Here is a 288,358-nt window from a genome sequence, read left to right on the forward strand (position 1 = left end):
CTTATTACTTGAGAATTATACCACATAATAATATGCTGTACAGAATTAGAGTTAACTTTTACCCGCGGGTCCGCTCGCGCGATCTTAAGTCGATGACAATAGTTGTTTTTACATATCCTTCGGGAACAGTACTTTTTTCGGGATAAAAGATACCCTATATTCTTGTCCGGACCCCTGATAAAGTGTGTATAAAATTCGGCGTTTGCGCGTAAACAAACTTACTTTCACATTTATAATATTAGTTAGGATAAATAAAACATAACATACTTCCAAAAAACTTTATTATACCAAAATTACAACTTCGTTGAATTAATATGTAATATTAATGACATTCCACTCTACGATAAGAGATGGCGCCACACGCTCTCTGAATCACGCACTTAAAGTTTTCTAACACACTAAATGTATCAATAACGCACGTTAGTAATAACATCTCAAGCTATTTTGTCCAGAAAATCTTGAAAATATACTGGTGAAATTTCGTACTTTAGTTATTATTAACGTACGGAAATCGAAAATGGCGACTTCTGTCTCGCTCTGACATTAAAGCTAATGAACGAGAGGCGAATAGAAATACCGCCATTTAGAATTGCTACCTTTATTGATACAATCATACAAATTATATTTATCCTTCAAAATTACTTTCTACATGTTCATTTTCATTTTTTTTTTTTATAAAAATTTTAATTGACTGATTTTATAATAACAATTGTAATAATATATGTTCTTACGGTTACACAATACTTCAAAATATTTTTGAACAGACTCCCTAAAGGGAAAAGGTAACATTTGACGCGTATTATAATAATATAGTTCTTAAGGTCTCTTATCGTAGAGGGAAGTCGTTATTTGCTCCATTTCTCCATATTAGTTAGGGCTCATTCAAGTATTACGTAAGCATTAATACCATATATTTTAATCCAGTTTCTATTGGCTTACTATTAACGAAAAGTAGGTACTATTATAGTAATACAATCACAGTAATTTGGAAAATAATATAATATATGTTTTTTGAAAGGTTTAGAATCCCTGAAGTATGTGAAATCACGTGATCTGCTGAAACTGACATTCTAGGAAGGAAGTACGTGATAAATACACTTTTTTTTTTTTAGAACAACTTTCATAAACGTCAATTTATCCCAGTTTTATGGCTTCAAATTTTGGCATCTCTTGGATGCCACCCGCCATATACAAAAGAAATGGTATGGCACAACTGTGGTGCCATCTGCACGGAATCGGTTAAAGGAGGTGAAGGGGTATTTGATTTAGGGATGACGATCTGAGATCGATTAATTATATGTAAAAAAGACGGCATTTAAAAAAAAAGAGAATATTATTAAAAAAGACAAACCCCCTCCGCTTCTAACCAGATCTTCTCAGTAGAGGTCGCTTTCCGATCCGGTAGTAGTTTAAGAAAAATATTGTACCTGACAATTTGTAAGTGCCGCCGTTGGACTATACACATAAATATATTTCATTCATTCAATCAATCGAAGAATCGATTTTTTGGGCCAAAAACATCGATTGTTTTAATCGATCTCCAGTTAATTAAATAAATCGATCAGAACCAGAAACACGGGGAAGGGAAGAGTTTTGCTTACTTTCGTTTACAACGGGAGGGAGGTGTTAAAATGACTGAACATTTCTTACGAAATACTTATTGTCCCTTATTGTCCCTTTAGGGAGGTAACCAATAATTACTTAAGGCATTTAGGGAACCAAATCGCACCCAAAATCTCGACAAATGTTAAATTTGTAATGTTAAATGAAACACGTTTCTCTTGAAAATATGGACAAATTTGACGTTGTAACACGAGTTGGGTGTCGAAATTTTACCAAAATGACCTGACGTAATTAATGTACGACCCTTAGGGTCTAAGGGCCTTTTTATTGTATTTAGGGCCCATGAACTACGAATCCATAGGTCCAAAAATATACCACATAGATCTTCATGTGTATGAGCCATAATATAAATGTATATTAGGGCTTTTTCACCATATATTTCGAATGTTTTGCCATTAGGCCCTAAGCAGTGTCCCTATAGGTCCTGCTAGGTCCTGGGGGCTAGACCTCGTCCGCGGGCGCTAGTACAGCCCCGCTGTACGCAAGGTCCCAGTAGTGCTCCACTCGGTGTTTTTGGAAGTGTTCTCGCGCTTGCTTCTCCGTTGGCATTACCTGAGTAAATAAATTAATGATTTTTTTGTAATAATATAGGAGTAGCAGACGAGCATGCAATCCACCTGATGATAAGTGGCTACTGCCGTACGGGTATCTGTAATCAACCCCAGATACGATTAGATATTCCTACTTAAGGTCAGTCACAGATGTGCCCCTCAGGACTAAGCTGGAACGCCTCGGATAAGTATGTCTCAGTCACCACATCCTGGTAAAAACGTGGTAGAAGTAGAACCCTCTGTGATTTGACTCCGGCGGCACCACCGCCACACCTAACAAATGCAGTGTTAAACACTGCTATGTTCTGTTTTGAAGGGTGTGGCAAGGGAGACAATCTTTTCCGAGGCGAGATCTTTTCCAACTTATTCCTCATTCCTCAGGGGGAACTTATTCCCCAGGGGTAGCGCACCTATGGTTTGAAACCGGCGAAGTAAACAAATCTTATTTACCTTAAACTTGATGTCTCCGAAGGCGCGGGAGGGTGCTACGCCCTCCCACACGAGGGTGCAGGAGTTCTTCTCTCCGCCCTCCTTCACCGGCTCCTCGTCCCATTTGATGCGTTGCAGCATCAACCTGTAAAGTGCAGACGTGATTTACATTAAATAACATGTAAAAGTGACTGCTAGTCAATTACATTCTGCACATAACTGGACACACTTCCCAAGTCCGGAGACAATCGAACTACTAGCTGATCCTTACCTATTACACATAGTAATGACACCTGTAGTAGTATTAACATGAGAGGTTAGTCTCAAGGTAGGACTGACCTTCCCTAGCTTAAGGATAATGGGGGAGCGAACCTCACGATTAGGGTCATCTTCCTCAGTCCGGGAAAGAAGGGTGAGTGAGTTTCAAGACTGGGGCTCACTCCTCAGCTTGGGGATAACCGGGGAACCAAACCTACCCTAACCTAACGAGGCTATCTTCCCTAGCCCGGGGACGACCGGGGCAGACTTCCCCAGCCCGGGGACGACCGGGGCACACTCCTCCAGCCTGGGGCTCACTTCCCCACCTCGGGGACGGCCCGGGCACTCTTCCCCAGCCCGGGGACGACCGGGGCACACTCCTCCAGCCCAGGGCACACTCCCCCAGCCCGGGGCACACTCCCCCAGCCCGGGGCACACTCCCCCAGCCCGGACACACCCGGGGCACACAAATCCCAGCCCCAACACCCCCAGCCCCACTCACCGCTTGTACTTGTCGTGCTGCCGCGGACCGCCCTCCACCACGACGACGCAGCAGCCGCGGTGCAGCAGCACGCAGCCCGTCATGTGCAGCTGCTGCGCGTTCACCTCCACCTTGAACTTGGCGCTCGCGCACTCGAACAGATCCTTTATTCTGGAATATAAACAAAAAGACACTGTAATAAAAAAGCTTGGAGTGTCATTTGAAGGTAGTAAAACACTTTGGGGTTCGACTCCGGCGGTACCATCGTCACACCTATTTCTGTTATAAAAGCCGTGTTAGGCACTGCTGTGTTCTGGTTTGAAGGGTGTGGTAAGGGAGACAGACTTTTCCGAGGCGTTCCAGCTTAGTCCTCAAGGGTAGCGGCGCATCTGTGGCCGACCTCAGGTAGGAATATCTAATCCTATCTGGGGTTGATTATAAATGTCCATGGGCGGCAGTAGCCACTTACCATCAGGTGGACTGCATGCTCGTCTGCTACTTTTATATAAATAAAAACGTATTTAAATAAATTACATACCTGTAAACAGCAACATGGACTCCCATTGTTGTATCTTCTCTTATTTTTCTGTCAATCTGAAAATAACGGAAAATAATTTATAATCAATCGACGCATAATTATTTGAATCACGCTATGAGACGACACTTTGCGGATTACGGACGAATATTTGTGGCGAATACCGAATGCACTCGAGTAAGTTATTTACATATTCTTATTCGTGCCTATTCGCCTGCAACTGATTAAATAAAGGGGTTATTAATCTACCCTGTCCTTGTTGGCCTATAGAGGCTCCTATTTTAATACAACGTTCAAATACTCACGAACAATTCGGCAAATAATTTGCCAAACTAGGACGAATATTTATATCCTTTTATTCAGACTAATCACACACTTAATAAACCATCACCGAATGACACACTCAATAAAAATCACCGAATAAACAAAAGTTGTTTGCACATATTCGCGCCTATTCGTCTGTAGCTTTCCATACCTTCTCCCGCCGCTGGTCCTTGGTGAGCGCGCGTGCCTAGTTCACGTCCTGGTGCGTCTTCTGCCGCTTGGCGATCTGCTCGCAGACCTATGCCTCGATGGCTGTCGGGTCACACACCTCCGCCGCCCAGGTCACACACACACACACATATAGACACACAAACACACACACATACATACACACTTACACACAAACACGAAGAACACACAGAGACACAGACAGACGAGGCCACACGTACACATACGAAAACACAGTCAAACAGACACGCGTATACACACACGCGCATTTAAACGGACGCGCACACATACATATCAATACAGTCACAAACTATTCGAGGCTTTTTAGTTGGTACCTATTGTGCCCAAGAACAATTCGGCGAATCATTTTGCGAACAATGACGAGTGTGTACGACGAGCTGGGCACGAATACATTATAAAATATTTTGACACGCGCCAAAACTTAACATTGAGTAGGAAAGAGACACGAATATTCGTGACGAGTACTGGATACCGTTACAAATGTTTGCGAACATTCGGCAAATAATTTGCCGAACAACAACGAGAACGCATTGTTTTTATTCACGCTAAAAATCTACATCGTATCGAAAACAGGCAAAAATTGGTGGCGAATACCGAATACACACGAACATGCGTATTCGCGCGTATTTGCGTCTATTCGTCTACCCACCTTCTCCCTCCTCTGGTCCTTGGTGAGCGCGCGCGCCTTGTTCGCGTCCTGGTGCGTCTTCTGCCGCTTGGCGATCTGCTCGCGCACCTTCGCCTCGATCGCGGTCGGGTCCTGCACCGCCTCCGTGCCCAGAGCTCGCATCAGGTTCGATATCCTGTTCGGGCAAATGGCATTTTGGTGTAAATGGCATATGTGGTCAAACCGCCGACCTCTAATCGACCTGGGTCCCCCGATTCTCGGATCGTAGATATAATGTCGAATTCGAGATGAATCTCTAATTTCCAATCTCTACAAAAATGTCTTCAAAATGTCTATTGCGTTAAAAATGCTATTCCGGATCTCTAGACATATTTACGTTCGACTTTTATAATGAACGCATAAAAAAGACGTTCTATTTTATTTTCCCTTACTAAAATTACATCACTACTAAAATTACATAACTTTGTGGAGTTTCACAAATATTTAATGGGGTTTAAATATTAATAAAATGATTTTTATGTTTATTGGTATCTGTCACAATAAAATATAAATCTTTTGAAGTTAAATATTTTAACTTCAAAACATAACTTAAGATTTTTTTTTGTGTGTTGATTTTTTTGATGGACATTTTGACGACATCATTGTAAGGATTGGAAATTAAAGATTCATCTCGAATTCGACATTATCTCTACGACCCGAGAATCGGGGCCCTAGGTTTAATTACAGATGTCTACGAGCGACAGTAGCTAGTTAGCACCATCAGGTCGACTGTTTGTTCGTCTGCTACTCCTATATTATTATATAAAAAAATATTATAGTTAGAAAACTAAAAACTACGACAAAATCGCACAAGGAAAATCGTTAAACCTGACACTCCTGATGAGGACAATGGAACATAATTATTAAAATCGTGTATTGTCAATTGTCAATAATTGTTTAATTTTTTTAATGAAACTGAACGTTTCAAAATGGATAAAAATCTAGTTCAAAGATTTTTTACATACATAATACATACAAATGTAACTTATACTAATAAAAACACTATAATATTATACACATACTTCTTCGTTCCAACTTCAGGGGTAGAAGCTGTGCGCGATCTCAGATAGGAGTCTAATAATCCTATCTGAGGTTGATTACTTGTTCTTTAGCTTACCACCAGGTGGACTGCATGCTCGTCTGCTACTCCTATATTACAAAAAAACTTAAAGTATTTTTTTAAATCAGGTCATACCTGAGTTTGGGTTCCGGCGGTGCCTCCAACCCAAGTCGGACCTTCTCCTGCTCCTCCTTCCATGCCTCCCTGCGGCTCTGTCTGCGCAGCTTCTTGCGTTCCTTCTTCGTCAGAAACACTGGCATGTAGGTCGGCTTCAATGGTTCCGCTGTAAAGGACACCTGACTTAGTATACCTACTAATACTAATAGACATTATTAACTAACCTAACCTAACCTAACTTAGGGTGAGTTGCATCGAAAGCCCCTTTAAATTTTTATTTTTTTTATTTTATTTATAATAAAATAAAAAAATAAAATAAAGTTAGCGTTAAAGTCAAATATAACAGTAACTTTGACGGTAGCGGTGGAATGTAAAAATTCTGTGTTGCACCCATAGATTAGTAAAGATACTTCGTCGCCTTGAAATTGAATGAAGCCATAAAAGGCTTATTAGTAAGTTCTTTTTTTGAATTCTTGACAAATAAAAACATTTTTAGAGAAAATTTACGAATAAATAACTAATACTGTGTAATTTACATAATAAATAAATAATTACTTCAAATATTTTAGGGACATTTTAGCACGGACACGTGGCAAAACTTTTTCACGCAACTATTTCAATTCTCAAAACTGGGTACATTTTCTTGTTAGGAGTGAGATTGTTTACTAATCTATGTTGCTTGTCATTTGTGTCGCTGTCACACAATTTTTAGTCGACGTTGACAGATAGGGAACTTGACAAAAACCATTACTTTTACCGATCGAAATAGAGCGGTTAATATTAAGTGTTAGTTATGACGTAATTTCAAATCAAATCTCTTTATTTGTGAATACAGGTATTAAAAACACAGGTATTAAAAAGTTACATATAGTGCGCTATATTCCACCTTGTCAGGTATACAAATATATATTAAATTAAATTATCAAAATTTATAACAGAAAAATAAAGAAAAATGTCATTATAATAATTTACATTCATAAGTATTAATTGTATTCATTAAATTTATTAATTACCATATTCATTTCAACCTTGATACAATTATTATCAAATATTAATAATAATCATAATTATGTCAGTATCCTTACTGAATTGTATTAAATTTATATAATTAAAACTAAAAAATGTATCAAAATTAAATGTCAATTTGGAGATTTAAGTCAAATTTGTCACTTAAGAATTCATTTATGTGATAGTAACATTTGTTAGCCAGGAATTGAAAGTCTTTTCTTGAAAAGTCCTACATCATCAACGGCACGTATGTATTTAGGTAATTTATTAAAAATTATGGGTGCTTTACCAACAACACTTTGTCTACAGAGCTGGGTTTTGCATGCTATTGTGTTTAATGTGTCATCTCTGCGAGCTCTTGAACAAAACTTATATAATCCAGAATTATTTTTAACATATAAACAGCACTCTAATATGTAGAGGCTTGGTAAAGTGAGGATTTTAACTAAAATTCAACTAAAATTGTTGGATGGGATTATTTGTGTGTGTTTTTGTATAATGTGTATTACTAACATTAGTTTTTTAAGTACAAATTGTTACTAACCAAAATATGGATTTACGTCCGAAATAAATTATTATTATTATTATAAAATGGTGCAACCAATGATTTTTTTAACCATAAATTTGACGGTTGGGTAGGCTTTTGTAGACGTTAAAGTTACATGATATAACCCACCCTTAGTATACCCGTTATGACTCGTTGCTGGTTACGTGTCTCCCTTGTTTCTTTGGAAGATGGTAGAAGCCTTTGTGGTTTGACTCCGGAGTTCCGAGACATCACCGCCACACTTGTTTCTGTCTAATAACAGCAGTGTTAAGCGCTGCTGTTATGTTCTGGTTTGAAGGGTGTTGTAGGGAAGAAAACTTATTAGAGGCATTCCAGCTTAGCGTTTAGAAGTAACAGCGCATCTATAGTCAATCTCAGATATTAAGCCTATTTCTGCCTAATAACAGCAGTGTTAAGCGCGGCTGTGTTCCGGTTTGAAGGGTGTGGTAAGGGAGACATACTTATCCGAGGCGTTCCAGCTTGGACCTCAGGGATAACAACGCAACTGAGGCTAACTTCAGGTAGGAATTGTAATCCTACCTGGAGTTGATTACCGGTGTCCATGGGCGGCAGTAGCCACTAACCATCAAGTGGACTGCATGCTTGTTTCCTAAATTCAAGTCTTTATCAAAATCGACCGGAAATGTCCTTAAAACGGTCATAGCTATTAGTAATATGTAGTTACGAATTTGGCCATCCACGCACACTTGCAAACCTCCGTACAATACACACACATGGAAACAAAAAACAAAAACACATGAACAGGCCGAAACCACAGATAAGGAATAACACACAAATGTATATTAAATAAATAAAATTAAAATGTATGTTTGAATGTCAAAAATAAAAGCTGTTTACTAAATACAGTCATATAAAAGTCTATACGGTATGGTACAATTTTGAATAAGTTTGTCTGTCTGTCTGTCTGTTTGTTCCGACTAATCTCTTGAACGGCTGGACCGATTCTGATGGGACTTTTACTGGCACTTAGCTGACGATATGAGCAGTAATTTAGGCAGTGGCGGACTAAGCTCATCGGAGGCCCTTCAGAAGGTGGTAGAACTTTTTGTGGTTCGACTCCGGCGGCACCACCGCCACACCTATTTCTGTGTATTAACAGCAATGTTAAGCGTTGCTGTGTTCTGGTTTGAAGAGTGTGGTAAGGGGGATATACTTTTCCGAGGCGTTGCAGCTTAGTCCTCAGGTGTAGCAGCACATATGTGGCTGACCTCAGGTAGAAATATCTAATTCCATCTAGGGTTGGTTACAGTAGTCACTTGCCATCAGATGGACTGCATGCTCGTCTACTACTCCTATATTATAAAAAAGACTCTACAAGTGAACTTATAAAAATATAGGGTTCCACGCCAAAAAATGTAAACCCGTAAACCCTACCAATTATTTAGACTTTTAAACGCAGACGGCACCGCGGGGCACGGGTCCTATTGTATATAATGTATTAACAATAATATATACCAAACATTTGACTTAAATCAATTGAGGATAAAATTCCATTTAATAATATAACCATTCCCGTACCGTCCATCATTGTAGAAGACCGCGAGTTAAAATACAGACATATAGTAAAAATATAGTTAGAAAATAAAGATTATTGAGTGTAACGACAATGTTACTAACATTACTATTGATATGTTTAAACACGATAAATGCAATACCTCTCGACAAGCACACACGCGAAAACATTATTAGGAAGCGTTCTATACTGGAAGATTATCCTGAAGATAATATTAGACACGAAACGCTCAATACATTTGGCATGTCCAAAAATTCTGAAGAGTTAAACCCAGATGATGACGCTAATGAAGCCTTAAACCATAATGGGTATGAAGTGCTGACTGTTAATGCTAACCAATTTAAAGATATCGACAATAATAGTGCAGTGAAAACAGATGGAACAGAACTGAAAGATCGTTTCGGTGATAAAAATTTGAATTCGGATAATAAATCTAATGATGAAGAACGGCTATGTTTTGAAGTAAATGACGACGACACTGAAGCTACTGATGATGATGATGATTCTAAACATATTGGTGATAGTGATGATTCTGAACATATTAGTGATGAAGATGATGGTGATTCTGAACATAATAATGATGATGATGATTCTAAACATAATAGGGACGTTACAGATTTAAGAATTAAAAGCGCTGTTGATAACCCAAGAAATATCATTTTAGAGGACACCGAACAAATTTTATACAAAAATGCCGATAAGGAAATAATTCCGAAAATTCCCTTCCCTGAAAACAGCGACCGAAATGACGTTATCGGTGTAAATTCACCGCTATTCGACATATCTGTTGAAACATTGGTGACTTTCGTCGAGTTGCCGAGGGATGATGCACAAATAGGAAGTGTGGACCGAGGGTACAGTGGTGACAATAATGTGAACGATAATAGCAAAGCGCGGAAGCGTAACAGGCTTCGAAACTTGGGATTCGGTCTGTACGGAGATGTGACATATAATAATTACTATTTCTATAACGTTTAATATAAAAACAGTGATAGCCTAGTGGTAAAGAAACTCGGGCTCTTGATCGAGGGGTCCGAGGTTCAAATCCCAGGCACGCACCTCTGATTTAATAAAGTTATGTGCGTATTAGAAGTTAATAATCACTAGCTTAAACGGAGAAGGAAAACATCGTGAGGAAACCTGCATAACTAAGAAATCTTAAAAAAAAACAATTTTCAAAGGTATGTGAAGTCCAATACGCACTTGTCCAGCGCGGTGGACTTTGGCCGAATCCTTCTCATTCTGAGAGGAGACCCGTGCCCAGCAGTGGACAGTGATGGGCTGATGACGATTATAATGTTCAAGTGTCACTTCGATGTCAGGTTTATAGTTTTGCTATCTCTCTGCTAATCGTTAATTAAATTGTATCATAATATCATTGTGAAAATATAATGTGAATTATGTATGACCCTATGTATTGACGCTATAGTCCAGCGTTTCCCAACCTTTTTCAGTCCACGGACCCTTAGGAAATCAAGCACATATTTCACGGACTCCCTTAATAAAATGAAGGGCAAAAAAAAAACAGGTTGGGAAACGCGGGTATAGTCCATTGAAATGTTACAATTTAAGGACCGAATACATATTCAATTTTTTAGAGGCCGCAATTTTATTTTTGGGACATGTGCGGGGGTCAATAGAAGCCTAACCTCAAGTTTGTTGTCCCCCGGCCGCCATCTTGGAAAAAGTGGTGAAAACACTTTCTTCGCAATATCTCGGAAACTAGGCGTCTTACAAAAATTTTGCAAAGTTCTCTAAAAAATGCAAAGCTCATGTGACATTTCAATGGACTACTACGCTTGTGTGTATCATAATAAAATAAAGAGAAGAAAATATATTTTTATTAAATATATGACTTCCCGCCAAATGTCAATCGTCTCTCTCCCCTCTCCTCTCCTCACCGCTCCCCACCACAAACTACAACTCCTCTTTTACATATGTGTTCATTAATAAATATGTCAGATCGCCGAGCCTCGGTTCTGACCGATATGGAAATGCCAGATGGCGTTCCTTCATAGTGCACCAACTGCTTTCGGTTCCAACAAAGAAACATACAAGAAAATAATAAATTGGGAGCCGATGGATTTACAAGTCATCAACGTCAATTGTCAACTGACTCTCAAAAACTAAACAATAATCATAGTTCTTATAACAAAAAGGCGATACTTGCAACCCCACCCGCAGTTACCCGCTCCAAAAATATAGTCTACTAAAATAATTGTCAATGAAGTAATTTGAATGGAAATCATACAATAAGATTAAATAGCTTCAACTCAAAATTAATTGAAAATAATAGCACGCGCCGTTAAGTATATGTTTATTTCTTAATAAATATAGTTTTTATCTGTAAATACAGTTCGAAGTGTTTAAATGTTAAATAGTAGTCTTAAGGCTTGTTTTAAATTAGATAATTTCACATAACTATTTTACAGTGAAATATGATAAATCCTTCGTTGACTTAAAACGAGCCTGCAGTCCGCCTGATGGTAAGTGGCCACAGCCGCCTATGGACATCTGTAATTAACCCTAGATAGGATTTGATATTACTACTTTCCCGAGAGACAGACTTTTCCGAGGCGTTCCAGCTTAGTCCTCAGGTTTAGCGGCGTATCTGTGGCCGACCTCAGGTAGGAATATCGAATCCTATCTGGGGTTGATTACATATGTCCATGGGCGGCAGTAGCCACTTACCATCAGGTGGACTGCATGCTCGTCTGCTACTCCTATATTATAAAAAAAAATACTACCTAAATTCAGCCACAACTGCTGCCACCCCTGAGGCCTAAGCTGGAACGCCTCGGAAAAGTATGTCTCCCTTACCACACCCTTCAAACCGGAACACAGCAGCGCTTAAAATTGCTATTGTTAAGCAGAAACATGCGTGGAGGCGGCACCTCTAGGGTTGAATCACAATTGATTCTACCACCTTCTGAAGGCGAGGTAGAACATATGTTTATATGCGAAGTAAGATACTTCTACAAAATATATCTTTATATATATATTTCTTATGTGCGTGTGTATGTCACTGAACTCCTCCTAAACGACTGGACTGATTTTGATGAAATTTGTTGTGTGTGTTCAAGGGGACTTGAGAATGGTTTAGATTCACAATTTAGTCCGTGGGAAAAGGTTCTTATATATAAAATTCTCGTGCCGCAATGTTAGTTACTGTACTCTTCTGAAACGGCCTTACAGATTTTCAGCAAATTTTATATGTAAATCCAGTAGGTTTGAGAATCGGCTACTATTTATTTTTCATACCCCTAAGTGATAAGAGTTGTTCACCCTTAACATTTTTTTTATTTATATGGCAACACAACGTTTGCCGGGTCAGCTAGTAATAAGATAAAAATACACGCATTTCTTACAACACCCAAAGCCACAATCTACATGATTAATTGTGACGTACACAATATTATTATTAATAACGTTTATTATTAACGGATTATTATACTTTTTCCTGTAGCACTATATTATACACATATCGAGACGTAGTGAAGTCGTGAAAACATGTTTACATACATAACATATTTCGTTCTACTAGTAATGACTACACACGCGAACAATCATAACCATAATAAGGATAGAACAACAACAAATGAAGTAAACAACAATAAAATCACAAATGAACCGCAGAGTAGAGTTCAAAACGACGGTAAACATGTTTTGGATATACCAAAGTTGATGAAGCAAGATTTTAATGGAGAACATTTATTAGACGAACTCGCGAAATACTACGGACCAGATGTGTGTACTACGGACGAAGATAGAATTGTTAAAGTCAAAGCGATCATACGGAAAACGTTTGAAGATTTGAAAGCGGGTCGTTATAGTGAAGACGAGGTGGGGGATGAAAATACGTGTGAGTTTGAAGTACAGAGCGAAAGTATTGAGGATAAATCAAAATTTAATACTAAAGAGAAATTTAATGCCACAAAAAGTCATGTTTTAAAACAGGGTCATGAAGAAGTTGATTTGAAAGCGGGTCATACAGAAACTGGCGATGAAATCGTAAATGGAGAGAGCGTGACAGAACGATTTCAAGACACGACCGAATTCGATGACGTAACAAGCAAGGGTACTGAAGAAGAATCAGTTAGTACTACCGAGAAGTTTGATATAACAGAGAGTTATGACGTTTTAAAAGACGGTCCTGAAGAATTAGGAGGTTTGAAAACGGGTCACAATAAAACTACAGATGAAATCGTGAATGTAGGAAGCGAGACAGAACGGTTTACAGACACGATTGAATTCGATGACGTAACAAGCAAGGGTACTAAAGAAGAATCAGTAAGTACTACCGCGAAATTTGATATAATAGAGGGTCATGACGTTTTAAAAGACGGTCCTGAAGAATTAGGAGGTTTGAAAACGGGTCACAATAAAACTACAGATGAAATCGTGAATGTAGGAAGCGAGACAGAACAGTTTACAGACACGATTGAATTCGATGACGTAACAAGCAAGGGTACTGAAGAAGAATCAGTTAGTACTACCGATAAATTTGATATAACAGAGGGTTATGACGTTTTAAAAGACGGTCATGAAGAATTGGGAGGTTTGAAAGCGGGTCATAATAATACTGGATATGAAATCGTAAATGTAGAGAGCGAGACAGAACGGCTTCCAGTCACGACTGAATCTGATGACGTAACAACCACGGGCACTGAAGAAGTATCAGTTAATACTACCGACAAGTTTGATATAACAGAGAGTTATGACGTTTTAAAAGACGGTCATAATGAATCTACAGAAATCTTAAGCGCAGGAAAGTCGGAACAGTTACGAGTCACGACTGAATTTAATGAGGTAACAAGTGAGAAAACTGATGGAGACATAGAATTAAATACAAGTGAGAAATATACGATAGAAAGTTTTGACCTTTACAAAGAAAGTCATAAGAGTTTTGGAGATTTGGAAGCGGGTCATACAGAACCTGGAAATGAAATCGTAAATGTAGAGAGCGAGACAGAACGGTATCACGACACGACTCAATTTAATGACGTAAAAAGCACCGGCACTGAAGAAGACTGAGTTAATACTAGCGACAAGGTTGATATAACAGAGGTTTATGACGTTTTAAAAGACGGTCATGAAAATTTCGGTTTCAAAGCAGGTCACAATAAAACTACAGATGAAATCGTAAATGTAGAGAGTGAGACAGAACAGTTTAAAGTCACTACTGAATTTAATGACGATAAAAGTAATGGTATTGATGGCACCGAGAGTACTACCGATACATATCAAACAGAAAAATATGAAACATTAGAAAACTATGAGGAATTATGAAAACAACTAGTTTTTGCCCGCGGCTTCGCCGAGTTAATAAATATAACATACTAACATACATAAAACTGAAAATTCGTACCTTCAACTTTGCTAAAGATCATCACTTGATCAAATGCATAGTTTACGATTCAATCCTTACTAATATCGATTAAAATAATCGATGTTTTGGGTCCAAAAGATCGATTCTCCGATTAATCGATCTTAGATCGCCATCCCTAGTTCCCGTGGTATTTCCGGGATAAAACTATCCTATGTCCTTTCTCGGGTCTCGAACTATCTTTGTACAAAATTTCATTAAAATCGGTTCAGTGGTTTAGGCGTGAAGAAGAGACAACCAGACAGACAGACAGAGTTACTTTCGGATTTATAATATTAGTAAGGAGTATGGATTCTAACAAAAATATTTCAAGTACAAGTAGCAATTATTATAAGGACAGAAAACTCGACTGCTTATAAATAAATAGAGTAATAAAAAACAATGTTTTATTCCGTACCACCAACATTTTCATTTTTTTTATTTTTAGTATTTGTTACTGAGGACTAAGTTGGAACCCTAGGCGTTATAAGTATGTCTACCTTACGATACCTATCAAACCAGAACACAGCAGCGTTACACTGCTATTAGGGAGAAATCGATGTGGCGGTGGTGCCGCCGGATTCTAACCACAGAGGGTCTTTTTTTTTTTTGTTGACGAGGGGGAAACCTTCAAAAGGTACCCGATGCCTTGGGAGCGACACGGGGTTATGTGGGACTCTTACCGCACTAAAACCCCCCCGGTGACCGTCCTCAGCGCTGCGTAGAGGACTCCGGGATCTCCAAAGGAACGCAGCCGGAGACAAAGGGTCTACCACTAAATAATGTAATTATTATTTATATGCAGCTGTGTAAAATTAACCTCTTTCAAAGTTGTGGTAAGGGAGACATAATTACCAAGGCGTTCCAGCTTAGTCCTCCGGGGTAGCGGCGCATCTGTGGCCGACCTCAGGTAGGAATCTAATCCTATCTGGTTTTGATTACAATGTCCATGGGCGGCAGTAGCCACTTACCATCAGGTGGACTGCATGCTCGTCTGCTACTTGTATATTATAAAAAAAAAATGGGGAAAACGCAACTAAATAATTGATTCTCAAAGAGACGACGCAATTTAAAAACCCATAGATTTAGTCGGAAGTGTCGTAGATGATCATCTCATCTCATCATCATCAACCCACCACTGTCCCACTGCTGGGCACGGGTCTCCTCTCAGAATGAGAAGAATTTGGCCCTAGTCCACCGCGCTGGACAAGTGGTATTAGTAGACTTCACATACCTTTGAGATTTTTTTATAAATCTCTCAGGTATGCAGATTTTTTCGCGATGTTTTCCTTCATTGCTTAAGCAAATGACAATTAATTTCTAAAACGCATATAATATTGTAAAATCAGAGATGCGTGCCTGGGATTTGAACCTAGGACTCCTCGATCAAGAGGCCGAGCTACTTATATATATATTATAAATAAAAATTGGAGGGACGCAACCATATTATTGATTGTTTGAGACTACTAAATTTAAAAACCTTATTTACTTTCAAGTGCTGTTGATGACAAACACTTTATAATTAACAATAACAACACAATATTTGGCTACTATATTATATTAACTGGTACTTCCTTAACCGCAGAATGTACGTACCGATTGGCGTACGAGGAAAAACAATCACAGAATTAAACACAAGTACATTTCTGTATCATTTTTAAGTAAATTACAAAGTTAATTACCTAAGCACGAAAAGCTACACAAGAGAATTATTAAATAATATAATAATTATAGTTTATAAACTAAAAACTACGCTAAAATAGCACAAGGAAAATCGTTAATAGTGATTCCTGACAATCCTGATGAGGAGAATGGAATAAAATTATTAAAATCGTGTATTGTCATCGGTTCTTGATAATTATTCAAATTTTTAAATTAATCGAGTAAAAATCGAACATTCAAACATTCTGTTACATACATACATACATACATACATACATACATACATACATACAACCCAAGCTAATAAAAGCGTGGTAAAAAGTAACTTAATTGGCCAAGTGTGTGTCGAACTCGCAGACGGAGAGCTCCGTACCACAATAATATCATTCTGTTTTATTTTTAGTATTTGTTATCATAGCAACCATAGAAGTAAATACATTTTGAAATTATGCACTGTCTACATATTACGGTTTCTTGTATGAAGACCTGCAATTATTTTCAATTATCTTTTGTATTTTATAGTGTAAAAAACTCACGTGTCTATGAAAACAGCAATGTTAAGCGCTGCTGTGTTCCGGTTTGAAGGGTGTAAGCGAGACATACTTTTATAAGGCCTTCCCGCTTAGTCCTCAGGGGTAGCGACGCGTCTGTGGCCGACCTCACGTAGAAATCTAATCTTATCTGGGATTGATTACAAATATCCATGGGCGGCAGTAGCCACTTAACAGATGAGACTGCATTCAAATCAAATCAAATCAATTTTTTTTATTCAAAATAGGTTCTTTACAGAGCACTTTTTGAATGTCAATACAACTACCACCACTTCACAAGGTGTTTCGTTATGGAGAAGAAGCGGCGAAAGAAACTCCATAACACACATCTTTAAAAAAAAAAATGTTTTTGACAATGTCAACTTAACGTAATGGGACATGTGGAGCTGGAGCTAATTCAGACCACATCGTTTTGTCAGTCAAATAATCACTTACTTTATAGTACGCTTTTTTACATTCTATATTATAAACAAAAATATACAAAAATAAACTCAAAACAAATACACAGACAGATCCGCGCGACGCAACTAGTGAACAGATAAACAAACAGTACCAAGAATCGAGACTTTAAAGCGTATATGACTAACTATTATAACGAGCTCAATTAATACAATGCTAATTTTAGATATCGTAGCAACAAACATCTCAATTTAACGCAGTCTGCTCAGAAACCCGATGACAGAGACATGTATACATAAACAAAGTTAAAATAAGTGAAAATTAAGTCAAAATAAGTCAAAATGATGATCCCTGTGTACGCTTTGGTCGCACTCGTAAACATACTTGCGAAAATTCAGAATTACAATGTGCCGAAAAACCTACCGTACGAGATACGCATGCGGCGAGACTTGGCCAAACACAGTGATGTAAAAGTAGAAGATATTGTTAAGGACTTGTTCATACGAGATGGAAACTCCATACGAAAATACGAAAATGAAGGTTTGTTGAAGAACTTCATAGGAAAAATTAAAGAAAATGCAGGTGACGGTGTTGGAGCAAGAAATGAATTAAAAGACGATTTTCTAACAAGTGACTCAAGCAGTGATGTGCCGAATGAAATTAGTATTGACGGTTTAAAGTTTTTCAAAGATTTCTTAAATAAATACAGTGAAAATAATGACAATATTAGGAATTTTGAAGGGAATCCGGAAGTGAAAAAAGATTTTGAGGAGGAAAATGTTGAAAAATATAAAGAAAATAATTTAAATGTCTTTGAAATACCCAAAAGTGTAGAAATGGGAAGCAATAAAAAATACGACATGAAGAAAATTGAGGATTTATTAAAGTTGTTATTAGAAGATTCTTCAAATAGTGAAAATAAAGAATCGAATGAAGAAATCACTAAACTTATAGGAGATATTAAAAGTAGTGTTATAAGTAATAAGAATAAGAAGACATTGCAATATATTAAAGATAATAATCTACCAGAAGAGATTGACATATACGAAGGATTAAAACTTTTCGAAAATTTGAAAAACAACCAAAAAAATTACGTCACTTCTGAACATTTTCCGGAAAGGATCAAAAACAGCATTTTTGATGTAAAAAACAAAGAACCTACATTCGTTAACATTTATAAAAGAATGAAAAGAGCAACCAGTTATAATTATAATCAAAATAACTACGAAACTAAAAGTAGTTATGGTATCAATAATAATGATAATGGTTATAGCGCTAACGGCTACAGCAACGGTTATGGCAGTAACGGTTATAACAATAACGGTTATAGCAACAACGGTTATGACAACAACGGTTATAGTAGTAACGGTTATAGCAATAACGGTGATAACAGTAACGGTTATAACGATCCAACTCAAAACTATCACGTCACCGAGAAAACAACAATAAGCAAAGCCCTAAATTGGTTCAGAAATGTGGTAAGCCCACACGAGAAATATGTTATTAGAGACTATCCTGAAACGTATACCAGTACAATTGTACCTTATATTGCAAACGGCTACAATACGCCTCATACAGACTATAATAGTAAAATATCTTCCATACCGTATACTTCCAACGGTAATATTGCAAATGGTTACAATTCTCAAAGTATTAAACCAATTGACAGCTTAAATAACGGTTATGGTGCCCCACAATACGCTCCTTATCACGGTTATAACCAACAACCAGTGAATACAAATTTTCGACCGTTATACAACAGTACTAACGGTTTAAACCGTTACGGTGTCAATAATACTAATAACGGTTATAGCAATAACGGTTACGCTGTCGATAATACCAATAACGGTTATGACAAAACCGGTTACGGTATCAATAACGGTTACGAAAATAGCGGTTATAATAATATAAACGATAAAAACGGCACTACAACAGAGGCTGTTATTCTCGGAACGTGTTTCATGTGCAACTCTTTCGGATGTCCGAAATACACTAAACGAGTCGGTTTTATGTGTGTGCCAATGAAACATTGATTTTATATATGTGTGTGTAAACAACGGCTTTTTTGTGAATATCAAATGATGAGTAAGAATAGAAATAAATTTTTAAGCATTTGAAAATTAGTTGTTTTTTTTATTAATTTAATTTAGTAAAAGATCGTTTTGAGTCTTCCTAATGGTCATAGAAAATGTTGCTTTATCTACAAATTTGATTTGAGTCCACCGAATGGTAAGTCGCTGTCGCCTATGGACATCTCTGATCAACTCCATATGAGGAGATCTACCTAAAGTCAACCACGGGTGCGTTGTCAATACTGAAGAGTGAGGTGACCTCATAAATATGTGAAACACAGAATTGCTTCACGCTAGAATTTTCCGCCCCTTATAATGTGCCGCAGGCCGTTCCTGACATCCTCGATTGAGAATTTTGTAGCTTTAGCAATTATTTAGGAATTATAATAAAACACAAAATGGCCAACTCTTATAAACTTGTGTATATAAAGTCCGCGTAAAATTGCTAGTCCGCTCTGAATATAGAAATGAATCGCATCGCCATAGCAAATTGTATGACTACAGCTGCTCGCGACATATTCAGAGCGGACTAACAATTTGGTGCTGACTGTGGGCGCATACATGACTGGGCACCTGTGTATATGTGCGCGCGGTCGCCATTGTGTGTGTGAGTGTGCATGTCTGTGTGCGTGCATGCGCGTCCAGGCGTGCGAGCGTTTACGTGTGCGTGAGTATCTGCGTATGCAGTCCGCGACAAACTTTTAGTGCGCTCTGAAGTTGTTGCGTTTTAGTTGCGTGTTGCGTTTGGTTTAGTTAGCATATACTCCCTAACGTAAGGGCACACTAACGCAGCTATGTCCCCGCGGGCAAGAGCGGGCAGCTGACACGATGCTACCTAGCATTTAGGTAGCATTGTTACTACCTAGCATTTAGGTATCATTGTCACAGAGGGGCGCGCTGTCTTTGTCCCGCTAATATCTACAATTTGCTGTTGCGACGCGACTAGTTTCTATATTCGGAGCGGGCAAACAGTTTGGCGCGGACTCTAATTAAGTGCGCGTTTCAATGAGCATGAGCGCATAGGAGCTTGCGAGTCTATTGCGTGTGTATTTGTGTATGCGCGCCAGCGTGCCTCTGAATGCGTAAGTGCGCGCATGTGTGTATGTGTGTGTGTGTGTGTGTGTTCGTGTGTGTGTGTGTGTTCGTGTGTGTGTGAATGTGTGTGTGTGTGTGTGTGTGTGTGTGTGTGTGTGTGTGTGTGTGTGTGTGTATGTAATTGTGTCTGTTTGTGTGTGTGTGTACGTGTAACACGGCACTCACTGGGCGGTCGCAGCTGCTGCGGGTGCTCCACGAGGTTGGTGATCGCGCGCTCGTTCAGGTTCAGCACGATGTCGTCGCCGCCCGTGTTGCACGCGGCGACACGACCCCGCTCCGACGCCGGAAGCTCCTCGGCGGTGAGGAGGATCACGCTGTCCCACCTGCGAAAAAAATGCATATACAGGGTTACTGAAAATTCATACATTCCCTTGGAGGGGTAAAAGTAGAGCTCATTTGCAATAGGTTTTGTCATTAAGTACCCTAGCCGAGAGTGATTTGTTTTTGAGATATTCAAGTTTTTGTGTTTTTATTTCTAAATACCGATGTCAGGCGAAAAATAAAATACTTCTAAGTGAATGTCCTATTTTGATCCTATTTTTGTGCATAATCTTATACCTAACATCGCAACACTTCCTTAAAATGACAAAACGCTGTAGTAGTACTCTTAAACTTTACATTATGGAGGTCAATTTGCCAGAGTTCAATAAAAAAACCCTTTTTATTTCCACTTCAGAGTGAATTTGCATAAAGAGAATGTATGGAATGTGTCGTACAAATTATTAAAATAATAGCCCTATTTCACTAGCTATCCAAGGGAATGTATCGAATTTTCAGTAACCCTGTATAAATGTTCTATAAAGATTATCATTTACTGATTAACATTTGAACTAACATTTCAAGATTTTATTATTACATAATCTATAGCAAAGGGCGCCTAATTGAAATATGTATTTTTTTTTAAAAAAGGCTTTTTCTTATTTTGTTATTAATTATTACTTCCCAGAATTTGATCCTTATAAGCGACACTATCCGATAATGGAATAATACAGGATGTTTCTTTTTTATTTTTTAATGAACCCGTTCGATTCCCGGCTAGGGAAATAGATTTAAAATACATCTTGAAGATTAAAAATAATAACTAAATTAACAGACACAAGGGTGGACACACCATATCTTTAGCAGGATGGTAACTGACCACTCGACATCAGGCACCATAATTCTACAAGGGTACTACTTCGCGGCAAAATGCTAGTCCGCTCTGAAGTTGTTGCGAGCAGGTGTAGTCATACAATTTGCTATGGCGACGCGATTCATTTATATATTCAGAGCCGACTAACAGTTTTACGCGGACTGTAACACACCACTCTATATATATATATATATATATATATTATAGCGATCTCTCGATCGAGGGGTCCGAGGTTCAAATCCCAGGCACGCACCTCTGATTTTCAAATTTATGTGCGTTTTAGAAATTAATTATCACTTGCTTAGACGGTGAAGAAAAACATTGTGCGGAAACTTGCATACCTGAGAGATTTATAAAAAAAATCTCAAAGGTATGTGAAGTCTACCAATACGCACTTGGCTAGCTCGGTGGACTATGGCCTAATCCTTCTCATTCTGAGAGGAGACCCGTGCCCAGCAGTGGGACAGTAATGGGTTGATGACTTTTTTTGTTTTTTTTTTTTTATAATATAAGAGTAGCAGACGAGCATGCAGTTCACCTGATGGTAAGTGGCTACTGCCGCCCATGGACATCTGTAATCAACCCCAGATAGGATTAAATATTCACACCTAAGGTCGGCCACAGATGCGCCGCTACCCCTGAGGACTAAGCTGGATTGCCTCGGAAAAGTCTATCTCCCTTACCACACCCTTCAAACCGGAACACAGCAGCGCCTAACACTGCTGTTATTAGGTAGAAATAGGTGTGGGGGTGGTGCCGCCGGAGTCGAACCACAAAGGGTTCTACCTTCTAAATCTCATAATGATGATATCTCTAGTATGGATGGATGGTAGCTCACCACTCGATGTCCGGCACGCGGTCGGATATGGGCGTGTCGGCGGCCAGTAGCGCCAGCTTGGTGGCAGACGAGATGCCGGTCTTGCGCGCTATCTGGGATATCTCGCTCTGTAGCTTTTCGAGTTGCGCCTGAGCATGGGGAAAAATTGAAATTTTAATAAAAAAAAATAGTATGTGAGTACTTACACGCAGGTAAATATTCATATTTACTCTTTGACATAATCAATAAAAAAAAATTGCGTATTATTTTGTTTAGTCCAAATAAGGGAACAACCAATGTATGAAAGCATGAATAAATTGTATGTAAGCGCAATATCGTAACATCGGCGCGCGCAACTTCGTCCCACACTAAAAATATGCGTATTATCGACGAACGCATCTTAATTCCAAGCTAATGATTATTATGTGTTACACCGGCGCGCTCATCGAATATCACACTAATGTCTGAATACATGTTCTTTTTTTATTATTTTAGTAATGTCTCTTTGTAGAATAGTACACTGTATGAAGTGTTCGTGGATGAGCGGGGTATAGTCCGCGTCAAACTGCTAGTCCGCTCCGAATATAGAAACGAGTCACGTCGAATAGCAAATGGTAGATATTAGCGGGACAAAGACAGCGCGGGACCGCCCGCTGCCCACTCCTTACGTTGCTACGGAATATATGTTTGTAGTTGTGCGCAACAACTTCAGAGCGGACCAGCAGTTTGGCGCGGACTATATCTGTAACACAGGTCTAGAACCAAGTACAGCTATTAAGCTACAGGCTATAAGTCAATAAAATATTTTTATTAAGCTATCGCATAGCTTTTATCGCGGGCTTTGAGCGCGGCGACCGAATCGAGAAATTCCGTAACGAAAATTAATAACACCTTTGTTGGATATCAAGTCTCCAGGCAACCGAGTTGCTGACTGTCAATAGAAAAATATGGATATAATTGAATAAAGTATTATTTTACATTCCTTATTATTTTATTTGATATTGGCGACGCGATGTCGAATGAACTAAAAAACAATAAGAAAATACGAGCCACATTACGTGGGTTAATGAAACGAACCGAAAATTATTTTTTTTGTTCACATCAGTATGCGTATCTCACCTTAACCCTCAACCGCTCGGCCATCTGGCGGAACTTCCCCGGCTCGTGGAAGCGCAGCGCTCGCTTCGCGCGTGTGGGCGGCTTGCTCGCCACGCGCTCGTCCACCCACGACGCATCGGCGGTGGGCTCCGCTGCGGTGTGGCCGGAGAGCTGCGCGCGGAACTCCTCGCGACGCTTCGCGCGGATGTTCGCCTGGAAATATGATGTTTTTTGGAAAAAAATATGAGATTTTTTACAAAATCGATTGATAAAAAAACGATACTATATAATTGGTTAGTAAACGTTGCAAGTTCCGCATTTCTATTTACACGGACAGTTTTACACGGACTATATGTATGCACGCGCTTTAAGCGACCCGGAATGTAGGGACGGGACTGGCCGCACACTAGCGCAGGGACTGCTGTATGTGTGTGTGTCTGTGTGTGTTTTACATCTATGTAATAAGCAATCTGTGTGTGCGCGCGTGTATTCTTTACTGCGTTCGTGTTAGTATGCGCGCGCACAAACGTATATATACGTACGCGTGCGTTTGCGTACATACCTATATGTTTAGAAGCTTGCAAATAATATTAATTAAAAAAATGTGTGTGTGTATGTGTATGTTCTGTACGAACATACACGTTGAGGTGTGTGTGTATACGTGTCAGATGTAAGGGTGCATATGTGTGTGTGTGTGTGTGTGCGTGCGTGTGTGTCACCTTGAGCGTGGGTGCGACGTGTGTGAGCTGCACGCGCTTGCCGGTGGGGTCGACGGTGCGTCCCTCGCGGTCCAGGATCAGCGGCGCGGGGCCCGACCTCCCGGCCACTAGTGCACCACCTGTATAATAACAAAGATTCGTTTAATTTCGCTACTTAGAGCCTCTAGGCGTACCTGCTAGCGCTAGCTAAGGAAAAAGTCGTCAAAACCAAACAAAAATCTGTGAAATGTCTATAAATCACTGAAAAAAAGGTCACCGGAATCATACGTTAATCGTGGGAAATAAGTCTGTGATACATTTGTAATTTTGTAAAATTGAATCAACTTTTGAGACTGGGAAACACCATTCAACTCCGCCCCGAGCCTCCGACGACCTTAGTCATAATACATTTTTATATAAATATTGTTCGGTCTTTCGTAAGCTGATACTTATTTCCCCAAAATCGACTAGGCCATTTTTTGGCTCCCCAATCACCCCTTAAAAATCCTGTAAATACGTCTATATATGATTTAAATTATTAAAAGGTTTCAATTATTATTATTTTCAATATTCACCTGCTAACTTCCTCTGTATCCTCGCCTGCAGCTCAGCGATCTTCCGTTGCTTCTCCAGCTCCTCCTGGCTCACCGGCATTGTTTCTGGAAAAATATATATCTTTCATTGCATTACATTGAACAACCCTCACGCTTTCAAGAACGAAAAACCAGAGCTGATATCATTTTAAGAAATTTTTATTCGCAAATTCGTCTGAATTTGGCGAATTTCTATTAAAATGTTTGGATACTCGCCGAGTACAGATGAGTAGACGCGTGTGCGAGTGTGTAAATAAATTCCTCTGATGTATTCCCTCTCTATTCGACACGGGGTTTATACTCGCCATTGTTCGGCGTAATATTCGGCAAATAAATTCCCCGTAACACACACACCGCGTTTCGAGTACAGTATCTAAACATCGTATTACATACTCGTCGAGTGCACACGAATATGAGCGTATCCAAGCGGGTTTATACCGTATTTGAGTGTATTCAGTCGGTCAAAGTGCGCTGCGGTCACATACTCATCATTGTTTAACGATTTAATTCTTCGTGCACAAAGAGTAGATGAATTTACATAAATTATCTGAGTGTACTCCATTGTTCGGCAAACTATTCGGCGAATATTTCGCCTACCCACACTCACCGGGCTTGGAGTACAGCACGGGCTTAATGACGCTGGGCGGCGGGATGGCGTTGTTCTGCTGCATCTGGACCTTGATGTGCTGGGCGGCAGCCACCGCAGCGCTCACGGGCTTCGGCTCTCCCTTCATAGCGACCAACATGCGCTTGCGCTCTTCTATCTCGCGTTGCGCGTTCGCCATCATCAGCTGGAAGACAAGAGATAAAAGATTTTCTTAAGCAGCAAATAGTCATGCAGTCCACCTGATGGTCAGTGGCTACTGCCGCCAATGGACATCTTACTAGATGCTCAAATGAACTCAAGCCCAGATATAATTAGACACATATTGCTAATGTCGGTCACAGACACGCCTCAGGACTAAGCCGTAATATCTTTGATAAGTATGTCTACCTGATCACGTAGTTCAAGCCAGAAGTTATTAGGCAGAAATAGGTGTGGAGGTGGTACCGCCAGAGTCTAACCACAGCGGGTTCCACCACGTAATGACATCCATGACAGAATGTTACAAAATTTGGTTCTTTTTAATACCCCATAAACATATTTTCAAATTTTACATACACAAAAATTGAAATTTGACAATTTCTAATGTTGTATTATTAAACAATCTTCAGACTAATCGATCTTTAATAGGCAAAACATTAATTATTAATAAGGTAAAAAATCTTTTTAATCGTTTACCTATCAACTTCACCCACCTTAATCTTATCAGCACTGAGCCCAGCCATCTTGGATCCGATGGTCTCGCCCTCCGGCATTACGGAGGGTATCTCGATACCGTTCCCGATCTTGTCCTCCTTCTCCCTCTCCCTCTCCTTGTCCTTGTCTCTGTCTTTCTCTCTCTCCTTGTCCTTCTCCTGCTTATCCCGTTTGTCGTCACGGGGTTCATGTTTGTCGTCGTGGCGAGATCTGGAATGGTATAAAGGTTTAGGAACTCTTCCACGATACCACTGTGAGTTGTCATCAGATTTACACACTTAGCAATTGCCACAAACTCCCAACCTCTGCAAGCAATTGGCTTAATTAGTTTGGGACAATTTAGTACATAAACTAAGTCAATCCACATGTTCGTATTTGTGACAGTTTGCTGAAGTTTGTCAAGCATGTGAACATATGGGACACAAATAGATCTAGCAGGAACAAGATTGGAAAATTGAAATATGTCGATAACTACCTAATTATCTCTTTTAATCTTAAATAGGCAAATCTTTGGCAGGTATGAATGAATTATGCAGAAATTATCAGAAATTGATCTTTGGTAGACAGACAGGTTTGGTAAGTTTTTTGCCAACCAACATTGGCAAATTAATTTTGATCTTTAATGGACAATTGATTACAACATAACAAAATATGACATACCGCTTAATATCCCTATCCTTGTCCCCATCATGTTTCCGCTTCTGTGTCTTGGAAGTAGATATGAACTCCTGTGCCAGTGCTAGGATCTTATCCGCTAACTTGCTGGCCTTCTTGGAGTCGATGTGAGCGGATATCTTGTCGATGATCTTGCGCCGCTCGTACCTGCAACCGGAGATTTGGTGCAAAGCTATGGTTTTTGTGTTCGTTATAACTATTGAACATTATATAACATGATTGTGTTGTTGTTACTATTCAATTGTTTCATTTTTTTTTTTAAAGTACCAAGTAAGTAATAGGTACTTTATATTAATTACAATCTAGCCTAATTTAAGACTAATGAGTAATTCTACGCTAACTTAAACTGCTAAATAATCATATAATGAAGGCGGCGTCCTCTGACACTGCACTTCTTTGTAACACATAAGGGAGTAGACACATTGTTCTTGTGTTCTATAATGTTCACTTATCACTATTTCACTAACACTACACTGTGTCATGTCACAAGCTCAAAGGGTTTCATAAGATGAGACTTTCATAAATCACATTTTTAATTACTGATAAAATGAATTGACCAAGTGACCAAGTAAAACTTGCTCCATACATAACTTCGGTACTACCAAGATTTTCATATATTTTTTAGTTTTATTATTTGTTATTATAGCAGTCAGAGAACTAAATTCATTGTAGACATTTGAACTGTCTACCTATTACAGTTCAATAGATAAAGTGAAAAATGTCGAATAATATCAGTATTGCCACACCTATTTCTACCTAATAACAGCAGTGTTAGGCGCTGCTGTGTTCTGGTTTGAAGGGTGTGGTAAGGGAGACAGACTTATCCAAGGCGTTCCAGCTTAGTCCTCAGGGGTAGCAGCGCATCTGTGGCCGACCTCAGGTAGGGATATCTAATCCTATCTGGGGTTGATTACAGATGTCCATGGGCGGCAGTAGCCACTTACCATCAGGTGGACTGCATGCTCGTCTGCTATTCTTATATTATAAAAAAAAAAATTATATGACCACACCACATTATATTTTCAATATTTTTTGTTTTAACTTCAAAGAAGGAGGTTTTTCAATTTGACCGTATATATACTTTTTAGTATTTGTTGTTATAACAGCCACTGTTATACATCCTCTACAATAATTTCAAGTGTCTATCTATTACAGTTCAGGAGATAGAGCCCTGTGACAGACGGACAGACAGCGAAGGCTTAGGAATAGGGTTTCCATTTTACCCTTCGGGTCCGAAACCCTGATAATAAATGTTTTGTAAATACTTTGGGTTTAATTCTTAATGATTATCAAAACAGATAATTTTCATTCTTTTAAATTAATATTCTCCTCATATGGAAGGTATCTGGCACCTTTCTAGCAATGCGAAACTGCTTAACACTAGAAATGGGTGTGATGGTGGTACCTCCCCGATCAAAACATACTGACTGTATCAGTTTTACGCTTACATTTCGAGATTGAATAATGTAACATTCTATTATTTTTTTAACATTTATTTGTGTAACAAATATTATTACACAAAAAATAGATAAAAAGTTTGTATGTCAGAATCAGTCTTTAAATATTGCACATAATTTTTTTTACTAACACATAAAAGCATCAAGTTTTATCCACATTTTTTGAATGTGGCGAGCAATCATAGACATCCTGCTCATAATGAGACTCGGGCCCAGCAATGGGACTGTATAGTTTGATGACGATACTGGTGATTTTTAAAATACTGTTATTGTATCAATACTTACACTTTTATAGTACGTATGTTCACTCACCCATTAGTCAAGCACGACCCGACAGTCGACAGAAGCGACCCGTCCGACTTCCCTATCGTCCGGTAAATGGCGCGGTCCAGCGACGACCGCAGCTCCTCCACTTCCCGTCTAGATAACTGCAGAGCCATCTTCGATAATAAACGAGTTACAACACAAAATTAAATTTATTTTCGCCTTTTAGGTTACCTTCGCTGTATCGGCTTTGAGCCCCAGTTTTGCACCAAACTGTGTTTTGGGATGGATTTAGCTGGGTTTTTGACAAAATCAGCTAGATTTATTCCATTTTTAAGTAAATGGTAAATGGTTTGGGTAATGCGTTATTTTCGCATCGTTTGACGTAAACATCGACCATAAACAAGCCCAACAAGACAAAAGATTCGTAAGATGCACAGATTATTAAGTTTGAAAAATCTTAATATTCCTCATTCTACTGTGGTCAGGCATACACCTTTTGATTTAAATAAAAGTTAAAATATAAGAATTCAATTAAATTGTAATGAAAAATGTTAAATTTTGTTTCCAAACTTCTACTTTTATTATCTAGAATAATTTTTGTCTATGACTATGGAATCGTTCCATTATACGCAATACGCATGATACTATGAAATGTAAAATCAATCGTGACAGCTATGTATTATGAAAACAACTGACATTCTAAAAACTCTTACGTACAACGTAACGTTGCTAATTCAACAAATGACAATTTTAGTGACAATCTGACAACAGTAAACGAGTTTTGTTGTTATTTTCAAATTGGCGGAAAATTATAATTTACGCTCATTTAATCCTACTTATCTTAGGTGAAACGTCACAAAAGTAAAACTCTTCAATAAATCCTCTAACATTTACGCGCTAAAATCCTCAAAAACAAACAAAACATAACCTAAAATGTCTGACGACGAGGATATGATTCTGGCGAAGCGAGCCAGGATGGTCCACTATGGGTCCCTGGAGGAGCAGGAGAAGGCGCGGTTGGCCGCGCTGGCTGCGGCCGCCAGGGATGGGCCTGAAGAGAGCAGTGGGAAAGAGTTCGGTGATATTCAGATTTCAAATGGTAAGGACTCGATCATTTCTGTAGATATGATGTTACTTTCTATGAAGATGGGAGGACCATTTGTGGTTAGACTGATGACGCCCCCCGCTACACCTATTTCTGTCTTATAATAGCAGTATTGTGCTTGTGTTTCGGTATGAATGGTACAGAAAGGGAAACAATTATCCGGAGTGTTCCAAATTAGTACTCAGAGTGCTACCCCTGTAGGCCAACCCCAGTTAGGATTCTAATCTTATCTGAGGTAAAACAGATGACCATACACATCAGTAGCCACTTACCATCAGGTGGACTGCATGCTCATCTGCTACTACCATAAATAAAAAAAATAGTTTTGCGCTGTATGCTTGTTTGCCACTCCTATTTATACAAAAAAATATGTAAATAAGAAACAGCCATTTTATAATAAATACTTCTTATTTATTTATCTTATTTTCTCAATTTTGTTTTCATTACAGAATACATGGACTTAGAAGATGAAATGTCTAAGGACAAGAAGGCTCTGCTCGAGGAGTTTGAGAGGAGGCGGAAGGCTCGCCAGCTTAATGTCTCTACTGATGATGATGAGGTAATATAGATCCCACTGCTGGGCATAATATTCTCATAACTATGAAAGGCTAAGGCACCAGGCCAGGCAAAGGGACTGCTGGACATGAGTTTCCCAAAAGTATGGGAGGCCTGAAGATTGATATGCTACTCCTATGTAGAAAGATAGATAGATAGATAAATTGAGCAACAAATTGATTAATTAGCTAACCAACCAATTAATCAATTGGTCAATCAATCAATGGATTGGTCAATCAATCAAACAAATCTAGTTGTACACAATTAATGATTTATTATTAAAAACAGTTTACAATTTATTATGGACAGTTACATAAAATTAATTGTCTGCCCACATTTGGCATGTTAATTTATTATGCCCTACTACTGGGCATGCCGCACAATTTACCCCTTAGTTTGTTTTGGGACCACCAATATAATTAAATTATTTTATTGCCAGCCAAAAACTAATAGAAAAAATTAATAGAAAAAAATATCCATAAATTAATTAGTACTGAATAATCTCTATAATTTTTCTACTGAACAGGTAAGGAGAAGCCTCCGTCAACTTGGTGAGCCTGTGTGCTTGTTCGGCGAGGGTCCTGCTGAAAGACGTGTTCGATTAAGGGACTTGCTCAGCTAGTGAGTATTATTTACAATGTATAGAGGCGCTAAGCTTTAGCTTTGTTGACATTATTGTCCCACTGCTGGGCATGGGTCTCCTCGCAGAATGAGAAGGATTAGGCCATAGTCCACCGAGATGGCCAGGTGCATATTGGCAAACTTCACATACCTTTGACAACTTTATTTGGTAAAGATATATCAGGTATGCAGGTTTCCTCTTAATCTCTTATTATTAATAATTAATCTCTTATATAATATATATAATTTTGAAAAAAGTTTAGTGGTATCTAGGATTCAAACCGACCCCTAGATCGAGTAGCCGAGTTTCAAGTGAACCTATGATATTTTTAGTATATTCATTTTCATACATACTAATATTATCCATATATACATACTAAATATAATATTATACATACTATACATACATAATAAATATTAAAATGTTTACTTCCAGCTTGGGTGAAGACGCAATAAACAAGAAGCTGGAGGAGGAGGAGGCTCGGATAGAGCGGGACCGCGGGCGGGAGGGCACCTGGTACCACGAGGGGCCGCCGGAGCTGCGCGGCGCGCGGCTCTGGATAGCGCGCTACTCACTGCCTAGGGCTAAGATGAGGTGGGTATTAGTCATGTTAAGTTGATACCTACATTCGAGGATAGGTCCGAGATTTAGGTAAATTTTACCTCTGGGTCCGGGATTCGTGACGGGATTGTGTCCAGGATTCTCGAGAACTCCGGGATTAAGTGTGAAATTGATGTCAGAATTTAAATACAGGATCGATGTTCTGATAAAGTTTTCTTTCAATGTCAAAATAGTAGCAGGGTTAAATCCGAGATGAAGTTTGAGATTGATATTGGAGTCAAATTTGAAATTTAATCTGGGATTAATGTTGGAATAAACTCTGGGATCAAGGTCAGGATTAAGTTTGAGATCGATGTCGGGAGTAACCCCGGGATGGATGTAAGAAAAGTCTAGGGTCATGTCCGGGATCAATATTATAGGTATTAAGTCCTGTTACCACTTACCATCAGATGGATTGCATCCACATTGTACCAGGTCTATATAGTAATATTACTTTATATTTTGAGGACAAATAATATTTTTTTACTTGATAAAAAAAATATTTAATTTTGTTTTTCAGGTTAACGAAAGCCCGTGAGGAGTTACAATTGGCTGGTAGTGTGCGAGCTGCCGCTAAACAGGAGTCGCAGCGGAAGGCCTCCGCCATGTCCATATACTGCAGCCAGGTATATAGACAATAATATATCACTTAGTCGAATGGGTATCGTAGAGATGGCGATAATTCCCTAAAAATATTGATTTTTGATTGTTTCCAATCAAAGTGTGATAAATCGATTCATAAAAGAATCGATTTTCCAAAAATCGAACTTCGATCTACTCAGGTGCGAAGCTAGGAAAAAAATGCTCATCAGAACCAAACAATGAAGGAAATATGAAATCGTTAGCGACAAATGTCTATAACACATTTGTTAATATTCAATAAACTTCGAAAAAATCGAATTTCGATTTTCTAGAATGAAATATTGATTCACAGAATCGATCTATTACTAGTAATCGATTAAAATAATCGATTTTTTTGTTCCAAGAGATCGACTCTTCGGTTAATCGGTATCAGATCGCTATCCCTACATCATGGCTTGATAAATATTGACTGAATAAAGTTGATAGTCAGATTTTTTTAATATAGGAGTAGCAGATGAGCGTTAGGTCCATCTGATGGTAAGTTCTTACTGCCGCTCGTGGACATCTGTAATCAATCTCAGATAGGATGAAATATTTCTACATAAGGTCCGCCACAGATGCGCCGCTACCTCTGAGGACTACGCTGGAACGCCTCGCAAAAGTATATCTCCCATACCGCACCCTTCAAACCAGAACACAGCAGCGCTTAACACTGTTGTAATGAGGCAGAAATCGGATTGTGGTGGTGTGGTGCCTTGGTGTCGAACCATTAGACTTACATATACCATTTATAACACAAGATATTCTCATATTCCTTTCAGATCGGCGACACTAGACCCATAAGCTTCTGTAGGTTCAGTTCTGACAGCCAAATGCTCATCACTTCCAGCTGGTAAGCAAACAGCAATATTAATTCAAAGATTAATTCTAGTTTGAACAGTAATTCAGTTACTCTTACTTACAAAGACGCGCTTACTTACAAACTTACAAATACATACATATATACATACATACATACATACATAATTAAATAATTGTACAATATTATTTTTATTGGTTTATTTCATATAACGGTGTATAAAAATATAAAATGAAAGACAAATTATGCTGAATTATGTTGAAATCCAAAATTTTATACTCATACACTCCCTTTCATTGTCTTACAACTCACCACCCATTCTCTTTTCCCTTCCTCTCCTTTCTCCTTAATTCTCTCTCACACACACACATATTTTTATTTAAGCTTTGTGTTATATATGTGCAGCTTTGTACAGCAGTCATTATAATGTAAAAAAATATTTTTTATTTAAAAGCAACTATCATTAATTCTAGGTCCGGCCTTATCAAAGTATGGTCGGTACCGGACTGTACGCTACTCCGCACACTCAAGGGCCACACGTGCAACGTCAGCGCCGCGGTGTTCCACCCGCAGGCGACCATACCGCAGCACTTTGTTGACAAGGTTAGTGCTGTGTGTCCCTAAGTCCGGCACTAACAAACTATGGTCGGAATAGTCCGCGCCAAACTGCTAGTCCGCTCTGAATATTTAGTTTCCTTTGTCGAGGACCTTGCTGAGGATGTTGACCGTGGACAGTCTGTTGATGTTATTTACACTGACTTCAGCAAGGCCTTCGACAAAGTGAGCCATGAAATATTGTTAAGAAAACTTTCATCTTGTGGAATTGCCGGAAATTTACTACAATGGTGCCGATCTTATTTAGAGAATAGGAAATCTATGGTTGTGGTGGGCGGTTACAGGTCCGAGCCTTTTGTTACACTATCTGGTGTTCCTCAGGGCTCGCACCTGGGACCCCTGTTGTTTAATTATTTTATTAACGACATCAATGAATGTTTCGAACACTCGAAATTTTTAATGTTTGCCGATGATCTAAAATTTTATGCCAAAGTAAACTCAGTAGAGGATAGTATATCACTTCAGATGGACTTGGATAGACTCGTGTTATGGAGCAAGTTGAATGGTATGGATTTAAATGTTAAAAAATGTCAAGTGATTTGTTTTACTAGGAAAAATACAACTGTTCCTCGTTCATATCTCATAAACGGCGTACCTCTTGATGAGACAGACAGTATTCGGGATTTGGGAGTAACTCTAGATAGGAAATTACGTTTTAACATTCACGTTGATAATATAGTAAAAAAAGGATTTAAAACATTGGGTTTTGTTTTGCGAACTTGTAGAGAATTCAAAAACCCAGGTACTAAGATCGCGATATACAACTCTCTTGTTCGCAGCGGACTCGATTACTGTAGCGTGGTTTGGAATCCATACTACGATGTATATAACAAACGCATAGAGAGGGTTCAGAAGCGGTTTTTATGGCACTTAGTCTATAGTTGCAATTTAGCTAAAGTTTTACCAAGCTATATTGACCGATTACGCTACTTTAGTCTGACATCTCTATACCATCGAAGGAACCTGCTGGATAATATGTTTCTCTATAAACTCGTTAATGGGCATATCGATGATAGTTATTTGGTTTCTCAGATAAATATATCTGTGCCAAGAGTATTGCCTAGACATATGAAGTACACTCCTTTTCTAACTAAATCGGCCAAATCTAATTTAGGGCATAACTCTCCTTTAAATAGATCAGTCAGAAGCTATAATGTCATTCATCACCGCAATGCAGACATTTCTCCATGCAGTGTACATGGTAAAGAACAGTCACACCCTCAGAATAGCATAGATATTTTCTCAAATAGCATGTACAATTTTAAGCATAATCTAATTAACATTTTGAAATAAATTTCTAAATTTTTAATTACTTTTATGATTGTTTATTTTCTTTTTGTATGTAATAATGCAATTTTTTTTTCATCAATGTATTTTTATAATAATAATCAACATGTAATTTATAATTGTTATGAGAAATTTAAGTGTTAACATTTTACAATTATTTCATTAATTTATATTTACAGTTTTATTCAATTCTTTCCATTTAATTTGTATACTATTTCATGTTATTCTATTATTTGCATTGTAGTTTGCACCTATAATTGAGGTAGCACTTGTACCTGTGTCTTATTTCCTTTTGTGTACCTCTACCGATTGTTGGTGTATACTTTGTTGGTGTAACATAATAATAATAAATAAATAAATAAATAAATAATATAGAAAAGAGTCGCGTCGCATCAGCAAATTGTAGATATTAGCACATAGCGCAGTTAGTGTTACGCCGTTAGTGTTAAGCCCTTACGTTGCTACGCAGTATATGCTTGTGGTTATGTTCCACCGCATTAGCTCTCTGACTACACCTGCACGCAACAACTTCAGAGCGGACTAGCAGTTTGGCGCGGACTATACTAGACTGTACGCCACTCCGGACTCAAAGGCCCCACGTGTAATGTTAGTACCGTGGTGTTGTATCCGCAGGCGACGATACCGCAACACTTTGTTGACAAGATTAGTGTTGTGTGTCCCTAGGTCTGGCCCTAGCAAGGTGTGATAATTACGACTCGCACAAATAAAATTTCTAATTAAAATTTAAAAAATTTCTTATTACCCAAAGAAAAAACGGAAACCTATTACTAAGCCTTTTAATATCTGTCACAGGGCTCTATCTCTAAACCGTAATAGATAAACACTTGAAATTATTATAGAGTATGTATAATTATGGCTGTATAATAAATACTAAAAATATAAATAGTTGAAAATAAATGGGGGTCGTTATACAAAAAACCCCCATTTTTCGACGTTTTTCGCTTTATCTATTGAACCGTAATAGATAGAGAATTAAATTTTTGACAATACGTGTATTTTTGGTGGTACGGAACCTTCCTTGTGCGTTCGACTTGCACTTGGTCAATTATTTTCGTTTTTTGCATCTTACAGATAAAAATATCAAAAGAAACAGACCCGGACGCAGTCGAATCAATGGATTTAGCAGACGAAGCCTCGGAGAAGTGCACGATGGCGTCGTGTTCTTACGACGGTACTGTTCACCTGTGGAATTTTGTTAGGTGGGTAGATGTCCCACTGCTGGGCAATGGGCTTGTCCCAGAGGCTTAGGTTAGAGTCCAGTAATGTTCATATCTGGGTTGGTATGCTACACATACATTTAAGAAATATTTATGTCACATTGAAATTACAAACGAAATGTATTTTTATTTAAACAACCGTCAAATCTTAAGTTTTCACATTAGTGGTATTGTTTATCTCCATAATTATATCGATTTATTAACTATGTTTCTCATTTCATAACATTTTTTTCTAATCGTTCAAACTTAACTTTTTGTTTCATTACCTTTTTTAAATCATTTCATAAACTTTTTGATTAATTCATGACAATTTTTTGAAATTATGAAGAATATCACTAAATTTTAGTAATATTCTTCATAATGTTTTTGAATCATTTCATGAAAATTATTTTTCATACACTTTTTGGGTACTTACCTTTTTTAAATCATTTCATAAACTTTTTGATCAATTCATGTTTTTGAAGAATATCACTAATATAACAAAAACATATAATTTTAATGATATTGTTCATAATGTTTTTGGATCATTTCATGAAAATTATTTTTCGTTTCATGACGTTTTTCAAATCATTTCACGTAAATTTCATTTGTCATTTTATGAAAGAATTATAAATATTTATGATTCTATATTGTAATTTCCAGCGAATCCCCCATAGCGTCGTTGGATGGTCACTCACCATCGCGCGTGTCCCGCGTGGAGTTCCACCCATCTGGTCGTTTCCTCGCCACCACCGTGTTCGACCACTCGTGGCGGCTGTGGGACCTCGAGACTGGTAGGTGACCACCATGATGACCACCACTCTACCACCACCATCACCAATCCCGCTTCCTCGCCACCACCGTGTTCGACCACTCGTGGCGGCTGTGGGACCTCGAGACTGGTAGGTGACCACCATGATGACCACCACTCTACCACCACCATCACCAATCCCGCTTCCTCGCCACCACCGTGTTCGACCACTCGTGGCGGCTGTGGGACCTCGAGACTGGTAGGTGACCACCATGATGACCACCACTCTACCACCACCATCACCAATCCCGCTTCCTCGCCACCACCGTGTTCGACCACTCGTGGCGGCTGTGGGACCTCGAGACTGATAGGTGACCACCGTTGTACTGTAGTGGTGACCACCACTTTACCACTGAGCAGACGAGCAATCCACCTAATGGTAAGTGGCAACTGCCGCCCACGGACATCTGTGATTAACTTCAGATAAGATTAGATCCTATAGTCCGCGCCAAACTACTAGTCCGCTCTGAAGTTGTTGCGAGCAGGTGTAGTCATACAATTTGCTATGGCGACGCGATTCATTTCTATATTCAGAGCGGACTAGCTGTTTTACGAGAACTATGTACTGAATTAAGATTTCGAAGTTATGTACACGTTCAGGCGTATACACAACGCTATCTATTGGTGAATAGCGAATAAAAAAGTTTTGCCATTCCAGCCACGGAGGTGTTGCATCAAGAGGGACACGCGAAGCCGGTGTACAGTGTGGCCTTTCAGTGTGACGGGTCTTTAGCAGCCACTGGGTAAGTACAAACAAACTAAATAAGGGAACATACTATTACTCAAAGACTAGTTTTTGATTGACCACAACGTACGTCATTGCTCCAACGAAATGCATATGGCATGTGTGTTAAAATATTTAATAAAATACCTGACTATGTCAAAAAACTGCCAATAAATAAATCTAGAATAAAAGTGAAAAAGTGAAACAATTTCCGTTGACAGCAGTTTATTATGACAAAAGAATTTTTGAATGATGATTTTGACATTTAAATTAATTTTGTATTTCCTTGTGTAATGTATAATTTAATCTAAATAATTAAAATTTCAAACCATTTAATTTTTTTTAGTTTCATTTAATTTTATATAATCTATTTTGATTTAATTTAATTCAGTTTGCATGCTTAAGGAAGGCTGAATAAGAGACTTTTAATATTGTATGTAACATCTTTTCTCACTGTTCCAAGCAAATAAATTATCTTTAACTTTACCTTTATTAATTAGGTCATAATATCCGAAGACGCGTGGTAAACAGGAGCGGTTTAGAGTAGGGCTATTACTCTTAGGTGGTGTTGTTGCCCTGGGGCCCCCACAAGAGAGGGGCCCCTGCAATAGAGAAAAAAATGCTTATTACAGGCAACCTTTTTTTATAATATTTTCATTTAACTAATAATGTCTGTTTGTTGTAATAATTTGAATTTTTAGCAATCAAATTAAAAAAAAATACAAAATGAAAATTATTCAAAAAATAATTAATTAATTAAGCGACACAGTTCTTAGTATTGCAATTGTTTACGAATGTACACATTGAGAAAATTCTGTTTCAATAAAATCTTTAACAATCTTAAATTAGAGGCCACCGCTCGTTTTGGGACACCATGTATCGTTTTGCAACGTGGTACGATCTTTAATAAAGTTTTTTTTCGTATTTGTAGCCATCATTTCTTATATTTTCGGATTTAGCCATCTAAGACTATGAAATATTCTTCTTTTACATATGAATGTTATGTTATTAGTGGTATGGACGCTGTAGTCATTACTTATATTTTGGAATTTAGCCATCCAAGCCTTTAAGAAATATTCGTCATTTATGTAATATGAATGTTATGTTACCAGGGGTATGGACGCATTCGGTCGCGTATGGGATCTCCGTACGGGGCGGTGTGTGATGTTCCTGGCGGGGCACCTCGGGCCGTTGCTAGCGGCCGACTGGGCGCCCGCGGGACACCAGCTCGCCACCGCCGCCGCTGACCACCAGGTACATGCATAGTCCGCGCCAAACTTCTAGTCCGCTCTGAACTTGTTGCAGGTGTAGTCATACAGCGACTCGTTGCTATATTCAGAGCGGACTAGCAGAGTTTGTCGCGGAGTGTAAATACCGCGTAATACTGCTGCTCCGCTCTGAATATAGAAACGAGTCGCGTCGCAATAGCAAACCGTATGACTACACCTGCACGCAACAACTTCAGAGCGGACTAGCAGTTTGGCAAGGATTATATACTCGGCGACAAACTTTTAGTCCGGTATGGACGCGTTCGGTCGCGTATGGGATCTTCAAACGGGGCTTTGTGTGATGTTCCTGGCGGGGCACCTCACTTCGGGCCGCTGATTTTTTTTTATATGTAACCTAACGATAAGTCAGACGTGCTACCTGATGGAAAGCAGTCAAAGTCGCCTATGGACATTTGCAACACCAGAGGAGTCGCCAATGCATCGCCGGTTTTGAAGGACAGCTCTTTTTACACCCCTCTTGAAGAGCTCCATGCTATAGTCCTGAGGGAATACTTCAGGACAGTTCATTCCACATTTTGCACGTACGCGGCAAAAATGACCGTGCAAACCGAATCGTGGAGGACCGCCACGGGTCAAGCTGATGTGGATGGAACCTCATCCTTCGGCGAGTGGTGCGATGAAGGAAAGGCGACGTAGGCACCAGATCAAACTACTATGTTTAGTAGTAGTGTAGTAGTTAGTCAGAGACCTTACGAAACACGGACACAGATATAAGGAGACCAGTAAACACTCTCATTCGTGGGTACAAGTGCGTAACACAAAGCTAGGTAGACACACACATGTGCATACAATCACACACAATTAAAAACAATAATTAAATTAAACATTTTAAAATTTTTACCAATTATGTTTTCAGGTTAAAATTTGGGACTTGAGACGACGATCCGCTATTTACACTATACCGGCGCACACGCATCTGTGCAGTGGTGAGTGTATTTATATATTCAATTTTATATTACTAGCTGACCCGGCAAACGATGTATTGCCATATAAATAAAAAAATGTTAAGTGTGAACAACCCTTATCACTTAGGGGTATGAAAAATAGATAGTAGCCGATTCTCAGACCTTTCGTTTCGGAGGAGTACGGTAACTAACATTGTGACACGAGAATGTGAATTTTCTTAAAAATGAGGCTTTTCCTTTACTCTGTCATTTATCATTACTTCCCAGAATTTATCCTTATAAGCGACACTATCAGATAGTGGAATAATATAGAGGGTGTATTTTTTTTTTTCAAAATGAACTCGTTCGATTCCCGGCTAAGGAAAAAGATATTTTAAAAAACTAATGATGCAGTTTTAGTTTTTATAAAAATCGGCCTCGTAACTCCTTTCAGCATTTTTCGCTAATCCTCATAGTTTCGGATTTGGCCTTGAAGGCCTATTTGAAAAATTCACCCTGTATATATTAGTATCCGCCGCCGGATTAATGGCAAAATCGAATGTTTATTAATCCATTTATTTAAAAAGGAGTATTTATGTATATTGAATTTGTTTTGACATACATACTTATTTATTTGATTTTTCTAAACGTGTATATTAGAATTAATCTGTTTGAATGCGTATATTTATTAATGATATCGTTATAACGCATGCATTTAATAATATATTTTTTCTCCTAGATGTAAGATACCAGAAGAGCCACGGCCACTTCCTAGTGACCTCGTCCTACGATAAGACAGCCAAGCTGTGGTCCAATCCAGCCTGGCATCCGCTCAGGACACTATCGGGACACGACAATAAGGTAAATGTACTGTCATATACACAGCCACGCACACTTGCATGTCACGCATATACATGCACACACACAACAAATTTATAGAAAAACTAGCTGACCCGGCAAACGTTGTGTTGCCATATGAAAAAAATGTTAAGGGTGAACAACCCTTATCACTTAGGGGCATGAAAAATAGATAGTAGCCAATCCAATGTGAAATATTCCAAAATAAACAACTACTTACCAATTAAAAATTAATTAACAAAACCTTTTCCCACGGACTAAATTGTGAATCTAAACGATTCTCAAGTCCCCTTGAACACACACAACAAATTTCATCAAAATCAGTCCAGTCGTTTAGGAGGAGTTCAGTGACATACACACGCACGTAAGAAATATATATATAAAGAGTATTGTTGGTTACAGGTAATGAGCGTAGACATATCACACGACAACAAGTACATAGCGACCAGCTCGTACGACAGAACACTGAAGCTCTGGGCGCCGGACCTCGCTTAGTTGATAAATAAAACATTTTACACTTGATTGTTCTTTTATTTTTCTTTTTGAAATTTCACTGTGTGATTCACTTGGGTAGGGTCCAACATTACTATACTCTTTGGAGTCCAACCTGTATACCTGTTTATATTGTTCGCGCCAAACTGCTAGTCCGCTCTGAAGTTGTTGCTAGCAGATGTAGTCAGACAATTTACTATGGCGACGCGATTCATTTCTATATTCAGAGTGGACTAGCAGTTTTGCGCAGACTATACCTGCCTACTCATGGGTTGTGACAGGAAACAAATAATCAATCTAACGTTTGCATTTTCCATAGGCTTCATACCTTTGATTGGTAAGTAATTTGTCTATTAAACTGACGTGAAAGTTACGTAAAAAAACTAATAAGCATAGTTTTATAGTTAAACAAACTAGAAAGTAATAATTGTTCCAATCTAGTAACTTGCTATGAATTTATCTAAGGCGCTCGAACACCGCCTCGATAATCGTTAATCAATGGGACAATATTATTAAAATCGTGTATTATCATCGGTTCTTGATAATTGTTCAAAGTTTTGAATAAAACTGACCGTTCAGTATACGAATTTCAACAATTCTGTGACATACATACATACATTGAACTTATAAAACCTTAGTGAAAATAATAATAAAAATTAAGTGATTATGTACCTAATCCTGAAATACCATGTGATTAAATTCTTCCGGTATTTAAATTATCTTTTAATCCTATAAACTGTAGATAAATAATAGTTACAGAATCACCAAATAACTGATACAGTTAAATCTATAATCTCCCCTTTATACGTATTTTCCGACAATTTTTTTGAAAACTTAAATTATCATACTTTTTCGAGGCCTTCCAGCTTAGACCTCAGGGGCAGCGGCGCGTCTGTGGCCGACCTCGGGTAGGAATATCTAGTCCTATCTGGGGTTGATTACAGATATCCATGAGCGGCAGTAGCCACTTACCATCAGGTGGACTGCATGCTCATCTACTACTCCCATATTATAAAGAACATTTCTTTCTTAAATTACGATATCAGATTTTTAAACAATCAGCATTATATTAGAATTTATCCATGCAATCAGCTTATAACGTATTATTAAAGCAAAGAGTGCGGGTTTTTTACTTTATTTTAATGTGAAAGAATTATTAATTATTTAATCAATGACCTGATACGAATTTTAAAATTGTTATGCAATTTAAATGGCGCGAAAATTAGTCCATCTTATTGTAAGTTATGTTTGCCGCCTCTACATCTATAATCAAACTTCAAATATAATTTATAAGTCATATCGCAAGTTACAGGTGTGATGACAACAACTTAGAACTAAGTTGGAGCTCTTCACATATGTTTATCTGCCTTACCTCACCCTTTAAACTAATTTCAAACTGAACACAACAGCTCTTAACACTGCTGTTATTAGGCAGAATTAGGTGTGGCGGTGGTGTCTCTGGAGCCGAACTACGACAATTGTATAGTCCGCGTAAAATTGCTTTTCCGCTCTGAACATAGAAATGAATCGCGTCGCCAAAGCAAATTGTATGACTACTCCTGCTAGCCAATACTTTGACTAGCAGTTTGGACTATACCACCTTTTGTATGGCAATAGATCATAATGACATTCGCTAGCGATTTGATTTCGATAATTTTTTTACCTATCGAGTTACGTAGTGGCTCATACTACGGATTTTAGTTCTAAAGTAGTGGGAAGTCGCCGCAATATAATATAAATATTGTTTGTTCCAGGTAATGAGTGTGGACATATCCCACGACAACAAGTACATAGCGACCAGCTCCTACGACAGAACACTGAAGCTCTGGGCGCCGGACCTCGCTTAGTTGATAAATAAAACATTTTATACTTGATTGTTCTTTTATTTTTCTTTTTAAATCCTCACTGTGTGATTCACTTGGGTCGGGTCCAACATTACTATACTCTTTGGGGTCCAACCTGTATACCTGTTTATATTGTTCGCGCCAAACTGCTAGTCCGCTCTGAAGTTGTTGCGAGCAGGTGTAGTCATACAATTTGCTATGGCGACGCGATTCCTTTCTATATTCTGAGCGGACTAGCAGTTTTACGCAGACTATACCTGCCTACTCATGGGTTGTGACAGGAAACAAATAATCAATCTAACGTTTGCATTTTCCATAGGCTTCATACCTTTGATTGGTAAGTAATTTGTCTATTAAACTGACGTGAAAGTTACGTAAAAAAACTAATAAACATAGTTTTATAGTTAAACAAACTAGAAAGTAATGATTGTTGCAATCTAGTAACTTGCTATGAATTTATCTAAGGCGCTCGAACACCGCCTCGATAATCGTTAATCCTGATGATCTTAATAAGGACAATGGGACAATATTATTAAAATCGTGTATTATCATCGGTTCTTGATAATTGTTCAAAGTTTGGAATAAAACTGACCGTTCAGTATACGAATTTCAACTATTCTGTGACATATAAACACACATTGAACTAATAAAAACTTAGTAAAAATAATAATAAAAATTAAGTGATTATGTACCTAATCCCGAAATACCATGTGATTAAATTCTTCCGGTATTTAAATTATCTTTTAATCCTATAAACTGTAGATAAATAATAGTAAAAGAAACAACAAGTAATTGATACAGTTAAATCCATAATCTCCCCTTTATACACAATTTGCGACAATTTAGTGGGGAACATATATGATCATAGACAATCTTTTTGTTTCGTACAGATAACTATAGTTCGCGTAAAACTGCTAGGCCGCTCTGAACATAGAAATGAATCGCGTCGCCATAGCAAATTGTATGACTACACCTGCTCGCAACAACCTCAGAGCGGACTAGCAATTTGCCGCGGACTGTACCACCTTCAGCATATTATATTTATACTATAATAGGTTTCGAAATAAAACACATTGGTAGTATTAAACTAAACATGCATTTAATAGTATACATAACATTAATGCGAAAGGAAAATAGAAAAATAATACTTCGAAAAATAACTTATAACTAATAAGTGCATTGTCATTTGAAATTATCAATAAAATTGCGAATTATTATAAAAATATAAATTTCGTGTAAATAATTAGACACAAGAAAAGCGATAGTCGACCAGTTTTTAGTGTTGCCATATTTGGACGTCGGATTTAATAATAAATTTTCCAAAAAAATATCTGGAGAAAGTATGTCAAAACATATTATGGTTACTTAACCGCGAAACTGTCATAAATATTATATATTTTTATTTAAAAAATGTTACTACAACCTAAATTTTGATTAGTAAAAATCTTTTAAAATTAAACGTTATTGTTTTATTACAATTTCAATATATCTTTTAAAATTCCTGTTTCACAATACCAAACCAAATGTATGTCAAAAATCATAGATTAGTAAAGATACTTCGCCGCCTTGAAATTGAATGAAGCCACAAACGGCTTATTAGTAAGTTCGTTTTTTAATTCTTGACAAAAACATTTTTAGAGAAAATTTATGAATAAATAACTAAAACTGCGTAATTTACATAATAAATAAATAATTATTTCAAATATTTTAGGGACATTTTAGCACGGAGACGTGGCAAAACTTTTTTACGCAACTATTTCAGTTCTCAAAACGGGGTACATTTTCTTGTTAGGAGTGAGTAATCTTTACTAATCTATGGCTTGGCTAGCGCGCATAATATTCGGCACTTCAAATATCAATGTGACATTAGCAAATGAAATTCGCGCCATTAGAGCACTTCCTTGTAGTACTTTTATATCGTACGATCTTCCGCCTAAATTCATAAATTAATTATCCTGGCAGGTGTTAGTGTTGCAACATCTAAAAACCGGTCAAGTACAGAAATAAGCTTACTTATCAAATTAAATTATATTTAAAGGAATACTATAATTGGGTTGTTATGGGGTCATTTGATGATTACGTCACACGTTCAGGGGAGGTAATTTTTATCATAAAAACTATAGATACGTTACATGCGAACTAAACAACACAAAATAGTGAGCGAAACTGCATTGATAGCACACGTGTTTATATTTTACTTACATTTTACTACATAGACAACTATTCTATAATGGACAGAGCTATTAGAACAATATAATAAAAAGACAAAGCTTGCTTATTTTTTTAGTTAAATTATACATTTACGCATTGCACAAGAAGGCATTTTGAGGCTTCAAAAAGTAAAGTAATAACGTGTACAGTGACATATGTATCAATCACTACGCCGCGCGAGAGCGAGTGAGTCAACAGACAACAATAATGTGTTTTTGTATGTTTAAAGTTTTGCTCGCTAGTAACGTATCTTTAGTTATTATATCATTGTGTTATAGCCCACGCCAAACTGTTAGTCCGCTCTGAAGTTGTTGCGCGCAGGTGTAGTCAGTCTGATGTCGAACACAACTACAAGCATATACTCCGTAGCAACGTAAGGGCACACTAACTGCGCATGTCCCCGGGAGAGGGCAGCGGAGGTTACCTGGGAACCGCGCTGCTTCGTCCCGCTAATATCGACGATGTAGTAGCAATAACTCGTATCTCATTTTTTACGATTTTTGCATATTTGGACTTAAAATGATGTATCGCAGGTCGTCCTTAAGACACTGGTGTCTTTAGCTTAAGGACCTGGGTCCTTAGGTTCAAAATTGAACAAAATATTAAAGTGTGGCCAATACGTTCTATGTCTTTTTAAAGTAGCGTTTCTTATGTAAAGTAGCGTTTTTTGAGTTAGGAGTTATTGCCAATTCATCGTCGATATCTAGAATTTGCTTTTGCGATGCGACTCATTCCTTTATTCAGAGTGGACTAGCAGTTTGGCGCGGCCTATACCCATGCAATAATAAAAGCCGTTAGTTGGTCGGAACACCTCGCCTTACCCCTTCAAACAAGTAGTGCTTAACCCTATAAGGCAATACATGTGGCTTTTTTTAAATAACATTTCGACGGTCCCTACGTATAAAGCGACATGTCAAAAACGCATGTTTACAGGAGAGTGTAATTAATGTTCAAACGACTCTAGAAATAATTCTTTATACAATTCTAGGAATATTTTTTTATAATGTTGTTATAGCTTTCGAAAGTTTTAAAATATTTTTTTTTTTTATTTACCAGAAAAACTGACAGATGACTGTTTCTACGTGAAAACGCAAATAAAAGCATGCCAGACAAGTCTGAGATACAACTTTATACGTAGGAAACATGAAAACGGTATTGATATCTTACTCAGATTTTACATTCATGTCTTGCTCTTATAGGTTAGAAAAACAATAACATTTTTTTGTGTTCTTACTTATTACTTAAAGCGGAAAATATGCTTTTTAGACGTAATGTTAAGTTAGACATGACCGCGTTCATGCCGAGTGGCGCGCTTTTTAAAACATCGTTCAAAACGATAAGTATAAATAACCGCATTTACGACACCTATTTCCTGTAACTGTTATACTTGTTCTCTTATACGAATAGTAAATCTAGTAAAATACGTCATATTTAAAGAAAAATCTTATATAGGCAATGAGCGTATGGACAATCTAAAGCCGAATATGCAATCAAAAAATTTGCAATTTTTGACATGTCGCTTTATACATAGGGACCGTCGATTTGAACACATGCTATGTTGCTTAACTAATAATTAACTTGTGGAATATTTGTGACCATAACTACATATATAAGCGCGGGATAGGATACCCGCCAATCTCTTCTTCTTTGTTCATTATCTGCGCCGGGGTTGTAATCTGAAAAAAGACCAACACTTCATTAGTAAACTTTATAATTACGAGTGTAAAACCAGTCCAATAGTGGGATATCTCACAGGCTCGTACACGCACTTAATGGACAGACTACCAACACGTCTACTCTCGCCGGTGGCTCTCGTATAACTGACGTGGTGCGAACGAGACAGTGATTGTCTGTGTAGGTGAGGGTATGAATAAACGCATACACTACATCCCTTCCTTAATACATTTTTTTATTAATTTAACTAATAATCAGCATACCAAACAAAATCAACAAATAATAGATTCTACACATACTTCATTATTTTTCCGAACTTCTTTCAACTACTTCGTCTTCCTTTTCCGGTACTATAGCTTTCCATTCCCCTTCTACCTTCTTTAAGTGAACGACATTTCTTCTGTAAGATTGTCCAGTTTCGTCATTCCTCACTACACAATCTCCTGCATTGGTACTTTCCACAGTATACTGGGTCGGGTTAAAATTTGGTGTCAATTTATTGGCTTTGTCCATGGCTTTCACATAAACTTTTTCACCCTCGCTTATCACTGACTCCATAGCTTTCCTCTTTCTGTCCCCATACTCTTTACCTAATTCCTTTTGAATCCTGTCCCTATCTCTCACATCCGAATCTTCTTTCTTCTCATTTGTATTCTCTAATGTAGGAATTTTGTCCCTATTTTGTCGTTGAAAAAACAGTTCTGATGGTGTTCGACCAGTCACCGAGTGAGGTGTACTATTGTACATCATTAGATATTCGTATAAGGAATCTTTCATGTCTCTGCGTTCTGTTTGACTGATCCGCAATCGTTTTAAAATGTCCCTATTCTGTCGTTCGACCTCACCGTTCATCTGAGGCCAATATGGAACTGTATTGTAAAGTCGAATATTGCATTCTTTACAGTATTCACGAAACTCTTCACTTACAAACTGCTTCCCGTTATCGGCTGTTATAGAAACAGGAAACCCGAGCCTGCTAAAGATTTCCTTCAAAATTTTTATAACCTGAGCACTTGAGATGGATTTGGTCACTTTTACATCTTTATATCGACTGTAATAATCGATTACAACCAGAAGATATTCATTACTTGGAAGTGGCCCTAAAATGTCCATTGCCACATCTATCCAGGGCCCCAAAGGCAGTTCTCGTCTCTTCATAGGCACAGGCGGGCTAGGCAAAGCCACCAAGGTACACCCTTTGCACGATTTCACTAAGTTTTCTGCGTCCTTGTCAATGCGTGGCCACCAGACCTTCGACCTCAAACGGCCCTTCATGGCAACAATGCCCGGGTGACCTTCGTGCGCCGCGTCCAAAACACTCCTACGGAGAAGGTGTGGTATTACAATCTTGTTTCCTCGTAATAGGATATTATTATAGAAGCATAACTCACTTTCAAAAAATTTATAACTTCTCACGGAGTCGTCCCAGTTATTTTGATAGAGCCCTTTCCGAACATTGCAAATTTCCTTATCAGTCTCAGATGCATTAATAATCTCGCTCATTGGTATTGCTTGTGGTCGCGCAAAGGTAACCACCTGACACACATGTGTATCTTCATCATCCGGATGGTTGCTACTCAATTTACATAGACGTGATAGCGGGTCGGCTATATTATTTTTGCCTGGCTTGTACATAATCCGATATTTGTACGATTGCAGGCGCAACACCCAACGCTCTATACGTGCGCATGGCTTGGACTTCTTTCCAAATAGGACCTCCAGCGGTTTGTGATCCGTGACAAGGTCAAATTCCTTACCAAATAAAAATATGTTGAAATGTTCAACCGCCCAGACTAAAGCCAAAGCCTCCTTCTCGGTTTGGCTATATCTTCGCTCGCAATCTGTAAGGGTTCGATTTCCAAAAGCAATTATGCGTGGTTGATTTCCATCAATTTGGACAAGGATAGCACCCAGTCCAACCGGGCTTGCATCAGCTATCACCTGAGTTTTGTCACGGACGTCGTAATACCCCAACGATTGTATTTTTGTAAGCATTTGCTTCAAATTATCGAAAGAATTTCTTTGTTCTTTCTGCCAAAACTTCTCAATATTTGCATTCTTTCCCAATTTCTTCCTCAGTAACTCTTTTAAAGGTTCCGATATTGTAGCCAAATTAGGAATCCATTTATTGATGTAGTTAAGGAGACCTAAAAAACTCTGAAGCTCCTCTATGGTCTGAGGCACACGAAAATCCATTATACTTTTCACGTACTTATCCAGAGGAGTTATGCCATTAGGTTCTAGATGATGTCCTAGAAAATCCACGCTCTGCGTTTTGTAAATACATTTTCCTTCGTTAAGTAACACATTGTTGTCCTTTAGTGTCCGCAGAACTTCATCAAGTCTAGCATCATGTTCCTGCTCATTATCACCGTAAACGAGAATGTCGTCAATAAAGTTTATTACTCCTCGACACTGAATCAACATACGCTCCATGATCTTCTGGAATAGTTCGGGTGCGCATGTGATGCCGAACATTAATCGCTTATAGCGATATAAACCATTTGGAGTAATAAAAGTGGTTACATGTCTGGAGTCAGGATGAATCTCAACCTGATGAAAAGCATTTTTGACGTCCAGCTTAGTAAACAATTTTGCTTTATTTATTTTGGGAAGCAATTTATCCATGGTTGGTAGAGGGTGGTTCTCTCTCATAATTGCATTGTTTGCACGTCTCATATCCACGCACAACCTTAATTCTCCATTTTCCTTCAGAATCGGAACTATGGGCGAAACCCATCTTGAAGAACCTTCCACCTCTTCGATTATATCCTGATTCAGAAGTTCCTTGATTTTATCATCGACTTTCTTTTCTAAAGGGATAGGTATTCTTCGGCATGGCTGAGAAATGGGCTTCACAGAATCATCAATTGGTATTTCTACGAGGACATTCTTGAATTTCGGAAATGGCGTAGAATTCCCGTTGTCGACTTGATTGATGCCAATACCCATTCGTAATACTCCCAAAGACAGCGCTGACGTTTTTCCCAGTAAGTCTCTTGTCCCACCAGTTATTACGTAAAAGGTGGTGTAATCTTTTCGGCCATTTGCTTCAATTTCCGCGTCAAATGAGCCTTTCACTGTCAAGGGAGACTGACTACCATAAGCAAGAAGAATTTTGCTAGGGTCCTTGATTTGGTTCTTTACCTTAACACCACTACTTTTCAGCCTTTCCCATGTTTTGTCTGTTATGAGATTAGGTTTACACCCAGAATCTATGAGCATATCGATTTCCACTCCACCAACCATACACCTAACAGTAGAGTCATTATCTATTTGAAAAACATAGTCCACTTCTTCATCGTCCACCATATCAACATTTTTTCCTCTCCGATCTCTTAGTCTCTTTCCTGTATATGTATTACTACTTTGATTACCACTGTATTTCCTCTTTTGTGGCTTTGTTTCAGAGTCCCTAGATTTACAATGAGCTGAAAAATGGCCTATCTTTTTACATGAATGACAGGTTTTATTCTTCGCTGGGCAGTTCAAGTCGGTAGATTTATGGAATTTACTCCCACATCTAGTACAGCGTGAAATACTTTGTGAACTGGTCCTCGCCTCACTAGAATACATTTGACCTTTTCTATAGCTATTATTATTGGTAATTTGGTTTACTTCTTGGTTCTTTGCTCCATTTACTTCTTTTCCGTATACATCCAGTTGATGACTCACTAACTCCAGGGTATTTGCTAGTGTCATTATTTCGTCTAAGGTAGCTTTGTCTCCCATAGTTAAAATCTTCTTGCGGAGCTCATTTGACGTGCATTTCTCTGTGATTTGATCAATAATGAAATTATCAGGTTTCTCAAATCCACATTTACCCGCTTGGTTACGTAATCTCACTAGAAACTTTTCCATTTTTTCGCCAGTTTCCTGTTTCAATTGTCTGAACAAATGCCGTTCGTACACTTTACTCTGCTTAGGCAGAAAATATTCATCGAGTTTTTTCAGTGCAGTTTCGAATGCATCTTGCCTTTCTGCTACAGATTCTGACTCTCCAGATGGTGCTGCTCTAGCTAAAACAGACGTAACTGCGTTAGCCCCAGGTAGGTTTGAATAAATCTCCTGAAGTCCTGGTCCTCCAAAATGCAACAGAGTTGCCCTTTTCTTTTCCGGAATTTGAATGTCAGCAGCCTCAAGGTAAATTAGCAACGACCTCTTCCAGCGCTCCCAACGAATACCCACAGCAGAGGTATCACCTTCCACATCCAGCTTGTCCGGACCAGGCATAAAATTTGCCATGATGACACCCTCTTACTCCCTGGTTTGACGGGGTGACCTGAAAATACCACCCATAAAATGGCAGCAACAATATAACCCACCAATTGAATGGCAGCATAACTTAATCTACCAATTTAATGGCAGCATAAGATAACCTACCAATTTAATGGCAGCATACACAACCTACCAATTTAATGGCAGCATACACAACCTACCAATTTAATGGCAGCATACATCACCTACCAATTTAATGGCAGCATACATAACCTACCAATTTAATGGCAGCATACATAACCTACCAATTTAATGGCAGCATACGTAACCTCATCAAATACTTATCTCATCAAATATTGATTGGTTTGTTGTTTATGTTTTTTTTTTTTTTTAATAACGCAATCTATTAACAGCTACATGTACTAAATGTGACAATGTACCTTATTGTGGTAACCTGCTACCAAAATGAGGGAATAAAAAGGTATTTTAAGTGTCTACCAAAACAAATCATAGCGCGAGGACAGTCTACACATGCATAACCACACTATTTCAAACATCCAAAAAGTCCCCGGATGGGAGTCGAACCCACAACTCTGTTTATCTTATCTGCCCGCAAATACAGTAACCTTCCGTTAATGAAATAAAAAAGTAACTGAAGATAAGTTGTTATATGTAGGTATATAGTTAGAGTCTTTCACCTGTTTATGTTTTTTTTTTTTATGGTTTACTTATTATTATTATTTTTTAACACCAACATAGTTTACACCAACTATAATTTAAAAGAACATTAGTCTATAATAAGGAAAAACTAAGTGCAAGTATTTATACTATATATATAAAACTGCTTGCTTAAAGAGCGAGTACAAGGTATATCAAATAACAATAAAAATAATAAGGAAAACAAAGATTTTTCATGAATAAAATAAAATTAAGTTAAATTAAACAGATTTTATATGTCTATATTATTTAGGGAACATACATTTATTTATAATATATTGCGAATATTATGCATAAAATGACAATATTTTCTTGTCTGGAGACTACAACTATGATGTATCTACGTGTACATTACGTACTTAATTTAAGTATATGTAAAGGATTATGATCCTTCGAATTTTATTTTTTTTTACCTACTATATAGGACTACCCGTCGGTATAGTTAAAGTCCGTCACATCACTTGCCAAGTAAAATATTCCTTCCGATGTAAACAAGAAATATATGAATTTCATTTGACGGTTTCTGTCTGACAGTATTATCTACCTAACAGAAGAAATTATACTACCTTTACTTAAATATTACTTAAATATTTTTTCTTTTCATATTCTCATTCTGTATAAGTCACATACATAATGTTCTTACGTGGTTTGCGTAATACTTTTTAGAATAGAATCGTTTATTTGCGATTATATAGATACTAGCAACGACACTTATAAAACAACAAAGCGCAGATAATATAAAACTACCTGCATTAAGTAGTAACAAACGAACAGATGTTTGTAATTTAAATTGACTTGCCGGTTGTTTTATTACCTATTCTCCTCCCCTTTTCTAAAATAAACAATAATTTACCTTTTTACTCGTCGCCACTTGTAAAACCAGTCCAATAGTGGGATATCTCACAGGCTCGTACACGCACTTAATGGACAGACTACCAACACGTCTACTCTCGCCGGTGGCTCTCGTATAACTGACGTGGTGCGAACGAGACAGTGATTGTCTGTGTAGGTGAGGGTATGAATAAACGCATACACTACAACGAGTACCTTGAAAATTAAGAAAAAATATGTGAAGGCCTAGTAGTTAAAACTCGGCCACTCAATCGAAAGGTCCTAGGTTCGAATCCCAGGCATGCATGCACCTTTGATTTTTTTGTTATTACTTGCTGTAATGGTGAAAGAGAACATCGTGAGAAAACTTTCGTGATTCAAATTAAAATAATAAAGTAATTTGAATATATTTCTAACAATAGAGTTATTAACACATGTTTTACAGCAGAGTAATTCTATGCAAAAACTATGTAGTTATAACGGACTATATATATTTTTTGAAAATCATATTTTTTTAAAGATAAGGTTGTTGGCAAGGAATTGAAAATTTAGGGCATTTTTTCCGAATCATAAAATATTCAAATTAAAAAAATATCTAAAAAAAAACAAAAAAACGCTAAAGTTAAGGGTGGACCACGCTTATCAGTTAGAGGTATAAAAATAGCTTACGTCCTATTCTCAAATCAACGAAATATACACACAAAGTCTCATAAGAATCGGTGAAGTAATTTCGGAGAAGTTTTGTAACAAAAGTGGTGAATTTTGAAGGTAGTAGAACCCTTTGTGGTTCGACTCCGGCGGCACCACCGCCACACCTATTTCTGCCTAATAACAGCAGTGTTAGGCGCTGCTATGTTCTGGTTTGAAGGGTGTGGTAAGGGAGACAGACTTTTCCGAGGCGTTCCAGCTTAGTCCTCAGGGGTAGCGGCGCATCTGTGGCCGACCTCCGGTGCTAATATCTAATCCTATCCGAAGTCGATTACAGATGTCCATGGGCGGCAGTAGCCACTTACCATCAGGTGGACTGCATGCTCGTCTACTACTCCATATTAAAAAAAAAACAAACACTATGACGCGAAAATGTTATAATTTAATTCATTTTATTCTATGTCCGATATAAATCATTAAAGGACCGCTAAACGGATTACATATAAAGATAATAGTAGATCGCTTACCATCAAAGACTAACATTTACTATCTATCGATTGAAATCTATAGAAATTTTAAAATTACATTATGCGCCAAACGACTAATTGTTATGTGATAAAATAATTTATAACGGTACTTATCATAGCAGGAAACGACCACAACACAAATACATTAACTGATAATGCTTATTTATAGCTTTTTTGATGTCAAAATTGGACATCAAAGGATATACATAATTACAAAACATAAAGGAAATTTATAAGGTGGTACGGCCCTCTGTGGTTCGACTCCGGCGGCACCACCGCCACACCTATTTCTATACTTAGGTTTAAAGAATCTTTATTTCTCATAAGACATATTACATTTGTCACTTAAAATGAGAAATTTACAATAGATTAATAATAACTTATGGTAATGCTCGGTACGTATGTTCGTGTGTGTGTTGCATGTGCGTGTGTGTAGCGCATGTGTGTGTGTGTGCGCGCATGTGTGTATGCGTGTGTCTGAATGTGTGTGTGTAATTTTTATGTATGCGTTCTTGACATAGCACTATATATTTATGTATTTGTGTTTTTAGTATTTTATACTTCTATGTTATGTATGTATTTCTATACTTCTATACTAATTACTAATATTATAAAGAGGAAAACTTTGTTTGTTTGATTGTAATGAATAGGCTCAAAAACTACTGGACCGATTTTAAAAATTCTTTCACCATTCGAAAGCTACATTATCCACGAGTAACATAGGCTATATTTTATATGATATATATTTGATAAATAGATTTTGTGGCGGTACAAAGTTTGCCGGGTCAGCTAGTCTGTTACAATAGCAGTGGTAAGCGCTGCTGTGTTCTGGTTTGAAGGGTGTAAGGGAGACATACTTTTCCGAGGCGTTCCAGCTTAGTCCTCAGGGTTAGAGGCGTATCTGTGATCGACCTCAGTTAGGAATAGGGTTATGCAGGGTTGATTACCGATGTCCTTAGGCGGTAGTAGCCACTTAGCATCATGAGGACTTCATTCTTATTTGTTACTTCTATATTATAAAAATCTAGCTAACCCGGCAAACGTTATGTTGGCATGTAAATAAAAAAAATATTAAGGGTCAACAACCCTTGTCACTTAGGGGTATGAAAAATAGATAGGCGATTCTCAGACTTACTGAATATGCTTATAAAATTTGGTGAAAATCGGTAAAGCCATTTCGGAGGAGTACGGTAACTAACATTGTGACTGAGAATTTTATATAATAGATTAGTAAAGATTACTCACTCCTAACAAGAAAATGTGCCTAGTTTTGAGAATTGAAATAGTTGCGTAAAAAAGTTTGGCCACGTCTCCGTGCTAGAATGTCCCTAAAATATTTGAAATAATTATTTATTTATTATGTAAATTACGAAGATTAGTCATTTATTCGTAAATTTTCTCTAAAAATGTTTTTACATATTTGTCAACAATTCAAAAAAAGAACTTACTAATAAGCCGTTTGTGGCTTCATTCAATTTCAAGGCGGCGAAGTATCTTTACTAATCTATGTATAAGATATACTTCCGCATATTATAACGCGTATTCCGTGCGTTTTTATACGCTAAGGCTAAATTGATCAAAGGCTATTAATATTTACCGTCGATTCCGGAGAGATCGTGACCAACAGATAAATACATATTTCCAACTAATTATGACTTCATATTACTGTGACCATTTATATTTAAAATTAAAACGGGACAGTATTTTTTATCTCAAATAATTTTCATAAATATTAGTATTGAAAAATTTGTCCCAATACTAGGCACTGGATGTCCCCAAAGTTGTCTGGAGTAGTGTCTCAAAGTGTGCCAATTGGGGTACGTTGGTTATCATCGTCATCAACCCATTACTGTCCCACTGCTGGGCACGGGTTTCCTCTTAGAATGAGATGGATTAGGCCGTAGTCCACCGCGCTGGCCGAGTGCGTATTGGTAGACTTCACATACCTTTGAGATTATTTTTATAAATCTCTTTTATGTATGCAGGTTTCCTCACGATGTTTTCCTTCACCGTTTAAGCAAGTGATAATTAATTTCTAATACGCATATATTTTTTGAGAAATCAGAGGTGCGTTTGGGATTTGAACCTCGGACCCCTCGATCGAGAGGCCGAGTTTCTTAACCACTAGGCTATCACTGCTTTGGTTTCGTTCACGTTGGTTATCGTAAGGGGTTTATGACAAAAATATTGAATGGTGGCTATTAGAATCATTTATTAAAAACATTAAATCCAATTTGTGACAGAAAACAAGTCCATCTGATTAACTGATAATGATAATGTATGTGTTATCATTATCATCATATTAGGATATAATTTAGCACGAGACATTTATGTCTTACTAAATAATATTATTTTATTAAAATGCTTTATATGTAGTAGGGGTACGTACGTGGATCTCTAAGTTAAAAAACTATCTTTTATTAAAAATCAATAATCAAATCAATAACGTTTTATTTAAAAAATATATCGAGATATTTGTGGTTATTAAATTTATTAACACTAAATTTCTATTTTAAAGTAATATGTTATTTTAAACAATGTGAACAATACGCAAAATAATTTCTGTCCTGTCGATTTTTCTCACGAAAATAAAAATGATAGTCAACTACAGTAACATTACTCATAACAACGGATCATCTTAAAAACATGTTGCACGACGCATCATACATACAACATCCGGAAATAATATTTATAAAATAACTAATTGACGTAGCACACGAGCATGCAGTTAATCTGATGAGTGGCCACCGACGCCCATGAATCCTAACTATAGTCGTCACAATTTAATAGGTCCGTTTTGACACATGCCATCCTAATGTCATTAAAGTTTTAAATTAACTATGTATGAACGTATAAGACCCGTGCCAGACATACACAAATATGTGAACAAAGACTTTGCTCACACATTTAAACTCTTATTTGATTAAAATTTTTATCCGGTCACCCATATAATGGTTTCCTAGCACTGGACTGCTCATGTAAAGCAGGCTACGCAAATATTTTAAGTTCGAACGCTTTGATGTGCGCTCTAAAAACCGACAACAAATGGCAATGTGCAAATACTTGAGGCAAGCTTTGAACAAATACTCAAATACGCGTGCTTCACTATGTTCAAACATGGGTCCAAATATGTGTTCAAATATTTGTGATATGCACGGGCCTAACACGTAATTGGAAAGTCAAATACTTCTAGACATACCATTACGACGTAATTTGTAAACAAGAATAATTATGACGACTATAATGTAATGAATACGAATGTGAGTTTGTTTGTTACACTTTCACGCCTTAACTAAATAACCGACTGTCTTGAAATTTCGTACACACGTTATCAGGGGTTCAAAAAAGGCATAGGGTACCTTTTTACCCGAAAACAAGTAACGTTCCTGAAGGATAGAAAAATCCCCAGAGCGTGTGCGAAGCCGCGGGTAACAGAGCAGACTTCAGAACTATGTACTAAACCAACATTTATTTGAATTATTTTTTACTTTGTAGTGACATAGACGTCGGTTTTATTTTTTTGCTAAACTTTTTTTATGATTTTTTGTTTTGTATAACTTTTTGTCCGTATACACATTGATACAGTACATTGATACGTTTCTTTATTTTCTTATTACGCCAAAGGAGTAAAACTTCTTAGGTACATAACATTTGTGTAAGTACGCACACGCATTTTTTAAATAGAAAATCATTATAAGTTGATATGGAAATGCCGGATTGACGATTAAATTAAATAACTAGAAATTATCATAAAAACAAAAACTCGATTGTTTAAAAATTCAGCCTGTGGTCTCTCGAGTCGAGAGCACTCTCAGAACGAACCATCATCACCAGTTTAAAACGTAATAGATTATGACATCTTTTACGTACATACGTGAACCCCCAGGGGTGACACTCAGGTTGAGAACCGATGCCATTTTTATATAGTAGCATCTAATTGAGGCATGCAATACAATGGCCTCACGATCGGCCTAGACGTTTGATATTGACGTTGGGTAATAAATATTGTTATGGAGGTCAGCGGCCATCATGACCTTCTGCGTTAGAGCAGTGACTTTTGGCCACTTTGGTGAAAAAATTGGCCAAAAGCGCTCAAACTCGCATACGGAGGGTTCAGTACCACCAAATTTTCATTTATTTGTCTTTTTTAGTATTTTTTATTATAGCAGCCATAGAAGTAAATGTATTGTGAAAAATTAAACTGTCTACCTAATCTACCTATTATGGTTCAATAGTTAAAGCGAAAAACGCTAAAAATAGCGGTATTTTTGTATGGCGACACCCATTTATTTTCTAACTATAACTATAACTATTTTTTTTTTGTATTTGTTGTTATAGCGACCACCTTTATACATACTCTGTAAAATCTTTAAGTGTCTATCTATTACGGTTCAAGAGGTATCTCTGAAGGTGTTCCGAGCAGGTGTAGTCATACAATTTGCTGTGGCGACGCGATTCATTTCTATATTCAGAGCGGACTAGCAGTTTTACGCGGACTATGCCACCTTTCAAATCACCACCATAAACGTCATACTATTATTATTTTTAATCGACTTCCCAAAGAAGAGAGGTTATCTATTCGACACGTATATATTTTTTTTCTTTTTTTTTATGTGTGTCCAGCGATTTTGTTTCTATTCTCTCAACCATTTTGTTTTAAGAATAAACGCGGAAAGCATCAGGAAGGTTTCACAAGTTTACAAAAAAGGGTGAATTTATTTATTTAGTTTACACAAACATCGTGCCTGTTTACAAAGGTAGATGATGTAAACATGAGTCTGTTAATGGAACGCACCTGTGATTTTTCAATTATTTGTGTATTACAAATCAATCATCACTTGTTTGAACAGCCAAGGAAAACATCGTGAGGTAACCATAGATTAGTAAAGATTACTCACTCCTAACAAGAAAATGTAACCAGTTTTGGGAATTGAAATAGTTGCGTAAAAAAGTTTTGCCACGTCTCCGTGCTAAAATGTCCCTAAAATATTTGAATTAATTATTTATTTATTATGTAAATTACGCAGTATTAGTTATTTATTCGTAAATTTTCTCTAAAACTGTTTTTATTTGTCAAGAATTCAAAAAAAGAACTTACTTATAAGCCGTTTGTGGCTTCATTCAGTTTCAAGGCGGCGAAGTATCTTTACTAATCTACGGAGGTAACTTACACGCATAATAATTTAAAAAATCGTATGCACGCACGTGAGGAATGAAACTATTACAATATAATTGGTCAAGAATGATACGACACGATCTTTGGTAAACAATAAATTATAGTTTAAAAATATATATTTCTATAGTTAATCAAACTAAAAAAATATTCTTAATATAAGAATAAAATGATTGACAAGAATTAATGTGGCTGTATTCAAAACATGGGGTGCTCTGTAAATTTTTAAGGTAATTCTGCATTTCGAAATAAAATAAATAAAAATATTAACAATTAATATCGAAAATCGCGATCAAAAATTCCGTTATATACATATAGATCAAGCTAATAAAAGCGAGGTAAAAATGACAGGATCGTATCGTGGCAACATATTACCTAAAAATATATATTTTTGTAAAAATTGCCATATTTACAAGCCAACTTTATGGAATTTCATCTTTATGGAAAAAAAATCACTGTTATCATTTTTTTTTTGGAGATTTTATAATCACTTCTCATTTTTCCTAAAAGAAGTGTTACTTCAAACAATCTTAAAAGTGTGAGATTTTAAAGTTTACCAACACACACTTATGGACCAGACTTCTCATTCCGATAGGAAACCCGTGCCGAGCAATGAGACAGTGATGGGTTGACGATAAAACAAGTTTTAATTTCCAATCTGAAAAAGTGTATAGAAAGCACCAAACTTCTAGTCCGCTCTGAAGTTAAAAGGTGGTAGAACCCTTTGCGGTTCGACTCCGGCGGCACCACCGCCACACCTATTTCTACATAATAACAGCAGTGTTAGGCGCTGCTGTGTTCCGGTTTGAAGGGTGTGGTAAGGGAGACAGACTTTTCGGAGGCGTTCCAGCTTAGTCCTCAGGGGTAGCGTTGCATCTGTGGCCGACCTCAGGTAGGAATATCTAATCCTATCTGGGGTTGATTACAAATGTCTATGGGCGGCAGTAGCCACTTACCATCAGGTGGACTGCTTGCTCGTCTGCAACTCCTATATTATAAAAAAAAAGTTGCGAGCAGGTGTAGTCATACAATTTGCTATGGCGACGCGATTCATTTCTATATTCAGAGCAGACTAGCAGTTTTGCGCGAACGATACGTGCCTATTAAATAGCTAGTAAGTGCTTAGTAAAAGCGGGTTTATTGTACGTTTAATGTACACATTATGTAATTTTAATGAGTCGATAGCTATGTAAGCGATAAAAAATACATTATTGCTTAGAACATTGCAATTTAGCACGGCACTCATTAGGCTGATTACGAATTTCACATAATGGAATATAATTTGTTATGCATTTATAAAAATAGAAGAAAGAACTAATTAGCGAAATGCGAGTCAAACTCGCACACGGTGGGGTCCGTGCCACCAGATTTTCATTTATTTTTTATTTTTAGCATTTATTATAGCAGCCACTGAAATAAATCATCATCAACAACCCATTACTGTCCCACTGCTGGGCACGGGTCTCCTGTCAGAATGAGAAGGATTAGGCAATAGTCCACCGCGCTGGACAAGTGCGTTTTGGTAGACTTAACATACCTTTGAGATTTTTTTTTTATAAATCTCTCAGGTATGCAGGTTTCCTCACGATGTTTTCCTTCACCGTTTAGCAAGTGATAATTAATTTTTAATACGCACATAACTTCAGAGGTGCCTGGTGCGTGCCTGGGATTTGAACCTCGGTCCCCTCGATCGCGAGGCCGAGTTTCTTAACCGCTAGTTCATAGTAATCTCGATTTCTAAACTTAAATTCTACACTAGGATCATCTGCGTCATGGATGACACACACAAAGAAGAATACGGAAACACCCAGTCCCTAAACAAAAATCTAATTCATCATTTAGATGTCTGACCGATAACGAACCAGGAACTCTAAGGCAGACCGGTTTGATGACCGCTGTGCTACGCAATCGTCGCAAAATGAAAATAATTTAAGTCTTTTAATCTCTTTTTAAACGTCAATAACCTATCACAGATTCGCAAGGTTCGTTGAAGAAAAAAAACACATCCATTAATTTAATTTACAGTATTAAGTAATAGGACATTTGTAGCTGGAGTTATTTCAGATCATACAATTTTGTTTTTAAAAGTAGTATAGTCCGCGCCAAACTGTTAGTCCGCTCCGAATATAGAAACAAGTCGCCCCGCAATAGCAAATTGTAGATATTAGCGGGATGGAGACAGCTCGGGACTCTTCCGGCACCCTCCGCTGCCCGCTCTCGCCTGCGGGTACATAGCTGCGTTAGTGTGCCCTTACGTTACGGAGTATATGCTAGCCTGCTCCGCAACAACTTCAGAACGGACTAGAAGTTTGGCGCGGACTGTAACTAGTTTATACTACGTGTTTAACATATCGTTTATTTAATGACAATGGTTTGAAAAGTATGTAAGTGGGATACTTATATGTAACTTATAAGTACTTATAAGTAAAGATACTTCGCCGCCTTGAAATTGAATGAAGCCACAAACGGCTTATTAGTAAGTTATTTTATTGAATTCTTGACAAATAAAAACATTTTTAGAGAATATTTACGAATAGATAACTAATACTGCGTAATTTATAAAATAAATAAATAAGCATTTAAAATATTTTAGGGACATTTTAGCATGGAGACGTGGCAAAACTTTTTTACCCAACTATTTCAATTCTCAAAACTGGGTACATTTTCTTGTTAGGAGTGAATAATCTTTACTAATCTATGATCTCCGACCTCAGGTAAGACCTATAGGAAGTTATTACAGACGCCAATGGGCGGCAGTTGCTACTTACCATACGGTGGATAGTATGCCACAAACACAACGGGTTCTACCACTTTCCAAAGTAGGAAGGTGGTAGAACCCTTTGTGGTTCGACTCGTGCAGTACCACCGTCACACCTATTTCTGCCTCATAACAGCAATGTTGAGCGCTGCTGTGTTCTGGTTTGAAGGGTGTGGTAAGGGAGACATACTTTTCAGAGGCGTTCCAGCTTAGTCCTCAGGGGTAGCGGCGCACCTGTAGGCGAGTCTAGGTAAGAATATCTATTCTATCTGGGGTTGATTGCAAATGTTCATGGGCGGCAGTAGCCACTTACCATCAGGAGGACTGCATGCTCGTCTGCTCCTCCACATATTATAAAAAAAAAAACATAATTATGTATGTATAAAAAGCTGTTTAAACTTTTCCGGTAGTTAGTAATCCTATACGATCGTACCTATATTTTATTTCAATAGCGAACAAAATTCGTGGTAAATATTAATCAGTTGTTAATACTTGTTAAGATTACGCATACAAGGAAAACCCGATGTATAACACAATGAAACAAAAAGTTACTTCATAAGAAAAGTTGAAAAATATCATATTCTTTAAAAATTGAAAAACCCATCTGCGTAAATTAGTCACATTTGGCGCGCTGAAAAGCAAAAAAAAAAGAGACACCATTCCGATTTTTTGTACCCAACGTCATTTGCAGCATTCGCTAACGAAACGAATATAACGACATGTTATATGTTGCAGCGCTACATTGTTAATCCATATAAATAATTTAAATATGGTTACAGCGCTGCAGCGGCATACAACGGCTAATTTGAAGGCGCCCTTTCCGTGAAGCCATTTTGAACACAGATTCGTAATTAGTGTAACACACAGACAAAAAAAATGTTGCCGCGATCGGTAAAAAATAAAAACTGGGCATGACGTATAATTATTACGGCGCCTCGTTAAGTCCTTTTTTGAAAAAATATAGACGCCATAGTCCATACGGGATGCACATGTTTCGTATTTTTTGTGTATTGAGAGCTAGTTGCCACATTCCACACCTTAATTAAGCCTTATTATTATTACAAACTTTTTTTATACAATTTAATTAGGAATGAGTATGCAATCCACCTAATTGGTAAGTGGTTGCCATATTGGATATCTAGTATTAAATTTATATGGGATTGGAGTTCTATTTGAAGTTGATTATGTGTCTCCCTTACCGCACCCTTCAAACCTAAACGCAGCAGCACTTCAAAACTGTTATAAGGCAGAAATGCCTGTAGTGATGGTGTCTCTGGAGACTAACCACAAAGGGTTGAAAATAAAATTTCGATGTTGAAAAACTAAAAAAAATATCATACAGTCAGACAGACAGATTAAGCTTACACAGGATTGAAAATTTTCCTTTAAAAGTGACTTTTAATATAGTACAAGTATGTGATGAAACAAAAAAACAATTATATATAATATCTATACATCATCATCAACCCATTACTGTCCCACTGCTGGGCACGGGTCTCCTCTCAGAATGAGAAGGATTAGGCCATAGTCCACCGCGCTGGACAAGTGTGTTGGTAGACTTCACATTACATACATACATTTGAGATTTTTTTGGTTTTTTATAAATTCTCTTAGGTGTGCAGGTTTCCTCACAATGTTTTCGTTCACCGTTTATCTATTTAAACATATTTTCAAAAAATACATACCATATATCCTATGGCTGTGTCTGGCTTCCTTTTGCACGTATGCTGCTATTCCGAGACAACCTCTTCCCAATGGTTTGGACGTGGAACCCAATGTTCTGCAAGGCTTCATGATCCAGAATCTTCCTCCCATCGAAGATGTACGCTGGCTTCATCATCACCTCATAAATCTTTTTAAAGTCTAGCATTTTGAACTCATCCCATTCGGTGCATAAAACTATAGCATGGGCGCCGGAGACAGCTGAATAAGCTGAGTCGTGGATTTCTATGTTTTTCCTCACAATCTCAGGGTCTGATGTTACTTGTGGGTGGGTCAACTCGAAATAAATCTGATCGACTTCGACTTTCGGATCATATATGTGTAATTTTGCTCCCTCATCCAAAAGGGTAGATGATACGTAGATAGCTGGAGATTCTCTGGTATCTCCTGTGTTTTTCTTGAACGAAAACCCGAGAATCGCAATCTTTTTGTCTGTGACAGTGTTGAATAAGGATTCAATTACTTTTCGTGTAAATCTTGTCTTCTGCCAATCATTCAGGTTTACCACTTGCTGCCAGTACGCCGCTACTTCTGGCAAATTTAGGCATTCGGAGAGATAAATCAAGTTTAAAATATCTTTTTGGAAACAACTGCCACCGAACCCGATGGATGCTTCAAGGAATTTCGGGCCGATACGTGAGTCCCTGCCAACTGCCCGGGCTACTTCAGACACGTCAGCACCGGTGGCTTCACAAACAGCGGATAGAGAGTTAATACTAGAGATACGTTGAGCTAGGAAAGCATTTGCAGCGAGTTTAGAGAGCTCTGAACTCCATGTATTGGTTGTTAAGATGTTTTTAGCAGGTATCCAGTGTTCATACACCCAGCACAGGGCTTGCACAGCCTTCTGACCTTCCGGAGTGTCCTCACCACCGATCAGAACCCTTTCCGCTTCAACCAAGTCTACAATCGCCGTCCCTTCAGCAAGGAACTCCGGATTAGAGAGGATCTGGTACTCAACACCTGGTTTGGTGTTGGCGCGGAGGATTTTCATAATAATTTCAGCAGCCTTAACAGGTACAGTGCTCTTTTCGACCACAATTTTGTTGCTTGTCGCCAAATCAGCGATCATTCGGGCGGCGCCTTCGATATACTTCAAGTCAGCCGCTCTCCCCTTACCATTACCAAACGTTTTGGTCGGCGTGTTCACGGAAATAAAAATTAAATCGGCCTCCTGTATGCTTTTCGCTATGTCAGTGGAAAAAAAGAGATTCCTACCTCTACATTGCTTTACAACGTCGTCTAATCCAGGCTCGTAGATCGGTAATTTATCTGAATTCCATTGATTTATCCTCTCCACACTTTTGTCACATACAGTAACCTTAATATTGGGGCATTTCAGCGCGATCACACTGCACGTAGGGCCGCCGACGTACCCAGCGCCCAAGCAACAGATCTTCTGAATAACCATTGTGTTTAAGAGTATTCAAAACACTGCCTTTAAATAGCGTTACTTATCTCAGATAGGTGTCGATACGCGGTCGAAGCCCCGGGCTGTAACGGGCCTAATGCAAATAAAACATTTCGACAAGGCCTGACGCGACCGATACACTGCAACAATTCTCTTGAAATCCAAGTCAGGTGTCATTGACATTTGGGTGAGCTGTCGGGTAGTGTTGCGAGAAACTGGTATATCGATATAATTTTCTGATCTTTTATTATCCTTTTCAATCTATTTGTTCCTTATTATAGATTGAAATTTGATAGTTTCAGTATGAAAAAATTATAAAAGTGTGTAGAAATATTTTTATGTAATGTCTACAAAATTGACATTGAATTTAGAGATATCATACAGATTACAGGTGGTTTTTTATTATACTAATCGATATGATAAGTTATAATAACATGGTTTTGCAATTCGATAAATGCTTACAAACATTATCTACTTATATAAGTAGTTTAGTAAATTAAAAATTGCGATTATACTTAGCGGTGTGTGACAGTATTATCTTTAACACACATGTCGTCTTTTCGTTTTATATAATTTAATCTACATCATAACTTTGTACTATCAATTTCGATTTATTATTTTCAAGTTAAGTAAGCATTTAAACGTTGGATAAATAAATCCAACTGAAAGTTATATATTATTTTCATAGTGTTCATAATTTTATTACTTTTCCAATGTTAAGTTACCAGTCGCTACTTATAAAGATATAGTTTGCGCCAAACTGCTAGTCCACTCTGATTTTTTTACGAGCAGGTGTAGTCATACAATTTGCTATGGCGACGCGATTCATTTCTATATTCTCAGCGGACTACCAGTTTTACGGGGACTATACCTAAAATTAAATCTAAAAATTAAACTATCGATATCGACAAACATTCAAACATTTTTACCGTAGTGTACAGTGTTGCAAGATATAGCAATTTAATATTTGCATGGTGTTTGGGATTATTGTCATAAATTACCATTATTTTCCATAAAAAAATATTTTTTTACAAAATACCTCAGTTGGTTGATTGCAGCCCTAAAGTTCAATACTGAAAACATGTACATACGTAATTAAATATTTTTAAATGTCAGTCAACATTTAATTAAGTAGATCTTAGCAAAAAATATACCTATTTTTAGTCAAAAAAGAAAACAGGTTTACAGTCCACCTGATGTCGAATGATCACTGTCTGGATTATTCTGTGTACAATTCACACCTATTTATTTCACGTCTTATAATAGTAGTTTTAAATGTTGCTATGATTTAGTTAGAAGGGTTTTAAGAGATACACTAAGTTGAACAATATAATATTAAGAAGTAGCAAAGGTAGCTATAATCATTCTCAAATCTTTAATCGTATTTGAGGTATAAAGTTTTTTATTACACATAAAATATTGCATAAGGTGGCAGAACCCTTTAAGGTTCGACCCTGGAGGCTCTCCAGTCTCCACACACTATTTCTGCCTTATAACAGCACTGTTAGGCTTTCCTATAATCTGTATTGAAGGGTAGGATAAGGGTAGATACCCTAATGGGTAGAGGTAAGAGAGACATACTTATCCAAGGCGTTTCAGCTTAGTCTTTAAGGTAGGCAACGCATCTGTGACTCAGGTATAGTCCGCGCCAAACTGCTAGTCCGCTCTGAAGTTGTTGCGCGTAGGTGTAGTCATACAATTTGCTATGGCGACGCGATTCATTTCTATATTCAGAGCGGCCTATCAGTTACACACTTCTATATTATAAAATCTACTACATTTTCGACTACTTATTTCGTAAGAAAATGTAGTCTTTTAACTTGAATGAAAAAAGTATGATTAAAATTTACTTAATACAAAAGCTATTTCTTAGTATGTATTTATAATTACGTATGCAAGCAAGCATACGTAGTTGTTCAATGCCTCTCGTTTTCTTGCACCTGTTACATATTAAACAGGAATTAAGATGAATGCTGTAGCGTACTGGATGATCGCCAATGCGTACCTGTTCTATAATATAAATCTAACAACAAATATAAGCTAAATTTAAACTGTTGGCCTTGTTTCCATGGTGCAACGTAATTAGGACCCTTTTTATATCCTAACTGCTGGATTTTTTATAATATAGGAGGAGCAGACGAGCACGCAGTCCACCTGATAGTAAGTGGCTTCTGCCGCCCATGGACGTCTGTAACCAATCCCACATAGGATTAGATATTTCTACCTGAGGTCGGCCACAGATGCGCAACTTGACCCCTGAGGGCAAGCTGGAACGCCTCTGAAAAGTATGTTTATTACTCTTCACACAACACTATGGTGTGCCTGATGAGGTCGGCTAGATACATTTCTAATCCTGGAGACTAAGAATTCTTTGAACAAGTCTCTCTGACTTAATAAACTTATGAATTATGGACCATAAAATTGAGATTTTTTAATAAAGAAAGATCACGCTATTATCAAGGATTTTGTTAAGAGGGGTTCTAATCGAGTTCTATTGTAAGACATATTTTTTATTTCTTTAATTATGAATATTTTTAACTTCGAGTACGGTTACTGCGTGTCGTAAGAGGCGACTAAAAGGGGGCTTCCGGGGTTGTAGGCGGCAAGAATTGTAGCTCCAACCGCCCGGCCAGCGACACCGGAAAGGACAGTGGTATGTTAGGCCGCATACCGTCGAGCTCACCAAATGGTGTGACGAGCGTCAAGCTCTCCTGGTTGGAGCCCGACGGGGCTACGTGCTAAGAGGACTTCGGTTGCGTTCCTTTAGAGAACCCCCAGCCCTTTACGCAGCGCCGAGGACGGCCACCGGAATCCAACATTACCCTACGTGGGTCACACGTTACCAGGCACCTTTTAAAGATTTCCCTTTTGTTAATAATAAAAAGAAGAATAGAAGAAGCGCTGTAAAAAAATCTTATGTGATTAAAACCGTGTGGCTTATAGTCAAGTAATAAAACAACAAATTAATTACAAAATGCTATTTGTTTATTAAAAATTACACATGTTATAAACATATCGGCTCATTACAATAACTATTAAAATACCTATCATTAATAATATACAAAGAAAAATACAAAAAAATCAACTTAAAAATAAATTTTAGGCTGCCGCTATCACAACATAATTTTTACAATTTTACGGTGGCAACATTGGAATGACGTTTCCAGTGTTGCCAACGTAGCGTAATTAAATAATAAATGCTTCATCCTGTGACCTTCGGAGGTTGAGTATTAAAAAAACAATACGTCAAACAATTTTCTATATACAATTTAAATAACTTGTAATTCTAACAATTAAATTAATGAATATACATATGTTATACAAAATCTAAAAATACTTTTTTTTAATTATTAATTATTATTAAATTCGTCGTTTCCGGGCAACTGTCTACGTACTGGATAGGCAAAGATAACGTTTCATTCAGCCAAAGAATTCGTGTTGCAAACAATAATAATGGTAGATTTTGTCATAACATACATATATATTTATATTTATACAGTTGACCTGCGGTAATCCGACTCCACAAGGCATAAACACCTTGTGAAGTGGTGGTAGTTGTATTGACATTCAAAAAGTGCTCTGTAAAGAACCTATTTTGAATAAAAAAAAATTGATTTGATTTGATTATAAATTACCCTATGCCTAAGCCCCCGATGTCTGTCCGTCTGTCGCAGGGCTCTATCTCCTGAACCGTAATAGATAGACACTTGAAATTCTTACCCTGCTTTTTTACTATAGCCGCTATAATAGTAGATACTAAAAACCAAAAACGGTGGTGGTAGTACAGAACCTTTTGGTTGCGAGTACTACACCCACTTGGGCAATTATCAAAACGTTTCGGACAAAGGCAGTATACTGTTATATAGTTATTTTTGTATTATATAGAAAGACAAGCATCCAGTTCAAACCAACCCTAGATAAGTGCTACCAGAGGTCAGATACAGATGCATTGGCACCTCTGAGGACTAAGCTGGAACGCCTCTAATTATATCCCTCCTTACCCTCAAACCAGAACACAGCAGCGCTTGACACTGCACAAAAAGGTGTCGCGGTGAAGCCGCCGGAGTCGACCCACAACGGGTTTTACAAAAACAATTTCATTTTAGTCCAATTATTATTTTAAGAAATTAGTAAAATTCCACAGCAAAAAATGTCGGATTACCGCAAATCCACTATTCCTCGGATTAAAAGATTATTACGAATAGATGACTCCCTAAACGTTTTCTATTACACGACTCCTATTAAAATAACATTCATCTAATTGGAAAAGAAGAAAATAATATTTTTGATATGTTCAAAAAGTAGAAGACTAAATAAAAATTATTAATTAATGTATAATCCGCGTCAAACTGCTAGTCCGCTCTGAATATGGAAATGAATCGCGTGGCCATAGCAAATTGTATGATTACGCCTGCTCGCAACATCTTCAGAGCGGTCTAGCAGTTTGGTGCAGACTATACGTATGTATATTTTTTAATCTACCTAATTGGATTACATAGTACATATAGTCTGTTAAATGAATTTTCAAGTCAGAATATAAAAAATGTATATAATGTTTATTAACAAAGTATCGCTATTTTAGCGTGACTTGACTTATGACTAAAAATCGTCATAATTTTGTGATATTTTCATTTTGCGCAACATTTTTTTAACATTTCTATTCTACACATTTTTTATATTCAAAGTTTTTCATAACAAAAGCATAACATTTACAAATGAGGTTTATTTTAACTTATTTTTGTTTGCAATTTAATTTTTATAACACTGCATTAGCAAACGAACATGCAGTGCGCCTGATGGTTTAAGCCCAAATGACTAATGATGAAAGGCAGCCCCATAGATTAGTAAAGATACTTCGCCGCCTTGAAATTGAATGAAGCCACAAACGGATTATTAGTAAGTTCTTTTTTTGAATTATTGACAAATATATCATTTTTAGAGGAAATCTACGAATAAATAAATAATACTGCGTAATTTACATAATAAATAAATAATTATTTCAAATATTTTAGGGACATTTTAGCACGGAGACGTGGCAAAACTTTTTTACGCAACTATTTCAATTCTCAAAACTGGGTACATTTTCTTGTTAGGAGTGAGTAATCTTTACTAATCTATGGGCAGCCCTAAGGACTTCGGCCTATAGATCGACCTGATGTTACAGATTACGAAGATTAAGCTAGAATAAGTGTGGATGAAAAACATTTTGTTTTTAAATACATAAAACGTATTTTTATTAATACAATAATCCCCAAAAGTAAATGCCATGAACACAAATATATATTAGTTGCGGTTAAGGTTTGAAAACGGGAATTTGCAGATTAAACCAGACAATTGGCTGGTTACAGCTGCATGTATCTGCATATTTTCGATTTTTTTACAAAAAATCCAAAAAATATGTATAAAAATATAATGTTACCTTCGTTTAGATATAAAATAAGTTAATTTACACGGTATACGGTACGCGTCTGATCATAATATTTCCTACTACATTTTGAACCGACTTCCCAAAGGAACAGAGATTATATATTCGACACGAATATATTTTTTTATGTGTGTACAGCGATTTTTTCGCGATGCCGCGACCGATCGTCACGATTCAAACACCATTGTATGCGGCTAGTTTCACAGGGGGTCCCATTTCGAGGAAATTTGAATTATTTTTATTACATGTATGATTAATACACCGTACACCCTACACCCTAACACGTGTGACAATCTTTCAAGTTCACTAGTTGGCAAAAATTTAAATTCCTAAATACTATATAGTAATTCGCCGACATTACCAAATAAATTCAGCCAGAAGATAAATAAAGCCCTAATGTTAAACAAGATTTCAAATTGCCTAGGCAAAGCACAAAATTCCCTATTTCGCACCTTAACCGTAACAAATACAATTTTAGCCATCATTCCGTTTTTTATTGCAAATTCCGAATACTTTTTAAACCTTACGCGACTCCTAATACTTTAATATTCCCAACACATCAAGTAATGATGACATTACCTCGGAATTATATTAATTCCCTATCCCCCTAGTAATAAATATTGCCCACACGGGAAAATACTAATCCCCTAATTTCATATTCCCAAGCTATATTATTATCCTCGGGAATTAAATCAAGTAACATTACACTTTGGGAAAATTTTACAAAATAAATTATCGTCCCGGAATTATATTACTTAGCGTATTCTCTAATAATAACATTACCCTCTTGGGAATTTACTAATCCCATATTTTCCCTGAGAAATAATAATACTCTTGCGAAATTATTTCAAGTACGCATATTACTGTAAGGGAATTACATTAATTCCCATATTCCCAAGAAATAATCCAGATATAACTTTACCTGTCCGCTATAAAATGAAGTAATACTATTACCCTTCCGGAATTATTTCAAATATCCATATTACTATCGTTGAATTATATTAATTCCCTTATTCCCATGCAATACTACTCTTGCGGGATTATATCGAGTAATAACATTACCCTCTCGGAATTATTTTAATTCCCTATTCAGTTATAACATTTCTACGTATACATCCATTTAATTTCGTGTGCCCTAAATTACGACATATTACAAATACATTCCAAATATAATTTGTCGAATGTTAAAAATAATAAATATGGCGCGTAATTTAAAAGGTGAAAAAATCGCGCTAAAATCCGCTGCTTTTTCCGTTCGAATTAAGAAAAAAAAATCAAGTCGATACACTTCGTATTTAATCTGTTAACTGTTTACAAAAAATGGCGGCAATATGTCAGACGATGAAATTATTTACCGCTAAAATATCGCACTGCACAATTAACAAAGAAAACATTTTTAAAACAAAGCGTGATCAATAATTCCATATTCAATCTGTCAATAGTTTAAAAAAATGGCGCGAACTATGACAGATAACAAAAAAATGACTACTAACATCCGCTTCGATTTTTGTTCTAAAGTAAATGCGTGTCCAGTACCTTCTATATTCAATCTGTCAACAGTTAAAAGAAAAAAATGGCGCGCATCATGACAGCTGTCAACAAAATAGACAATAAATATCCTTGTTTCGATCGCGCGTTCGTAATATTATATGGATTTACAACAGGGTATCAAATGTAAAATATTTGGCTTAAAATCAGTCCTACATTACGTAATGACCATGCGTCACAGGTTTAAAAAAGCATTTTTAAATTACGTCACACACGACATACCTACACCCTCACAACCTGTATTTCTACCACTTTATCCTATGATGTCACACTAGACCAATAAGGGATCTATTCAATAACCACAAAAAATTGTAACTCCCCTCAAAATCTCTATTTTTCACGTCATAGAAGTGGCAAACAAGCAGTGGCAGTCCACCTGATGGTAGGTGGCTACTGCCGCCCATGGACATATGTAATCAACCCCAGATAAGATTAGATACTCCTACCTGAGGTCGGTCACAAATGCACCGCTACCCCTGAGGACTAAGCTGGAACGCCTCGGAAAAGTATGTCTCCCTTACCACACTCTCCAAACCAGAACACAGCAGCGCTTAACATTGCTGTTATAACAGAAATAAGTGTGGCGATGGTGCCGCCGGAGTCGAAGCACAAAGAGTTTTATCACCTTCAAAATCATGTACGTGTGACGTCATTTAGAAATGACTAGCGTAGAGGCGATGACGATCAATTATTTGATAGACAACTGATGCGTTAGAAAACTGACAGTATTTAAAAAAAAAATACAAGAAAATCTAAATAAAAATGTGTGTATTTATGTTCGTGTGAAGTTATACTTCACTGGCAAGAAAAGAAAAATATTATAAAAACAAAAAAATTATAAAAATGTCACTCCGACAATTTAGACGAATCCAACGACACCTCATATGTTAATCCGTCAAGCCGTTTGGACTGTAGGACATGCCAAAGGAGACATACATACATACATATGCTCGAAAAACATTACCCTCTGCAGTAGAGTAAAATAGTGCGTGTTACTTTATGGTATCGATTTTAAATGTCAGTGTTGTAAAAATAAAACTTTTTTATACTTTTTTTCAAACGCGCACAAAAAAGTGTAACTTCAAAACGCATTTTCGTAAATCAACCCTCCGAATATTAAAACTAAAACCAAATGAAATTAAAAGTCGAATAATTCCTTCAAGAACTTCGATGCCACAGAAAGAAGTGCAAATACAGGCGTTAAAGAATTAGGCAAATTACACTATTAAAAATTATTTACGCATCAATTGTCATTTAAACCGTCAATCGCATACCACCTCTACACATAAATGTTAAAAACGTATGAAAAAGTTATAGAAATTATGAAAATCACCTTCCAATACCAAATATGACCATACATACTCCAATGGTTTAACACTACAGCACCTACCTAGAACTATATACTAAACAATTATATATTATACGTTCATATTATTCACAGATGCCGGGCGAACGTTATTCTTATGTGACTTAAGTTGCCCACTGCTGGGCTAAGTTTGCCCAACGTTGGGCTAATTTCCCACTACTAGGCACGGGGTTTTTCGTATCATTTTGAGACAAAGAATACAACGCGTTTGATAGCAACTGTAAAGTTTGCCCACTAATCACATCCCTTTGTGTCCCACTGTTGGGCGTGGGTCTACCCCTACATGGCTTTAATATCTTAAAATTTAAAACATTAAAATTTGCCATTTTGACAATTTTGGAATTAGCATTGATATCTTAGTGTTTGAAACTGGGCCTATCCATAGAATGGGTTCGAATCCTGATTTTTCGGTGAAGGAAAACATCGAAACAACCTGCATACCTGAGAGATCTTTACATAAAAAGTTCTTGTCCAGCGCGGTGGACTATGGCCTAATCCTTCTCATTCTGAGAGGAGACCCGTGCCCAGCAGTGGAACAGTAATGCGTTGACGACGGTCACTTGTGGGGAAACCCGAGCCCAGCAGTGGGACAGTAATGGGTAGTAGTTACATAAAAATAACGCCACCCGAATTATTGCTTATCACTATAATGTACAAATGATTCGTTTATGTAATTATGGCGTCTAGTAATTGGCATATTAAAGGTTAAAAGTTTTCCAAAATCGATTTACTGATATTTTGTATCGAAGTAAAATGAAAAATTGCATTATATAATACATATACAGGGTGAATTTTTCAAATAGGCCTTCAGAGCAAAATCCGAAACTATAAAGATTAGCGAAAAATTCTGAAAGGAGTTACGAGGCCGATTTTGATAAATTCTAAAACTGCATTATTACTTTTTTAAAATATCTTTTTCCCTAGCCGGGAATCGAACGATTTCATTTTAAAAAAAAATACAGCCTCTATATTATTCCACTATCTGATAGTGTGGCTTACAAGGATCAAATTCTGGATACGTTCAAATCGATTTCGGTTTGTGTTTTAAAATGTCCCAATTTAATTCGCTGAAAAGAAAGATGTCGTAAATAATAAATGAATACCAAAAGTAAGGATTTTTTTATATACTGAAACTAGCTGACCTGGCAAACGTTGTGTTGCCATATAAATAAAAAAGGTTAAGGGCGAACAACCCTTATCACTTAGGGGTATGGAAAATAGAAAGTAGCCGATTCTCAGACCTACTGAATATGCATATAACACTCGGTGACAATCGGTAAAGCCGTTTCAGAGGAGTACGGTAACTAACATTGTGACACCAGAATTTTATATTTAAAATCACCCATAGTATAAAAAAATTGATTTTCCCATATAAACAAATCCACAAACACACCCTCCGTAAATATATATATAATATTATGTAAAAATTTTCATTTTACTAATACAAAATTATCATGCGTCGTATCAGAAGAAAGTCAGACATTCAAAAAAGAATCCCCGAAATGATGGGAACAGATTGACAACACATTCGAATCGGCATTGTAAATCAGTCCCCAGCGTTACACACCTTCATTTATTCCGTCTTATAAATTGGACGTAGTTATGCAAAATAGATCCAACCACAAAAAGTAGCTTTTGAGAAAATAAGTATTTTAGTAACAGTTAAATTACTTAATTTATGGTTGGTATCACTGATATCTGTATATTCAAAAGAAAAAACGTACCATGCAGCTTGAATACTTTTTGCATATACGAAAGTTGATGTGGAGATGCCATTTGTGATAGTAACTGAAAAAAACGGTTTTTGTAGGTTGGATCCATTTTACATAACCACGTCCAAACGTTGAAGGCAAACTTAAAATTGTTCGACTCTAAATAAAACACATTTAAAAAATAAAACATAATGGCACGATTATAAATGTTTTTTTTTCACAAATAATAATTTATATAAAACATACATTTTTTCTTGTATTTCGCGTAAAATAAAAGTAATATACACACCGCCTTACGTTCTGTATACTTGTATACTGGGTACAAATACAAAGTATTGTATAAATGCTTGTATACGATGTATATTGAAGTATAACTGTAGTTATACATTTTGGGAGGTGATTTTGAAAATGGCGCTGTATTTAATTTATTTTGGTGAAAAGTTTTTATTTTTAATTAACGAAATATTAATTTTAAATAATAGTGACACGGTAATTTAAGTTAAAAAATATTGATTTTACAAAACAATTGTGCAGAAAAATATTAGGCGACCCCCTAATCTAAGGTATTTTTAATTACTTTCGTATATTGTTACAAATTTGAAATAAGTACTATTTATTATTATAATTACGTACTGGTATCATAGCTTAGTAAAGATACATCGTCGCCTTGAAATTGAATGAAGTCACAAACGGCTTATTAGTAAGTTCTTTTTTTTAATTCTTGACAAATAAAAACATTTTTAGAGAAAATTTACGAATAAATAACTAATACTGCTCAATTTACATAATAAATAATATTTCAAATATTTTAGTGACATTCTAGCAAGGAGACGTGGCAAAACTTTTTCACGCAACTATTTCAATTCTCAAAACTGGGTAAAATGTACCCAGTTAGGAGGTCTTGTTAGGAGTGAGTAATCTTTACTAATCTACGACTGGTATATTAAATAATGAAGTAGATTTCATTCTAAGTAAAATTATCTTAGTTTTGTTTTCTTTGATAATTTCAGATTTCCGCGATCCCCTTAGCGTTACGATCCCTTAGGGGGTCGCAAACAAGTTGACAACCACTGGTTTACATATAATTTTCTCCATACAATCCCATCCCAAACCCACAGTACCATTTCCAACATCACCCTGTACAAAACCTAACATAATTACATATACATGGTGTATACATTTAAATAAAGACCACAAAATGGCAGTGAGGCCGCGGCGGCCGGTAAACGTCGATCAATCAATCATCGACCAATCAAACATTGATCGATCAATCAATTGTTAATCACAATTATAATTACAAGGCGGCGGTTGACCGCGGGGACCACTTACAGTAATGTAACCAGGTTTTTTGGCAGTATCGGACGTTTGAGCGGTGGGTCGATCCTGAAAAATAATGTGGTCATATATCAATTTTTTTGTAATGTCTCTTAAAATTGGCAATATTTAGAAGGGGAAATAAAGAGGAACGGTCACTTGCCATCATAAAACTCACTACATATATATAAATGATAACGAAATGATAGAAAATTTATACAACATATAATCTGATTCATAATTAGGTGTCCAAAATGTAAACAAAGGTTGGAATATCAAGAAAATACCACTCACCGCTACAGGAACAGCACGGGCCGGTCGCCGGCGCGCTCGGAGCCGCTGGAGTGCGGGGGGGAGGTGGGGGGCGGGGCGGGGGGACACTCACCGCTACAGGAACAGCACGGGCCGGTCGCCGGCGCGCTCGGAGCCGCTGGAGTGCGGGGGGGAGGTGGGGGGCGGGGCGGGGGGACACTCACCGCTACAGGAACAGCACGGGCCGGTCGCCGGCGCGCTCGGAGCCGCTGGAGTGCGGGGGGGACACTCACCGCTACAGGAACAGCACGGGCCGGTCGCCGGCGCGCTCGGAGCCGCTGGAGTGCGGGGGGGACACTCACCGCTACAGGAACAGCACGGGCCGGTCGCCGGCGCGCTCGGAGCCGCTGGAGTGCGGGGGGGACACTCACCGCTACAGGAACAGCACGGGCCGGTCGCCGGCGCGCTCGGAGCCGCTGGAGTGCGGGGGGGACACTCACCGCTACAGGAACAGCACGGGCCGGTCGCCGGCGCGCTCGGAGCCGCTGGAGTGCGGGGGGGACACTCACCGCTACAGGAACAGCACGGGCCGGTCGCCGGCGCGCTCGGAGCCGCTGGAGTGCGGGGGGGACACTCACCGCTACAGGAACAGCACGGGCCGGTCGCCGGCGCGCTCGGAGCCGCTGGAGTGCGGGGGGGACACTCACCGCTACAGGAACAGCACGGGCCGGTCGCCGGCGCGCTCGGAGCCGCTGGAGTGCGGGGGGGACACTCACCGCTACAGGAACAGCACGGGCCGGTCGCCGGCGCGCTCGGAGCCGCTGGAGTGCGGGGGGGACACTCACCGCTACAGGAACAGCACGGGCCGGTCGCCGGCGCGCTCGGAGCCGCTGGAGTGCGGGGGGGACACTCACCGCTACAGGAACAGCACGGGCCGGTCGCCGGCGCGCTCGGAGCCGCTGGAGTGCGGGGGGGACACTCACCGCTACAGGAACAGCACGGGCCGGTCGCCGGCGCGCTCGGAGCCGCTGGAGTGCGGGGGGGACACTCACCGCTACAGGAACAGCACGGGCCGGTCGCCGGCGCGCTCGGAGCCGCTGGAGTGCGGGGGGGACACTCACCGCTACAGGAACAGCACGGGCCGGTCGCCGGCGCGCTCGGAGCCGCTGGAGTGCGAGTGCGAGCGCCGCGTACCGCCGCCGCCGCCGCCGTCCGCCACCACCGATGTGCCGGAACCGCTCGACGTGGACTTCACTTCACCCTCGCGGCTCGCTGGGGACAGAAGAAATTGGATCATTTACTAAACTCTAATAATACTTGGAGACTTTTTTTTAAATCTCATTTATTTAGACATTTATTTTTATATAATTGTACATGACACTATACTTAGTCCTCAGGTAGGAATATCTAATCCTATCTGAGGTTGATTACATATGTCCATGTGTGGCAGTTACCATCAAGTGGACTGCTAGGTCGTCTGCTACTCCTATATTATAAAAAAAAAAATCGATGTAGTCGCAAGTATATAATTTCACATACAGACATTGACCGTATCAGACACAGCCCGTCACAGACAAATTTACTTTTTATTTATTACAATATATTTTGTCTGATCGTTGTCCACGCGATGGTTAGGCAAAGACAGATGTCTGATACGGTCCGTGTCTGACACGCTCTGTGTCTGAAACCTCACCGGTGTGCTCCTTGGCGGTGAGGTGGTCGGAACCGGCGCTGGAGCCGCCGCTGCCCGACAGCACGCTCTCCTCGCGATTGTAACTGTAATACATTTGATACACTTTACATTATTGATAGATTTTGAAGGTAATAGAACCCTACGTGGTTAGACTCCGGCGGCACCACCGTCACACCTATTTCTGTTATAACAACAGTGTTAAGCGCTACTATGTTCTGGGTTGAAGGGTGTGGTAAAGGAGACATATTTATTCGAGGCATTCCGGTTTAGTCCTCAGGGGCAGCAACGCATCTGTGGCCGATCTCAGGTAGGACTTTAATCTTATCTAGGATTGATTACAGGTTCATTATGGACATGTATGCGAGCACGCGAGCGTCCGTACGTGCGTGACTAATATGTGTGCTTGTGTGAAGGTGCGCGTCCATATATGTGTGTGTAAGCGCATGTGTGTAAGCATTAGCGTCCGTACGTGCATGTATGAAGGCGTCCATATATGTGTGTGTGTGTGTGTGTGCCATATAAAATGTGTGTCCATATATGTATGTATGTATGTGTATGATTTTTCCAAATGATGTGCGTATTAGAAATTAATTATCACTTGCTAAAACGGTGAAGGAAAACATCGTGAGGAAACCTGCATACCTGAGAGATTTACAAAAAAAAAATCTCAATGGCATGTGAAGTCTACCAATACGCACTTGTCCAGCGCAGTGGACTATGGCCTAATCCTTCTCATTCTGAGAGGAGACCCGTGCCCAGCAGTAGCACAATAATGGGTTGATGACGTATTTGCGCGTATCTGCCCGTATACGTGCGCGTGTATGCGTGCGGGCGCGTGTGTATGTGTGTGGTTGTGTGTGTGTGTGCGTGTACTCACCCGTAGATGGTGTGCTCGCTGGTGACGCAGCTGGAGTACTTGAACGGTATCGGCTGGTAGCCGTACGACCCCGCGTACGGCATGTAGCCGGGGCCCATCATGCTGGAATTGAACAGATTGTGTGATAAATAAAGATTTTTAATACATTTTCATCAACTTTCAAAGACAATGATTAATATAATAAATATTTAACACATTATTTACGTAAAATATCAAAGAAAATATGTTTTTTTTTATTAAATTAAGTGTCCGCAGTGAGTTATTGCAGCTGCATACGCCAGCATGGTCACCACTTAATAATGAAAATGACTATCTACCACATACCACTCTCACTTCTTACCCACATCACATACTCCATGAGGTTATTAGGTCAACATAGGTCAATACATGCTAACATCACTGCACGTATCACACGACACTGGGTCACTATGGGCCAGCGTCCGCCACCTAACACACTCCCGGCACCTACACACTCCCTATCACACGACAGTGGTCCAGCGTGGTCCAGCGTGGCCCAGCTCGCGCGGCACTCACCCGGGGTTGGGCAGCGGCGCGAGCGTGTCGCTGGCGAGCGAGTCCCCGTCGGCCGCCTAAGACACTCCCCTATATCACACGACACTGGTCCAGCGTGGCCCAGCGTGGCCCAGCTCGCGCGGCACTCACCCGGGGTTGGGCAGCGGCGCGAGCGTGTCGCTGGCGAGCGAGTCCCCGTCGGCCGCCTAAGACACTCCCCTATATCACACGACACTGGTCCAGCGTGGCCCAGCGTGGCCCAGCTCGCGCGGCACTCACCCGGGGTTGGGCAGCGGCGCGAGCGTGTCGCTGGCGAGCGAGTCCCCGTCGGCCGCCTAAGACACTCCCCTATATCACACGACACTGGTCCAGCGTGGCCCAGCGTGGCCCAGCTCGCGCGGCACTCACCCGGGGTTGGGCAGCGGCGCGAGCGTGTCGCTGGCGAGCGAGTCCCCGTCGGCCGCCTAAGACACTCCCCTATATCACACGACACTGGTCCAGCGTGGCCCAGCGTGGCCCAGCTCGCGCGGCACTCACCCGGGGTTGGGCAGCGGCGCGAGCGTGTCGCTGGCGAGCGAGTCCCCGTCGGCCGCCTAAGACACTCCCCTATATCACACGACACTGGTCCAGCGTGGCCCGGCGTGGCCCAGCTCGCGCGGCACTCACCCGGGGTTGGGCAGCGGCGCGAGCGTGTCGCTGGCGAGCGAGTCCCCGTCGGCCGCCTAAGACACTCCCCTATATCACACGACACTGGTCCAGCGTGGCCCAGCGTGGCCCAGCTCGCGCGGCACTCACCCGGGGTTGGGCAGCGGCGCGAGCGTGTCGCTGGCGAGCGAGTCCCCGTCGGCCGCCTAAGACACTCCCCTATATCACACGACACTGGTCCAGCGTGGCCCAGCGTGGCCCAGCTCGCGCGGCACTCACCCGGGGTTGGGCAGCGGCGCGAGCGTGTCGCTGGCGAGCGAGTCCCCGTCGGCCGCCTAAGACACTCCCCTATATCACACGACACTGGTCCAGCGTGGCCCAGCGTGGCCCAGCTCGCGCGGCACTCACCCGGGGTTGGGCAGCGGCGCGAGCGTGTCGCTGGCGAGCGAGTCCCCGTCGGCCGCCTAAGACACTCCCCTATATCACACGACACTGGTCCAGCGTGGCCCAGCGTGGCCCAGCTCGCGCGGCACTCACCCGGGGTTGGGCAGCGGCGCGAGCGTGTCGCTGGCGAGCGAGTCCCCGTCGGCCGCCTAAGACACTCCCCTATATCACACGACACTGGTGCAGCGTGGCCCAGCTCGCGCGGCACTCACCCGGGGTTGGGCAGCGGCGCGAGCGTGTCGCTGGCGAGCGAGTCCCCGTCGGCCGCGCGCAGCCGCAGCGCCGCCATGTCCGCGCACAGCTCGCCCGCCACGTAGTAACACTGCTCGGAGAACGTTATCTTGTTCACCGTGTGACGGATGAAGCCGGCCTGCGATTGAGCGAAAAAGGTATAACAAAAACTCCATTCGAGTTGGATAAGTGGACATACAAACTTCATTTTTTAGATAAATGTAAAGCAAGATACTGGAACTAATGCTTTATTAATTATGTGTAAAATAGATGGCATTTAAAAAAAGGGAAAAAGATAATAATTATTATTACGCGGACCGCCCCTTCAACCCCCAACCTTAGTCCACACGAGCCACCCTTAAAGCATTTCACTACTTGTATTGAAAGCAGTTGTATAGAAAAACAAGCATTTGCTAATGACTTGGCATGAATAAATTATAAAATGAAATAAACAAACTTTCACAAACCCTCATTTTACCCCACAGTGTCAATTTTAAAAAGTCGACGAAAAAGAGGTGTTAAGTTATTTCTCTCGAGAAAGCCAAAATATAAATTTTCATACAGTTTGTTTTAATATTGACGATTTTTCAAACAAGCACAACCCCTGGACCACACAACCCCTGGATCTCCCCCTCCCCTGATCCACCAGTGCTGTCAGTACCCACCTTGAGCATGTGCGAGGCGTACTTCCTCGCATCGCGACGGTCCGCGACGCCGGCCACGTGCTGCAGGATCCAGTCCACCACGTCAGCCCCGATGAACGCGTTCGGTATGGTTATCTTCAACCACATGCGGTCTCTTATCTCCAAGCCTGGGGAGGAAAGGTTTAATCATATTCATGGTACAAATCCCGTCACATCAAATCATTTTTTTTTATTCAAAAACAGCTGACCCGGCAAACTTCATACCGCCTCAGAATCTGTTTGTGAAATATATTTCATATTTGCTCAACTTTTAAACCTTCCCTGGACTTCCACAAATAATTTAAAACCAAAATTAGCCAAATCGATCCAGCGATTCCCGAGTTTTAGCGAGACTAACGAACAGGAATTGATTTTTTATATATATATAGATATAGATAGGTCTCCTCTCAGAATGAGAAGGATTAGGCCATAGTCCACCTTGCTGGCCGAGTGCGTATTGGTAGACTTCACTTACCTTTGAAAACTGAAGATTTCTCACGTATGCAGGTTACGTCACGATGTTTTCTTTCACCGTTTAAGCAAGTGATAATTTATTTCTAATACGAATATAACATTGAAAAATCTGAGGTGCGTGCTAGGGATTTGAACAACGGACCCCTCGATCAAGAGGCCGAGTTTCTTAACCACTAAGCTATCGCTGCTTTTTTTTACAAACATCGATAGACTTGAATCAGTAATCAGTTTAGCTATGAGATAAGAAATGTCATCTGATTTTTGCAATGTCATTTGTAAAGGAAGTGTGATAAATCTATACTAATATTATAAAGAGGAAAACTTTGTTTGTTTGTTTGATTGTAATGAATAGGCTCAAAAACTACTGGACCGATTTTAAAAATTCTTTCACCATTCGGAAGCTACATTATCCACGAGTAATATATTTATATATTTATATATATTACTCGTATATAAATATATTACTCGGCTATATTTTATATGAAATATATTTGATAAATAGATTTTGAGGCGGTACAAAGTTTGCCGGGTCAGCTAGTTAGTGAATAAAGATATATTATTGTAAACATTGTTACATAAGAATATATTATTTAAAAATCCCTTCTCACAGTTTTAACTTTTAATTCTACTTATTCACCTCTATATCATAAAATACATAGCAGCCACTCACCAGAGTCCGGACTGAGCATAGCGCGCACCACCAACGCCACATCCATGCCGACGGAGAGCTGGGGCTCGTGCGCCGGCAGCGCGGGCCGGGGCGCTCCGCTGCCGGCCTCCGAGCAGCGCTCCGGGACCGTGGAGCCGAGGGCCGACAGCGGCGGCGGCGGGTACGCCTCGCGGAGCGCCTGGGTGTGCGCCACCCATGCACCTGTGGATACAAATTGTGGAAGTTAAAGAAAGAAACAAAAGTTCTTTATTCATGAAAAAGGATGTACTCCTGGAGCATCGGCAGACGTGAAAACTTGAATATTAACGTTATGTATTTTGATATTATGATATTTTGGAATGGTTAGGGTATAAATTTGCACGAATTGCTTTAATTGGCAGTATAAAAGTACTATCATTTATGTGGTACAATTAGAGATGGGCAAAGAACCCGGTTTAAACCCTGTGCAGGGTTTAAACCCAATAAATACCCGTTTATTTCCTCCCACTGGGTATTTATCTGGGTGTTTATAAAATGAGTTAATAAAATCTACACAAAGCTTTTAAAATAGTTCAAATGTTTATTTAATAGATATACTATAGGTTTTTACTGTATTTCTAATGTTTTTACATTTTTAAATATAACATTTTTAGGGGTTCATCTATTTTTATTACATTTTTAATTATTATTTGTTTGACGAAACAAATATCGCACAACTAAAACAAATAAATATACCTCTCGTATACTATTGCACAGGTGGTGTGGGAATATGGGCATATAATGTAAAATGTAATTCTTACGTAATATCTTAATAATTATAGCTTTAAGAAAAAAAATATAAACATTATTTTATAGAAAATTTTAAGTGCTACAACTTTGGTCCAAGATACTTTTCGATAAAATTTACCGTTTTCGAGAAAAATCCAGAAAGCCGAAAATTTTGACGTTTGACCCCGAATAAGTGCCGACACACACATCGATGAGGACTTTTAGAACACTACTTGTGATGGTAAACCCAAGGTCTCTACGGAAATTTAGCTTTATGTTATTTGATTACTATTTTTATGTCTAAATTGACCGGACTATAAAAACTCCTCTATCAAAATGTTTCAATGTCTTTTCTCTATCAAAATGTTTCAATAATTTTCTGTAAATTAATTAGAAAAAAGTTAAAAAAAGTCTTCCCAAAGTTCAATCTATTATTGTTATTATCTTTGTTATTTTTGGTTTAACGACAAAAAGTTATAGAACTAAAATTATAGATAAATCAATTTGAAACCATAATTGTTCTTACTAAATTTCTGTGCGACGAATAGTTTGCCTGGTAGAGCGTAAAAACGCTTAGTGCCCCTTTTTTCAAGATGGCGGCCGAGGGACAACAGTTGGAACTCCACAAATTAGGATTTAACTGTACACTAAGCCCTTTACACTAATCATTGACATCTATAAAATAAAATCGGGTCTTCGAAAATTGTAACCCAAATGTAACACATCCGAATGGACTATAACATGACTATAACAGCGTAGTTAAATGAAATATGTGCTTTTAGAGCGCATATTTAGTGAATTGTTTACAATATTATTTTAAAAATGATATTACACGAAGAAAATAAAAATATGAATGACAATAGTTTACACCCGCTGTTTGGGTGTTTATTTGGGTTTAAACCCTATTTCACCCAAAATACCCGGTTTAAACCCGTATCCACCCATTGGGTTTAAACCCTCTGCCCATCTCTAGGTACAATGCAATATTCATTTATGTGGTACAATGCAATATTCATTTATGTGGTACAATACAATATTCATTTATGTGGTACAATGCAATATTCATTTATGTGGTACAATAAAATATTCATTTATGTGGTACAATACAATATTAATTTATGTGGTACAATAAAATATTCATTTATGTGGTACAATACAATATTCATTTATTGCGCTATTATACACAAACATGAAAATTTATCCATCTTACGAATTTTCGATCAGGTCACATGTCCTGGCGCGTTTAACATTTTTCACCCATCACAAAAAGTTCACAACGCCGCTACAGAAGTTTTTACTTCAATAATTCACTGGTCTGCAACAAAATCCTCCTTTAGATAAAAAATAGATTTCTATGAAGAGTTAAACGTGCTGAATCCAAATCTGCTTTCCACTTTTTGCTGGCACGTATAGTTTTTTTTTAAAGGATTTTTTATTACTTCTTATAATTCCTGTTTTTCTCTCATATTTTTTGTACTAACACTGCTTATAACTCTGCTTCAATCAGCTTACATCGCATTTGTCCACGCAAAACTGGTTTACTGTGTTAGAGAGAGATAGAATGATATTGTCTCGCATTGTTTTTGAACAATTACACGCGCTTGCGCAGTTTGGAAAGCAACTCCGTGGCGCTCAGTTGGTTAAAAAAAAAAGTGATTGTTTTCGTTTTATTCAACGTATTTTGGTAAGTAACAAATTATATTGATATGTGTAGTGAAAATTAATAAGTATTCTAAAACATAGAGCTTATATATATTCACATTTTGAAATTAATTTAATTTTGTTGTAGATACAAAATGCCAAGAACTTGCAAAAATTCAGCAAACGTATTTTGCGATGTAAGTGGTGAATTTGTTGTAAAATCACAACAAAATAAAATATCAGGCCTAATCAAAACTGCGTACGAAGGTAATTTTGGGTTTCTAGTTGACGAAAGGAAAAAAAAATGGCTTCCGAAAATATGCTGCAACACTTGTTCAAGAACGCTACGAGGTTGGTGTGAAGGAAGTCATAAGTCCATGCCATTTAAAACACCTGTGGTTTAGAGTGAATATGAAAATATGAAAACTACGAAGTAAAATACTACATTATACTGCGTATTAGAATAAGATAGATTGTTTTTAAATATTTGATACCAATTATATGTAATATTCTCACAATTATTAAAGTTACGATTTCAATTACAAATAAAAAAGGAGTTTTCTTTATAAATTCCATTACAAAAAAACTGTATGTGATACATAATTTTCAAAACTATATTCCTTTTTAGCAGTATCAAATATATAATAAACCATCACAATAATAAGAAGGAGGGCAAAAAAATTTTTTTTTGCAGACCAGTGTAATATGCAACATATTATAAACATCAAGGTTGGCGTATATTTTTTTTCAAAATGAACTCGTTCGATTATTGGCTAGAGAAATAGATTAAAAAAAAAACAAATGATGCGCTTTTATTTCTTATCAAAATTGGCCTCGTAAAACTTATTAGTTAAACTAAAAATAAATAAAACTGTTTTTAATGTGTAAGATATCAACTTTTTGTCTGTCTGTCTGTCTGTTTGTTCTTGCTAATATCCAAAACAGCTGGAATAATTTTGACAAGTCTTTCACTGTTAAATGTTACAAGGAGTAACTTAGATTAGTTTTATTTCAGAAAAAAATTGGGGTTCCGTGCAAGAACAAACTGAAATCCCATGGAGTCTGAGAGTTTGCACTTTTAAAAGGGGGTAAAACCGTAGGGTGCAGCTCGTACAAAATCTAATCGTATATATGAGGATGGTAGAATCCTCCGTGGTTAAACACCTATTTCTACCTAATACCAGCAGTGTTAAGCGCTACTGTGTTCTGTTTTGAAGGGTGTGGTAAGGTTCTTTTCCGAAGAATTCCAGTCCTCAAAGGTGGCGGTGCATATGTGGCAGATCTCATGTAGGAATGTAATCTTATCTGGAGTTGAATACAGACGTCCTTACAGCAGTAGCCACTTACCAGCAAGTGGACCGCAAGCTCATCTGCTACTCCTATATTATAAAAAAAAAGATCCATCCATCCATCTATTTCAATACCATAAAAAATGTATATCTTGGGGCTACCGCGGGCCGCACTGAGAACGGATACGGCTAAGCTACCATTATTACCGTAACACGTAATGCGTTGAAGACCCGCGTGGCGGAGTGGTCACCATACCGGTCTGACGTGCAAAGGCTTCCGGGTTCGATCCCCGGCCAGACAGATATCTGAATGATAAATTTAGATATCTGTTTTCCTGATTTTGATGTATGTGTATCCGTCTTTGTATGTGTCCACGGCACCACGATACCGGGAATCCTTTTTTTTTTATTTATTTACGGGGGGGGAGACCTTCAAAACGTACCCGACGACGTGGGAACGACGCCGGGTTATGTGGGACTTTTACCCCACTAAAACCCCCGCGGTGGCAGTCCTCAGCGCTTGGTGTAGAACTCCGGGATCTCCGATGGAACACAACCGGAGTCCTCCGAGCGCGATGCCCCTATCGGGCTCTGCCCTGGGGGGAGCAGTTTACGCTCCTCCCGCACATCTGGTGTTTACAACGGTATGCGGCCACACACACCGCCGTCCTTCCCGGGGTTGCTTGCTGGACGGTTCGAGACGACTCTTGTCGACCGCAACCCCGGAAGCCCCCTCTTAGTCGCCTCTTACGACAGACAGGGGATACCGTAGCCCAATTCTAGTCCCGGGACTACAGGGACAGGATACAGGGAATCCTAGTGTAGAAAGTTATTTATTTATTTATTTATCATTGGGTTACACCAACAAAGTGAACACTTATACATGTCAAGACATATCACATTGAACTTAAATCTAAGTGTCACCTCAATTACAGGTATAAACTACACTCTGAAAGCCTACGTACTAAACATTAAATAAAATCATTGTCAATAAAAAAAAAAACAATATAGAATACTGTAGATTATGGGTTTTCAAATAAAACTCCAACTTAAATCTTCAGTTCTTTTCTTCGTTTTATTCCGAGGCGTATACACAATTACATACAAAAAGGCGAGCTTAAGTACTTATTTTGGGTACCGCAACAGGCGCAGGCTCAGTTAGCAACCGCGTCCTATTGCCGTCCCTCTCTAACATCGCCTGTCTTACTCTTACAATTCTATGCTTACACTCTATTGCTATCCTACTCTTACATCTATTCTTATCATTTAAGTAGGACGTATCTATTACAATAAAATGTCTTATTTTCTATTATCATTATACATTAGAAACTATGTTTATGGGCCGCTGTCGTCCGTAATAAATACGATAGGAACAATAATAATAAAATTAGGAATTAAAACAATAACATTAATACTCTAAGATTTATAATTCAAATTTTAAATTTCTTCTAGTTATTAAAGTTTGTACTCACCAGGATCGATGGGCCTGACGGGCTCCGTGCGCGGTATAGTGAAGTAGCCCTTGGGGTTCGGGTCCCAGCACTTGGCGACCACCAGCTTGATGGGCCCCGGCTTCTGGACCACCTCGCGGAGCACGCGCACCGCCTCATCGTTGGTCATATCCTCAAAGTTCACGTCGTTCACCTGGAAAATTGTTTAAAGGTACAATATAAAAATCCATTGGAAGGGTACATTTATCATCAACAACCCCTTACTGTCCATCAACACTGCTGGGGACAGGTCTCGTATCTGAATGAGAAGAATTAGGCCGTAGTCCACCGCACAAGCCGAGCGCATTTTTTTTTTTTTTTTTATAGTTTAACCTAACGATTAGGCAGACGTGCTAACTGATGGAAAGTAGTCACCGTCGCCTATGGACATTTGCAACACCAGAGGAGTCGCCAATGCCATCGCGGGCTTTGTATGAGAGCTCTATTTGCACCTTTTTTGAAGAAAGAAATTGGTAGACTTTTTTTTTATTAAACTTAAGAGAGGCAGACATTCCAGACGTTGAAGTTTTGTCCCTTCCTGTGGTTCGACTCCGGCGGCACCACCGCTACACCTATTTCTGCCACAGCAGTGTTAAGTGCTGCTGTATTCGGCTTTGAAGGGTGTGGTAAGGGAGACATACTTTTTTTCAGACTTCAGGTAGAAATATCTAATTGTATCTGAGGTTGATTACATATGTCCATGGGAGGCAGTAGCCATTTACCATCAGGACTGCAAGATCTTCTGCTACTTATATTATAAAGGAAAATATTCAACTAGAAGAGTGGCAAGTCGCCCTAGTCAACTGCTCAGAGTAATATATAAACAACAAAACAAAATGAACACAAAAATTCACATCCGCAATATGAGAAAACACCTTTCAAACTACAAAATAAAAAGATAAAAAACATACAAAATGTTGAGGAGGCTCTCTTTCTTTTCATCTTTATAGAAAAGACAAAAGAAATGCAAAGAAAGAAGAAAAGAAATTTTGTACCCTGTGTATTACTTATTTACTTTTACTAAGGATTCATACAAACCATATTATTTCAAGTTTTTTTTTTTTTTTATAATATAAGAGTAGCAGACGAGCATGCAGTCCACCTGATGGTAAGTGGCTACTGCCGCCCATGGACCTCTGTAATCAACCCCAGATAGGATTAGATATTCCTACCTGAGGTCGGCCACAGATGCGCCGCTACCCCTGAGGACTAAGCTGGAACGCCTCGAAAAAGTCTGTCTCCCTTACCACACCCTTCAAACCGGAACACAGCAGCGCTTAACACTACTGTTATTAGGTAGAAATAGGTGTGGCGGTGGTGCTGCCGGAGTCGAACCACAAAGGGTTCTACCACCTTCAAGTACCTAAATATTCTCTTAATTGGAGTTTATTATAATTGTATACCTGAAGCTTAGACTTCGGATGTTGCAAACAAGCATACAGTCCACCTGATGGTCAAAGGTCAGTGCCACAGACCTATATCTAAATAGATCCAGCATGTGTACGATTTAGTATGGTTAAACCTCGAAATAAAGGAGGTGGATTCAACTCACTTTGATGAAATGTCATTTAGTCCAAAAGTAACATTTGTTGACATCGGATGTCAATTAACATCAATAAATATGCCGAATTGCGCGGTAATAAATTGTACAAATTCCACAAGTAATATTGCAGCGATAAAGAAAATATTTCCTTTTATGGGTAAGTAATTTTTTTCTTAAAATATGTATGATTTATTTTATAATCAATTATTAAAAATTTGTTGTGGTTTTACAGAGACAACTAGTACCCGAATGTGTTTTTCATAATTTATAGTACATTGCCAATTTTGGTTATAAAGTTATAAAGCTTATGTATTAATACCCGCAATGAAAAGTAAAATCGATATTTGCTCTCGTCGCTCTAAGACAAGTGTCATTGGTTATTTCAAATTGAGTAACTGGTGTTGTAAATGCCAGTTTCTTGTTCTTGATTATTTAATTGATTTTGGAAATGGATGAATAATATTTGCTTAATAAATATTTTGTAACTATTTAACTGAATTGTTAAACGTGTAACGTTTAAGTATTTTTTAATTACATTCTTTAATTACAATGTTTATGTTTAGTTATTTTGTTCAAAATATTTACCATTAAATTTACAGGTTTCCAAGTGATGTCAAGGTTAAAGAGAGATGGATTAAAGACCGGGCATAAATATTGGTCCCAATCAAACAAAACCAAATTTGTTCTGCTCATTTTAATGAATTCATTATGGATGGATCATGGCAGATAGAAGATTTATTTTTTAGTATAAAAAAATCAAATAATTTATAACATAACTATCAAATTTTTTCATGTCTTACTTACGTGCTCACAGGTACGGCAACGCAACATCGACGCATCTCAATCTAATAGCAATATCTTTACAACTTTGTATAAGGTATTGATGTATCTATGTTTTGTATCAGTAAATTAAATTTATTTGAATCAAATACCTTAATCACTGTAAGGTTTTATTATTCACAATGTGTAATTAGAGAGATTATTCTATTTTCTTCCACAATTTTGTACAAAATAAGATAAAGTAAAAAAAAACATTCTGAAATTTCTGAAATGTTTGCTGCTCAACATTTCCTCCTTTTTAAAAAAAAATCGGAATTTCGATTTCAAAATCGATTTTTATAGAAGAATCGACACGACTTTTGAATCGATTTTCTCTCTGACGGAGGACTCTACATCCATCTTCTCTAAAACCTTCTTGACAAGTGTCAGTCAATCGGAAAAAAGTGACACGCTTGGTTTTCATACAAATGAAGGTACATGTGTCATCTATTTAGATATAGGTCTGTGGTCAGTGCCAACTATGGACATCTGTAACCAACTCCACATAGAGATTCTACTTAGAGCCAATCACAAATGTATTGCTGAATCTCCTGAGGACTGTTATGTGAGTTTTAAAGGTGGTAGAACTCTCTGTGGTTCGACTTCAGCAACACCACCACCGCTCCTAATAACAGTATTGTTAATCACTGAAATCTAATCTTATCTGGGGTTGATTATGGATGGACGTACATAACAGTTATCATCAGGTGGACTAATTTTGTACTGTCTCATTATTAAAAAAAATCAAGTGTCTATTGATTGCGGTTCAAGAGATAAGAGCCCTGTGACAGACAGACAGACAGATGGACAGACCAACAGCCAGCAGTCTTGTAATAGGGAAAAATTACTTAAAAATCTACCAATATAGAAATTATGTGAATTGTTATAAATGAATAATTGAATGAATATTCACAAAAAAGCATCACTTACCTGTAAAATCATGTCTCCGGGTTCAATCCTGCCGTCCAGCGCCACAGCACCACCTTTCATGATACTCCCGACGTAAATACCACCATCACCTCCCTTATTGGACTGCCCCACTATCGAAATACCCAGGAAATTCACCGTATCCATGTTCAAAGTTACAGTTATAATGTGCATGGACATAGTGGAGTCGGTTATTGAGGAGTACGATGATGTTCGCGACATCACTTGGGGCCGCTTTCGTCTGCGTTGAGGACGTTTCCGCGAGCTCACTTGCAGGTGGGAGACACTACTGCAGTCGGTCAGCGCTCGGTCCACTGATGCGTTAGTATGTCGGCCCGTGGTCGTGGTAATCTCCGACTGGCTGTCGAAGAGGCTCGTCGAGTCCAAATCCGAGCTGAGAACAGACGCAGTTTCATACTCCAATCCATGGTTTCCGTACTTCGAATGTCCGTTAATTCTCAGGCCTCTGTACTTGTACTTATCACAAGACGCTCTATGCCCAGGCCGGGAGCTTATCGTACTATCCGTATCAGTGCAGGTATCCCTCGTTAAGGGTACGGTGGGAGCCCCATGAACGTTCTGCTTTCCCTTACCAGCGTTACTATCCGTGCACTGGGACGCGCCGTCAGAAGGGTTCGAGCCCTCCGCCGACACTAACCACGACACGACACGACCGTTGAAACAAGGCAGATGAGCGTTGTCATCCACAATCTCCTCCTTCACAACACCGAAATCATCGTCCATTGACTTAAAAAAGAACTTATAATTCGGCCTGTTCAACTGATTCTTGAAGTCCAACAACGTCACTTTCTCAGGCGATATCGGTATTTTAACTAAATACGGCGTCTCCTCGTCGTCTATGTAGTAAATAACTTTCGTCTCCTCCATTTTATAACATTTATTATTGAAAACTAACAACACCCTTACAATCTATAAATATCGGCAGCCATCACAAAAATGGCTATAAAACGTTTCAGGTCTGCTCCACCGCGCGGCGCCACTGGCGATAATTTTATTATGTGCCAAAATGAGTCTTGATTTTTATTTTGAAAATAATGTACACATAAGAGTCTAGTTTTAGTTAATTATAGTTTAACCAAGATTTTAAATTTTATGATCAAACCTCGTGAAGCTAATCTTTAGATTAAACCTTGAATATCTTATCAAACCGGAGTTATCAATGATAAGGATTTATGCAACGAAAACAATTTTTAATTCATGGAATTTATTTAATTTTCTTAGTTTCTGTATTCAAATGTACAATCAAATTTCAATTCATATTATCTCATATTTTTTCATTATTATCATCGTGATTAAGTCTAAAAAGATTTTATATTTTGAAACCACAGTGTATAACCAAAGAGTATAGTACCGCATCTAGAGACGCAACTTAAAACACAAGAATCCAAATTCTAATATGCCACCATCCGTAGTGCGATTTATGTTGCTATATTCAACGGTGGTAGAACCCTTTGTGGTTCGACTCCGGCAGCATCACCGCCACACCTATTTCTACCTAATAACAGCAGTGTTCGGCGCTGCTGTGTTCCATTTTGAAGGGTGTGGTGAGGGAGACATATTTTTCCGAGGCGTTCCAGCTTAGTCCTCAGGGGTAGCGGCGCATCTGTGGCCAACATCAGGTAGGAATATCTAAACCTATCTGGGGTTGATTACAGATGTCCATGGGCGGCAGTAGCCACTTACCATCAGGTAGACTGCATGCTCGTCTGCTACTCCTATGTTATAAAAAAACGTGATTTGTAACTATAAGCACCCTAAAATATTATAGTATGACAATGAAATTCACAATCTTATAGTTACTACTTCGATCACTAATAAGAACAGTTACTATGAACACATATTTGAAATATGAAATTGTTCAAATCAATAGCTAGTAGTACTGTTATTCATTACTATTGGTTTAGTGCGCTATTAGAAAACTTACATTTTGTGTGGGAAAATTTAAGCCACAGGTTACATTTTAGTTCTGCTTACATTTATACAAAGAATAATTTTCAGTAATATTTCTTTTCGAGAATAAAAGTTATTATAACAAAATGAAATACCAATTAATTTTATTAATGGCAACAATATGTCTCCGGTGTCAATCAATTAGCCATCTGTCAGCTGTTTTGTGTCATTACTGTCAATTCGATTCTGAACTTCTGAAGTTTGAATTCAAAAATCTACCGTTTGTTTTATTATGTTGGAAGTGTTTCAAATGAGATTAGAGTATTAAATTAGTATTTGGTTCATTTTCTCGCGGATTATTTTATTTTTATCATGACTTTAGACGTGAAAGACTTGTGGTGTTTACGTGTGGTTGAAGGATTAGATGATTTTTGTAAAAAACTTGATGGTTGGTATACTCAAGTGGTCTTCTCATTGTTGTGTTATGAAAAGATTATAAAACAGTATTAGTAATTAGGGCTATACTCAAGTGGTCTTCTCATTGTTGTGTTATGAAAAGATTATAAAACAGTATTAGTAATTAGGGCCTTAAGGTCCAGCCATAGATTAGTAAAGATACTTCGCTGCCTTGAAATTGAATGGAGCCACAAACGGCTTATTAGTAAGTTCTTTCTTTGAATTCTTGACAAATAAAAACATTTTTAGAGAAAATTTACGAATAAATAACTAATACTGCGTGATTTACATAATTAATAAATAATTATTTCACAAATTTTAGGGACATTTTAGCACGGAGACGCGGAGAAACTTTTTTATGCAACTATTTCAATTCTCAAAACTGGGTACATTTTCTTGTTAGGAGTGAGTAATCTTTACTAATCTATGGGTCCAGGGTTCAAATCCCAGGGACGTTCTAATTTTTCGATGTAATGTGCGTATTAGAAATTAAATATCACTTTTTAAGGGTGAAGGAAATTGCCAGGAAACCTGTGAGGACTGTAAACGTTTTTTTCGAAGGTGTGTGAAGTTAACGGTGGACGGCCTAAGCCTTCTCGCTCTAAAAGAGACTCATGCCCAGTAGTGGGTCAAAAAACTGTTGATAGATAAAATAAAAATAAAATAAGATAAACACTTTCTACACTCACAGCCCCACACTAGGATTCCCTGTATCGTGGGTGCCATGGACACAACACATAGACAAATACACAAACACAGACACACAAACACAGAAACAGAAATCTAAATTTATCATTTAGATATCAGTCAGGCCAGGGATCGAACCCGGGACCCTTTGCACGTCAGACCAGTATGGTGACCGCTCCACCACGTGGGTCGTCATGTTGATGTTATTGTTCTGTTCATAATTATGGATTATTTATGAAAATTTCAGAAAAAATTGATAATGAGCAACAGCAGGTTAAGGCGCGGCGTAAAAAAAATCAGTTGGAGTGCAAAATGGCGCAAGAAATGAAGATAAATGTAAGTTATTTAGAAAAAAAGCTAACTAAAAGGTAGAACCAGTGGATCCACCGGGGAGGTACCACCGTTATATGGATATGTAGTGTCAAGCAGTTCTGGTGTCGGTGGAAGGGTGTGAATAACTGACTTATATGAGTATTTCTACCTAATAACAGCAGTGTTAGACACTGCTGTGTTCCGGTTTGAAGGGTGTGGTAAGGGAGACAGACTTTTCCGAGGCGTTCCAGCTTAGTCCTCAGGGGTGGCGGCGCATCTGTGGCCGACCTCAGGTAGGAATATCTTATCTTATATGGGGTTGATTACAGATGTCCATGGGCGGCAGTAGCCACTTACCATCAGGTGGACTGCATGCTCGTCTGCTACTCTTACATTATAAAAAACAAAGAAAAAAATATACATATTTGTTGGCAAATAAGGCTATGACATTTGTAATTTTGTAAAATCAAATCAAGTTTACACTGGGGGTCTCCATTTAACTTTCTTAGTCTCCGATCTTAGTCCGACATTGCTCTGTACTGTGATATGTATATTTCCAGTCGGAGCTCACACAGCAATTGGCAGAGATTTCGAGGCGATGCTGTGAGCTGGACAGGGTGTGTGCCAGCTTCGAGTCCTGCCTGACTATTGCTGATAGTGATCGCAACCGATTGGACAACGCTAAGTATGACAAAACAAAGGTGGTAGATAGAACATAACGCCACAACTATATCTGCCTCATAACAGCAGTGTTAAACGCTGTGTTCTGGTTTGAAGGGTGTGGTAAGGGATATACTGTTCTGTGGCATTCCAGCTTAGTCCTCAGAGGCAGCAGCGCATCTGTTGCCGACCTTAAGTAGGAATATATAATTCTATCTGGTGTTGATTACAGCTTCCATGGGCGTTAGTAGCCACTTACTATCAAGTGGACTGCATGCTCGTCTGCTACCCCTATATTATTATAAAGAAATATATATATATTGCGTTTGTGGTTTTCTTGTAATAGTGAAGTGAATATTTTCCATGATCCATCACAAACTTTAATTACGTATATGTTGTAGAAATTAATTAATACTTGCTTTAACACAAAATACTTAAGTGTCAGTGAAACCTAATCATAAAGGAAATAGTTTAATATTAATTTATGACTTTTTTTAAATTTTCTTTGCAGGGAAACATATCAGATTGCTAAGGAGTTGACCGGCATACGGTTTGACTACACCGCACCACCAGATGTCGCTAAAGGCTGTATCCTTTTATATACAATACTATATACTTGTTGCCCGCAACTTAGTTTTTTTTAATAATGTGAGAGTAGCAGACTAGCATGCAGTCCACCTGATGGTAAGTGGCTACTGCCGCCCATGGACATCTGTAATCAACCCCAGATAAGATAAGATATTTCTAACTGAGGTCGGCCACAGATGCGCCGCTACCCCTGAGGCCTAAGCTGGAACGCCTCGGAAAAGTCCGTCTCTAAAAATAATACAGTAATCAACACCTATACATGCCCACTTGCCACTTAGGGATTTATTGATGAAAGTAGACTGGCTGACTAAGAGTAGGGAGTGAATAATCGGCGGTGCCTCTGTTCCTGGGGGGCCTCCTAATGTCTACAAGTTACCTTAATTGTCCCTTGAAAAGCTTGTAAAGTTAGATCCATTTAGCAGTGGCGGACTAAGGCCGTCGGACTCAGGCTCCTTTTCCTCAGACCAGGCCTCAGACTACTTTACTCTGCCATTGAGATATATTTTTTTAGTTGTCATGTCTAATCATATTTGTATTACGCTTTCTACACTCACAGCCCCACACTAGGATTCCCTGTGTCGTGGGTGCCATGAACACACACAAAGATAAATACACAAACACCCAGACCCAGAAACAGAAATCTAAATTCATCATTTAGATATCTGTCTGGCCGGGGATCGGACCCGGGACCCTACGCGCGTCAGACCGGCATGGTGACCACTCCGCCACGCGGGTCATCAAAGCTTGCGCGGCTTGACCTGTCTAGTTAGTGTAAGTGGACTCGACCGTTCTAATTAGATACATAAATAAATAAATAAGCAATATAATTCCTAAGCGATCACAGACGTGAAGAGCGAAAAGCGTCGCTTGCTACAAGCGTTCGAGCAGCCGGCCGCGGCCGCCGCGCTGTGGGCCCGCGTGCGAGCCGCTGCTGCTACAGAGTGGCCGCTCGATAAGGAGAATAGACCCGATAATAAATGATTGCGAACTATGTTTAGCGTTTTATTTAGATATAGATACACTACACTACGATTTTATTCATATATCATGCCATCCGGTAAAAAAAAACAATGAACGAACAAATCTACGTAACCAGAAAAATGTATAAAAATTACAAATCTCGAACATACATTCGCTGAAATTTAATCGGCTACGTAACCATTTTCCGTTTTTATATTAATGCGTCACGAATTGAAGAGCGTGGAGATAGCGTTTGACGTCGTTTGTGTAAGTTTGCAAGCGTTTGTAGATAACTTTTGGTGGAGCCAAACATTTGTGGAGGTTTAGAAATTGCGGCACACGCCAAGCTTGTGGACGCGGCATAAAATGTTTATAGCATGAGACTTAAAAATTGTATTAACTAGCAGAATTATGATGAACAATGTTAACAACGATAATTTTGATACGAAATATAACTACATTATTTCTTTGTTCCTATATTTAACAATTGATTCATAAATTAGGACATATGATTACTGTAATCTGTGATTAATGACAGACGTGAAGAGTGAGAAGCGTCGCTTGCTGCAAGCGTTCGAGCAGCCGGCCGCGGCCGCCGCGCTGTGGGCCCGCGTGCGAGCCGCCGCTGCTACTGAGTGGCCAGTCGATAAGGAGAATAGACCGGATAATAAATGATTTAACACTACGTTTCCTGTTTTATTCACATATAGATAGGTATACTTTACGTCCATATCGGAAAAACATTTTCATTTATATAATATCGATAATAGATATAAACAAGCGTTAAAAAAACATATTTTCGAAATGACATAAGACACTTCATTTATAACACTAGCACACATTGTCAAAGGTGGTAGAACCCTCTGTTTCGACTCCGGCGGCACCACCGCCACACCTATTTCTACCTAATAACAGCATTCTGTGTTTTGGTTTGAAGGGTGTGGTAAAGAAAACATACATTTACGAGGCATTCCAGCATTGTCCTCAGGGTTAACGGCGCACCTGTGGCTGACCTCATGAAGGAATCTAATCTTATCTGGTGTTGATTAGAAATTGAATAGAAGTCCATGAGCGGCAGTAGTCACTTTCCATCAGATGGACTGAATGCTTGTCTGCTACTTTTACATAGATTGGTACCTTATATTATAAATAACTTACCTTTACAAGATTTCACTCTAAAAAAACGTAGTCCTCAGGGGCAGCAGTGCGTTTGACTGGTTTTATATAGTATTTCCATCCTATCGGGTATTGATTTTGTTTTCAACAGTGACTACTTACCGTCAGCTGAACTACATCGTTTGCTTCTTAATTATAAGGGACCATTCACGCTACGTAAAGATCCCGAGGGGCAAGTAGATTATAAATCTCTTCGTACCCTTACATGAGTAGGGTCAAACCTATTTTTACATATTTTCCAAATCTATTTTATTGTCGGCACGATAGAAATCGCGTATTTTACAACATTTCTAATCACCTTTACGTAATTAATAACCTAACCTAACCAAGATATGAGAAAACAAGGAAATAATTCAACAAATAAAATTTTCAAGTATTGTTTTATTTTGTACAGCGATCGTAACTTATATAATACCTGCCGGCAGTCGGCGCCGATGGCGCGACCTCATTATATACAAATTGCAAATTAGAAAATATTAAACCTACAAACGCATACGCTACAAATTCAACTACAGCCATTGATTTAGATAGCTAGATACGCCCAAGAAAATGACGTTATTAAAGAAACTTCTTTGCAGTTGTGCACTTTGTGATGGGTAAAAAATGTTGAAACCGTGTCAAAACACGTGGCTTGATCGAAAATTCGTAAGAAAAAGTGCAAAAGTCAAGATGTCATCCGGTGTCAGCATAAAATATGTCAATGGGTGTCAGTTTCATTTTTTATTTATTATTCAGGTTAGGTTTCGAAAGTTTTCATTTCTGCCAGAACTCCTGGAGTGCAACCCGTTGATTTTTTTATATTATTTGTAGAACGGTAAAAACGGAATTACTAAACCTCTGCTGTTGCCTGTCTGTCATAGGGCTTTATCTTTTGAACCATAATTGAAATATTTTTTATAAAACTTATATAGAGAAAATATCAGAAAGAAACATAAAAAATATTTTCAGAAATAGTTAAATCAACATGTTTTTGTATATACATCGTTATTGTATTTTATATATACTTTAAACACTTAACAAACCTATTTTTCCAAAAAGTTTCTCAATAAACATTAACATAAACGCCAACTGATTTTTTTATCGAAATCTAGAAAAAAGTTAGAAATCAGTCAAATTAGAAAACTTTCGTGATATTTCAAATCAACGATAAACACCCAATACTAATAACAATCTTAACTTTTTGCTAATAAAAGTGCAAAATTTCAAGAAGTTTGAAAATAATTACATAGAAAAATTAACAAATTTTAAACTTAAGATAGATTAATGATACCTAAACCAAAAAAGGGCGTGTCTAACCATTTAAATCTGTGACAAGACGCGATCGCGTCACAGGAGTCGTATATACAAGGTTCTTGCTCCCTTCGTTCCCCACGAGATCGAGTTTGGTCGCCACTTCGCTTCAATGTAACTTTTTGACATCCCACTGCTGGGCACTGGCCCACGACTGAGCATGGCCACAGATGATACAATAAAATGAAAACTGCGTTTAAACAAATTCTAATTTACTTTTAGTTATTATTAAGAAGTTCTGATATAAATTATAGTTGAAGTGATAAAATGGTATTAATTCAATTAGTTTTGGTGTGACGGTATGCACGCATTTTAAAGTTTTACTTATATTTCTCAAAAATGTATTAAGAAGTTCTAATATAAATTATAGTGATAAAATGGTACAAAAATAAACCAATCTGTCCTTTTCGTGTGACGGTATGCAGTAATATTGAAGTTTTACTTATATTTCTCTGCACAATTTTGCACAATTGTACCTAAAGCACAATTTTCAAAGATATTTTTCATAACTAAAACATTATTTAGTCAATAACCTTGGAAAAGAACATCGAATATAATAATATAAAAAAAAAAAACATATAAAGTCGAATTGAGGAGCCTCCTCCTTTCTTTAAGTCAGTTAAAAATACGAAACATTTTATAAAATTTGCACGTAATATTACGAAAAGTTTAATATTTTTTCTTCATGGCAGCTTTGCCCAATTATGGGCAAAAGTTCCCAGCAGTGGGAAACCAAGCTACAGCCGGAGGCAACCATTACCTAAATTATCACAATAACTAACTTAGACTAGATTTAGTTTTTCGTTGTCGGTGTCCCTATGTTTAGTAGCCCGGAGTACCCTCTGAACTGGTTCGCCATGAAGTCTCTATACATAGCCAGTTGCCGTTGATCCATCTGTCCTAGAGAATTGTAGAACGCGCTCATATACATTGGATCGATAAACTGTGTCATGTTTGGTACAGAATTCTTCTGTATCTCCATCAATTGTGCTAGATTACTCTGTCCTTTAAATGCATTTAAGATATTATTTTGAGCGGATTGAGTGTTCTGTGAGTCTCTGGACCCAGTGGAGCTCGTGGGTGACACATCGTCTCGTGTGTTTGATTGGAAATTTGGTACAACAATGGGGTTTTTCTTCGCTGGAGACTGGTACGGTTTAGGGTATTCTTTTGGTGGAGTTTTAGCGGACATGAACTTTCCGTTTGAAGACCTTTTTTGTGAAGGTCGTTTGGGAGTCTGCCCTTTTGGATTCACTAGAGTTATTTCTAAGTTGGAACCAACAACTGCTTTCCCGTCTAAGAGTGTGTAGTTTTTGGATAGATTTTGAGCTGTGTTCTTCGATGGAGACGGTGCAGAGGGGACTCTCACGATTTCCACCGCTGGCTTCGGTCCGGGGGATGTTTTGCATGTTAGGTCCAGGATGTCCTGTGGGGGTGCGGTTGGGGTCTGAATTCTTTGGGGTTTCACCGGGGACCCGTGCAAGATGTGTGGGGGAGGCATGAAGGGATCTTTTGGGTTGCCATAAACAGTTTTTTCAGGTCCGGACGACCCAAAGATACTAGTCGCTTGGATAACCTTTGGGGGTTGTATTCCATTGGGGTAGTTTGGGGGTATAATGTTGTACATTTGGAAAATTTGAGCTTGTGTCATGATTTGGTGTTGGACAGCGGGGTTTAACATGATGGGGTTGGGGGCGATGAGGGGTGTGATGGGGGTGAGGGGTTGAGGCCAGGCCGGTGGCACCGCTGTCACCTCGAGACCTCTCTCCTTGAGGATGTCCAGCTTTTTCTTCTTGACCTGGCTGTCTGGACTCTCCGGGTACTCATCTAAGTCTATTATCTCTGGAGTCTTCGGTTTGTAGGGCACCTGGAATTATTGAGAATAAAATTAGGTTTGGGATTTCTATTAATAACGTACGAATTAAATACAAAAAAAATATGTTTAGTTGCAATTTGGAAAATACGGCGAATGGGTTTTGGGCATGTGCTAAAAAACGTTCCATTTAATTGTCCCTCTTTTGAAAATACATAAAGATTTGGCAATATACATCTTTAAGGGATCTTTCTCTGCGTTTTTTGTGTTTTCGTTGTCTATATTCCTTTATCAGTGTTTGTATGTGCGTGTGTGCAGATTATATTTCTCCTTTCCTTTCTACTCGTTTTTTTTGTCTATGCATTTACATGTGTGTATGTAAGTACCTGTACGTGTGTTAACAAGGCGAGAGAAAAATATAGAATGCGTGTACGTTATGCATGCATGCGTGTCTAAGTGTACATGCGTGTGATAAATTAATTAAAAAAATATATACTTTACATGTAATTGTACATAATAAATTGTGAATTATATTAATTATTATACGAAGCATTTCAAATGAAATTATTGTTTTTTGAATGGAATTAAGAATGGAATTATAAATAATAAATACGATGTCACGATGCAAATCATTAAAATAATAAAGTAGTGGAATATAACTTGGTTTTTCTTTTTATTGTGCTTCAATAACCTATAAATATATTTTTACTTATATATATATAGTAAATAAATAACACGTGCATGTATTTGTATACATTTTTGCATGCCTGCGTGTGTATGCGTGTGTGTGTGTGCCTGTGTGCGTGGGTGTGTGTGTGCACGTGCGTGTTCGTGTGTGTGTGTGTGTGTGTGTGTGTGTGTGTGTGTGTGAATGTATCTCTGTGTGGTGGTACCTCGACGATGTCGTCGTCTAGTGCGGCGGGCGGCGGGCGGTGGATGCCGAAGTTGGTGATGGCGGGCGGCTCGCTGGCGGCCGCGGGCGCTGTGACAGACAGACAATATTATTATATTTCATTATAATGGGCATGATGACAGTATTGAAAAATCGAAGAATAAATGATTTACTTAAAAACAATATGTTGAAAGCATCCACAAAAATAGCCCAATATTAATAAAACCTTTAGGATTCATTATATTTTTAATAAAATAAAAGTATAAAATACTGCAGTCGGCCATCTTGTCTAAAACGCTAATCGGGGCGAAATGACTTCATTTTTTTGGCGTGTCAGTTGTCACCGTATTGCTTGAAATTTTCTATGGGATATTGAAGCGTGACGTCACTCGCGGACGCCATGACACCCGTGAGCGTTTTCGGGCTTAATTGAAAATTTGTTTTAAAAATTTAAATATTTCCGTTAATTCTGAATTGAATTTATTGCCGAAATAATATGATTTCTGGAATCAGTAGACATGTATCTACATTATAAAAGGGGACTTCACAATTTGTCATCATGCCCATTATTATTATTTATTATACAAATATATTATAAGGTAAATTTTACAAGTGGAGTACGATGGCCAAATATGGGAAAGTATAAGGAAATTAATTGTATCAGGCGTTACTTTGCGGGAATCCAAGTAGAAGTACAAGGAATATCGAAAAAATCTCAAAAGAGAAACAGTGTCGATTTAACAGAATGGGTACAGTTCGCGGAATTGAAACATTTTAAAATTAGAAATATTTTCGTAGCCAGGGCTTTCTTTCCAGAAAGAGTGAAATGTAATTACTTATTTTCGCCCTGGCTTCAGCCACGAAAATCGTAGTAAGTCCTTAAAATATCGGAGAGGGGAATAAATATATCTATCAGTACACCCCAATTTTAAGTTAAAGGCTTAAACTTAAGAAACATAATATATAGAGCGCAGGGAGTTAAACCTAAGGGGGGTGAGAGAGGTTCAACCTCTCTCTCCGGCTACTATGGGAGTAAAAGTGTGACGGAGATGCCACTCAGAGATACATACGTGTGTTAGCGGCGGGCTGCGGCCGCGTGGGCTTCACGCGCACCGCGCGCAGCGAGCTCCGCCCCACTGGACGAGCCTTCTGAAACACACAAACAATAATCATTTATTATTTTTTTATTTACTTACTAGCTGACCCCGCAAACGTGTTGCCATAAATAATAAAATGTTAAGGGTGAACAACCCTCAGAACAATTCTCAGACCTACTGAATATACATATAAAATTTGGTGAAAATCGGTAAAGCCGTTTCGGAGTACGGTAACTAACACTGTAACAAGAGAATTGTATCATAATTACAGCTAACATTACAGGTATATACCTTATGCGTTAAAGTAAGAAAATATAATTGTTATATTTAGTCAATTAATGTCAATTATAGTAAATTTCAGATTAATTGGTACATTTATAATTATAGTTTAAAAAAACTAAAAACCACGCTAAAATCACACAAAAAATCATTAATTCTGCTTCCTCACGATCCTGATGAGATGAATGGGATAAATTATTAAAATCGTGTATAATCATGTATTTGCATATTAGAAATTAATTATCACTTGCTAAACGGTGAAGGAAAACATCGTGAGGAAACCTGCATACCTGAGAGATTTATAAAAAGATCTCAAAGGTATGTGAAGTCTATCAATACGCACTTGTCCAGCGCGGTGGACTATGACCTAATCCTTCTCATTCTGAGAGGAGACCCGTGCCCAGCAGTGGGACAATGATGGATTGATGATGTTGATAAGAATAAGATAAGATTACCTGTTCAGTGGTGAGGGTAGCGTGACCGTTGACAGCGTACTTGTCTCCGAGAGAGGACAGCGAGCTCAGCGCTGAAGACGGCGGCGGTAACGACGGCTGCTGATTACCTGGAAACGAAACATATTATATGAATACCAAACATTATGTTAATTAACGACATCATCTTTAATCATAATAAGCATTATAATTCTTTTTGTTCAACATTTTTCATTTTAATCAACAGGTCTTTTTAAACGCTTTTTACAATCACATCCCCACACTAGGATTCCCTGTATCGTGGGTGCCATGAACACACAGAGACAAATACAATAACACCCAGACCAGAGCAGATATCTAAATTCATCATTCAGATATCTGTCTGGCCGGGGATCGAACCCGGGACCTTTTGCGCGTCAGACCGGTATGGTGACCGCTCTGCCACGCGGGTTGTTACGTTTTAGGGTTCCGTACTACTTTATTTTCTACTTTATAAAATCACCCATAAAAGTTGAAATGCTTTAGAGCACCATCAACAGCAATTCAAATTCTCTCTCACATCACCTGAAGGTTATGTTCTTTAGACTACCACCCGATGAAGCTCCACTCTTCCCAGCCGCTCTCCTTCGCAGCTGCACTGCTTCAGCATTCTCCCTCCAGCAGGGCATACCAGCCATAGCAGTACAAATTCTCTAACCACCCACAGCAGTGCGACTGCCCCACACTCACCCAGCGCCAGCCGCTGCGCCAGTTGCTGCAGGAAGCTCTCGCTCGGCCGCTTGTCCTCGTCAGTCGCGCTGCACTCCGTGGGTTCTGGCGCACCACTCTTGTCTGGTGTCTTCTCTATGCTGGGTTTGTCGAATTTTTGGTCTAGATCTTCGGCCTGGAATAAAATAAAAGTTTAGATTTTTTAGCCTACAGCGGAAGGTAATGTTTTTCAAGTGTTTGTGTCTTTGGCATGACCCTTTCAGTGTATGTTCTAAATAGGTTTCAATTTATTATTACTAAATAATAAAGATTTTTCATATAAATCATTATAATACTACTTAATGAATCTTCTAATATTTTCCCCAAAAATTTAATTTTATTTGTGCCCACCGACATATTAAAAAATCTTAAATTATGTTAAATCTTTGGGGTAATAAAACTAAAACAAATACACTTGGGACATTTCAACTAAATCACATACACTTTCAGGGCAATGAGATCAAATCACATACACTTTCAGGGCAATGAGATCAAATCACATACACTTTCAGGGCAATGAGATCAAGTCACATACACTTTCAGGGCAATGAGATCAAGTCACATACACTTTCAGGGCAATGAGATCAAGTCACATACACTTTCAGGGCAATGAGATCAAGTCACATACACTTTCAGGGCAATCAGGTCAATTTACATTCACTTTTGGGGCAATCACAATGGGGCTGGGGGGACACAGAGGGGGCTACGCACCGGCGGGGGCTCCGGTACTGACGCGAAAAACTCCCGGTGGAGCCCCGCTTGGGGGACAGGGGGTCACTCACCGGCGGGGGCTCCGGTAGCGACGCGAGGAACTCCCGGTTGAGCTCCTCAGCGGGGGACAGGGGGTCACTCACCGGCGGGGGCTCCGGTAGCGACGCGAGGAACTCCCGGTTGAGCTCCTCAGCGGGGACAGGGGGTCACTCACCGGCGGGGGCTCCGGTAGCGACGCGAGGAACTCCCGGTTGAGCTCCTCAGCGGGGGACAGGGGGTCACTCACCGGCGGGGGCTCCGGTAGCGACGCGAGGAACTCCCGGTTGAGCTCCTCAGCGGGGGACAGGGGGTCACTCACCGGCGGGGGCTCCGGTAGCGACGCGAGGAACTCCCGGTTGAGCTCCTCAGCGGGGGACAGGGGGTCACTCACCGGCGGGGGCTCCGGTAGCGACGCGAGGAACTCCCGGTTGAGCTCCTCAGCGGGGACAGGGGGTCACTCACCGGCGGGGGCTCCGGTAGCGACGCGAGGAACTCCCGGTTGAGCTCCTCAGCGGGGACAGGGGGTCACTCACCGGCGGGGGCTCCGGTAGCGACGCGAGGAACTCCCGGTTGAGCTCCTCAGCGGGGCGGCTGGGCGCGGGGCTGGGGGCTCGCACACCGTTCGCTCGCCGCCCGATACGACGCTCGTGGTTCTCGAATGGTAGCAAAAATCTGGAATCAAAAGATATTTTTTTATAATATAGGAGTAGCAGACGAGCAAGCAGTCCACCTGATGGTAATATGATGGTATGTAATCAAAACATAAAAAATAAAGGTTACATTCCGATTTGAGGACTAATCTCGAATAGTTCGGAAAAGTATGTCTTCCTTACCACCCTTCAAACCAGAACAAAGCAGCGCTTAACACTGCTGTTATAACAGAAATAGGTGTGGCGGTGGTGCCGTAAATACAATAACAAAACTAGCTGACCCGGCAAACGTTGTGTTGCCATATAAATAACTACTGGATATGCCTATAAAATTTGGTGAAAATCGGTAAAGCCGTTTCGGAGGAGTACGGTAACTAACATTGTGACACGAGAATTTTATATATAAGATAAATAAATAATGAACTTACTTCTCATACAACCGCCGTGTCCTCGCGGGCTGGTCAGCGTGTAACACCCGCCATAGTTTACGGCGGCAGACCGCTTCGTAACCGCCGCGGGAGACCACGCCCGTGTATAACTCGCGGAGAGACACTGGAACGTAATAGTGGTTATTTTGTTGCTAAGTATATTATAGGGTGACGCGGAAGTGGTGGTGGTAATGAAAACTTATTATAGTGACGCGGAAGTGGTATAAAGTGACTTGAAAGTATTATAGAGTGACGTGGAACTGGTGGTGATAATGAAAACTTATTATAGTGACGCGGAAGTGGTATAAAGTGACTTGAAAGTATTATAGAGTGACGTGGAACTGGTGGTGATAATGAAAACTTATTATAGTGACGCGGAAGTGGTATAAAGTGACTTGAAAGTATTATAGAGTGACGTGGAACTGGTGGTGATAATGAAAACTTATTATAGTGACGCGGAAGTGGTATAAAGTGACTTGAAAGTATTATAGAGTGACGTGGAACTGGTGGTGATAATGAAAACTTATTATAGTGACGCGGAAGTGGTATAAAGTGACTTGAAAGTATTATAGAGTGACGTGGAACTGGTGGTGATAATGAAAACTTATTATAGTGACGCGGAAGTGGTATAAAGTGACTTGAAAGTATTATAGGGTGACGCGGAAGTGGTGGTGGTAATGAAAACTTATTATAGTGACGCGGAAGTGGTATAAAGTGACTTGAAAGTATTATAGAGTGACGTGGAACTGGTGGTGATAATGAAAACTTATTATAGTGACGCGGAAGTGGTATAAAGTGACTTGAAAGTATTATAGGGTGACGTGGAAGTGGTGGTGGTAATGAAAACTTATTATAGTGACGCGGAAGTGGTATAAAGTGACTTGAAAGTATTATAGAGTGACGTGGAACTGGTGGTGATAATGAAAACTTATTATAGTGACGCGGAAGTGGTATAAAGTGACTTGAAAGTATTATAGGGTGACGTGGAAGTGGTGGTGGTAATGAAAACTTATTATAGTGACGCGGAAGTGGTATAAAGTGACTTGAAAGTATTATAGAGTGACGTGGAACTGGTGGTGATAATGAAAACTTATTATAGTGACGCGGAAGTGGTATAAAGTGACTTGAAAGTATTATAGGGTGACGTGGAAGTGGTGGTGGTAATGAAAACTTATTATAGTGACGCGGAAGTGGTATAAAGTGACTTGAAAGTATTATTGGGTGACGTGGAAGTGGTACAATGCGACGGGAGGTATTATAGGGTGACGCGGAAGTGGTACATCGTGACGGGAGGGTATTATAGTGTGACGTGGAAGTGGTACAGTGTAACGTGAATGTATTATAGCGTGACGCGGAAGTGTGACGTCAAGTAATGTGTTGTAAACTCCACACCAAACTACTAGTCCGCTCTGAATATAGAAACGAGTTGCGTCGTAACAGTAAATTGTAGATATTAGCAGGACGAAAACGTCACGGGACAACCCGGTACCCGTCCGCTGCCCTCTCCCACGGGTACATAGCTGCGTTGGTGTGCCCTTACTGTTGCTACGGAGTATATACTTGTCGATCGCATTGGCTCTTTGACTACACCTGTGCGCAACAACTTCAGAGCGGACTAGAAGTTTGGCGCGGTCTATAACAGTGTACTCACAGTGCGGCAGTCCCCGCAGTGCGTGTGCCCGGTCACTGGCGTGCGGCGCGGGTATGGTCAAGTGTGACGTCATAGGTACAGTGTAGCGCGAGTGTAGTGTAGCGCGACATCGAAATGGTGCGGCGCGTGCAACCAGCGTGACGTCACAGTGGTGCGGCGCGGGTGTAGTGGCGTGACGTCACAGTGGTGCAGCGCGCGTGTAATGCAGTGTGACGTCATAGTGGTGCGGTGCGAGTATACAATGATGTCACAGGTACGGTGTGGGGCGGGTGTACTGTGACGTCATTGGTATGGTGCGGCGCGGGTGCTGGGCAATGTGATGTGAATGTAGTATTGTGTGATGTGTAAGTGGCACGGTGTGGTGAGTGTGTAACGCCCGTCATCAGGGCCGGATTTAGAGGTCTAGAGGCCTTGGGGCAACAAAGGAGTGGAGGTCCCCTGGCCCCAAATTATTTTCCGAATAAAATTATCAATTTTTTCAGTTGAGTTTTTCAATAAATATTTTATTGTGAACCGCAGATAGATTCTTCTAGTACTCATGTTTGTACAAAGTACTGTAGATAAAGGTAAAAACAGCGAAAAAAAATATCAAAGGTAAAGATATTTATTTTTACTAGTGTTTACTAGTCGGAATTAAAAAAAAATCCGACGACTCTATTGTGGGGGCCCCTCTTTTGTGGAGGCCCCGGGGCTGCCGCCCCGGTTGCCCTCCCTTAAATCTGGCCCTGCCCGTCACGTATTGTGACGTCACGTCGAGTGACGTCACGCAGTGTGACATGATTGTACTCACAGTGTGGGAGACCGCGGAGTGCGTGTGCCCGGTCACTCCGCGCGTAGAAGGTGCGCAGCTGCGCGAGGAACGCCGCGTCCTCCGCCGTCTGCGGCCGTCGCTCCTCCTCCGAGGAGCTGTGGCGGCGCTCGGCACCGTTGCGTAAGGAGAGGCGACGTGGTGTCTGTAAAAGGAAAATATAAATAGATAAAATCTCAATGTCTCAACTATCCATAAATCGGTTTATTAAGCCTAATGTCAAAGAACCGTATGTTCGATGAGTCGACTTCAGAGCCACTAACGTTTGTTGTCGAAGGGGAAACCTTGAAATGGTACCCAGTGCCGTGGGAGCGATAACGGGTAATGTGGGATTTTTATATACTACTAAAACACCCCTGGCGACCGTCCTCGGCGCTTCGTAGAGGTCTCCGAGATCTCCAAAGGAATGCAACCGGAGTCCATTTAGGGCGTTGCCCCGTCGGGCTCCGCCCAGATGATCATGAAGCTCGCCGCTCCTTGTGGAGCGTACGACGGTATGCGGACATACATGCCATCGTTCTTCCCGGGGTCGCTAGCCGAGCGGTTAAAGCGTTACTCTTACCGCCCGCAACCCCGAAAGTCCCTTTTTAGTCGCTTCTTACGACAGGCAGAGGATACCGTAGCCTTATTCTGGTCCCGGAACTACAGGGACAAACCACAGTCAATATAATAACCACACTATTAAGCACTGCTGTGTTTTGTCTCGAAAATTTGATAAGGCGGAAATTTACACGAGATGTCTAGCTTGTGTGTCTAAATGTCTGTGTATACTACACTTGTGCCACCAACACACATACGCATACACTTGTACACGTGTGTTAGTGTCTATATGTCTATAAATATTAGCCAATACGTGTCTAAACGTACATTCATGTGTCCATGCCTACATAAGCTCACCTGTGGCTCAATCCGCACATGTCCACTAGGCGCTCCGTCACTATCACTGGATCGCGAGGAGGGCGACTGGTCGCGGTCACGTGACGGCGCCCTACGACGACGTCCTCGCGGTCTGCCCTTCAGCTTGTGTATGTGTGTATGTCTGTATTTACGTGTGTGTGCTTGTTTATGTGTTTAAATGTGTGCCTATACTCATCTTTACGTGTGTGTGTCTGTGTCTACATGTATACGGGTATAAGTGTGTAAATAAATATGTACGAAATTCACGTGTACGTGTCTAAATGTCTATGTATATTCATTATTATGTGTATAAACATCTACGAGTATATTCATGTTTTACATAATTATGTATACCAATCTGTACTGATGTCCAAAAAACCTCTGGCTCAATCTGCACATGTCGGCTAGCCGCTCTGTTTACAACCTATGCATGTGTCTAAATGTCTACAGATACTTGTGTATGTGCGTGTATGTGCGTAAATGTCTATAAAATTGGTGCGTACGTGTCTATAAATATCTTAATCGTAATCTTTCTGTCATAGTATGTTTATGCTTCTCTATAAGTCTCACCTGTGGCTCAATCCGCACATGTCCGCTAGGCGCTCCATCACTATCACTGGATCGCGAGGAGGGCGACTGGTCGCGGTCACGTGACGGCGCCCTACGACGACGCCCCCGCGGTCTGCCCTTCAACTTCGGCGCGAGATGATTGCATACAAACTCGTGCCCTTCTAGCTCTGGGTACTCGAATGTGTCCTGGAAATAGGAAATAAATTGTCTTAGCGACAGAGTCTAGCCAACGTTATGGTGACGATTTCAGTTATCAATGTGCGCGCGCATTGTAAAGAATCACATAGATGTATGACTTCAATAATAAATAATTTTAAGGTGATAGAAACCTCTGTGGTTTAACTCCGGCGGCACCACCGCCAAACCTATTTCTTCCTAATAACAGCAGTTCAGCGCTGCTATGTTCTGTATTGAAGGATGTGGCAAGCAAATCTTTATTTACCATACTTTACCAGCTTGGACTTTAAGAATAGCCGCATCTGTGGGCGTCCTCAGCTGACAATCTAAGTGAGTCCCTCAGCCAGTCGCCCTGATCCAGCCGCCCAGCAGCCGCCCACTGGCTGACGGTGGCCACCCACCTTGCAGTACAGGATCCTGGTGTTGGTGGTGGGCGCCGCGTAGCCGCCCAGCGCCGCCACCAGCGAGTCCCTCAGCCAGTCGCCCTGGACGCCCTCCAGACGACTCAGCAACGCGCGGTAACGGCAGTACCGAGGGTACGAGAACACCACTACTCCTGGACTGTCTGTGTCTACGGCTGAAAAACGATAAACAAATTTAGTAAAAGTTATTCAAAAATGTCACATTTAAAAGTGCTACAAGGCCAGTTGTACTTTGCCCTCGCAACGGACATATTTTTTAAATAATTTTTATATTTCCCCAAATTGAATTTATAATAATGAGTTTCAAAGTTTTCAAAACTCGGCCCCTTCAAACGGGGAATTTGGGGGTATGAGATATAAAAATCCCAGGGTAATACACCTAAATACACCTATGATTTTTCAAACTTGTCGTGAGCTTCCTGATTTGCAGGTACAAGAAAGAGAGCTCGAATAGTTCAGTCAGCAACCTTAGGAATAAGCTGTAGCAGTAAGTGTAGCCGCATACAGTCATAAATTCCCATATAAGGGGGCAGGGCCGGATTTAAGGGAGGGCAATCGGAGCGGCGGCCCCGGGGCCTCCACAAAACAGGGCCCCCCACAATAGAGACGTCGGATTTTTTTTAAAATTCCAACTAGTAATCACTATTAAAAAGAAATATATATTTTCCTTTGATATTTTTTTTTCGCTGTTTTACCTTTATCTACAATACTTTGTACAAACATGAATACTAGAAGAATCTACCTGCGTTACGCAATAAAATATTTATTGAAAAACTCAACTGAAAAAATTGATCGTTTTATTCGGAAAATAATTTGGGGCCAGGGGGCCTCCACGCCTTTGTTGCCCCTCTAGACCTCTAAATCCGGCCCTGTAAGGCATTCAATAATTATGTGAGATTTTTTTAGCAACTTTCCCACCCCTCAAAAATAAGATTAGATGAGATTATTTCTATCTTCACTCTCTTATCTCCCTCTCAACTTCGAACGGAACTGCCGTAACGCTCTTGTTACGCTCACCAGCTTGCTCCCTAGAAGTTTAACTTCAAAAATCTAAATAAATTCAAGAAAAACATACTTATATTACTCTTCTCCTGGTCAACATCACTGAAGTCCAGCTTCGCGCGGTGCAGCGGCGCGCAGGCCGGTGGAACAGGTGGCGGGGCGCAGGCCCCCCTCCACACCGCGCGGAGCCCCCACCGCCAGCCCACCCCACTCCAGGTCCAGCTCACCAGGTCCTCCGCGCGGACTACCACCTTCTCGTTGATGGCTAGGACTTCGTCCTGGAAAAAAGACATTTTTTTTATTATGGCGACTGTTATATTTTTATTAAAATACTTTTTTATTATTTTATATTAATAAGAGTTTATTTTTTATATATAATAATAGTAGTAGCAGACGAGCAAGCAGCCCACCTGTTGGTAAGTGGCTACTGCCGCCCAATACATCTGTAATCACCCCCAGATAGGATTAGATAATTCCTACCTGAGGTCGGGCACAGATGCACCGCTACCCCTGAGGACTAAGCTGGAACGCCTCGGAAAAGTATCTCCCTTACCACACTCTTCAAACCAGAACACAGCAGCGCTTAACACTGCTGTTATATCAGAAATAGGTGTGGCGGTGGTGCCGCCGGAGTCGAACCACAGAGGGTTCTACCACCTTTTTAAGTTTATTTAGGGTTGATCACAGCTGTCCTTGCGGCAGTAGCCACTGACTAGTAGTACGACCCCGTTACTTCCATTACAAAAAACCAAAAAACCAGCGGATTAAATCACAATGAAACTTTTTGTAACTAGATTCGGTTTATTCGCCTCCTTACTTCCACGTTTAGGTCTTAGAATATAGAAAACTTACAGATAACGCTATTGCCTAATGGTTGGTATTCGGCATTTTTATATGAAGGGGCTAAAGTTCAAATCGCAGGCACGTACCTTTGATTTTTTAAACACACGCGTTAAGGCCTCCCAAACTCATCGAATCCAACTCGCTCTTAATAAGTTTCTTATCTTTGCTTTCGTGGCAAAACCCAGTATGAATTCCTCTCTGCCGCAGGGATAGCGGAGACGATATGCCGGATTTTACAATAAATACTAAAATATACAGGGTGACTTTTTCAAACGGGCCTTTAGGGCCAAATCCCAAACTATAAGGATTAGTGACAAATGCTGAAAGGTGTTACGAGGCCGATTTTGATAAAAACTAAAACTGCATTATTACTTTTTTTAAATATCTTTTTCTCTAGCCGGGAATCGAACAAGTTTAATTTGAAAAAAAAAAATACACCCTCTATATTATTCCACTATCTGATAGTGTTGCTTATAAGATCAAATTCTGGGAAGTAATGATAAATGACAAACTGCGCCGAATATTCGTTTGGTATTCGGCATCTTTTTTGCTATTTGTATTCGGCCGAATTATTCGGATTTGGTGCCGAATATGTTCGGTTCGAGTATTCCTATTTTCTTGTGTACACAACATGGTACAGGACTAAAACACAAAACTTCTTATGTAAGATTTATGTTATATTATAAGTCAAACTTAAATGAACAATGTGTTGAATAAAGCTAATAAAATAAAGCAATTAAACTTGAACATTTATTTTGAAACCTCAAGTCAACATATTTATTACTTAATGTATGGTTAGTAGTCAACATTTATTTTAAACCTTAAATCAGTATTTAATTTTAAAACTCAAATCAACATTTTAAAGTGTTAATGAAAACACATAACTAGCAAATTGACAATAAAGAAATGGTAAAAAGAATACTCGGTTCGGTAAAGGTTAAACCGTATATTATTCGGTATTCGGTTATTCGGTGAAACCACTATTCGGCGCATCTCTTATTGCGACCAATAAGGTTGCCGTAACGGCTTCTACAAATGCCGACACGTTGCATTAAGGGTACTATCTATTTTTCTTATATTCTATGTTGCTATAATAAGAGTTTTTCATTTATATAATAAAAAGAAATCGGTTAACTAGATAGCCTATTTTACTTAACCTCAGCACAAAATGACACTGAAGATCAAAAATATTTAGTTTTCGACAATTTTTTATAATAAGACGCACAAGATTTTATTATACCTACTTGTAGCAATTATTAAAAAAAACGGCTACAAATGCGTCGCTACGTCGGACTAAGCTGGAACGCCTGGCAAAAGTATGTCTCCCTTACCACACAAAAATTCTGTTATAACAGCAGCGGTTAACACTGTTGTTATAAGTGTTATAACAGAAATAGGTGTGTCGGTGGTGCCGCGGGAGTTGAACACAGTGGGCAATAATAGGATTCCGTTTTATCCTCTGTGTACGGAATCCTAAAAATCAGCCTGGGATTTGACCCTCGGACTTTTGGTATGGGGGAGATCTTAACCAACGACTTTGAATACGGTACCCTAAAAATCAGCCTGGGATTTGAACCTGGGACCCTCAGAACGAGATCTTAACCACTAACCAATCTACCTATACTACCAAAGAACCTCCTTATTTTGTGTTTGGGAATTGAACCTTTGACCCTCCGAATAACATCTTAACCACTAGGTTATCTATCTACACCTAAGAACCCTTTCGAAGTCGGTTCAAAAAAGTGATCCCTGGGATTTGAACTTATGACCCTCTGAATGCTATCTAAACCACTAAGCTATCTCAGGTACTAAGTGTATAATGACAAACAGATCGATACGTGAATACGGCTCTGTGTTGTGAATCAGTACGCAGGGGGTTAGCGCAGGGCCGGATCTGAACCATCGATAAATTGCTTTTTTTTATTTTTTTTAAATGAATATAAAATAAATACCACATAGAAATATAATTTGGTTTTTGTGTGGGTATAAGAGTATTGTTGATATTTTCAGGTTGTAAAAGATTCAACTGAGGGCGGGAGACACGGAATGATAGTCGGTTGGTACTTGTACAAAAGCGTGTATTCATAAAGACGGCGTAAAGCGGACTGGCGCGGCGAACGGGGGAACGAGCGAACGAAACTCGCGGCGCCGGAGACGTAGGTAAAGGCGCGAGCGAACCGATGCTATATAAGGCGGCGTTACAGTCTCCCCCTTTTGACCTAGTCAGGTGACCTCACGACAGGTCAAACACCAGTAAAACTTACGCGACAGGGTTTTTACGAGGACGACCGCGCGGTCTTTTAGGACATACAGGCTCCAGCTGATCGTCCTGACGAGCGTGGTATCGACGCAGATCCCTGGTGTGGTACTTCCCCAAAATTTCGTCAGGTCTACCACAACGAGACAAGATGTATGTAGTTGGACTAACCTTCTTAGTTATAACATACGGACCATCTTGCCGTGGGGCGAGTTTTGAACTGAACCCCTTACTAGTACTACTTAATATATGACCGCGTAACAAGACTAAGTCACCTGGAACATAACCCTCGGCGTTTTGACGAGTCTTGTCCTTAACGCGTTTCCTCTTATCTTGCTCATTCTCTATGCTTTCCTTAGCATCTGAGAGAATACCGGCTAGCTTGAGCAAATAAGGCGTGATCTGAGGGACATAATTCTCGGTCTCAACTATCGCTCGAAGGTCACTTTGAACAGAGATGGGCGAACGCAATTCCCTGGCAAAAGTAAGAAAGGCAGGAGTCTGCTTTGTTGCTTGGGTTAACGAAGTATTCAAAGCGAACCGGATAAACGGCAAAGCTTCGGCCCACTGTCGGTGCTCCTTCTCAACTAATATGGCGAGTTGGACTTTCAAATCCCTGTTCTTCCGTTCCACGGGATTAGCTTCTGGATGGTACAGAGGTATCAGATTTTGTTTGACTCCCAGAACAAACATAGCGTGCTGCATGACATCGGCTACAAATTGCACACCGTTGTCAGAAATCATACGCCTCGGAAGTCCAAACCTCATGAAGACTTCATTGACTAATGTTTTCGCACAGATCATGGCCGTGGCCTCGGTGAGGGCAAAGAGTTCCACCCACTTGCTTGTGGTGTCCTCGACTATCAGGATCCACCTCTCACCTAGAGGTCCTTTGGGTAAAGGCCCAAAGAGATCGACGGCGACAACTTCAAAACGCTGAGCCGGAACTGGTGTTTGGAGCAACCCAGCTGGTTTCACATTGCTCGGCTTGTAGCGTTGACATTCTACACAAGTCTTGAGATATTCTGTTACATAACGACGCATCCCGGGAAAATAAAAACGTTCGGCAATGCGGTGAAGAGTTCTCTCTATACCGCCATGACCGGAAGTTGGAGAATCATGACATTCCAACATAACCTGTTTCCTAAGGATTTCAGGAACGACGAGCTGCGGTTCTTCGGTGTCAGCCTCGATGTACCTGTACAACACTCCTCTAACAAGGTGGTATCCTCTTTCGGTCCACGTTTTAAGAGCTACTTCATCTTTTCCTTCCAGGTCTTTAAGGATCTTCGAAACTTCGGGGTCATCGAGCTGAGATTGACGGACGTTCGTCGCATCCCATCGAGGTACCTCTACGATAACTGTACATACTCCACAGGACTCGCGAGTATCCTCTTCGCAGGGCGGTCGACTCAGCGTATCCGCGATGACGTTGGCCTTTCCCGGTGTGTAATCGACTTGAAGATCGAAAGACTGGAGCTTCATGGCCCATCGTACCAATCTACCGGTTGGTGACTTCAGGGTAAGTAACCACTTGAGCGGTTGATGGTCGCTGGCAACACGAACTGGATGTCCATCAATATATCCTCGGAACTTCTCACAAGCCCATACGACGGCAAGAGCCTCCCGCTCGGTCGTTGAATAATTACGTTCTGCTGGCGTGAGAAGTCTGCTCGCGTACTCAATGGGTTTTTCTTCACGTGATGACTCCCCCTGGAGCAAAGCGGCGCCTAAGGCGTAATTGCTGGCATCAGTGCGGATAACAAACGGCAAACTATAATCCGGTTGGGCGAGTATTGGCGTTGAGGTGAGTAACCTTTTCAGTTCTGTAAACGCATTGACTTGTGCGTCACCCCAGATCCAAGACTGAGCCTTTTTAGTGAGCATCGTAAGAGGCTGTGCGACCTTTGAAAATTCTGGCACGAATTTCCGGAACCAAGAACAGGTCTGCAAGAAGCTCTTGAGATGCTTTACGGATGTAGGTTCTTTCATATCAGCTATGGCCTTGATCTTATCAGGATCAGGTGATACTCCTTGAGGCATTATGATGTGACCAAGATATTTCACACTCTCCCGAGCAAAAACACATTTATCCCGGTTGGCTCGGAGGTTGAAGACTCTAAGACGGTCAAATACAGCACGAAGATCCTCAAGGTGTTTCACGAAGCTGTCAGAAATTATAATAAGGTCATCGATATAACCTAAGACTGTGGTGTTTTTGAGAGAAGAACCCGAACGAAATCGGTCAACGAGGCGTTGAAACGTCGCGGGCGCATTTCGTAAGCCAAAGGGCATACGTTTGAAACGGTGAACCCCAAAAGGTGTGACGAAAGCGGTTTTATCCTGGTCGGCTTCTCGAACACACACCTGCCAGTACCCGGCGCGAAGGTCTATCGTGCTCATGTAACAACTCTTACCGGTGTACTGCAGTAGGTCGTCGATGATCGGCAATGGATAGGAATCACTCTTGGTGACGGCATTAAGCTTTCGATAATCGACGCAGAAACGGTAAGTTCCGTCTTTCTTTGGAACGAGTAATGCTGGCGCAGCCCATGCAGACTCGCATTCTTCAATAATGTCTTGCTGTAACATCTTCTCGAGCTCGGCTTCCATAATAGCCCTCTTAGCTGGAGTGAGGCGATAAGGAGGAACTGCAATGGGAGGATGATCACCCGTTTCTATTCGGTGCTCAGCAAACGGTGTTGGACCTCCCCCTTCCTTAAAAACGTCTTCATACTCATGAAGTACTTCAGCAAGTGTTGTACGCTCATCTGGTTCCAACATCGTACCCTCGTCTGCCCTCAGAAAATCCGCGGAAGCACACCCCATAAGACTGTGGAAAGACTCGTAGTGCAAGCGGTGAGTAACATGAGGTCGATCAGCCGTGAACCATGTATTACGATGCATGTTAATAGTAATGCGCGCTTTGCGCAAGAAATCGACGCCTAGAAGAGTTTCGTTGTTGACGGCGTGCGGAAAAATAACGAAGGTGGTAGGTATTACTACATCAGTTCGATCGAGCCTTACCTTTACATGTACTAGTTTGACATCCAGTGTTTGAACGACTCCGTCCGCGAGCTTCACTGACATGACACTATCGCGAAAAGGTAAATTTAGCCTTTGGAATAGTGCATAAAGTGAGGCTCCAGCAATGCAACGCTTGGCAGCCGTGTCAACTAAACCCGTACCGGTATTACCACAAATCTCGATATAAAGAATGGGACGGCCCTTACTAGAATCTGAAACACGCGATTCAGTCGGTCGCCCGCAAAACCGTTCCGCTCATAGGCAAACATGCATAAGTAGGTACAACATCATTCTTAGATACATTATTACTATAACCGTTGAAAGGTAACTTGTCTTCCAGAGGCAAAAGTTCGCGAGTAGGTATGTTATCACAAATTGAAGACTCAAAATCATTAGCCTTGGACGCTATCGGCATGCGTTTGAGTTTCGACTCGGGCCGTGAAGACAAGTGTCCTTGAACCTTACACTTTTTCAAATTTCTTTTACACATTTTATCTTTTGTAACATTACGAACATAAACAGAATCATGATTTAAGCGATTACAAACAGAAACATCACTTGAACATTTGCAACCCGAGTTAGAGTTCTGTAAAACATTAATGGACGCGAAAGAGTTACATTTTACGCAGTTAGAACGGATAACACCTATTCGACCGCAACCGTAACACGAAATTTGAGAACCGGCCACTTCACTCTTACTTTTAATTTTCGGACACAAATCGCGCGAATGTCCCGATTTACGACAATAAACACAGAAAAGTTTACCTGCACTCGACGAAAGTCTTACTACTTTAGTCGTGTCGTCACTCGTAGAAGTAGCGGTCAGCAACGGCGCGTTTGATGCGTTTCCCGCGCTTCTAACCGACGCGACGGCCGGCGGCGGCGGCACGCTCGCACAAAGGGCGGGCGACGGCGCGGCGGCGGTCAAAGTCGGCGGCGGCGCGCTACAAAGGGCTGGCGGCGGCACGCTTGTATTCAAAGCGGGCGCCGCAAAGCCGCGCGCGGCGAACGAAGGGAGCGTTTTCTTTTGATACACATGAAAACCGCGCAAAGTACCGACAGTACTTGGATACGCTGGCGCTTCATTGATGGTGTCCTCTATGTGTCTGGCTTTACTTATCAAATCTTCGATGCTGTGTGTAGTGTTTGTATCATGACAAATAACTATAGTACAGCACAGCTGTAAACATTGTCTCGTGCTCACGGTGTGGCGGGGCGCGCGACGTCAGTATCGCGAGAGCCAAGGGCGAGAGCGGACGGCCGCCTGCGCACATAGTGAGTGGTCGAGCCAGTGTATCACGAGAGTAGCAGTACATATACTACAAGTGGCGACGAGGATAAAGGGAAGTAATAATGATAATTATATAAAAAATAATAAAAAAAAAAAAAAAAAAACAGCACTATCAAATTCAGTGAAATACTCGTAGGTATTAACACACGAGTTTAGTGTTTACACTGTTAACGAAGTATAAAGTTATTAGTAAAGTGTAAGGTATTAGTTGGCACCTACTCGCACACGACAACATAAAGTCAATTATCAAACCGTTCTCTTTCGAATGTAATTTTGGTATACGGTCGTACAGTGTGTGTATTTTGTTTCACTAAAAGGATTCAGACTTCAGTTACTAATAATCGATTTTGGAACTTATATTAACGTATTTTATTCCGCTTTGTTATTTGAAATTAATGCAAAATTATTAATTAAGCATTATGGCCTAATAGCTTAAATAAATAATATTATAGGTGTCGGTTTTGGTAATTAAAAGGGAAAGATGTCTCGCCGCATCGGAATTGGGTGGGGCCGCAAAGGGGTGATTTTGTCATTTACTTTTGAATTCTTGACAGGTGAGCATTTTTGGAGGAAATTTACAAATAACTAAATTTTGGGAGTATCTCCAATGAGGGAATTGAGTCCGGCTAGTTGTTTTTAATGAATCCCAAGACATCCTTGACGTCTGCCGTTTCGCGCCATAATCACCTTTTGTTTTTTTAAATCACGAATGCGGCGTTGCAGCCAATGAAATATACGGAAAGCCAATTAAATATGTTAACTATTTTTCGAGTGAAGGTTTTAAACTATTTTAATTTTATTTATTTTTATAATGTAATGTATAATAGTAAATGTAATCTTACAGTAATAATTAATACTGCGTGGTTAATGCAACGAACAAATGAGTGAATGATCAGGTATTTTTGGGATATTTTGCAACGGAGGCGTGGCGTTATTTTGTTTGGGTAACAGTTTCGGTTCTCAGGGCTGGTTGCACTTTCTTGTTGCGGTGATCAGTCTATAGATTTTACTTATCTAAGATACTTATCTAAGTGTGTGGTATGGTAAGTGTGTTGGATCCTACAAAATAAGAAATTATGGAAATGCCAATAATATAATGCGGTTACACCTAGCATCGCACCACTCGCCGAAGGGTGCGGTTCCGTCCATATCGATTGGACCCATGGCGGTCCTCCACGGTTCAGGTTGCACGGTCGTTTTTCCGCGTGCGTGCGTAGTGTGGGATGAACTACCTGAGGTATTTCTTGAGCGTTGTGACATGGAGCTCTTCAAGAGGGGTGCGAAAGTTGCTCTCCTTCAGGACGGCGGGGCATGGGCTACAGTGACTGTTTTCCACCGGGGGGCCCGTCTGCCTAAATGTTGGAAAAAAAAAGAAGAAAAGAAAAGAAAAAAAAGAAGAAAAAGAAGAAGAAAAGGAAAACTGTGGTACAAATGTACTCCATTAAATTGGAAAAGTGTGGTTTACATGACCGTCCATTAAATTGGAAAACTGTGATACAAATGTACCTCCATTAAATTGGAAAACTGTGGTTCACATGACCGTCCATTAAATTGGAAAACTGTGATACAAATGTACCTCCATTAAATTGGAAAACTGTGGTTCACATGACCGTCCATTAAATTGGAAAACTGTGATACAAATGTACCTCCATTAAATTGGAAAACTGTGGTTCACATGACCGTCCATTAAATTGGAAAACTGTGATACAAATGTACCTCCATTAAATTGGAAAACTGTGGTTCACATGACCGTCCATTAAATTGGAAAACTGTGATACAAATGTACCTCCATTAAATTGGAAAACTGTGGTTCACATGACCGTCCATTAAATTGGAAAACTGTGATACAAATGTACCTCCATTAAATTGGAAAACTGTGGTTCACATGACCGTCCATTAAATTGGAAAACTGTGGCACAAATGTACGTCTATTAAATTGGAAAACTGTGGTTCAAATGACCGTCCATTAAATTGGAAAACTGTGGTACAAATATACCTCCATTAAATTGGAAATGATATATATAAATATATTTTCTAATCACCATTGTTAAAATGATATTAAAAAGTAATTATGTTGAGGACAGCTGTCAGTTGCCTAGTTAACATCTGCTATGTAGAAATAATAGATGAGAAAATGTTAACATTATGTGTTTAGAAGTACTAAAATGTATACCTGCTGAATATTAAAGCAAGGGACTATGTTCACATTACCTTATATCTCGGTAATAGCGATATTGAGTGTGTGAAATACGGACTATACGAATCAACATTTTGCAGAAAAAAACATATCAACATTGCAATCCGTATGTAGTTGTGGGAATAAAGTTGCTCTAAACCATTAAAACTTATTACAAAATGACTAAATAAAAAATACGTAATATGAAGGTGAATTGAAACTGAATTTTGTCATGTATAGAACGGTATTCAGTTTATTTATGAGCTACACTAACCTTCGCATCATCTGTGTGAAACAGAAATAAATATGGAAAATATAACCTTAGGAGGAAATAACCTGATCAAAATCGGAATCAAACCTTTGTAATGCTTCTGTTAATCTAATGACACATCATTCAACTCAACGCTATTAGGATCGACTTAAATAAGTTTTTCAGTTTGCCCAAAACAACCGACAATTCACTTGTATTAGAATTACAACATGAACGGGATAAGTTAAAGAAACAATGCAAAACATGCTCAAAATGAAATAACGACTCTTGTGTGAGAATGTTTATTCTGTTTACAACATTTGATAGAAAAACAGAAACAGACATCTATAAGTACACCAATGTTAACAAGTTTATAAAATCCTTAATGAAACGAAAAAGGAAATTTAATTAATAATGTTAATAACTACAAATAGCCCAGAGCCATGAAATAACATACATAGAAGAATTAGTATTAAAATTTTAAACTTAAATATGAGTTGTTGCAAAAAGAAATTTCAGATCAGGTACAATCAACAAATAAGTGCCGGATTTGTGTAAACATACTGAGGCCCATTCTAAGCCATCAGTTATGTCCTTATGTAACCATCTAACGTATAATGTATAATGAAAAAGGCATTGAGAGATTATCTGTATAAATTTTAAACATTGAATGCGAGAAATTAATTATATGTGCATTTCCATATTCTACAAGTTTATCAATGCAATATAATAGTCATAATTATAAATTAAATTTAATAATGCATTATGACTGCTGTCACTGTAATAATAAGTATGTCTATATTGGACACAAATAATTTTGTAAAAAGTTTGTTAAGACGGATCACGCTTTGTTTGTTTCATTTAAAGACAAAAGATTAATCGATGCTTTGTAAGGCAATACATATTGGGTCTATTGTAATTAATTATATAAGTAAATCTTTATTGGCAAAGAAACTATCATCCAGGACAACAAGAAAACCTACTCATGTGCTAAATGTTGTATATCAAAATATTCAAGGTTTTTTTGGCAAAACACTAGAAGTAGAATTAATTTTGGAACAATGTAGTGTGGATGTTCATTTACTGACTGAACACTGGCTTTCTAGAAGTGAAGTGGCTCTGCACATTCCGGGTTTCCAAATTGTTGGCAAGTTAAAAAGTAGCGTAGAAGCCAAGGAACGAAATGATATTGATTGAACGTTTAATTGAATTGTCTTGCATTGAATTGTCAAGTTATGTATCTTCTACCATTAGCTGATTTCTCGTCCTTTGAATTAGTAATGAAGTATGTCTAGTTACACAGTAATGGTTACACAGTTAACCCAATGTAAAAGAATACTTAATAGTGACATGTGATTTTGAAATTGTTATAAATAACTTAAGCTCCGGTCACAGTGGTCTGCTAGCTAGATTTCCCCTTTGGAAAAGAAATTGAGAAAACACTAATATTGAAACGTTGTATAAGACACAGGAGTCTAAACGTGTTTAAAGAGGGGTTGTGTGCAAAGCTAGATACTTTTTTGAATATAAAGATACCAACAATGTAAATTTAATATAATAAAATGTTTTGTGCTATTAACATTTAAAGCTAAAAAGGTTACCATACAAAATACATGCAACTTCAGTAAATGGGTAACTAAAGGCTTATATAAATTATAAGTAGAAACAGGTTATTAGAATTAAATGATATGAGAAAAGATGAGACTGGAAATCCTTAAAATAATGGGAATAAATAACTTACATCGATTTTGAATTATTACCTTTTTGTTAAATTAATAATTATTATTTAGGAGTAAATAATATAGTATTCAGTATAGCTGATGGCCTAGAGGCTGAGAGGCACGGCCTCTTGATCGAGCGGTCTGGGGTACGGGTCCCGGGTGCGCACCTCTGGTATTAGAGGTTATGTGCGTATCTCTCATAAGAGTGCGAGGTGCCAATGTGCGTTGGGCCGGCGCGGTGGGCTGTGGCCGGATCCTTCTCATTCTGAGAGGGTTGACGATTTAGAAGTATGTTAGCAAAAATAAATAATAAAGATTTTGATAAGAAAGGGATGTAGTGTTTGTATCATGACAAATAACTATAGTACAGCACAGCTGTAAACATTGTCTCGTGCTCACGGTGTGGCGGGGCGCGCGACGTCAGTATCGCGAGAGCCAAGGGCGAGAGCGGACGGCCGCCTGCGCACATAGTGAGTGGTCGAGCCAGTGTATCACGAGAGTAGCAGTACATATACTACACTGTGAACGGATTCTCTACTGACACGTTCACGAATTATGTTGTTGAGTAAACCGTAAATCATATCTAACTGTATTCTTTCTTCGATGGTATAGGGTAGTTTCGCCATCAGAGCACGGAGGCGAGTCACGAAGACCTCTGCACGTTCGGAGCGCTGGTCTGACGCGAAGATGTCCCTAAAAATCTTATGCGGAGGCCTAGGAGCTCCATACATTGAACGTAGGCGCTTGAGTGCGTCGTCCCACGATGCGATCGACGCTTTAACTCCCCTGAACCAAACAGCGGCCTCTCCCTCTAGGAGCATCGGAAGGCCACGTAGTGCATGGTCGTCACTGATGTTAGTGCACTCCTTGTACACACATATAGCGTCGACGAATGCTTCTACGACTTCTGAGTCCTGCTTTGATCCGTTGAAACGAGCGGTACAATTCGCGAAGTTTCCAGTCTGAACCATTGATGACATGCCTGGAGACGTAGGGCTGGTAGAGCTCTGGTTGAGCGTGTGCGAGTTCAGAATAGATTCAATAAGCTCACGATTCGACTGAGCTTGAGCTCTGGCGAACGCTGACAACAACGGCTCCAGCCGATCCTCGTATGACGAGTCCAAGTTCTTGTCAGTGCCCTCTGCACTGTCCAAGGATTGTCTCTTACGACGTGGTCGAGGCATGTTTAAAACTTAACACTTAACACAAGTACACGAACACGATAAACTATAGTCACAGGCGTGTCAACACAGTTGAACACGATCGTTAACACTAATTAATTTACGAATGTGAGTTCTAAAAATCCTTTAGATGCCCCACGTTGGGCGCCACTGTAAATGATTCAACTGAGGGCGGGAGACACGGAATGATAGTCGGTTGGTACTTGTACAAAAGCGTGTATTCATAAAGACGGCGTAAAGCGGACTGGCGCGGCGAACGGGGGAACGAGCGAACGAAACTCGCGGCGCCGGAGACGTAGGTAAAGGCGCGAGCGAACCGATGCTATATAAGGCGGCGTTACAAGGTTTTAAATAAATAAATAAATAAGTGGTTTTAATGTGATGTTTTTGACTTTTTTCTAATTAAAAAAAAATACCATATTTATCTTTAAATTGTTGGTTTATCATAAATGAAGCAGATATTTATTATATCATGTAGTTTCAAAGTTATAAAAGCATAATTATGTTTTTTTCTTTTTTTTAATAAAGGTACTAAAGCCATTCTGACTTGTAAATTACAATTTTATTTATTATTGAATATTATATTCGGATAATAAAAATATTTATCTCACTTCGCCTTAAACTCATAACTGTCCCACTGCTGGGCACGGATCGTCATAGGTTTAGGACATATTTTACCGCACTTTAAAAATATCAGATGTCCCGGGATTTGAACCTGGGACCCCCTGATTGAGAATTTCAACCACAAGGCTATCACTGCTAAATTCTTACTATTATGAAATTTAAATACAGAAAAGTTCTTGTCCACAGGATTTGAACATCGGACTTACTTAGAATCTCACTTAATTTAAATAAAATTATAGAAAAAATCATATACACTACAATTTGGTTATTTTTTTAATAAGGTTTTATTTGTAATAAGCTGTATGCAAATATATGATTTGATTATTTTATTTCACATGTTAAATGAATAAATAAATCGATGTAACAGAATGCAGCCCTGTGTTTCATATAGGTTAACAGGGAGTTAACACAGAGCCGGATTGTGGCTGTGTCGAATATATTGTAATAATAATAATATTTAAAAAGCATTATTTGATTGAATTTATAACTAGGTTATCATGAATTTTAGAAAATATCAAAAATAAAAGCTTTTGTAAGTTTTTTTCGAAATATAGGGGTTTCAAAGGGCCAACTTAATGCCTTAGTTCCTTATAATTAATGTAAAAGTTAGTAAAACTATATTTATTTAAGACATTTGACCAAAAAATACCTACATAATGTACATAAAAATTGTGGGCTAAGAAAGACATACTCGTATTAATCCCAGGTTCCAAGTTAGTCCTCAGGGGTAGCGACACATCTGTCGTCGTCCTCAGGTAGGAATCAAATCCTATCTGGGGTTGATTACTGATGTCCATACGGCAGTAGCCACTTACCATCAAGACTATACTCGTCTACTTCTATATTATAAGAAATTAATATAATGAGACACATACTCGAATAACATTACCCTCTGCAAATTAATATAAGTTCCTAAAAATAGATAAAAATATATTCAAGCCAGATCCACCCCTGTGAAATCACTAGGGTGGGTGGCACTTAGGAGGGTGGCGACAGGGGTGGATCGCATTATTTATGCTGTAACGTTATTTCGGTAAATAATATATTTACAATATATATTTTGTAAATGTAATATAACTCATAGTGTCAAGTGTTAAATATATAACTCAATACTTTAATAATTATAGTTAAAAACTAAAAACGCTAACATCGCACAAGGAATATCGTTAATCTTAACGATCCTGCTTAATAAGACAAAATTATTAAATCAGTTATTGGCATCGGTTCTTGATTTGTTCAAACAGTTCAAAGTAGAAATTTAAATGACGAATTTAGATTTCTGTTTCTAGGTCTGGGTGTATATTTGTCTCTGTGTGTGTTCATGGCACCCACGATACAGGGAATCCAAATGTGGGGGGCTGTGAGTGTAGAAAGTGGGTAAAAATCGAGTTCAAAGATTCCGTTACATACATACATACAGGTCAAGCTAATAAAAGCGTGGTAAAAAGATTAAATATTTACACGTACGTAACTATAAATTATTATGAAAATCAAAAATCGCCTGTTTAAAAACTAATGGTTAATTCCACAGTTTTTTATTATCCTTACTAATATTATAAATCCGAAAGTAACTCTGTCTGTCTGTCTGGTTGTCTCTTCTTCACGCCTAAACCACTAAACCGATTTTAATGAAATTTTGTACAAATATAGTCTGAGACCCGAGAAAGAACATAGTTTTATGTATGTTAGTATTATTTTCTTTTAACGCAGGCCAAGCCGCGGGCATAAACTAGTGTTAATATATCATGTTAATCCGTCAAGCCGTTTGTGCTGCAGCGTGACAAAGAATGAGACATACATACATACAGTCGAAAAACATTACATTACAGTGATGTAACTTAAAATTATTGCAACGATTTTTTTCAACAATTTAAACGCCATTTATGAGCAATAAATATATATTTAAATGATGTCATATTGAACTTTTTATAGTACATTTCATAAAATAACCAATAAAAGACATAAACCATTTTAACACCGATTTAAACTATTGCTTATTTTACATTACATATTATTTTACTTTATAGTAGGTACATTCAAACAATGTACTATATATAGTACATTACACCAAAATAAACTCAAGTTCAAGTCCGTCCCTGTATCATTCTAAATGAAGAGGGGGAAAGCAAAATTGCTTTCAAATAAGTAACCAGCTCGCGTCCTTATTCTGGACTGCGATTATAGTCATATCGTTATCACATCGCTTTTAAATTGTGTAAAACATTACCTTCCACGATTGTCGGAGAGTAAAGTTTTTGGGCTTGTTTTATTATAGTAATATCGTTGTCACGTGGCGTTATAATTATGTAGCAATGTGTAAAACATTACCTTCCACATTTGAAGGAAGGTAATGTTTTTGTATGTAGTATCGAATTGTAGTAATGTCGTTGTCACATCGCTTTTAAATTTTGTAACAATATGAAAAACATTACACTCTTCAACTGCCGGAGTATAATATGCCGGAACACAGCAGCGCCGAACACTGCTGTTATTAGGTAGAAATAGGTGTGGCGGTGGTGCCGCCGGAATCGAACCACAAAGGGTTCTACCACCTTCTAAATTTTTGGGCCGGGCCTGTATTGTTAAAGTAATATCGTTGTCACGTGGCGTTAAAATTTGAAGGAAGGTAATGTTTTTGTACCTATCAAATTGTAGTAATGTCGTTGTCACGTCGCTTTTAAATTGTGTAAAAATATTAAAAACATTACACTCTTAAATTGGCGGAATATAATGTTTTTGTACCTGTCTGAATGTAATAATGTTGTTGTCACATTAAGTTGAAATTAAGTAACAATATATATAGTACATTACCCTCCACAACCAGCGGACGGTAATGATTTTCACATACGCCTTATTAGAACAACGTCGTTTACGTAACTTCTTAATTATATAACAATATGTACATTTTATATATTTACATTACCCTCCGTCAAATCTCAAATTATGCGTGTAACATAATATCCTATATTTTTAAGAGGTCGGGTTTTTGTTGCTAATTACTATTTTAAATCTACCTGGGAGTAAATGGAGACTACCGCGAGGACCTCTGTCAACCCCAGATAGAATTATATTACTAGCTGAGGTCGGTCACAGATGCGCCGCTACGCCTGAGGATTATGCTGGAACGCCTCGGACATATATGTCTCCGTTACCACACCCTTCAAACCAGAACACAGCAGCGCTTAACACTGCTGTTATAACAGAAATAGGTGTGGCGGTGGTCGAACTATACTGAATCTACCATCTTTCATGTTTCTTCTTTATCTTTTTATCTTTGCCAATCTATTTATAGATTACAGAATAAGTACCGTACTTAATAAGGGCTTATTCTAAGTATTTTCAGAGAAATCCATCGGAATTACGGTATCAGCCCACTACCCCACGGCTGGGTTTTTGTACTAAGTTAGCTTTTATCATCATCAACCCATTACTGTCCCACTGCTGGGCACGGGTCTCCTCTCAGAATGAGGATTAGGCCATAGTCCACCGCGCTGGACATGTGCGTATTGGTAGACTTCACATACCTTTGACAGTGTTTTTTAAGATCTTTCAGATATGGAGGTTTCTTCGCGATAATTTCCTTCACCGTTTAAGCAAGTGATAATTAATGTCTCATACGTAGATAACTAAAAAACCTCCTGCGTGTCTCAACCACTAACTAGTAGCAGAAGAGCATGCAGTCCACCTGATGGTAAATGGCTACTGCCGCCCATTGACATCTGTAATCAACCCCAGATAGGATTAGATATTCCTACCTAATGTCGGCCACAGATGCGCTGCTACCCCTGAGGACTAAGCTGGAACGCCTCGGAAAAGTCTGTCTCCCTTACCACACCCTTCAAACCGGAACACAGCAGCGCTTAACACTGCTGTTATTAGGTAGAAATAGGTGTGGCGGTGGTGCCGCCGGAGTCGAACCACAAAGGGTTCTACCACCTTCAAAAAACCACCTTCCGCAATTGCCTAAAAATACTTACAAACTTATTTTTTTATATATAGATACCAAATACCAACTAACGTAGAATAATTATTGTATTAATGTGAGTATGTATATGTATTTGTTGTAAATGTGTGCATAGTCAAACTATTACTCACACTAACAACAGATGTACATATTATGTAGATTACGCTCACATACGCAATGTTCGTGTTGAAACAAGGTGACCATATACAGGTTGATAATAAAATCAACTATAGATTATTTAGTTTTAGTTATTTTTTATTCATGGTTGTCCAAAAAACAGACGGACAATAGTTTGAAAAAAGTTTTTTGTTGGTTATAGTAATAAATGGTATTAAATTACCATATGTTTTTTTTTAATTAAAAGTGGGCAATTTAATTTAAAAGTATAAATGTTTTATTTGCTAATTTCATCAACATAGTTAATACTATAACATTTAATTGAAACAATTAAGAAAATAAAAAATTAAAGTGAAGTAGCATCTTCATTATATGTACTCGTTTGTATTGTATATACAATATACTCCATGCCAAATTTAAACTTGAAAGTAATTTTCACTTACTTTTGTTAAGTGTTTTTTTTTATAAGTACATATTATCAAAATTTAAAAAGTATACCAACTTTATAAATTCATGGTATAATATTATAATATTAATAATTATATTAGTTAGAAAACACAGCCGAATACACATAACCTTCTCCTTTTCAAAATCGGTTAAAAATAACGATAACTGTTACTGTTAAAAACTAGAAAAGTAATGTGAAATTAAATATGAATTTCAATATTTACCAATTAATACTAACATTAATTTTCTTCCAATGATATTAACCCTAAAACATCAACAAAATATGAATACCTAATATAAAAAAAACAATATAATTATAATATAAACTGTATATTAAAAATGCAATAATATAATTCCCATGTACACATGGTTATATTTATGACATTCGAATTATACAACAATAATATACACTGTACATAAGAAATATAATAATAACAATAATAATTCCCGAAAAACATCATGCTTTACACCGTGACACACTAACGCAGCACACACACAGCGCTGATAACGTCGGATCTATTCGGTGCAACGCCCTGCTCGCGCCGCGGTCACATTGACATTCCAATTATACAATTGAAATATACATTGTATAATATAATTTCATATACATTGTATAATATATTCAGAGAGGAAATGCTGCCAGCGTCTTGGGAACCTTGCCCAAAGACAGTGATGGTGGCAATTTTTTTTGGTAGTGTTTTTGTTTTTATATTTTTGTTTTTCATTTTTGTATATATGTAAATTTTGTAAATAAGTTGTTTTATATTTATAGTTTAATTTATTTCTTTTAATTTTCTGTAAGTTTAATTATAATTGTAAATATTTTTCAGTTAATATAATAAATAAGTATATTCAAATTTAAATATAATTATTAAAAAACATCACTCTATATTTCTGTAGAGTAACCCTGTAATGAGGATATGTGGTCACAAATTGAAAATATTGATTTTTAGAGTTCCGTATCCAAGGGGTAAAAACTGAACCGTATTACGAAGACTTCGCTGTCTGTCCGTCTGTCACAGGCCTCTATCTCCAGAACCGTAATAGATAGATACTTGAATTTTTACAAAGTATGTGTGATGGCCGCGACAACAAATACTAAAAATATAAGTTAAATTGAATGTAATAAAAATAATTTCCGAGGCATTCCAACTTAGTCCTCAGGTGTGACGGCAGTACTGTGGCCGACCTCGTGTAGGAATCTAATCTTATCTGGGGTTGATTACAGATGTCAATGGGCGGCAGTAAACACTTATTATCAGGTGCAAAAAAAAATTACAAGCGAAGTCACGAGCGAAATACTAGCTTAATAATACAATAAAACATATCCGCTTAATATATTTCCAAAAATCAAAAAAATAAGTCATGATCTAATGTATGTAATATTCCCACACATAAGTACATACATTTACATATGAATTGATTTTATTAAATAGCAAAGTCATAGTAATTACTAATTAATTGATGCCGGAAATACTTGTTTTACGAATGAGGTAAATATTTATTATAACTACGCTTATTATAGTCCGCGTAAAAATGCTAGTCCGCTCTGAATATAGACATGAATCGCGTCGTCACAGCAAACTGTATGACACCTGCTCGCAACAACTTCAGAGCGGACTAGTAGTTTGGCGCGGACTATACATAAAATTGTAAATTTATTGTAATATGTTAGAATCCTTGGCGTTCGACCACGGTAACACAGTCACACCTATTTCTGTTATAACAGCAATGTTAAGCGCTGCTGTGTTCTGGTTTGAAGGGTGCGGTAAGTGAAACATACTTTTCCGAGGCGTTCCAGCTTAGTCCTCAGGGGTAGCGAGTCTGTGACCGATCTCCGGTAGGAAAATAATCCTATCTGGAGTTGATTACAGATGTCCATGGGCAGCAGTAGCCACTTACCATCAGGTGGACTGCATGCTCGTCTGCTACTCCTATATTATAAAAAATAGAGTTTTACACTGTAATTATACATTATATTATACAGAATATATTGTCGCCACGTCGTGTGTACTGCACCTTATCGACATAAATTCTCAATAACACAGAGTGGGGGTGGCGGGGGGAGGGAGACAGGGCCGGATTTGCGCTTCTGGCTTATTGTACCAAATTATTGGTATTTATTTTTAAGCAACTTCAAATATGGTTCTGTGTTCGACCGTTTTGTATACTTAATTGTATCTTATATATAAAATTCTCGTGTCACAATGTTAGTTACCGCGCTCCTCCGAAACGGCTTTACCGATTTTCACCAAATTTTATATGCATATTCAGTTATAGTATGTAATTGTGAAATGTTGATCTTTGGTAGGCACAATTCAACAGATTTAATATTAATAATGAGCGTTACTTAACTGAAACTAAAGGCAATAAGGCACAGGCGGAAGCCATTATATATTTCTATATACATATAACGAACGTAAGTATATACTTATATACGTTAGTTCATCGTATGTAAATGACAAATTGATTACTATCTGTTTATTATATAAAAGATACTAGCTGACCCGGCAAACGTTGTGTTGCCATATAAATAAAAAAAGTTAAAAGTAAACAACCCTTGTCGCTAAGGGGTATGAAAAATAGGTAGTAGTCGATTCTCAGACCTACTGAATATGCATATAAAATTTGGTGATAATCGGTAAAACCGTTTCGGCGGAGTACTGTAACTAACATTGTGACACGAGAATTTTACATATAAGAATTCTTTTTAATTGATACGTACAGAATTATTTTTCTTTTTTATATTTTGAAAACTTAACATTTTATATTATCTTTATTGTTTATTACCAGAAATAATTATAATATAATTTATTAACAAATTATGGGTATGGGTATTATGTGTATAATTTACATACTAAAGTTATTATTATAATTGTTATTAATTACTTTTTCTGTCATTACTTTGTTTTTTAACCGACTGCGGAGGGTAATGTATGTATGTACGTATGCATGCATGCATGCATGTGTCTGTGTGTGTGTGTGTGTATGCGTGCGTGTGTGTGTGTGTGTGTGTGTGTATGTATGTATGTGTCATTCTTTGTCACGCTGCAGCACAAACGGCTTGACGGATCAACATATGAGGTGTCGTTGGATTCGTCTAAATTATGGTAGTTGCATAGACTATATTTTTAGGTAGTCGGTTTTTTGTTTTTATAATAAATTTAGTATAATTTTAATAAAGTTTTACAAACAAAAAGTATTGGTAAATATTAACAATGTTTCATAGTTCTTTTTATAATGAACATTAAATAATATCGTCCCCACCAAATTGCTAGTCCGCTCTGAAGTTGTTGCGAGCAGGTGTAGTCATACAAATTGTTATGGCGACGCGATTCATTTCTATACCTTTTATAAATAATTTTAAATATTTAATTTAAATATTTTATATGATAAATCGATTAAGTATAATCTACAAAATTTATACTCCATTAATATATTTTACTAAATTTTAATGGTATATCAACACTTTCATTTTAAATTATCTAACCAGACCGTAAACAACGGACTGCCTGACCGGGGATCGAATCCGGAACCCGCAGATGTAAAACCTTTGTCTATAACTAATAAAGTAATTACTTAAAACTTAACACATTTCAGTATCTAAATAGACTAAATACAACAAAACTATCCGATGGAGTCCGTGGCTATAAAAAATACAATAAAAAGTGCCTCCCTGGCAAGCAGAAAGATGAGAGGCCGCCGCGGTGTAGAGGTCTTGGTACTTTCCAAATTACGTAATATTTTTTTCAAAAAATATATCGAATCAAATCAAATCAAAATTCTTTATTCAAAATAGGTTCTTTACAGAGCACTTTTTGAAAAGTTTGGAAAATCCAAAAGTGCACGACTCATAATGCTCATTTAATTATGAAATATATAAAAAAAAAAAAACTTAAGTCGTTCAAAATTAATTGCCGAAAAAACAGCTGTAGTAGGAAGAAGGTACTGCACAAGCGCCCCTGGTGGAATAAATGTACATAATATCTATAGATATACAGTCTTGTAGTTTTCGTTTTTTATTAATTGCAATTAAACGACACTGAATTAATTAATCATTCGCATTCAGTGACCTACAATCGTCGATTAGAATTAAAAAAAAAAAAAATTAACTCAAATGATGGATTTTTTCACAAGTTACAGTGTTTTCAGGTTTCACACATGACGGACAGGAAAATTTTTTGACCTATTTTGGTGTTTTTTTCCAATTCTATTGCAGTAAATCAATTTTTAAAAAGTATGGAATTAATCTCCATTAAATTATCTCGACAATAGTATGTAAAATATCTTGATTCCGTGAACTATCAAGGCTATAATAATAAAAATAGCCGCCAAAATGAAGCGAAAAAAATGTTTCGATCGTAAAGCACTCTCTGATGCTTCGCATCATGAGTCGTGCAATAACATATTTTAATATTTCATTACTTAATAAAACACATACATTATATTATGAGTTAATAATAATACCCATTCATCATCAACTCATCACTGTCCCACTGCTGGGCACGAATCCTCTCAGAATGAGAAGGATTAGGCCATAGTCCACCGCGCTGGACAAGTGCGTATTAGTAGACTTCACATATCTTTGAAAACATTTTTTTTAAGTAGTCTCCGGTGTACAGATTTCCTCACGATGTTTTCTTTCAACGTTTAAGCAAGTGATAATTAATTTCTAAAATATAGTCTATGTCACTCCCACAATTTGGATAAATTCAACAACGCCTCATATGTTAATCCGTCAAGCCGTTTGTGCTGCAGCGTGACGAAAAATGAGACATACTCTCAAAACATTACGTTCTAGAGTCAGGCAAAAAGCAGTTACAAACGAACAGACACTTCATATATTGGTCGCCACATAATAAATAATGAGTATGTCATAATAAGGTCACGGCAGAGATCGGAATCCGAGTATCGATAACAGTTGCAAAGTTAATTACGTTATTACGTTGTTACGTTACAATAAATTTGTTTGTCCGTCCGCCAATCTGTGACTAAATATGACATTTATAATATATTTTATTTTTCTTATAATATAGCAGTAGCAGACGAGCATGCAGTCCACCGGGTGGTAAGTGGCTACTGCCGCCCATGGACATGTAATCAACCCTAGATAAGATTAAATATACCTACCTGAGTTCGGCCACAGATGCGCCGCTACCCATGAGGACTGCTGGAACGCCCCGGAAAAGTTTGTCTCCCTTACCACACCCTTCAAACCGGAACACAGCAGCGCCTAACACTGCTGTTACTAACTAGAAATAGGTGTGGCGGCGGTGCCGCCGGAGTCAAACCACAGAGGGTTCTACCACCTTCAATTCTGTATATCTGTAATCAACCGAACATACAAATAAAACCTCCCTTAGGTAGTCAAGCATTTCTACAACGTATGATCAAATTATTTTGATGATGTAATTGTAACGGTATTGTCTATGTAAGACAATGAATGACTAATAGATGGCTTTAAGGATATCTAGACTAGATTATACTGTGTCTCCAGTCATCTGTTTCAATTATTTTAAAAATGTCTTTTGGGGCGTTTGGGAATAAGGATGGGAGATTTTCAAAACCAACGGATATTTTTTTCGTAACATTAACAAATGTAGAAGTGGACCGGCAAACGTTGTTGCCATATAAATAAAAAAATGTTAAGCGTGAATAACCCTTACCACTTAGGGGTTTGAAAAATAGATAGTAGCCGATTCTCAGACCTACTGAATATGCATATATTTTTAGGTGAAAATCGGTGAAGCCGTTTCGGAGGAGTACGATAACTAACATTGTGACACGAGAATTTTATATATAAGATAAACAATAATAAAATTTAACTATTTCACCACCAAGATAATGTATAACCACAGTATAAGGATATATATTTGTACCGTGGTATAACTATCATACGCTTTCTACACTCACAGCCCCACACTAGGATTTCCTGTATCGTGGGTGCTATGGACACACACATAGACAAATACACAAACACCCAGACCCAGAAACAGAAGTCTAAATTCATCATTTAGAAATCTGTCTGGCCGGGAATCGAACCCGGGACCCTCTGCGCGTCAGACCGGCATGGTGACCGCTCCGCCACGCGGATCGTCAATCATCATAATGCGTCCCTTAAGTAACAAATACAGACTTCACATGGTAGTATTGTAAATGTGATAATTATGACTCACTGTGTGTGAACTGCCTGAGTTTATGGTAGTAAATTTACATTAGGTGATGCAGAGTTACAGACGAAGTAAAGGAATAGACTCCGAGGAACATTTGGTTTAACTTATATTTATGTATTAGTTTTAGTTTAATTACAATTAGTGGCGCAATTATAGGGTAGCAGAACTAGTAAAATGCCACGGGGCCCCCGGCCTGAAGGGCCCCCGGCCTGAAGGGCCCCCGGTCTGACGTCCGCCACACATGTTTCTGCTATAACAGCAGTGCTGTGCGCTGCTGTTCTGGTTTGAAGGGTGTGGTAAGGACATACTTTCCGAGGCGATCCAGCTTAGTCGTCAAGGGTAGCTGCTGGCCGACCTTAGGTAGGAATCTAATCTTATTTGGAGTTGATTACTTACCATCAGGTGCACTTCATGCTAGTCTACACATATATTATAAAAAAGAACCACTGCGGGTTTTTCAAATTTGTTAAGTTTTGTATAATTTATTAATTTTTGATGTGAAACATCTATAGCCGCACGTAAAACCGATTTCTGGCGTGGCGACGCATGCCGTGGCCACGCTATACCATGGTATATATATACAGTCTATATGCAGTAGTGAGTACAGTGTGGCGACGCGTCGCCATGCGCAAAAATCGTAATATTTTATTTTATAATTTTTTATCATTATGACATATTTAGTTCCTATCACAATATGTTCTTTTGTGCATATTACTTTTACAAAATAATGTCGATGTTTCACATCTGCCAGGCGTCCCGTGACGGCTCACATTGTTTTTTTGATAGTAAAACATAAAAAAAGCCACAAGTATCAAAACTAATCGTTCCAAGTGCAGCGCTCACCAAGTTTCAACGCGTAATGAACATAAAAGGGTCTAAGTACACCGTTTACTTCGCGATACGATACCTTAGCCCTTCGCAATAAGGGCTCAGAGTTTATTTATTTAACTTATTAATACCCAGCTTGAATAAAATTTGGAGATTAGGTAGAAACCACGTTTTTTGCTTATTTATAACTAGCAGTGCCTGCGGCTTGGTCCGTTTTAAAAATAACACGACATACATATAATTGATTTGTACCTTCATTGGAATGACTGTGGCGCCATCTGTCGAAAATTTGTCGTACACAGAAACCTTCGTGGGCTCATGCTTTTTTTTTTATAACATAGGAGCAGCAGACGGGCATGCAGTCCACCTGATGGTAAGTGGCTACTGCCGCCCATGGACATCTGTAATCAACCCCAGATAAGATTAGATATTCCTATCTGAGGTCGGCCACAAATGCGCCGCTACCCCTGGGGACTAAGCTGGAACGCCTCGAAAAAGTATGTCTCCTTTACCACACCCTTCAAACCGGAACAGAGAAGCGCCTAACACTGCTGTTACTAGGCAGAAATAGGTGTGGCGGTGGTGCGGCCAGAGTCGAACCACAAAGAGTTCTACCACCTTTAAAATCATGCACGACAAATTTGCCAAAGATCATCACATGATCAAATGCATAGTTTACGATTCAATAAAGGACATATAGAAAAACATTATCTGCTATTACTGAGGACTAAACTAGAACGCCTCGGAAAAGTTTGTCTCCCTTACCACACCCTTTAAAGCAGAACACAGCAGCACTTAACACTGCTGTTCTAACAGAAATGGGTGTAGCGGTGTCGCCGGAGTCAAACCACAGGGTTCTTATTTATGTGCGATTCTTACTTACTAAACCCCCCGGTGGCCGTCCTCGGCGCTGCGTAGAGGACTCCGGTATATCCAATAGAACGCAACCGGAGTCCTCTTAGCGCGTTGCCCCGTCGGGCTCCGCTCAGGTGAGCTTAACGCTCGCCACTTCGTCTGGTGTACACGACGGTATGCGACCACACATACCGCCGTCCTTCCCGGGGCCGCTGGCCGGGCGGTTCGAGCTCCCACTCTTGCTGTCCGCAACTCCAGAAGCTCCCTTTTAGTCGCCTCTTACGACAGGCAGGGGATACGGTAGCCCTATTCTGGTCCCGGTACTACAGCGACGAATCACAGGGTTCTACCACCTTGTCCCAGTAGCTCCGGGACTAGAATAGGGCTACGGTATCCCCTGCCTGTCGTAAGAGGCGACTAATTGGGGGCTCCGGGGTTGCGGGTGGCGAGTGTGGGAGATCGAACCGCCCAGCAAGCGACGCCTGGAAGGACGGCGGTATGTGTGGTCGCAGAGCGTCGTAAACACCAGACGGTGTGGCGAGCCCTGAAGCTCATCTGGGCGGAGCCCGAAAGGGCAATGCGTTCAGAGGACTCCGCTTGCGTTCCGTAGGAGATCCCGGAGTTCTCTTAGTAACGCTGAGGATGGCCACCGGGGGGTTTTAGTGCGGTAAGAATCCCACATAACCCTGTGCCGCTCCCACGGCACCGGGTACCTTTTGAAGGTTTCCCCCTCGTCAACAAAACAAAAAAGGTTCTACCACCTTCAAAAATAAACATACACAGATACCTATTTTTATCAAACCAAAGGATGCTGTGATGTCACGGGATTAATTACCAACATGACGGTTGCTATAGCAACCCCTCGTTAGTACTGATCGATATACTCTTGAATAGAAATAATATTGAAGGTAAAACCCTTTGTTTGGACTCCGGCACCACCGTCACATCTATTTCTGTTATAACAGCAGTGTGGCGCTGCTGTGTTCTGGGGGCCTACCACCTTTTAAAAACCATCATAGTTCAGGAAAGTTTTATTTCCTCCTTAAAACAGTAAAATATTCCGTCATACACAGTTGAACAAACTTAAACCCTTATTAATTTATCGCTTATCCATTGTATAAAACCAACTGATATTGTCATGTTTTGCTTAAAAAGTTAAATTTCCTGCAAAAAAAAGTAAAAGTATGATTAAAATAATATTGTTTTAAGAGATGGTAATAACCCTGGTTTGAAGAATGTTAAGGGAGATATATATTTCCGAAGCGGTGCTCCAACTCAATTTAAGGGTAAAAAAAAATACTTTTAGGTACTTCTACTGGTATTTGAGTATTAGTATGATAACACATCATCATCATCATCATCAACCTATTACCGTCCCACTGCTGGGCACGGGTCTCCTCTCATAATGAGAAGGATTAGGCCATAGTCCACCGCGCTGGACAAGTGCGTATTGGTAGACTTCACATACCTTTGAGATTGTTTTTATATAAATCTCTCAGGTATGCAGGTTTCCTCACGACGTTTTCCTTCACCGTTTAGCAAGAGATAATTAATTTCGAATACATAACTTTGAAAAAATCAGAGGTGCGTGTCTGGGATTTGAACCTCGGACCCCTCGATCAAGAGGCCGAGTTTCTTAACCACTAGGCTATCACTGCTTTTTTATATGATACTGCTTTATTAGTATGATAATATATATTTCAGTATTAGTAGTACTAGTACTAGTAGAGCAATAGTACTACTACTAGTACAAACCACATACAATCCGTATAATCTAGAAGGTATGAACAGACGGACACACTGTCGCATTAAGGCTTATCGATTGGCTACTAATAATAGAACTGGCCGCTTGTATGGTCATGAGCGGAGCGGGTAGCGGGTTCGAATCCGATTATTTTGTTTTTGTTTTTTTTTTTTATTTTGAGTGGATTTTTGTTATTTGGAATCATAGATTAGTAAATTACTCACTCCTAACAAGAAAATGTAACCAGTTTTGACAATTGAAATTGTCACTGTCGTCTATTTTCGTGTTTGAAAATTATTTAAAAAAATTAGTTTTTAGATCATTTACGAATGAAACGATATCTCTCAGCACTTTTTCTTCGATTTCCTGTTATGCACTACTTAACTGCGCATGTCGGCATTGTTTCGCGTAAATTACACCATAACAGCCATTAAACGGCTGACAGAACTGTCAGCCGTTTAAGCCTATTAATGGCTTCCTTCAATTACAAGGCGGTGAGATATCTATACTTATCTATGTTTGGAATTTATATTTTGCTTGTATTGTCATGGGCGCAGCGGGTAGTGGGTTCCAATCCGGTAATTTGAATTTTTTTTTTAATTTCTACCACAACATTCTATATTTTTATATAACAAATAATAAAAAAATGAATTTTGTGGTACTGAACCCTGCATCTGCGAGCTCAACTTACACTTAGCCTATTATTCTTTCTTGTCTTATATATAAAATTCTCGTGTCACAATGTTAGTTACCGTAGTCCTCCGGAACGGTTTTACCGATTTTCACCAATATTTATATGTATATTCAGTAGGTCTGAGAATCGGCTACTATCTATTTTTCATACCCCTAAGTGATAAGGGTTGTTCACCCTTAACATTTTATTATTTATATGGCAATACAACGTTTGCCGGGTCAGCTGGTTTTTTATAAGATGCCTTGGATTCGAACTCGGAACCTCGCACCCAAAATAACAACTAAGCTATATAAAATGTTTGGTACAACCCTTATGATAACAAAAAGTACGTATTATTAAAACATGTAATTAGCATATTCATATGACCTCAAATGTTGTTAAATTTAAATTTTATTTTGAGAACAAAATAATTGTAGGATAAAATTTTTTGATACACGTTTTTAAGAAAATCGGATGATTAATTAATTATCATTTATTTACTTTTAAGAAATATGACAAAACTTAAATGGATTATTTTACGAATGAGATATTAATAATTTATCATAAATTTAACTTTAAACGAAATATGACATTATGACATTTTTCGTTGTAATTAATAAATATGGAGATAATAAATTATTTACGAATGAGAAATTAATAATTTATCAATAATTTAACTTTAAACGAAATATGACATTATTAAAATTTCGTTGTAATTAATAAATATGGAGATAATAATTATGTATATAAAATACGTATAAATCATTAATAATTATTTATTAATTTTACCGTATGAGGTGTCGTTGGATTCGTTTCATTTGTGGGAGTGACATAGGCTATACTTTAACACACTTTTCTTTTTGTTTTTATAACAATTATGATTATTGCTTTTAAGGAATCATTTACAATAAATCTACATGTCTACACATCTGAGTTGTGACAGACACATACCTTTTTTTTTTTCTCGAGGGGGAAACCTTCAAAAGGTACCCGACGACGTGGGAGCGACGTCGGGTTATGTGGGATTTTTACCGCACTAAAACACCCCCGGTGGCCGTCCTCAACGCTTGTTGGCGAACTCCGGGATCTCCAACGGAACACAACCGGAGCCCTCCAAGCGCGATGCCCAACGGGCTCTACCCTGGGGGAGCAGTTTTCGCTCCTCCCACACCATGTATGTTTACGACGGTATGCGACCACACATACCGCCGTGCTTCTCGGGGTCGCTTGCTGGACGGTTCGAGCTCCCACTCTTGCCGTCCGCAACCCCGGAAGCCCCCTTTTAGTCGCCTCCTACGACAGGCAGGGGATACCGTAGCCCTATTCTAGTCCCGGAACTACAGGGACAGACAGACACATACCTACTTATCCAAGGCGTTCCAACTTAGGCTTCAGGGGAAGCAACACACATGTGGCCAACTTAAGATAGGAATCTAGTCGTATCTAGGGTTAATCACTGATGTCCATGGGCGACAGTAGCCACTTACCATCAGTTGGCAACACGCTTCCTACTTCAATATTATACAAAAGCTAACAAGAAATTCAATTTCAATTAAATATCTTCTTAATTATTCTCTTTTTCGATTAAATTTTAATTCAAAGTAATAGGTGATTTTATCGCTATTAATTCCACTGTGCCACCGGCGAGAACCGGCTAAAACTCGAACGAACCGGATTCCGTTCCACGTTTGATATAAAATGCTTTACGCACTTACCGTCTTGGTGGGACTGTGTTTCAATTTATTACAAAATATTTAAAAATCTATGTACAATTTATATTACACTATTTATAGTCCGCGCCAAACTGCTAGTCCGCTCTGAAGTTGTTGCGAGCAGGTGTAGTCATACAATTTGCTATGGCGACGCGATTCATTTCTATATTCAGAGCGGTTAACGTGGACTATAGAAGATTTAAAAATCTATGTACAATTTATATTAGCTACACTATTTACGATATTAATTTAATTTATAAAACATACAAAATCAATATAAATAATTTTATAATACTTGACGATGAAACAAATAATTAAATATAATAAAATATTATCTTACATATATAATTCTCGTGTCACAATGTTAGTTACCGTACTCCTCCGAAATGGCTTTACCGATTTTCACCAAATTTTACATGCATATTCAGTAGGTCTGAGAATCGGCTACTATCTATTTTTCATACTCCTAAGTGATAAGGGTTGTTCACACTTAACATTTTTTTTATTTATATGGCAACACAACGTTTGCCGGGTTAGCTAGTAATTTATATATTTACTTTAATTTCTGTTGTATGTAGATTATTTATAATTTGATTTCTTAATACAAAAGCATCAATAATTTTCCTAACATCGATAACACACACATACGAACACGGACACATACATAAATAGGTACACACATACAAATATTGCTTGTCTTAAATAAAGTGTATAATACAAAATTGTTATATCGTTTATCTCTCTCTCGCACATCACAAAGACATGAGAAATAACAATACGTACCGCCAATTAGAAATACAGTATTTTTTGGACCAATTCATATACATACCGTAAATAAACACATACAAATGCAAATACAAATTGGTTATTTGCTATAAGACGACCCGCGTGGCGGAGCGGCCACCATACCGGTCTGACGCGCAAAGGGTGCAAAGGGGTTCGATACCTGGCAAGACAGATATCTAAATGATGAATTTAGATTCCTGTTTCTGGGTCTGGGTGTTTGTGTATTTGTCTATGTGTGTGTCCATGGCACCCACGACACGGGGAATCCTAGTGTGGGGCTGCGAGTGTAGAAAGCGTTTATTATTATCTTCATATATATATATATATATATATATATATATATATATATATATATATATTTCTTAAGTGTCGATAAATAAGTTGTTTACCGTAAAATATATAAGAACCCGTCCAATTTATCACTATGTAGTACTATGTACCTACTGACTACTGATATACAAACATTAAGATTTAAATTGCTAATTTATTTTAAACACATTACTTAATTAATTCTTGCTTTATCATCTCGAACAGTCCAGTTTGAAATTGGGACAAACGAATTAGAGTTCCAAGTTAGGTTCCTAGAAAACTGTATTTTTTAAGGTAAGTCCACCTGACGGTAAGTGGCTACTGCCGCCCATGGATATCTGTAATCAACCCCAGATAAGATTAGATATTCCTACCTGAGGTCGGCCACAGATGCGCCGCTACCCCTGAGAAATAAGCTGGAACGCCTCAGAAAAGTCTGTCACCCTTACCACACCCTTCAAACCGGAACACAGCAGCGCCTAACACTGCTGTTATAAGGTAGAAATAGGTGTGGCGGTGGTGCCGCCGCAGTCGAACCACAAAGGGTTTTACCACCTTCAAAATTTTAATTTTTAAAAAATATTTTTTACCGAATGCTTCGAATGGCTAAGATAGTGTGTAAGGGTCTTAATACCGTTTTTCCGGGCCCCGACGGATATGTGTTTGCATTGGTCGAAATGTTAATTAAAACGATTCATAGTCCATACAGAACTTTCTAGAGACAATTACTCGTACATATTTATATTTACCATCATTTTGCAGATCCACTGCTGGGCACGGGTCTCCTCTCAGAATGAGAATTAGGACATAGTCCACCGCGCTGGCCAAGTGCGTATTGGTAGACTTCACATACCTTTGAAAACTTTTTAAAGAACTCTGAAATGTTTAGATTTCCTGACGATGTTTCGCTTCGTCGATTAAGCAAGTGATAATTAATTATTTTTAATACGCATTTAACTTCGCATATTTCGAAAAATACAATAATAAATAAATACAATAAAAATAATAAATGCGTGTTTTTACCCCAATGTGCAGAGTAATGTTTTAATATAGCCTTTATCACTCCCATAATTTATCCATCCATCCAACGACACTCATATGTTAATCCGTCAAGGCGTTTGGGCTGTAAGACGTGACAAAAAATTATACATACATACAAACATATGCTCGAAAATCATTAATTACCCCTCAGATCGGGTAAAAAACCACAATAAAATCATTAAAAAATACTAAAATAATGATAATAATTATCATACATCATAAAAAATCCGCAACAAAATGAAATTTTATTGAAATAATGATAATAATGATCATTATTATATAAATAGTATCAATTGGCGTTGCGCGCGCTACAACGACGGAATCCGACGTCGCGCGACGCTTACGAAATGTTACGACGGGTTGCGAGCAGAACGACGGAAGTGATAATTTAACGGAGGATAATTATAGTTGTTATAATAACGTTATTATATAACGTGCTATTTTTATTTTTTATACGCTATTTATATTCAAAATTATGAAGTTAATGACGACGGTATAGTGTGATTTATATCATAATCAGGCGGACTGCATGCTCGTCTACTACTTCTATATATAAAAATACGACATTTTTTAAAGATAATTTATATGTTCATGTTACATTGATACATTGATGATATATTGATTGATACATTGATTGATACATGAAACATTGATAATTATTGTAGGTAATAAGGAATAATAATTAATTGTTGTAATCATGAAACCCGTGCTTATTCACGCGTATCAAGAATTAAGCCAAGAATTATAGAATTATTTTTAAGCCTAGAATTCGCACAATATCACAATTGTAATCAAAGTAATGAAATATAAACTAAAATTTAGATATTATTTACATCTGTATACATTCGTCGTATTTATACTATTGTAGTCTACTTATAAATAAATACCTAATAATAATTTTAAAGTAATTGAGAAATAAGCATAGTTTATATAATGATAATTATTTTCAGTACTAACGTAGTCAAGGAAATACACTAAAAGATTGTTAATTCATAAAATATACATAATCATATTGTCAACTTAAAATAACGAAAATTAAAGTAATTTTAAATTTTAAAAAAGTCTAATTGAAACCAAAGCAACAAAAGATTTTTTATAATCTCGTTAAAAATAACGCAATTATTGAAAAACGCTACGAAAATATTACTTTTAATTCATAGTTAAATAGTAGCAGTTTTCACTAGCGCCCGTCTACTGCTAGTGCGCGCTAAGTAAAGCAAGCAAACGAAGCAAACCCGAGGGCACAGGGCTGCTACTCACAGAGTTTTAAAAATATTATTTTATATTTATATTTTTAAAATAATAATTATTATTTATATTTTTATAATACGCTTTATTTAACCTTTTTATAATTCTTACTATTATACCACACGATTGGATTTATTGTGCCGTTGATTTCTTCTATAGACAACTAGATTATTTTATTCAGAGGTATTTCAGATTTCTGTGCAATATCTAGGAATAATTGATATATCGCTAATAAATTATTATTAATTTCCTAAATTCGATTATTGTAAGCAACATTCATCAATATCTTAATAATACGCGTAAGTTTATTTATTCCGAAATTAGCTCGTTCGAAAAATAAAATTGATTACATCTAATTGAATAAAACCGAACTTTGACTCCTTAAAATTATTTTAAAATAGCTTATTGCTATACCTTATACATTTCGGATTACAATATCGACTGTCAATTTTAAAAATTCATTCTGAATTTTCAAATTCAAATTTATATTTCTCTTTGAATAACAGATATTATTAAATCATAGTAGATTTTAATAGGTTTGTTTCCGTAATCTTTAGTAACATTAATTAATTTCTGTGACATTCTTACTAATTAAAATTTAATTAAATAATTTAGCAATACACGTTTTACATTTCAAATGTTACGATCAGTATTTGTGACATGAGTCGCCAAAATAGTTTTTGATATTGTAAATGTGATTATTAAATGTATTTCTCGAAAGTGATTAACGCTTGTTAGTGATTATTATCAATATTAATCGTTTTTTGTCTATCAAAGTTTATTAGACAAAATAAATATTGCCTACAATAGTTAAGGTTTATTATTACTAAGGGGCTTAAGCTACATTTGCTTTCTAAAAACTAAGTAAGTGACACAGTTATTTTACCAGTGATCATTGGACAGTGACCCCCTGGGGGGTCGCTTAACTTCTAGAAAGGGCTTTTGAACCTGCAATTTAATACTTGTAACATATTATGTATTTTCTACAAATTTAAAAAAAACAGTGGAGGGTGGGAGTTCGCGAAATATCTTCATATTTTTGGAGGGTCATGTTGTTAAAAACAGTGTTAGTCAGTGTTTAAAAACAGTGGAGGGTGGGGGGTAGCGAAATATTTTCAAATTTTTGGGGGTCATTTTGTTAAATACAATGACACACTGTTATTTAATATAGTTACCTAGTTAGTTAATTAGTTAGTACCTGTTAGCAATAAAATATTTCGTTTATTAAAGGAAAATAACCAGTTAGAATAATGAAGGTCACTTCTATATGACATTGTACAATCGCCGTCGTATTTCGTACATCTAATTTGCAAAACAATAGGGTCTTTGGCACTGCTAAGTAAGTTTTTGTGTGATTTTGTGCATTTCCGTCTTCTGTTTATTTTGATGCTAGATAGGTATGTTTGGTTTTAGTTTATACAAAGTTATTCAATTTCCAGAATTTGTTTTTTTTTAGGAAAAGAAGTATTTGTCACTCTCAATAAAATGTCTATGTTTAATTAAGTTATAAAAATTTAAATTAAAATTTCATCACATCAAATTACACTTATAATTGTTAATATCAGCCGCACATCTTATCAAACAACATCATAAAAACCATTTAATTAAAAGCAAAAAAAAAAAACAAAATTCCATTATAATAATTTAAAATTTAATAAACTTATTGAATTTTTATTCAAATTCAAAACATAAAATTTAAAATTGTAGTAATAATAATAATAATATCGTTACCCACAGCCCTGCAGTACAAGTATGCGCGCGGCCGATATTTTTTCACTGGGAGAACAGGAAGCCGTCGAGTCGATTTAGAATTATTGATTTTTTATGCGAATAATTTTTACCAATGCACGAAGGATTCGCCGGAAGTGAGTTTATGTGCGCCATTTTGTTTGTTTGGCGATTTATTGTTCTTTATGTTGCATCGAAATAAATAATAAATTTATTGTTCTTTTATTTTTTATTAGGAACAAAATAAATAAGTTTTAAAACAATTGAATATTTTATTTATCGTTTTAGTATGTAAGCATATATAAAAAAAAATAGAAAGAACAATTGGCAATTCCGATATAATTCAATGTAATTTACATAATTTACTGAGTTGTATCCATTTATTCTTTAAATACATTTATTAGTTTCATTCGTAGTTTTCGAAAATTATTTCGAATACATTGGTTAACTTAACTTAAATGTCTATAAAAGATAAATTTCTTATATCTGCTTTAAATATGCGACTTAAACTACTATGTTAATTTAAAAAAATCACTTCATGACACGTTGCGACATCCTATCGTATATTTGAGCCCTTAGGTATCGTGTAGTATCCCTTTAATTAGATAACTAAATCGATTAGACGTAAATCAATCACGGTTATCGATTTCGACATAACACTTGAACGTTGATTACGACGCGATTACAATAGCGCGATAATTAAGATAAAGATTTGTTTATTATAATTTAAAAAATATTTATTTTAGATATAAAATTAGACATTTAAATAAACATGTGAAATAGTTTTTAAGCTATCGCATAGCTTCTATCGCGGGCCTTGAGCGTGGAGACCGAATCCCGAAAATTCCGTAACGAAAAAAACCTAACACCCCCCACTCCGACCGGCACAGCGGTGATACTTTTTAGTAGCGATCTGTGCGCCCCGGGGCGCACACGCCAGTTGACGGGTTAATGACTTTTTGCATACTGCATAAATAAAATAAATATATAATTGTAATTGCATAAGTTGATAAAAAATGCTATGCAATAGCTTTACCGCGGCAGTCTCCGAGTGCCACACGTATTTTTTCTTCATCAATCGTGTAAATATTTTATGTATCCTTTACGTAAGCTAAAATAATGAAAACTAATGTATTGTTAAATTCTATTATCTTTATATAATTTAAATGTAACTTCATTTAAAGATTTTTATTTATATTATTTACAATTTACATTTAATTATTTACAATATAAGCTTAATAAAAAGTACTAAAAAAACATATATGAAACACGCTTTAAAAATACTTATAATAAAATAATTAAATATAATAAGTTTCTTCCAAATTGCTGTCCCTATAGCTTCATTTTATTTTTCAACATTACTATTTTTCAACATTTCGGCAGCCTTATTAGCGGTGCAATCTAATTAAAAACATTTTCGACAATAATTCGTTCGACATATTCAATGTAATGATTACTTGAATTAATTTGATATTAACATTTAGTAAATGTAATTTAAATGTATACTTATCTCTAATATAAATAAACATTAATAACTACTTATATACTTCACGCATGAGTTGATGGAAACCTGTCTAGTTGTGTGTTGTAGTCATAAATTAAAAATATATTTTTGACACATAAGCAATAATTATACGCAACACCATTTCCACAAACACTAAGCACTATCTAACATATTTTGAAACCAACTCCAACTTCGTATTAAATAATTTTCATATCAATTAAAATAAATAATAAATTAAAAAAATAGTAACAAGTCGACTCCACGTCGTCGCTGCGCGAACAACAATCGTCCGTCTCGCTCGCACGTTAATTCCGACCTCCCCCCGCGCGAAGGGTTCACGACGCGGTATCGTATGTAACTAGGTAACATTATTCCATTTTTTTATTTCATTTATGATATTTTTATATTTTAATTTCATTTAATATTTGAAATTATTCAATATGTTTCTGTCCGTAAAATTCGAAAAGTCCATGGATTAACTAGATTTTTACACGAAGACGCATTTATAGTTAAGTCTTTTTATGTACTGTTAATCTTAGTTCCCATAAGAACGACTCCCTGGTAAGTTGTCAACCATACCTAATTAACCATTTTGCCAATATTTTCCTAACGTAACAATATTTATCCCTTTTTCTATTTTAAAATTACATACGGTACATGAACTATTGACTATGATTTAAAAATAACTAAAATTCGCCTGTTTGGGATTTTGCAATTATATTTATTTATTTATATTAAAAAGGTCCGACTGTAAACATCGATGATAAATTAAAATAAAATAAATGTAACAAAAAATCAAAGATAATTATTTTATTTTCGTAACCTTAATATTTCAGCCAGCTACATACCACACGGCGCTCGTCACACAACTAAAGTGGCACCATGTGACCATTTTTTATCTTTTTTTATTTAAACACATTATTTACCTGACGTTAGTATGACGTTTGGTTTATTGGTGTTTTGCCCACTTCCTAGTAAGTGTGATCCCACTGCTGGGCAAGTTTCCACCCAGAGGTTTTTTGAATTATCATTTTATGCTTTACCACATTTATATAGGTATAGTGCGCGTAAAACTGCTAGTCCGCTCTGAATATAGAAATGAATCGCGTCGCCATAGCAAATTGTATGACTACACCTGCTCGCAGCAACTTCAGAGCGGACTAGCAATTTGGCCCGGACTATTTACATTACTTGGCTTGTTAATATGTTGCCCACTTACCTAAAAGTATTGACCCACTGTTGGGCAAACCTCTTCTAACAGTAAAAAACTTTTTAACGCGTTTATTTTAACTATTCTATTTATTATTACGTTTATTGACATTTTGCCTACTTATAAGTACACAGTCCCACTGATGGGCAAACGTCTATAATTGCGAATTTGCGCCACATCCAATGTACATCTAGACCACATTTTTTATTTTTTCCCAAATCCGATTCTCAAATAGGTACTTAAATATAAACTTAAAATTATAATTCTGTAAGTATGTCGCAACAGTAATAAGTACTCGTACATACATCTTTATCGGTACGAACGTAAAATGTTATCAACATTGAACTAGCACAATATACTGTGAAATAAATGACATGGAATACTAAAAATAGTATTGGACGAGTATGCAGTCCACCTGATTGTAAGTGGCTACTGACGTAAGGACATCTGTAATCAATCCCAGATAGGATTAGATATACCTACCTGAGGTCGGGCACAGATGCGCCGCTACCCCTGAGGACTAAGCTGGAACGCCTCGGATAAGTATGTCTACCTTACCACACCCCAGAACACAGCAGCGCTTAACACTGTTATAGCAGAAATAGGTGTGACGGTGGTGCCACAGCCAAACCATAGAAGGTAATTAATAGAAGCCAAACCATTACATACAACTTGTAAGAAACTACATCAAAGTTATTTATAAAAATACTGACTAAACACTGTTTTATATAAAACTGAAATATGTATATAAAAAAGTAGAAATGTCTGTCAATTTGTTACTACTATAATATGAAAAATGGGACATATAAACAAGTAACAAAATATATCAACGCAATTTTTAGTTTTTTTTTTCACTAATTAAATCATTTATTTGCATGAATATGAGTAAATTGTTATAATTAATTAACACCCTAAATGCAATAAAATAAATTAAAATAACATTATATCATTAAATTATGTACATCAAGTCCAACCTTATCCTATCTTTAAATTATCTTATTTATCTATTACAATTAGTTATCATCTTAAAATTATTTATATTTTAAATTCCATAACGAACAAAGCTTAAAATTATTACCAATGTCAAATTTTATTAAAATTATTTATTTTACAAATAAACATTAAATAAAATAATTTTGAAACAAAACCCGAGCGCACAGCGACGTATTTCCAAAGAGAAATTACCTCGATTGTACATTGATATTTTTGCGGCTCGGTGCGCCAGCGTTGCAACTCGCTCGTTTTTATTTTTTATTTAGTTTTTTGTTGAGCTATTATTTATTGTGGTTTTCAGGTATTTCGTGCCAGTACGATATATGCGATATTGAAATTGTTTGAAAGTTATTATGTGTGATGTGTTTAGGTACTAAATATAAGAGAGTTACCGTTTGACGTCTTTCCTTGTTTCGAACTTATTTGAAAGTATACTATAAACATGAAGTTAGACATAATATTATGTGAAAAGTTAACGTACTAAGCATGTTTCATAAACTTGTTTTTTTCTCAAAAACATGAATATAATGTCTATATTAATTCTTAAAAATAAGATAATAACCGACTGTTAGATATTTGATGTATTTAGATAATAAAGACATATAGTACATAAAATTCATCTGCAATAATGTGGTTTTGCAATAGAATAAAAATATAGAATATAGATCATAGATATCATCTCACCGTACAATTTTAAAATCCTCAATACTACTTAATCACAAATCCGATATATCAGTTACACTTTCTCCTATCACCCACAATGACATTAAAAGGTCAATCACTAAACAGTATCCATAACAATAAAGTAATAATTCATTTACCAATTAAAATTAATTAATTCCAATCCGAGTTACAGCCGTGTTCGACTGAGCCAAGCAACCTTTAATATACGCACACAGGCACAACTAATTTTATGGTCACGCACACTTCGCTAACACTTTAGCGCTCGAAAATAGCGCTTATGTTGTGGTAATAAGATTTTCGGACGGATTACTTCCGATCTTTCGTAATCGGGACGGCCAGTGGAGCGTGAGTCGAATCTTGTCGGATCTTTATATAAAAACTCGGTTTCCGTATGTTTGTGTCGAAAAACTCGAGAATTCGTCGGATTGATTTAAATTTTTATCGAACGTTGCTTTTTTATTTATTAGTGTTTTTATATTGTTGTTCTGAAATCACTTCAAATAAATAAACAAACAATTAACGACTTATTTAAGGATTATTGGATTAATTTTAGTAGGTTTTTTATTTTGGATTATACAAATCTTAGATTTTGCAAAGAATGAATCCATCGCGAGCAGGGATGTAACACGTATCATATCGTAAGTTGGATAATACCCTTAAAAAATCGATATTTTTATCGGTATTGAACCATTGTCGATACGGTATTATCTCATCGAAAATAAATGAAATCATTACTGATTTTTTTACATAACCTATTTTAAACAATAATGTTACGATGAGGTATAGGTATCTAAAGATTGGGCCTTCAATATAATTATGGATTTTACATTGATAATCTTCATTTTATTATTTTTATTTTATAATTTTACTAATTTGCATTCCGTATAACTTAAACAAAATATATTAGAACTAATTTTACACTTATTTTACATAGTGTAAAGTAATATTTTTACAAAACATTTAATTAATTTAATACTTCATCACGTACTTTTGTAATAAAATAAAGTAATACGTTGCCATTTTGTAAAATTAATTATATTATTCATATTTTCCGTTTTACAAATTGACACTATGGCATCTACAAAAGTAGCCCAGGTAAAGCCGCGGGTATAAACTAGTTATTCTTCTGAAGCAATCCTCAATTAATCCTACCTTATTACGTTCAACTAAAGTTTGATTTTGTACATAAATGTGTCTATGTGTGCAATTTTTTAGTCTATTTTTCAAGTAATCTGCGCTAGATCTAGCCTGCCTAGACTTGGCTAGAAAATTAACTAATGCATTTATTTGACTTGTGTTCGTATAATTATAGAAATTTACTAATAATATCATGCGACCTCGCTTGAAACACATAGTGTTACTGGTTTTTACTGAATTAAACCGGTTTTTTCCAGCTTATACCGATTTTTTACTGATATTTACTGGTTTTTTACAGATTTTGTGTTCGGTAAAACCGTGATTTTGATAGTTGTAAAGCAGTGTTTACCATAACGGTTTGATATGAAAGGGTATCCGGGTTCGATTTCAGGTAGATGAAAATTGTAAATGACGTCATCATTTACAATTAAAGAGAGCATAGAATTACATAGAGCTGCGATCACAATGGACCTGATATGAAGAGGGATCTGAGTTCGATTACCGGCTAAGTAAAAAATGTAAGTATATAGGTATTTTTTAATGTTCGTACCTAAGTAGCCACTGCCGCCCATAGTACTCTATAATCAACCCCGGATAGGATTCGAGTCCTACCTAAAGTTAGACGCCGATGCGTGACTAAGGACTTAGGAGTTAGAAAACATAACCTAACACACCTATTTCCGCCTCATAACAGCATTGTTAGGCGCTGCTGTGTTCTGGTTTGAAGGGTGTGGTAAGGGAGACATACTTTTCCGAGGCGTTCCAGCTTAGTCCTCAGGGGTAGAGGCACATCTGTGGCCGTCCTCAGGTAGGAATCTAATCCTATCTGGGGTTGATTACGGATATCCATGGGAAGCAGTAGCCACTTACCATCAGGAGGACTGCATGCTCGTCTGCTACTCCTATATTATAAAAAATATAGATGTGTATGTGATATAGTGGAGTCGTTGTCACATGAAGCGTTCCACTTTAGTACATAGTTTTGTTTCTACATTTAAACCGTCGAGAGGGCGCCCTTGGCCCCGATACATGTTTGAGGATTAAACCTCGTTATTTTAGGGTTCTTTGAGTATATCTACAAATTACCAGTAAATTGAGTAATTTTAAATTAAATTTAGTATTTATAAAATTAACTTTATTTATTTTCGTTTATTTAAGTTTTATTTATTTATTTTGATTGTTTGTATTTTCTTTTATTCCTTTTCCTTTGTTGTTGGAAATTGGAAAGTAACAATTTAATTAATAATAATACCTAATAATTCATTTTACAATTTAATTTATTTTGTTTGTTTATATTGTAAGGTTATTTTTTTAAGTATGTTTATGTTTACGTAATATAAGTTAAAATAAAAATATATGATTGTAAATAAATCATCAAGGTCATGAAAATAATTATTTAGTCACGTTTATTTTTCTTATACCTACATTATATAATATTATATCCTGTGTATAGGTACGTGGTACGTGTATATTATACACGTACCCTGAATATATAAATTCTGGCCGTTTCTTTTATTTTTTTATTAATTTAACGTTAAATATTTTTAAAATTTAACATTAAATGTGACTCTGGTATCTTTTCCTTTTATTTTAATATTTTGTTTTGTATTTTTTTGTAATTTTATTAGAAATAATTTAAGTTGTATCTATTATTTTAAATTAATTTAAACAACTTAAATCATATTTTTAAAATCTTTTAATTATAAGTATGAATAACAGCTTAACAACCGTTATTACTCAATGTGATTTATTTAAAGTATATTTTTTTAAATATAAGTAAGACGACTAACAGATTAACAGAATTGATTACTTTAATTTCAATTTAATTTATAATCCAATGTTTAGCTTACCCTAAAATTCGAAATTTGAGATTTTGTGTGTACAAAAAAATTGCCGAATTTCGATCTTTGTAAAACATTGGATGGATTAATTTTACACCTGATATTACTAAACACACGTACACTAGCGCCATACCTCCGCTAACAGTGACACTATACCTCATCTAGAAAGTGGCGACCGATCGTCAAAAAGCCAACCCGTTCACCGTCACTAGGTTTTTTTTTTAAGATTTAATGGAAATAGATAATCGTTTTACATTTCCGAAACCCATTATTAATAGTGGATAGCGACATCTTTTAAATAAGGAAGCGTTTTCGACCGTATGTATGTTTTTTCTTTTTTTATATATTTACTAGCTGACCCGGCAAACTTTATACCGCCTCAAAATCTATTTCCAAACATATTTCATATGAAATATAGCCTATGTTACTCATGGATAATGTAGCTTTCGAATGGTGAAAGAATTTTTAAAATCGGTCCAGTAGTTTTTGAGCCTATTTATTACAAACAAACAAAGTTTTCCTCTTTATAATATTAGTGTAGATATAGTCCGCGCCAAACTGCTAGTCCGCTCTGAAGATGTTACGAGCAGGTGTAATACAATTTGCTACGGCAACGCGATTCATTTCTATATTCGGAGCGGACTAGCAGTTTTACGCGTACTATACCTAACGATAAGGCAGACGGGCTACCTGGTGGAAAGCAGTCAACGTCGCCTATGGACATTTGCAACACCAGAGGATTCGCCAATGCATCGCCGGCTTTGAAGGAGAGATCTTTTTGCACCCCTCTTGAAGAGCCCCATGTCATGTATGTATGTATGTCTCATTCTTTGTCACGCTGCAGCCCAAACGGCTTGACGGATTAACATATGAGGTGTCGTTGGATTCGTCTAAATAGTAGGACTGACATCTACATATATAAAAATGAATGTTTGTCTGTATGTCCTTTATAGAATCATACACTATGCATTTGATCACGTGATGATCTTTAGCAAAGTTGTGCATGAGCACACGAAGGTTTCTATTGCTACGACCAATTTTCGTCAGGTGGCGCCACTGTCATTCCAATGAAAATACAAATCTAAATTTTTTAAACTCGGCTGAAGCCGCTATATTTTTACGCAGTCTGATTTTTATTTTAATAATAATTATTTTCTATTATTTTATTTCTTTGTTTCTTTCTTTCGTAACTATAACTTTTATTAATAAACTAATTTTCTAAACGCTCCCACGTTATTATTTCGAAATAGCAATTAATTTATTAATGTTTAATCGTTAATAATTTTATGTGGCAAATTATAAGTTGGTAAGGTTTTATTATATTAAAACTGTGTCTGCGACTTCGCATGGATTACGAAAAATGTTAATTATACAATTTTTTATATAATATAGAAGTAGCAGACGAGCATGCAGTCCACCTGATGGTAAGTGGCTACTGCCGCATGGACATCTGTAATCAACCCCAGATAGGATTAGATATTCATACCTGAGGTGGTGTGGTTCGACTCCGGCGGAACCACTGACACACCTATTTCTGTTATAACAGCGGTGTAGCGCTGCTGTGTTCTGGATTGAAGGGTGTGTTAAGGGAGACATACTTTTCTGAGGCGTTCCAGCTTAGTCCTCAGAGGTAGCGGCTCTCAGGTAGGACTAACCTGATCTGGGGTTAAATACAGATGTGCATGGGCGTCAGTAGATGGCTGATCTCAGGTAGGAATCAAATCTAATCTGTGGTTAATTACAGATGTCCATACGACAGTAGCTTACCATCATGTGGACTGGATGCTCGTCTATATATCTATATGCTAATTATGAAAAGATTAGATCCAGTTGTTATAAAGTTAACATTAATTGCGTTAATAATATTACTATGATTAAGGTTATTACAACGTTTAAACTAATAGGCAATTATTACGTAAGCATTAGTTTAACAAACAAAGCATAGAGGATGATATAACTTGGTTTTATAGAGATTATATTCTAAAGTCAACCCATTGTCCCACTGCTGGGCACAGGTCTCCTTTCAGAATGAGGGTCAGGCCATAGTCCACTGGCTGGCCAAGTGCGTATTGGTAGACTTCACATACCTTTGAGATTCATCATCATCAACAACCCATGATTATCCCAGTGCTGGGCACGGGTCTCCTCTCATAATCTCTCACCTTTGAGATTATTTTACTTTAATATTATAAAAAAATCTGTTAAAGCCGTCATTTTGAATAACATTCTCTAGTGAAACAAGTTACATATAATGGAGGTTATATTGATGACTCAATCTACAACCTATTTTAGAAAAAAATCTTAGTTAGGACAGGTGTGGCGTTGCCCAAGGAAACTAAGTTGGAATGTCTCATGTGTCAAAAATTCTTTAAATCGGAACAGCAGCTATACTGCTACTATAAGATAGTGTGACAGAAATTGTAGCGTTATGTAACTAAAATGGAATGCTTTGTGTTCCTAAACACTTGTTTCAAACCAGATAATGCTACAAGGCTATAAAGTAATAGGTATATCTATTGTGCCATAATAAACTAAAAACTAAATTAGAATGTCCCATGTGCCATAAATAGTTCACACCAAAATGCTATAATACTTTGTAAAAGTACTTAAAACTGATATTAAACATATTAAAATATATGAAAACAATTTTCTTTTAAAAATGTAATATTTAAAATATTAACAAATCTATATAGATTTTAGAACAATTAAATAACTTAGAACAATTAAAGTTACCAATCAACCAATAAAAAGAACAAAACAAAAAAACAAATCGTCACAGATCGAGACACGATATTCAAAGGTTGGCATCATTAAAAATATAATCCGGAGGTTGGCAGCCAAGCAAGATGGTCGTCCTATGCCGCGGCGTGACTTCGCCGCATGGCGCAGGGAATACGGGCCTCGAGGGATCCCTCCTTACCCGGGCAATCTCCTCAGTGGGTACACTGCCCACCGGTGTTGTGAGCTGCCGTGTGGCAGCGGTGCAGCAATCGGTCCTAACGTGACCTGTGCCAGGCTGCGTGTGCAGATTTTCAGTCCTCCAGATGGTCGGAGGACACCTGCCCCTCGAGTTCACGAGGGAGCGGGCGACCGTCGGGGGGTCGAGCGTGGAGGGGCGCGAAGCCTCTGAGATGGGCGTGTGGACCGTTGTCGGCGCGTGCGTACATACGACGCGCCAACCCGGCCACAAACCCGTCTATGGTCGGAACCTTGAGGTCGCGCTCCAGCACGTCGTTCCGAACGTAACGTCCCGCCCCCGCGATCGTTCGTAGGGCCAGGCTCTGCACGGCACGGAGACGCTTGCGGTTGGACTCTGACACCAGGGCATACCATGCTGGTGCCGCGTAAGTTAGGCGTGATCGGACGTACAACTTGTACACCCTTAGTTTTGTACGGATCGGCAAATGAGATGCCAGCACTGGTCGGAGCATCGCTCGTGCAGCACGGGCCTGTCGGATCACGTGGTCCACCTGAGGCTTCATGTGCAACGAGCGATCAATGTGACATCCCAAGTACCTAACTGTGGGCTGCCAAGCTACTTCCCGATCACGGAAACGTAGCGGCGGCGGCATAGTACGCCTGCGGCTGAAAAGTGTCGCGACCGTCTTACCGACGTTGACGGCCATGCGCCACTTGTCCAGCCACTCTGGGAGCAGGTCCAGCAAGCGCTGCATCCTGCGTGTTGCTAGCACAGGATCACGAGAGGACGCGAAGTACGCGCTGTCGTCCGCGAACAACGCGAGTTCCACGTCCCGTTCCCATTCCTCGAGGTGACCTTCGAGGGTGGGAATGTCGTTCGTGTAGAGTGCGTAGAGTAGTGGCGAGAGGCAGCTGCCTTGCGGCACGCCCGCACGTATTGGGCGGGGGTCTGAGGTGACATTCTCAACCGCTACTATGAACTGCCGCCCATCTAAGAACGACGCTATTAACCGCACCAGCAAAGCCGGCACGGGCGACTCCAACAGCTTAAAAACGAGCCCAGGATGCCATACGCGGTCGAACGCCTTCTCGATATCGAGAAAGACGCCGACCGTGTGTCGTCCGTAGTTGGTCTCGCTTGTAAGATGGTGGATCACCCGTGTGAGCTGAAGCGTTGTCGAGTGACCGGCGCGGAAGCCGAACTGCTCGTCCCTTAAAGTAAGTGACGGGTGCAGTCGCTTCAACGCCAGCCTCTCGAACAGCTTCGCTATGGTGGGTAATAGCGTGATGGGACGGTAGCTGGCCGGGAGACGGCGGTCTTTCCCCGGCTTCGGGAGAACTATCACCTTCCCCAACTTCCAGATGGAAGGGAAGTAGCCCGTGCGGAGTATGCCGTTGAAGAGCCTAGTCATAGTGACTATGGCTCCTCTTGGCAGCATAGCCAATGCCATATTCGGCACACCATCGGGGCCTGGCGCCTTGCGCTTCGGCAGGCGCAAGGCGACCTTCCGCGTCTCCGTGGGGGAGATAAACTCCAAACCCTGGGGTGGCGGTGTCGGACGCCCGAGGAAGTCCTCTACCCACGCCTCTACAATCTCGTGGTGTTCGGCGGCGGCGGCGGATGCGGGATGAGGAGAAAATTGCTCTTCTAGTTGCTCCGCATGGATCTCCGCCCTGTCCTTGGGTGCATAGCACCGCCTGCCCGCCCCATTTAGAAGCGGGCAGACGGGTGTTTTGGCTCGGGTGAGCTGCCTGCTGAGATGAAAGAGTGAAGTCTCGTTTTCTCCAGCCTGGTCGACTCTCGCCTCCCAGGTGGTCCCACGGTACTCCGCCATCCCAGCAGCCAACTCCTCCGCCACGGCATTGAGGTCACGCTTGACCCGGGGGCAGCGGGTGCGCGCCCATAATCGGCGTAATAAGCGTTTGTACGCTAGTTTCCTCTCCAGGTGGGCTGGGAGCCGCGCGCGTCTGTAGGTCTTCGGTGTGAGGGTGGTCGCTGCGTCCAGCGCCTCCCGGACTGAAGCCGAGAAGGCGCTGGCCGCCGCTTCCACCCCCTCCGGCGTGTGCAGCGAATGGGTGAGTTTAACGCCACCCATGGTGGCTTGAAAAGCTCCCCAGTCCACCCTTCGAGTCTGGCGCTGAAAAGCCACTGAATCGGCCCCTAGGCCAAGCGTGATGAGTATGGGGAGGTGCTGAGTGTCCAGATCATACAGCACCTCCACATGGACGGGACAACGGAGACCCCTATGGAGCACTATGTCCAGGACATCGGGACGATGGGACTCGTCCGAGGGAATGTGCGTAGGTGATTCTGGCCCAATCACCTCGTAGCCATTCGCCTCAGAGTCTTCGTACAGCTTGCGTCCCACCTGGTTGGCGATTCTGGATCCCCAAGCCTTATGTTTGGCATTGAGGTCGCCGGTCAGTAAGGTCGCAGCACCATCGTCCAAGATGGTATGGATGTCCTGCGGGTCAAAGAGGGGTCCAGGCGGTCTATAGGCTGCAAACAGCCGCAGCTTCTGGCCCGCCGCACTCACCACCGCCCCAATGGAACGTGTGTGAGTGAACGGCGGGAGCGGTAGTACGTCGTGTACCACATCGCGACGAACCGCTATGGCGGTGCCACGATAGGCCGTGCCTTTCGGCGATATTTCGTCGCGGCGGTACACGGTGTAATTGGGCAACCGGAAGTCTTGGGCCGGGCGCAGCTTCGTCTCGCCCAGGAGCACCACGTGAACGTCCTGCTCCTGGACGAGACGCCTGAGCCCGTGTTGTTGGGGGACTATGCCTCCCGGGTTCCAATACAGCAGCCTAAGTTGTACTGCCATATTGGAACCCGAGAGTGTTCGAAATAATATTTTTTATCGCTCCTACAAGCTCTGGGTACCGCGCAATAGCCTCACTGATGGTGGCGATTGCCTCCACCAGCTCATCGGCCGGCGTGTTGATCCCCAGAGCCTGTAGGGGGCGAGGAGCAGGGGTCGGTAAATATACCGACCGTGGGCGAGGTGTGGGGCTAGGTGGGGCCGTGGGGACTTCCGGTTCCCGCTGCGACTGCTTACCTTTGCCCTTTCCCTTCCCTTTGCGGGAGGGGGCCGCCTGTGCAGCAACCGGGGCTGGAGTCGGCGCTGGAGGAGGTGGCCGATGTTCTGCCGGAGTCGGTGCCGGTGTGGCAGCAGACTGAGCGCTAGCCACCGGCGGGCGCGGATGTGGAACCGCTTTCGGTTTATTCAGCAGAGGCCGCTCAGCCTGTGTTTCCACTTGCTGGGCGGTCCTCTGCTGGTGCCTTTTGGCCTTCCTCCTGCTGCCCTGCGCCCTCGTGCCGCGCAGAGTAGGGAGGTTGGCCGGCGCCATAAGCGATGCGCCCTCGGTGGGCGCGAACTCCTCCACGACTCGCTGGGGTACTGGCTCCCTGGCGGCGGTCGCGGATGGTTTGCGGGCTGCTGATGTTGTAGGGATGGGCGGGCGGGGCGGCGGGACGGTCATCCCCCTTACGCGCGCCATCTTCTTGAGGTACGCACACGACCTATTGTTGGACGTGTGCGCCCCGCGACAGTTGACGCACTTGGGGGGGGCGTCCCTTGGCTCTGGGCAGTCCCCGACTATGTGTGACCCCGCACAGCGGACACATCTGGCCGGCCGGTGGCAGTTCACCGAGGAGTGTCCCACCGCCTGGCAGCGATGACACTGGGGGGGGCCGAAACGACCCCTCCACGCCTCGATGACGACCCCCGGCATAAACAAGAGCTCGCTTACCCCGTAGAGGCGCGCGAGCTCTGCCTCGGCCATCCGGTCCAGCTGTACGTAGTAAACACAGCCGGGCTTGCCTCGCCTAGGTGGTATGTGACGCGTAAAGCGTGCCGGGAACCCAAGCCTTTTTAGGGCCTCGGTGACCGCATCCGGGTCTGTCATACTCGGCAGGCCCTTTACCGCCACCTTTGTGGGGCGGTCGTCCTGCGGAGTATAACAGAACCAGGAGAGTCCTGGTTCCGTGGCGGACAGGTCCGTCAGGTACCGTTGGGTTACCCGGTACTCCTCCGCCGTCAGTGGCACGAACCGTATGCCCTGCCCGAAGGGCCGCCCATTGGGTGCGTGGCCCAATTTCTCCCGCAGCGCCGCGAAGTGTGTGGGCCAGTTCGGCATCCGCTCCACCACCAGGGGGGGGGTACGCCTTCCCGGCCGCTGCAGCACTCGAGACCTGTTGGGTGGGTTTACCTTGCGCGGTTGGTGTTAACGGTGTTATTGCGCTCGGCGGTGCAGGCGAAGTCAGCACCGCGGCATATGACGTCCCTGGCTGGGCGTCCACATACGACCCCATACGCGATGACGCGGCTACAGGGGATGCGGGAGCGAGGGGCGTGGGTGGACGGATTGGTGGGGTCGCGGCCCTGGGCGCCGGCGACGGCGTCGATGCCAGTGCGGCGTACGACGTCGAGTCCAGCCCGGCGTCCATGGCCGCGGTCCCTGTGGACGGAGTTGGGGGGGTAGGGGAGCGCGGGGGGGACCTATGCCTAACTGGCAGACTCACCCCAGCAGCAGCAACCGTCACGCCAGTTTCCGCAGACTCCTCCTTGCTATCTTCATATTCGGATGAAGTTTGAGAGAGTGGGTCGGAGCTGTCCTCCTCTTCCTCCACTCTCTGCACCTTCGCCGGCAGCTGAACACTCTCCGGCGAGGATGAAGGCTGGCGCGGGACCTTCGTCGGCCTCCTTGGTATTTCTTGCGGCTTCCCCGTCATGGGTTGGCCGAAGATTCCTGGTTGGCGTCCGGATTCCGCACTTTTCTGGCCGACCTCAGCTGGTGTTATGGCCTGGGTGAAGATATTCCTCTTCACCACCTGCCTCGGGATCCTGGATGGCTCCGCAGCCGTCCCTTTCTTGGATCTTCTGTCCCTCTTTTCTAAAGCCGACGTGAGGGTACTTTTAGAAAATCGGGCCTCTCTTTCTTCGCCGTCTCCCTCTTCTGCTCCTTCCTGAGGGTAGACGGCGGTCTTCGGATTCGCTCCCACCTTCTTCATTATTGTGCCAAGTCGATTTTTTAGCGTAGTACGTCCCAACACCGGGACCCTTTACTATGAAAGGGTGGGTGTTGGGGCGGCCAAGTAAGTAGCCGGGCTGCGCCGGCGCCGTCACAATGCGCGTGAGGGGGGTTCTGTGCACGAGCTCCAATCGCGGTGCCGTAACTAAAATGGAATGCTTTGTGTTCCTAAACACATGTTTCAAACCAGATAATGCTACAAGGCTATAAAGTAATAGGTATATCGATTGTGCCGTAATAAACTAAAAACTAAATTAGAATGTCACATGTGCCATAAATAGTGCACACCAAAATTCTATAATACTTTGTAATAGTACTTAAAACTGATATTAAACATATTAAAATATATGAAAACAATTTTCTTTTAAAAATGTAATATTTAAAATATTAACAAATCTATATAGATTTTAGAACAATTAAATAACTTAGAACAATTAAAGTTACCAATCAACCAATAAAAAGAACAAAACAAAAAAACAAATCGTCACAGATCGAGACACGATATTCAAAGGTTGGCATCATTAAAAATATAATCCGGAGGTTGGCAGCCCTGCGCGGCCACTGGTAAATAATTGCTTAACTGCGATACCGTGGAGACGCTTTCGATATTAGTATTATTTTGAACAAAGGATTATTTTAATGCGCATTTTTATATCAGATATATAATAAATTAATGTTATTATTGGGTTGAATTAATACGTATAGACGCTACCAATTCTATTAGTATTACATTTTGAATACAGGATTATTTTAATGCGCTTTTATTCTTGATAAATATATGGTATAGGTGCATTTAATTAATACGGATTAAACATTTGGGAAAATACGATGAATAAAATAATTGCTTGGCTGCGATAGCGTGGAGACTTCCAATATTATATTTTGATATTTAATCAATAAATATTTTTCATGAGGTTTTATTATTACTAATTCAATTGACGATGATTAAAAGAAATTACCTTCATTGCTATAGCGTGGAGCCGTTTCAGATATTACATTTTGAAAGTATTCTTTTCTATTATTCTGTGTTGTACATATTATTAAAACTGATATTCATGAACCAATAATTATTATTTGTTTACTATTTATTTGACAGACAATAAAACCATTGCTAAATTTAATATTATTTGAAGTCAACATTAATATTAAAATCTTGTTGTAAATCGTAATTTGTAGAATGCTAATAAATAAATAATAATATTAAATATTACATCATACCTTAAATCGGAAATATCTGGAAAAGCAATCCAATGAATAATGTTATCGTATCAACTGATTATATTAATTTATCAACATTTTATGATATTTAAAATAATCTCAAAACAAAATTGATTTACTACAAAATCAATTTTGTTTTGAGATTATTTTTATAGTAATTTTATGTAATTTTTATAGTTTGTAACTAAATAATTCAATTATTGTTATTGTTTTTATAATGATGAGTAACATACATTTATTTTTTCAGTTCATTTTTATTCATGATATATTATTTATTCCGTTTCAAAATGAATATTAAAATATTTATTAAAAATAGCTCGATTATTTTAAGACATTTTAAGACATAAATAAGTTATATTTGACATTTAATATTAAATTAAATAAAACAAACATGAATAATATAAATCACGTTACATTGTCACAACACATTTAACATCTTTATTTACTTAAATGTAAATTTATATCTATAAATGACAATTAAAGATTTAAAATGATATTTATTGTTTTACAAATTATAAATATAAAAATAAATACTATAATGTTTTAGAACCTGTGCCTCATATCTCTCCTTATCGTGGTGCGGACATTAAAAAAGGTATTCACTCGTCCGACTTACAAAATATCTCTATTATTACTTTTTGTACTGTCGATAATAAAAGATTTGAGCGTGAAATTATAATTTTGAATAACTTAATTAATTCTACAATAAGTTTACAAAAATGATATAAAATTGTAAATTAAGTACGTTAAGTAAGTTAATACGACTACTACGAATATTGGTAAAAGTAAAAATAAAATTTATATGAAAAAAAAGACGATTTAAAACATGCAAAACATAAATATTATGCAAAAGTTTTTAAGCCCTACAAATTTATTCTTAAACAATCAATTCATTCATGTTTGTATTAAATTTATTTCATATTTTATTATTATAGCAAAGATACTGAAGTTTTTTTACACATAAGAATCCAAAAATACACAATATTCTAATATTTTCATATGTTCAAAATTGAAGGAATACAAATGACATAATGTCTAACTTATGTTTTAGGGGAAGCCTATTTTTTTAGGAGCCCAGAAGTGGAATATTCAATGCGAACAGATGTGACAAAGCGCATTTTACAAATTAACAAGGATAATTGAAATCCAACATATTTAACCACTTAACCGCCTAACTGTACAGTAACGATTCGGCGTTATCTGTTATTTACACAGTGAACTCGAGATAAGATACACAAATACCTAAAGAGTCGCTCCAACCAGCTATACATTTGATTGGCGTTATAGGAACCAATATTATGAATACACCCAAATATTTGAAAGAACTCTTCGTGATTCGACTCCGGCGGCAACCGCTTTACCTATCTCTGCCTAATAGCAGCAGTGTTAAGCGCTGCTGTGTTCTGGTTTGCAGGGTGTGGAAAGGGAGACATACTTTTCCGAGGCGTTCCAGCTTAGTCCTCAGGAGTAGCGGCGCATCTGTGGCCGACCTCAGGTAGGAATATTTAAACCTATCTGGGGTTGATAACGGATGTCCATGGCAGTAGCCACTTACCATCAAGTGGATGCATGCTCGTCTGCTGCTAATTCCCCTTAAGTCGTTTTTAAATAAGTTCATCTTTAAAGAGGAATAATAAAATAGATATAGAAAAGGTGTACTTGTAAATATATTTGACTGAATACGGAATAGACATACTCAGGTATTATGCTACAAACCGCTGAATTTTAGTAATATAAGCTTAAGCACAATATTATAGTATCATAGTTACCTACCTTATTCCAAGAAGTGTCATGTTGATCTCAAAGATATAATTACAATTTTAAAACAAAATAAACTCATTTTTCTAAAGAGAACTATCTAGCAGTGGATTTATCTAACAATGAGATTAAAAATTAAGATAAAGAGAGAATTAAGATAAGATACGCGAAAGATATACGTAAGTTTCTTTTTTATTTCGGCACAAGTAAAGCCGCGGGCGAAAGCTAGTCAAAATAACTAGGGTTTGAAATGTAGTGGTCGAAATTCAACATTATTATTATTTTAACATTATTATTGAAAAAAATATATATTCGCAAAACTTTTTAACGCTATAAAAAAGCTACAAACCAAAATAAACTCTTGATAAAAAAAAAAAAATTTAACACTGAAGTGGCAAATAAGCATGTAGTGAATCTGATAGGTGGCCACCGCCACCCAAGGACACCGGGTATACGAATCCTACCTGAAGCTGATCAGAGGTACGTTACCACCCCTTCCTAAGATCGCCCCATATATAATATAAGTCTGCTGCATCCACACCTTTCCACCTACCTTCACGCTAGAAATGGGTGTGACGGTGGTACCTTGCGGTTGAATTTCACTACTTCTACCTCCTTTACAATTATTCTGTTTTGTCCTTGTCTATCTAGTTAAAGATATACAATATTTACTGTAACAGGAAATAACGTATAAAAGTCTGTTGATATTACAAATTACATTGTCGATATTACAATAACATTTTATAATTGTGTTTGTTTGTATAATTTTTGTACATTTACGTATGAAATTATAAGATAGCTATCTGCTTTGATAAAATAATCTACACGTATTGTAAATAATTAATAAATTATGTGTTTTATTAAAGTGATTCTTAGTAAAATATGATTTGAACAAATATTGTGCAGCATACTGATCACGAATAGGATTCCAGGTTCGATGCTTGGCTAGGCAAACACGTAAAATATTTTTACAATTAAATTAATCAAAATATACTTTTTAATTAAATTGAGTTTCCATTTTACAAGCAACAAAATACACAAGTAATTAGAGTTAAATTTAATGCACAGAATTTTGAATTAAAACTAAAATGTGCAGTTAATAAAAAATAATAAATATATTGATAATATAACTCGTCTCCATTGCACCTCTGTGCCACAGTCGTCACATGGCGCGGTGGGGCGAGTGTATCGTGTACTACGCTCGGAGCGTCTTGTTCTAAATATTATTTCAATTTACAGTGACAAATATTCTTAGATTTACACTTTTAAATTATTAGTTTTGTTTTCAATATTATTTATAGTGAAGTTTTAAATACTTATTCACAAATAAAGATATTGGTATTTGGTTTTAAATATTATTTTGTTCTTAATATTATTGTGTTACAATTTTGTTACATATTAAACTTGATAGTACATTTTTATTATTTAAATATAGTTTTAGTTAAGTGTTTAATATATTTTTAGTTAAATATAGGGTGACGAATGTTTTATCTATCCCTTGGGAATAGTACAGTGAATATGTACAATCAAATTAATATTAGTTATAATTTATAATATTCGTTAAAATTTCCGATATTCATTTATTGTATAATTTATCTTTGTAAATGTAACGTACAATATCATCTTAACATTTATGTTAGTAATTTGATTAAACTTTCTATTACATTTCTTTCACAGACCAAGTTTTTTGGCGATCTCCCAAATATTTATATTTATGACTCATTTTGAAATAAACCTTATTAATATTGATATTATTTGTATTTTTATTGTCATTGACTTTATGCATCCAAGTTTAAGGTAATAATTTTGAGAATTGAAAGGCAAAAAAAATATATAGCCTATGTCACTCCCACAATTTAGACGAATCCTCATATGCTATATATAGAACGACACCCCATATGTTAATTGTCAAGCCGTTTGGGCTGTAAGCGCCAAATAATGAGACATATATACCAAAATACGCTCGATATACATTACCCTCTGCACTTAAAAACAACTCGGCTTCCATATGTTTTTTTCCGAAAATCTCAAAAAGTGACTCATTAATTGACTTATTTTTTTAAAAAACCTTGCATTTCTACTTAAATGTTTTTCTACACGTTTTATATCAAATTATATTATTTATTCGCATAAAAGACAGATCTATATGAATACTAAATCTAAATCGCCATATTCATCATCAATACTATAAATTACATATAAATACATACATACACAATAAATGTACGTATGTATTTATAAATATAATTTTGCTATTTATAATATATTTACACACAACTCTCGTTATTTTTACAAATTTATTAAAATATTATATGTTTCACTATAAAATACTTAATTTTTTTGTTATTAGTATTTAAAGTATTAATGCAATTTTAATCCGTTTAAATTTAAACACAAAATAATACGTAATAATATTTCTAAAACAATAATTAAAAAGTATCAAAACGTATACACCGGTGTACAGTTGCCATAAAGTACTACAAAATTACTCAGACTATCCTCCAAGGGAGTTTCCTCCTTATGTGCCAGTAATAGAGTTCAATTTAGTTGAGATTGCACTAGCAATGGGATTTGGCGTGTGGTGCAAAACAGAAATAATGTGAGGGAATAATTAATGTTGCATTTTTTAATTATATTTCTGTATTTTTAGAAGATATTGTGTACTAAAAGTAGTTATTAGGTATGTCTTTACAAAATGAAGTGATTAAAGGTGTAGGATTCTCTGTGGATCGACTTCGGCACCATCGTCACACCTATTTCTGTTATAACAGTAGTGTTAAGTGCGGCTGTGTTCTAGATTGAAGGTTGTGGTAAAGGAGGCATACTTATCCAAGGCGTTCCAGCTTAGTTCTCATGGGTACCACATCTGTGGCTGAACTCAGGTAAGTATCCAATTCTATCTAAGGTTGATTACAGGTGTCCATGGACGGCAGTAGCGACTTACCATCAGGTGGACTGCATGCTTGCACGCTACAATATTATAAAAATGCCGTACATATAAAACAATAATTATTTATTACATGTAGAATATGAGTATATGTATAAATAAATAATTTATCTGTTACTCAATCGCATTTTACCTGAACAAAGAAACTTAAAAATTAAAACAATAATGTATAAAAAATAAAAATTAAAAACATGCGATTTATGGTAAAATTAAAATATATTTTAACACAAAAAAACTCCATTTTAAATAATATAACATAAAACGTTATAATCTTATAACTTAAACCAAAACCCATTCGTAATTTCATCCATGAAATAGTTGGCGTTACCAAATAGGGGCTAGAGCGAGACAGCGCTATACGTGCGAGCGGGATAGAACGCTTCGTAGAAACGAACTCGATTTTTGAGGTTTCTATGGAATCGTGGTTTTTGTATGCATTATCTGTTATTTGTATTGTTAGTCTACCTGAGATGTAAGTTTGAATATAGAACGATATTTTAAAGAATGGTTTTAAAATACGGCCAGATGTTATGATTAAAAATAATGATTATTCATTTATTTCAATTTAAAATTAAAATTTAAATTTAAGTACCTTTAAATTTTATATTGACACTTAAACTAATATAAATACTTTCCAATTAAAAACCTTAAAATTTAAATTTTAAACTTTTAAGAATTACTTTAAATACTAGTTTGTAATGTATCAACAAATATTAATATTATAGCTATTTTATATTGATATTTCATTATTGTATTTTACAATTTTACAAAATAAATGTAAATTAAAAAAAATATACTTTCCTACTTCGTAATGGGATAAACCGATGGTTTAGATTTTTTGTTGCTTAAAATGACTAATCGAGGGTTTTCAGCTATGACTAAAAATGTTCTTGCTATTTGATAGTAATAAACTCTTTTCTTTTATAATTTTAGCTTTTTGTAATGTTGTTTGTTATTTTACTTTTGTTATCTTTTTAGTGCATAGTTTTTTTTCCATTTAATTAAGGATAATATAATAATTATAATGTTCACTTAGATAAGTGTTAAAATTTTAGTATTTTACTTTTGTGTTATTAAAAAAATGTAGTTTTTAGATCATTTACGAATGAAACGATATTTCTCCGCACTTTTTCTTCGTTTTCGTGTCATAACTGCGCATGTCGGCATTGTTCCGCGTAAATTACACCATGACAGCCATTAAACGGCTAACAGAATCGCCAACCGTTTAAGCCATTTAATGGCTTTATTCAATTACAAGGCGGTAAGATATCTATACTTATCTATGTCCAGAATAAACAACATTTTCTTAAAGTAATTTGTAATTAAGGGTCATATAATAATCTGTTTTACATTTGATTTAAAATTTATGTATTTGCACCACATTGCATGATTAACTTAGTGACGTCTAAATGCAATATGGCGGATGCCCCAATTTGGCGGACAGATTAGATGTTATGCTTCCCCCTTCCAATTTACGTTCAAATAAAAGTATTTTCTGAGAAGAATATGAAAAACGTTATTAAATACTTGTTTATTAATAATGTTTTCTTTCTTTCTTACTTACTATTGATTTAATTTCTTATAGGTATACCTGTATTACTATAAAATTAGAGTACTTCCTCATAGATTAGTAAAGATTAGTCGCTCCTAACAAAAAAAATGTAACCTTTTGACTTTTTTTTCATGTTTTTTTATAAATGCGACGGACTAGTAGTTTGGCGCGGACTATACTAATAGATATAATAGTTTTGGACTTACCTCTCCATGTAGACTCCGGCCATCTGGTGTGTTCTCTGGCAGGAAGTAGAGTCGCAGACTAACCAGGGTCTGGTCTGACACGCGGTCCGTCCAGAGCAGCTGGAGCTCCCCTGGAAACGAGACTAACTTTAGTCTACCTATAAAATTGACAATTTTTTAACATCAAAATAATAGCTTTTTACTAAAAGCATATATTTACGCATTACGTACATATTCAAAATAATATAATGATTATAGTTTAAAAACTAAAAACCACGCTAAAATTCCACAAGGAAAATCGTTAATCCTAATTCTTGACGAATTTGATGAGGAGAATGGTAAAAAAATATTAAAATTGTGTAGTGCCATCGGTTCTTGATAATTGTTCAATATTTTTAATTATTCGGACCATTCAAAGTGGGTAAAAATCGAGTTCAAAGATTCCGTTACATACATACATACATAGATACAACCCAAGCTAATAAAAGCGTGGTAAAAAATCGCCAAGTATGAGTCGAACTCGCACATGGAGGCTTCCGTACCATCAAACGTTCATTATATTTTTATATTTATGGCGACATACAGTACATTCTCTGAGTCCGCGCCAAACTTCTAGTCCGCTCGGAATATAGAAACGAGTCGCTTCCCAATAGAAAAAAATGGAGATATTCTCTCTCAGCTCTCGCTTACGGGCACATAGCTGCGTTAGTGTGCCCTTACGTTTCGGAATATATGCTAACTAAATCTGCGCGCAACAACTTCAGAGCGGACTGGAAGTTTGGCGCGGACTATACAATAATTTCATTTGGATTTAAAAGAAATAGGTAGATTGCTTATTTAAAAAAAAAAAACATTAGATATTTCTCACAATACTTTGTTGTATGAAACAACGTCATAAATCGTGTTGACGTCATTAAACCTTTTAACAAAAAATATATAAAAGCAATTTCTATTTCTACCTAATAACAGCAGTGTTAAGCGCTGCTGTGTTCCGTTTTGAAGGGTGTGGTAAGGGAGACAGACTTCTCCGAGGCGTTCCAGCTTAGCCCTCAAGGGTAGCGGCGCATCTGTGGCCGACCTCAGGTAGGAATATCCTATCTGGGGTTGACTACAGATGTCCATGGGCGGCAGTAGCCACTTACCATCAGGTGGACTGCATGCTCGTCTGCTACTCCCATATTATATAAAAAAAAATACTGAATTATTGTATGTATGTACTTTCTTCCATACATACATATATTCCATACATAACATACAATGTATGTCACCGTTAAGCTCCGACCTAATTGTGGAAGGCTGAAGCAATCTACTGTCAATTATCGATCTCTGATCGTGTTTACGGAAGTAATGGACACTGATGGCCACTGGTGACTTTACTATTGGGAACAGAAAATTTGATGTAAGGACCTTTTGCAATTAGGGTGCAAATAGAACCCTTTGTGGTTCGACTCCGGCGGCACCACTATCTGTTATAACAGCAGTGTTAAGCGCTACAGTGTTCTGGTTTGAAGGGTGTGGTAAGGGAGACATACTTTTCCGAGGCGTTCCAGCTTAGTCCTCAGGTAGCGGCGCATCTGTGACCGACCTCAGGTATATGTAATCGAATCTGGGGTTGATTACAGATGTCCATGGGCGGCAATAGCTACTTACCATCAGGTGGACTGCATGCTCGTCTGCTACTTCCATATTATCATTCTAATCCTTAACATATTCTTCGATTTAACATCGACCATTACTTACGGCTTAATAAAAAATAATAGGTTGGCAACTAATTTCTCGCCATTTTCATAATATCATTTTTTCACAATATATTCGACGCCACTTTAAAGTTACACAGACGTGGTTGGAACCCTCAAGAGACCCTGCTTTATTTTGATTTTTTGTTAATTTTAAGTAGGTACTTATTTACTGTAGCGGCCACCGTTATATAAAACTGATTTTCAAGTATCTAGCAATAAGGGTTTAAGAGGTAGAGTCCTATGACAGATGGACAATCAGACAGACAGCGGACTCTTAGTCATAGGGTTCAGTTTTTACCCTTGAGGTACAGAACCTAAAAAAATACACAGTTTTGGAGACCCATGGCCAGACAGCAGAGACTTAGTAATAGGGTTCCGTTTTTACCCTTGGGTACAGAATCCTTGCGAAATTATGCTCACCTAGGCGAAACTCGATGGGGCAACGCGCTTAGAGGACTCCGGTTGCGTTACTTGGAGATACCGGAGTCCTCAACGCAGCGTCTAGGACGGCCACCGGGGGTTTTAGAATCCCACATAACCCCGTATCGCTCTCACGGCATTGGGTACCTTTTGAAGGTTACCTCAACAAAAAACCTAAGAACTTAATAGAAAATAATTTTGGACTTACCAATGGAAACCAGCTCGGAGTCCTGCCATATCTTGACGAAGAAGAAGTCCCCGATGGCAACGATCCGCTCCTGAGGTCCCGTGAACCGGATCGCCTTGTAGAAGGTGTACTGCCCGTGCTGGCCACATGGAGCACCCACCAACTGGAAAATCGAAAATTTTTGAAAAATGTTACCTTGGAAATTTTTTTTGGGATAAAAAAAAGATTATGACAAGGTCTAAAATTACCAGCTGGAAAAAAAGCGTTTTTACGAATAGAAAGATTTCGAAAAATATTACCTTGGAAAATTTTACAATTTTTTTTTTTTTTTTTATAAAAAGGTTAGGAAATAGTCTAAAATTACCACCAACTGGAAAGTAAGCCATTTTACGAGTTCGAAAGATTTCGAAAAATGATGCTTACTAAAATTTTTTTTGAGTATAAATATTTTACGCAAAGGTCTATAATTTCGAAAAATTATGTCTAAGATAATTTTGCTAAATTTATTATTTTTTTAAATTAAGGTACATATACATTTCGCTAAAATATGCCGAGGAAAATTGTACTAAAAAAAAACATTTTTTTAGGAGTCTGGATGTTAGTGTATTCGTCTTTGTGTATCTCTATGACCGTGATATAGAGAATCCTAGTGTGGGGCTGTGAGTGTAGAATATATCACCACTACATATTATAAGACAAAGTCGCTTCCCACTATCTGGCCCCTTGTTCGCTTAGACCTTTAAAACTACGAAACGGATTTTGATGCAGTTTTTTTAATAGATAGAGTAATACAACAAGAAGGTTTGTATTTATAATACATGCATAATATAGTAGAATAACACTGCTAATTTTACAGATTACGTAAATAAACACATTTTTTCTGCTTACATTGCAAACGCTGGCTGCACCCTACGAGATAAATAAAACTAATGTTCTACAGTATTATACACCTTAAAAAGGCCTACAAATAAGTCCGCGATGGCATATGTCTATCTTTGTTGCGTACTCCACAGTTTTTTATGATTTAAAAAGAAGACAAAAATTAAGTTCATATAAAAATGGTTTTTATAGATACCAAATATTAATCCTTATCAAAATAAATTGTTTAAATAAATCAAGCGTTTAACGTAGATAAAATTTTCTCTTTGTAGCATTTAAATTAGACTTATAGTTTAGAAGATCCTACGAGTTTTGCGGGAAGAATATATGGAGGCATGCGCTCTCCATACGGTTGATTTTCGTTCGGTTTAATAGAAAGTAACCATGCCATCAAATAGTTAAATTAATAAAATTAAAAAAAACGTCTTTTATTTTTAGAAAACAAATTACTAGTGATAAATAAATAGCGGTATTACTTCCAAAGTAGTTAAAATTGACACGTATCTATTTTCAAAAATACCTGACATTTTCTTGCAAGTAAACATTTCTAAGAAAGAGTTATAACAGTATTCCATTCTTATAACATCTTAATGGGGAAAATCAATACTCAAGCACTGAAATGGAATGTTACTCTTTTCACTAGCTGTGCCCTGCGGTTTCATCAACTTGCTGCTTTTCATCAACCCATTACTGTCCCACTGCTGGGCACGGGTCTCTCAGAATGAGGATTAGGTCATAATCTACCGCGCTTGACAAGTGCGTATTAGTAGACTTTACATACCTTTGATTTTTTTTTAATTTCTCAGATATGCAGGTTTCCTCACGATGTTTTCCTTCACCGTTTAAGCAAGTGATTCTCAATTTCTAATGCGTACATAACGTTGTAAAATCTGAGGTGCCTGGATTACATTTGCGTTTACAAACGTATAAAGGTGGTATTACCGTCACAATAATTACTAAAAGTAAATATATATTAAGTTCGCCGAAGTAACACATATTTTTTGGTGTGCGACGAAGTAACACACAATTTTAGCATAAGATAAAATTGCTCGCACCGATGTAACACATATTCTTAGCATAGAAAGAAGATTCTTGGGTCACGCTAACACACAATATTTATTGTGGGTTGAAGTAGCGCTCATTATTGTAGCACATATTTTATATTAAAAAAGTATATAAAATGTACAAACATGAATACAAACACGCTTTTTTGAACGAAGTTAATATACTTAGATTCCGAAGAGTTCCTCTCAAAGACTAAATAAAACTATGATTTAGTCAACTTTGACTACAATCTGTACGCCGGATGTAGGTAACAGTGTAGTGTCAGCAGAAAAAATACTAAAATTCTATATAAGTTGTGTCTGACGATGTAACACATAATGTTTAGTGGTCCAAAGTCACGCGCGCCTTGTAACACATAAGGTGGGACGTTATTGTGTTCAGCTATGTAACACATATCTTACACGTAACACGTACACGTAACTTTAGCATGAGATTAATTTACGCCCGCCCATGTAAACACATATTTTTTTAGTCGGATGAAGTTATGTACTTTTGAAGGTGGTGGAACCCTTTGTGGTTCGACTCCGGCGGCACCACCGCCACACCTATTTCTACCTAATAACAACAGTGTTAGGCGCTGCTGTGTTCCGGTTTGAAGGGAGACAGACTTTTCTGAGGCGTTCCAGCTTAGTCCTCAGGGGTAACGGCGCATCTGTTCTCAGGTATGAATATCTAATCCTATCTGGGGTTGATTACAGATGTCCATGGGCGGCAGTAGCCACTTACCATCAGGTGGACTGCACGCTCGTCTGCTACACCTATATTAAAAAAAAATTACGTTGATGTAACACATCTTATATATAAAATTCTCGTGTCACAATGTTAGTTACCGTACTCCTCCGAAACGGCTTTACTGATTTTCACCAAATTTTATATGCATATTCAGTAGGTCTGAGAATCGGATACTATCTATTTTTCATACGCCTAAGTGATAAGGGTTGTTCACCCTTAAGATTTTTTTATTTATATGACAACAACGTTTGCCGGGTCAGCTAGTATTGTTATAAAAGAAGCATAATTTCATACACACAAGAGAAAATATTAATATGATTACTAAGTTCTCTAAGACTATGCAAGTTTCCACTCAAACACTAAATAAAACTATGATTTAGTCAACTTTGACTACAATCTGTACGCCGGATGTAGGTAACAGGGTAGCGTCAGCAGAAAAATACTAAAATTATATAGAAGTTGTGTCTGGATAAGTAACACATATTTTTTAGTGTGGAAGGAAGGCGCATGCTATAAAGTAGGTAACACATATTTTTAGTATAAGACGAAATTGCGGTTGGCGATTTATATTCTTATAGTTCGCGCCAAGCTCCGCTCTGAAGTTGTTGCGAGCAGATGTAGTCATACAATTTGCTATAGCGACGCGATTCATTTCTATGTTCAGAGCGGACTAGCGATTTTACGCGAACTATACTAAGTTTTCTAAGACTTATGAGGAGTTTCCACTCAAACACTAAATAAAACTATGACTTAGCCAACTTTGACTACAATCTGTACGCCGGATGTAGGTAACAGGGTAGCGTCAGCAGAACAACTTTAAACGAAACTATTTTTGAAATTATGAATAATAAACGACATCGTTAATTTTGACTATGTACGGATAACAAAAATGTTATTTAATTTTATTACGCCACAATCAAAGATTTTTTCAATTAAAATTGAACCTTGAATTATTTCAAAGTGAAGTTGCTCATAAAAATTCTGTAGGATATAAAGTCGAGAAGATTAATGTAAAATTATTGAACATTACAATTACAATACACGTATAATTACACACTAAAATTACAGTTCAGTAATTTTAAGTTTTAGATACAACAAAGATGTAAATAAATATACATTTAATTTAATGTAATGTAATTTTAATTTAATTTTTCTTTTATTTCGTACGTAAGAGCTTAGAAAAGGTATAATATTTAACGAATAACATTTATCCAAATGTTTAAATGTTTGACATTATATTTTTCAATTTACTTTTGAATAAATGATAATGCTAATTTAAATATATTTACAATCTGATTCTTTATTTATATGTAAGTATTGATAAATTTTAAATCTTTTTATTTATTTTGACAATTATACAATTTTTATTTATTTAACACACTTGTATGTCATAGAAGTTTAATTTTTAAGTACTAACCTTTGCTAAATGTATTTTTACAACAGCGATATTTAAAATCGATAACATAAAGTTGCCTTGTAAATTTCGCAAGTTTTGTACAAAGGCGACTATCAAATTAATTTTAAATATTTAAGAGTGATTTGCTTGAAATTTATCCCCTGACGCTGGGAATCCGAGATCCAAATACCAGGGGGTTAAACCATCTCTTAACACAATATTATTTTAATCAGACTTTTGATTTTTGCAGGAAATTTAACTTTTTAAGCAAAATATGACAATTTCAGGCTTTATACAATAGGCGAAAAATTAAAAAGGGTTTAAGTTTGTTCAACTGTGTATGACGGAATATTTTACTGTTTTAAGGAGGAAATAAAACTTTCCTGAACTATGATGGTTTTTAAAAGATGGTGGTAGGCCCCCAGTACTTTCTCTTTCGAAATTTTGTGCGTATTCGTAATAAAGTATTATTTACTTTAACGGTGATAAAAAATATCGTAAATACATGTAATTATTAAATAAATTATAAAAATATATTTCCTTCATTTTTCTATCTTTCTCATACATTTGGCGTGCGTCGGTCAAATATAAATTGTTAAAATCAATTTCATTTTCTTTCGTTATTTCTAATAAATCTGGCATGCCGTTCGTATACAAATTGTATAAACCATTTTTTTTTATTTGTTTCTTTCTTTCTTATATACGTCATACTTATACCTAAGCCTAATACCTCGATGCTAGTATCCTAAACAGGCTTCATAATTTAAATACTCAATGCGTTCAAATTACTTGGATTAGCGTTCAGTACAGCGGACGTAGCCATTTTGTGATGTACAGTCAACATACACCGTGTAAATGCATAGTCCCCGTAATACTACTAGTCCGCTCTGAATATAGAAATGAATCGCGTCGCCATAGCAAATTGTATGACTACACCTGGTCGCAACAACTTCAGAGCGGACTAGCAGTTTGGCGCGGACTATAAATAATTGTCAAATATGGACAAGATTGTTATCATTACAAGGAAGATGAGTACCGATAGCAAAAACCTTTAATTAATATTTGCTTAAACGAGGAGGTTAATTTTTTCAAGTGTATTTGTCAAAAATTAAAATCAAATATTATATAAATGCGTTTTATTCAAAGAAAATTCTCAAGGTGATTATTTTTTGAACGTCAATATATTTTTTAGCATATGAAGCTGGTGCTATTTTTAGGCAAACGTGTTTTTCTTTTAATAATTATTATTTACTTATAACGTTTCTTTAGTTATAAATGTTATGTATTCTCGAGTCACAATGTTAGTTACTGTATTCCTCCGAAATGGCTTTACGGATTTTCACCAAATTTTATAAGCATATTCAGTAGGTTTGAGAATCGGCTACTATCTATTTTTTCATACCCCTAAGTGATAAGGGTTGCTCACTCTTAACATTTTTTATTTATATGACAACACAACGTTTGCCGGATCAGGTAGTATTGAATAAAAATTGAGGGTTATTGTAATAACAGTAATAAATGAACAAAAAATATTTAAATGTTAATATTTCTGTGCTAATTGCAGTGATAAATTAATGATTTATAAGTTATTACGCACTTATAAATGTTTTATAGCATTCGTATAATTGTGCATCATTTGCTTAATTACTATTTGTTATTATTACTAAAACATAAAACGGTTTTAAATTGAAATTTTGTCATTTCAGCCTTCCGTATAAAAGGTTCATGATTTTTAAGTATTATTCATTATTTTCGTATCAATGTACATTGTGTAATATTCTTTATTAGCATTATATTATTTTTTAAGTTTGTAGCTTTATGTAAAAAAGAAATGTAAATTATAAATTCAATAAAGTAACCTTTCAAGATTTACAACAAACATAATTCAATTTATAAATAAGATCCATAAAAACAATAAATGTTCACAGACCCAACCTTAATTTAATTTTCAAATAGGTGAGTAAAAGTATTAATCCTTAAAAAACACCTACTGATTTTCTTATCAAATTATTTTTTAAATATTACACTTACAATGCAGTCATATTGCAATTGAAATCTTTTTTAAAATTAATACATTTTGTGATTCTTACATCGCTTTTTACTATTTACGGCGTTTTTTAAATAAACTTCAATTTAAAAAATGTAATTTATTTAAAAAAAGAACTATTTTGCAATCAGTACTGCCTACGACCTCCGAATCAATAAGTATAAAATTGAACAGCCCCGGGCGTAGCGAGACGGCGTTATGCGTTAGACAGAGATAGATAGAGTTGGTAAAGGTAGCTCCACATACAGGCTAGTTTTGTTAAATATTTTTATGATAATTATGTTAAGCAAAATTATTTTAAACCAATTCGTTAAATATTTTATGTTATAATTATGTTACTCCAAATTGAAACGATTTATTAAATATATTTATTTTATAAAGGAATTTATGTTTCGTTAAATTGTTTATTTATTTATTATTTATGCACACACAATATAAGAAAAAAAAAGTTTTTAAATATATCTCTTTTTCTTAGCTGTTGTCCTTAATTCGTTCTTTTAATTGTTGTAATTGATTGTAATATGACAAGATTTTTAATAAAATAATTTATTAAATATTGCTATGGCGTATTTTTGAAAGTAATTCTCACTGTATGCAGTTCTCTAAGTGAAAACAATAAAGTTTAATGAAATCATTATAGTTCATATAAATTCATAAAAATAAAAACGTTATAGAGGATTTAAAAGACAGATAACTCATTTCAGTTCATCATTAACCTATTTTTTAAACAACGTTACATTTCTATATATTAGACTGAGCCATGTACAGCGACACGATATAATATCACATTACAATAATAATATTATATTTATCCTATAATACTATCATCCTAGTGTGGCGACACCTTAACCCCGTGAGACAAAGGAGTCTTGAAGCAGCCCTTAAGTTTTTAACCGATTTCACAATAATTCGGTGAAATATATAGATCCTGTAGTATATGATATGACCATAGATTAGTAAAGATTACTCACTCCTAACAAGAAAATGTACCCAGTTTTGAGAATTGAAATAGTTGCGTAAAAAAGTTTTGCCACGTCTCCGTGCTAAAATGTCCCTAAAATATTTGAAATAATTATTTATTTATTATGTAAACTACGCAGTATTAGTTATTTATTGGTAAATTTTCTCTAAAAATGTTTTTATTTGTCAAGAATTCAAAAAAAGAACTTACTAATAAGCCGTTTGTGGCTTCTTTCAATTTCAAGGCGGCGAAGTATCTTTACTAATCTATGGATACGACACGTTGCACTCAAGGATTAGGTAGAAGGTAGTATACACATTGTAATTTAATTAATTGAAGCAGGTGGTAATAGTAAGTAGGTATTCGATAAAAAAAACAGATATGGCCTAGTGGTTAAGAAACTCGGCCTCTTGATCGAAGGGTCCGAGGGTCAAATCCCAGTAGTAAGTAGGTAGTCGATAAAAAAAAAAACAGATATAGCCTAGTGGTTAAGAAACTCGGTCTCTTGATCGAAGGGTCCGAGGTTCAAATCCCAGGTACCACTGATTTAAAAAAAAAGTTATGTGCGTATTAGAAATTAATTATACTTGCTTAAACGGTGAAGGAAAACATCGTGAGGAAACCTGAGAGATTTGTAAAAATAAATCTCAAAGGTATTTTATATTTATCTATGTATAGTAAAACTGCTAGTCCGCTCTGAATATAGAAATGAATCGCGTCGCTATAGCAAATTGTATGACTACACCTGCTCGCAACAACTTCAGAGCGGACTATAACAATAAATACATAATACACACACACTTGCAAACCTCTGAGTATAAATTTTCTTTAACACCCACACCACAAGCATAAAATATAGCGGATAACATAATAATACATACATTGTAATTAATATTTATTGTAAATGTATAAGACAGTGATAGCTTAGTGGTTAAGAAACTCGGCCTCTCGATCGAGGGGTCCGAGGTTCAAATCCCAGGCACCTATAGTTTTTTTAAAGTTACGTGCGTATTAGAAATTAATTATCACTTGCAAAACGGTGAAGGAAAACATCGTGAGGAAACCTGCATACCTGAGAGATTTAAAAAAAGAACTCAAAGGTATGTGAAGTCTACCAATACGCACTTGTCCAGCGCGGTGTACTATGGCCTAATCCTTCTCATATGAGAGGAGACCCGTGCCCAGCAGTGGGACAGTAGTGGGTTGATGGTAGGCAAATACTACAAAATACACACTTGTAAAGCTCTGAGAATAAACATTTAACACCCACACATAGCACATGACATAATAATGTATTTACAATAAATATTAATTACATACATTGTAACTTTATTCAAACTATAGTTATATGTAATGTAGATAGAATCCACGATCGCAGATTGTCTTTGACAGATAGTATAGGATTACTTATTACGTACAGTTGAGTACAGAAGTGATTTGTTATTTTTATTATTTTTATAATATAGGCTTAAGGATCCTTTGGAGATCCCGTAGTCCTCTACGCAGCGCTGAGGACGGCCACCGGGGTTTTAGTGCGGTAAGAGTCCCACATAACCCGGCGTCGCTCCCACGGCATCTGGTACCTTTTGAAGGTTTCCCCCTTTTGAATAAAAAAAAGAAGGCTTAAGGGGCATCCATTAATTACTTGAGACGTTTTACTGATATTTAGACCCTTACCCCTGGTAGAGATGTGAATTTTTCTCATCCCCCTCCCTCCACCCCTAATTCCACGTAATAGTTTTCAATATGTGTGCTTCTACTGTAAATGCGTTGGATTAATTCCAAAATGAAAAATATGACTTGCTTAATACTTTCTTCTATCTACTTCCGCTCTGAAGTTGTTGCGAGCAGGTGTAGTCATACAATTTGCTATGGCGACGCGAATCATTTCTATATTCAGAGCGGACTAGCAGTTTGACGCGGACAATACACACAAACGTGCCCACCGCAAACGCGTAAAAACCTTTATTTATTTTTACACTAGAAAACTTTACCCTACCGATTAGTGTAAAAAATCATCAATTTTTACATTATTTACGAAATTCAATAGCATGTAAATTTAATCATTTTTATTTTTTTCAAACTACACTTCTCCACTTGTCCGCACAAGCGTACATCGTCCGGAATAGCCTGGCGCTGCGTCACCCGCCAGCAATAGACAGCTTATAGCAAATCGACCTAGTTATACCGTGGACACGTCCCACTGCTGGGCACGGGACTTTTTATAAGTTGAAGGTGGTAGAACCCTTTGTGGTTCGACTCCGGCGGTACCACCGCCACACCTATTTCTACCTAATAACAGCAGTGTTAGGAGATGCTGTGTTCCGGTTTGAAGGGTGTGGTAAGGGAGACAGACTTTTCCGAGGCGTTCCAGCTTAGTCCTCAGGGGTAGCGGCGCATCTGTGGCCGACCTCAGGTAGGAATATCTAATCCTATCTGGGGTTGATTACAGATGTCCATGGGCGGCAGTAGCCACTTACCATCAGGTGGACTGCATGCTCGTCTGCTACTCTTACATTATAAAAATAAAAAGTAGCAGACGAGCATGCTAACCACCTGATGGTAAGTGGCTACTGACGCCCATGGACATTTTTTTAAAATATATTTTGCAGGAAAGCAGTCACCGTCGCCTATGGACATTTGCAACACCAGAGGAGTATCCAATGCATCGCTGGCTTTGGAGGAGAACATCTGTGATCAACCACAGATAGGATTGGATATTCCTACCTGAGGTCGGCGACAAATTCGCCGCTACCCGTGAGGACTAAGCTGGAACGCCTCGGAAAAGTATGTCTCCCTTACCACACTTCAAACCAGAACAGAGCAGCACTTAACACTGCTGTTATTAGGTTGAAATAGGTATGGCGGTGGTGCCGCCGCCAAAAAATAGGGGTTTTTGTATGACGACCCCTGATTATTTTGAAGATATTTTTATTTCTAATATTTGTTGTTATAGCGGCCACCGTTATACATCTTATATATAAAATACTCGTGTCACAGTGTTAGTTACCGTACTCCTCCGAAACAGCTAAACCGATTTTCACCAAATTTTATATGCATATTCAGTAGGTCTGAGAATCGGCCACAATCTATTTTTCATACCCTTAAGTGACAAGGGTTGTTCACCTTTAACATTTTTTATTTATATGGCAACACAACGTTTGCCGGGTCAGCTAGTAATCTATAATAAATATATTTCAAAAAACTAAAAAACACGCTTTGATGAATGAAAATTATTTTCTACTTTTTAGTTGATTTTATCATAAAAGCGTGTTTTTTAGTTTTTTGAACTATATTTATTTTATTAATTTTTAATATTTTTTGTTATAGCGACCACCAATATGCATCGTTTGTAAAAAAAAATCAAGTGTCTATTTATTACGGTTCAGGAGATAGAGCCCTGTGACAGATGGACAGACAGCGGAGGCTTAGTAATAGGGTTCCGTTTTTACATTTGAGTACGGAACCCTAAAGATTTTGAGATAACCAAGCGTACAGTGCAGTTACATACTTAAGTTACAATATGTGATCGTAAAACTTTAGTCCTAGCCGGTCAAGGGTGCTCAAAGTGTAATAACAAGGGGTCAATGACCCCGATATCGGTACTATTTGACAAAGGTTAAGAATAACATAACTATATTTATAATAGAAAACATATAGATATAAAAATTGGTATAAAAATACGATGCAGAACCCTTTGTGGTTCGACAGTTCGACTTTGTGGTCAGGCTATCCTCCAAGGGAGTTTCCTCCTTATGTGCCAGTAATAGAGTTCAATTTAGTTGAGATTGCACTAGCAATGGGATTTGGCGTGTGGTGCAAAACAGAAATAATGTGAGGGAATAATTAATGTTGCATTTTTTAATTATATTTCTGTATTTTTAGAAGATATTGTGTACTTAAAGTAGTTATTAGGTATATCTTTACAAATTAAGCGATTAAAGGTGGTAGGATTCTCTGTGGTTCGACTTCGGTACCACCGCCACACCTATTTCTGTTATAACAGCAGTGTAGCGCTGCTGTGTTCTGGTTTGAAGGGTGTGGTAAGGGAGACAGACTTTTCCGAGGCGTTCCAGCTTAGTCCTCAGGGGTAGCAGCGCGGTTATTGCCAGCAGGTGGGAATCTAATTCTATCTGGGGTTGGTTACAGAAGTCCATGTGCGGCAGTAGCCACTTATAGTCCGCGTAAAACTGCTAGTATGCTCTGAATATAAAAATGAATAGCGTCGCCATAGCACATTGTACAACACCTGGGGGGCTAGCCAAGTTGACATTCTACAGTCGCTTGCGCTGTAGAAACGCTGTAGAAACGCTAAAATGTATGAAATTATCAATGATCACGTGATCAAAATAGCGAAGTAGAAAAGTCGTAGCCAAGTTACACGATAGAATAGAACGCTAGCGATTCTACAATGCCCATGTCATTGCTTTTTTCCATACAAATGACAACCTTTGACAACCTATTGACAACCTTTTGATTTTTTTGTCAAATTTGTTAGCGAAGCGTATTCTAAGATAAATGTCATAGTGAGCGATCGCGCCGACCCTGTAGAAAACGTAAACGCTAATAAAATGGCGAATTCTGTATCAGCTGTTTGTCACTTCACTACGCGCTATCACTGCATTATAGACTTTAATTACTTTTGATCATTTGAAAATGTATACCTACTTTAAATTTGTTGAAATTTGAATATGGCTCTCTATAACTAGTGTATCCTAAAATATTATAGAAATGAATTGCACAGACGTTTTTCTATTTTAAATTAATATGAACATATAATACAATAGATAAGTAGATAGGATAGAACTTAGAGTTATTCCAGTGCTTAAATAAAAATATTGTCTCAGTTTAACTGTTTTATTGAATCATTATTAATCCTTCTCATAATAAATTTACTTGTAACTAAACAATTTATTTAAATCTTAAAAGAAAAATATAATATTAATATCCGTATCCTTTTTTTCATTATTATCTCCGGTTTCTCTGCAATCTCCCTGTCTAGGCATAAAGCTGGTAGTTATGAGGTTTATTTGTTGAGATGGCATGTATGGTATACACCCAGTGACATACCCATTTATAATTATTGCCTCCTCGGAAGCCGCTCCTACGATGGGAGAAGATCCTGAGTAGCTCTCCTTTTGATGAGCTTAAAAGTGCGGGTGGATTTCATAAGCTCACTAGCAAGCCCATTGGGGTGTCCTTATATGACGAGTATATGATTTTAGTTTATTTGTCACTTCCTCTTTCCCTGTTGTCTCTGCGGCATCAGCTATTATGCGAAGCATTTTCGATTGGAAGCGTGGTGTGATGTCCAAGTTTGAGTTGGATGCGGTTCTCCAAAGCTTAGATCCATATGACCATATCGGTTTTAGTATGACTTTGTAGTAGTCAAGTTTGTTGCTGAGAGACATTCGTGCCATGAGCCAGTAAATTTTACGAAGTTGGACGTCCAGATATTTTCTTTTGGTCACATCACAAATTACATGCAATCGCTGTTACTGTCATTAGTAATATCGCTATCAACAATAATTTGTATGCTCTTTGTAAACAATCACCAATCACCATAGTTACCGTTCATAGACATTATTAAGTTTAGTTTTTGCAAATAGTTTTAATTAACAAAATACATGTACTATAAAATATGGTATATTTTTTATGTATATTATGATGTTATATTTTAATATTACTATTAAATAATTAATCATTACCATGTAGGTATTTTGGCTGGTGTAGAAACCAGACGATATTGTATTTGACGGCACATTGATATTAAATGTGATCGTTAACCATAGACTTATCGTATATGTAGAATGAAACTTGCTAACGAATAGAATAGAAAACGAATAGAATGCAAAGTTTGTAACATGGCTAGCCCCCCTGCTCGCAACAACTTCAGAGCGGACTAGCAGTTTGACGCGGACTATACCATCAGGCGGACTGCACGCTCGTTTCCTTATATAACAAATCCTTACTAATATTATAAATCCGAAAGTAACTCTGTCTGTCTGTCTGTCTGTCTGTCTGTATGTATGTACAAAGATAGTCTGAGACCCGAGAAAGGACATAGGATAGTTTTTATCCCGGAAATCCCACGGGAACTAGGGATGGCAATCTAAGATCGATTAATCGGAGAATCGATCTTTTGGACCAAGAAGTCGATTGTTTTAATCGATATTAAGGATTGAATAGTAAACTATGAATTTGATCAAGTGATGATCTTTAGCAAAGTTGTTGTCCATGAGCCCACGAAGGTTTCTGTGGTGCGACCAATTTTCGCCAGATGCCGCCACTGTCATTCCAATGAAGGTACGAATTTTCAGTTTTATGTCTGTTAGTATGTCCTATTATTTTCTTTTAAACGCGGGCGAAGCCGCGGGCAAAAACTAGTATCTATTATAAACACATTTCGTACGTAAAGATGCAAGATGCTCAGCGCAGGATTGTAAATGCTATTTTTGCCGCCATAACAAAGTATTGCGTTTTTTAAACACCCAAATAACATATTGCGTGTCATTGCCAAGACGTACGAGTGGTGTGGATTGGTTAATTGATTTTATTTTATTTATTTATTTTGAAGGTGGTAGAACCCTTTGTGGTTCGACTCCGGCGGCACCATCGCCACACCTATTTCTGTTATAACAGCAATGTTAAGCGCTGCTGTGTTCTGGTTTGAAGGGTGTGGTAAGGGAGACATACTTTTCCGAGGCATTCCAGCTTAGTCCTCAGGGGTAGTGGCACATCTGTGGCCGACCGCAGGTAGGAATATCTAATCCTATCTGGGGTTGATTACAGATGTCCATGGGCGGCAGGTTCTACCACCTTTGTCCGTACCACCCAGTCCCGGGACTACAGGGCCAAGATATACAGAACTAACATTTACGTGACACAACGTTACGTTACGTTTACGTTATACGAGTAATTACGGGTTTTAATTAAATCGATACAGAATTTCCATGCCTCGGTATCATTACTATTTCATATGTCGATCGTATTAATATTGAATAACTGACTGTGGTAGTTACGTAATAACTACTTTACGTTGATGTTATTTCTATTTTTTTATTTATTTTAATCCACAACTTTATTTATTTATGAATTTAATATTAAATTAATAGCAAAAAGAATGGATTTACATTTTACGTTCTACAATCATTAAATATATATACATATATATATATATATATATATATATATATATAATATTTAATATATATAATATTTGAACCTTCCTGATGGGAAGTAGTCAACTTCACCTATGAACATTTGCAACAACAGAGGAGTCGCCAAAGCATCGCCGGCTTTGACGGAGAGCTCTTTTTGCACCTTTTTTTAAGTGCCCCATGTCATAGCGCTCCGGGAATACCTCAGAAGGAAGTTCATTCCACATCTTGCACGTTCGTGGCAAGAACGTCCGTGCAAACCGAACCGTGGAGGACCGCCACGAGTCCAGTTGGTGTGAATGGAACTTTATCCTTCGGTGAGTGGTGCGATGAAGGAATGGTGACGTAGGCATGCATGTAAGTGTGTGTTAATAAATAAAAAATAAAGAAATATATGATTCATAGTTAAAAGTAAAGGGCATTTTGCAGAAATCCATGCTATTAAGTCATTATTAAATTTACTATTACGTGATTTAGTTATAAGTATATATTAGTATGTATGTTAGTCTGTAAGGTATATATGATATGGACCTCTGTATTCAATTATACTTTTGTATCTTTGTCTATATTGTACCCCTGAGGACTAAGCTGAAACTCCTTTTAAATGTATGTGCTCTTTACCACACCCTTCAAACCAGAACACAGCAGCGCTACACTGCTGTTATAGCAGAAATCGGTGGCGGTGGTGCCGCCGGAGTCGAACAACAAAGGGTTTTACTTAAAAAAAGGTCTTTCATATATTAGTCGTAATAATTGCCAAAGGTTGAGGACCTCTGCGCCCCTCCCTAAACCAATATGGGACGTAGGGTTTCGATTAGGGCTGCCGCATTGATGAAATTAATTAAAATATTTATAATTAACAAGTTTTAATTAAGGTAAGAAATACTCAATAAACAGCAGTGATAGCCTAGTGGTTAAGAAACTCGGCCTCTTGATTGAGGGGTCCGAGGTTCAAATCCCAGGCACCTCTGATTTACAAAGTTATGTGCGTATTAGAAATTAATTATCACTTGCATACCTGAGAAATCTTTAAGTTTTCAAAGGTATGTGAAGTGTACCAATACGCACTTGTCCAGCGTGGTGGACTATGGCCTAATTCTTCTCATTCTGAGAGGAGACCCGTGCCCAGCAGTAGGACAGTAATGGGTTGATGATATAGCGTCACTTTAAAAATAAACACGAAACTCTTGACCTGACCGTCTTATCTTCGAGACGAGATGAATGACTTCAAAACAAATGTATCCCCTCCTTCCCCTCTCAGATGTTTTTGTTTTTATAATAACTCTTCTTTCCAACGAATCTATATAAAAACTAGCTGACCCGGCAAACGTTGTGTTGCCATATAAATAAAAAAATGTTAAGGGTGAACAATCCTTATCACTTAGGGGTATGATAAATAGTAGCCGATTCTCAGACCTACTGAATATGTATAAAATTTGGTGAAAATCGGTAAAGCCGTTTCGGAGGAGTACGGTAACTAACATTGTGACACGAGAATTTTATATATAAGATGAATGTTTGCCTGTATGTCCTTTATAGAGTAAACTATGCATTTGATCATGTGATGATTTTTAGCAAAGTTGTAGTTAGTAAAAAAAAAACATTTTATGTTGTTTTAAGCCTACAAGAAATTTAAAATTTAAGCAAATTATTTCAAAGGTCAACCTTTATCTAGAAAAAGTTAATTGCTAAACATGACTGTTTCCTTGTAGGAATAGTTATGCTAGGATTCATGCGAAGTCATGTTATATAACTAAGAATTGTTAAACGGACAGAAGACGGGTAGATTTTTTATAGTATAGTAAAAGTTTTATAGTATTGAAGGTCCTCAGTAGCGGACTAAGCTGGAAGGCTTTGGATAAGTCTGTCGCCCTTACCACACCCCCAAACCAGAACACAGCAGCGCTTAACACTGCTGTTATTAGGTAGAAATAAATATTTCAGATATTTATTTATTTACATAGAGATCAAGTAGGTACGAAGGCTCTTTCTAAACATTTTAATATTCTTACAATCAAATGATACAATTATACAGTAATATTGGTTTATTATATTATTTATAAATTGAAGAGCATTTAATATTTATCGCAACTTAACAAATGGTCATATAAATAATAATTATTATGTTTGTATGGTTTCGTTTTCGGCCCAATAGAGTTTCCGTTTCGGTCATAATTCGGCCGAACCTTTCGGCCCAGCCGAAATGTTCGTGAAATTTCGGGTACCGTCGGCTGTGTCGGGCGTTAGACGAAGAGACGTTTCTTGTCTATTTCACAAGACCCCGAAAAGACTATTGTTTTTATTTTTTATGTCAATCTTTTATTTTTATTATTTTTATATTTTTTATATAAATAAATATTTTTTTATGAATCAATCAATCTCTAAATTTCCAGAAATTGTGTAAATGTTAATAGGTCAAAAAGTATTTCAACAGGTTTATAAATGAAGGTTAGTTTTCAGTTTCAGCCGAAAGTAAGACACTATCCTTACCATGAGTTTTTACGTTTTGACAAATATGACTTTTTTAGTATTTGTTTACGTATTTGCCCATACAAATTCCAATCAGCGCCCCTAGCGGTTTGTATCAGAACTATAGTGTAAGTAACGTAACATTAAATGTCTAAATTGACAAGATGGCGCTTTATGTTATGTCTCTCATTTTTGCGAACATGTGAGGCAGACAAAAAGACTTGAGCACTTATTTATTGTTACGTTTACTCAGTCTACTGAAGCAAACGGAACAGAATAATGGATTGAGTAAGCGTAAGGTAAAATTGTGGGATGTTTTGAAAAGTCATGGTAGGGGTACAGGACATGAACATTAGTACATATTCGGGTTCGGCCGAAAACCAAGTTTCGGTCATAACTATTTATCGTATTATTCGAGCTCGCATATGCAAAGTCTGCGCCTTAAGCATATGAACACGCATGGCCTTAAGTCCGCTATCTCACGAACTTGTAGGCATGTTGTTTGCGTAAACTCGTTATGTATAACCCGTGTCAATAAAGAGTAGAATCAAAATACGATAAAGTCTGTTTTCTTTTATAATATTGAAGGAGGTGAACATGTAGTGCACCTGATGGTAAGTGGCTACTGGCCATGGACATCCGTAATCAACTCTAGATAGGATTAGAGTTTAACCTGAGGTAGGCCAGATGCCTTGCTACCTTCGTGGACTAAGCTGGAATGCAACGGATAAGTATGTCTCCCTTACCACACGCTTCAAACCAGAACACAGCAGCGCTTAACACTGCTGTTATAACAGAAACAGGTGTGGCGGTGGTGCCGGAGTCGAACTAAAGGCTTCTACATTCATAATTAAAGTAGGATGCAAATTTCGTGTGAGCGAGATAGCCATTTCTGCCGTCATTTTTGAATCCATTCTTTAATGAGACTGATTATTTTTAAGAATTATCGAAGGGATTTACCATTCAATGATACACAGAAATCGATAAGAATAACGATTAATCTATGTATATACCTAAATTTTATTATACATATAAAAAAAAAATAGAAGTGTCTGTTTTAATTGACAAAATAATTTATTTACTAAATAGATATGAAAGTCTATACTGTATAACAAAAGATTTTTTTGTCTGTCTGTTTGTTTGTTCTGACTAATCTCCTAAATGGCTGGACCTATTTTGATAAGACTTGACGATAAATCATTTTGCTAGGAGGGTCATGTGAATTTTTAATATAAAATTGATTCCGTACGTTGATTCCGTATTTTTTTGTTTTTAGGGTACGTGGCACAAGGACAGATCGAATTTGAACTCCATAGATTAGTAAAGATACTTCGCCGCCTTGAAATTGAATGAAGCCACAAACGGCTTATTAGTAAGTTCTTTTTTGAATTCTTGACAAATAAAAACATTTTTAGAAAAAAATTACGAATAAATAATTAATTCTGCGTAATTTACATAATAAATAAATAATTATTTCAAATATTTTAGGGACATTTTAGCACGGAGACGTGGCAAAACTTTTTTACGCAACTACATATTTCAATTCTCAAAACTGGGTACATTTTCTTGTTAGGAGTGAGTAATCTTTACTAATCTATGTTGAACTCAAAAAAAAATTAATTCGTTTCAGACCCCATTAATATAATATCCATATAATCCATTAATATAATATTGTCCCAACAGTGGGACAATAACTGGGAATGAACCCGGCAACTTACTCATCACGCAGTTATTTATAAGTCAGATCGATAACAATTAAAATGGTCGTCAGGTAGTTAGCATAACGATACAAGGAAATATGTGAGGAAAATCTATCAAGAATCCTAACTTAATATAAATACGAATGTTTGTTTGTTTGTTTGCTTATTAGAAGCGGATAAGCATGCAGTCCACCTGATGGTAAGTGGCTACTGCCGCCCATGGCTACTTGTTTATAATATACGAGTAGCAGACGAGCATGCAGTCCACCTGATGGTAAGTGGCTACTGCCGCCCATGGCTACTTGTTTATAATATACGAGTAGCAGACGAGCATGCAGTCCACCTGATGGTAAGTGGCTACTGCCGCCCATGGATATCTTGTTTATAATATACGAGTAGCAGACGAGCATGCAGACCACCTGATGGTAAGTGGCTACTGCCGCCTTCACATCTGTAATCAACCCCAGATACGATTAGATTCAGAACTAGGTGTGGCGGTGGTGCTGCCGGAGTCGACACACAGAGGGTTCTACCACCTTCACTCTAAGTAAAACCCGAAACAATCTATTGCAGTTCAAGATAATAAGAGATAGAGCCCTGTGACAGACGGACAGACAGCGGAGGCTTAGTATAGTCTGCGCCAAACTGCTAGTCCGCTCTGAAGTTGTTGCGAGCAGGTGTAGTTATACAATTTGCTATGGCGACGCGATTCATTTCTATATTCAGAGCGGACTAGCAGTTTTACGCCGACTTTAACAGGTTTCCGTTTTTGTCCTTTGCATACGGAACCCCAACAAAGGTACTGAAATATTTTCTTTGTCTATCTTTAGACTCTGGAAATAGAATTTTTCTAGAAATACTCGTAGTTTTAGCATTAATAGGACCCACTTGGCGAAGCGTCACCGGTCTGCTTAGGGTTCCAGGTTCGACCCCGGGCCAGACACTGTAGTACGATTAAAATGGCTTTTTTGGTCTGGGTATTTGTGTGTCCATAGCACCCATAACTATAGAAAGCGTAACAAAATTTCGTAACGACTCAGTCTACCACTTAGGTTCTGGCTTCTATCCCGTGCCGGACACTGAATTGCTGGGAAACCTCGGAAAGGTAGATACTTTTCTGAGGCGTTCCAGCTTAGTCCTCAGGGGTAGAAACGCATCTATGACCGATCTCAGGTAGGATTTAATCTCATCTTGGATTGACTACAGATGTCCATGGGCAGTAGCCAGTTACCATCAGGTGGACTGCATGCTCGTCTGCTACTCTTATATTATAAACAATATGTCCATGGGCGGCAGTAGCCACTTACCATCAGGAGAACTGCCTATATTATAAAAAAGTGTAACAACTTTCGTAACTAAATCCATTCCGTAACAGTACAGCGCCATCTAATTTATTTCGCATGTAATGCAATAGATAAGTTACTTATGTACTATGTACATATATTTTGTGAAATATTACACATATTTTTATGTAATGTAATTAATACAAATATGGATTAAAATGTAATATTACATTTATATTGGCAAATGTAATCATTTTTAATTATTTATTTATTCTTTTTTGTAGTAATATTTAAAATAGGTAATATTGTGTTTTTTTTATATTTTTTTTTTTTATTAAAATAACTATTTCTTATATTTTAATAAAACTAAAATATTTTTTATGAAAATGACGTATTTAGTTTGTTATGAACACAAAGACAGAAACACCCAGACCCATAATAAATGTTTTAATACCTGACCGGAGATGGAACCCGGAACCCCCACGCGCACATGTATAATATAGTCCACGTAAAACTTCTAGTCCGCTCTGAATATAGAAATGAATCGCGTCGCCATAGCAAATTGTATGACTACTGCTCGCAACAACTTCAGAGCGGACTAGCAGTTTGGCGCGGACTATAACAAACAACAAAAACATTGCGAATGTGTCGTGAACACAATTATATCTAGATAGACATCCAAATCAAAAAAAGATAATTATCTAACACACTTGTATACTTAACTGGGAATCGAACCCTTAACTTTTAAAACCAGCACGGTTTTGAACATAAGTAGGTACGGACCAAAACAAACTTCAAATTACTCGACCGGGAATCGAACCCCGAACCCGAATGTTACTCTAAAACAATCTCACACGTGCAAATAGCTAACATATCACTTGTTGTCAAACATTTCAGCAATAAATTATACTGTTGCGATACTAAACGCCCATAGAATGAGCAACGTGGCCATTTTATAAATAGAAAATCTAATTTAAGTTTTTACGCGGCACCATTTAGGAAATACACGACGCGTGGGTGTTACACCTTTATTTTTAATTCGAATTTCAAATCTTGCAAATTTCGAAACAATACAAACGAAAAAAAATGTCACATTTGAAAAAAATATGTTCGTAATAAGTCGATATCGATAAAACTAAAGTCACGCACAACACTATCCATACAAATTTGAAAACGTAACAAATAATAGAATAATCGATATCGGTAAGCAAACGGGCACAACACTATCGATATGGCGCAGGGTTGGGGGCAGTTACTTCACAGATAATTAAAAACTAATGGCTGTGATTTCGTTAATAAAATATCGTACAAAAACTACTATTCGCGCCTTCCGAGTGTTACGTGGAGTTACAATGGATGACGTCATCAGATTAACTAAGTTCCGATTAAGAATTTAATTTTCCATTTCATTATGTTTACTTCGATCAATATTTACCGCGCATTATTATTATTTTTGATTTTTCTTTATCACGGACAATCACTTCAAACAATAGCTAAACAAAGAAACTAATTCCAAATTCAAATTTAGAATTACAACTCACCTTAAACGACGGTTTCTCCATTAGAAATGCAATCCAATAACATGAACACAATTATCACATATTTATTATTATAATTAAACTAGAATGCATCTTAATTAACATTCTGAAGACATTGCACTATATTTAAAATGCTGGCCGAACCCGGTTATCTTTCATGCCCTATTTATAGATTATAGTTTATTTTTTTAATAAATACGTATTCATAGATTACACTTATTATTATTATTTATTTTGCATTCGGTTACTTTGACTAAATTTTTGTTTAATTAAATTAGATGTGTAATTAACTAATTGCCTTTATTATATTCGTTTGCAAATAAGGAACATACATTATTAATTATTCTAAAATCCACAATCACTTCACTCAATATGCACACGGCATAATGCCGTTAAAAAAAACACACGAATTTTATCACCGCGTCACGTTGGTAGCACTGACTGTTTATAATTTAAAAACGGCATGTGAAATTCGAAGTGAAATGCCAATTATCGGATACAATAAAACAATATGGCGTTCGCTTGACAAAAATAAGTCAAAACACGCGCGCGGGAAGCGTCCGCTTTGACAGGAACGCAGCCATCTCGCTACACGGCCGCTCCGTATCTGTGTGTTAGTGCTTACGAATGCTGTATTCCTTACCCGCTCACACGCTGAGTACGTAGGGCTGCGCTTACAATTCTTAAAACTTAATAAAAATATATTAGAATATTATATCGATTATGTAATGAAATAGGAAGCATTTGGCTACTTCTTTATGATTTATATGCTACTAACGATGATTATAAATCAAATGGATGCTTAGTTTAAATTTGGTGATGTTTGTGATAAGGTTTTATTGATATAAAGTTGAAATTTAATTCGTTTATTAACATTTATTGCTGTGTCATATACAAACTATGATTTATTACATTTATTTAACATTATTATTATTTTAAAGTAATAATTACGAGTTCAATAAGCTATGTAGAAGCTTGATTCCAAATTTATAATTTAAACAATAATAACAATAACTTTTATCATTGATATTATATTTTGTCATTGATTGATAACAATTCAAAACTAAATTATTTATTAAACAACATATACATTTTAAATAAAAGTGTAAAAGAAATACAGCGTAACAAAATATCATAAATATTGTGATTCAAAAAACATGCCAATATTTAATAATCACCAAAATGGTATTCAGGTGACATTTTATCATAGAGCGCATTTAAAAAGAGCATCAAAAATATATAAAGCTTTGTAAGCGTAAGAAACCTACATACAAAAATATTTTTAATTGTAACACAAAGTCACGGCCATAGCATAGTATAGTTCTTAATTTAAACTAGTCATTGGCACCCCTGACTCACCCACAAGCACGCCTATGCGCACATACATAGCTACGTACACACGATGATTGGCACAGCACATCAGTGGAAATGGGTATCATTTTTAAAACCAGCTTCAAGTTCCATTGTAATTAAATAATTACTCAGGTATTAGCTAATATAAACAGCGGATTGCACGCATTCTTCCGATTTTACACCAAAATATTATTATTGAGATATATTACACATTATTTTACATAAATTAGACATGATTGATTGTATTTCCGGATTTTTATAACGTAAATTCGCCATGTTGGATTTTAATGGAAATTGCAAATGGCCACAAGTTTACGTTTTGTACAATGATGACTCACACGACACGTCATTTGTTTGAAATGATAATTTAAATTATTAATTTTCATTAAATTAGCTTTAACATTACTAGAAATATGTAAATTATTCAAAAATATTATTTAGTTTATCTAATTAAGCGTAAATGATTAAAATTATTACAATTCGTGTCAAATTTACCGTTTTAATAATAATAAAACGAATTTAATTCTCCATATTGGACTTATTAGACTAAACACAAATATATATTTATGAAAAATAATATTTTTTAGCGTACAATAAATAGGTAATATATACCTTTGTCCATAAATACATTAGTATGAATAAGAAAAATAATTATTTTACCTCCTCCGATACAATATAATATGAGACAAAGAAATCAGCTGTTTAAACGAAAACTTATAATAAAAGAAAAGTCGGTATGAATTTATCTATGTAAACGAGTCCTTGGGTATTCAAGCAATTGTTTAAGTTAAACATATTTTAAACTTGTAAATATAATTTTATGAAAAACTGGCGAATCGTATGTATTTCTGAAATTAATTAATTATTCGATTAGTTTTACGTGGTTGTCTTTAAAATTATAACAAAGACATTTTTTATTTGGTTATCTGATAAAATAAAAGATTCGAATACATTTTTTTCTAATATTTAGTAAAATTAATTGTTTCAGTAGCTCACTTTGTTTCGCCTTAGACTAGCCCTTAATTCTATTATAAATATTTATAATTTTTCTTCAAAAAATTGCAAATAACGAAAATAATATAAATATTTTTGACAGATTACGGTTCTTGACAGATAAAATAGTACATAACGTTATCTAGATTATCTGTACGTCAATCTTAAACTAATTCTGACTAAAGCAAACTAAGATAAGATAGAGAAATACCTAAACTTTGTTTAAATCAAAGATATATGTAGATATAATTCTTTTCCTATCATTGTATGGTTTGATTTAGTAATAAAATAGAATTTGTTAATAAAATACCTTAAAACTATTTAAACTGAGCACCATTTTTGTACTAAAGTACCTTAAAAATTTAACAAAACAGCTAAATTATAAAATTAACTTTAAATACATTTAAATGTTGATTAATAAGTATTTTGTATTCATTTACATATTTCAATGGAAGCTTTTCAAGTTACGAATTAAATTCTTTATATAATATAATTCAAAGTGCGTTTATATTAACTAAATATTCTCATGTAATTAAATTAATTCCATTCTTGACATCAGTGCCATCTATCGACTATGAGAGTATCTTATGTTTCAAATTGCATGAGAGTGCATAGGTTGTTATAGTTCGCGCCAAACTGCTAGTCCGCTCTGAAGTTGTTGCGATCAGTAGTCATACAATTTGCTATGGTGACGCGATTCATTTTATTCAGAGCGGATTAGCGGTATTACGCGGACCATACATACATATAAAATTTAATTCAAATCTATTAACCAATTTTGAAGTTTGACGTGTATGAAAATAGTCTCATGTTATTTATATACCTACTATAAGATTTAAATTCATTCGTTCAGTTGTACTTTGTATATTAACAAAATTTACAATAAAACTAAACTTGTATAAAAACTAATCCTTTACAAAACAAAGAGATCATTAAAATGTTAAGCAGTTTCGTTGAAAACGTGTAGTGTGACTCGACTCCACGCACACATAGACATCGTGTTGGTCTCAAATAATCCGGACTCGCTCTACAAAGTAAAGTAAGCCGTATTAGCAAGCAAAAGAGTCCATTTTCTAATGTCCTAGCGTTTTATTATCGTTTCATACAATTCTATACTTTCGATGGGTAGGTTTGCATGATACGAACCTTTTGATTTTTTGTTAAAAAAACACAAAATTGATTTTTAGTTTTTATAGCATTTAACTAGGATAGGTATTGATCGATAATCTGTGGGATTGATTTGTCGTTGCGCGGGAAATTAGTTGACAGATTTTTAATAACTGTTATTATAACTGATGTTGAAATAAAAGTAGCTGTTATAATATCCGAAATAATCTAGGTAACCGCTGAATTTAATATTATGGTTATTCGTTATAAAGTTACATTTTATAATAATTTATTGTATTTTAAAAATATTTTTTTAACTTAAACGTCTAGGGTTATTTAATTAATAGTTGAATTGAGTTTAAAATTTAACTTTTACATAATTTATACAAAATCTGTCGTGTTACGTATATTAAAAACGTAATTTTAATCGAAAAATTACTCGATTTTCAATGTATTGTTACGATATACTTATTTAAATATATAATGTATTTCAAAATGCGTTTGTTTGTTTTCTCGCTCACACATATAGAAAACGAATGAGAAATAAATATAATTGTAGGTAAGAGTATTATGTAATATCTATTTATATAGATAGTTTTACTCTGTATAATTGTATTAGGGACACATTATAGATTATGGTGTACGTTTATGATAAATAAATTATTAATAGTTATTATTACCAAGTGTAATTACCCATTCAAAGTATACAACATTACGTAATAGATATTGTGATAGTCAAAAAAGAGTTCAATCATATTTTCATTTGATATTTTGCGCTACACATTTTATTTTAAAAAGTATAATGATTTTGACACGGTATAATATACTCATTTCATTTCAACTACATTTACAATATACAATTTTACCTAACATAATCAGATCATTAACAAAATCCAATCCCATTATGTTAATTGAATACGGAACATGATGTTATTTAATAGCACTAATAAATAATTGTATATTTACTTTTGTATTATCAAAATAAACCGACCGCGTGAATTTAAAGTAGGTAAATTAATAAGATTATCAGTAACTAGTCGTATTTTTTACCTTAAACAACAAAACATAATAATTATATAAATGAATTATAAAATTATACATTAGAGCATCTACCGACTAATAAATTAAAAATAAATAATCGAGCAGTATTGCAGTGTGCACACGGCCTTAACAGCAATTTTAGCCAAATGGATACGACACGTTGCGGGCGCACACTATATGCTTTTGTATAACGGAATTTGGTATTATTATTACATTTTACTATATTTTACAATTTGGTAATTTTACAAAAGTATAGTTTGTGTAAATACAGAGTACATTAATGAAGGTATTGTTGTTTTTAAAACGTATATTTTAAAAAAGCGTAAGCTTGAATAAAAAATGGAGATTAGGAATCTAACCTATAATAATATTTATACTTATAGTTCTATTTTACATTTAAATGTTGGTTTATTCACTTATTCTCATTTACACTTTTTTGTCCTATCTCTTTTTTTAAAACCGAAATGTATCCTATAAGAACTATAGTAGAGTTCGAAAATTATAGAAATAATAATATGTATGTACGTATAGTATATAGGTTTTGTATTGAATATTAATGTTTTGGTACAGTAAAAATCAACTTCACTTAATAACTTGTATGAAAATTTTGTCAGAAGTTTAAGCATTTATCATTTAAATACTCCCATCTTAATATTTCCTGAATACTTAACAATTTTTACACTATATAATTGTAGATAACTTTAATTGTGCAATACTGTGGGTACCCGATATGTATGTTTTTATTACTACCGCTTTTGTTTGTTTGTACGCTCTCTAATGAATTGTAATATCATAGTACATTTTTGTAAACTTTCTCATGTAAGTGAATGTCATTAATTCATAATGAGAAATAAATGTCTAAACCCAATTTTATGTTTTTACACATTTACCTCTCAGTAACAGAAACCGCCCGTGTGGCCGCCCTGACCCGACATCGCTCGCTCCGTTCAAATGAATGTGCAGGACTGCGCGCTACACGGGGGGATTTACTAGTAAATATATAATTATACGACGTAATATCGCTATTTGGATTGTAAAATTTGTTGTAAAATATAAATAAGTGCTGTTTTGTAAAAGTGTGGTTTTAGACAATACTTTTGGGAAAATGTTTTGTTTTCATTTTTTATTATAATTATCGTAAGACAATAAAATACAATAAGTATTACTTACACTAATGTAAAATTGAAGAAATGAGAAACTATTTACCGTACTTTTACTTATTATAATTAAAAAATTGAATGGTTTATTTAATTATTATTAAAAAAAAGTTATTTATTTATTTAATTCTTAAAAATAGTTTTATTTGTGGAATTCTTTTTTTAAAGTTTTTAGTGATTTATTAAGAATGTTTTTCGACTGTATGTATGTATGTCTCATTCTTTGTCACGCTGCAGCACAAACGGCTTGACGGATTAGCATATGAGGTGTCGTTGGATTCGTCTAAATTGTGAGAATGACATAAGCTATATTTTTAATTTATAAGCTATATATTTAAGCTATATATGTGTGACGGTAGTGCCGGAGTCGAACCACAAAGGATTCCACATCAAATACCATCTAATCAACCAATAGAGAACACATTTTTCATTTAACATTCATTATTTACGTACAATTAATACTATTAGGATTTGAAATTGAAATAATAACAACAAACAATCTTAAAATTATTAAATTTGGTCTAGATCTAGTTTCTAATATAACGAAAAGGTGATAATTAACTATTTACGAATAATGGAATAACTATACGAATAAGACACTACACCTTAACTGCGTAATCGGCAAAAAGAGGGTTTTAAAGGGAATTCATTGAAATATATTCCCGTAAGTAGCACAGGGGAAGGTGTGGAGGCGAAATAACAAGTATTTGCCTTTATTTGTAGGTTTCTTGCGAAATATGTGTCTAAAATGTGACTGTTTTCTTTATACGTCATAAGTAACTGTCATAAGATATTAAGTATGCTTTTGTATTTTATGTCATTTTTTCAAATTAAAATCGATTTTCATTTGTTTTTTAATGGCAATTATTTTATTGTCCATGATTACTAGTTTACTACTGACTGATTTTTTAAAATAGTATTATCCTTACTAATATTATAAACCCGAAAGTAACTCTGTCTGTCTGTCTGGTTGTCTCTTCTTCACGCCTAAACCACTGAATTTTGTACAAAGATAGTCTGAGACCCGAGAAAGGACATAGGATAGCTTAACTAGGGATGGCGATCTAAGATCGATTAAGCGAAGAATCGATCTTTTGGACCCAAAACTACTAACTTGCTAATATCGATTATTTAAATCGATATTAGTAAGGATTGAGTCGTAAACTATGAATTTGATCAAGTGATGATCTTTAGCAAAGTTGAAGGTACGAATTTTCAGTTTTATGTATGTTAGTGTTATATTATTTTCTTTCAAGCGCGGGCGAAGCCGCGGGCAAACACTAGTTGGTTATATTTCAATTGTATGTTTGTTTTAAATTTACGTATTTAATTTTTTAAATATATTTTAAGGTATTTCAAATAAATTGTACATAATATTTATGCAACATAAAATGTTATTGACAAATTTAAAAGTTATTTATTGGTTATTTTTATATTTGTCACTTTAATTCTTCTTAATTAAATATAGTAGGTAAGCCTATTTTCAAATTTGAATTTTATATCCTAAATTCACATACAATTTACTTGGACGATAGCAAAAAATACACTTAAGTTTTTATTTCAATGCTCATTTAGGATTACGTGCCGATTCGAAAATTAAAAGGTAATTGATTCTGTAATTGCGTTTAATTAATTACATCGATTACTTTTTATAACATTGGCGTAGCAAACGAGCATGCAACTACCTGATGGTAGCTAATACCGTCCATGGACGTCTGTAACCCCCGATTCCTACCTGAGGTCGGCCACAGATGCGCCGCTACCCCTGAGGACTAACCTGGAACGCCTCGGAAAAGTATGTCTCTTACCACACCCTTCAAACCAGAACGCAGCAGCGCATAATACTGCTGTTATGACAGACATAGGTGTGGCGGTGGTGCCGGAGTCGAACCACAGAGGATTTTACGAGTACCATTATTTGCTGATATAGAATGACGTGCCCATATTAAAAGATAATTGATTTTGTAATATCTTTTAATTAATGACATCAATTATATACGTTGAGTCATACTCAATTTAATCTGTATTTAGGCAGATAAAGTGACTTAGGCTATATTACTTTCCTTTTTAGTTATTTTTAGCAATCATTTTTTTTTATTTTTCTACTTACTTAGTATCTTTTTTATGTAACCTGATTGGTTTAATTTTAAATTTATAATTACTAATACAATTTTTATGAAAATGAAAAAGGTTGAGAAGCAAACGAGAAAAGTACAAAAATCTTTTGTCTATGCCTAATAATAAATAATATTTATAAAAACGTCGATTCCATACCCTTCCTTAGTCCTACCATCCTTTCCCTCAGAAATCCTACGCGACAAAAGTTTTAATTATATTCCTGTCTCGCTCGCACTCGCCTGGAGTCCGATAGCGCGCTCTCTGTCCCACATTATAGCTCTATCTCTCTCCCGCTTATGATATTTTGTATAACCCCCGATAGGTTTGACTTTAGTGAGGGATTCTTTACACATGACGACTAAATGTGAAAATAGTTTAAATATTTATAATGTTTACATTTGATGTATTACTTTGGGATTTAATCTCTTAATTACTATGTAAATTAATATTTTGAATTATTAAATATTAAAATGTATGGGCATATAAATTATTTGTCTCTTTACATAATTTGTATAATTCTATTGGCATTTATATTTTTTGTATCTTTATATAATTTACCTATGTATGTTTATTATTTATAAATGAAATTAATTATTAAAAAAATGTTATTTAAACTTTAATATTGTAATCAAAAAGCTAAGAGTGCGTTACCAATTTCTTTTTGTTATTACGATCAATTGATCTTAATTTAACATATACTTTTATGCTTATTTTAGATAAAATAAATTCTATCTACAAAGAGCCAATCAGATGGATGTTGGTGATGAAGGCGGATTATGACCTAAACTCCATAAGACCCGTGCCCAGCAGTGGGATAATATCTAGTTAATGAAGTTAATTATAGTAAATGTTACGTATTAAATGGTATGAATGAATTGTAATCTCACATATTATAAAATATTACATTTATATTTCTTATTTATAAAATAAAATTATGCGTAACCATTTTATCTTTTACTTATTTAATAAATACATCGTCTTATTTCTGTAACCAAAAAATACAAAACTACAACTGAAACTAACCAAACAAAGAAAGTACTGCAGAGAAATCGTTATCGTGTCGTCGTCGTATCGCAGTCGTGACCTCTGAACCCTGTTTTCATATGGAAAGAGGTCGGAACGAACTGATGGAACTACTTAGTTGATACCAATTTGCTCCACTTCTGTTTAAAATGGCCCTGTTTATGCCCACTGTTGGGCAATGATAAAATAAATAAATATTAAACATATTATTTATTACGTTTATTAATGAATAAGTATTGATTTTTTTTGTTTCAAGTATTACCAACCTAAAAATATTCTTCTTCTCCATAACGAAACACCTTGTGAAGTATTAGTTGTATTGTCATTCAAAAAGTGCTCTGTAAAGAACCTATTTTTAATAAAAAAATGATTTGATTTGAATAAAAGTTTAAAAGCATGTCTCTTTTTTTTTTTTGTTGACGAGGGGGTAAACCTTCAAAAGGTATCCTAAAACTAAAACCCCCCCGGTGGCCGTCCTCGGCGCTGCGTAGAGGACTCCGGGATCTCCAACGGAACGCAACCGGAGTCCACTTGGCGCGTTGCCCCGTCGGGCTCCGCCCAGGTGAGCTTGAAACTCACCACACCATTTGGTGTTCGGAAGCCCCCTTTTAGTCGCCTCTTACGACAGGCAGGGGATACCGTGGCCCTATTCTGCTCCCGGAACTACAGGGACAAGGGGATACCTACACATTAATGCCACGTGATCTAATTGAAAAATAACAAATGAATAATTTAAATCACAGACATTCTATGTTTATCTTATTATTATCTTATCTATTATCTTTTTATTTATTGTTTGTCAATAGAGTGCCGTTCATTTCTTTTGTTTAGTTTTTAACTAACGAGTTCTCAATAAAATATGGACAATTAATGATTATTGTCAAATATTGACAAGTTAAAATATTGTATAGTCCGCGTAAAACTGCTAGTCCGCTCTGAATATAGAAATGAATCGCGTCGCTATAGCAAATTGTATGACTACACCTGCTCGCAACAACTTCAGAGCGGACTAGTAGTTTGGCGCAGACTACTCGCTTACATACAAATATTATTATAAATAATTTAAATGACTATTTTTCTTTTATATCTGCATTATATTAATTTTCTGTATATAAGTATTACGTATATAACAATTAGCTAATTTCTGAAATCTAATTGGTACCTCAACTATATAAAGTACTTACGTCTAATATACTTCGGAGAACTCGCCAAAATGGAATGCATTCTTTTTGTATTGACTGTAGAGGCACGTACAGACTGTTAATAACATTTTTTATATATTTTGTATAATATAAGAGTAGCAGACGATTATGCAGTCCATCTGATGGTAAGTGGCTATTGCCGTATGGACATCTGTAGTCAACCCCAAATGAGATTAGATTCCTACCTGAGGTCGGCAACTGATGCACCACTACCCCTGAGGACTAAGCTGGAATGCCTCGAAAGCGTATGTCTCCCTTACCACACCATTCAAACCAGAACACAGCAGCGCCTAACACTGCTGTTATTAGGTAGAAATAAGGGTGTTGCTCCGGAATCAAAATCAAAATCAAATTATTTTGATCACCATTATAACGAAAATTAGATATTAATTAATTAAAATAGATTTAATTTAAAACATAAGTAAAGCAAGGCGTCGCACTTAGTCGCCCTGATTATAATAAGGATAACAAAAATACATATATAATTCAAACGAAGTCCTCACTCTTAGTGCAAAATCGGAAAATTGTATGCGTGGATGCCTTCTACTTGATACTTTAATAAAATTAATATTTATACCATCAGACTCTTTAGGGGATTAATTTTCAAAAATCCTTTCTACTTTATGGCTCCATCTACGGTATAAATTAAAAGTAATAAAAAAATAATTAAAAAATATTTGCTTTTTTGTGAGGTATTCTGACAATTTTGTAATGAGCTTAAAAACTGAAAATAGAACTTCCGAAATTTTGTTTTAAGTATAAATACTTTTTCCATCAAATTTATGAATGTATTGTAATAACATAAAATGAGTTCCCAATTTTAATACTAAATATTTTTATTTTAAATAATTTTAATATCAAAGTGTTAATAACGCAAGACATTATTGGCCTTGAATATACTTAAGTAATCCTAAATCATAAGTTTTTATTCAAAAAATATTTCCCGCGTTCAAAGTTAACAGATTAAATTAAATTAAGTATCAAAACGTAATTTCCGTATTAAACAACAGGTCAATATTGTGTCTATGCCAACGCTGCATGTTCGTAAACACTCTATACACATATACCACAAGTTTCCAACTCGTAAAACGATGCCCTGTGTCCCACCGTGTCAAGACTTTAGCGAACAAAACGCAACACTGTGTCTACAGCTGGTATACGAGGTGTTCAGAATTTGTCGATTATTAACCGCTGTTCAAGTTTATTCTACGCGTTATTGCCAACATATAAAGTTGAAATTGGACTTCTTTTTTCACACAGGGTTGTATTGTTAAGTTGGTAGCACTGAACTCGGTTGAATTCTTCAAATGTGTGTGTGATCGTATACGTTAAATATTCGTGTTCTACTATGAAACCATCTTCCCACTCCGTTGTTGAGTGTGGATGCGGCCTTATGTTACTTTGTAGTAAGTTCTTTGCTCTGAAAAAAATACAGATTATAAATATCTATGTAGATAACTAACATTATACACGCAAAGTGAGTAATGTGCGTAATAAAATTAAATAAATAGTCAGAATATGTAATTAGCTGGAGACTCGTGTAGAGAAATAACTTTGTACATAGGTACTTGAATTGTCTTATAATTAGATGGTACCGGGTTTGATCCCCGACCAAGCAGATATGTAAAATATGAATTTAGAATGCCATTTTTGATCTGGGCATTGTCGTTGTGACCATAGCTATGTCACAGATGTCGTAGTGTGAGGTTAATGTGAGGGAATAGACCATTTTTATTTTAATTTAAGTACCATATTATTTTCAATCAAGTCAGTCAATTCATTCAGCCAAAATTTCTAAAATTTAATTTAAAGTATTCATTATTATTATTTAGCTGTATATGTATTATTGATGATAATAATCTCAAAAGATTAGTAAAGATTACTCACTCCTAACAAGAAAATGTAGTTTTGACAATTGAAATTGTCACTGTCATCTATTTTCGTATTTGAAAAAAATAAAAAAAATGTAGTTTTTAGATCATTTACAAATGAAGCGATATTTCTCCGGACTTTTTCTTCGATTTCGTGTATTTGCACCACTTAACTGCACATGTCGGCATTGTTCCGCATAATTTACACCATGACAGCAATTAAACGCCTGACAGAATTATCAGCCGTTTAAGCTATTTAATGGCTTCCTTCAATTACAAGGCGGTGAGATATCTATACTTATCTATGAAGACGTAATAATCCAGTAATTGCGCCAAAAGTTTGGTAAATATTATTTATCTATGACACAATAATCAAATAAAGAATTTTCTTAATAATAATAATGCTAGTAGTTTTATTTATCTGTGTGTAATATGTTTCAATAGAGATTGGAATAAAAATATAACAAAGGCAATATTTCCCTCTCGCTCGTTCTGTGAGCTGTGTGTGTGAGCGAGATACATTTATACAGATGCCGCCATTTTGTTTTTACGAATACGCGCGCTTCTGTTTTTTTTTAATTCTATGGCCATGGGTTTTAAGGAAATGGTCACAAAAAATATAATTATTATTACATGAGCGGTTTTTTTCATTTATGATTATAAACGAGAATAGATGTCTATTTTTAAATATTGGATGTGTACAAATTAAATTAAGTGACTTCATAAATATAATTATGTATTTTTTAATTCAGTTGAAGGTTTAATTAATTTATCCTATGAAATTACTAAACTGAGTTAAAGGAAATTTTGATTGATTTCAGTTTTAAGTTTAAATATTGACTTTTGAAACCGATGGGTGGCGATTTTTCAGATATTACAGTAATTTATAGGTAGGTAATTATATGTCTTTTCGACGATAGGTATTTTTATATATTTTTTTTATAATATAGAAGTGACAGAAGAGTATGCAGTCCGATCGACGGTAAGTGGCTACTGCCGCCCATGGACATCTGTAATAACTTGGATAAGATTAGATTCCTACCTGAGCTCGGCCACAGATGCGCTGCTACGCCTGAGGAATGAGCACTAAGCTGGAAAATCTCGGAAAAATATGTCTCCCTTACCACGCCCTTCAAAACGGAACACAGCAGCGCCTGACACTGCTGTTATTAGGTAGAAATAGGTGTGGCGGTGCCGCCGGAGTCGAACTACAGGGGGTTCTACCACCTTATAATATACAGTCATATTTAATACAACAATATTAATAACAAATTTTCACACACGTACATTTAATTAAATAAATGTTTATTTAATATTTAAAACGTTTTTCAATGTGACCCAAGTACCTTTTTTATAATATAACATGCATATTAATATTTTCAAAGAAACAGACGCCATGACATGTTTTTAGTTGCGACGATCTACGCGTATAAGGACGTTCGTGGAAATTGTTTAAGTATGATTTTAGAATTTAATTAAAGTAATAATTATACTTAAAAGATAATAATTATTATTTATGAATATCAGAATTATATCTATTGGGAAACGAAGGATTAATTTAATAAAAGGAATAGTTTTTATTCTTAATACTTTACTATTTTATAAATTATTTGTCCACCTGTTAATAATAGTTACCTATTCCAAATATTTCATTTCAATATTTTTACAAGAGAAAAATTTTAACACTTATAAGTTATTTCTAATATGTTTACAACCGATAATAAGTAATATACAATTTCCAAATTTCGAAAAAAAAATCCAAAAATAATAAAACAAAAACATATGATAATTCCATTAGTTTTGAAATATACGCCATCTGCGATCAAGAAATTAAATTAAAAATATATTTATATGCATGTATGGTATATATTTTAATGGTAAATATATGTATATGTGTACATTTGTTATTATCATTTAGTTTATATTTTGTGATTTGTTTATTATTATTATTATATATTTTTTGTGCACACTAATTTTGCCTTTCGTATGCACACTCCTGTCCCAGGGTTGCTGGAAGAAATTCCATATTAGAATAAGCAATCCTTTGTACTTCATCTCTATGTCTTCTGTTTTTATATGTATCCTCTTTTTTGTGTACAAAAACTTATTAAATAAATAAAAAAATCTAAAACAATAAATGTATTAACACAAAGAAAAACTCACGAACATATAACAGTAGGATATACATACATATATACACGGACAGAAATAACCTGAGTCGGTAAACAGGGTATGTAGAGTAACATTGCGTAGAGTCGGCGTGTATTGTGATTAAACTCTATTTTTGGACGGCGACCTATTTTTGTAAAATGTTACTTTTGAGTCGTTCTTAGGAAATATAATATCGAGGTTGTTAGATTCATTGATTTTGAGTATTTAAAAATAATAATTAATCGGTCTCTCTGTAATTTAAAAAAAATAATAGATATTTTAAGGAATTCTAAAAAATGTGTTTATTTGCAGGAAGTAATAAATAAGTATATTATTTTATTAGAAATTTCTAAAGGTAACTTATTATTAATTCGTATATTAATAATATTTACAATTTCTAACTATAAAATATACACCAGAAATATAATTTAAATAACAAAAAAATAAAGCTTAGGTAATATAAAAATTTAAATATTTTTTTATATTACTTTATAATTTAATTTGCAGGATAAAGAAATAAAAACTGGTTTCAATTTATTACTTTGTTAGTCCTTTGTTTTATCCGGACTAGTCTTAGTTATCTTAAAACTATCATAATCCGTAACTTTCACTTTTCACTTTTATAATCCAACCAAAAAGATAGTCAAATCGGATAAAAAAGATTATAAATCTATCTACTAGCCCGACAACTTGACAATCATCTACACTAATATTATAAAGAGGAAAACTTTGTTTGTTTGTTTGGTTGTTATGAATAGACTCAAAAACTACTGGACCGATTTTAAAAATTCTTTCACCATTCGAAAGCTACATTATCTACGAGTAACATAGGCTATATTTTATATGAAATATATTTGATAAATAGATTTTGAGGCGGTACAAAGTTTGTCAGGTCAGCTAGTTGTTTATAAAAATACCTAAATATTTCGTTATATCTCAATGATATCTGTTATAATGAGAGCATATTCTTAATAAGATAAAGTTTCGAGTGATAAATACTAAATTACATAAATTTGTTTGTCTTACCATTATTTCTGTAATGTGTAATATTTAAACGACACTTCAAATTAGTTATTGTAATCAATAAGTAAGAAAGAAATTATAAGGTAATCGATCAAAATGATTCTTAAAAGATAAGAATAAGCTCTATAACTTTAATAAATAACATTTTGAATCAGTAATTATGTCGAAAAAATTACTAATATACTTAATTAGTTACCAATTAACGCAAAAGATAGTAAAAATAATAAGTTTGTACAATTTGTAATAAAAATAATATCCATTCTCCCATTTCTATCACTCGTAACTCTACAACTAGGACAGATAGCTACTACGGTTTTAACACAGAACGTCGCAAGTGAAATTTTATTTTCAATATAATATTGCACGTAATTTCACGGCATGTTATTTATAACATTATTATTTTATTACAATAATAAACAAGTTCTTAAGTAAGATACAAAAAGGGAATTAAATTGTTCCTTATTTATTTATACAAATGTTTTTATGATTAAGCTAATTGTTATTTTAACTGGCTTTAAAATTTTTGGTTTTGTTGAAAAACTCTCTGTGGTTCGACCCCAGCGGCACCACCGCCACACCTATTTCTATTATAACAGCAGTGTTAAGCTCTGCTTTGTTCTGTTTTGAAGGGTGTGGTAAGAGAGTGACATGAGCATAGAGCGTAGAGCGCAGAGTACCTTTTTATTTTTTTGACAATTTGGAGTTTTTGATCGAGTGCCATATTAGATTTCAATATTGGGTTATGACGCCGAATCATATTTGCTCCACTTACATTTATTGACATATTTTCAAGCGTTTAATATCGTACTACGTGGCTTATTCTAGATTATTTGTACTTAATGCAATCAGTACAAATAATGTGAATTAAAGTGAGATTTGAAGGAGGTAGGACCCTCTTGTTCGAGTGCGGCGGCACCACCGCCACACCTATTTCTGTATAATAACAGCAGTGTTAGGCGCTGCTGTGATCTTGTTTGAAGGGTGTGGTAAGGGAGACATACTTTTCCGAGGCGTTCCAACTTAGTCCCCAGGATAGCAGCGTATCTGTGACCGACTTCAGGTAGGAATATCTAATCATATAAATAAAAAAATGTTAAGGGTGAACAACCCTTATCACTTAGGGGTATGAAAAATAGATAGTAGCCGATTCTCAGACCTACTGAATATGCATATAAAATTTGGTGAAAATCGGTAAAGCCGTTTCGGAGGAGTACGGTAACTAACATTGTAACACGAGCATTTTATATATAAGATATTTTGTTCGAAAGGAGTTATATTTTTTGTCAGAGGTATAAAGTGTGAATGAGAAAGTAATGCCTCGATTTCCATAGGAGTAAAAGAGACGGCATGATTATCTTTATTTCGTTTTACATCGCGTGGTTGACATTTTTGGGCACAAAAAATATTTGCAATGTTGCTATGATCGATATAGCCACAATCTTTTGATTTTGTATGTTAATTAAATATTTATTGTTTTTAAAACATAATATACTTTTTTGATACTCGCAAAATAAATTAATTTAATAAAATAAATTGAAAATACATATTTTTTACTAATCCGGTCCTAACTAATATTATAAATGTGAATGTGATTTTTTTTGTTTGTTATATAGATAGGCATAGATAACTCACAGCCTTGTAATTGAAGGAAGGCATTAAATGGCTGACTATGTGTCAGTCTATGTGTTATGTCTCAGACTGTCATGGTGTAATTTACGCGGAATAATGCCGACATGTGCAGTTAAGTGGAGCAAAAACACGAAATCGAAGAAAAAGTGCGGAGAAATGTCATTTCATTCGTAAATGATCTAATAATTACATTTTTTTAATATTTTTCGAACATGTAAATAGATGACAGTGACAATATCAATAGGGAATATGCACATTTTTATTTTATTATTTTAAACCACTTATCACATCGTTTTAACATAGTAAAAAATATAAACAATTTTATTAATGTTTTAAATATTTTTTTAAAAATTATTTAAAGTATCAATAAAATTTGACACATTTGAACGCCGCCATTTTACGCGCTCTTTGAATGACGTCACGTAGCGTGATTTGTATTAATATTGATGATAACTGTATGCACATAAAGGTATTATTAAATGTTTTCAGGTTTCATCGCTATTTACATCATGGGAAAGGCTAAATAACCACTTTATAAATATTTCCTAGAGTTATTGTGCAAAACCAGTACTATAAATACATTATATAGGGTTTTTTCTTTTGCAAAAGATGCGAAAATACGAAAAATGTGGTGCAAGATTATAAGAAACAGATATAGTATCTCCAAAATCGCATTAACATTTGTATTTACTGTAACAAACAATAATTTTAGGTAAATGATTTTAAAATATTGCATTGATCATCTACTTCGTTATGTACTTATCGACTTCTACAACAAACACTATCATTTGAAACACACAAAATGCATTATTATCTATTATAATATTATAAAGATAGGTGAAGATAGGTGATAGGTTGAAGGTGGTAGAACCCTTTGTGGTTCGACTCCGGAGGCACCACCGCCACACCTATTTCTACCTAATAACAGCAGTGTTAGGTGATGCTGTGTTCCGGATTGAAGGGTGTGGTAGGAGACAGACTTTTCCGAGGCGTTCCAGCTTAGTCCTCAGGGGTAGCGGCGCATCTGTGGCCGACCTTAGGTGGGAATATCTAATCCTATCTGGGGTTGATTACAGATGTCCATGGGCGGACTGTATGCTCGTGTGCTATATTATAAAAAAAAGAAAAAAAATAGAATATTAACATAATAAGTTATGATCAGTTAAATATTTCCGAATTGACCTATGCATAAAATACAGTTTATTCATTTTGCATATTTTAGGTAAATAGTCCGATTGTGATTTGACAAAACTACTTTCAATCATTGTTCTTGATTATTCCTAATAATACTATCTAGAAAAATCGCAATAGGTAATAAATAACAGTGTAGGAATATAGACAAAACAATTTTTCTCTCAAACAGTTTGAATATCGACGCCGATAAACATCGTAACACGCTATGTGACGTCATTTTTCGATTCGACCAATGGGAATGCGTTTTGCAAATTTGAATTTCGCGCGCATAATTTACGATTTTTGATTAAAGTTTTAAACAATTTAACACGAAAAAAAGAAAAAATAATGGTTAAGATGTAATTTCAGGACCGTAATGTACCGAGGAAAAAAATAACAAGTAAATCTAAATCACACGCATATTCCCTATTGTCAAAACTGGTTACATTTTCTTGTTGGGAGTGAGTAATCTTTACTAATCTATGGTGCTGTGGTACTACCTACTAATATATGGCGGGGAATAATAAAAGTTGTAAATTGGATCAAGAAATAGTTTTATTTTAATACTTGTAAAATGAATGAATTAAAAAAAAACAATTTAAATAATACGTATTTTTAAGTAATCCTGTCCTAACTAATATTATAAATGTGAATGTGAGTTTGTTTGTTACATTTTCGCGCCTTAACTACATAACCGATTGTCATTTATTTATTTTTTATTTATTTATTGTTTAATGTTAAGAAGAACGGTTATGCACCAATTACACTTATTAACATAGATTAGTAAAGATACTTCGCCGCCTTGAAATTGAATGAAGCCGCAAATGGCTTATTATAGTAAGTTCTTTTTTTGAATTCTTGAAAAATAAAAACATTTTTAGAGAAAATTTACGAATAAATAACTAATACTGCGTAATTTACATGATAATTAAATAATTTATAATAATAATTTCAAATATTTTAGGGACACTTTAGCACGGAGACGTGGCAAAACCTTTTTACGCAACTATTATCAATTCTCAAAACTGGGTACATTTTCTTGTTAGGAGTGAGTAATCTTTACTAATCTATGCTTATTAACAATAAGTTGTGTCAAGTTGTCATGAAATGTACACACGTTGTGAGGGGTGCAGAAAAGCACATAGGGTTTTCACCACGCTTTTATTAGCTTGACCTGTATGTATGTATGTAACGGAATCTTTGAACTCGATTTTAACCTACTTTGAATGGTCCGATTAATTTAAAATTTTGAAAAATTATCAATAACTGATGACAATACACGATTTCAATAATTTTATCCCATTCTCCTCATTACGAATCAGGTTTATCGATTTTGTTTGAGCGTTTTAACGTGGTTTTTAGTTTTATAACTATAATTCTTTTTACTTAAATTATCTTTATTTCTACTTAAAACGACCCGCATGGCGGAGCGATCATCGTGTCGGTCTGACGCGCTGAGGTTCCCGGGTTCGATCCCCGGCCAGACAAACATCTAAAAAACGAATTTAGATTTCTGTTTCTGGGTCCGGGTGTTTGTGTATTTGTCTAAGTGTATCCATGACACCCACGACACAGGGAATCCTATATAGTGAAGCTGTGAGTGTAGAAAGCGTTACTTAAATAAAGTAGTTTTCGAAGGATAAATAAAAACCGCTGTCCGCGAGTGACGCCGCGGCTAAAAGCTAGTACTCAAATAAAGAAATTATTGATTTTACTTACCAGCGTTTATTTAAGCTGTCCTTCTAGTTCGTAAGTATGTGAGGGTCAAATTGCAACTGAATTTTGAACCAGTTAACCTAATTGTTTGAGCTAAACCTTTTTACTTTAGATTGAGTGACAATTAATTACAGATTAGTGACGTCATTCTAAATCCAAAATGGTGCACTTACTTATACTTGGAAGGTGGTAGAACCCTTTGTGGTTCGACTCCGGCGGCACACCTATTTCTGCCTAATAACAGCAGTGTTAGGCGCTGCTGTGTTCCGGTTTGAAGGGTGTGGTAAGGGAGACAGACTTTTCCGAGGCGTTCTTAGTCCTCAGGGGTAGCGGCGCATCTGTGGCCGACCTCAGGTAGGAATACCTAATCCTATGGGATTGATTACAGATATCCACGGGCGGCAGTAGCCACTTACCATCAGGTGGACTGCATGCTCGTCTATTACTCCTATATTATAAAAAAATATATATTTTTTATGCCTTCCGGGGTACGGGTATGCAATGAAAGGCTAAGAATTTGAAGAAAGCTACAGTTTAAAAAGCTATTTAATATACCTACATAATTATTTATTCTGTGTTTGTAGCTAAGTAGGTATAGCCATGTAAAACTGCCAGTCCGCTCTGAATATAGAAATAAATCGCTTCCCATAGTAAATTGTATGACTATACCTGTACCCTTACCATGAGTTTTTACGTTTCGACAAATATGACTGTTTTGGTATTTGTTTACGTATTTGCCCATACTATTTCCAATCAGCGCCCCTAGCGGATTATATCAGAACTTGGAAATTGTATGGGCCAATACGTAAACAAATACCGAAACAGATATATTTGTCGAAACGTAAAAACTCATGGTAAGGGTACCTATAGCTCGTAAAAACTTCAGGACGGACTAACAGTTTGGCGCGGACTATACACAAATGAACGTGTTTAATTTGATAAGAGATTAGGATGATATTCTGGCGTCATTATCACGTTTTATATGCGGAACCCTAAATAATAATCTAACAACAAATTGGCCGAGTGTCTTCAAATCGAGTATGTACGGAAATACAGAGTAAATAACCTACAGAGGACACGTTGATAAATAAAAATAGATTTTAAAATTGGCTCCACAAGGTTAAGTTTAACATTGTAAAAATCATTTTTTTAAAAGATGTGTGTTATAGCATTTCTTTCGCCGCTTCTTTTCCATAGCGAAACACCTTGTGAAGTGGAGGTAGTTTTACTGACATTCAAAAAGTGCTCTGCAAAGAACCTATTTTGAATAAAAAAATTGATTTGATTTGATTTGAATTGGCTAGTAAAAATTCCTAATGTATTTTATACTTAAACCTTCCTTGTAAGATATGTTTTCAAATAACCAATACTGCACTCAAATTGGATCAGCTGTTTTTGAGAAATTCGCGGACATACAAGTTTTTCATACATACATACATACATACATACATACATACATACATACATACATACATACATACATACATACATACATACATACATACATACATACATACATACATACATACATACATACATACATACATACATACATACATACATACATACATACATACATACATACATACATACATACATACATACATACCTACATAGCGGATACAAAACCTCTTTTTTAATTTAAAAATAAAATATGATAATGTACTATTTTAATATTACATAGCTCAAAAGTTAATTTATAATCATATATTTTTATTATTCAGAAATATCGAATGAGCATGTAGCCGATGGTAAGTGGCTATGGACCTTGTAATTTGTAACCAATCCCAGATAAGAGTCCTAGATGCAATTTGGATAGATTTTTGGTTATAAAGGTTAAAAAAAGAAATGCAATCCAAATCTTATAGGCCAGTGGCTTTTTACTACATTGGACTGTTTCTTTGCCACTATAAAATAAAAAAGTATTTATCACTAAATTGTCTATGTCGTGGTTTGTCTATGCACAAGCCTTGAGAGTGGAGGGGGCATGTCGGTACGGGCGTGCGCAGAATGACGAACAATAATCTATGCCATAATAAAACTGATTGTCTGTGCATTACAGATATTTAATTTATAGACGACAAAGTTTTCTTTGCGAGATTTGTTGATTTATTATCAACCCATTACTGTCCCATTGGGCACGGGTCTCCTCTCAGAATGAGCAGTGGCCTTGGTTTGAGAACTTTTTTTCTCAGGTATGCAGGTTTCACGATATTCTCCTTCACCGTTTAGGCAAGTGATAATTAATTTCTAATAAAATATGATTTGTTACGAAATAGTACGAAATAGATTGACAAAACGTGAGACGATTAGAGAAAACAGTATATTCGTTACAATATTCTACTTGTAAAGTACAGCACAGATAAGTTTGTCGGATTATAATTAAGATAGAGCATAGAGTGTTAGAATTACAGAATTATGTCTGCCTAATAACAACAGTATTCAGCGCTGCTGTGTTCTGGCTTGAAGGGTGTGGTAACGGAGACGTACTTATCCGAGGTATTCCAGCTCAGGCAGTCCAAGCGGTGCCCTTGGGGCTGAACTCTGGAGTCTTATCTCATCTGGGGTTGATTATAGATGTCCATGGGCGGCAGTAGCTACTTACCATCAGGTGGATTGCCCGCTCGTCTGCTACTTCTATATTATAAAAATACTTAATTAAATAAAATGACGCACATAAAAAATCAATACTAGACATTGTCAAATATTTATCTCTGTGAACAAAATATTAGGTAGATTGTTTATTATAACGGGCGTTAAACCATACAGACGAAGTCGAGATAAAAGCTAGTATTTACTCAGTTTTCCTCGTCTTATTATTGATCAAGTTTTAATTGATCACCTACATAATTATCATTGACATCATACAGGTCTATTATTGTTTTAGAAATCATGGATATCGGGTTTAGTCATAGATTAGTAATTACTTACTCGCTCCTAACAAGAAAATGTAACCGTTTCGTGTCGGAAAAATATGAAAATAAAGTAGTTTTTAGTTCATTTACGAATGAAACGATATTTCTTTGCACTTTTTCTTCGATTTCGTGTCTTAACTGCGCATGTCGGCATTGTTTCGCGTAAATTACATGACAGTTATTAAACGGCTGACAGAACTGTCAGCCGTTTAAGCCATTTAATGGCTTCCTTCAATTACAAGGCGGTGAGATATCAGTCATGGTATAATTTACGCAGAACAATGCCGACATGCGCAGCTAAGTGGTACAAAAACACGAAATCGAAGATAAAGTGCGGAATAATATCGTTTCATTCGTAAATTATCTAAAAACTATTTTTTTTTTAATATTTTTCAAACACGACAATAGATGACAGTGACAATTTCAATTGTCAAAACTGGTTACATTTTCTTGTTAGCAGCGAGTAATCTTTACTAATCTATGCACTTAACATTAACCGCTCGATTTCGATCGGTTAAAGTTATTGTTATCAACTTCCGTATTTGTCAACTTTGACTAAAAATTGTGGTGACAAATAATATTAATGACAAATACGTTGGTGTAATACAGAATTGTTACATTCCATCGCTATCGTCAAAGGTATGTTATAGGTATAGACCGCGTAAAACTGCTAGTCCGCTTTGAATATAGAAATGAATCGCGTCGCCATAGCAAATTGTATGAGTACACCTGCTCGGAACAACTTCAGAGAGGACTAGCAGTTTGGCGCGGACTATAACTTTAACGCTAACTTTAAACAGGCTTAATTTTTTTTCTCTATACGATATTTCTCTGGTTGGCAGGCAAGTTCATTAAATATGTCATAATGATTAAAACATTTTGGTTTGATTATGGTCATTAGGTATAAACTCAGTTTAAAAAATATATCTCATATATCTTTATATATCTTTCATATATCTTTATATATTATTTTTCATATATCTTTATATATATATTTCTTATGTGCGTGTGTATGTCACTGAACTCCTCCTAAACGACTGGACTGATTTTGATGAAATTTGTTGTGAGTGTTCAAGGGGACTTGAGAATGGTTTAGATTCACAATTTACTCCGTGGGAAAAGGTTTTTTTAATTGATTTTTAATTTGTAAGTAGTTATAGAATCTATTTTTCATACCCCGAAGTGATAATGGTTGTTCTCCCTTCACATTTTCTTATTTTATGGCAACACAACGTTTGCCGGGTCAGCTAGTATTCTATGTAAGTAGGTCCTATACCTGTATATTTTTCACCTTAAACATATTTTTTTTAATCATTTTATCACACTGAATTTCATTATTCATATTTTTTAATTGTTCAGTAAAATGTATTTAGTCCACTATTGTAGGATATTTTAGGTTTTCTAAAAGTTTTTATTTTATAGTACAAACACGAATTGATATCCATGAATTATTAATTAAATTAACAAACATAAATATGTAAAATCGAACAATTTTCGAACAGCAAATAAAATATGTAGTCAATGCATTTATGAAATTCGTTTCTTAAAATAACATTCAAAAAAGGAACAATAACACATAATAACCGCGAAATTGTTCAAAACATATGAATAAAACAAAATAATTCTGAATTTAAATTCTAAATTTAAATGGATGATAAAACTAAAGTCGCAGTGTGCACGTGGCCTTACTGCTGCTAATAATAATACGAACATACCTCGCGCGACTCTCCGCAGCGTTCAGCTTGCTATAGTCGATAGTTTTTGTCGATATATTAATTAACCTTTATAAGGTTTTATTTCTATTTTATTTTTGTGTATGTTTCTTTTATTCTTTTTTAGCTACAACTTAACTTATGTTTTTGTCACAATAACTAAATTTAGAAGTGTATACTTTCATGTCATACTGAAGTTGCAAGCAAGTTTTATTTCTTAAATTGTAGAAAGTATTTGCAACATATTTATAGGTTATCTATATTATATATATATTTTTTTATTAAATAAAATTGAAATTGTCCGTTTTCTATGCTAGAAGACGCAAACATTAAATAATATATAGACCCTGCTACCTATAGACGTCCCTTACTGATTTAAAATAAAACATAAATGTGCCTAAAATCAATCACCATTACGTTATCTACAAACTTGATATGCTTTATAACATGCATATCAAGTTTGTAGTTAAATGTCATGTATTTTCAATTGATGAAATTTCTTTTAAAACATAAAATCATAATTAATAACTATATTATTAATATTTAAAAGCATAAAATGGTCAAATAGTGTTTGTACCAGTCGAACCACAATAAACTGTTATTATTTTTATCAACAAACTAAATAAAAACTATCGAAAATATCGACAAAAATATAATAATATGGCATCCCTCGTGACCGTATCCATTTAGTTTGACAAGCATTCGGTTTCACATATCCGCTGTTTGTGTGTGTGCGCATGTGTGCGTGAGGTCAGGGTTGGGAGTTATCTGTAATTGTAGTTAATTTTACAGTTTTACCTAATAAGGTTTTACGGCATGAAGATTTTGGTTGCAATTATTGTTTTATTTTTGGGTAATTGTAACGTTATTTGATTTGTTTGTTAGAATTAGCGTAAGAGGTTGCTGTTTACTATGATTATTACATTTAATCATAGATTAGTAAAGATACTTCGCCGCCTTGAAATTGAATGAAGCCACAAACGGCTTATTAGTAAGCTCTTTTTTTGAATTCTTGACAAATAAAAACATTTATAGAGAAAATTTACGCATAAATAACTAATACTGCGTAATTTACATAATAAATAAATAATTATTTCAAATATTTTAGGGACGGAGACGTGGCAAAACATTTTTACTCAACTATTTCAATTCTCAAAACTGGGTACATTTTCTTGTTAGGAGTGGGTAATCTTGACTAATCTATGCATTTAATATAACTTTTGCTAGCCTAATTCAATAATCATAGTAGGAAAACCTTTCGTGTAGTATATAGTAATGCGAGCGATGCCAGTATTTGGTAACGCACTTACTTCACATTATCAAAAAAAAAATAGTGATATGTATATGTACAAATAATAATTATTAAAAATAATGTGATCAGACATATTACGTACAAATAATAAGCGTAAATATGTGTACTCGCTGACACAAGTGACAGATGCAAGAAATAGTAAATTATATATATAATTAATTATCTTATTCTTTAATGCAACCCCGATGTATCTACGCGTGGCACTATTAAAATATTAACCGACTATGAATATAATGTTATGAAATGTAAATGCCAATGCTATTGTAATGTAAATAAATATTTTAGTCGATAAAACTGAAGGCAGTATATACTAAAAGCTACACAACAAAAAATATTGTCACAGTTTGACAAACAAAAGAGAATAAAGTACATAAGCTTTATATAAGGTTAGTTTATATATATAGGTATATGTAAAATAATTATATATATAAATTTGACTGTCTATCATCTATATTAGTACAAGTATGTGACAACCCTGCGCTTATTCTATATCAAAGTGTGAGTGAGCAATGACCGTGTAGACGTCGCACACACGTAAACGATAACGTGATATTTTTTGTAAGTAGCGATTTTGCGTTTTCAAATCTAAGTTATTTATTTTTCTGATAAATATAACTGGTAAGTGTTGTAAAGGTTAAATTGTTTTTTGTTGGATAATTACGGAAAATGCGTTTTAAATACGTGTGGTTGGGGCAATCTTAATACATTAATTGTATATCGTTACTTGGATTGTAAAATTTATTCGTTGAATATCAATTGCGCAGTATATTCATTATTCTAGTTTTAGTAACAGTAGGCATGTGTTTCAATTACTTATAGACATAATTTAACGATTATATAAACAATTTATATTTATAGAGTCAAATAAATAATTATATTTTAATTCAAAATTAATATTACTGTGGAGATTATGATCAAAGGTCATTGCACCTGTCATTTTCATGTGACGGAAAAGTGCATTTGTCAAAATTTCAATTCAAATTATTAAATATGTTCTTTTTACGTACACTCGATATTTTCGAATTAAAATAATATATTATTCATTTTTTCACTGACATGAAAGTTACATCAAGCTTGGTTTAGCAATTTTCAAGGTTAGACATAACAAATAGACAAATTATATGACAGTTTTCTATTATTATTCTTACCTTCAGATGAATTACTATAAACCTTTTTGTGTTTTAATTAATGTGATTATTTCAAGAATATAAATTACAGTAATTATATCTTTATTAAATCTATAATTCATATCTTGCAATGGGCATCACTAAACTAATCTGTCAAACTGACACAAATATGGCGGAATATACGTCCTTAGTAATTATACTTGAGTATAGTAGGTAATATTGTTTATTTTACCTTACCTATGGAAAAATCTTTTAGATTTTAAAGAATTTTGTACTTACGACCCTTATTTCAAAATGTTTTTTTTTTTTATAAAAATCGGTAATCTAAGTTTTTTATAAAAGTCGATAACCTAGCTTGATCTCCCTACAGTATAGTGTCTCATACATAAGAGGGATCTATTAATCTGGACATGAATTGATGAATAACACCTTATGTTATATAGTTCACGTTAGACAATAGAAATAGTAATAGACCGTACAGTGGCTACAGTACCTGACGGTAAGTGGCTACTGCCGCCCATGGACATCTGTAATCAATCCCAGATAAGATCAATTTCCCACCTGAGGTAGGCCACTGATTCAACCTTTGAGGACTAAGTTGATATGCCTCGTAAACCACACCCTTCAAACCAGAACACAAACGCTTAACACTGCTGTTAAGCGCAGAATTAGGTGTGGCGGTGGTTGTGCTGACGTCGAACCACAAAGAGCACTACCACCTTCAAACCATCTTTCCCTCATCACACCTTCCAATCAGAACACAGCATCTCTACAATGCTATTAAAATGTAGAAATAAGTGCGACCATAGTATACCTATTCGAAGCAACATTGAACATTTCTACTGCATTGTTAAAACTGTGGTGTAACCGTAGAGCAACCAGTCGATAATAACAGAACTTCCAGAAAGATTCGTGAGCAAACATTTTTATTTCAACCGCTTCAAACAAACACCTATAGTGTAAACTGCGCTTCCGTTCACGTTATTTTGAAATTAAAATAGATTTTTGAATCTTACTTTAATAATAGTATAGTCCGCGCCACACAGCTAGTCCGCTCTGAAGTTGTTGCGAGCAGGTGTAGGCATACAATTTGCTATGGCGACGCGATTCATTTCTATATTCAAAGCGGACTAGCAGTTTTACGCGGATTGTGTTGTTTTAGAGCGAAACGACACGATTTCATATAGCAATATCATTGGTGTCATTGGTACATACAATTAGCAATGATTATAACGACAAAAACTCAATTGTTTCAAAATATAGCCTATGTGTTTCCCACAATTTAGAGGAATCCAACGACACCTCATATGTTGATCCGTCAAGCCGTTTGTGCTGCAGCGTGACAAAGAATGAGACATACATATATACGCTCTAAAAACATAGCTCTAGAAACTTTTGTAAGTAATAAATTTAATTGTACTTGTCTTAATTTTTTGCCTTTTGGTGCAATTCGTTGTAAAATCAGAGAAGTTATGGAAAAATTGTACAAAGGTACTAATGTATCGTCATGTAATATCAAATGCATAGATATATGTATACCTGATACATATAGAATTAAGTATGTTTTATCTTTATTAATTTATTTTATCCAGTATTATATATTTAACCTTGCTTAATTTGTAGTGTTGGCCTACAATAGCACTAGTGTTGTAAATAATAATCGATAGCATCATTATATACTATGGATACTATCGATATCATTCAGAGTAGCTAAAGAATTTTTCGACATTTTAAGGCCACAATTTGACAATCGAAAACAAAATAAACGAATTCCGTACGTCTGTTAACAGCATGCATGATGTATTTTTCGTATAATGTTCATAAATATTCTCCATTTTGTCCAAAAAAATATTCTAAACTATAGATCGTTATGCCAACGTACTCAGCTGTAGAAAAAGATGGCGCCCGCCGTGCAAAGGTTGTAAGTGATGAAATTAAATATACGTGTTTTTTTGTAGCATTGAATAGATTATACTTTTCGTGAATCGTAATTATAATTTTATTGTTTGTATTTTATTTTTAATATATTAATTATATTACATGTTTTATTACTTAAGTTACTACAATTTTTTATTATATTACCATTTTTATTTTTATTACCATTATCATTATTACTATTATTTAATGTTTGTTTTTTTTTATTCATTTAATTGTTATTTTTAAGATAATAATGCAATGTACCAATTTATAACATTTTATCATCATTTTTGTATTGTTATTTGATAATTTTTCTAAATGATTTGCATGTAATTTGTACCTATAACTGAGGTAACACTTACTAAGATTATTACTGTATAGCTGCATCCAATACAATGTTATAGTGTTTACTTTGTTGTTACAACTAATAAATAAATAAATACAAATTAAATGACAATTAAATACTTAAGGTCGAATATAATTATAAACTTGTTGTATTCGCAAAATTTTAATTATTAGAATGACCTTCTACCTATATTAAATATATAAATAATTATGACACTTAAAGTTTTTTGACAGTATATAACATTATTACAATATATAATTATTACAGTATATAATTTAATCCATTAAACTACCTACTGTAGTTGGATTTTATCTAAAAAAATAATTAAAAAATCCATTTGCTTAAATTAATATTTAACCCAAAGTGGGTTTCGTACATTTTTATTGTTTCTTACTAATATCTTGTGGAAATTACAAATCGAAAATGAAAATGAAATAGAAAAAGTAAAATTAAAAGTTCAAACACTTACAATAACAAATATAAACACATATAAGGATCGTTTCGATCACGATTTTATTTACAAATTGCTTTATTTTTATTTGCTACTTGCTTCTTCTGTACAACGTATGCAAGAAACATAACATAGAAACCACTATTTATCGGATATTTAGGGATGTAGTGTGTATCTTTTTTTATATAATATATAAGTAGCAGACGAGCATGCAGTCCACCTGATGGTAAGTGGCTACTGCCGCCCATGGACCTCTGTAATCAACCCCACATAGGATTAGATCCCTACCTGAGGTTGGCCACAGATGCGCCGCTACCCCTGAGGACTAAGCTGGAACGCCTCGGAAAAGTCTGTCTCCGTTACCACACCCTTCAAACCGGAACACAGCAGCGCCTAACACTGCTGTTATTAGGTAGAAATAGGTGCGGCGGTGGTGCCGCCGGAGTCGAAGCACAAAGAGTTCTACCACCTTCATCTTTATTTGTATCTTATATATTTGTACAAATATTTGAACATACAGCCAACACCACAAACCTCTTTACATCAGCAACATTCAAATAACATTTATATAGCTATAAAGTAAAGCCTAGTAAAGTATTTGAACAAAAAAAGACAAAAAGAAATAATATACTTACGTGCTTTTACTGCGAACTCCAAATAGAACCAGCCCTAATTCGTGTCTTCCTTGTGTGAGTGTATACATATTTATCTTATGTATGTAGTGGTTGTGCATGTGTGCGTGAACCCAGGGCTGGTGCTGCCATCTATTTGAGACAATAAATTATTTATTCATGTCTATTTTAAATTGGGTGCTGAATATTAAATTCGGTGTATATATTGTGGTTCGAACTGGGTGTTATGTGTTCACAACTTTTATGTGATAAATTTAATTTTAGATAGTTCAAAGTTCTATTCAAAAACTTCAATTTAAAGTGATCTACTAACTGAAAGTCGTATTCTTGTGGTCCTGCGAATAGTTTTTCGTAAATTCTAAAATGAGCGTTATCATTTTTCTTTATAAAAACAGTTTTTTTTTATTTTTTTTTTAAATTTTACAACTTATATTGACTTCTGAAGCAATGGCCTTAACAAAATAAGTACTTTGTCAATTATTGTTCTTTGTATACTATTTAGCTTTTACTACATATTAATGGTAATAAGTAAGGCGATAAATTTGCGATCATTGCAGCTTTGAATAATAATAGCACGAGAGCTTATTTTCAACTTACAATATTTCTAATTTGTATTAGTGTATATATTGATTTATACTTATTGTTTCTTTATCACTTTACATTGGTTCGTTATGGAGAAAGAAACTCCATATGTGCGCAATTTAAAATCTTTTAAAAGTATGTACTCGTTTTATACAATGTTATGAGATGAATTGCTTAATAGTTTGTTTGTACGGGATGATGTGTTCGCCCAGCGAAAAATCCCACTTTTAATTAAAAATAAATAAATAAATAAATCACTTTACAAGTATATTCACAATTATTTCTAAGTCATTTTACATAAGGTGCTGCTGAGGGTAATATTTTTGCCTACCTACCACCTACCTACGGGCCTACCACCATCTTTTAAAAACCGTCATAGTTCAGGAAAGTTTTATTTCCTCCTTAAAACAGTAAAATATTCCGTCATACACAGTTGAACAAACTTAAACCCTTATTAATTTTTCGCTTATCCATTTCATAAAACCAACTGAAATTGTCATGCTTAAAAAGTTAAATTTCCTGCAAAAAAAGTAAAAGTATGATTAAAATAATCTTGTTTTAAGAGATGGTAGTAACCCCCCAGTAGCTAAATCGGCTTGACGGATTAACATATGAGGAGTCGTTTAATTCTTCTAAATTGTGGGAGTGACAGAAGCCACATTTTTAGTTCTTGAGTTTTTGTTCATAATAATTGTTAGATTTCATAATTTATTATTAGAATTAAATAAATAAATCCTGTTCATTTGCAGCCCTGCGCAGTTTAGTTTGCATTCCGGTCGCCACGCACGCCACGAGTACAATACCCGGCGCCCGGTCACAGTAGCATGGATACGACTTATGTAATATTTTAAATTATGGTGAATAATTACAATTTAATTTGTAATATTCCTATAAAAAAATAATCATTTATTTGCTCTCACAGTTAAGTATATCATAAAATGTATTATAGGGTCTTAGGTACAACAGTTGGGAGACAAAGCGAAACAGACAATATAGGATATTGTATAATAAGTAATATAATTCCTATAAAATAATTACAATAATCATTACTTTTCAGAGGCGATCCAGATTAGTCCTCAAGGGTAGCGGTGCATCAGTGGCTGACCTCCATAGATTAGTAAAGATTACTCACTCCTAACAAGAATATGTGACCAATTTTGACAATTGATATTGTCACTGTCATATGTTTTCGTTTTTGAAACATACTTAAAAATGTAGTTTTTAGATCATTTACGAATGAAACGATATTTCTCCGCACTTTTTCTTCGATTTCGTGTTTTTGCACAACTTAACAGCACATGTCGGCATTGTTCCACGTAAATTATACCATGACAGCAATTAAATGGCTGACACGTTTGTCAGCCGTTTAAGCCATTTAATGGCCTTCAATTACAAGGCGGTGAGATATCTATACTTATCTATGCCGACCTCGCGTAGATTATTCAACTTATCTCGCGTTGCTTACAGTTACCCCTGGGCGGCAGTAGTCATTAGACGAACAGCATGTTCGTCTAATATATATAAATTACGTCAAATTACTGTAAAGAAATATAAAAATGATTAAATAGCTAAATGTAGAAAACAGTAATTATACTACCTATATAATGATACATTGTAGCAAGTAAAATGTCCTAAACTTCCTAGTTACTTTTTATTGTAATAAACAATATGTTTTAATAAATGTACCTTACTAATTAAAAATCTAATTATTAGTAATTAATTTATAATGGATGTAGAGATAATGATTAAGTTCTTAAAATTACATTTTATTATTCATAAGGAGAAAATAGTTCTCTTACTTGTTCGAACTATGTATTAATTCTTGTATTCATATAACTGATTTAATACTAAAGGATAGAAAATATGTTATATGGATTATCTAATTATACAAAAAGTAAAGTTCTTAATTCTTCTTCATTACAAATTAAAAAAAAGTTACAATAAAAATTAAAATCGATTTTATATTCGCCATAACCACATCCATACCACACTCTACTAACACACACAAAGACAATTCTCACAAATCGCTACGTATATGTATACGTATATATTATCGTCTTACACACTACGACGTGCACAGATATACACAGAGAATTAAGTTTTTAATTTTAAAATTGTACCAACGCAAGTGTTACAATTCCTATTTAGGTGATTGATATTTCTTAATTCGATAATGATTTTAAATACGTGTACAAAAATATTGATTTATAAATTTTAAATTTCGAAATAGTAGTTTTACTTATCTGTTTTATTTATATTTACGACACTAATAATAGCAATTATATTAGTATTAGTATTAGAAAAACGCTACTTACGCTATATAGACATAGTCCGCGTAAAACTGCTAGTCCGCTCTGAACATAGAAATGAATCGCGTCGCCATAGTAAATTATATGACTACACCTGCTCGCAACAACTTTAGAGCGGACTAGCAGTTTGGTGCGGGCCGCGGCCTTTATATGTGTTCTTTAAATGATTTAACAAGTTTTCAGACAAAAGAAGATATTTTCGACTTTGTTCTAAAGAGGTTTTGTAGGTACATACATCTGCGAACAATAACCTTGATATAATATAAACATTTTGAATTTGAAAGAATACAAGCTTCTTATCTAAGGCATCTTAATTAAATAAAAGGTTTGATTTTATTAAAAGTATTTTTAAATAATTATCTTTTTTTAATTACTATGGTTTTAATATTACGATATTCAACATTTTAATTTTCGTGTGAATCAAGTCGTACGTTATTCTTTCGACTAAATAAATATAATTTGGCTTCTTTAACAGGTTTTTTTTTATGGATTTAGTCCTGATATTATATATAGGTAATTTTTATTATAACAATAGTTATTAAACCTTTTGCAGACCTAAATTTAAAAATACAACACAATTTTTTTTAATATCGGGATTATTAGTGGATCCTTTCACTGCGACCAAAATGTTATCGATAAGTCTGTTATTTCGCTAGTGATGTGACATATCATGAGTTATATAAGAGTAAAATCCCTGCCATCTATCGGACAAAAGATGAAACAATACACATACAATTTTTTTTAAACGGTGGAGACGTTTCGAGGATTTTTTTATATTTATACCTAACGATAAGGCAGACGGACTACCTGGTGGAAAGCAGTCACCGTCGCCTATGCACATTTGAAACACCAGAGGAGTCGCCAATGCTTTGTAATTGATATCGTAAAGGAAATTAATGACATGCAAATAACATTTAGAATTACTTTTAAAATTAGTTTTAGCATTTTAAAAATAGAAATCTCACGATTAATCAATCTTAACAATAAACTCAAAAGTGAATCAAAACACACACAAACAAAGTGTGTTAGTTTATCTAGCAACACCTACACAGCCACGTTTATCAAGAATTATGTGGTATATATACAAATACTAAGTATGTGTGTATGTTGCGGGCAGTTTATTAAAACAGGAATTTTGTGTAAAGCCCATAAGTGATATCACTGGTATATTATGATATAATGTAAATAGAGATGCAACGATATATAAAAAATCGATGTCGAACCATAAATATCGATATTTATATTGATGTACAGATGAGTGCCGATACGATATCATATCGAAAGATATATCGGTATCGAAAAGTTGGTAATCAGACTAGGTCGGCGAAAAAAACAAAACGATACTTAGATTAAGGTAGGATACTTTAATATGATATGTAATATTAATACCTAGATAATATCGTCGGTATTTTCGTGCATTCGATATTTTTTTATTCTGTAAGTATGTATGTGTATCTCATTCTTTGGCACGCTGTCATATGACGTGTCGTTGGATTCTTCTCAATTATGAGGGTGACAATTTTTAAGTAGTTGCCTTTTTTGTTGTAATTACATACATAGTTAGATTATTTTAACCTAGAATGAACCATGAAGCTATGCTTCATAAGATTACGTAAGAAACTCCATAACTGTTGTAACGAAGATTTTCCCAGTTTTTTTTACGAGCATGCAGTCCACATCATGGTAAGTGGCTACTGCCGCCCATGGACATCTATAATCAAATCCAGATAGGATTAGATATTCCTACCTGAGGTCGGTCACAGATGCGCCGCTTTCTCTGAGGACTAAGCTGGAACGCCTCGGAATAGTATGTCTCCCTTACCACATCCTTCAAAACGGAACAGCAGCGCCTAACACTGCTGTTATTAGGCAGAAATAGGCGTGGCGGTGGTGCCGAAGTCGAACCACAAAGGGTTCCACCACCTTCATTTTTCAATTGTATTGTAAATGATACTTAGTATTAGACATTACAATAACGACCGACTTCAAAAAGTGACTACAACACACGCAAACACACTACATGCTCTAATGATATACAATCCAAGGATGCTTATCGGATATATACGGTTCGAGTTTCAGATTGGTTTACATGGCGTTGTCAAAATATATTATTATTTATTTAATTTACTCAACATGAATAGTTTTTACCACGCTTTTATTAGCTTATTTATGTATGTAATGGAATCTTTGAACTCAATTTTTACCCACTTTGAACGGTCCAATTAATTCAAAATTTTGAACAGATGACAATATACGATCTTAATAATTTTGTCCTATTCATCAGGATCGTCAACATTAACGAGTTTTCTTGTGTGATTTTAGCGTGGTCATTAATTTTTTGACTATAATTAATGTGTATTTTGGAGGAGTTAAATTTTTTGAAAAATTGTAAAGACTATTTATTTTCTTGGGCAGTGACGAATTAATTATTATTATGTTGAATATATTATTTAGTTTATATATTTGGTTTTGTTAGTGCCGTCCTCGCTGATCTCTGTTTGACCTAAAGGTTGACTGGTAGAGAATGCTCATAGCATTAACTCCGCCTTTGTACCATATTCTAGGTATAAGAAGAATAAATAAATAAATAAAAAAAAATGTGAGCCGTCACGGGACGCCTGGCAGATGTGAAACATCGACATTATTTTGTAAAAGTAATATGCAGAAAAGAACATATTGTGATAGGAACTAAATATGTCATAATGATAAAATAACGATTTTTTTCCAGATAACGATGACTATTTATTGAATTCGATTGCGCATGGCGACGCGTCGCCACACCGTACACACTACTGCATATAGACTGTATAATATATACCATCGTATAGCGTGGCGACGTCGCCACGGCATGCGTCGCCACGCCTGAAATCGGATTTACGTGCGGCTATAGATGTTTCACATCAAAAAATTAACGGCGTCGGGGGCCCGTGGCGGCAATGTTAAATGAGGCACCCAGTTAACAAGTTGATTGAGTTTAATTTTACAAAATTACAAATATGTCATAAACTTACTTGCCGACAAATAGGTATTTCAGCGATGGTTTGATTACGGCGACTCTTTTTTTCGCTGATTTATAGACATTTGATTTGATTGTTTGGTTCTGACGACCTATTTCTTAAGCTAATCACACATTATGCACAACAGTGTTTGGAGGCCACTAAGACCTGGGGCGGAGCTCCCTTTCCGCCCCCGCCCCCCTAATTCCGCTAGAGATTAATGGTCTAGATTTTAAGTAACAAGGGATCCTGGTTTCACAAATTAGAGGATGGTAAGGACTTATCACTAAGCATCATATGTAAATCAATGCCGTACAGATACGATTGACATTTCTTTATTTATCCTATACTATATACTTTCTCCCACTCTTTATCTTGTCACACCACATGCCAGGACCTACCAATCTTTTTTTACAACTTTAATTTTGTTATAAATTTAAATATTAAAATATTATTAAATACATGTAAGCCTGTGCGAAATAAGCAATACCTTGATCAACATTTGACGCAGCCAACGGCGCTCACACAATCAATAGCCGTTTTTAGGTTTCAGTTTAAATATTCAAAGACAATCAATGAAACGGCGGACTTTATGCTCTATAAATAATCGATATTGTCTATGACTAGCTTGTTGCGCGCGACTCTTGTGAAGAAATACTAATAATTTTTATGAGACACTTGATGATATATCTTACTTTTGACCTAAATAATAATACATATAGGTATTACAAATTACTTATCAAATTTCTTGAGGTAGGTACTCTATACATTTTATGATTTATTTATTGACAGACACCAAAATTTGTGGAGAATTCATAAGACCATGTCAAGTATTCATGATGTCTTCGAGGTTCAAGGATATTTCATAAACGGAGTTCCAAATTTCTGGTAACATCGTTAAATAGAAATATTTAAAATTTAATTCAACATTCCTTAATAAACAGTTCATGTTTAACTATATAGAAAAACATAAACGATTTCACGAATAGGTCTTATCAAAATGCGCACGTAAATCCATAGTGAAACGCTAGTGTTACGAAATTCGTATAGGAGGACGAGAGCGTTTCAATTCTAAAACTATATACAAACAGTCTTCATCTTGTCCAAAAACTTTCGTAACTAAGTACCTTTACAATTTTAGTTACAATAAAATTTCAACATATTTTATATGTTTACAAATATTTCTTAATATTTTAGATTAAACTATTTTTATATTATTATAAATACTCTATTATACTGACGAAAAATAAACTCCGTATTGAATGTTTAAGTATCGGAACGCACCTCCAGTTTTCAATTTGGCAGAATAGCCGGGTGATAAATCGACGCAAAATTTTGTTTTTTTTTTAACGTATACTGTGTAAATTATTAAAAAATATACTTATTTTATCCAAAAATCTGCGTTGAAACCTTTTTTGTGCCTGGGAAGTGAAATTATTCGTCGTGGAGCCCAATTTAAGCTGTAAGCTCTATTGTTTATTGTTGTTGTGATTTCGCAATTTTTTCCGGCATGGCTGTATACGTGAATATTTCGATCCTTATTTTGAATTTCATACATTTTATTATCACCTGATAATTAATAATCTGTTTCTTATATTACCACATCTGATTGACCTTTTTCACAAATTTTTTTCGTTGCCAAAAATTACATATATTATGTTGGAACATATTATTTTATTACTCGTAAATTAAGTAAAATTTAAAGACATTTTTATAAAAGAATAAATCAATTTTAACTGCTACCATGTTCTCGCATTCTTAAATAAACAATTTTTAAATATTTTTCGCTTTCTTGCATAATCTTAGACACTGCCATAGTAGAATAGCCAAAGAAAAAATGCTTTATCAACCAATATTTGCGACTTAACACAACATTTGTCGGTACTTCGATATTATTTGCAAATTATTATTAAAAGTTGATTTTAAGATAAATATTTATATAGCATTGAAGTAGAATAACGGCAGTTTTATCCTGCCCTTATAGACAAAGAATAAGTATGGTTTTGCCACTACAGTAAAACCACAGAGTACTTAAGTTCAATTGATTTCGAATAATAGGAGTCCTATCATTCGAAATCAATTGAACTTATCCTATCATAGGACAATGAATCTCAACATGGATTAAACAAATTTCTATTTGAAGAGTAGAACCAACCATTGTTCAACATTGAAAGTATTATTGCCACACATAGATTAGTAAAGATACTTCGCTGCCTTGAAATTGAATGAAGCCACAAACAGCTTATTAGTAAGTTCTTGTTTTGAATTCTTGAAAAATAAAAACATTTTTAGAGAAAATTTACGAATAAATAACAAATACTGCATAATTTACATAATAAATAAATAAATATTTCAAATATTTTAAAGACATTTTAGCATGGAGACGTGGCAAAACTTTTTTACGCAACTATTTCAATTCTCAAAACTGGGTACATTTTCTTGTTAGGAGTGAGTAATCTTTATTAATCTATGTTGCCACATCTATTTCTGCTTACTAAAGAAGAGTACTTCAGTATTATAATTTCAAAAATTTGGTATTGCAGAAAAACTTATCCGAGGTGTTCCAACTTAGTCCTTCGGCATTGCAATACTTGTCCGTGTAGAATAGGACTACTGTATCTCTAACGGTAACTAACATTGTGACACGAGAATTTTATATTTAAGATAAACACAGTATTTTCTTTAACCCTATTCTGTTCTAGTACAGATATGCGGCTATAGTATATCAGTGGGTGAATGTTTGTTTGTGAATATTATTCCTCTCCAGTGAAAATGTATGTTTAGATTGTTTTAAACATCATGTAGTATATGTACTGCTATTCTCGTCATGCACTGGCTTGACAACTCACTATGTGCGCAGGCGGTCCACTCTCACCCTTGGCTCTCGCGACACTGACGCCGCGCGCCCCGCCACACCGTGAGCACAAGACAGTGTTTATAGCTGTGCTGTACTTTACTTAATAGTCATGATACAAACACTACACAATTTTTTTTTACCACGCTTTTATTAGATGACCTGTATGTATGTATGTAAGTAACAAGTAACGGAATCTTTGAACCCGATTTCTATCCACTTCGAACGTTCAGTTTAATTAAATTTTTTGAAGAATTATCAAAAACTGATGACAATACACGATTTTAATAATTTTGTACCATTGTCCTTATCAACATCCTCAGGATTAACGATTTTCGAGGCGAGATTGTTCGGCGCCTTAGAGAAAGTTCATCGCAAGTTACTAGATTGTAAATAATTATTGCTTTTTAGTTTCAATAACTGTTATAGCGTGATTTTAGTTTAGAAAATAATAATGTTATTTCCCTATAACTCAGATGTTCTAAAACATATCTATAATGCCCTCTTTTAGAATGATTTTTAGGATTCTGTACTCAAAGGTTAAAACGAAACCCTCCGCTGTCTGTTCGTCATTGGGCTTTATCTCTTAAACCGTAATAGATAGACACTTGATTTTTTTACAAACGATGCATAATGGTGGTCGCTATAATAACAAATACTAAAAATTAATAAAATAAATATAGTTCAAAAAATGATAAATGAAGCACCCCACGATTTTTTCTCAATTATACTATTTACTGTTCCTTAATTGATTCCTAGATTGAAGATTATTTTTTACTTTTTAGTTGATTTTATCATAAAAGCGTGTTTTTTACTTTTTTGAACTATATTTATTACCACGCTTTTATTAGCTTGACCTGTATGTATGTATGTAACGGAATCTTTGAACTCGATTTTTACCCACTGAACGAACGACTTGAACGGTCCGATTTATTGAAGATTTTGAACAATTATCACGAATCGATGGCAATAATTTCATTCCATTCTTCTCATCGGGATCGTCAAGAATCAGAATTAAAACTTTCGCTTGTGCGACTTTAGCGTGCAGATTTTAGATTTGAGCAGTGATAGCTTAATGGTTAAGAAACTCGGCCGCTCGAACGAGAGGTCCGAGGTTCAAATCCCAGGCACGCACCTCTAATTTTTCAAAGTTATGTGCGTATTAGAATTTAATTATCGCTTGCTGAACGGTGAAGGAAAACATCGTGAGGAAACCTGCATACCTGAGAGATTTATACAAAAAATCTCAAAGGTATGTGAAGTCTACCAATACGCACTTGGCCAGCGTGGTGGAGTATGGCCTAATCCTTCTCATTATGGGAGGAGACCCGTGCCCAGCAGTGGGACAGTAATGGGTTGCTGATGATGATGATTTTAGCGTGGTTATTAGTTTTTAAACTATATTTATTTTAACCACTCCGTTCCAGTGGAGATATGCGCGGGCGAGTCGTGGCGCGGCGCCGGCGTGGCGCGCTCGCCGTCGCACGAGTCCGTCACCACCGACCTGTCGCTGTTCAGCGTGTCCTCCGCCGCTTCGGACGCGCGTGTGCTACGGTTGCTGGCCAGCAAGGTATAATACGGAACATTTTGAAGGTGGTACTACCTCTAGCGGCTTTAGAGGCGGTCCTAAGGAACTTTTGAAGGCAGTAGCCGCTTACCATCAGGTGGACTGCATGCTCGTCTGCTACTCCTATATTATATTAAAAAAAATAGCGGCTTATGGGAGGGGCGGAAGGGACGGTCCGCCCCGGTCCCCTGATCCTGGGGGGCTAAACACAGTTGCTAAAAAAAGGTCGGTCAGAACCAAATAATCTATGTTTTTTTTTATAATATAGGAGTAGCAGACGAGCATGCAGTCCACCTGACGGTAAGTGGCTACTGCCGCCCTTGGACATCTGTAATCAACCCCAGATAGAATTAGATATTCCTACCTGAAGTCGGCCACAGATGCACCGCTACCCCTGAGGACTAAGCTGGAACGCCTCGGAGAAGTCTGTCTCATTTACTACACCTTTCAAGCCGGAACACAGCAGCGCTTATCACTGCTGTCATAAGGTAGAAATAGGTGTGGCGGAGGTGCCGCCGGAGTCGAACCACAAAGGATTCTACCACCTTCAAATGAAATGTGTATCAGCCAGCGAAAATAAAAAAGGTCACCAAATCACAGGCGAACTTTTTACACTGGGAGCCTCAACTTTCCGCCCCGGGCCTCCGACCTTAGTCCGCCATTGCGTAGAACCCTCTGAGGTTCGACTCCGGTGGCACCACCGCCACACCTATTTCTGTTATAACAGCAGTATTAACTGCTGTGTTCTGGTTTGAAGGGTGTGGTAAGGGAGATATACTTTTTTCAGGCGTTCCATCTTAGTCCTCAGGGGTAGTGGCGCGTCTGTGGACGACCTCAGGTAGGAATATCTAATCCTATCTGGGGTTAATAACTGATGCGAACCACATGCTCGTCTGCTACTCCTATATTGCAAAATTGATGTGAAACATCTATAGCCGCAAGTAAAACCGATTTCTGGCGTGGCGACGCATGCCGTCGCCACGCTATACGATGGTATATATATACAATCTATATGCAGTAGTGTGTACGGTGTGGCGACGCGTCGCCATGCGCAATCGAATTCAATAAATAGTCATCGTTATCTGAAAAAAAATCGTAATATTTTATTTTATCATTATGACATATTTAGTTCCTATCACAATATGTTCTTTTCTGCATATTACTTTTACAAAATAATGTCGATGTTTCACATCTGCCAGGCGTCCCGTGACGGCTCACATTTTTTTTTTAATAAAGGAATGCATCTGTTTCAGGCTGGTCAAGGTCCAGATCCATCCCTGAGGGTGGCCAGCCCCAACCCTGATAGCAAGGCTATAAAGTAAGTATTGTAATTTAAAAAAATAAATGGCCTTGTAGAGTCCGCGCCAAATTTCTAGTCCGCTCTGAAAACTTTGTTTATTTGTTTGAATGTAATGAATAGGTTCAAAAACTACTGGACCGATTTTAAAAATTCTTTCACCATTCGAAAGCTACATTATCCACGAGTAACATAGGCTATATTTTATATGAAATATATTTGTTAAATAGATTTTGAGGCGGTACAAAGTTTGCCGGGTTAGCTAGTGTTATATAAAAAAAAGAAAACCAGGTATCATGTCGAAGAGTTTTACCTTCAATATTTCTATTATTTCACAATGTCCATTTTCAATGCCGTAACCAACATTAACATTCACACATGAACGCGCATGTTTACAATATTAACACCGAATTTTCCGGTTGCATTTTTTACCCATTCTAACTCTTAACACTTCGAGTATAGTCTGACAAACTTTTATATGCGTGTGGCAGTGTTCGAAAACAGTCATTTGGTGTCAGCTTCTCGAGAAACTTAAATATTCCCCGGTAAAAAGTTTAGTTTTTACGATAAAATAATAAAATTACGATCTTAAAAATTATAACTTCTGTTATTAGTCGATAAATTGTTTTGTTTTTCATATTATTATTACAGATTAATAATAATATCGTGGGCTTGAGGTCATAGGGGCGTTATACGTAATAAATACTTTTACCACGCTTTTATTAGCTTGACCTGTATGTATGTAACGGAATCTTTGAACTCGATTTTTACCCACTTTGAACGGTCCGATTAATTTAAAATTTTGAACACTTATCAAGAACCGATGACTAAACACGATTTTAATAATTTTGTTCCTCTCCTCATCGGGATCGTCATGGTTAACGATTTTCCTTCTGCAATTTTAGCGTGGTTTTTAGTTTTTAAACTATAATTTATTGAGGGGATATAAAAATTTAATAACTTATCTTTAGGTTTGAAATCAAAATAACATAAAATCGAATTTTTGTATACGCCCTAAGCTTTGAAGCCCGCGATTTATTAAATATCTAAATATGTATATATAACTCAAAGGTGACTGACTGACATAGTGATCTATCAACGCACAGCCAAACCACTGGACAGATCGGGCTGAAATTTGGCATGCAGGTAGATGTTATGACGTAGGCATCCGCTAAGAAAGGATTTTGATCAATTCTACCCCAAGGGGATAAAATAGGGGATGAAAATATTACTTCGTAACGCGAGCGAAGACGCGGACAAAAGCTCGTTGATAAATATAATTCTTAAATTTTCCACTTCTTAGGTAATTTTTCCAACCTAGCAACATTATGGTCGCCTTTGGCGCCCTCGCAACAAGCACAGATAAGTTTGTCGGACTATAAATGATTTGAAATGCAGATAAAATAAATAACATTAACAATACGCTTCAGTACGGTAATTAACTTGGTTAATTAGTGTAATATGAATCAGTTGCGGAATACAGTAGTGTTTTAGTAATAATAGTGTAATATACACGACGTGCGATAAAATTAAACGCAAATATCTAAAAATAATATTTAATAAGTTTAAAATTCGAACTAAATAAATATTCGCGCATAGTGAATTATTACAAGGACTGTAAAAAAAACAATTATTGTTTATTTGAGATTAAAAGCAAATACTAAAAAAGAATATAAAATAAATACGTTTAAAATTCGAACTCTGTAAGTTAGACTATTTTTTTTAATATATTCGCGTCATAGTGTTTTTTTTTTCTATAAAAGAACTCTAAAAATCAATGATTTCTTAAATGGAATGCCAAATACGGACTAAATTAATATGAACCTATTGAAAGTGTAACTAAATATAGTTAATGTATTATAAAAGTTTCCACTGGTGTCATAGCATATGAATAATAAATATTGTTTTGGTCAAAACCGGTTGTAACGTTTTCAAAATTGTCCGTAGCAAAAGATTATTTTTTGTCTCTTTTTTTTGGTAAAAAGTTTTAATTTTAATTCTAGTCGTTTTTACTTGAGTGTTGTGTGTGCTTAAGTTACATTGTTCATATTGTAATTTGGACTGTTAAATAATAATGGCATCCTGGTAAGTTGAAAATGTCTAAATAATTCCCATTTATTTAAAATAGAAGTAAACATAACAGTAGATACAGATGGTTTTACATCCAGATTCAGGTTATACGTCTTAAAATTTTAAATTTAGTGATTAAGAAACTCGGCTCTCGATCGAGGGGTCCGAGGTTCAAATCCTAGGTACGCACCTCTGGTTTTTCAAAGTTATGTGTGTATTGGAAGTTAATTATCACTTGCTTAAACGGTGAAGGAAAACATCGTGAGGAAACTCACATACCTGAGAATTCTTGAAGAAGAAAAAAGTTTTCAAAGGTATGTGAAGTCTACCATTTCGCACTTGGCCAGCGCTGTGGACTATGGCCTTATCTTTCTCACTCTGAGAGGAGACTCGTGCACAGCAGTGGGACAATAATGGGTTGATGATGACAAAATAAAAATAATTGTAATAAATGTTGGTTTAGTACATATTTCTGAAGTCGGCGTTCGTATTGGACACGCTGTTTGCCGCTATCCAACGAAATATGATATCATATGAGCGCCGATCAGAACTATGTACTAAACCAACATTTATTATAATTATTTTTTACTTTATAGTGATCATAGATTAGTAAAGATTACTCACTCCTAACAAGAAAATGTAACCAGTTTTGACAATTAAAATGGTCACTGTCATCTATTTTCGTGTTAAAAAAATATTAAAAATGTAGTTTTTAGATAATTTACGAATGAAACGATATTTCTCCGCAGTTTTTCTTCGATTTCATGTTTTTGCACCACTAAATTATTATTATGGCAGCCATTAAATGGCTGGCACATTTGGCAGCCGTTTAAGCTATTTAATGGCTTCCTTCAATTACAAGGCCTTGAGATATCTATACTTATCTATGGTAGTGACATAGAAGTCGGTTGTATTTTTTTTTTTGTTAAACTTTTATTGAATTGTATTATGTGCCCCCAGGCGCGGGTCCGGAGCCCTATCACCTTCGTTTTCAGTCCTATGTTATGTTCCACCCACGTGAGTCCGGAGCCCTATCATCTCAGTTTTCAGCCCTATTTGATGTCCCCCAGGCGCGGGTCCGGAGCCCTATCGCTGACCAGCAGCGCACCCTCGGGCGACGCGTGCCGCGAGCTGCTGGCGGGCTGCGCGGCGCTGTGCGCGCAGCTCGGGCTCCGCCGCTCCTTCAGCGCCGCGGACGTTAGCGCTGCGCCCTCCAAGCAACCGTTGAGGAGGTGAGTGGTACATTGAAGTTTAGATTTTAAGTTTAAGGAGCTGATGTTAGCGCTGCGCCCTCTAAATAGCCGTTACGGAGATACTACATTCAAGTGTAAATTTAAAGTGTAAAGCCCGCTCCACATTCTCGCGAGCATCTTGCGAGAATCTCGCGAGAACGCGAGAAAATCCCGTTTCGTATAGGCTACACATTCTCGTTTGTCGTGCTTTTCTTACGTTCTCGCGAGAATGTGGAACGGGCTTAAGGAGCCGATGTTAGCGCTGCGCCCTGCAAGCAACCGTTACAGAGGTGGTTGGTACATTGAAATTAAGATTTTAAGTTTAAGGAGCTGATGCTAACACTGCGCCCTTCATACAACCGTTACGGAACCGTTACAGTTTAACATTAACAGTAAATTGTGGTATATGCTTATAAATATCGTAAAATTAAGTGAATTTGACACGAAATCATTATTAAAATATCATTGCAACTTATTTTTCAGCGCGACTTCTGAGGTGGGTCTGTGTGCAGCACTGGAGGCTCTCACGCTGACAGCCAACTCGCGCTCCTGCAGCACCTGGGTCGCTGGTGAGGGACTTTTCTAGTTCATTCACTCACTCAACACACCATTCACTCAAGTCACCACTCACTCAACTCACCATTCACTCAACTCATCACTTACTCAACTCATCACTCACTTAACTCATCACTTACTCAGTTTATCTCTTATTCATCACATCACTCACTCAACTCACCATTCACTCAACTCATCACTTACTCAGTTTATTTCTTATTCATCACATCACTCACTCAACTCATCACTCACTCAACTCACCACTCACTCAACTCATCACTCACTCAACTCATCACTCAACTCATCACTTACTCAACTCATCACTCACTTAACTCATCACTTACTCAGTTTATCTCTTATTCATCACATCATTTACTCAACTCATCACTCAAGCAACTCATCATTTCCTTAACTGATGACTCACTCAACATATCACTCGCTGAACTCATCACTCATTCAACATCACATACTCAACACATTACCCCCTCAAAACATCACTAACACAATACATTGTTCACTCGCTCAATCGTTTATCAATCCATAAGTTATCTATGTCCATCATAGATTAGTAAAGATTACTCACTCCTAACAAGAAAATGTACCCAGTTTTGAGAATTGAAATAGTTGCGTAAAAAAGTTTTGCCACGTCTCCGTGCTAAAATGTCCCTAAAATATTTGAAATAATTATTTATTTATTATGTAAATTACGCAGTATTAGTTATTTATTCGTAAATTTTCTGTTTTCTGTGTTTTTATTTGTCAGGAATTAAAAAAAAGAACTTACTAATAAGCCGTTTGTGGCTTCATTCAATTTCAAGGCGGCGAAGTATCCTTACTAATCTATGATGTCCATTTACATACTCAGTAACTCTTTCGTACACTTACATACTTATGCATTACACTTACATACATGTGCTTACGCGAGCCAGTCGGCCTGTGTGTGTGTTATAGAATGTACAGTGTACTCATGTGTGTGATCCTTGTATCTGTATGTTTTTATACTGTAGTGTGTGTAAGACTCTTAGTTATATACGATAGGTTAAGCCTAGTATTAGTAGAGTAATAATAAATACATCATCATAGCAAGACGCCTCTCAATAATACAAGAGTCTGCGCTTTCAATTGTTAGCTGTTCAGTCGTGGGTTATGCACAATGAAACGCAGAGTTGATTCTTAGACACACCGTATATTGCTCGGGCAGAGTAACGTCCTACACAATGATCGTATCTCGAATGTTCTGTAATAATCTTCTACCCTATTTATATAATTTCATCATTGAGTCAAATATCGACTAATTAGATTTAAAAATACAAAATAAATATAAAATGCCAATTACAATGACTAAATAACTTAAAAAATAATTAAGAATGCTAATCAATAATTATAGTAATAATCACAATGTAAATATTTAATTATTAATAAACAGATCAACTATAATACGACATATCCGTTGTAACTCTATTGAGTAGTTGGTAACATTCGGCCATCCTGTGTAGGCCGTGTCCCACGGCTCGCATTCTGCTGTGTTTCAGAGCTGACACCAAAGACCTGAAATGGAAATAAGATTCAGCAGTAACTTATTACGTGACGAATATTTTAAAGACTTAATTAATAGATAGATTGTTCATTTGTAGTTTTATTTTCTTTTTATTTCTGCAGCAGGTATGTAATGATATTCATGTAAGCCACTGAGATTTATTCAATTCAGTTATTTTCATCTTTCTAAAGTCTTGTATATATAATAAAGAATTAATTGTATAATTGCATTAGTCTTTGTATCAAATATGTCAAGCAGTCTGTCTACTAAAACACACAGTCTACATGTTTAATAATATAATCACACCCTATTTACATAGACTTTTGATCCCCTAGCCGTCTCTATATAGAAAATATAATCACACAGAGACTTGATCACACAGCCGTCTTTATATAGAAAATATATTCACACAGATAGACTTGATCACACAGCCGTCTATATAGAAAATATATTCACACAGATAGACTTGATCACACAGCCGTCTATATAGAAAATATATTCACACAGATAGACTTGATCACACAGCCGTCTATATAGAAAATATATTCACACAGATAGACTTGATCACACAGCCGTCTATATAGAAAATATATTCACACAGATAGACTTGATCACACAGCCGTCTATATAGAAAATATATTCACACAGATAGACTTGATCACACAGCCGTCTATATAGAAAATATATTCACACAGATAGACTTGATCACACAGCCGTCTATATAGAAAATATATTCACACAGATAGACTTGATCACACAGCCGTCTATATAGAAAATATATTCACACAGATAGACTTGATCACACAGCCGTCTATATAGAAAATATATTCACACAGATAGACTTGATCACACAGCCGTCTATATAGAAAATATATTCACACAGATAGACTTGATCACACAGCCGTCTATATAGAAAATATATTCACACAGATAGACTTGATCACACAGCCGTCTATATAGAAAATATATTCACACAGATAGACTTGATCACACAGCCGTCTATATAGAAAATATATTCACACAGATAGACTTGATCACACAGCCGTCTATATAGAAAATATATTCACACAGATAGACTTGATCACATAGCCATCTATATTCATGTAAACTGGTTCACATAGCTGTTCATACGAGGATTTAAGGACTCGAACACTCAGCTTTCCTTACTTACATAAACTTGATCACTTAGCTGTCTTTACTAATATTAACACAAAAATAAAAGTGTATACATGTAAATTTTGTAAATAAGTTATTTTATAGTTATAGTTTAATTTATTATTTTTAATTTAATGTAAATTTAATTATAATCAACTCATTTCGTCTTGGTCAAACATATGGCTAATTTATAATGAAACCAGTTATTAGGTATGTTATATAAGTTATCATTTTTTTAAATTATAATTGTAAATATTTTCAGTAATAAAGTAAAATATATTTAATAAAAGTGTTATTTAATTATGTTTATAAGTAGGATATGGAGAAACAGTTATTTACAATTTTATAATGTAGTAACTTAAATGCATACTATACTTCATTGACAATACTTAATTAAGAATCACACATCTGTAACGATCACGTTATTTATCGAATATAATTGTGAAATCAAACACTGATAAATGTATATCAATTAACTTTCAAGAAGATCAATCAGATCATCCCTATCTACCTCTCGGTCACTGTCTGAACTATCATCCTCTGACATAGTAGGTTTGTATGGCCGTAGAGTCTCACCACGTACTATGGCATCGAACCTTTTGTACCCTTTCATGCCCTTTATACTCGTGATTGTGTATCGGTCTATTGAGCTATCTGCCTTACATATTCTGTAGGGACCTGTGTATAATCCGTTTAATTTTTTAGTGACACCAGTAACTGCATCCCTAGCTACACCACCTTTCCAAAGGACTAATTGACCTATAGTATATTTAATACACTTTTTATGCTTTTTATCGAATTGTCTTTTCATGGTAGTCATATTTCTATCAATCCGAAGCTTAGCAGTTTCCCTATTAGCCTGTAGTTCTTTTAGCTGAGTCTCAGAGACAGAAGGTGCATCTGAAGGAAAGGACGGATATCTAGAATTTTTATGACCGAACATAAGATTGAATGGCGAGAACCCAGTAGTGGCGTTGGGTGCGTTATTAATTCCCCAAACTATATCATCTAGATTATTGTCCCACGTACATTCGCTTTCGGACATAGTGTTAAGACCATTTAACAATGTGCGATTAACTCGTTCTACTTGACCATTCGAGCGAGGGCTGGCTATTGCATTTAAAATGTGTTTAAATTGATTTTCTTCAGAAAATTGCTTAAAATATCTACTCGTAAAAGCTTTACCTCTATCTGTTATTATTCTAACCGGATAACCAAACTGCATGATAATTTCCTTTAGCAACCGAATAGTCTCTACCGAACTACAATTTTTAGCAGGACGAGCGAATACAAATTTAGTAAAAGCGTCGATTATGACAAGAATATAGGTGTTTCCCTTACGGGTTTTAGCAAAAGGACCTAAATGATCTACGTGCAACGTATGCATAGGTACTCCAGGCTTGTTAATTGGATGTAATTCGCCTTCCAACCTACCATAATTGCCCTTATTAAATGCACATTGTAAGCATGAATTAACATATTTCCTTATAAATCGTGTCATCCCTTCAAACCAAAATTGACTTTTAATAGAACTTTCACATTTTTCAAATCCGGGATGTCCTATTTGATCGTGAAGTTTTTGCAATAGACCATATTTAGCTAACTTTGGGATCACAAAACGTTCACCAGCAACAGTTTTTCTAAAAAGTATATTATCTTTAACAATGTAATTTGCAGATAAATTTGAATCTGATTTATCGCGTAGTCTAGTAATAATGTTTTGTATATTGTCATCTTGTAACTGCAAAGTTATTAGCCAATCGGAATTGTCAATCATGAGTATAGTACTAGTCGCGGGGTTTCTACTTAATGCATCTACGTGCTTCATGCGTTCGCCCGGCCTATATTCAATATCAATATCAAATTCCTGAATAGTGAGCCACCAACGAGCTATTCGAGGAACTAAATCACGTTTCACAAGGGTGGCTCTTAAGGCCGAACAATCAGTAATAACTCTAACTTTAATGCCTGTAAAATAAATTCGGAAACGTTTGAGGGATTCAACGACAGCAAGTGTTTCGAGCTCGTAACTATGATAATGTTTTTCTTCGTTAGTAGTTACCCTACTGAAATAAGCCACGGGTTTTAAGCTACCATCGCTCTGATATTGTAAAAAGATACCACCTAAGCCTACTTTACTGGCGTCAGTATGCAATTCTGTTCTAGCATCGGCGTTGTAAATGGCTAAGACTGGTTTTTCAATTAAACGCTGCTTGAGGGTTTTAAAAGCATTTTCTTGGTCAGAGCCCCAATACCATTTTACATCGTTTTTAGTAAGTAAGGTAAGAGGGCGAGCAATTTGAGCAAAATTTCGAACGAATTTTCTGAAATACGACGTTAATCCAATAAATTGCCTAATTTCGTGTACGTTTCGTGGTCTATTATATTCAGCAACACATTTAACCTTAGCCTGGCCTGGTTGTATCGTTCCAGCTGAGATTTCATGGCCTAGATAAGTTGCAGTTTGCTTTAGAAAAGAACATTTATTCAGATTTAATTTTAAATTTGCCTGTGTCAGTAATTGTAAGACTTTTTCTAACAACACTAAACCTTCCTGCACAGTTGTTGTAGGCAACATTACGTCATCCAAATACAAAGCGATGTTTTGATCGATTCTACCTAGTGTCATCTGTATTAACCGTGAAAAAACAGCCGGACCGTTAGCCAACCCGAAGGGCATTTTTAAAAACTCATATTGACCTGATGGAGTTACGAATGCAGTTTTAGGTATTGAATCTTCATCAAGACTAATCTGATAATAACCTTGAGCGAGATCAAGGGTTGTAAAGAAGAATTTACCTGATAGCTTATTGACCTGATCCTCAATGTGTGGCAAAGGATACCTATCTTTTACAGTTTTAGAATTTAAAGCCCTATAATCAACACAGAGTCTAAAGTCCCCACCCTTTTTCTTAACCAAAACTACAGGACTAGCATAATCGGACATGGATTCCCTGATTATACCTGCCTCTAATAAGTCTTTGATTTTTCCGTTTACTATTTCGTTTTCTTTATGTGATAATCTATAAGGTTTGCAATAAACAGGCTGGTTATTAAATGTTCGAATGTGCATTTTTATAAGATCAGTGCAACCTAAGTCCTTGGTACTTCTAGCAAATGAGTGACCGTATTTGTTTAAAAGTAATAATAGTTGTTTGTTTTCCGAATCACTAAGTTGACCCTTCTCAATGTCAGTTAAGTTTATGCTAATATTCTCCCTTTCCGAACTATCTATAGTTAGTATTCTAGACTCATTATTGCACACCGGTATTGTCACTAATTCTGCCCTAGCTATTAACCTATGAGCCCCCCATACTACATCTGTACAGCCCAAATTAATAACTTTCAAATGAGAATGATATTTGTTAATAGTAGCCGAGGGTATGAAATAGGTTATGTTTCCTAACTGTACCCATACTGTATTCGTTAAAAATGTGTGCTCCTTTACACTAATTCCCTGACAGTCAACATAGACCTCTACATATACTTGACTTTGTTTAGGTATTATAACTTTATTTTTTAAATAAACTGGAAACTTTATAAGAAAATCAGATCCCTCTAGATTCAAGTCTGTAAATACATTCTGTACATCTTGGCTTTGAACAAAACGTGTAGCAGATGCCGATGTCACTAAACTAACATTTTTACTATTAATCATTGTTTGTCCAATTAATAAATCGATATCAGATGCTATATAATTAGTTAATTCAACAATACCGTTTAGTTGTACATCATCTATCAAAATATTTAAGCGACACGAACCCAGTGAATTTACGTGTGCTCCACCAAAACCTTTCATAATAACAACGCTAGGCTCAATTTTAAGTTGTAAGTTCTCAACTTGCGACACACAGAGTACATTAATTTTACTGCCAGTATCTATATATGCTCTAAGTCGATGTCCATTTACTATCACTGTTCTTTTGTATATATCAGCATAAATATCGTAGGTAATGCATAATATTTGACTAACCTTATGTGGTTGGTGTCGCGATGTCCCGGTACTCCCGGCGCCAAACCAGCAAGCCGCAGTGGTGTGCCCGCTGCGTCGGCAATTGTCACAGCGCTCCTTTTGTCTGCAGTCCCGCGCCTCGTGACCCGGCCGCCGACACATGTAACATATCTTCGACTGCAGCTGTTGGGTTGTCGTTGAAGTTGGTGTACTATTGCTGGCTCCTCTTCTCCACACGGATTTTCGGCTAGTATATGGTTCCACTCGTTTGTAATTTTCCAAGGAGGACAGATAGCCATAATAAAGTTGTTCAGGAGTTTCACAACTGTAGGCTTTAGCGTTGGCTATCAATTCAGAAGGCAGGCCCCGGATTATACATGAAATGGCGTCCTCACCGGTGATGTCGCATTTCTTCAACAAGGATAATTTTTCGTGATAGTACTTCGTCATAGTTTCCTTATCTTCTTTAGTCCTCGCCAGCATACGTTCCAATTTGTCGGCGTAGTCAGTAGATCGTGGAAATGCGGTTCGTAACATCTGCTTCCACTCATCCCATGTTAGATCGTAGTTTTCGAGATCGTCGTACCATTCTCGAGCGGAGCCACGTAGACGCAGTTGCATTATAAATGTGCGATCAATGGGGTCCCAGCCGTAAACGTCGCCGAGCTGGTCAATTTTGTGAAGCCACGCTATTACGTTGCTGTTGCTGTCTTCCGGCCGAAATTTAGGAATTACTTCGGCATCGCTGGGGGCCACGTGTCGTTTCTTCTTTTTATTCGTTTGTCGTGCTTCCGAGAAAAAATTAGCACTATTTTCATCTTCCGGGCTTGAGCTTGAGTAGCACTGTTTGCGTTTGCGTCGTCCCAAACCGCCAAGATATGGTCCAGACATTGTGAGCAAATCCCACTTCTGAAATTGTTAGCTGTTCAGTCGTGGGTTATGCACAATGAAACGCAGAGTTGATTCTTAGACACACCGTATATTGCTCGGGCAGAGTAACGTCCTACACAATGATCGTATCTCGAATGTTCTGTAATAATCTTCTACCCTATTTATATAATTTCATCATTGAGTCAAATATCGACTAATTAGATTTAAAAATACAAAATAAATATAAAATGCCAATTACAATGACTAAATAACTTAAAAAATAATTAAGAATGCTAATCAATAATTATAGTAATAATCACAATGTAAATATTTAATTATTAATAAACAGATCAACTATAATACGACATATCCGTTGTAACTCTATTGAGTAGTTGGTAACACATTACAATACATTATGCTACATTTATTCCACAATCAAAATGTCCTCTACTGCTTACTATGACATATTTATTTGTTCTTATAAATATTTTTTAGTTGACAAATGTATTTATTGTTATTGCAGTGGGCGGGTCCCAGCTGCCGTCTCCGCAACGCTCTCACCCCCTCCAACCCCCGCATCGACCCCTCCCCAGTGATAATAAAAAGGTATTTATAATTAAATAAAACGTCATTTCTTGTAAATTTTACTCTTAACACAGTCAAATTTTTTCAATAGAAAATAGGTTGTAAAAGACAGTTTGCAATGAAAGTCCAAATGATCTCCCTCGATATTAGACCGGTTCGCACATGACTAAACGTTCGTCGTTATAATCTATACTAATATTATAAAGAGGAAAACATTGTTTGTTTGTTTGATTGTAATGAATAGGCTCAATAACTACTGGACCGATTTTAAAAATTCTTTCACCATTCGAAAGCTACATTATCCACGAGTAACATAGGCTATATTTTATATGAAATATATTTGATAAATAGATTTTGAGGCGGTACAAAGTTTGCCGGGTCAGCTAGTCTGGTATAAAGGCTTAGAAAAGATTCTTATGGGCTCCAAAACATACATAAAACTACGCATACATACATAGGACTTTAGGTGGTAGAACCATTTATAATTCGCCTCCATCAGCACCACCGCCACACCTGTCTGTTATAACAGCCGTGTAGCGCTGCTGTGTTCTCGTTTGAAGGGTGTGGTAAGGGAGACAGACTTTTCCGAGGCGTTCGAACTTAGTTCTCAGGGGTAGCGGCGCATCTGTGTCGACCCCAGGCGGGAATCCAATCGTATCTTGGGTCAATTACAGATGTCCGTACGGCAGTAGCCACTGCATGCTCGACTGCTATTTCTATATTATAAAAAAAACTTTCACTTAAAGTTGATCACACACGTTTATACTAGTTTAGTCCGCACAAAACTGCTAGTCCGCTCTGAATATAGAAATGAATCGCATCGCCATAGCAAGTTGTATGACTACACCTGCTCGCAACAACTTCAGAGCGGACTAGCAGTTTGGCAGGGATTATATCCACTTAACATTAGATGAATTGCACACTTTACAAATTTAAAATGAAAGCAATTTAGATGAGCTCGATATGTGAACAGATCTAAAGTTGATATTGCAGGTGCGCCAGAACTACATCAAGCGCCGCTTGCTCACCACGTACCGCGCGCTCGAGAGGATGTCGCAGTCAGAGTTCAATCTGGATCGCCTAGAGGTGAGATTACATCATAACTAATATTCATAGATTAGTAAAGATTACTCACTCCTAACAAGAAAATTTACCCAGTTTTGACAATTGAAATTGTCACTGTCATCTATTTTCGTGCTTGAAAAATATTTAAAAAATATGAACGAATGAAACGATATTTTTTCGTTTTGGTGTTTTTGCACCACTTATCTGCACTTTGTTCCGCATAAATTACACAACGACAGCCATTAAACGGCTGACAAATTTGTCAGCCGTTTAAGCCATTTAATGGCTTCCTTAAATTACAAGGCGGTGAGATATATGTATATACTTATCTATGCTAATATTATAAATACGAATGTGAGATTGTTTGCTTGCTTCACTTTCATATCTTTACCGAATAACTAATTGTCATGTAATTTTCTACACACGTTGGGGATTCAGAAAAGGACATAGGGTACTTTTTATTCCAATAAAAATACCGTTATGAAAAGCCTTTTGACCGCGAGGGAAGCCGTAGGTAGTAGTACATAATATATAAGTACATAATATTTATGTATTTTTCTTTGCCATGGCCTATAGCGCAAACAGCTTAACGGATTGTATAATAATAATGATAAATTTATTTATTTTCATGAAGCATTACAAAGGTATATTTTATTAAAATTCTTGGGTTAATCTTTTATCATCAACCCATTGCTGTCCCACTGGGTCTCCTCTCAGAATGAGAAGGATTAGGCCATAGTTCACCGTGCTGGACAAGTGCGTATTGGTAGACTTCACATGCCAGATTTTCTTTTTTATAAATCTCTCAGGTATGCAGGTTTCCTCACGATGTTTTTCTTCGCCGTTTAAGCAAGTGATAACTCGATCGAGAGGCCGAGTTTCTTAGCCACTAGGCTATCATTGCTACAATGCTGGGTAATCTTTATTAAATTTAAGTATCGTCAGCTTCCTAAACTGGGTAAAAAGCTTCTACTAATATAGGCAACTTAAATCTCCCTAAAGTGTGTCTGAGTTACTATAATCTTATTAATTATAACTAAGATTGTAACATATGAGGTAGACGAATACAACGACGATTCGTCTAAATTTTTGTATTTTTTGTTGTTTCAATATAGCAAAAATCCAAGCCTCTCATAATGTATAATATTCAAGTATATGATAAAGCTGGCAACTGAAAAACATATTTTACTTGTTCTGATTTGTCATTCTGTCAATGATTCCATGTAATAAAAAGTATCTTTTTGGAGTGAATTTTATTTTATTATATTTCATAGTTTATTTTCTCGTTCTCCTGTGGCCATTTCCCAACATTTGTTTTAATAATATTTGTCTATTTATTTATATTTAGTGAACTATATAACTTCCTCGTCAATAGGTATTATTACAATATCAATGAATTCCTGAACGATAATACATTATCACGATTTATATTATCACATGAAATAATCAAATGAATCGTTTAAATTATTGGTATCCACTATATAGAATTAGAATTATTAATAATGTTTTATTTGATGACATCTCTATAATTATTTAGTTTTAATTTTGACGATTCCTGTATGAGATATATTTGACTTTCCATATAATAATGAACAAGATACATAAAGAACAATGGCCAGATTTCTATAGGAGCTGGACTCGACTTTTATTTTTCATGTCCCAAATTAAACTATAGTTAGATTGGTTTGTCCTTTTGTTGTAAACACCATCCCGTTTGAAAATCATATCTAAATAGCCACGATTTTTTATAAAAACGTCAACTATACTTTTGAGGTTAGGATCAACAACTACCTTTTAACCGAGTGCGGCGTAGCCTAAAAATGTATTTAACGATAAGCGAGTGGGTAATTAGCGATCTCTTTTCTATTTATTGCGATTTCTCTCAGAGAATTACCCAAAAAATGGGACATCTGTCAAAGCACAAGTCCCCTTGTCCGTTTATCAGATATATTTATATAATGCTCTAACTTGCACAACGTGTAGTATAGAAAATCAAGGATGGCACAACATCACACGTGAAGTATTTCTACAAGGCTTTTTTGTGGTTTGACCACTTCAATTTATTCTGGCTGAAGAGAGTTAGTCGCTAGATACATACTGTCTTTCAGTCTTCAATACTCAAGTTGAATAGATATTGACAAATCGAGTACTGGTAAGTTACAGGAGTAAATGAGATGTAATGGTAGGAGCACTTAAATGAAAGAAATAGGTTTGACAAAAATACTTTTTATTCATCATCATCTCTTACAACTACAGCATCGAGGAATGCTGCTGGCTCTGATATTGTCGGCTGATGCCTGGCCCACCCAAGGTACCACACAATTGTCATAACATGTGCACAGCACCCAACCGTTCTTCTACCAACTAGACAATTACAACAATACTCTGTTATAGCTTCCCTTCCAGACACATTATTTTCAATTAATATATAAACATAATACACTTTTCTCGAAATGTGTCTGGATTTAATTTTGCTTTAAATCAAAACCAGAATAATCGTCACAAGTGTAGATATCAGTCCGTAAAACAATGCCAAGGTCAAAACAAGAGAAGAATATTATCCAAAAGTACAGTACGTATCACAATTCACAACAACAAGTGAAGCGAGTATGATGCGAATGCGAATGATTGCCGGGTGTCAATCAATAGCATGGGTCGATGACCACAGACTATGTAACTATTGTCGATGACAAATGACGTTCCGTTGTATGTTTTTGAACAAAACGCTTATACGTGCTATGAACCAACATAATTATTTTTTATGACAAGAATCCAATGCATAATAAATCAACATAGTAGTTGATTTAATGCCTAAATACTAATTTAATTGAATAACAGTTTACAACTATTCAGAAAAACTTGAATAATTATATTTTTTGAATACCAAGTCATTTCATACGCGAAATGAATCGTCAATAGGTGCGTTCTGAAACTATTACTCGAAATAATTTCGAAGAAGTTACAAAAACTGAAATAAATGATTAACTTTTTTTTGTGGCTACATAGAAAGACATTTCTTGTGTTTTTTAAGACCTTAAAACATAAGGGATTTTTTCATATATATGGCATATAGTGACGCCATCGTTTCTTCGTCTGGTACGTTTTGACCATCCTTCTTTTGCACGCCCAATGTGGTAGAACATAAGATAATTGTTATAAATTTAAGATCCTTGTAAAATACTATGTTCTTGCAAATAAATGATTTAATTTGATTTTGATTTGATTTGATATTCCAGGCAGCGGCGGTGTCGGCAGTGGCCAACGCAGCGGGTCCGGGCCCCACCACCCTCGCGGTGCCGCAGACAAAACCACCCCACGCTAAATTTGTGCACCCCGGTAAGAAAACTATTTAATTTTACTAAAGGCTAGCCACACAGAACGCGTATTCTAGCTGCGCTAATAAATCATGACGCTGTCGAGTTGTATTGTACTAAGTTATAGTCCGCGCCAAACTTCTAGTCCGGTCTGAAGTTGCGAACAGGTTTAGTTAGCATATACCGTAGCAACGTAAGGTCACGAGAACGGGCAGTGGAAGGTGCCGGGGGGTACCACGCTGTCTTCGGCGCGATAATATCTACAATTTGCTATTGCGACGCGACTCCTTTCTATATTCGGAGCGGACTAGCAGTTTGGCGCGGACTATAATAACACAACGCAGTGCTAAAGTACGGGGTCAGGTTTTACTTCTAGCGATGACGCCTAACGTGTTCGGTATGCCCAGGCCTTAAATTACAATTTTATAATTAAATATGAATGCAATGAAAGCCTAATTGTTGAAACTTATTCTCACGATCGAGAGGTCCGAAGCCCGAAGGTCGAATACCAGCCCAAGTTCGATAAGTATAAGAATCAGAGGTGCGTGTTTGCATTTTTAGTCGAAGTTTCATCCTGTAGACATAGATTAGTAAAGATTACTCACTCCTAACAAGAAAGTGTACCCAGTTTTGAGAATTGAAATAGTTGCGTAAAAAAGTTTTGCCACGTCTCCGTGCTGAAATTCCCCTAAAATATTTGAAATAATTATTTATTTATTTATTATGTAAATTACGCAGTATTAGTTATTTATTCGTAAATTTTCTCTAAAAATGTTTTTATTTGTCAAGAATTTAAGAAAAGAACTTACAAATAAGCCGTTTGTGGCTTCATTCAATTTCAAGGCGGCGACGTATCTTTACTAATCTATGCCTGTAGACCAGAGAGACTCTCTGGTCTACAGGCATAGATTAGTAAAGAATATAGAGAATAGTAAAATAGAATTTGTTTCATATATTTCATTATGTTGATATTATAATTATAATCATGTAATATCATGAATTGTCAACAGAAGCCGCCCACTTAGCACTCACTGCAGCGGACTTAGAGCGCGAACGAGGCCGACCGCTCTCCAAGTACGAGCGGAACATGATGATATTCAACTGGCTCCACACTCTGGACGAGGCTGCGCCCTTCTAGACGCTTCTAGACACTTCTGGGCGCCTCTAGAAGCTGCTAGGTGCTTTTGGGTACTTCTAGAAACTTCTGGGGACCTCTAGAAGCTGCTAGGTGCTTCTGGGTGCTTCTAGAAACTTCATGGCGCTTCTGGGTGCTTCTAGAAACTTCTGGGTGCTTTTAAAAGCTTCATGGTGCTTCTGGATGCTTCTAGAAACTACTGGACGCTTCTGGAAGCCTCTAGAAGCTTCTGGGTGTTGGGTAAAGAAAGAAAACTGAGAAGGAAGTAAGATAAGTAATATGAATAGCTTTTTAAGTAGGTTGATGTTATAATGACATTGTGACGTTCTAGACACTTCTAGAAGCTTCTGGAAGCTTTTGGGTGCTTCTAGAAGAAAGAAAACTGAGATGGAAGTAAGATAAGTATATGAATAGCTTTGTAAGTAGGTTGATGTTATAATTACATTGTGACCTTCTAGAAGCTTCTGGGTGCTTCTAGAAGGTAAGAAAGTAAGTAAGATATAATATGAATAGTAGGACTTTACTTTCTAACCCGACGCTGAAATGAGAGTATGACGTTCTAGATGCTTCTAGAAGCTTCTGGACGCTTCTGGAAGGTGTGGGAGGAAGTAAGGTATAATATGAATAGCTATTTAAGTAGGTTGACGTTGAAATGACATTGTGACCTTCTAGATGGTTCTAGAACGGGGAGCAGATGGGAGTGGAAGAGGGGAGTAGAATAAGTTATATGAATAGCATTTAAAACAGCTATGAATTAAAATGCCAATGTTGTAAATGCTAAAAACATGAAATAAAAAAGAAATTTAAATTTTTTTTATTACCTCATTCGGGATTGAACCTGGAACCCGGTTATAGTTCGAGAATCTTTTCTGTGCGTGTGGAGGTTTTCGAAAACAGTCATTATTTTGTTGTCAGCTTTATGAGATTTTTACCACGCTTTTATTAGCTTGACCTGTATGTATGTATGTAACGGAATCTTTGAACTCGATTTTTACCCACTTCTAACGGTCCAATTAATTTAAAATTTTGAACAATTATCAAGAACCGATGACAATACATTATTTTAATAATTGTGTCCCATTCTCCTTATCAGGATCGTCAGCATAACTATTTTAGCGGGGTTTTTCAGTTTTTAAACTATAATTATTTAATTACTCCATCTGATTCTTTTTTATTTTTTGCGTTAATTTTCTATAATTGTGATCTTAAAAACTAGGACTTATGTTATTTGTCAATAAAATTAATAATTTTAACATTATTAATAGAGTTTCTTAATAATATGTTAAATATTGATAAATATAGTCGTTAATTTTTTTCCACTTCAAGTTAGTTTCGACAACTTAGCAACATTATGATTTTTAAGGGTTTTGAAGGTGGTAGAACCCTCTGTGGTTAGACTCCGGCGGCACCACCGCCACACCTATTTCTGTTATAACAGCAGTGTTAGGCGCTGCTGTGTTCCGTTTTGAAGGGTGTGGTAAGGGAGACAGACTTTTCCGAGGCGTTCCAGCTTAGTCCTCGGGGGTAGCGGCGCATCTGTGCCCAACTTCAGGTAGGAATATCCTAATCCTATCTGGAGTTGATCACAGATAGGGCAGTAGCCACTTACCATCAGGTAAACTGTATGCTCGTCTGCTATTCCTATATTATAAAAAAATAATTGTCCAGTGGCGCCTCTCCCACATGCACAGAGAAGTTTGTCGAATAATAAATCACAATTTTAATGCTTTTTAAAAACAAATAAAACAGTAAATAGATAAAAAATTACATTTACAACATTTATGAACTTAAAAAATCAATAAAGAATTTATCATTAACATAAAAAAATAATAATAAATTTAAAAATACAAAAATATCCGAGCTTTTTAGATGTTTGAAAAAAATGTGCCGATTAAATATATGTAATAATTATAATATATAATGTTTGTGTGTAGGTATTTGTGTAATAAACAAATATGACGGTTTTCAATCATCATTTAAATCCATTATTAATAAGTTATCTATCAAATGTCTTGTCTATCTTAGATCGATATTTGACAATGGGCATGATGACAATATTAAAAAAGCAATGAATAAATGATTTATGTAAAAGCAATATGTTGAAAAGATTCTCAAAAATGACCCAGTTTTAATATAAAGTATAAGATTTATTATATTTTTAATAAAATAAAAGTATGAAATGAAGTGTTTTAGTCGGCCATTTTATCTGAAACGCTACACGGGGTGAATGACGTCATTTCTGTGCGTGTCGCCGTATTGCTTGAACTTTTCTATGGGATGTCGAAGTGTGACGTCACTAGCAGACGCCATTTTCAATTTAAATTTAGAAATTTGATTAAAAAAATCTATTATTTTCGTTATTACTGAATTTATTGCCGAAATAATATAATTTTTGGAATCGTAGACATGTACTTGCATTATAGAAGGGGATTTCAAAATTTGTCATCATGCTTATTAGTTCATACCGGTTGGCAAATTTCGATCTTTAATAGGAAATTGGGATAGATAGATTATTAATAACAGACAATAGTTATAAGAAATATTGTTCTAGAACATTCTAGACTGTTTAGAAAGAAACAGTAGGGATGGGATTGCATTTATTTTTACCCGTGAATTAAAATTTTATAATACTACCTATTCGAGGTAATATTATAAAATTTTTGGTACATAATTGTACCGTCCATTTTAGTGAAATGTCCCTTAAGTACCATTATTATTATGCCGATAATAAGTCTTAAATAAGCTACTTTATTTTATGTATCAATAAAAAAATTGAGTTTTATCTCTAAATAGAACCAAATGTAAAATAAATCCTAATGTCGAGTCCGCACCCTGCTAAACCTACAAAGCGTGTGGATAGAGTGTTTGACTTATTTTGTGTAGGTTTGCAAGTACTTGTAGCATAGCTTTTGATGAAATATTTGGCAGCATAAGGAAAATCAGACAAGTAATTAATTTGTTATGTAATATTACACGTCTGAGACATTTTGGAAAAGGCTCTTATTCTAGCAAATTAAGGTTTGAAGGCCAAAAACGATAGCTTATCGTCCATTTTATATTATTCAGATACACCATTCTGTAATGTCGTTTCCGTACATTTGCCAAACCTTTACAAATTCAAAGGTGTGGATAGAAAGTTCGACTTGGTTCGTGTAGTTTGCAAGTACTTGTAGCCGAGAAAGAGTTGTCGGTTATTTAACAAATCGAAGGGTATTTGCCGCAAGTGCTTGCAACGCGTCCACACGTTTCTGTATTTGTGGAGGTTGGATGTTTGCGTTTGTATTTGTAACTGTTTGTTGAGGCTTGGCAAGCGTACCGTCGCGGCGTTATATTAATATTTCTTTTACGACATTTTAAAAATCGAATTATAATAAAACCATAGATTAGTAAAGATACTTCGCCGCCTAGAAATCGAACGAAGCCACAAACGGCTTATTAGTAAGTTCTTTTTTTGAATTCTCGACAAATAAAAACATTTTTAGATAAAATTTACGAATAAGTAACTAATACTGCGTAATTTAAACAATTATTTCAAATATTTTAGGGACATTTTAGCACGGAGACGTGGCAAGACTTTTTTACGCAACTATTTCTATTCTCAAAACTGGGTACCTTTTCTTGTTAGGAGTGAGTAATCTTTACTAATCTATGAATAAATAATAAATAAAATTCGATGCTAAATAAGAAATTAGACACAATGTGTAATTATCAATAAGTAAGCAATTTATTACAATGATAATTATTAATCTATAATTAATTTTGAAATTTTTGTTTGAAGTTATGTAATTATTTTGTACAGACACACACTATCGTAAAGTTTTGCAAATTTTATCACCGCACAGATAATGTTTATTTTTGTTTTAATTATCTAATACATATTATGTTTAAAATGTATAATAAATTATATTATATTAAATTTATATTTCACACTATACTACACACATTTAAACTTCCAATATTTAAGTAAAACTTATTTGTATAATCGGCAATGTATATTTTCTTAAAATATAATATCCAACCACACTTGAAAGCCAAAACTAACTAAGTATTAATCGAATTTTCCACGAAAAAAAAAATTAAATAAATTAAAACTTAATGAGAATAGTAACTGTATATTTTTTAAATGCTAAAGGATACAGTCAACTTGTTGAAAACTATTACAGTAAGTAGTATTTTTTTCATAATATAAGAGTAGCAGACGAGCATGCAGTATACCTCATACTAGGTGGCTACTGCCATCCATGGACATCTGTAATCAACCCCAGATAAGATAAGTTTCCTACCTGAGATCAGCCACAGATGCGCCGCTATCCCTGAGGACTTGCAACGGAAACTATTTAATATTTCGTATTTTTATTAAAAATATATAGTGCCGATTATATGTAATTATTACACGTGCTTAATATGTTATTTTTGTGACTGTTTTGTAAAATTAAACTATTTTTTTGCCTTCCTAATGTTAACTTTGGTTCCTTCGCTCAAACACTTATTTCATATCATAGAAAATAGGAAAAAATCTGTCAGATGATTATTGAAAAGTATAATGTGAGAAAACATCTCCGTAGAAATGATAATGATAACTTTGACATACCGTTATCTATTGAAAAGCGCCCCACACTTTTTCCACAATTATACTATTTACTGTTCCTTAATTGATTCCTAGATTGAAGATTATTTTTTACTTTTTTGTTGATTTTATCATAAAAGCGTGTTTTTAGTTTTTTAAACTATGTTTATGTTATTAATTTTTAGTATTTGTTAATACGGTTTCCCGCTTTCGGTATTCTATTTCATTCTTTCATACATGCAGGGTAAGATAAGGATGTATGTTGAGTTCTTTCTACTGAAAAACGGAGTTACTCACTGACAAACATACAAGTGAAGCTAATATAAAGCGTTTAATAGTACATCAAGTAAAAACACATTTTGTTGATTCTTTCGCTTCAGGGGAATAAAATAGACAAAAAGAAGGCGGATTTAAAACAAAAGTTCTTCGTTATCATATTCTACGGAGATTAACATTTAAATTACATTTCTGACAGATTTTTAAATAACATTAATAATAATTAGCTTAATAATGTAATGTGTAATATACCATGTTCCTTGCAGTGCGATGCATAAAAGGACAGAAAATGTATGTAATCGTTTAAAATCTACATTAATAACAGTATTTATTATTTAAAAGATACAAAATCGTCAGTTCCTACATTAATTTGTTACAAATTTATTTTAAATTTTAAGATATTTTGTGTATTTTATTTCGTAAAGCGAAATTTATGTCTAAATTTATTTCCTATGCCTACATTGTGATATTTGAAATGTATTTATTGTTACAATCCCGTAATTTTAAGTCTGTTAATCTCATTTATCAGTATTTTGGCAGTATCTATATTTTCCAGTTTGATCTCTTTGATTGTTTTGAAAATATTGTTCAGTTAACTTAAGCTGACATATTCGCAATACTTGTATTATTTGAAAAGTTTATGTTGATTAATAGTTGAAAATGAATCATTTACTTAGAATTTTGCAGTAGCAGATGAGCAAGCAGTCCACCTGATGGTAAATGGCTACTGCCGCTCATGGACACCTATACCAATCTAACATAAGATTAGATTCCTATCTGAGTTTGGCCGCAGTTTCTTCGCTACTCCTGAGGGCTAAATTTTAACTCCTCAGATAAGTAAGTCTCCTTTACCATACCCATCAAGGCGTATCCCTAGACTGGAGTCGAATGACAAATGGTTCTACCATTTATCTGGTAAGGAAGACATACTTATCCGAGGCGTTCCAGCTTAGTCCTCAGTAGAGGTGCGCAAAATATATCACTAAAATGAAAAGAGAGAGATATCTTTTGAACTCAGTGATATATATCACTCTTTTAGCTCAGTAACTCACTTTAGCTCAGTAGCTCTGTAAGGATATAAGCGACATTTTATATCAGTATTTCAGAGAATCAGATCAAAATGTTTTGACAACATGTTTGATTCCTATAATTAATACAAAACTGGCAAGATTTTGAATGAATTTCACAGCCAACACTATTTGTATATCCCTGTTTTCATAATCTTAGCAAAAAAGCTTTTAGCGAAAAAACATTTTAATTTAGTGTTTAATACGTGATGCATTGGACTCAAATCAGACTCTCTCAGTCAGTCGCTCATTTGACTCATCACTCACTCGCTAGCGAGTATAACACTGTTGAATTGAAGAAGATCTTATATCCGGAATCGTATGGACCTATGAACTCAACCATGTGACGCGGATATAAAGATATAATTCAAAATCACTCATCAACTCCGACGGAGTTGATGAGTGATTAGCTATTTGGTGAAGATATATATCTTTTATATCACTCACTCGCGAGCTACTCAATTCTAGTCCTCAGGGGTATCGGCGCATCTATGGCCGACCTCAGGTAAGAATCTAATCTAATCTAGCGTTAATTACAGACGTCCATGGGCAGCAGTAGTCACGTATTGTATGGACTGCATGCTCTTCTACTTCTTCAATATCATAAAAAATATGTGGCAGCTTCAGATAACTTACCATTCGAAAAATACGAGTTGTTTTGTATTTAATCAGTATTTTAAATTTTAATATTCATGAAACTACATTTATATTCCAATGATGTGTAACATTCCACTTATTTAAATGAACTAACTATATTTTAAGATGCTTACTTTTTAATATAATTTGCACAATTTTTTATTTATCATGTAAATAATGGTAATAATAATTTATTATTTGTATTTACAAACGAAGTTATGTATGTGTGTAAAGTTTATATCGAAGCCCAGCTGTGGGCAAGCCTGGGAAGGCTGTTAGGTTATAAAGTAATATAGAAAATATGTATGTTTCTTACTTGAGTACAGATACTCTTGTGAAATCTCATTGTGCTCTTGTCAGGATATTACTAGGTACTATTTACAGGACTTGGGTACTCTTGGGGGCTTAGGTACTCTTGGGGGACTTATGTACTCTAGGGAAGAGATAAGATCTTAGCAAAATATGATACTCTCTGCAGGACTCAAGGTACTATTAACTTGACTTTATGTACTCTTAGTAAGACAAGGTACTCTGGGTAGTACTCATATACTTTGAGCCGGACTTAGCTACTTTTAGCAGGACTTCAGGTACTTATGTCAGGACCTCTTAATGTATAGTTTCCACTGGATTCCGTTCTTATATGTACCTTACTTGATGTTCTAATAAAAATCTTGATGCTTTTTGGTCGTTTTCTTTCAATTTCGAAGGTGTTAGAACCCCTTTTGTTTCGACTCCGGCGGCACCACCGCTACACCTATTTCTGCCTCATAACAGCAGCGTTAAGCTCTGCTTCTGGTTTGCAAGATGTGGTAAAAGAGACATACTTTTCCAGCTTAGTCCTCAGGGGTAGCAGCGCATCTGTGGCCTACCTCAGGTAAGAATTTCTAATCCTATCTGGGGTTGATTACAATGTCCATGAGCGGCAGTAGCCACTTACCATCAGGTGGACTGCACGCTCGTCTGATACTCCTATATTATAAAAAATATCTAAACCCTTTGTGGTTCGACTCCGGCGGCACCACCGCCACCTATTTCTACCTCATAACAGTAGTTACGCGCTGCTGTAGTAAGCGTATTGTAAAAGTATCAACTGTCTTCCTAGTACAGTTAAAAAGTTACATGTATATTAGGGTGGAGCGAAATTCCTTTTTTTTATTTTTGGAAATGTAATAGTGACGAAAAGATGTCTTGATGGTTAAAACCAAAGTGTGTAAAATATTATTCCGATCAGATAAGGGTAAGAGCCTCCGCCAGGTCAATGAACTTTTAAAAATATACATTTTTGGTGTATACTTTGCAGATTACAGCTGAAGGTGTCTATAACTTTTTTAAACATTTATTATATTTTATTCACTTTATTTTATAGAGCATTAACAAATAAAACAACAATAATTTTGAATAGTGTCATTATAAAAATGCAGAGGGAGAGCATTTCTCAATCAAAACTTGCAAAGTAAGTCATATTAATAGTTTACTTACGCCGGTGACTCATGTTTTCATGTCTTCTTTTTTCATTAAAATATGTTTACATTATTATTATAATATCTTCTTCTCTTATTATAAATACGTAACTGATGTATTTTATATTCATTTTTTGTTGAAATAGTTAAAATAAAGATGGAATATTATGCCTGTGTATAAAGATGTTATGAAATTTTATCAATGGAAGAGACGCCGATTAAAGTTGCGACAAGAAATTCTTGCGAATCATCATTTAAGGATATTGGAGGCGTAGTTGTTTCCAGCATATAATAAAGCTGACACGTAGACTCAATTTCTACTGAAAGTCAAACAAAAGTGAAGCAAAAGTTAAAAGCTTGCATGCAAAATACCTGAAACGAAATATCTTGTTAAAATATATTACAATACTTTCCAAAGAACTATTATAGAATTTTCGGACTGCAAGAGAAGTTCCCTTTAATATACCTCCTTACATATGCTAATATTTCGATCCATCTGGTTGTCCAAAAGAGAGAGAGGTACCCGGAAAGGAATAAAAGCTTTTTGTTGGATCAAAGAACGTCGCTGCCAATGATCATTGGAAAAGTAGATATCTCTACAACAAAAGTTTACAAAACACCTTAGAAACCAACTTGCCAACTTGGCACAGATATACTGTGTTCTTTAAAATATTGTTTTGTATAATATAATAGCAGATATTTCTGTTATAGACCGTCATATGTTGCGTGGTGACAGGATAAATACACGAAAGAGTATTGAGAAGAAAGCTTTTGTTTCAAATATCGGCATAGCATTTTGACAGAAGGAAAGATTACTTTTTAAAATATTGGATAAAATATGGAAAAAATATAGGCAAACAGTCCTTAAAGAACGGATCTTGCTAGTAAGAGAACCCAGATCTGTTTACACCACTTACGCAGCTCTGATTCTGGTTTAACCAAAGGAATAGAGTGCGCCATCGTCGGCTATTTTGCCCATGCAATAATTCCTCAAGAGAATATTGTAACTATTGACTTTGGGGTAACTATCTATAATACCGATAAATATGGTGGGAGTTACCCAACTATTTCAAGAGCGACTATACATCATTTGCTTTTCCACCATAACGGTTGCACTTCTGGACCGGGGTCCTACGCTGCCATATCACGTCCATACAACATGTTAAGTTGTCGAGAGAGCTGTAAATGATAACAACAGATTCATCTACATTATTGTGCCCGAAATTAATCCATTGACTTAATAAAAATAAAACTAGAGTCTCGATCAAAAATGACCAAATTTGAGGCAAAAACAAATTTTAGGGTATAATTATCAATTTTTTTGTACCTACTTCAAAGCTCTTTGTTTATATAATGATCAGTAAAGTAGAATCATATTCTCTTACTTTTGCACCTTTTTTGCAATTATTAAAAAAATATTTCCAATATTTTTGCAGTCTTTGTAAGTAAATAGCATTTTTTTACTTTTTATCAATTATTGACAGCGAGGCGGAGGCATAAGATGACATCCAAAAAATTAAAAAAAAATCACAGTTTAATCTCTTAGTATGATACATATTTCCCGCACTATTAGAACTCCAACGTAAAAAGAAAAAAAATTCCCATACAACGTCGCTCCACCCTAATGTATATATATAAAATATCGGTTTGTTGTATGGCGACCCCCTTCAATATTCAACTTTATTTTTAAAATTCAAGTGTCGTATCTATCACGGTTCTAGACATAGAGCCCTGTGACAGACAGCGAAGTCTAAGTAATATAAGGGTATATATGTAAATAAGGGTTCCGTTTTTACATTTTGAGTACGGAACTCTAAAAAGCTTGCATGGAAATTTAGTTCTTCCCAGATTTTTAACCGTCGATAGGGGATAATGTTTCCACCAGACTATAAAATCAAAAACAAATTCGATCCAAATCAGTTTATTTTTCAAATTTTACATCCTTGGATTCTTTCGATCGCAAACTTACAAGACTAACATTGATAATTTTTACCACGCTTTTATTAGTTTCACCTGTATGTATGTAACGGAATCTTTGAACTTAATTTTTACTCACTTTGAACGGTCAATTTCATTCAAAAGTTTAATCATTTATCAAGAACCAATGACAATACACTATTTTAATAATTTTGTCCCATTGTCCTTATTAGGATCATCAGGATTAATTATTTTCGAGGCGGTGTTCGAGCGCCTTAGAGAAAGTTCTTGGCAAAGTTACTGCACGATAGATTGCAATTATTACTTTTTAGTTTTTTAACCATAAAAGCGTGGTTCTTAGATTTTTCACATAATAATTAACTACATACACAAAATATATATATTTCGAACAGATATGACAATATAAATGAATTATAACAATAATAATTAATTGTTAAGAACAAGTAATTATAAATATTTAAAACAATATTTGTTAAACGAAATATTTTTACATAAATATTACAATTTTGATACTGTCCAAACAAAAAATATACAATAAGGTATACATAGTCCGCGAGGTCTAAGCTGAGCTTTGCATTTGTGTGAGTGCACTTGGATAGTGTAGGTGTGAAATCAGATTACGTCTTTTAATCGATTTAAACCGATTTCAATACTACAAAGATTATTTAATTAATTTCATTGCATATTGTAAAAACATTTTTTCACTATATTTTTTACCTCTTCAACTATGGATCTAACTAAAAATGATAAAATTTATTTTTGAAAGTTTTTTATCTGAGTCTACTTTTGTGTTTACACACACTAATGCAAAGCTCAGATTAGCACCTCGCGGACTATACTTTAAACAAAAAATAGATAAGTCTTAGTAAAAATTGCGATCACACAAAATTATTTATCAAACTTAAATTTAAACTTAAAACAATGTACAAAAGATATTAAACACATTTTTAATATAAAGTGTACTTTAGATAGCAATTTAGATACTTATGCCGATATCTGTTATTAATAATCGATCTATCCAATGTATGGCCTACAAACGATTGATATTTGAAACTTTCTTCATATTAGACATTTTAATTTTTCATCATCATTTTATCATTATCAATAACAGGAATTAATGAAAATTTTGAAAATAATATTTTTTTACATAAATTAATTATACTATACTTTGTAAATAATGTATAGTTAAAGTATACATTTTAATTAAGTACATAAGTTTTCATTTTTCAATGAAATTAATATGTTTTTCTCATTAAAAAAATAATTTTGTATGCCTTACATAAAGAAAACAGTATTACTTAAAAATAAATAAGAATGATAATATAAATGAATGAATATCTTCGCTAAAGTTCACTCTATATTAAAATTAATGATGTACTAACATATTACAAGTCCATATTACCGAATTTTACGTAATAAAGAGCATAAATTAACATTTTTTGTCAATTTCAAACAAAAACTATAGAAACTTGCAAGAAATCAATCTTCCAAGGATAATACAAATCATATACAAAATGTTTACAAAACACAATCACTTAGGAACCAAACATTTACAATTTTTATTCATTTTACGTACATTTAAGAAATATAAATAAATTCGTGGTATATACACGTGGGAATGAATCGTTTCTCAACCACGAGACAATTTCGTGGCTTTTGTGAGGTTTTCAGTAAAAATGAAAATGTTTTTGAACATAAAAATTCAATAAACATATCCAAAAATGCTTTTTAAAGTAAATAACTGTTGATTATTTGAAAATGTTCGCCAATTTAATATAATGTAAATTAACAGCGCCTGTTTAGCCAGAAATGGCGCAAAATATACAAGAAATAACATGTATAAGTTAATTTTTCAATTTCTGTATAATTTTCGTGTTAAAATTATATTGTTATGGATTTTTTTTGATAAATTTTTAATATAAAATTTAAGTTCATTTTGATCAATTGTCTGATTAATCAAATAGACAATTCTTTAATTAAATGTGGAAACTACATTTAATTCGCTGTATTTTCCAAAACTTTGTAGTTTTATTTTCTACATTTTCTTAACCAGTGTGATAAATTCTGATCAATAAAGTATTTATGGTTGAACGGAGACAATTTAGAATAGATTCATTCAGGAGGTGCGAGTGTTGTGACAAACCCTTCAAAGTGGGTGTGAGAACGACCGCAGTTGCCGCCGTACCCCCCGCGTGACGTGTGTGCGCTTAGTAATATAATCAGTAAAAATATCACATTTCTGTCAACATTTGTATATTGTATATGGGCTATGGAGACCGGCATGACAGAATGCTGTGTTCTCAACCATAATTCATTCCATTAACTGATAAAATACAATTTTTATCGAAATGGAAGCCTAAAACTTTCATGAAACTTTAGTCAAAATTACATGAAACAAAAACACTTTAGTTATATAACACCGATGTTCAATTTTGACAAATCAATAGAATAATTAGTGTTAAAAACACGACATTCTGATATGACGAGCTTAAACTATTGTACATTGTGGAGGACAAGGGGTAAGAGGGGGAGGTTGTTGTATATGTGTGTATAAATATATCTGTAACTATTGCTATGTGTGGGTCACGTCGCGCGGGCAACTTGCAACTCAGGTACGGAAGCTTCAGTCTTATTGGTCCAGTCTCAATGAGAAACAATTGCGTGTAACAATCAGCCCGTTTTTGAAGCAAATTTCTTATTTTTGACGCCTAAATTGTTATTTTTAATATAGTCGAGCAGTTGGCTTGAAAACAGTAAAAATTTGTTTATCAAAAGGGTATAAGTGAACGGAGAATTTAGATATGGACAAACTTTTAGTGTTATCCAAGCCAACTTCAACAAAACTGATTAAATATCTCAACAAAATGCTTTAACAACAAAACGTTATTAAAAAACAGTTGCTATTTCAGTCAACACTTCAATATAACATCTTATATGTCTCAATCAACATAAAATAATATTCCAAAAACAATTTTAAAACCGAACAGGATCTCAAAAAGGTCTCCAAACTCAAATTTGTCGTCAAAACCGGGCTATGTGACACACAAACCTCACGTAGACCTCATGTCGTTCCCAGATCCACTTCGAAGTGTTTCTTGGTGCGCAGAGCGCTAATCCGGACACCGCGCGGGCGGGAGCGCGCGCGGCAACTGTGTAACGGACTTAACCTAACTTACGACTAGGGCTTTGCCACAAAACTTGTGATTTTAAACACTTTTACTAGATATTTGGTGTAAAAACTGTTGAAATACAATTTGAGTGACTTCGAACGAGACTCCTTGGCACACGTTCAATTTATACATTGTATTTCTCAAAGAGCATGATGTTTTTTGCCTTTGAGCCTCAATTAAAAGTTTCTAAACACCAAATGACTGTAATTTGATCTAGATTGAACATTCAATTCGCAAACTCTGCCAAAATGGTTTTATAGCCTTCTGTATAGTTCAAATGAGTTCATTTTGCACATTTCGTAATACATATCTAGATAATACATTGTATTTCTCAGTAAAATATAATGTATAAAATATAAACCACTGCATTATCGATGCAGTTTTATTCACTCGAAAAAATATTAGATTGTTTTATGGTGTGTGAAGAGTTGAAGAATTAAAGTGTATAATTCAGTTTTCACAGTTTTGTGGCAAAGTATTTAAGTTCTCTATCTGTGGCTGTAATATTATTATAAATAGGGATACTAGTATACTGAATATTTCAATTTGCAAACGAGTTATTACCCATTACAGACCCGTATACAATAATGATGGTAGAATAAGTCTTTTACAATGAATTGGAATGTAACCCAAACGCTGTAAACATAGTAACGGCCAAAAAAGACCAGTTAGCAGTCTCAAACATTTCGTATGGGAAACAGGATGTATAGTTGCATTTATAAGACGTAGACACAGAAAACCAGTTTAAAACGAAAATAAATCTTGTGTGAAATCAAAAAGAGGGTTGTGAAAGAATAATGTTGCAGCCACAGTATAGAAAATATGGTATGTACGTTGCATTGAACCAAAAACAGGTTTTAACACTTATAACTATATGTAAAAGAAGTTTCCTGAGTTTTAACGTGTGAACGTACATGTTGATATCCTGTTATTCATCTTTATTATTATTTGGATCTCTTTAAGTACACTGTAGAAACGTAGGGAACTCAAGTTCAAGTTCACGTTTTATTAATATTTAATGCTATTTTATGGTTTCATATAAGAATCTGTTTTATAAACTTTTGGCTTCAATTTGTTATAATTCTGATTCCAAAATTATCAATGTTTAGAATATAAAAAAATACAACTTTATTACACATTAGAAATCTTAAATTTTAAGTTTTTTTTGGATGATTTTATAATATTTTGTTTTTCATGTCATCCTACAGATATAACTTGACTGTTTTTCATGTAAATTATGTTGTATATACATAATTGCAATTTATGTATAAATAGCAGTATCTTATATACTTTTTAGGGTTGTTATAGTTATTGTAATGTATTTTAATATTCATGGATTTCTTAGCAATGTACATAAGTAGATCCAAATAATCAAAATCGATTGGATATGTGAAATATAATATTATATGCAGATTACGAGATAACCATTGACATACTTGTTTTATATTTTAATGGAGCTATTAAAGTATTTATCTCCGACCACATGAATAGTTAAAATTAACACGTTTTCAAGCTAAAGATCATACGGTGCAATCAAATTAGCATTTTAGTGAAAATATTATTTTGAGGTTACTTAGTGTTAAAACATATTTATTTCTTACAGAGATTTTTTTCTAGTGGTTATATTAAATTGTCTTTTTGAATGAGTATACCAATAGATATGACATGCAAACCATTTTTTAGTTTTAGAAGAATATTAAATTAGGATGTTTTAAATTGATTTAACAATGAAATTAAATAGCATCATTTCAAGTCATGATGCAAACATCTATTTATCATTTTTTTATTTTATTTATAATTTTGTTTTCATTAAATGAAGGTTATATTATTTTTAATATATATTTGTATGTTATTAAGTATGACTTGATGAATCTCTGGCATGAATAAAGTATTGGATACTTTTTCAGAGTAAATGTATATAATATTGTGGCTTTATGTCTTAAAAATCTGCTGTTGTTATATACCAGTGGCTTATAAATTTAAGAGATAACTGTCTCGCATAATCTGCATATTAGGATATGTATGTATACCTATAAATATGAGTATATAAAAAATATAGAGCAAACCCTGTACGTTCACACACCGAACTCGTATCACACAAATTCCATCTAAACGGTTTCCAAAAATTTCCGGACCCTTCAGGTCTGTGTGAGTTACGGATTTACGGAAATGTGTTACTGTTGGCAAAAGATCTACGCGACGAAGTCCAGCGGCCTGTTGAAACCACCCTTTCTGTTCATGTACTGTCGGTACTTACGTTTGAGCACCACATGCACCTCGCCCTCCACGTTGTCGTCAACCTTTTTGCCTTTAGTCGAGTCGAAGCCACAAAAACCCATTACCTTCAACATTTCCTGCTCTTCGGGCGTTTTTCCCTCCAAGTCGGCGGGGGTCACGATGGGGCGCTCGCCGAAGGCTTTCTTCGGCTTCGGCACGAAGGAGGTGGTGGGGACCGGGGATGGTGAGCGGCGACGTCGTGGAGACGGTGACCGGCGCACGGGGGATCGTCGGCGGCGCTCCAAGGACCTCGATCGGGACCTTGTGCGCTGTCTTCGCCTCTCTCTGTCCCTGTCCCGGTCCCGTCTCTCCCGCCGGTCGTCGCGCCGCCGCGGCGGACTCGGCGACCGACCCATTTGCCTTTAAAACACCAACGCGAAAATATAAGAAAAAATAACATCACTTCTTAAAATTCACATAACATAAAAAACGCGATAAATATTACAAATTAGTTCGGATGATTACCTTAAACTTAAGTCAACAGTTTTAAAATTTTGTATAAACTAAAGAAAACAGTAACACACAACCTAAACGTACGCCATTTTGAATGCGTATGATTTTTTTTCGGCGGCGCAACGACATTTTCGTTCGGGACGGATACGTTTCGTTTCAGGCATTTGCTATCAATCATGAAATATAAACTTACAATAAAATATTTCAATAATTCGTTTTTAAATCAGTGTTAATATTATTATCATTGATTAATAGCTTAAATAACAACGATACTATATTAATACATTGCATTTTAACCTTTTTATCTTTATTTACATTTAATAACATTTAGACATCAATACAAGAGATGTGTAATGGAACGTTGACAACGTTCCTTTATACAAAGTGATTAGTATGCTATACTTGCAATCTTACGATATTTCGATTATTTTTATTTAAACATAAGAAAATTCTAAATGACTTAATTTAAATATTTATTCAACTTAATTTCCATCTAAAAATGTATTAAGTATTTTTAAATATTACAATTATTTATCGACTCTTGATTAATAAAATTTAGTCGTAACGTTTAAAGGAACGTTAATATAGTGTGGCCTTATAAGAAAATTTCCCACATTCACAGTATATTCGTGGATGTAATATGGTTGTTATTTGTATAATTTCGTTAATTATAATGTGTATGTAATAGGTTTTTATTATATATAATTTATATGAGAGATTTCTTTTATTTTGATGTTACGTCAAACATATCCTGTTTAGACTTAAGGAATCGTTGGTGATATGTAGACAATCACATAAATAGTGATATTTGCCTGATATAAATCCACACTTCATGTGCGTATGTGAAAGGTAGTATAGTACAAAGGTAGTGTACAGGTATATTTTATTTACTTTTTAAGTTATTTAAGAATCTGGGATTTTTTAAGTTTTATTGAAAATGTGCAGAGAACAGTTTTAGCAATATATATTTTAACCATCATATAGGCATACATAATAAAGACGGTTAAAATACAAATATAATAGTTTTTGTTGCTATGATATTATAATTTATACTCTATTTATTTAATATTCCATATTTGCATTAAAAGCCATGCAAAAGCAGATATGTTTTAATATTTATTTTTTGGCAGAGCATTCAATTATGATACCACTTTTCTTAGACAAATGTTTATTACTAACAAAGAAAACTACATTTTATTCTTAACCTTTTAAACAATTTGTTTGAGGTAATTGAAAACAATTAGCTAGCAACACTTTCAGCAACGCCATCTAGTGAGTGCAAAGTGTACTATTTGCAGAGCCAGCGACGCCTCGGTCGGGCGTACAAAGCCGAAACTAACGCCTACATTGATTTACGGTAGCGGTCTGTGCAGACGGCTTTTTTCCGAACGAAGTCGAAATAACGCGTTTACGCGTAATGTCGGTGGTGCTAGTGCGTTAAAACGTACCGGGGAACGTTCTGTGCGTGTTGTTTCGCTATACTATGCGGTTTTTGTGCTTAGTGTAAGCTAATCGTCCCTTGATTCAGTGAAGTTTTGTGTGACTGAAAAATCGACTTATCGCCCCTCGGACTCGACAGCCGGTGAGTATCGATGCTATCTCCTCTATACTACTTCAATAAGATAAGATTTCTTGTAAGAAAGTGCTAATTGAGCGTGCGTCGATAATATAATCGCACGATCTTTTGGGTGTGGTTTCTATGAGCGAGACGAATTGGGTCGTTTTTTTTAGCTCCGGACGACGTTCAGTGACTAAGGCGCCGTATTTCGGGATGCTTGTCTCGTTCAGCGGCAAAATTGACGTTTTCCGATTTTATTGCCGATTTTTACGAACTCCACATATTTTCTTTGTGTCCCAATGTGTTAATACGAAACCTAAAACGTTGTTATGGTGTACAAATACATTTTTCTATACATATTTCTCTTCCAATTGGGCGTGACTCCAATCAATTACACCTTATCTTCAATAGGAGTGATGTCACCTCTCAGGGTGCGGATGGTATAACCCGGCCGGATGTGAAACGTAGTTGCGTTGAACGCTCGGCATTCAGGAAGTGACCTATTGAATTTGTTCGGTTAGTTCGGTAATAGTTATGCCATTTGGAATCTGTGGCCAGATTTGATGATTCCAATTTTGAATTGAGCGGGATTTACGACAATTATTTCGCCATTTTCAATTGACTCTAGTGTAATTTGTAGATGGCGATCCGATATATTTTAACACAACTTTTCAACCTTAACATTTTCTTTATAATTCAACCGAAAAATTGCATAAAAGATATCAAAATATATTTTTATTGTATAATTAATGAGAATGTGGGTATGAATATCATTACAATATTATTACAAGTTTGTAATCATTCAATAGATTTTATCTTAAATTTTATCTACTTTCCTTCCAATCCAATTATCCCTTTGTTTGCAATACTTTTCTTACATCAGTATCAAATAAAATTTAATTAATATTTTTTCTAGAAGCAGCACTGGCAATTTAAATTCAATTTTGTATCTAAAATTTTTTGTGTTCAAAGTTTTGACAAAAAAAAATTAAAACACAGGTAACTGCATCCAGGCCTCAATTAAGGGCATGAGGTTCGAATCCCAGACCGCATACACCTCTGTTTTATAAAAAAAAATGTCAAGCCGTTTCTCCTGTACGAAGTGCCAACGAATAAGACCTACATTACCCTCCTCATTTGTCTAAAAATATGTATCAATGTACATAATGTTATATAGGAGATCAAACAAATGACATCACCTTATCCATATCCTGTTATCGCCACTGTTATATATATAGTAAATAAGCATATTTTTACACATGAGTGTTTCAATGATTATATTTGTTATGTTACATAACTTAATGCTGTCGAGAATTATTGGACCATACATACTGGTTTATTAATAAAATTATTGCCGTTTTAATGAAGTTAAATTTTTTACACGGTTTATATTAGCTTCACTTGTATGTTTGTCAGTGAGTAACTCCATTTTTCAGTAGAAAGAGATCAACATACATCCTTATCTTACCCTGCATGTATGAAAGAATGAAATAGATTGCTTTTCTACTTTTTAGTTGATTTTATCATAAAAGCGTGTTTTTTACTTTTTTGAACTATATTTATATTATAAATAAAGGTGGTAAGTACTAGGAAAAGAGTGCACATCCACCTGATGGTAATTGGCTACTGCTGTCCATTGACATCTGTAATGAACCCAAGCTGTGATATCTAATTGATGCATGGGTGCATTACAACCTCAGAGGACTCAGTTGACTACATCATCCATAGCTTTTATAGATCCACTGCTAGACAAAGGCCTCCTCTAGTTGACATGACTCTAACTGGTCCTGTGCCCTCTGAATGCAGGGATTGCACACAATCTTCAGGTTGTCTAACCACAAAGGGTTCAACCCCTTTAACGATATGGATAACATACGCAACCCCATATATTTTGTCGTAATTGGCCAGTATGGTGGACTATGGCCTAAACCTTCCACTCTAAGAGGAGATCCATGCCCAGTAGTGAGACAGCAATGGGTTGACGACATCAATATATTCCTTCATCTCTTACTACAATAACTAGGTTATAAGTTAACGTACATTAGTATAATTAAAATAGTAATACATAATAACTGGATTGTCTGTCCGTCTAATACCTTGTCTCTACAGTCCTATAGTTGATTCATCAGTATATAAATTGTATATACATAATATATATAAAACTATATAATTAGTATTCAATACAAATGTCTATGTGTTGTCTAGTATTAAAACTAGCTTAGCTAACTAATATACGTTGTTTATTGCATCTAATGACATAATAGTATACTGTTTAGTATTTTTATTTTATAATATTGCAGTAGTAACGAGGCGTCTTACTGTGTTGAAGACTTTATTATAACTCACTTAATACTACTCTAACACTAACTTAAGGTACTTTTGAAGGTGGTAGAACCCTTTGTGATTCGACTCCGGCGGTACCACCGCCACACCTATTTCTACCTAATAACAGCAGTGTTAGGCCCAGCTGTGTTCCGGTTTGAAGGGTGTGGTAAGGGAGATAGACTTTTCCGAGGCGTTCCAGCTTAGTCCTCAGGGGTAGCGGCGCATCTGTGGCCGACCTCAGGTAGGAATATCTAATCCTATCTGGGGTTGATTACAGATGTCCATGGGCGGCAGTAGTCACTTACCATCAGGTGGACTGCATGCTCGTCTGCTACTCTCATATTATAAAAAAAAAAAAAAAAACTTATATAATATACGGCTCAGCTCTACACCACACCTCCTGGGGTATTTGAAAAAAAAATACACTACCTGTCAATCCCTTACGAACCTGCTTTAACACTACATGAGCATGCAGTCCACCAGATAGTATGCGGTCACTGCTACCCATAGCACCCATCACACATGCCATCATCTGTTTATAGTTCTATATAGGCTTCTAGCTAAAGCTGATCACAAGATGTTCCCACTCTGTAAGAAGATGTCACACATTGAAGTGGTAAGTGATATTAAAAATAAAATAAAATTAAATTAAAACACTTTCTACACTCACAGCCCCACACTAGGATTCCCTGTGTCGTGGGTGCCATGGACACACATAGACAAATACACAAACACCCAGGCCCAGAAACAGAAATCTAAACTCATCATTTAGATTTCTGTCTGGCCGGGGATCGAACCCGGGACCCTTTGCGCGTCAGACCGGTATGGTGGACGCTCCGCCACGCGGGTCGTCAATACGTATACAATGCCGCATTACATATATAACTCCAATTTAGTCCTCTCGAGTAGGAACTCTAATCCTATTTAGGGGCTGTATCGAATTAAGGTTATTGGATGCTTGGAGCAGAAAGTTGAATGCAGTCCCCCAGTTGAAATATTTCTTCTATATGAACATTTCCCTTAATCTTCCTTTAATTTGCTAGAGTACACAGTTAGAAACTCTTTACCCCGTCAACCCAATTTGTATATTATAATATAGGTATAGAAAAATACATAGATATATCGATATCCTGTCGTCCATAGATCAACAAGGTCATGTATTATCATATATTATGTAACTGTAATAGTTGTGCAATAAATATTACTAAACACATATTATCATTAGCTTTACCCGCGGCTTCTTCTAAATCTTTATTGCTCATGCATATAGTAGCAACCATTTACCTATTTCTGCCTCACAACAGCAGTGTTAAGCGCTGCTGTGTTCTGGTTTAAAGGGTGTGGTAAGGGAGACATACTTATCTGAGGCGTTCCAGCTTAGTCCTTAGGGGTGGAGGCGCATCTGTTGACCTCTGGTAGGAATATCTAATCCTATCTGGGGTTGATTACGGATGTCCATGGGCGGTAGTAACCACTTACCATCAGGTGGTCTGTATGCTCGTCTGCTACTCCTATATAATAAAAAAAGCAACTTTTTTGAGGATTAAGGGTATGGTCCAATTATGAATCCCTGACAACATGTGTAAGTACACAATTTCATGACAATCGGTTATATAAATAACATAAAAATGTAGCGAACAAACAAAACTCACATTAGAATTTATAATATTAGTTAGGATGAACAGACAAGATCACGTATAACATTCACATTTACAATACTCGTATTACTAATATCGTCTCTGACACACATAAGTGTAATATGCAATGCCTTCCACTGCAGAAGGTAATTTTTTTGTGAGTTTATGTATGTCACATTCTTTACCACACCCTGCAGCCCAAACGGATTTTAACATATGAGGTGTCGTTGGATTCGTCTAATTTGTGGGAGTGACTTAGACTATGTTTTTTAGCAGTTGGATTTCCGATTTTGTAATAATTCTCTTTATAATGATAACTTTACTAAAGCAAAAACATGAATATACATTATTTTTTCGTTTGATTAGATTTAAAATTTTCATTGTATCGAAGTTAAATTTGACGGTGGCCGTGCCCGATTAGTTCCGTTATGATTCAATGTATCTATATATAATATGTTTTGTTGGTCTGTTTGTACGAATATCTGATTTTCATGAAAGTTTTAAGTTTTTGAAGGTGGTAGAACCCTTTGTGGTTCGACTCCGGCGGCACCACCGCCACACCTATTTCTGCTCATAACAGCAGTAACACTGCTGCTGGCGCTGCTGTGTTCTGGATTGAAGGGTGTGGTAAGGGAGACATACTTTTACGAGGCGTTCCAGCTTAGTCCTCCGGAGTAGCCGCGCATCTTGGCCGACCTCAGGTTGGAATATCTAATCCAATCTGGGGTTGATCACAGATGTCCACGGACGACAGTAACCACTTACTATCAGGTAGATTGCATGCTTTTTCAACACTTTTATGAAATAAAAGAAAAACACGCAAAGACGCGGCTTTAAACTAGTTGTCAAATAATTTTATAAAATGATAGCACTCGACACTTTTTACCATTGTGCCACCATTCAATCATTATTCTAAGTTGGTCTACATTTTTTCGACGAAGCCGTATACTTTTTGTGTCGGGGGCAACGCCACACCGAGACGTTTGACGGAAGCGTGTGACGTCATTATGTGTAACATGTTTCCAAAAAGTTTGTGGTTCATAATTGTTGCATTTCCGTTTCTCCCTTCTCTCTTTCGTTATCTTCTTCTATTTATATAAAAATGAATGTTTGTCTGTATGTCCTTTATGGAATCGTGAACTATGTACCAACAATAATCATGTGATGATCTTTAGCAAAGTCATTTGGTTTTTGAGTACGACTAAGTTTCGACAGATGGCGCCACTGTCATTCCAATGAAGGTACAAATTTTCAGTTATATGTATGTCATGTTATTTTTTTAACGCGGGCGAAGTCGCAAGCTCTACTAGTCTATTCTATAATATGTGACACGAACCATTTATTAGGAAAACCGAAAAGTACTCAAAATTTTGTTTTGCTGGCAAAAACGATTGTTTATTACGAAAATCTTTAATGCTAATCATGAAAAATAATTTCCATCATTTTCTAACACTGACAAAAAGTCAGGCGGTGGTACCTTGGGAGTCGAACAAAGGGTTCCCTTATTAGAATTATAGTCTTAATTAAGAGGTTATGATATTGCTTTTTAATTTATTATCAACATCAGTTATCGCTTATCTTATATCGATAGGCGCTATCACTTCGGATAATGTGCAAACACTTTTGCAATAAAACAATTTATACAATTAAAATAAATTAAAGGTGGTAGAACCCTTTGTGGTTCAACTCCGGCGGCACCACCGCCACACCTATTTCTACCTAATAACAGCAGTGTTAAGCGCTGCTGTGTTCCGGTTTGAAGGGTGTGGTAAGGGAGACAGACTTTTCCGAGGCGTTCCAGCTTAGTCCTCAGGGGTAGCGGCGCATCTGTGGCCGACCTCAGGTAGGAATATCTAATCCTATCTGGGGTTGATTATAGATGTCCATAGGCGGCAGTAGCCACTCACCATTAGGTGGACTGCATGCTCGTCTGCTACTCTAATATTATAAAAAAAAAAAAAAAATTGAAAAACGGTTCGTAATGTCGAAATAACAGCATTTTATTAAATGCTTATATGCACACAGGATACAACACGATACAAATTACAGACGTTACTTATGATGAAAAAACAGCTAGTTTTTTTTGTCGCTTTGTTACGACTAACGTCCAAAACGGCTCGGCCGATTTTGAAGGGACTTCCACTGACAGATAGAGCATGCTATAAGGAATAACTTAGGCTAGTATTTTAGAAAAAGACTTAGGGTTCCGTAATAACATGAGAACTCTGTGAAATGTCCGGAATATTTATTTATACACTCATAAATGCGGGTAAAACCGCCGGGTACAGCTTGTATTCAATTAAATTATATGTAAAATGTACATAATATATTTTATCAACTACAACAATAAAATACATTAACATATTATTAATAGTACATTAATACAATTGATAAAAATAATCGCTTGCGCATAATTAATGAGGTAATAATGTATGTATGGTTAATGTAATACCAAATTGTTTGTATAGTCCACGTATAACTGCTAGTCCGCTCTGAATATAGAAATGAATCGCGTCGCCATAGTAAATTGTATGACTACAGACTTCAGAGCGGACTAGCAGTTTGGCAAGGACTATAATACAGTGAAGTCTACCAATACGCACTTGGCCAGCGCGGCGGACTATGGCCTAATCCTCATTCTGAGAGGAGACCTGTGCCCAGCAGTGGGATAGTAATGGGTTGATGATGATGGTAATACAGCTGTACCTATTTCTACCGTGATGCAGTTTTGTGTTACGGTGGAAGGGCGTGGATGCCAGCTGACTTACATATGAGGCATCTTAGCCCTTAAGACTGGCAATGCGTTAATGATCAGCTACAGGTAGAACTACTGGTCTATTTAGAGCTGCGATCTTCTTACGTCCGTTATTAATAGTTAATCTATCCAATGTTTTCTCGACCAAAGATTGAACAATTTCTTCCTATTAGTAATCGTCAAATTTCGATCTTTGGTAGTCAAACTTTTGGATAGATCGATTATTGATAACGGGCGTTATCCTACAAGAGCGGCAATGTATCTATGATCAGTTTCAAGTAGAAACTGTTCTAAATAGAGTTACTTTCAGATGTTCATACGTAGCAGTGATTGTTTACCAAGTCACAGATGTCACCATCAGATGGACTGCAAGGTCGTATGTTATTTCAGTTATCTAAAAATAATCCATCCGTGATGCATCAATCAAGGATATCACATGTGTAGATGGAGCGTGTTATAAACATACAGCTCCTGAGGTACCTCGAGGATCACCAACTGATCAGCGATCATCAATATGGTTTTCGCAAGGGCCGTTCAGCTGGTGACCTTCTGGTGTATCTCACACACCGATGGTTCGGTTTGGTTCTCCACGGTTCGGTTTGCACGGACGTTCTTGCCGCGGACGTGTAAGATGTGGAATGAACTTCCTCCGGAGGTATTCCGGGAGCGCTATGACATGGGGCACTTCAAAAAATGTGCAAAAAGAGCTCTCATACAAAGCCTTCGATGCATTGGCGACTCCTCTGGTGTTGCAAATGTCCATAGGCGGCGTTGACTACTTTCCATCAGGTAGCACGTCTGCCTAATCGTTAGGTTAAACTATAAAAAAAAATATCTTAATTTGCAAATCAGCCAACTCCACTTTTTGTCAAAATGTTTTTATTATTTATTTTGATTTCGTTCAACGCCATTTAGTATCAAAATAATAAAAAAAAAACATTGGATGGATTAAGGTATCGATATGTAGATATCCTTTGCGGAGGACCAAAGTTCGATGTCCGATGACTTCAGATTTCTAGGTATAAGTATCAGAGTCAACGTCCACGATACACCCATGATCGAACAACGCTATGTGTCCACGCCCTGCTCGCGCACCTCTTTAGTTTTTTCCACCGAATCTCTTGGGAACCCATTGTGTTCGCGCGGTGGGTGTTGACGGCTTTTTGTGGGGTTTTTTACTAAGACACGGGTCGCGAGATTTTGTGTTTGAATATTAACCGGTTTGCGTTTTGGTGTTGAGTAGAACCCTTTCTGGTTCGACTCCGGCGGCACCACCGCCACACCTATTTCTACCTAATAACAGCAGTGTTAGGCGCTGCTGTGTTCCGGTTTGAAGGGTGTGGTAAGGGAGACAGACTTTTCCGAGGCGTTCCAGCTTAGTCCTCAGGGGTAGCGGCGCATCTGTGGCCGACCTCAGGTAGGAATATCTAATCCTACCTGAGGTTGATTACAGATGTCCATGGGCGGCAGTAGCCACTCACCACCAGGTGACTGCATGCTCGTCTGTTACTCCTATATTATAAAAAAAGTGGGGCGATCACACCGAGATGAGCCACGAAGAGTTCTTCCTTTAAGTAACATTGTTGACTGTAAACATGAGTAGATCTATACGTAGATATGTAGGTATATCCGTTTCAATCTGGGCACGCATTACGTTCCGGTTCAAGACGCAAGCGGCGTGTAGCGGTACGCGGGCCAGTGGGTCTCCGTGGTATGCGCGCAGATTGTGTTTGTTTTTTTATTATATAGGAGTAGCAGACGAGCATGCAGTCCACCTGATGGAGATGCTACTGTCGTATGGACATCTGCAATCAACCTCAGATAGGATTAGATATACCTGCCTGAGGTCGGCCACAGATACGCCGCTACCCCTGAATACTAAGCTGGAACGCCTTGGAAAAGTATGTCTCCCTTACCACACCCTTCAAACCGGAACACAGCAGCGCTTAACGGGTTTAATCATTTTGGTTTATTGTTTTTTACTCTAGACGATTTTAAATCTAATTTCTAACTCCATTGCTAGTACCAACATTTCGACTTCAGCTTAGCTACTCAGATAGACATTAGGCAATCGTAATCGCATCTATATATAGGTAGTTGATATTTATAGAAACATTTAGCAACTGGACCTAGGTAGCGCGAGACCTAGATACAAGTTTGCTAAACAGGCTCAGACAGCCGCATATGGTCAAACGTTGGTAAGGACTGGGTAGATTATTTTACTGTTTAGTATTTACTTATATTTCGTTTCTTTAAAACTGTGCTTAATTTAGTATTTAGTAATAGGGACGTAACATATGAGTGACAGTAAGATAACAAGCGCGACAGTCCGTCCGTCGCACTTTTCCCAGGCGTTCCAGCTTAGTCCTCAGGGGTAGTGCATCTGTGACGGACCTCAGGTAGGAATGTTTAGTACTATCTGGAGTATCTGGGGTTGATAACTGATGTCTATGGGCAGTAGCCACTTACCATCAGGTGGACTCCATGCTCGTCTGTTACTCCTATATTATAAAAAAAGTACACTCGCAATACATTACCCTCCGCGTTCGGTACTTGAAGCACTTCAAGTACCTACAAATGCTACAAATAATTCGCCAAGTACGAGTCGAACTCGCACATGGAGGCTTCCGTACCACTATTCATTATTTTTTACTTATTTTTATTCATTTTATTATTTTCAACAATACTTAATTATATGATACAACAATAGATGGCGTTGGGATGATGATGAATTATACGTAAACAACGTATAATAAAATTAAAATAACTGTATTAAAATATGTTTCATGGTTCTTATTTATATTTATTACAATACCAGTTATAGTAGTAAACGGATTGTAAAAATTTCAACCGTCTTCTTAGTACGGTTTAAGAGTTAGATCGAAAAATGCCGAAAAATACCGGTTTGTTGTATGGAGACCCCCTTTTAATATTCAACCTTATTTTATTTTTAGTATTTGTTGTTATAGCGGCCACTGTTATGCATCCTCTGTCATTGACAAAGTTCATGTGTCTATCTATTACGGTTCCGGAGATATAGCCCTGTGACAGACGGACAAACAGCGAAGTCTTAGTAATAGGGTTCCGTTTTTACTCTTTGTGTACGGAACCCTAAAAACATATGTGTACTTTGCATTCGATTACAATTTTAATGAACAAGCGACAAATAGAGGAAAATAAATATTAAAAATAAATTAAGTATGTGTTACATCTGCGCGCGCAACTTTGTCCCACGCTAAAAATACACTATGATCTGTTTTCATAATGCGTCAATAAAAATTAGTATAACTTCAATAAAATTGTGCTATAATGACGGACGATTTTTTTTAGACCGATTATGAATAATGTCGTTTCGTGTGATAGTGGTAAAATACTTTGTGGTTCGACTCCGGCGGCACCACCGCCACTCCTATATCTGCCTAATATTAACAGCTTAAGTTAAGAGATGCTGTGTTCTGGTTTGAAGGGTGTGATATGAGAGACTTATCCGAGGCATTCCAATTTAGTCTTCAAGGGTAGCAAATCATCTCATATCTCTCTCATATTACAGATGTCCATGGACGACAGTGGCATTTTACTATCAGGTTGACTACATGATCGTCAGTCACTTCTATATTATAACTGATTTTTTCAAAAAATAACTAAATTTGTCTTGCTTTGTTCTGTAGTCATATGTTTTCTACACTCACAGCCTCACACTAGAAATCTCTGTATCGTGGATGCTATGGAAACACAAAGACGACACAAACACCCAGACCCAGAAACAGAAACCTACATTCATCATTTAGAAATCTGTCTTACCGGGGATCGAACCCGGGACTCTGCGCGTCAGACCGATATGGCGATCACTCCGCCACGTGGGTCATCAAACTACAAAAATCTCAAAAAAATATTATTTACAAGTTTTTCTATACTTTTTCCATTACTCATTCTCATTATTTTTGGTCTGAAGTGACCAATAAAGTATCTATATTATCATAGATGCATTCAGTTACATGACAGGTCGCGGAATACATAAAAACCAGATGTGATTGCGTCAGTGGCATGTGACCATTTCTTTATCAATGCGCGCACTGATAAGGATAGATTGGTGTTTGTTTTGCGTTTTTAATATTGTAATCTGGGTTGATAACCTGAGTTGGAAATAAATTATGGATTGTTTTATTTTCTTATTTTATAGACCATTTTTTTTAAAGTGGGTGACTCTTTTATTTGAAGATGTCTATTTTATACGTACCTTCAACGTCGAGAAAACTGTATGGATCCTGCCCGAGGTGGTAGAAGAGTTAAGTCTGACTTTTACCGACTAAAACTCTGCGGTGTTTCTCTGGTCGCTCGGTGCCGGGTCACGAGAAGCGTTATCATTACATTCGCGGTCCAGCAAACCAATCTTTGTCTTATAATACAGACGTAGAAGCGTGCATGCCGTCTACCTGATAGGAAGTGGCTAATGCCGGTCATGGAAGTATAATCAACTCCAGGTAAATTCAGAGCTTACTTGAGGGCTAAGTTATAAGCATAGATTAGTAAAGATTACTCACTCCTAACAAGAAAATGTACCCAGTTTTGAGAATTGAAATAGTTGCGTAAAAAAGTTTTGCCACGTCTCCGTGCTAAAATGTCCGTGTTGAAATATTTGAAATAATTATTTATTTAGTATGTAAATTGTACATAGAAATTGTAAATTACGCAGTATTAGTTATTTATTCGTAAATTTTCTCTAAAAATGTTTTTATTTGTCATGAATTCAAAAAAAGAACTTACTAATAAGCCATTTGTGGCTTCATTCAATTTCAAGGCGGCGAAGTATCTTTACTAATCTATGGTTATAAGTTATAACACCTGGGATAAGTATGTCTACCTTACCACACCCTTAAAACTGAAAAAGCAGCGCTTGACACTGCTGTTATTTCTTCGGAGTCGAGCAACAAAAAGTTCTACCGCCGTTAACCTTTGCTAAGCAGTGATAGCCTAGTGGTTAAGAAACTCGGCCTCTCGATCGAGGGGTCCGAGGTTCAAATCCTAGGCACGCACCTCTGATTTTTCAAAAGTTATGTGCTTATTAGAAATTAAATATCACTTGCTAAACGGTCAAGGAAAACATCGTGAGGAAACCTGCATACCTGAGAGATATACCTTATAAAAAAAATCTCAAAGGTATGTGAAGTCTACCAATACGCACTTGTCCAGCGCGGTGGACTATGGCCTAATCCTTCTCATTATGAGAGGAGACCCGTGCCCAGCAATGGCACAGTAATGGGTTGATGATGGTAACCTTTACTTTGCTCTTATACAGTCTACCCCCCAATGACACCATCTATGATTCCTCATAGGAAATCCCTCTTGACATTAACTTCAATTCTTAGTAGTTAATAAACTATTACATAAAAAATAGATATACCATTCTCAATCGTATCTAATCACATCAGAGCGTATCTGACAACTTTGCATTCGTTCACCGTTAGAGAAACTATGAACGGGTGTCGTAACGTGGCAGCCGTCCAGATGTCAACACATTATGTATATTTGTATATAAATTATGTATATTTATATACGCGATATCGTTTCGAAGGTGGTAGAACCCTCTGTGGTTCGACTCCGACGGCATTACCACGCCTATTTCTGTTATATGTAACAGCAGTGTTAAGCGCTGCTGTGTTCTGGTTTGAAGGGTGTGGTAATGGAGACATTTTCCGAGGCGTCTGAAACTGTGTCTTTTTCTAGTGATAGCTAAGTTACAGAAACCAAAAAATATCCTTCCCTTAACATAGTCGTTAGTCCGATTTAGTTGCCACAAAAACTCGGTGAATCTGTAAAGACCACTAGGACAGCAACTATGACATTACCCTCTATGAGGAAATATTACCTTCCACAGTCGGCTTGAAAAGCCCGTGGAAGCCATTGTTTTTGTTTACGAGGGGGAAACCTTCAAAAGGTACCCGACGACGTGGGAGCGACGCCGGGTTATGTGGGATTTTAACCGCAATTAAACCCTCACGATGGCCGTCCTCAACGCTTGCTGGAGAACTTCGGGATCTCCGACGGAACACAACTGCAGTCCTCCAAGCGCGATGCACTTTTCGCTCCTCCCACACCATCTGGTGTTTACGACGGAATGCGACCAAACACCGCCGTCCTTCCCGGGGTTGCTTGCTGGACGGTTCGAGCTTCCAATCTTGCCGTCCGCAACCCTGGAAGCCTCCTTTTAGTCGCCTCTTACGACAGGTAGGATACCGTAGCCCTATTCTTTTCCCGGGGCTACAGGGACAGTGGCAGCCCTAACAAAAAATATCTTTAATGCACGAACATTACCAATACATTATTTTTCTATCTAAAATAGTATCGTAATAGTACCCAACATAACAAAACCAGTAATAAAACTGATGCACAGACTCCGATATGAAGACGGACAGACCGCCCTCCATGTATAGCGCCGTCTCGCTCACACGCGTGTCTTTTATCATCTGTCTCGCTCGAACGATACATTTATAGAATACACTAATTAGGAACTGTCAAGATGACAATATGTTCCGGTTCTTTTGAGTTTCTTAATAATCTAGTGGAATGCGGAAGGTTAATAAGTATAATAAGAAGAACATTAGTATAAACCCGACTTATTTCAAAATTTAATAGTATTGAACTAGAACTGATCTGTTTTTTTGTAATATTGGAGTTTGTAGTTAACGAACTAGCAGTCGACTCTTTATTTTTATTGTATTATAATATTTTTTGTAGAACTAATAGAGAACACCGTTTTTGATGCACATTATGTTCGTCTATACCGAACCGTTTAGTCAGCGCACGCCGGTAAAGCATCACACGTTGCCCAATTTCCGCCGACTTGATATACCTATGCCATTATTGTTCATTCATAATAAAATAGAGCGTACAGCACTCCTGAATAGTGTAGCTTTCTGATTGTGAAAGAATTTTAACAATCGGTTCAGTATTTCCGAAGATTAGCCCTTACAAACAAACAAACAAACAAACACAATTACTTTAACTCTTTATAATATTAGTATACAAGTATAGTCCGCGTAATGCTGCTAGTCCGCTCTGGATATAGAAATAAATGCTGCTGCCTGCTCGCAACAACTTCAGAGCGGACTAGCAGTTTGGCGCGGACTATAGATAAAAAGCACGGAAGCGCGATAAATATTAACCACTAGCTAAAATGCTTTCGTTTATGTTTCATAAAAGTAGGTGTATAAATTAAAACGCATCCCGTGTAAAAGCTAATGTACGTATTGAGTACTATAAGATGTTTATACGGATCGGAATTACACGTTTCTATAAATAGTCAGTCGTGACCCGCGTGTGCTGACGTCACTAATTCAGATATCCCGTACATTTGGCGGGTGGCCAGTGTGGAACACTGTTTAGTAGTGCGCTAGTCACTTTTTGAGGGTCCAAGACGAATGCTTCGTAATCGAAAATTAATGTGTTATAACAGGAAAAAAATATATAATCGAACATATAACCTTTTTATTTTTACGGTTAGTTAAATATCAGTAATGAAAATGATGAAGCGGTAATAGAAGAATAAATAATACACTCGATTCAAAGTATGACAGAGCCGTGGTAAAATAGTTCAAATTGATACGATATGAAAAATATATGTAACTGAACATAACCTCTTCTTTTTTACGGTTTGTTAAATATCAGGGTAATGGAAATGATGTGGCGATAATAAATACGAAGAATAAATAATACAATAGTTTCAAAGTATGATAGAGTAGTAAAAAAGTTGACAAAATAAATAATGACAGTAGCCCTCAGGGGTAGCAACTCATCGGTAGCCGACTTCAGGTAGGATTCTAGAAAAGTGTGTCTGTGGTTGATTATTGATCTCCAGTTGCGACTCACTATTAGTATTTTTTTTATAATATTGGAGTAGCAGACGAGCATGCAGTCCACCTGATGGTAAGTGGCTACTGCCGCCCATGGACATCTGTAATCAACCCCAGATAGGATTAGATATTCCTACCTGAGGTCGGCCACAGATGCGCCGCTACCCCTGAGGACTAAGCTGGAATGCCTCGGAAAGGTCTGTCTCCCTTACCACACCCTTCAAACCGGAACACAGCAGCGCCTAACACTGCTGTTATTAGGTAGAAATAGGTGTGGCGGTGGTGTCGCCGGAGTCGAACCACAAAGGGTTCTACCACCTTCAACTAGACTAGACTTCATGATCTTTTTTCAATTTAATATCATAAAAACCTATATGTCCTACTAACATTACTTACCCGACTAGTCATCCCATCTACTACAAACGTAACGCTATGCATGCTATGCAGACCCATTTGTATTTGTCTCAAAACAAACCAAGTAGCATTCCCAAAGATAGCTAGTCATTAACTGCCAATGATTAGAATCGTTTTTCAAATCTCCGTCCATCTAAATGCCTGAATAACATTTGAAATCAATTTAAAGCATTAATATGCATAAGTTGACGGATCGATCATTGTCAAAGTTGAGTTCAGTAAACGCTAGACATTAGCAAAAGTATGAGACTAGTTGTGCCTCCTTGCTCCGTCTATTTTTTTTATTCGGCTAATTTTGTACGTGTTAATTGTTCCACCAAAATCTTCATTTTGAGGAGAAACCTGTGCCTAGCTGTGGGACTAGCATGTTGGGGTAAGAATTATCAAATTAATATGTAGTCGACCTGATGGTAAGTGGCAAGTGACGCCCAAGAAAATCTGGAATCAACCCTAGGTAAAATTAGAATTCTGTCTATCGTCTGCCAGGGAGCGTTGTTACCCCTGAGAATTAAGTTTGTTTGTTTGTTAGTGTCATATACCCAGATGTCGTGGTCCGCGCACCCAAAATGGCGCGAGTACATAATCGCACATAATCCGCACCACCGTTAATCGAGCCAGACGAGAGTGTGTGCGACCGGTTTTTGTGCAGATCGCTCACACTACAAGCGAAGCTTTTCATTTGCTAATCTGTGGATATGAGTCAACTTCTATTCATTTGTAGTTTTTTTTAAAACGCTTTCTACACTCATAGACCCACACTAGGATTCCCTGTATCGTGGGTGCAATGGACACACACATAGACAAATATACTAAACACTCAGACCCAGAGACAGAAATCTAAATTTATCATTTAGATGTCTGTCTGGCCGGGGACCGAACCCGGGCTCTTCTGCGCGTCAGACCGGTATGGTGACCGCTCCGCCACGCGGGTCGTCAGTAGTAAAACGAGAGTCATATTCTAAAATTAAATTTTTTGCGACCCCTCAAAAAAATATGGCAATAATCAATTTGTGAGTTGTGATTGATCTCAAATGGTACTCCTGTATTGTTTTAAGTGAACTTCGTGGTCTACCGTCTCTCTGTTGGGTTTTGTCTCAAGAGTGACAGGAGTTTCGGCCATTGATCACCGCGCTGGCAAAGTGTGTACGTGAGTGGCAGCTTAGTCATTTACTAAAACAATAGGTACAAACAAATGGACTATAATACTTTGTCTCGTACGTAATAATGCCATTTTTTTGTATCAGAAACAAACACTGTATAATAGTTTCTTTTTGATCAAATAATTTTTATTTTTTTTTTACATCGAAAGTTATCTTAGATATTTTTTAGGTAGTTTTTTTTATTTATAGATAGTTTTTTTATCAATAGTCTTTAGATACATAATTTATCTTTACAAATAAAACTTATTTTTATTACATATCTATAGTTTATAGCTATATGTGTGTAGCGTCCTTATAACCCGTCAGTCCGGTGTTGAAACGAGAAATGGCAAAGCCATAAGTTTTAACTTTTACGCAACATTTTGTTCCTTTTGGCTTCATAATCGACAATACTTGAGTTTTTACTACATATACTTCAGTTTATAAGCTTTTTAGTACCTGACCACCGGGGGTAATGTTTTCCGCGGGTATTTGTGTATGTATGTCTCACTCTAGAAGCAAGAACCTCTGAGTTTTCAAAGTTATGCGCGTATGAGGAATTAATGAAGGGATTGATGATGGAAGAACCCTTTGTGGATCTACTCCGGCGGCACTACCTGTTTCTGTCTAATAACATCAGTGTTAAGCGCTGCTGTGTTCTGGTTTGAAGGGTGTGGTTAGGGAGACATACTTTTCCGAGGAGTTCCAGCTTAGACCTCAGGGGTAGCGGCGCATTTGTGGGCGACCTCAGGTAGGAATATTTAATCCTATCTGAGGTTGATTACAGATGGGCGACCGTACCGATTTCCCATCAAGCGGACTGCATATTTGTCTGCTAATCCAATATTATAAAAAAACAAGTACGTTTTATGACAGAAACGTATATATGTTTTAATGTAATGTTTTTAAACCTTAATATTTCGGCCGCTGTAAAATTACCTCACGTTTAGGGCGTGGGTGGATGTACTTTAAATTTGGCATGACGTCACAAGGGAAGTGTAGGGCGTTAGCTTCGTGACGTCACATAATTAATAGTTAAAACACCTCTAGGAAATTAAAGTTAATGTTGTTGGTTAGTAATTGAAAATATGTTGATACTAAAATTTGCAACATTATGACGTCACTTCAGGGAAATATTTTATTAGTTGAATTAGTATTCTAAAAAAAAAATTAAACATTTTAATATCTTATTGGCAATTTTGTAATGTATTTTTAATAATACGTGTCTTTTCATTATTGCGGTTTTGTACAATTGCCACCTATAGCGTAACCCACGTAAGATGCCAGTTACCCGTGTAACGAGCGTTAACGGTACCAATGGGAATGAAGCGACGCATCCGACTTCGTAAAAATGGCGCGCGTCCGCCCGTACGATTATTTTTATTGGACACAATAAAATTCGTGATGTGGACCTTACATTGCGCATGTGCTAATGGAAACTATATTAATAGACTGGAGATTCTCAGTTTGGTATTAATTGGTGTAATTCTTGGAAATGTTAATGAACTTTTGAATGGTGAAAGATCGGAAAAATGCGGTTTTGGATTGTGGTCGTACGACTAAGGGAAGGTTGGTCGAGCTTGTCGTGTTGCGTTGTTTCCTTAAAAATTTGGTCGTACAACCAAGATTATCTTGGAGTGTTTCAGTGTAACGTGGTTGTGCAACCAAGATTTGTCAGGACTATCAAATATATTGGTTTTACTAATTGTGTTCTTAAGTTTTAATCCTTTACGGAATCACTTAATTATTAATTATGCCCAACAATAAAACATACTAACTAAAGTAAATAATGATATAATATCTACATTTATAACTCCCACTAAGATATGGTTATGAGGGTACTGTGGACACACAAAGATAAGTCCAGAATTGTCTGGGTCTAGGTGTTTCTGTACTCATAATATGAATCTAGATAATTCTAGATTCATATTATGAGTGTATGATGTATGATAATTCTAGATTCATATTATGACTGTTTAAGGGAATAATTTTGTATCTTATATGACACTTTTTAATGTTCCCGAGTTCGATCCCCGGTCAGGCACGACTCTATATTATGATTCTAGATAATTCTAGATTCATAATATAGAGTCGTGCCTGAGATTCTAGATAATTCTACATTCATAATATTGAGTCGTGCCTGACCGGGGATCGAACACGGGAACATTAAAAAGTGTCATATAAGATACAAAATTATTCCCTTAAACAGTAACCCTAACAATTTTCGACTCAGTGTTCAACCCCTAAACAATAAAGCCTAGGTTTTAGCTGGATAAGCACTAGACGCCAACTCCCCCTCGATCGACGAGTCGTGATCAAGTGCGTATTAGCAACATCCCTTTCTTTTGTTTTATATTGAATAAGGGCTGTTTTTTGTATGTTGTGGAATAAAGCACGTTATTAATAAATAATAACCTATCTATGCCAATTTTATCTTTTTTATAATATAGGAGTAGTAGACGAGTATGCAGTCCACCTGATGGTAAGTGGCTACTGCCGCTCATGTAATTAATTATGTAATTAATCCCATATAGGATTAGA

General features: G+C 36.6%; 11 protein-coding genes and 1 long non-coding RNA gene across 12 annotated transcripts; 5 read left to right on the plus strand and 7 right to left on the minus strand.

Annotated features, from left to right (window-relative positions):
* Positions 1-469: 469 nt before the first annotated feature.
* On the minus strand, positions 470-28,999 carry Prp3 (pre-mRNA processing factor 3). Its single transcript, XM_073085209.1, has 15 exons — positions 28,550-28,999; positions 26,766-26,927; positions 26,105-26,315; positions 25,413-25,596; positions 24,788-24,871; positions 24,234-24,352; positions 23,536-23,727; positions 22,438-22,565; positions 20,633-20,790; positions 6,253-6,400; positions 5,040-5,193; positions 3,881-3,936; positions 3,364-3,513; positions 2,625-2,748; positions 470-2,175 (listed from the first exon to the last, which is right to left on the minus strand). Exons 1-15 carry the CDS (start codon positions 28,675-28,677, stop codon positions 2,065-2,067), a joined length of 2,109 nt encoding a protein of 702 aa, XP_072941310.1. The 5' UTR covers positions 28,678-28,999; the 3' UTR covers positions 470-2,064.
* Positions 17,533-19,414, plus strand: LOC140751301 (uncharacterized). Its single transcript, XM_073085208.1, has one exon. The coding sequence runs from the start codon at positions 17,642-17,644 to the stop codon at positions 19,331-19,333; it is 1,692 nt and encodes a 563-aa protein (XP_072941309.1). The 5' UTR covers positions 17,533-17,641; the 3' UTR covers positions 19,334-19,414.
* Positions 29,000-29,238: 239 nt separating the features above from the next.
* U4-U6-60K (U4-U6 small nuclear riboprotein factor 60K) lies at positions 29,239-41,034 on the plus strand. Its single transcript, XM_073085211.1, has 14 exons — positions 29,239-29,603; positions 30,059-30,168; positions 30,691-30,785; positions 31,222-31,380; positions 31,907-32,012; positions 32,790-32,860; positions 33,301-33,430; positions 35,822-35,949; positions 36,610-36,740; positions 37,416-37,500; positions 38,594-38,735; positions 39,627-39,696; positions 40,394-40,515; positions 40,915-41,034. The coding sequence occupies exons 1-14, from the start codon at positions 29,438-29,440 to the stop codon at positions 41,005-41,007; spliced, it is 1,608 nt and encodes a 535-aa protein (XP_072941312.1). The 5' UTR covers positions 29,239-29,437; the 3' UTR covers positions 41,008-41,034.
* Positions 41,035-63,290: 22,256 nt separating this feature from the next.
* Positions 63,291-64,910, minus strand: sgl (UDP-glucose 6-dehydrogenase sgl). Its single transcript, XM_073085210.1, has one exon. The coding sequence runs from the start codon at positions 64,736-64,738 to the stop codon at positions 63,299-63,301; it is 1,440 nt and encodes a 479-aa protein (XP_072941311.1). The 5' UTR covers positions 64,739-64,910; the 3' UTR covers positions 63,291-63,298.
* A 10,784-nt stretch (positions 64,911-75,694) lies between these two features.
* On the minus strand, positions 75,695-92,013 carry dsh (Segment polarity protein dishevelled). Its single transcript, XM_073085243.1, has 9 exons — positions 91,045-92,013; positions 87,735-87,906; positions 82,586-82,786; positions 81,424-81,569; positions 80,740-80,897; positions 78,926-79,027; positions 78,049-78,131; positions 77,477-77,627; positions 75,695-76,172 (listed from the first exon to the last, which is right to left on the minus strand). The coding sequence occupies exons 1-8, from the start codon at positions 91,927-91,929 to the stop codon at positions 77,479-77,481; spliced, it is 1,896 nt and encodes a 631-aa protein (XP_072941344.1). The 5' UTR covers positions 91,930-92,013; the 3' UTR covers positions 75,695-76,172; positions 77,477-77,478.
* On the plus strand, positions 84,853-85,526 carry LOC140751332 (uncharacterized). Its single transcript, XR_012103296.1, has 2 exons — positions 84,853-85,016; positions 85,122-85,526. It is a non-coding gene; the product is annotated as an uncharacterized LOC140751332 (long non-coding RNA).
* A 1,197-nt stretch (positions 92,014-93,210) lies between the features above and the next one.
* LOC140751370 (uncharacterized) lies at positions 93,211-97,300 on the plus strand. Its single transcript, XM_073085277.1, has 5 exons — positions 93,211-93,400; positions 94,343-94,431; positions 94,968-95,092; positions 95,579-95,655; positions 97,154-97,300. The coding sequence occupies exons 1-5, from the start codon at positions 93,325-93,327 to the stop codon at positions 97,288-97,290; spliced, it is 504 nt and encodes a 167-aa protein (XP_072941378.1). The 5' UTR covers positions 93,211-93,324; the 3' UTR covers positions 97,291-97,300.
* A 1,307-nt stretch (positions 97,301-98,607) lies between these two features.
* On the minus strand, positions 98,608-193,848 carry LOC140751378 (uncharacterized). Its single transcript, XM_073085285.1, has 14 exons — positions 193,255-193,848; positions 172,043-172,184; positions 169,697-169,806; positions 111,769-111,973; positions 110,673-110,848; positions 110,095-110,280; positions 108,610-108,772; positions 106,169-106,292; positions 105,624-105,762; positions 104,323-104,476; positions 103,618-103,724; positions 102,857-102,935; positions 101,788-101,876; positions 98,608-100,948 (listed from the first exon to the last, which is right to left on the minus strand). The coding sequence occupies exons 1-14, from the start codon at positions 193,273-193,275 to the stop codon at positions 99,875-99,877; spliced, it is 2,769 nt and encodes a 922-aa protein (XP_072941386.1). The 5' UTR covers positions 193,276-193,848; the 3' UTR covers positions 98,608-99,874.
* Positions 118,049-124,777, minus strand: LOC140751202 (uncharacterized). The gene is made up of 4 exons (XM_073085064.1): positions 123,781-124,777; positions 123,629-123,719; positions 119,027-119,086; positions 118,049-118,955 (listed from the first exon to the last, which is right to left on the minus strand). Exons 1-4 carry the CDS (start codon positions 124,442-124,444, stop codon positions 118,049-118,051), a joined length of 1,722 nt encoding a protein of 573 aa, XP_072941165.1. The 5' UTR covers positions 124,445-124,777.
* Positions 193,849-229,930: 36,082 nt separating the features above from the next.
* Positions 229,931-253,442, plus strand: LOC140751209 (uncharacterized). Its single transcript, XM_073085071.1, has 10 exons — positions 229,931-229,937; positions 230,537-230,569; positions 233,389-233,531; positions 234,782-234,846; positions 237,966-238,127; positions 238,611-238,696; positions 246,720-246,802; positions 247,775-247,867; positions 251,083-251,182; positions 252,171-253,442. Exons 1-10 carry the CDS (start codon positions 229,931-229,933, stop codon positions 252,296-252,298), a joined length of 900 nt encoding a protein of 299 aa, XP_072941172.1. The 3' UTR covers positions 252,299-253,442.
* LOC140751369 (uncharacterized) lies at positions 239,849-246,579 on the minus strand. The gene is made up of 2 exons (XM_073085276.1): positions 245,348-246,579; positions 239,849-240,230 (listed from the first exon to the last, which is right to left on the minus strand). Exons 1-2 carry the CDS (start codon positions 246,215-246,217, stop codon positions 240,141-240,143), a joined length of 960 nt encoding a protein of 319 aa, XP_072941377.1. The 5' UTR covers positions 246,218-246,579; the 3' UTR covers positions 239,849-240,140.
* A 13,716-nt stretch (positions 253,443-267,158) lies between the features above and the next one.
* Positions 267,159-268,269, minus strand: LOC140751359 (U4/U6.U5 small nuclear ribonucleoprotein 27 kDa protein). Its single transcript, XM_073085264.1, has 2 exons — positions 268,152-268,269; positions 267,159-268,046 (listed from the first exon to the last, which is right to left on the minus strand). The coding sequence occupies exon 2, from the start codon at positions 268,040-268,042 to the stop codon at positions 267,602-267,604; it is 441 nt and encodes a 146-aa protein (XP_072941365.1). The 5' UTR covers positions 268,043-268,046; positions 268,152-268,269; the 3' UTR covers positions 267,159-267,601.
* Positions 268,270-288,358: the final 20,089 nt, after the last annotated feature.

Source organism: Epargyreus clarus, unplaced genomic scaffold (assembly GCF_041222505.1).
Source record: "Epargyreus clarus isolate Ecla_fem2 unplaced genomic scaffold, WU_Ecla_fem_2.2 ptg000022l, whole genome shotgun sequence".
Classification (NCBI taxonomy): Eukaryota; Metazoa; Arthropoda; class Insecta; order Lepidoptera; family Hesperiidae; genus Epargyreus; species Epargyreus clarus.

Coding starts and splice junctions, on each gene's coding strand:
- sgl (XM_073085210.1), bottom strand. CDS start 64,738: ATGGTTATTCAGAAGATCTGTTGCTTGGGCGCTGGGTACGTCGGCGGC.
- LOC140751378 (XM_073085285.1), bottom strand. CDS start 193,275: ATGGAGAAACCGTCGTTTAAG. Junction 111,974..169,696: donor GCCGGAGTCTACATGGAGAG/GTAAGTCCAAAA, acceptor TCTTTTTTCCAG/GACGAAGTCCTAGCCATCAA. Junction 103,725..104,322: donor GGCGCAGCGGCTGGCGCTGG/GTGAGTGTGGGG, acceptor TTTCGTTTCCAG/GTAATCAGCAGCCGTCGTTA.
- dsh (XM_073085243.1), bottom strand. CDS start 91,929: ATGGAGGAGACGAAAGTTATTTACTACATAGACGACGAGGAGACGCCG. Junction 87,907..91,044: donor CCGGAGACATGATTTTACAG/GTAAGTGATGCT, acceptor ACAATTTTCCAG/GTGAACGACGTGAACTTTGA. Junction 77,628..78,048: donor CACCGCCAAGGAGCACACCG/GTGAGGTTTCAG, acceptor TTCTGTCCCCAG/CGAGCCGCGAGGGTGAAGTG.
- LOC140751359 (XM_073085264.1), bottom strand. CDS start 268,042: ATGGGTCGGTCGCCGAGTCCGCCGCGGCGGCGCGACGACCGGCGGGAG.
- LOC140751209 (XM_073085071.1), top strand. Junction 233,532..234,781: donor TACGGTTGCTGGCCAGCAAG/GTATAATACGGA, acceptor CATCTGTTTCAG/GCTGGTCAAGGTCCAGATCC. Junction 247,868..251,082: donor TCAATCTGGATCGCCTAGAG/GTGAGATTACAT, acceptor TTGATATTCCAG/GCAGCGGCGGTGTCGGCAGT.
- Prp3 (XM_073085209.1), bottom strand. CDS start 28,677: ATGGCTCTGCAGTTATCTAGACGGGAAGTGGAGGAGCTGCGGTCGTCG. Junction 26,928..28,549: donor GGGTCGTGCTTGACTAATGG/GTGAGTGAACAT, acceptor CTCCGGTTGCAG/GTACGAGCGGCGCAAGATCA. Junction 5,194..6,252: donor CCGCCGGAACCCAAACTCAG/GTATGACCTGAT, acceptor TTGCCCGAACAG/GATATCGAACCTGATGCGAG.
- LOC140751369 (XM_073085276.1), bottom strand. CDS start 246,217: ATGTCTGGACCATATCTTGGCGGTTTGGGACGACGCAAACGCAAACAG. Junction 240,231..245,347: donor CGCGACACCAACCACATAAG/GTTAGTCAAATA, acceptor TTTCCATTTCAG/GTCTTTGGTGTCAGCTCTGA.
- LOC140751202 (XM_073085064.1), bottom strand. CDS start 124,444: ATGCCTCGACCACGTCGTAAGAGACAATCCTTGGACAGTGCAGAGGGC. Junction 123,720..123,780: donor CAGTAGAGAATCCGTTCACA/GTGTAGTATATG, acceptor CTATGTGCGCAG/GCGGCCGTCCGCTCTCGCCC. Junction 118,956..119,026: donor GTCGCGCGCCCCGCCACACC/GTGAGCACGAGA, acceptor CACTACACACAG/CATCGAAGATTTGATAAGTA.
- LOC140751370 (XM_073085277.1), top strand. CDS start 93,325: ATGACTTTAGACGTGAAAGACTTGTGGTGTTTACGTGTGGTTGAAGGA. Junction 93,401..94,342: donor TTTTTGTAAAAAACTTGATG/GTTGGTATACTC, acceptor TGAAAATTTCAG/AAAAAATTGATAATGAGCAA. Junction 94,432..94,967: donor CGCAAGAAATGAAGATAAAT/GTAAGTTATTTA, acceptor GTATATTTCCAG/TCGGAGCTCACACAGCAATT.
- U4-U6-60K (XM_073085211.1), top strand. CDS start 29,438: ATGTCTGACGACGAGGATATGATTCTGGCGAAGCGAGCCAGGATGGTC. Junction 30,786..31,221: donor TTAAGGGACTTGCTCAGCTA/GTGAGTATTATT, acceptor GTTTACTTCCAG/CTTGGGTGAAGACGCAATAA. Junction 40,516..40,914: donor TATCGGGACACGACAATAAG/GTAAATGTACTG, acceptor TGTTGGTTACAG/GTAATGAGCGTAGACATATC.
- LOC140751301 (XM_073085208.1), top strand. CDS start 17,642: ATGATGATCCCTGTGTACGCTTTGGTCGCACTCGTAAACATACTTGCG.